The sequence below is a fragment of the Pezoporus flaviventris genome, unplaced genomic scaffold (assembly GCF_033815535.1).
Source record: "Pezoporus flaviventris isolate CSIRO_AGI_PZ_B2104156 unplaced genomic scaffold, CSIRO_AGI_Pfla_v1 ptg000057l, whole genome shotgun sequence".
Lineage (NCBI taxonomy): Eukaryota > Metazoa > Chordata > Aves > Psittaciformes > Psittacidae > Pezoporus > Pezoporus flaviventris.
This window is the reverse complement of record NW_026892605.1, coordinates 2,384,502-2,667,515: the sequence shown is the minus strand read 5'-3', so window position 1 is coordinate 2,667,515 and position 283,014 is coordinate 2,384,502. Positions and strand designations below refer to the sequence as shown.

At 38.7% G+C, this 283,014-nt stretch overlaps 1 protein-coding gene across 5 annotated transcripts; it reads right to left on the bottom strand.

Moving 5' to 3' along the window:
- Positions 1–48,261: 48,261 nt before the first annotated feature.
- On the bottom strand, positions 48,262–269,593 carry ARL15 (ADP ribosylation factor like GTPase 15). 5 transcript variants are annotated; one of them, XM_061469415.1, is made up of 8 exons: positions 269,394–269,590; positions 258,808–258,823; positions 256,912–257,002; positions 256,224–256,280; positions 192,414–192,558; positions 190,067–190,126; positions 177,232–177,440; positions 48,262–52,029 (listed from the first exon to the last, which is right to left on the bottom strand). In XM_061469415.1, the coding sequence occupies exons 4-8, from the start codon at positions 256,275–256,277 to the stop codon at positions 51,877–51,879; spliced, it is 621 nt and encodes a 206-aa protein (XP_061325399.1). In that variant the 5' UTR covers positions 256,278–256,280; positions 256,912–257,002; positions 258,808–258,823; positions 269,394–269,590; the 3' UTR covers positions 48,262–51,876. The 5 variants fall into 5 exon arrangements, with proteins under 5 accessions (XP_061325399.1, XP_061325401.1, XP_061325398.1 ...); XM_061469417.1 differs by lacking the exon at positions 258,808–258,823; XM_061469414.1 differs by lacking the exons at positions 256,912–257,002; positions 258,808–258,823 and having other exon boundaries at positions 269,394–269,591.
- Positions 269,594–283,014: the final 13,421 nt, after the last annotated feature.

The following is a 283,014-nucleotide window of genomic DNA, read 5'->3' as shown; positions in this document are numbered from 1 at the left end:
AGAAGTGAAACTCAGACAGTTAAATATTCACAGTTTAAGTGAGAAGTGTTGAGTGCCTCACACAGCATCAGCATATATTAATTATATAATTATAGTTCTGTTTTTTTAATGCTAGTTACATGTTTATCTGCATTGAGGTTTCCTGTTGCCTGACGAGGTGTGGTGATAGCTTCTCAGTCAAATATATAGCCTAAACTCTGTTAGTAGCCTAAACTCAATTAATGATTGGAATTCTTGGTCACATATGGCTTTTAATTTATTCACTTTTCGCTTTGACTTAACATACAGAGATACTGACACATGATCAGTGAAATCTATTACAAGCTGAGGGAGGATACACCTTTTCTGTATGCAGCCAAGAGTTTTATCCCAACGGTCACAAAAGAAGCAGCTACAAAAGTAGCTCTCTCTGCATAGATCTAAAGAATAGTGTAAGTGCTGTGCACTAATTCTAGCTGAAAGAAAGCATAAAACTACCTTGTGTTGCTCAGATTTTATTATACTCTTGTTTCATACATATATATAGCTGCCCTATATGCTGGCTAACATTTGTTGAAATCATTGGTTTTGACCCATTTTCAGGGTAATCAGCCAGTTGGCTGATGACACTATTTTTGTATCACAGACAAGAACTGTTATTCCACTTCATCTTCCTATTGGGTTTTGAATGCTGCATTGTGCAGTGAACCCTAAAGTCCTCCAAGAATGCCAAAGTGACCAAACTGGAACTGTAACAATCCAGAATCTGCTGCGTCTTTGTATTCCAGCTAAGCTTAATATTCTGATCTTACAAAGGAGGCAGTAATAAGAAAAGCCATTCATTGGTTTGGGTTTTTTCTTGTTTTGCAAGTACAGGAACTTAATGTAAGGGCCTTCAAGCTTTGTAAGATTGTTAACATTAAAATTTAAAAGTGCTTGGATATCTAATGCAACAGATGCACAGCTTGGGTTTTGAAATTATGTAGTCCAGGGAAACTGATGCCTTTTATCATTATCATTGAACACCAAATATATGAAATTGCTGTATGTTAATCTGTACTTCTCTTAACTAGAATCGGTTCCAGAGCACAGTTTCTTTTCTTTTTTTTTCTGCTACTAAGATAATGGGAATATTCAAAGGAGAATTCTGTAAATCCCCTCTCTGAGGAAGAAAGGTTTTTTTTTTCCCTTCTTTAAAATGCATATGTTCATTATGGTTCTGCACTGTGCAGCCCACCTTGAAGCTGTGTTTGAACGCAGACCTTCTTTTTCTCCTATCGCATTCCTAGAACTTGGATTTTTTCACCTGTTGGATGGCTTCTTAAGAATGAACATACTGACAGTGGAAGAGTATTGATTGTCATCACTGTTGTCTTCAAACCCTAGAAGTGGAGTGCAAGAGCTTGCAGAGGACTAGTACCAGTATGAATATATTTTGTAGGCAAAAAAATCTACTAAACTTCATTACCCTTCCATTAACTTACCAGAATACTACAGCACTAGGCTGGAACTGAAATTGTGCAAGATAATTTGACCATCTTTAGTTAAGTATCTTCAGAAGTGAATGATTCATTGGTGAACTCCAGCTTCTGTCTATTCTGCAGTGTGTTATGACAGGCAGAATTGCTTCCAATCTATAGCACGTCAAAACAAAAGGCACTACAGGTAAACTACTGTAATTTGTCTTTTTAGTATTCTCAACTGTTGATCTGAAAATAGAAATATAAAGAGATTCGGAGGACTGAAGGCTAAATTAGGTTAGATGTTGTGGTAGATGTAGCTGTGCTGCATCCAACTAATCAAAACTTTTCATGGCAGTAAGATTTCAAACCTCTGGAAGTATTGAAATCAGTGGAAAGAAAAAGTTTAAAGCTCTCAAACAAATAGAACATGATCTTTACCCAGTGAGATTTGCATGCATCTGAGGTATATTACCACCTTATGTGGCAGTAGCAACCAAAAGAATAATAAAGAACTAAAGACAATTTCATTTCAGCATTGCAGAGGAGCCTTACATAGATGTTACATTCACAATCTTCCACTGAGCTACTGTTGGGGTTTTCGATTTGAGAGATCTTCTTTACATGTTTTTAGCTTCATTATTGTGGGAAGTCTTACACAAAAAATTAACAGGCTGATCCAAAGTGGTTTATAGTTGGACTCATGTAGAAATACTGTGTGAAGTTCTGGAGGCAGAACTCTGCTACTGGACAAAGTCGTTTCCCAGTTCTAGCAAATTAGTCTATGGCATCACCAGCTTTCTGAAAAAGGGTTCTTCCCTGTCATAGCTGTCTCAGACAGCTACACGTCACAACGAGATTTGGATTACTTGGGTCAAGTCTGGTGAAAGTTCTTTATTTCAAGAAAGAAGCATCATTATGGTCTTTTTCCTCCCATATGATACTTGTACTTCCATCAGCTCTATACAGTATGTAGCACATACCTTGGTTTTTTTTTAGATGACCACATAAGGATTGTCATACATGAGTTTTGAAAGGCTGCCCACTGCAGCACCAAAAATACTTTGGTGAAAGTTTGACTTTAATAATAACCTGCTTTTTTAAATTTTATCTAATATTTGCGTTTTATCCTTCCTACCACATTTTCTCCAAGTTCCTTGCAATGAATTGTGCTCTGTTAAATATATACCTTTTTAAATAATTCTGTGATGAGCCATTGAAAAACAAACTCTAAACCAACCCTGTTTAGCTGTCTTCTGACTGGTCAGAATGGTTTTAATCTTTGTGTTTTATGTAAGCCAAATAGAAATGATGGAAGTTAATGATCCCCATTCTATTTCTGAGTACAGGTAATAACTTACTTTGCCATGTAAGACTCCCTAAAAATGTGGGGGCACGCCTGCAAATACTTCGATGTATTTTCTGTAGTTCTGTTGTGATAAAATGACATTTGCAGGATTTGAAGTTGTTTTGAAGCTTGGTAGCATTCGTAATTCCAACGAACGAATTTTTTTATTACAACAAAGGCCCCGCAACTCTCAAAATCAAGATTGTAATGGAACCTAGAGACTGTCAGGAAACTAAAAGCAGAGTTTCAGATTTCTAGCAGTGTATTCCTTAACTGAGAAGTTTGATGGATAATTTAAAACAAATCAGACTATTAAGTCATAGTATGAAATTGAAAATTTAATTACCCTTATCTGCAAAGTTTTGTCATATAATAGAAAAGGAGAAGCTAATTTGGACTAATTTTAGCTTTTGTCTCTAATTTCACACCAGGGACTCATGAAGTTTGGTTTTGCCAGAGATACAGTTATCTGACCTTATGTTTGGTTACTCGGCATACCAACATACTTTGTTATTTCAGAAAGAAAAAGTGCAAAGAAACCTGCAATAACCTAAAAAGATAACTTTAGACAGATGCATAGTGAGTTATGGTATGTCTTCATAAGTCCTTGTTCTTATTGCTACATTCTGTAAAGGATTTCTTTGTAATTGGTACTTCATTAATGCTGGAATATATCACCAACAGCACAGGACTACTCAAACAACTATGCCCACAGCAACTTAATAGAAAAAAAATATCATTTCAAAATAATGTTGTTAAAATGGGGATTTCAGTTGGATTTAGAATGTGATTCATCACAAGGGAAGGTAAAGGTGCCAGCCTTGAGCTCTTCTTGCACAGAAAATGTGAATGAAAACCTTCTTGGACAAGTTGATTAGAATAAACAAAAATTTATTCACACAGAGAGTAGTCTTGTGAGAGTGCTGATGGAATTCAGATTTGAAACTATGTAACTGTTATCTGCAGCTTAAACATCTTGCTTGAAACTATCTACCTGAATAGCAGGTGACAGGTCTTGATAAATAGTGCTGTAAGCAAATATGATACAGAAATCGTGAATCCATTTGGCTGGTTTAGGTGTAATTCATGTTCTTCAGAGGAGCTGGTGAATATGGGAACAAGGTGATCAGATAGATTATTTGGATTTAAAGAGGGCTTTCAAAAAGGTCACTTACCACGTTACAGCATGCTTAAGATGTAATTATCTTCTGTATGAGGAGCAAAAAGGTGAATTCGGTATACAGGTGAGGGAACTGAGGACGACTATGGCAGTCCCCTCTAAAATTACAGCTGGTGCAGAGAATAGTGTATAGCTAGCTACTCACTTTTTTCATGTGTAGGCAGATCATGCTTGAGAGGATGCAACTAAAAAACAAACAAGTACATCTTCACATAGCAGATTTTGAAATCCATTGGCAGCTTTTTGACTCCCAAAACTTAAGTTTACAGTGTCTCAAATCCAGGACAAGTAATGAGTGCAATAGGAGTTTGCATTAAACATAAAAAGAGTATTCAGTTTAGAAAAATCCCTGAGCTAAAGACTGCTGATACCTTGGAAAGGGTGTCCTTGAATTAGCCCTGTTTTTACATTCTTTGGTAGTCACTATTAGCCACTGCCAAAACTGAGTTTGTTCAGGTGGATTATCCAGATCTGGCACACAATGGCCGTTCTTGGTCCTATTTGCCAGTATGGCGTTCAAACATTCATGCTGTTGTGTTTGTTGGTGTTCTGTGATTAACTAAATATATTCTTTAGTGGAATGAAGTGACCACCAGCAGAAGCTGATGGAGATTTACTACTGTCATGATCTTCAATGATAATCAGATGTTTTAAAACAGGGTATTGTATTCAGATACATACATATGGCCTAAATTCCACAGAAGAGTGGCCAGCATGTTGAGGGACATGATTCTGCCCCTCTCCTCTGGTAAAACCCCACCTGGAGTACTGTGTTCAGCTCTGGAGTTCTCAGTACAAGAAAGATGTGCACCTGCTGGAGTGGGTCTAGTGGAGGGCCGTAAGTGATTATAGGGATGAACACCTCTCTTGTGAGGAAAGGCTGAGAGAGCTGGGGTTGTTCAGCTTGGAGAAGGCTCTGGGGAGACCTTGTTGTGGCCTTTTGATATTTAAAGGCACAGGTTGCCAAGAGAGGTAGTAGATGCCTCACCCTTGCAACATTCAAGGTCAGGTTGGAGGGGACTCTGAACAGCCTCATCTAGGTGAAGATGGCCCTGCTCATTGCAGCGTGTTTGGACTAGATGATCTCTAGAGGTCTGTTTCAATCCAAACTGTCCTATGATCCTATGATTAAAGAGTATTGTCTAATATTGCAGAAATATTGAAATGATGATTAAATACTTTCATACTATATGTACAGTTTACTCTCCAGACACATCTTGGTAAAACAATGGCTTGACTTGATAAATAAATACAATTATTCTTTATTGCTCAGTCAGAAGTAGTAAAGAAAACTGTTTATTCTGGTATTGTGCCTATAAATACTGGAAGATATTTAAATTTCTCTGTTATCAGGTAGAGAAGATGAGAAAATTCTTAGCATGTCTGTCAAGTAAAGCAGTTGTCTTTTAGCATGCCTTGGTTGTCTGTTACAGAAATATGTATGCGAAGTTGTAGTCAGCCTACTGAGATGATTTTTTCTAATCGAATGCAAGCTTGTCATCTCTGCCTTCTGCCTTAACCAGCTAAGGGAAGTACAGCATCAAACTGAGAAATACTGTAGATCTAAAACCAGAACATACCGCTTATTACAAGCCATCACTAATAAATTCTCTGCTTATTTCAGCACCTTTTCTGATGCGTTCTTGGCTGTTTCACTGTTTTGGTTTACATATGATCTGATGTTGCCAAATAAACATTTTGTCAAAATTACAAAGCTGCTGAGAAAATGGGATTTATTTTTGTTGTCTTTCACTTTCTCCAACCTTACCACTTTCATTGCTTCACTTAGGGTGTCTGCACAGTGCTTGAGAAAAACATTTTAGAGTGATACATACGACTGGGGGAACGCTGCAGTTACAGTCCCCTTTATATTGCAGACTGTCCTACTCATTAATCTATTGCATGGGTCATTCAAGTTTTAGCTTTCTGATGGTGCGTATTTCCCTGTCTTTAGCCAGACAGATTTCGATTTTATTAATGGGGTGCCAATAGCAAAGTTCCTTTACCAGGTAACATCGCAAAGTATAGACCTCAAATATATGAAATACCCAGTAACTAGAACACATACAAAATCTCATTCATGCAAAAAAACCTTCACTGAGATACTGTAAAAGAAACTACTAAATATTTTACCACTTCAACTAACAAGTTTTCTTTCATTTCCACTTTCACAATACTTATTTTGCAACTGCCCTTTGCAGCTATACATAAGTATAATATGGGAGCAAACTTGGTATGTTTACCTCAACAAGGAGTACTGAGCGACAGCAGTAACTAGTAATAGGCAGTAACTAGTTTCCTTGAGCTGCATGTATAATGTAACTATGTAAGTAAAATTTTTTGAGGAAAAATACTTCATACTTTTACAAAATAACTAGGTTGTAAAAAAGCAAAACCTGACACTGTGAATATAATCAGAATTTTAAAAATAATAGCAAATCAGAGACAACTTTGCTGTAGCCCATCACTGTATCTTGGTGTAAAACTGCAAATGCCAACAACTTACATTTTCTGTTTTAAAGGGAGGCGTTCTGAGCACTACCCACCTGCCCACAGTGTGGATATCCACACTTAAACTGGATTCCTTTAATAAATGGTGGATTCTGATTCATTTAACTAGTGTAGAAATCTGAAGAGGTGAGATGCACTGAGCTATCGAAGTGTCTTTCTGTCTATTGTCATGGGTGTAATGTGCATGCTAAATGTTCATGTCTCAAAAGAGAGACTAAACAAGTTACTGTGGGGAAAAAAAAATACCATTAAGGGTTATTAAACGCTTAGAAGCCACCTCCAGCATACAAGCCCCTAAAGCACAAATGGCCAGAGGCTGTGAGAATACTCAAAGGTACACGACTCAGCAGGCATCCCTACAGAGGTAGACAGCTGTCTACATTCACTCCCCATCAGAAACAGGACCTAGGCTAGACGGAGACACCATAACTACCTTTTATGTTCTTGTAACCACTTATATGACTATAAACAGAGTAGTTAAGCAACTGCCATCTCCACTGTAAACATCTGAAGTTCAGTCATCGATACCAGTCTTCATAACTGGTAGATACTTAATTTCTGAGCAGTCGAATATCATCTGCCTGAGGGATGTTAAAACTGTTGAATTTAACCTCTCTGTATCTGAATCTACTTGTTTTGCACAGTTTAAGTTTTAATTGCATGTATGATTTTATTTTGTCATATTATCTCAAGTTCCTTCAGGTTTTTTTTTGCTTTTTTGCTCCCTTTAAAAACAATGGCTACAAGGAATGGCTAAGAAATGCCTTTTTTACTTTTTTTTTTTATTATTTTTTTTTTCCAGACTAGTATTCAGTATCAAAGTCTTGCCTATGTCTCAAGATTTAATATGCTTTCTGAAGGAGTCATAGATGCTACCAGTGAGTGCAATAGAGGAGTTGAGAGGGTTAGGTATACTCACTTCTCTTGATGTGACCTCAAAAATAGCATCCTCACTTCCCATCAGTGCCTATGTTCGGATTTCAGACAGATTAAGAAGCAGAGGAGTGGGAAATTGCAGAGCCCGTGCTTGAACTTAAGCCTTTTTCTTCCTCAAGAGAGCCAGGAGAAGACCATGGAAGACAATATAGGAATCCCATTTCAGAAAGGACAAATAACTTACTACATGAAATCTTTTGAAAAAAAGAGCTGAGATCATTTTCAGTTCCTCCCCTGCCTGCTTTCTATCCACTGGAAGGAAGGTTATGAGGAAAAGCAGGTAGCAAATACAATTAGCACTTCTTTTGCTGATTTTTACATGTTAGAACAGGGTACACAATAATCAGCACCTGGCTCCCCCACCCACCAATCACAGAGTGCACCTTAGGAAATTGTCTCAATACCAGGTTTCACTTCTTGCCTCCTTTTCCCACACTACGTGATGGCTTATCTTCAAAGCATTCCCATTTCACTATCTTCAGACAATTCTGTTTTGCAGGTGGAAGGCAGCTTTTTGTTTTTCCTCAACTTTGATCATTACCATATGGTCTTTCATACATGCTCAGGGTGTCTTTCCAGGATCATGATTCATTTTTCTCTTCCCGGACAAGTTTTCTGACCAGGTCTCTATACAAAAAACCAACTTAGACATAAAGTGATGTGGTTCTTGGGAGTATTTTGGATTCCAGACAGAAATAGTTGTATGGTGCCAGGGACATAGATCCGTGGCCTGGCCTAGGGATGAATGTTATCAGGTATGAGGTCTTATCTCAGAGGAATGTTAACCTAAGATGCAAATATCCATAATAGAAAACAAATGGTGTCACAGAAACAAAAATCCAGTTCTTACTGGTGCCTGTTGGGCCTTTTATTCTTTTCCATAGGCATTGCCTTAAAGATCCACAGTCAGTCTTTGAGTGATGTGGTTATGTGTGCTCCATCCTGGTGTTACATTTTCTGGAGTTTGGAATTTCTTTTTTGGCCAGTAGTCTTAGCATCCCACATCTGTGCACTTAAATGACCTCCACCACCTCCTGAGGGCAAAAAATGGCACTGTAGCCAACTACCTCATCTGTGATTAGAATTGCTATAGTTGTGTCTAGGTGCTTAACTCTTTTATCTCTGGAATATCATTAGTACTAGGCTAGCTCTGAAAGGTTTTATTTTTAGACTTAATTTTGATTTTTTTTTAATGTATTAGAGTCCTGCTGTTTGAGTTGTCAGCAACATTAAAAGTTCTCTGAACCTCGGCAGCTTGGAAATATTCTGTAAAAAACCAAGTAATATTGGGACATGTTGAGTTGTTGAAATCTTCGTGATTTGTGGGGTAATTCTGGCTTAAGTAAACATTAGTTTTGAAATATTTTGCAGTCAGACATAACTTTAGATCCAAACCACTGAATTTGCATAAGAGTAGCCAATAGCAGGGAAGTCCTGCACCTGGGAAGGCACAAGTCAAGGGACTGGCACCTGCTGCTGGTCCATCCTGGGTGAAATCCCTAACTGTTAGTCTGAGGACTTCCTCTCCTTGTTATCTACACAAAGTAGGACTGCTCCAGAGAAGTGAATGAAGCAAGGACTAACAGCAAGCACTGTTAGGGTGCTCATCTCATGTATGAATGACCCAGACCCTAGAGTCTGATATGGAACCAGAACTTCATTCTGGGTCTTGTCCCCTAGGTACCTATTGTGACTATTATTTGCTCTAGTTTATTTCCCTATTGCTCTTTTCTATTTTTCTTTGCAAGGAACTTCAAAAGCTCCAGGTTTTATTTCCAGGCAAGGTCCTCAGGGATAATAGTTCCCCACCCACTACTAGTTAATTTAGAGTATCTTCTTTGCCAGATCACAGACAGAATATGCTGCCTCTCAAATCTCTGCCAAATTCTAGCTTAGAATGAAAAAGAAATACCATTTCTAATGCCATCTTGCAGAATAGAATTTGCAAACTTTGGATTTCAGAGCATCAACAGGAATCGGTAAAACTCACTTCAATTTTAGAGAAATCCCCGAGTAGCAATAAGCCTGAATCTGAGAATACTTAGCCAAGTGCCATTGGACACTTCCAGTTCTCTTGAAGCCAGATTTTCCCTTGGTTGCACACAAGAATTTCTGGCCTGGCATCCTGGTTCAGAGACTAAAACATTCTAGCATGTCTGGTGGAAGGATCCTGTTACAGTGTATGTAAGGCTGTTCTCACAACCTTCATCTGCAGTGATGCTGATAAAAAAATTTTCAATCTTATGTTCATCCAAATAAGCTCTCCTCCTGTTTCCCTGAGAGCTGGGGAGTCTGATCAAGTGTCAGAGTTTCTTTGCACTTAACTTTGCAGCAGTCCATCCATCTTCTTACAGTCTCAAAAAGACTGCTGTGTGGGTACTTTGCAGTCCTCCATCATAGGTGAAATGAAGGGGGACTAGTTATAACTCATTAATTTTGCTTAAATAATCTTTGTGTGAATATAGAACCATTTATGAGCATTTTAATTCTGCTTCTTGAAAGCAAATAGAAGTGCCCCTTGCCTTAATCCCCAAGAAAAATCTTTCCTTAAAGCAGTTGTAGCTTTCTATGTCAATCACTTAATTACTATTAAAATAAGTCTTCATATACTGTAAATGTTAGAACACTTCTCGATGACTTGTATCTTACCCAAACACTCACAACCTGATTGAGGTAACTGGCTTTGTTGAAAGAGTAAACGAATGAAACATTTTGCAAGCAGTGCTGCAGATTTTCTCCCAAAATGGATCCATATGGATTTGCTAACTCAAATACTCTTATGTTAACAGATAGCTAAATGAGAACCTTCTCCCCAGTCAGATAAAGATTTACTCCATAAAGGCTTCTGCAACTTCTTTTGGAAATATTCCCATCTTTGGAGTATGCACTATGCCACCTGTTTATGCATTTATGAAACACTGCTCCCTGCGGGACAAGTCTGGGTTGTATGCTTATTTTGATAAAGCGGTACTTTAATCTTCAGACACTAAGCAATTACCTCCTGCCACTGAAGTCATGTCCAAGAGTAAAATACGTGATAGCTTTTCTCTCTCCTTTGAGTATTTCCACAGATTAACTGTTCATTGTATTGTATACATGCATTCAGTCCTCCACTGTTATAAAGCTTCTAACAGATTTATAAGTGAAGGAAATATCTGGGACTCCACTGAAGACTAAGAGCCCAAGTAGTTTTTATAAAACAGCAACAGTTTGGTCTCCTTTGAGTAACTGTGTATGTATTTCACTGCTGGTACCTTGCAAATGCTAATTCAGTGACAGGCAGAGATGCTTACCATCTAGCTAAATAAAGATCGAAATGCTGCTTAATCAAATAAGCTTATGTTCAAATGTTTCCCTCAGGGCATCCAACTGGTTTGATATCTGCATACTGTTAACCAGCATTGGGTATTCTCTACATCCCATCCCATTTTGCCCACAGCTGAGCTGTAACTCCAAATAGATGCTACTGGCTCAATAACAAATAAGGATACATAAATATTTTTCTCTTTTAAGGGATCTTCATAATTCTTCTCAGGGAATGGCTATCATATTAGCTGCAGCAGGGTGGTTCATGGTGGTTTTCCAGTACTGATCCTTTCTTGAATAACAAATCTGTTCTTGTCAGTATGTAGGTTTAATACAGAATCTATAATACTGGAAAAGCACTTTTAGCCCTGACCAGAATTTCCTATGTTCTAGGAGGAGCTGGGTTTCCTGTTGCTGTGTGCAGAGCAGCACCATCAAGGTGCAGATGAACACACAGAATGGGCTATCCTTCTTCCAAAAAACCCTCACTAATCATATATCTACTTGTAGAACTAGAGATTGACTTCTTACATCTGGACTCAACAAAGTGGCCTGTTGTCACCTAATGTCACAACTGAGGATAGTACATGGTGAGTGATATTTCACAAAGCTGTGACAACCCTACTTTGTAGGTCATCCAGTCTTTAGTCTGTCCATGTTAAAGATTGGAATGGTGCAAAAAAAAATAATAGGCAAGTTGCAGAGCTGGTTTTTATGCCATCTGGCATAGAAGGCTGTGACTCCATCATTATCCAAAGACCCCGCTATGTTGCTGGCATGAGTATACAATAGAAACATAGATAAGTGACAATCTTGTAAGTGATGAACAAGCAAAACAGAGGCTAAGAGGTTTTACCACAAAAGCATAGGAATGTCCATGTTAAATAAATAAATAAATGACTAAATAAATAAATAATAAATAAAAACCATGTCTACACTGTAAACTGCATATTGTTGGTATGTTCCGGTACAGAACACATGGAACAATTCCCTATGTTCTTTAGGGCATAAAGTGTATTTCAACTAGTCACAGTCACAGAAATTCAAGAACTATTTTGTGAACTTAAATACTAGAAAGCGTGGGTCTTTGGAGGGACCTGGAATCCATCACAGCCAACTATGATACTCTGCAGCTGTCTGCCAAAATATCTGCTTAGAATGGCCTAAGAACAGAACCATGCACTTACTCATGAAACCTCAAAACCCTGTATAAAAGTCTCTGTCACTCTGTAACTAACCCAAAACATTCAGCATAAAGCCAAAAGAAATCATCGCAGAGGATAATATGGAGAGTAAAACAGGAAAAATTAAACATGTCACCCATGTGCCAACCATGGTCATATATAGCAGGGCATTTCTAAAGACTGTTAACAGACCCTGTCAACACACTGCATTTGGCAAGAGGAACCCACATTACTCCATACCTGACAATCAGGTTCTTCCTAAACAATTGAGTGGAGGCAGGAAAGATTTTTTTCCAATATCACAAAAATAGCAGTAAATTCTGCCCCAAAATCCCATCATTTTCCATGGCCATTGTCTGATGCTTCAAAAGAAAGTAACCCTGCCTGCCTTCATTCCCCAAAAGCCAAATTATGGACTGAGGGCAAATGTAAATCTCTTTGGCCCCTGCAGGTAAACAGCTGGCAGGATTAAAGTATTTAAAATATGGTGCAGAAAAGATGTATGGAAATGAAGTCTCCTTTCAAGCCTCTGTTGCAGACACAAGTTAACCACTCAAAGATACAAATCACAACTTTTAATTTTCAACAGCAAAATCACTTCTATCCTGTCATCAGATCCTGCTTAAACACTTGATAGTTGCTAGCATGAAACATTGTATTCCTTGTAGTCCTTACTTTTCAAAGTCCAGCTCATCTCTGAAATACTAAGTTTCTATTCTTACTTCCAGGCTAGCTTTATTTATAACCAGCTCATACACATTTCCACTTATTTATCCAATATTCCCTCTCTGGTAAATGCTTTCTGAATTAAAATACCTAATCAGATTCCTTTTTAGCCTTTGATTACTAAACTAAGCACATTGAACTCTTCCTTTAATCTCCTGTCATGCCAATGGCTTGCCATTTCCCAAATAATTTTAGTAGCCATTGCTTTCATTCCTTTCATCTGCAAATCATGCCCAGTGCAAAGCCAAAACGTTATTCACAATGGGAGTAGAAATTGGTTTGTTGTCATTAGAGCTGATGATGTTCTGGAACTGGAAGAAACATGTTTCTGCCACAAAGAACAGTTAACCCAAACCAGCATTTGATAATAGAAGTATGAAAATCACAGCCTAAGAATTTGTTTTTGGAAGCAAAAGTTGTCTGAAATTGGCAGATTTACAAATCACATTCTTGGGCTGCAAGGAGTCCGGAATACCAGTCTGCTCAATCTATTGAATGGAAGCACTGAAAATTTTTCAGATAAGCCCTGGGAAAAAGAAGTTGCTGTACCAATTCTTCTTGTTGTTTTCAAAGAAGTAACTTCTAACTCATTAACTAGTTGCAATCAAATATGGAATTGATTAAAGCAAGTAGTTTTTAACTGCCTTCCAATGTCACTAAAATGCTTTGGGTTTAGCAGTTTTGTTTCAATATGGGAGACATTTCCATGGGAAATGGGAGACTTAGTATTAGACTAAAAATAAGAAATTTGTCTTAAAACAGAGAATGATTTAGAGCATTAAACTGAGGATAGAGTTACACTTTTACTTTCTTTGTTGATTTGGTAGTTTTCCAAAGAAAATTCTGTCATCAGTTGGACTAAAAATGTTATCACTTCTCTCTGCAAACTTTGTCTTATAAACTTCAAAACAACAAGGAAAAAGCTAGCTGAATATATGGCCACCAAATAACAAATGGAGGTTGTTTACTTACTAGAATGACCTGGCCCATTGTGGTGATTGGGCTACTAGTATTTACCTTCCGTTTGCAACACAGCTTGCTAATCTGATGATTATTTGTGTGTAGTCACAAATAAGATAGATGGAGGAGAAAGGGAAGTTATTCATCAAGACTGCAGAGTGCAGTGTGACAGTGGTCAATGTATATCAGGATTGCAACTGTTGAAACAAATGCTGGTTTGCTAAGTGCAGATTGTTTAGGAAAAACAATGTGTTAAGATATTCCTTTGATAGCTTTACTTTTCTGTTCCTTACTAAAGACTGTTTATTATAAATAGTGTAAACTTTCATTGAAAGCATATTCCCTTAAGCATGCAGCTAAACAAACTATAATTTAACCTTAGAGCTAAGAACAACACAGTAACAAAATTTTTAGGATTGAGTGAAATTAATAACAACTCAGTTAAATCATCAAACTGCTTGTTTCTAGCTGATCAAGATTTTTGCTTTCTTCACCACAGTAACAACAACAGTTGCTTCAAAAATAATCAAAGAATGTAAGCAAAGTCAGTTTTCATTGAATTATCACTTGAATCCAAGCAAAATTTACTTTTGTCAGGCTGCCAAATGGAATATGGCTTTAACTTGAAATTCCAAAGTTCTGTGGCAAAATCTATCCTTCAAACTTGCTGGTTCTCAAAAACTGGTAACAGTGATTTACAGAATAGCTTACTATGTAGCACATAGCTATTTTAATAGACAGTTGCTTTACTAAATCAGCTTTCAGGAACAACTTCTTTAAATACATTGCAGTGTAATATCTAGAGGTAGTTTTTTACAAAGGGAGATGCCACATGAGATGATACACATAGTCTAGCTTGGATTGGGAAGAGGGAATTGTGTGAACAGTTGGACTCAATGATCTTAAAGGTCTTTTCCAACCAAAAAGATTCTCTGATCCTATGAAGAGCTGAAACTTGGCTGTGGCCACAAGAACTTCCATTCTGTTCTGGCATTGAAGTGGTTTTGGAAACTACTGATCAATCAGATAGTATTAGCAAAACTTTTGGGTTTTGTGTGGTTATCACAGATGTAAGGTACTAAAATTTATTTCATGATATTGATGCTGAACAGTTTGAAAAACAATGAAAAATGAATGCGTGATGAAGTATATATATGCACATAAATCTGATTTTGTTTTTTTAAACTAAAATACAACGGCAGCTTTTTGCCACAGTGTGCTGTTCCGTGGGGTCTTCCAGTGAAAAGGAAAATACTGGTCTTTGCACAGGAAAAGCTGTTAGAGAGAGATTAATATTCCAAGTTCTCAGAAGTATCAACACTAGACTGTCATATAAAATAGTAGAACAATGGAAAAGTAGTAACAATGGAAATAAAAAGATAAGAATAAAATATACTGTGTTAGCTAAACAATTCTTAAAGCTCTGCCAAAGTCGCTATTGTCATTAAGAACAAGCTGAGGGATTCCAGAAGTGAGACAAAGTTCGTACAGATGAAATCATCAAAAAAGGCTGTAACTGCCTGTTCACTGTTGAATGATTAAGTTGCTGCTGAGTTTTTGAACACGGTATCTTGATGAGCATCCAGAACTTGTGAACTAGAAGGAGCAAAGGTACTAATCACAGTATATCCTGTTGCTTACATAATCTGCCCAGACAGCATCTGGCCTAAGCCACCAAGACAGCACTGCCTTTCAAAACAGTGCATCAGCAAGGCTTTCTTCTCATTGTGCACTTCATGTGTGGTTAAAAATGTAGTTGTTGGTACTGTGAGCCACGCTGACTTCTCAGGAAGCTCCAGACAATTAAAAATGGAACAATGCTGTAATAAGAAACACACCCTGAATGCCTTCTCTGTGGTAAGGAGCAAGTCGCGTCCTTTCTGTCCAGTGTGGTAAGCCAGTAAGAATCTCAGTCCAGGACTTCACTGCCTGAATTCTTATTGCAATGGATGTTGTGTTTCAAATAAGATCTAGAATTAAAAGCTTTATTGCTAATTTAGAAAACTAAACCAATCCTGAAACAACACCTTTTAACAAAAAAAGGGATGTTAACTCAGCTGACCACTGCCTGTCCCTTGTGTTCTTTCCCACTTGGTGTGTCTGATGCCTTTCTGCTTATGTGTGGCAGAAACTCATGGCAGATAGAGTGATCCTAAACTAGCCAGGTAAGAATCAGTCCAGGTGTGTTCAGTTCTTAATAAGAATTTACATGCCAGTCAGCATTATTGTTGTAAAGTACCTGAGTAGTGGACAAGATCAAAAAAAGGTCCATGCCAAAGACAATTCACACGAAGAGTAAGAACTCATCAATGGCTGTGGGCTCAGGAAACTTTCTGTGCTGACTGAACCAAGGGTTCCTCTTACCAGGGGAGGTCCATTCCCACCAGCGCTGTGTAAACCTTTATAAATCTTTGTTGATGCGTCTTAATAGGGAGGGTGTTACATGACGGGGGTCTGCAAGAACAGAGGCCACGAGTAACATGCTTCCGTAGATGTGTTTTTTTAAGGTGTAAAAATTTGAGCTAGTTGTTGTGCATTAGTGTACCTGTGTGATGGTGGATTTCGGTGTGTGTCCCAGAACTTTCAGAGATGAGCATGCAGCAACAAGCACTTCACATAAGAAAGAGTTACAAGGTAATTGACATTTTTCCATGAAGTGGTCAATGTATAACAATGTATAACAATGTATAATAACAATGTATAACAACAATGTATAACAACAAATTACTCCCATCCTGATAATATTATATGTGTAATGAATAACCTGTACTGTTCATGTTTTGTACAATATTGCTCTTTTAAAACTTCCATTGCCTCACATACGTACACAATCTTTCTCTCACAAGCTCCCTGCCACTCCACAGCACCATTACAAGGAAGAATTTGTCACAATTTCTGGTTTTAAAATCCACTTTCTCAGAAATTAATCAAATTGCTGCTAAAAAATTCTCCACAAATGCTCCTCTTCTTTGGACTGAGATATGTAAGTAACAATTAAAGCAGGCATGTGATACAGAAGGACAATATCCAGGGAAAAAAATACTTTTGGGAGGGAAGAGGTTTATTTCTTTTGTCTTACCCTGAAAAAATGTGACGTATAATTCAGGTCTGTCATTTTAGCTACTATATTAATACATCGCTGCTGTTCTGTAGGTAAGTTATGATTTCTAAGTCAGTCAGTCATTGAAACTTTTGCTACGTGTGTAGAATATGAATCCTGTGTGGATTCTTGAACACATCAAATGTCCCCTCTACAAAGAGACATGGAGAATTCCGCTTTACTAAGACGGTGATGTCAATATAGTTTTCTATTGGGAAATACGTCCAACATGAAAATTGAGGTTTTGTCGTAGCTCCTGGTTCCTGTAATGCAATATATAGCAGTTGCTCTGAAACCCCAGGGGCTTTAGCTTTGAGTTGTCTTTCTTTTATTACTTTGCACAAGCTCTCTTTTAGAACCGGGAGGGGAGGAGGGGTTAGAAATGTAAACATAAACCGAAGTGGTCAATGATACCTATATGGAAACATCCATTTTCAAACCCAGAATTCAGTTTTGTCTCCCAGTTTTAGACAGCTGCCAGACTGTGCTGGTTTCTGTACATTCTGTGGTCCACAGCTCCTGTTTGCATCACTGCTACAGTGGAATAACAGAAAATGCAACCATTTTTATATTGGCTAAGAAAGACTATTTAAAAAACTTTAAAATATAATAATTAAAAAAAAACCACAAAAAACAGCAGAAAGTAGACTGGATCCAAGAATTACAAACAGCCCATGAAATAAAGCAGTTTATGAAAAACACAAATATTTTTCAAATCTAATAATAAAAGGATGTTAAAGTCTATCTGAGTATATGGTTGGAGAGATTTAGAAGTCTATTAGATATTCTACTACACTTTCTTAACTCATTTTGCTGCTTGTCTTCCTGGCCCTGAAACAATCATCTTAATAGACTTTATAAGCATCTATGTGAATCATAGGAAGGTCATAAGGTTCATAAAGATGAAATAAACCATCCCACCCTATTTCCCCCCCCAAAAAAAAAAATCTTCACTGCAGATGAAAATGGTCTAATATTAGTACTTTAAAATGTTGAATCTGTAAATTGACTGAGACTTTACCAGTAAAATTACGCTCCCTTTCCCAAGGTTCTTTTCTGACTAAGTACTGAAGCAGAGGTAAAAGTTCCTCTAGATAATTTATTTAAAATGTTACTTTATGCCACATAGACAAAAACAGTATCCTAATTTTTTTCAACCTTTAAGCATTACGGGTAAGCCATTCAGAGAAACACACAATACCTGAATGATTTTATTGCTTGCTTAGGCAGACTCATGACTTCCATTTTTCTGTTTGACTTTGAGGTTCAAACATTTAAAAAGAGAGTACTTTCACTTTCTTTACATACACTTTCTTTCTACTGTATGTGTATGAAAGTCAGGAATTAAACTTCCTTTAAGCTTTTCCACAGGAAATAAAAGGTTCTTGGAACATGTTGCTAACAATCATTGATTGCTGACAACATGATCTCCAATAGAAGTAAGTATTAATGGTTTTGCAGCATTCCTAAAAATTTTCTTCTGCCAGAAGTTTATTTATGTTTTCCTGATAATCACAAGAGAGACACTGTTGAATACAATAAGTAGCTAGATTAGATGTTAATCCTACCATAATTTTCACTTATATTTGTGAGTCAGTCTGGTCCAAGAACAGGCTGCTGGCAATTATTTAAAACATCAGTTTTAGCAATACATGTTAGATAGATAATAACTTCACCTTATCAGGAAAAAGCAGTTCTGAAACTGTTGATCCAGTCAAGGCTGATTATAGGAATTTCTTTAAGGAAACACTGGAAGAAGACGGAGAGTAAATTAGTAATCTAGTTACTTCCAAGCCACTTTTGTGCTTCTGGAAAAAAAAGTGCAGGTTTCAAAAGACTATTTTGGTAAAAGCAACATCTTTCTGTTCTACAGAAAGTTCATCTACATCTAAAGATTGTAGCTTTAGATTAAGTAATAATTTATGTTTTTTTTAACCTACACGTGTCTAACTCTGCTGTAAATAGAAAGATTAAAGAGAAGGAAGTGAAAGAGGGGAGGAAGAAATAAAACAGAGGCAAGAATGTAATGAACTCTTTTTCATGACCTCTGGAATTTCTAGTTGGTTTTCATTATGCAACACTGAGCCCAATCCAAGAAGATAAACTGGTGGAAATGGAACATAATGGTCACAACAACCCCACGCAATGCTACAGGCTTGGGGAAGTGTGGCTAGAAAGCTGCCCAGCGGAAAAGGACCTGAGAGTGTTGATCAGCAGCGGCTCAACATGATCCAGCTTGTGCCCAAGCAGCCAAGAGGCCAACAGCATCCTGGCCTGTATCAGCAATAGTGTGGCCAGCAGGTCCAGGGCAGTGATCATCCCCATGTACTGGGCACTGGGGAGGTTGAACCTTGAATCCTGTGTTCAGTTCTGGGCCTCTCACTACAAGAGAGACATTGAGGTGCTGGAGCGGGTCCAGAGAAGGGCAATGGAGCTGGTGAAGGGTCTGGAGCACAAGTGTGATGGGGAACAGCTGAGGGACCTGGGGGGGTTCAGTCTGGAGAAGAGAAGGCTCAGGGGAGCCCTGAAAAGGAAGGTGGAACAAGGTGGTCTCTTCTCTCAAGTAATAACTGATAGGATGAGACGAAACAACCAAATGTTGTGCCAGTGGAGGTTTAGATTGGATATTAGCTAAAAATTCTTCACTGAAAGGGTTGTCAAGCACTGGAGCAGGCTGCCCAGGGAAGTGGTTGAGTCACCATCCCTAGAGGTATTTAAAAGACATGTCAATATGGCACTTAGTGACATGGAGTAGTCATGGACTTGGCAGTGCTAGTTTAGTGGTTGGACTTAAAGATCTCAAAGGCTTTTTTCCACCTAAACGATTGAATGATACTATCATTCTATATATTAAACTTGAGGGAGAGGAGTTATTTCCAAGACAGCAACAGCATATGAGCTCCCTCCAAGGCCTTTTTTTTTTTTTTTTTAAGGCAGGATTTTGCATGAAAATTTGAAGAGAAACTGGGTTCCAAAATTAGTTAAATACTGCTATCCCCTAGGATTATCCAAAAGTACAACTGAGGCTGTGAGTCAGGAACAGCCAGCATGGCCTAGCAGGCACAAACAAAATGTCCCAAACTCTGTGTTCAACTTATGCCTCTAAGAAAAATTAAGGTATGGAGAAATACTACTCCAGTGACTGAAAGGAGCTTAAGCCTCATGGTATATGATGGTAAAGATCTGAATGGAAATATAAATGACAGAATACTAGAGCAATTAGCAGTACATAAGTAGTTATGACTATAGAAAGGTGTGGCATAATGTGAGTATAGATGCCATAAGGGCTATAGAACAAATCGGTTATCCTTAACTGGGAACACAGACCAAACAGGCAAAACAAGAAATAGATACAGCAACAAGAGGGAAAAAAAAAAAAAAAAAGTGAGAAAAGGACATGGATGATAGAGTTAGGAAATTGAGAGAAAGAGAAAGGTGGGAGAACTATTTTGTTTTAGAAGGAGGAAATTGATACCAGTTTATTTTTCAGCCTGGGGTGAGGAGGCAGTTTGAAAGCGGGGAAGTGTGGTGGAGACTGCATGGGGAAAAAGACTGTAGAGATATTTAGGGAGACATTTTAAGGCCATTCATTTCTGTATATTGGCAGTAATCCATTGTGGAGAACAGACAGCTACTGTAGTCGTTAGTAAAGATAAATGTCATTGAATTATAGATGAACATAATGGAAAAACTTCATGTCTCGCTATTGTGTAAAATTAGGAGTGGGACATGCTGGCTGTGTGGGCTTGGTGAATGCCAGGTGCGTGGGTGAGTAGTGAGCACTGGGAAAGGGTGTCCTATTCAAGTGGTCTATTCAACTCTTACACCAGCACTGTAATGTCATTTTCTTCCTTTCTGGCTTCTGAGTACAAACCAAAGAATAGTAAACACTAAGTACATTGGTGACTATCTCAGCAGGTCCATATGCTTCTGCTTGCAATGCAGAGGGGAAAGGAATCACCTTCAATGTGATGATCATTCTTAGAGGTCTGTGTGATCACACCTGCTAATGGCACCACACCACAGCAGTTCACAACAGGCTTATCCAGCCCCAACCAGTCAGAGAGTAAACCTCTTTACATATTAAAGTTTTTATCTCTTCTGATATACAAATTTTTCATCACCTGAAATTCATTATTTTAGTGGGTGAAAGTTTGCTTGCTAGGTCATCACTCTGGAAGACTTCATCCTTCCAGTAAGAAGTCTTAACTTTCTAAGCCTTTTTGTGCTTTTAGATGTACAGAGCTCTTCATATCTGCTTTTTTCCTTAGAGTGACAGGTCTCACTTTTGCTCTCATATTGAACATGGACATCTGGTTCTTGCAGCCAGCACAGAGGTTTTTTATTGTTTTGTGAAGCATATTTTTCCTTTATTCAGTGTAGTCTGATCAAAATAATAGTGATGCTGGTTCTCCCACTATTCCTGCGCTAAACCGCTATTACTTTCTATGTATTAACTTTCTGCCTTTTGTCACCTTTGGCTGTTTTTCCTCCCCACTATTCTGTACATCATAACACTATTTGTCCATCTGCATTCACATTTGATAATGACACAACTGCTTTTCCAATAATCTGCTGCTTCTGTTACAACCATTAAATGTGTTAGTAGCCCATTTGCTGGAGATTGCACTGTCTGAATACAAAATTCACCAGGTTTACACAGACTAGCATGCAGGCAGTGTAGTACTGTATTGGAAGGATGACCAATTACAACCACTGGCCTAGTCAGCCAGGAGGCTGATAAAGAGCAAAAGCAGAATGAACCACACATAACTAGCCATTAAAGGCAGTGTTCTAGAAAAATTAAGAAGGCCTGTTATCTACAAATATAGCTTAAGAAACCATTTATATTTAAACAGACACACTGGCGGCATACTTAAATAGAAACCGAATAATGTATTTTGTAATGTAGCTTCTGCATGTTTAAATAAAATACATCTGGTATACCAGTATCTAGTAGGGAGAAATTGAGTGACCTAGATTGCATGACTAAAATTAAATTAAATTCCTTTAAAAAATCCCCACCCCTGCAACCTAAAGCATATCCCTTTTGTTTCCTTTTTCCTAGAGCAGTGCATAGAGAGAATAACAAAAGGTATTTGGAAGGTTGAAAGCTTACAGGTGAATCACTAAGATTAGCGTCCCCTTCCTAACCTTCAAGGTAAGATCTGGTGGGCACTCTCAGAGCACATCTACAGGGTTAGGATACCAGGAAGCATTCCTGGAGATTTACTCTCTCTCCTGGTACTCAGTCACCTAGGGTAGAACATTCACCTAAGGTGTTGGAGACTTGAGATCAATTTACTTTGCAGCCTTTGATCATTTCTGCTTGAGCATGAGGAATGGAATACTGGTATGTGAATTGTACCAGGGCATGCTTCCTTTAGAATTCTCACTACTCTGCTTTACAGTAGGAACAAATCGACTGTCCCTATGTCTGTGATTGTTAGAAATTCAAACATCACTTAGAGGAACATGGGAGATTTCTTGAGTGACAAGAATAAAGTAAACACCATAGCTGTATTATTACAGGAAAAAAGGAAGGTGGAGGGAGGGAGGGAGGAAGATGCCACCTCAATACAGGGAAATTCCTTATCTACAATTTACTGCAAACTGGAAGACTATCCAAGGAGCAACCACTATATGATGCCTGTATGTTTCATGTTGCTGTCAGGGACAGTCTAGATGGATCATTGGCTTTTATCTTCTGCAGCTATTCTTATGCTCATAGATTTAGTTTCTCAGAGCTGGATTTCATCTCCACCATAATTTCCTCCCTCTCAAAACCACACCCTCCCCAATATCATCCTCAGGATGCAATCCCTAGGAACTGAAGGAAAGAGGCCTCTTTCCTTTCAGTCAGACCCATCCGCTTGTATCAGAGGAACGCAGTCACTTGGCTCCAGTTCCAACATGTATTATCACTTATCCCTGCCATGTGCACTTTACAATCTGTGCCACTTTCCGGCCACTCAGCCACCCTCTGCTTCTATGATTCAAGTTCTGAAGGTTGCCGCCAGCCTGAATGCCTCCTCTATGACAGCTATGCAATGTGTCCCACATGCTATTGCAACTACCCAGGGAAGAATGAGATATATATCTATGCCTGGGTCAAATCCTGGATCACACATGATGCAGCCAGCTCAAATATAACTGACAAAAATTTATCACTAAATGAAGGAAAGGGTAAATTCCTCCCCCTTCTTATCTAGAATATGGAAAAAACAGCTCACTCCCAACCCAAACCAACCTGGGAGTAGTACCTCATTATATGGTCTGTCTATAGAAGACAAACACACCTGCTATTCCCTTTCCTCTTGCACAAGCATTCAAAACAGTTCTGTCTTGGGAGAAATCTTTGCCACCCTCTTCTTCAACCACCTAAATGTTGTCCTGCTGCTAAGAACGAGGTCCACACTGGGCTCCGTCCTTCCCCATGTGAGGCCCCACCTATTGGGGATAACACAAGAGCTGCTCCCAAACCAGAACCTGGCATGGCAGGGGTTAATGGGGGGTGATGGGGAGGGGAGGGTGAGACGAAAGAAAATAGCCCGACACTCTTCTCAGCTTGTTTGATGGAGATGCGACCTGGCAGCATTGAAAAGCTTCAAGATTAATGGAGAAAAGGCGGAATCTGACAGCTTTTCCGCTGGTTTCACTCCTCCTGGGTGGGCCGATTGCTCTTGAATGTCACTTGCTACTTAATCTTGTGTATCTGAAACAGACTGACGTGTTTGGGGAGCCCCGCTTGCTCTGTATAGACATCAATTGGCAAGGCAGATAAAAGGAAACTGCATTGAATTACTCTCTTATGCCTTTTATAGAGCACTTTCTGACTACAAAATAATTAGTAGCCCCATCCAAGGAAACCTGTTGTGGTTAGGGTACTCTTTAAACACCAAAAGTGAAGAGGAATGAGTATCTCCTACTCTCTTCCAGTTGCTTACCACAGCTACCATGAAACCAAGACATGTTTATACTCAAATGGAAACATCTCTAGGTAATTTTGTCATTTAATATCACCTCACTGTCTGTGAGATGCTTGCACTGATTTTTTTTTTTAGTGATTGATTTCTGCTTGCAAGTTGAAGATTTGATGCAGTATCAACAATTTATGTGTTACATACTTTTCCTGCTGAGCAGAAAAACACCCTTATGCAGCCTTTAAAAATGCAATACGTCTCCCACTCAGCGAACATGATGCATTCTCCCTCATAGTATAAAAAGGGGGGCATGGGAGACTAAAACTTAAGGTTTTTTTTCTCCATCTGCAGTGAAATCAGATGGTGACTGTCTTGCAAGAGACATCTGATTCTTTTTTTAATCCCAGATTTTCAAGTTAAGTTCTTTCTCTTCTTTCACCCATGTCATACCATTTATGACAACCTAGAAATAGTAGCAAATAAAAATAGCGGTCCCTAATAGTTTGAAAAATTTGCTTCATATCCCAAACTGATTATAATGCTAAAATCTGAGTTTCTCCCTTTGTTAGTAAAAATTAATTTGGAGCTATACTAGTAGAACAGCACAAAGCTGACATAGCTGCTCAGTCTGCAAACAGCAACACAGGCAAAACTCTGATCATGGAACTTAACATTTGAACTTTTGAAGTATCTGAAAATTTAGGTGTGCTTTGTTGCCACACAAAAAAGCTTCTGCCTTGTGTTAGGCAATTGTCTAAAATAGATTGCAGTAAGTCAATTTGACACAGGACGTATCTGTCATAAAGGCTTCTATTTTTTTCTTTTTCAAACAACTACAACAAAACCACAGTGAAGTCTGAAAAGTTTAAACTGTGCCACACTAGCTTCTAAGTGAAGAAAAGTATCCCAGATTAAACAGCAACACCACCATTGTATTTCAACTGGCACCTAAAAACCAGCTAGGAGATGACTGTGCCTTCACCAATTATGTGGACCTATTCAGTTGGGGAAAAAATAGCCCTGTTCTGTGCATTTTTTGCGGTATTTTTCCTCAGATCTAAGTGGCACTTTATAGGAAGAATATGTGATTTTACACAAAGACTTGTAACAAGCTCGGGGAGTAGCAGCTACTTCACTGGGGTTTTTTAATTCAGCCAACTAATTTCTATGCCCTTAGGAGGAAGACAGAAGATATAAACTGAATGATGAATCTCTTCAGTGAAAGAGTCACAAAGCTCTGCTATTTTATTTATCTATTACTATTTTCCACACAGAAATTCTCAGACACCATCCTGTTTTTAAATGAGCAGCTGTTATTTTCGGATTGCTTTTGCTTCAGCAAAGCTTCAGGGAAGTGCTAATATCTGATTCTCACTGGGAGTGTATAATTTCTGCCAACATTTTAAAAAATAATTTAAACAATTTATAAAAATTAAATAAGTTGTTTAAAAAAATAAAGTAGTAAGAACTTCATTAAGTCTAATGTTTATTTGTGTGTGTGTTTGGCTAATCACTGTTTTAAGAAATGAAGCATAATTACGTGTATAGATATCAAAACATATCAGTATGAGTTTTCTTAAGGTTCAGATTAATTCCCCACTTTATTTTTAAGATCGCTTTATCTATTTCTCAGAATTGATCCTTTAACAAACTGTGGAGAAAGGTAAAGAGAACAACCAAGCCTGGTTATGTTGATTTATAGTAAATGGATTTCTTTATCAAGTTTATGTTTAATTTACATGGATTTTTGAACGAACATAGAAACCCTAATGAAAAAGAGGCAATTAGGACATTTTTTCAATATTATGTATTATGAAAAACAAGCAGCATGACATTCCAGAAACTAAAGGGTCTTCTCATGTTCTCTCTTCCTCCTGTCCCAGAAGGATGACATTTGTATTGTTAAGAAACACATAGGGTTTTAAAGACATTTACTAAATTTTGTTGCAGTTTCTTAAACAAAATTCTTTCTGTTGATGCAGTCAGCCAAATTTATATCGTAGTTGTCAGAATAAATCTTAATCGTTCTATATTTGGCTTTGTTTGCTAAACTTCCTTGAGGTTTTTAGGAGCAGTGGTCAAATTTTACACACACAACTTCATCCATTAAGTTCCTGAGACTTGGCAGAAATGAAGGTGAGCATGTGTACAAGTGCTTACAGGACCCAGATCTTACAAGTAAAACATCCTGAAACATACTAGAGCTTCTATTGTTTTTAAGGATTAGGACTAGGCAATCTCTTTTAATTAAGTGCATATCCTTTCCCTGGAAAATTTATCATTTGTTAACATTGTACCGGTGTTTTATCAAAGTTAGACTAGGAGATGCAGCCAAACCTTAGGTAATTTATACGAAACAGCTGTACAGTTTGTTGTCACATTTGGCCCCAAAAGGGAATTTCTTATATGGGGATTCTTAGTACAACATACTGCAACAACTCTTTGATTCACAGCCTAGTTCAAAGTGCTTGAAATCATGGGTCACTAACACAATACAGGGCTATGTTCCCAGTGACTCCTCTTTCCTGCTATTTTGTAGCAGTGTTTGTGCCTACATGATCCAGGCACAGTGTGTTGTGAGGAGGATAGTCAATATCCAGATCATAGCCAATGATATGTGCAAACATACACACAAACGTGTATAAAATGAAAAACAGAGAGACTTCTGTTTTCCTTCTAAAAGCAGGAAAGCTGATATTCCATATGAAGATGTAATCTCAAACCAAGAATGCTTAGATGAACAACAGTGGTGGTAAATTTCAAGAGCAGACAAAACAAAGTCTGATCTGTTTAGACTTTTATACTACTACTACTACAGAAAAACAAGAGTTCCAAGGTTATGTTAGACTTCACAGCTATGCTGCCAAAGGCAACAGAATTGTTGGCTGGAATTGTATTGTCAAAGGGAAAAGAGCACCTCACAGCCCTTGTGCGACCTCAGCCCACTGCCCTGCAGAGACTTGACATCCTGACAACAGGGGTTTACTTAATGTAAAAGAAAAAACAAACAAACAAACAAATTCTTTTTCAGCCCCACAGCTCTGTTTTGAAACCCATCTGTTAAAAGCTAATTTCAAACCCCTAAGGGTTGATAAATCTAAAGGTAAAACTTGTACTGTTGCAAACACCTTCTGCTATTCTGAGCTTAAAGCAGTGTAACTGGGAGGACCATCAGGATCCTGTCCTGTCCCTTCAATTCCCATTTCATTATGTCATAGTGAAATGAGAAGGAGAAAAAGTGATTGTGGTGCAAGAAATCCTTTTTTTTTTCTAATATGAATGTGCAGTTGTGAGGATAAAGGGCCTATTCATAGCATGATACTTCACAAAGCTAAGATAATGTAGAAGTCAATAACAATTTCTTTCTCAGAATTGCTTCATTGAAAAATTCCACAAGAAAAAGCCTTTCCTTGGCAAAGTAGGGCTAAATTCCATTTTATCAATCTCTAGACATTTTTCATGACCCCAAAGTATTCTTTCTCCTTGTGTTCCATCTCACACTAATGCTGATTTCACCTGAATGGTTTTAAACATGGTAGATGTTTTCAAGATTTCCAAAGCTATGTGGTTTTCCCTAATATAAAAATGAAAGCTAACATTACAAGACCAGGAAGGATGATGAAGCCATAGCTAAGGATGCTTGTTAGAGCTAAGACACAGCATTGTATGGACTGTCCCAGACAGCAGGTTCTCAGATAAGAGCTGAAGATGAGGAAACCCCATGTGATGTCTTCTCAGGTTCCCTGTGTGAGAGAAGGCAACAGAGAACGAAAGCTGGAAGGGAACCAGTGGCTGTGGGAAAGCTTTTGGCACATTTGACTCCCTTTCAGCAGGGCAGAAGGTGACACTAATGCAAAATCTCATGTCTCCCAAGCAGGGGACTGACAGTCCTAGTGGGAGATCCAACTTGCAGGAGTGTGGCAGTCACACCGGAGGTGCTGAGGTGGAGGGGGGAATAGTTGCTGTGGCCCATTTGTGTAATTGTTAAGATGGAGGATGTGCAAGTATCAGCCTGCCAGAGGAAGAAGTAAAAACTTGGAGGGGAAGGGGCAACGGCAGAACTGGAGGCTATGCATTACCAGGCAGTCCTGAAGTTTTTTGCAACGGAAGCCAAAATATCACTTGGCTCCATATACAATGGGAGAGCTCTGAGACAATTAGCAGGTTGCCACACACACGGATATCTCTGTAGGCATTAAAAAAATAAAGAAGCACAACGTATTTGTCATAAAATATAGTATTTGGTGTCAAGATTTAGGAGAATGAAGAAGAAGATGGCCAGTGTTTGTTTTAGGGTTTGACGACACTCGATTATTTACAGAACCATCTTCCTGCCCCCCTTACTCCCAAGGGTGGGATTTTTTCTGTCCTGCTTTCAAAAAGCCCTAGTCTATAGAACAGGTCTCAGATCACATGATGATGTCTTGGAAAACTAACTTAAACCTCCATTCTCATGTGTGCCAGGGAAGCAAGGCTCTTGCAGCCAGTTTCAGGAGCCCTAGCCCAGCTCCCCACGGCTGCTCTGCTCCCTGCGAGGCCCAGTGTGTCATCCAATATGCTCAGCTCTCCACTCTCTGGCTGAAGGCTGGACTCGGATGGTTGCTTTCCAACCCCCTGCTGTCCGGCTCCATGGAGAAGCAGAGGGAGCATGCGTTGTAATCCAATTACCTCCTCCCCATGGGGAAAGGAGAGGAGGGAAGAGGCAAGTCGGAAGACACAAAACAAAAGGTTGAGCAACTGCCTCCAGCAAAATAGGGAATTCCACGAGGGAATGCTGAATTTGGTGGCACCCTGACAAAATGCCAGATTATGTAGCCATTGCCTTGCTGAGTGTAGGGGCCCTGAGCCTGTGGGATCAGGATTATGATTAATTGAATCGGTTCATGCAAGTAAGAGGCACTATTTCAGATTCTCATTCGAGTCGAGCACATGATAGTGCAATGGATTACACCATGTATATTTTAAGTTATTCTTCAAAACTAAAAGGATTGTTTGTTTGTTTTCCCCTCTGAACAAAACTGTAAATTCCATGTCTATGAAATACACGGAGCTCTTTTAACAAATTGCTGCTGCATATAAACTACTGCCACTCTTCTAATGGATTATTGATGATACAGAATAGCACACTTAATTAGGCTGGCCACTTTACTGAGGCCATCTGTCAGTGAATCATATCTTGTCTAATTTTAAAATCCTTACCTCATTAACCTCTTTCTCCTCCCCTCTCTCTCCCTGTATATATTTCATATATATATATATATTTACCATGCTAGTGTATCTCTTTAGCATTAGATGAAATTTACTGATAGATCAGACAGTGGTCCAGCTGGAGCCAGCTGCAGGCAATGCTTCTCATACTGTACCAGAAATCTCACACTGTGCAAAGCTGTGATGCAGTAGAAACTCACACTGCTGGGTCCAGTTTGTCTGAAGAGTGTTACTGTGTCAATGCTGTAACCACAGGCTTTGAGCCCCATGAGGTAGAGTCCCTTCTGCAGCTAGTGTAAAGCCAGCATGAATTTCATATTGTGTGGCATGACTAATATGTCAGAAATGTTCTGATCCACATCAAATTAGGTGGAGGAGCCAGGGATGACCCTGCTTTTACTTCAGTGGCTACTAAGACGAACTGCTGCAACTGCTGTGGGTTCTCAAACACTCTGTGAGAAGTCACTTGCCGTCTTATCCAGTGGAAAAAAGAGTTCACGACTCTTCAGAAGTACCTTCCCCAAAGTAGGAGGCAGTGTCATGTCAGAGGCTGGCCTTCAGCATGCATTAGGTTGAACTGTTTTATAATGAGGCTCTTCATTACTGCAAAAGCATGTAAGCTGCAGCTGTACCTGAGGGGAGATGGTAGCGCAGAGTGACCTCTATGCTTAATACCTGCTATTTGACACATCTTTAAGGATCATTTCCCTGGTTTCACTTAGAAACCTTGGATGAGGAATCCTTAAACTAAGGCAGGGAGATGCCCATTGCTAAAGTACAGTAGTTTTGTAAAGTGATAAAAGGTATTAATTATTCTTTGCCAAGTCCCTGAGCAATCCTAGAGTTATCTCCCTAATGGAAGGCCTCTTTCCCTTTATCTCACTGCACAGTTTCCACAATCTATTGTATTCACTTTTTTTCATGATTCATGGTGTTTTATCTTCAGGAGCAAAAGCAAGGCAGTTCTGGGATCTCCACTGATGAGACTGATTCTTCTGGTAACCTGCCAAAGCCTGTAGTTACCAGGTTTCAGAAGGCAGTGAAAATCATGGTTGTTTATACCAGTCTTTAAATAAACACTAAAGCAACCTCTAGAGTTTATTAATTTAAGGTAGTTGCCTAAGTTTGAGCCCTACTTTTATCTCTGTTCTAATTACTATTCTGTATTTTAAAGGTGTTGTGAGATGTTATTCTTTCTCCCATACCTTCCCTTCTTCCCCCATTGATACTCATGTTTTGTCCATCCCAGCTTCCATTGTTTCATTTCTTTTCTCTCCCCTTTTCCCAAGTTTCCAGCATAGCCTGGAAGGGCAGCTGCAACTGCCTTGGTGTATTACAAGTATGGCACAAACTCAGCCAGCTGTTTAGCAGGATTTGCTGGGCAAAGATGCATAGGAGCAGCAGCACAGCACAGAAAGCATGGATGTGATAAAATACGATAGAAATGCAGAGAGTATCTTGTATACTTGAAATGTGTTTCTGTTATAACACTGTCTCCTGTTTCCTTGCTGATATGTTCCCCTGCTCTTAGTGCCCTCCCATCTTTCTTCTTCAGTCTCTTTCCTTTTCTTCTCACTGTTCCCTTTTGCTCTTTTTCCCACAACATATCCCCAGTCTGCATCTTTGCAGGATATCTCAAACCCTATGTCCTTTTTGCACATCTCCTAGAGCTGCTGTGTGTGGAAAGCAACAAACACTTGGAATTCACATGCAGCCCCTCACCCCAAGCACCTGGTGCCAAAGCAAATGTCTGGTTAAAAAACTAAGCTAGGCTTTGTAGTGGTGAGTGCTAACAGAATACACCATGGGTTAAAAGCTGTTGGATGGCTGACTGGGGCTTGTCAGCAGCACCTAGGGCACCTCTGCACTCCCCGGTCTGCCATGCCATCCCCTTTATTACTTATGTCACACTGAAAGGGCAGGTTCTTACCTGCCAGCCTGGGGACAAGGAGAGGTGCTAGCTTTTCTTCCTGCAGTCTGGGCTTTCAGAGGGTGCCTTTTATTAATTGTTTGATAAAAATCTATTTTCCCCATATACTGTCTGATTTTTTTTCCTTGTCATAAGGGGAAATATACATTCTTCACTCCTTTTGTCAGACATGCTCAGTTTTTCAGACCACTTCTATTATCAAGATTATTACTGAAAATAGATGAATAATCTGATAATCACAGCAGGATTTCTAGGAATTTTAGGTATACAAAACATCTCTCAATTTGTCTCTACAAGACTATTTCACAAGCTGATCAGAAAGCAGGGTCTGCTCTTCAGACTGTTTTTTTTTTTCTTAATTAGCCTGAGATTCAGACAAATAAAATCAATGAGCTGAAGTCTGACACACTGATTTATTTTCAGGAGCAAGGTCTCACTTTGTAATATCGTCTGAGACTGTATTCCTCCTTAGTCTAATTTGCTGAATTCCAGACAGAGGTCATATAAAAAAAGTCACACATACAAAAAGATGTTTTTCCTTCAACCCATCATTCTTAATTACAACATCCTTGAACCATCCTTTTTCTCCTTAATATTTACACCACTCTAATGTTTGTGCCCTGTTACCATCTCTCCTCAGTTTCATAGTCCAGCTCCCCATGACTACCTCCCCTAATCTTTGTGGCAGGGAGGAGTGGTGGTGATTGCAATTGTTGTGTATCCACTGGCAGCCTGACAGATGCTCACACAAGACTGCTATCAGCCAGCTCCTCACATTACCTGGCAGCAAACCATCCAGCTCTGAGAGGTTGCTCAGCATATGAGAAACCACCGTGACAGCCCCAGATGGTCTCAGGCTGGATTCCTTTGCTCCCACCTTCCCTCCTGCTCTCCATTCAGCAGTTTTACAGCTAGTTTTACAACTGTCTTGCCCCAGTTGCATGCATGCAATTGCATAGTGGGATGGGTCAGAGAACTCATCTGGCTGAAAACCAGTGTGAAAAAAGGACACTTGGTGCAAAGGGAGGGGGTAGGCAAAGTGCCCAGCAGTGTAAGCTGAGGAAGAAGGCGTACTGGCCAGAGGGGCTCAGTCTCTGCTTAAAGCTACCTTATGGCAGGCTGCCCTTCTCCTTCTGTGTGAAACATTCCTCAGTACCAGCCCATGTGGAGGGGACAAATTTACCCATCCATTTAATGATTTTAAAGGTGGAAGGAGAATGTCACTTCTACAGTAGGATATATAATTACTTTTTAGTTTCTTGATAGACATAGTGGAAGTAGATACTGTTTAAACTACAGGGAAAGCTCTTAGAGACAAGGTCCACACAGAGGATAGAGAGCTCTTTTTCCATGGAGCGACTGTTCTGCATGCATCTTGGTCTGTAGAAAGCAGCTATGTGCCTGTTTAGAGAGGAGATGTTTAGGAGTTTCCATTCACTTATAGCAGGACAGGCTTAGCAATAGTGCCTCTGACCTGCATGTTCCTACCAGAAAAATTGTCTTGGACGAAACACTGTACTATTGCTTTCTACATCTCAATAGGTGGGGGATATTCTTCTAACAGTGAATGAGATCTGTCTCAGTTTTGTCAGACTGGGTCAATTGTGACTAAGAAAAGATGACAGGTCCCCCAAAATCCCCATTTCTCCAGGTTGTATAACAACTTCTTAAAACACTAGCTTAATTTCTAATGGCTTGAAGTGAGCACATATCGAGACCATTAATAATATGAGGATGTCCAAGAAAAACTGGGAGAAAAGCATTAGGAAAAAAACTCTTACAACCTCTCAAGGAATCTAATCATGATAGGGTGAGAAAAGAATGTGGCCGTGGATTGATGGATGATGTGCAGATATTTTTTGTTAGAGACTTATGAAACAAGTAGAAAGTCCAGATGTTTCAGAGACACTAAATAGTTCAATATTTCTGAAACGGGTGTTGTCAAGGGAGATAGTTAACACTGAGATGCCCAAATAGGATATATCTTCCACTTGGCTTTATTAGTTGGTCTAACTGAGGTTTTCTATAAAGAAAAGATTTTGAGCTTTAGCAGAACAACTCTCTTCAGTTTATTTCAACTAACCACATCAGATTGCCAGTTGTAACAAAACTGAATGTGAGTATAGGACCTGACTGCTGCTCTATGTAACTGGGGGAGAGGTGGTAATGGGGTGATTGTGGGATGGTGAAACCTTCAGTTCAGTTTTATCCGTACTGCAGAATCCTGGAGAATGGACATTTCACTCAAAGGAATTGAAATTGCTCTATACACACTCATTTCTGACTTAAAAGATAACTGTTTTTTACCCCCTCAACTCTTCAGAGATTTGCACCTAGTCAATTCAGTTTGGAAACTACAGATGTTCTTCTGCACTTCTGCCTTCCCCATCTTCTGTTTTCCATTGGCAACAGCTCTGTTGCTTTTTCTATTGTTACGTATCTTCAGCCTAGAAGACGCTCTAGATCACTGACCCAGTTGTCTAAGTACTTTAGGGAGCTTTCTCAGAAGACAAAAAAATTCCTTTAATTTGTGATTGGCTTTGCTAATCAATAGCAGTTCTTCAACACTGTGACAACCCCTAAGTCAGCCTCAGCTTTGCAATAGATTTGCCTTGACATTTTATTTTGGTGAATTTTCAAAGGAAGATCAAATCTTGCTTCTAGGCTTTGTTCCAGTCAACCCAGTGGCTTCCCTAGTAGCAGCACACCTGGCAGAGTCTTCTGCAGTCTGCATAAAGTTTTCTCCATCACCGCTGGGGCTTGGCTGCTGGTTCGCTGCTCCTCTCAGCAGGCTGTCCTTGAGCAACAGTCTTCCCTCTTGGTGCCAGGATTTTAATCTGCAGTCTCTGGGCTGCCCTTCCACCAGCTCTGCAGGGATAGAGGAACAACTCTGCCTTCCAGAAAGTACGTGGTGTCCTTCACAGATGTTCATAAGGGTCTTTTAAAAACTTTCTACCACTTAATCTCTTGTAACTTATTCTTGACCTGATGGGCACTGGGTATTTTCCCTTTCTGATATTTCTGGAAGAAAGGTTTTCTGACCCAACCATTATTACACATTTTCATAACCTTCCTTCATAACTGCATTAGTGAAGGGTCTCCCAGTGGCTTGGAAGATGCACATATACTCCTTCCCTTGGAAACAAAAAAATCAGTGAGCTGTTAACATTCCTTTCTCCATCACTTTGCAGGGTTTGTGCTCATATAGCTGGTGCCTTACCAGCACCCACCTGTAAGAGGCTATTACGCCTGTTCGCTACAGCATTATCCCTACCCACATTCACATCACAAGGAATCGCAATTGCTTAAGGTAAAGACCCTATATACTGCAAGTCTGACAGGCAATAGCTTCCCTTCTGGTAAATGCCTTTCTGCAAAGAATCTGAAGTCATTTATGAACACAAAGCAAACCATTTTCATACCAGCTGAGGTAGACTGGCAGGTTTTATTTTGTTGCTTGCTGTCCTCTCTACAGGGAAAATACGGTCAGAAATAGAATTTAATTTAAATTTTAGTATTCCTACCTATTGTACAAAATCTTCAAATATTTCCTGATGGCAATTCTGAAAAAAAACCCCAACTTGTATTGTAGATAGCATTTGCTTTGGACCCAAGGGGTGATGTATGCATGTTTAGAGGTGTGTGTGCATAAAGACACATGCCTCTTGCTTTGTGTATAGAAAATGTTATTCCTCAGCACCTGAGAGCACCAAGAGCATTAGTAATATAGAAAGTAGAACAAAGAAAAATATCTAGTTTCTAAGTGTGACCAGTTTATGCAAGATGTAATCATTGTTGGGACCACTAAAAATTGCATGACCAGCAATGATTTATTAGTAGTGCAGAATCCAGGGAAATACTCCCCTCTAAATTATTATTTCTCTGGCTCTAAGCATTCAATAAATTCCCAGCTTGAGCCAGGGAATTTATTTTGTCCTCTTCTCTATATTTGTCTGTGGTTTGCATTATCATTCACTAAATATATTTGGACATAGCACTACTTTTCTTGATCTGCAGATTCGAAAACTTTTGTGACTCCCCCTTCGACCCTCTTCCCTTTTAGGAGTTTCAGAAATAAATCAGTAACTAGCACTCATATAATGAACTGTGCTCTTTTTTTTGTGTTATATAATAGCTATATAACTTTTAAATAAGAAGAGCAGAGTAACACAAATGATATAAAAACTCACTAGGCTGAAAGGCTTGAAATGTATCATTTTCATGTTTACACTGCAAAATTTCTCCTTTCAGAAACTTTGTAAAAGTAGATCATAAAACATATATTATTTTGTCTGAAAAAAAAACCACCACACTCCTATCACCAATTATTTTTATTAACAACTTAAATATTTTATGGAAGTCTCTTTTTACACTAATTTCTGCCATTTTCAAGAAAATAGAGGAAGAAGTATTTGTCATCGAGTGCCAAAATGAATCAGTAAAGTTACCTGGGTCTGAAATGAACCAGACCAAAAAGTATTTCATGTTGCCTAATAACTACATGCTAAAGATGATTAAGCCATTGCTAGCAGGATTGGTCAGAATCATATTTATTTGTCTTGGCTGTGAGTTTGCTGACAATGTTACCAAATACAGGAGGGTTGGGGAATCTGCTGTTTCCCACTTTGAGAAGAAAAGGGGGGCAGATTTGGCTTTCAGAGACTCAGTTCACACACGTAACCACCAGTGTTTCATGATGGATTTTGAGGAGTTCCTGCTAATAAAGAGATATGCTCCACTATTGCTGTAACACCAATTAAGGAAAAGAAACAGCACACAAATTTCCAAAATTCAGTGAATTTGTGTTTCATTGCTAAAAACAAAGAAGAAAGATGCATTGTATATGGCCTAGACATGGGTAGTTTTTTCATCCAAATCAGGAAGAAGCAGAAAATATATGCTACAGCATGGGTGGGATGGGTCATCTAAAACAGCAGACAAAGATATATCATTTGAGCCAAGAAATCATAAATTGGGACTTCTGGTTTTGTTTTGAATTTTTCAAACATGCTGGTCTGGACATTACTGGCTTTGTAGCCATGACAAGGCTGGTGTTTGACTCTTACTCTTCCTTTTTTTTTTTTTTGCTAAGATGCTAGACAAGTTCATCTTTTGAAAATTAGCACGTGATTAAATACACAATGATAAAAGCACTTATATTATTTCCATAAATTCCCCTGACAGCCATTTGAATGCAAATTGAGCAGAAAGAAACCCTGTTTAAACGAATTAATAAGGAAAGGCGGTAGGGAGATGTGGAGGGATAAATGGGACTGAATACAGACAGAGTAGATACAACCTCTTAAAAATTAAGTTGGCTCATATTACATATTATTGAAGAAGGCTTTTTAAACATCATTATTTAGGGTCAGAGGCCTCTTCAGTTCATTTATCCAGCTTGAGTGCACTGATACAGTCAAGATAGTGGAACATGCTTCATCTATTTCAATACTGCAAACCAGGTATTACCTGTTATGTGTTGGCTTTCTTTCCTTTTGTCTCCATGAACAAAAGAAACAACAATCTCTTCACTGAAATGATAACAGCACAAAACTGAAATGATACAGCACAAAAATTGTGTCATAAGTTTAGAATCTAAAGCAAACATATCTGCTTTCAATGAGGCTCTTTGGTTGTGCTTGCTGCCCTGGTGTGTGCAGGTTGTAGGAGACAGATATCTGTTAGAAGACTTAAAATAAAGCTACACTTAATCAGTCAACTAGTTTATTTTACATTGAAACTGAGAAGTAAGATGAAAGTTTTTAAAACTTTGGAATGTGGTAGATTATTTAGATTGGGTTTCTCTGAGAAAGGGATACACTACTCAGTGCTAACATTGCTTTCAAGTACTGTTCCTCTACATTGCTGTAGCGAAACTGAAGCTATGGCAGTGGTACTAACTCTAGAGTCTGAAGATGAAGAGCAGGGAGGGTAGGGAGAAGGGTAGGGCAGAAATACACTTCTCCCTGTAAGCCCACTACCAAAAAAATGAGAAGGAACCTGCAGGTTCACCTAGGCGTTAGTCATCCCTGTGTTGGATGTATTGGAAAGGATTAGGGAAAATAAAATGGATGGAAACTAATCTTGTGTAAGGTAGTATGGAGAATACAACTCCAGAAGGAAACCAGAAAGGAACTAGGCATATCTCACTACATGTTTGTAAATCCAGCATCTGCTGAATACATCTGTATGCAGCCCTTTCACATCATGAAACCCAGAAGGTAGATACAGACATAATGAAAAAACAAGCATGGGTTGCAAGAAGTGGCACTGATGATTCACTGTGTGGTATTACCACTACTCAATTGCTATTCAGCTCTGGTGAGTCAGGGATAACTGTACAGATGGATATATCGTGTTCAGAAGAGATACAAAGTTTTCATTTTAAAATGAGTTACTTAATCTTAAATAACTTCCTTTTTTAAGAAAATTTTAATCCCTATCACTATTTTTTCACTAAAACAAACTTAACAAAGTTCAAAATATTTGAGGCTGAAATAGCTACATGAACCCATTTGGTTTGAACAGAATCAGTTTGAACTTTCAGAATCACAGAACACAGTTCCATAACTCAGCCTATAAGCAAATCCGAACTTCATATTGCCTGAAAATTAGAAATGAATTGATTTCAATTATAGGAAAGAAATTAATAATACATTTAAATAACATCATGAACTGTCCATAAATCTGAGATAGTTGGTAGTATAATTTAATCCAATAGTGATTGCTTGAAATATGTAATAGAAGAGATTCTAAATTGTGAACAGATATCCTTTCTTTGTGGCTGACTGGGTTTGAGTTCACATTGTTCAAAAGATATATATGTGGATGTTCAGCTACAGGTGAAAGAAATGAACTATATTCAACAGATCCTTTCTTGCATGCAACACATCAAAAAGACACAGCCAAAATCTATAAACTGCTTAGGCAAAAGACGCTTCAAAATTAGTCTTTCATGAAAGCCATTGTTCAATCATCTTCTTAATATGAACCAAGATGTAAGTATATAATTCCTATATCAGGTATTAGACTATTGTGCACACACTGCCTCCATAAAATGATAGTACTGCAATGCAAAACTCAGCTTTTATCCCAAAGGATTCTCTGTCAAAACTAAAATCCAAGACAGGCTGGGTCTGCCTTTTCTTCTCTGAAACAGCTGCAGAAAGGAGTCATAACTGCTCTGTAGGTACATCAGGACTTCATTCTGGTTACGAATAATGAAATCAAGCCCCGTGTTTCCAGACAAATTTGGTTGGGTTACTAAAGTGAAAGTGCCTTGGGAAGCTTAATGTGAAAGGATTACAACCTTGCTTTGCTGGTCTTTGGAAGGCCTTAGTCACACAGGGAAAGCACCACAGTGAGGGCCTATGTTTTGAACAACAGCTTTGCTTCCAAGTCCAGATGATCTCCCAGTCAAAACCACTCCATATTTGATCTTCCTTTCTGCAAAATGGAAGTGAAAAAGCCCTCACTTTTGTAAAAGATGTTGTGAAGCTTGAGTCTGTGGGCTTGTAAAGCTATATGGATAACAAAGGAGAAAGAATGTAAGAGAATAATGATGATAAATCAGGATGTTCCAGTAACACAAAACTATAGCCATAGTTTTGTGCTGTTAATTGAAAATCTATTGATTAAATATTGATGTGAGAGAAAGAATTGATAGAAATAGATTAAATATCATTGTATCAGATAAAACATCCTCCCTAGAGAGCTAACAGCTAGTACTGTCCAGACAGACATTCAAGGGCACTCCATAAAACCTAGATAAACATGGGAAAATATTGACACAGCTTCATCTATTTTAACTGTTCTGTGTGGATGGCAAGGTAGTTTAGCAACAGGTCATGTAGCAGTCACTGTCTAAAAACATGCATACTTCAAACTGTTACATATACCTATAGACAACTGTTCATGTGATGATGGCCTGAATGTCAGCAATCCAAGGGGTCTCGCCTCATATCAGACAGGCAATGGAAGGCTTCAAACATAACTGGTAGCCTTGAAAGACAACACTACTTACTTAAGATTCCCAACACTAAGCTGTATGTCAAATTCCAAACTCTGCCCTATTTCCCAGCAAGATTTCAATTGCTTGAACGGAGGAGAGGGAATTGAGATAAATAGCCAATTAAGATAACACTACCGAGAATGATTTTGAGATGTTGTCTGGAAGTGGTCTGATCAGAGCTATGGGCATTGTTCCACGTTGTTAAAGGAGCTAAGCTGTGATGTTGGTTCACCTTTGCGCTGAACTGCGCCACAGATGCCACCTTCTATTGAGAAATGTTGTCTGCAGTCACTGAGGGGTTCAGTGCACAAGGCAATCCCAGGCCTCACAGCTAATAGGGTTAGGGTTTTAAGAAAAGGAGGTATCATCCTTTGAATGCTAGGGCCTTTTTTAGGCTCTTAAAGATCAAGAGCTGAAGGAGGAAATTAATGAAAGTTTACTGGGCTTTTGTGGTTTTAGCTGAATAGGTAAGATGAGGATCACTGTTCTGAAGTAGTCAAAGATTCCGGGCAGGCACTAGACCTACCTGCTCAGAGAACCGCACAATGGCCTTGAGATGAAAAAAAAACAAAGTAAACCTGCCTGCCCTGGGGAAATGAGGCAAGCAGAATGATCTGGCCAGCCAGAGAGAAGAAATTCACTTCTAGGTAATTAGAGAAGGGAGCCCAGAGAACACCACGACCCAAGATCAGGGGGTTGTCTTGCAAGTACTTTAAAAAGAAACTAATTCTCTGTTTCTGAAATACATTTGTCCTAAGCAAGGAAAGGTGATACCCATGATCCCCTCTGGTCAGCTTGAGCAGAGCTGCCAAGGTCACCCAGCATTTGGTCACTGCTATGGAAAGTCACCTTGCTCCAAATATTTCAGGTTTGGTTTTTCATCTACTGAAGACTTTTCTTCCTGTGGAGGTCATTCCATGATGCGGAAATGCTGCAGACATGAAGAGAATTCACAGATGGGGGGAAAAAGGTGTAATCCCAAAGTTTTGTGAGACCATCATCACCACGGTCCCCATAACTGAAAAACAAAAGCTGTAAGTCCCCATAAGCGGGTTGATCAACTGCTTTAGTATGAAGATGACACTGAAAACATCAATGTATTATTTTTTATTGTTTTTCAGACAATATTTTCTCCAAGTGCCATTTTGAGCATGCATATCTATCTTCCCTACAGCACTCTTTAATCAAGTTACTTTGGTAATATTTTTCCCTCTGAATTTCCTATACTTTTTAGCTCAAGAAACGGAATCTGATATACTGTGGTATTGAAGTAACCACAGAATACAGACATGCAGAAGAGACACTGCTCAGTAAGAGCAAGTAATTTCCTCAGATGAGGAAAATCCCCAGCAATTCTGAAGGAAAAATCAATATTGTAACTTTTTATGTATTCCAGACATAACGTCCCATAAATACTTATGAAAAGAGCTACTTTATAAAATGCATATAGATAATATTTTTCCTTTGTTCTATAACCACAGATAGGGCTAAACTTTCCACATAGGAAACTCTAAAATGGGGAAAATATGATGGCATTCACCTTACCATATGGAGGCCTACATATCTCAGTATAGTGGTGGTGTCCAACATGCTTATCTGCACTCCCACTTGATTTTACATCTGCCTAGCTACCCAGGAGAACAATGCATCTGGAAAGGTTGAATAGGCCAAGGGAGTTTACATGTATTTTGCAATGTTCTTGAGAAAACTTAACTGGAGAGAGGTCAACATGTTTTTTTTTTCCTTGCATCTCTTTGCATTAAATAAAAACACATTGTATATTTTTTGAACATCCTGAGATCTGTTTTCTTTCACTAGGAACACAGAAACGTATTTGAAAGTGTTTGCTTTAGAACCTTCTATGCAAGGGGAATGCTTGAGAGGGCGTAATATGAAAGCTAGTACCGAGCAACAGATGTAGATAAAAAGAAAAAAACAGGTTTCTGATGGAACAGATTACAGCAGAAAATGCTTTCTGAACAAGTTTGTACAGTTGCAATAAAAAAATTAGCATCTTTGGTATTTATGGGAGTGATCCTCGGTATCCTGTGACCGAAAACATGGGAATAGTTCAAAGCTGTGTGAGGAGCATTTCAGACTGGATAGCAGGAAACATTTCTTTACTCAGAGGGAAATCGATCACTGGAACAGGCTTCCTAGAAAGGTGGCTGGTGCTTCGAGCCTATCGTTGTTTAAGAGGCATTTGGACAATGCCCTCAATAACAGGCTTTAACTTTTGGTCAGCCCTGATATAGTCAGGCAGTTGGACTAGATGATTGTTATGGGTTCCTTCCAAATGAACTATAGTATTCTAGTCTATCTATGAAAAAAATCCCAGTCAGGGCAAAATTAGCAAGGAATAAAGCAAGTAAAACATTCTAAAATATTGATTAAAAAAAAAAGAGAAAAATATTTCTGTATTTTTTGAAAACCAAATACTAAGTAAAAATGTATTCATAATCATTAGTGAATTTCAGAAGCCTAGGCTATTCTCTTTATTATTAGGGTACTAACCAATGGAGTTGTCAGAAATAAAGAATTGATTATTTGTTGAGAAATTTGATTACTTGCATTGTGACTAAGACCAGTTTAATAGCTGTGAGAACTGAATAGATCTTTGCAAACCAATGAGTCCACCAGGATTTCTAGAGCAGGATGTTTTACCTGCCAAGTGGTTTCTCTTCATTGCCTGGAAGAGGAGAGCTAGCTTTCCTGCCTCATTATCCTTTCAATTGTTTTCTCAAATTTAAATAGCATACTGCAAAAAGGAAATTATTTCTTCTGTGGCCATGGAAGAAGATACCTAGGTAAAAAGATAGTAATCCTGTATTTGAATGCCCAGACATTAACTTCTATATACCTGATTTAACTTTAACTATGGAAATAAACAAATATTTCTGGATCAATCTTGAACCACTCTAAAAGGCAGAACAGTTGTCATAGTTAAGCAGTAAATAAATACTCAGCAACATCCATGACTCTGGTGACTTATACTCTAACCAGTTACTCTTTTAAAGTTGAAACACGTCTGACATTGAAACACAGAGAACTCTTCAAAATAGTTGAGATGATCTGACATCATGTTCATGTTCTAATTTAGGATGTCTGTTATACTTTTTATTGTTAAAGTTTCTTTTTAAAGTAATACGTAGCTTCAAACAGACAGGATTTGCCAGTTTAATGAACAATGCAACATACCTTTATCAGCTTTGATATGCTAGAGTTGTAAATGTTGTAAATGTTAAGTCAGGAGAGAAACTTGGTCCTTGCCCTATAATACAGCTGAAAATGCTGATCCACTAAGGTAGACCCATTCAGAACATTCTTCCACTTACAAAAAACAACTGTAAAAGCAGCTTTTTTTTTTTCCCCCATAAAAAAGAGGAAAATATTGCAGGTTTTCTTCATCTATGGGAATTCAAAGCACTTCATTTAGCATCAAATGACATTATTTTATATTAAATACAACAGCATCCTTCCTTATTTAAATGGCACATTTCAGGGCTGTGTCAGTGAGTATAACCTAATGATCCAAAGGTTCACTTGCAAGTGATGTGTTTTGCAGATACACTATTCAGCTCAAAGTGATATAAGAAAATTAATTTACACACTAATTACCACTGCCAGGCTTGCTGGGCAGAAACCAGTCCAAACCTAACAAAGGAAAGGGCACTTGTGTTTCCGTCACTGGAGGCACACTGTTTACAGTGACTTGAGGCATGAAACTAGGAAAAAAATCATCATCCGTTCTAAGTTTCTGACAGTATTTTTGTGACGGAGGAACATTGCCTGCCCCTAGAAACATAAATGTAATCTTCTGTAAAGTAACACAACCATGGCAGCAAAACGGAACACTGCATGTGGCTTCCCATGCCCACAAGCCAGCTCTGTACCACTTAAACCAGCTTTGGAACCTACTGTCTGTCTCACCTTGCTCTTCTGCACAGCGCCAACCACCTGCACCAGAGACCCAACACCCTTCTGGGATGTGACACATAGCACGGCCCCGCAGTAGCCACCTACAGCCCCACTCGCTTGCTCCAAGGGCAGCACTGCCGTGCTCCTGCGGCTGAGGCAACCCAGAGTGCCTGGAGTGCAGGGTGGGACAGCGGCTCTTACACAGGGCTCTTCCCTCACAGCAGCAGGAAGGAGGCCTGAGTGGCGCCAGGGGAGGGGGAAAAAGGCCTTGCCCAGGGGAGGGGAGGCCTTCCACATGTCTCCTCTGGCCACCGAGGAGGGGGCTTTGATCTGCCCGGGGGGACAGTGCGCCAAACCGTCCCTCATTCAAATGAATCTGCCAGACAGTTGGGAGACATTCCTCAAAGGGTCACCACCAAACGGCCGCAAAGGAGGGTGGGTCCGGCCCATGCTCCTTTACAATGTTTCCTTACTGCCTCATCTGTCTGCTGAGCAGGCCTGCTGTGATTTCCCCCCACATCCAGGCTCAATTTGTATGCAAATCCTCCCTCATTTGTTCTTGCTCCCTTCAGAAAGGACAAATTTAGTATAATAACTGTAATTGCTTTAATAACATGAAAAAAAGACACCTTTATGGGACCAACAATCAAAGACTGAAATTGTAACACAGAATGACAGGTGTGGAGGCACGCCACCATTACCGATTTTCCCATTTCAGTATTTCTTTCATCATCTTGAAAAGTGCTTATCTCAGTAAGCCAGGCATGGCTGGCTTGTGGCTCCTGAGCTCCATGCAGTTAGTGACAAGCTAGGTGGGGCTCCCACAGCTGGGGCATGTTGCCGTTGAGCTGAGCAGCTGCTGGGCATTTGAGCCCCTCTCCAGAGGAAGATGTGGGTTGGCATGACCTGATGAGGCAGAGTTGCTATCAGTGCCTCTCAGACTGGCACCTCCTCTCAGCTCTCTGCTGGACATACTAAATATCTTACACCCTACAGGTCATAGGTTCAGGCAGATGGCTATCCCTGCTTCTCATCAGAGAGACAGAGGTTTCAGTGCCATTTGGAATGGTGGCTTGTATCTCCAATTACACTAAGCTAACCTTCTGTGCCCCTCTTGCTGAACTGGACAATGTCTATGCTTGGCAACTTTTTCTGGTTTAATTCTAAGATTAGAATATGAGAATATATTTTCAGCATCAGTCAGCTGGACCAGGATATGCTTGATCTTGGCTTTCAGCTATACTCAAACCCATTGGCTAACAGTTACATTTTCTAGTTAATATTTGCACTGTAATGTGTAATTTTAATCATAAAATAAAACCTCAGAGTTTTACAGTCCTCCTGTAATAGCCCCTGCTTTACCAAAAGATAAACCCTTTCAAAACCTTACATGCAGGCAGGAATTAAAAAGATCAATTCAGAAACTGGAAACATACATTAGTAGTGACCACCTCCTTCAGGATTTAATCGGGTTAGATGTAAAGTGGTTTTCACAAATGAAGTGCTTGAGAACATGCTAATCACCAGTATCCAGGTACTAAGAAATGACAAGCTTAAAAGAAGAAACAGTTCTTCTTCCATATGAGTTGACCCAAACCTGAAGACAAAATTGCCTGCTGAATCTCTCACAAACAACCAGAAGACTTAACCATCCCAAAGCAGTGTTGTGGGAGATTTCTCCTCATACAACCCTGCATGCATTTTCTTTACTGTCTTGGTCACCAAGACATCTACATATGAAAATACAACATATTGTTTGACCTTGATATTAAAATTATTCGGAGATCAAAAGCAAGTGCTAAGAATAGGCAAGATAGTTATATAGCCCATAATAGTAAACTCCTGTATTACTGGCACCTCTCAATAGAGACAGGCCTGAACTGAAAGCTCAGGTCTGCACATCATATCAAGAGAAAACAAACAAAAAGCTGAATTTCTGTCTCGGGTCTCAGGGGGTTACCAGGAATGTTGCTGGTTCTTCTGGTGCTTGAGTGTTTGGTCCTCTTCATACTACAGGAAAAATAGAGGGACGAAAAAAGCTCTCTTTAGTCTGCAAGTGAGCACTAAAGTCAGCTTGCCATGTGAATGAGAGAACCCCAAGGAACAAAATCCCAGCAACGTGCTATCTTTGGGTAAACATTTGTTTGCAATATCTTTTTAAAATAATACTGTCGACATCAGTGATTGACGATTTCACCCCATTTATCACTGACAACTAGAATTATTTTTTCAGCTGTGGATCATGCTAATTGTGGAAGCTAATAGGGAGGAATGTGAAGTAAATGGTCTCAATACCTTTAGTATATGTGATGACTTTACCAGACTTGCAGTACTGTATTTACTGTAACCAAAAGGTCATACTCTATATTTTAAATGTAAACAGTGAGCTTTTCTGCATCAGTCACACTCCTGGAAATTATGCACAAAAATATTTTTAGAAAAGGTAATTAGCATTTTTTTATTTTTTAATTATTACTATAATTAACCTTAGTTTTAGATATTTGAAGGAAGGCTTTGAACTGTAACTGACACACATGTGTAAGCCAGAGAGGATTACTACCATCTCATTGGCAAAAAAGGCAATTTTAAAAAGATGGACTAAGGCTCTTATAATTCACATTATTGACACTGAGTGCTCATTTCTTCTGTGTAGCACGGTAAATATTGAGGCAATAATGAGATGGAGTTGTTCATTCCACTGTTAAATAAAAAAAAAAGGCAATTTCCCAGATACTGCAGTTTAATCAGTGTTGATTTTAAATGGTACAACCCCATTCACATCTTGAATCTCTAGGTCTTTCAAAGACACCATACATGGGAATGCTATAATAAAATAATTCAGATGTAGTTTTGCAAACAGGAATTTGTTGTTATAAGCATTAAAAATACACGACTTTATACTGGCATGAACTGAGTCTTTGAAAGGTATTCAATAATACTGTAATTTGGGTGTGTACACTCCCCTGAGCATATGCTATTAGAACATGATAGCACAGCAAGCTTATTATCAAATGTACATGAAGCTCATTTCAAAAAATAGCAAGACTTGTATTAGTGGAAAATGGATACGTGCTTTCTAGTAAATGAAATAAAGTGACACAGGACAGAAAATGATATTTTAGCATGTGCTACAGAATGCAGAACAGATTAATTTCTATATAAGAATTTTTTAGTGTCAACACACAACAGGAATTGTTGCTGTAAGGGGACTGTGTCAAAGTTGACAGGCCGAAAATGTAACCTACCATAAAATAAAACTTTTTATGAAATGCCCTTTTGATCCTGAAAAATCTATCAATGTTCCAAATCCAAAACTCTCACATTGCTAAAATACCAACTACTTTGTTGTGTGATATGCTATTAAACTTAGTTTGGTTTTGCAACATGTATATGCAAATCACTATTATGCTCTCTTCTCCACAGTCTTTGGGACTACACGTTTAAACAGTACTAGGTCTTTTGTTTAAGATTTCCATGATTTAGCATTTCAGTTAGCAGTAATTTATAACAAAGCTATAATATGAGGCTTCTGTACTCCAATTGTAAATGTCTTCTTAGAAAGAGGGCAGTTCTTCATATGTGGAAATTGCCAAACCACAAAAAGATTTATTTTTGTCTTATTTTACTTAATACATGCAAATACTTTCCAATGCATATTGAAATGCAATAAACTGTAGCTACATGGCATAGTAACAAAAATGAACAACAGCATTTCACTCTTTCAAGGTGACAGATAAAAAAGAAGTGCTATGACTTCTGAGTTTATTTTTTGTCAGTTTTAGTTCACAATCTAATAGTGAGAATTGAGAATTAATTGTGAATGGCTTTCCTTATACTACACACAATTCATGCCTCTTAATTATTAGCATGTGGACAGGTTCTGAAATATATGTATAGATTCTTCATGTGTGAGGAAATGTATCCCAGAAATTAACAGTGCAACTTTTCATTACAAATATGGTCTTTACCAAACCCAGGCTATTTTCAGGCAATGACTCCCTCTATTTTTGTAATAGTATTATGGCTGGGCATAGATCATGTCATTCCATGTCTTCACTGCCTCAACTCTTAGTTTTCTGTAATCATTCCAAATCACCACAGGACACTTTGCTGAAGACTTTTGTTGGGTTTACTGTAAACCTGACAACTAGATGATTGGAGTATCTATCTTCCATTCTCCCTGTCTTATCACCACAGATAACTGGAGCTGCACAGAATAGTCACATTTGGGTATCTGTCTTTTTTAGACAGTTTCTGTGACTAAAAAATTAAAGTATATTTAAGACATCATAAATAGTAGTGCTGATTGTGTTTGATGCACACACACTCCACTAACAAGGTTGTCCTAAATATATTCCATCAAACCCCACCAGAATACTACCAAATGTAACATTTTCTTACGAAAACTGGTGAATGAACAAGCAGTATGTACAGCATACTTCAGCTTCTCTAAATACAGCTGTGATAAAAGCTGAAATACATTATAAGCAGCTAGTATTAAGCATAAATGTTTCAGAACTGAGACCTGAAATTAAACCTGATCTTCAGTCCGACCTACACAATCAAGTTAGTCACTTCACCCAAGAGGGCTGAGGATTGACAATGGTAATGATCTTTTTCAGTCTCTTCAGCTAGCAGAATTCAGCAGCCTTACTTGATTTCAGGGTTCTTTTCAAGTCAGATATGGTATGTTTTTTGTTTTCACATAGAATGTGGGACTCTTTCTCATGTTAACCTAGGCCCTGGATGACTAACCCTATAGCTGACACAAACAGATGTTTTTATTTGTTTGAACTATTTAGGTCAAAGGGCTAATGAGCTAATGAGAATTCTTTCAAGAGCTATCAAATGAGGCATGATTAGCAGATTTTTAGTTCCTACTTACATGAAACAAAATAATTGAAAAAAAATATTCTGAGTATACAAATCTTCCATTTCTATCCTAGACTTGGCAAGAGGCAGATTTAAAAATAATAAAATGAAAAAAGCATACCTCAGTAGCTGAATCAGCAACTCCAGTCTGGCTCAGCAGTCCTGTACTTCCATCAGCAGCTACAATTTGCGTTGTTAGAGTCTCTTCTACTCAAATAATGTTTGCTGGGATAACACTGAGCTGTCTCAGCAAGCTTTTATTTTTCCCATTGTATTTTCCTTTGCTCAACTTCTGTAGCTTTCTTTTTTTTCTGGTGCATATACTTTTCTATGTCACTTTATTAAACATTAATTTCTAGTCATATAAGTGTGTCCCTCAGGTTAACATTATAGAGTAATTGCATAAAAATCATTCCAATCTTTGTTTGAGCTAAACCTGCAGTATCTTTTAGATCAATTTCCAGAGGAACAACATCTTGCTGTGGACATAAATCAGCTAATTTTTGGAAGTTTCTATTTTATATATATATGTGTGTGTGTGTGTGTGTGTAAATGTGTAATTATGTATAATTTAGCAGTGATTATACAGTAATTTTTTTTTCATCTAGGAGTAAATAATTTATCTTCAAGACTCCAAGGTAATACACCATATTCACAAACTGGCTATTACTCAAGAAATCCAAACTTAGCAAGTCAACTCTACACAGTGTTTATTTTCTTTTTTTTTTCTTTTTTTTTTTGGATAGTGGAAATCATGTATAAATCACAAACAGTACAACTTCCCCATGTCAGCAGTTGCCACTTGAATGGCTCAGCTTCCATGTATAGACACTGTATTTTTAGTATAAAGTCAAGATAATATGGCTGTTAACTAATACTTTTGACTACAGTAAAGATACAAACTTTTGTAATATAAATTAATTGCCATTACAAAAAGGCAACTCTATTAGCTAATACAGTACAAAAATCTGCAACTTCTATAAATATAATGAAATGCGAGAAGTTAACTGAAATAATACATCACAGATTTTTGTATAGCGCATTTGAAGAAGCAAGCTGAGATACACATGGAGCATTATACAGCAAGAAAGAATATCAAAACCCACTAAGATTTAACTTTTTTCCATACAAATGCAAGAAGTACAAGTACAGGACACGACATGGAAGCAGTAAGATTACTAGCTCAAAGTGGGTAGACAAAGAGTTCTTACTGACAAGTTGTAAAGTATTAGGCAGCAGACAGAAGCTTGTCAAAACCAGCTGTTGTTGGATACTGATTGATAATGTTTTCATTCTGACGGCTGAGACACTGCAGACAGCCACAGGTCTGAAAAGAAGCCCAATGTGGGCACATACACATACACACACACACACATACATACAGAAATTAGTTTAACAGATGGCTAAAGAAGATTAAAGCACAGTATCTTTTTTAAAAAGACAATGTTCACTCTTCAGTGAACTTGCATGGAAAGTAGAGTCTAGTGCCCAAGTTTATTTCACCTAAATGATGAACACATGTGAAAAGATTAAAAGAAACAATTAAGACTGGTGAAGGACAGAAGGACAGGGAAGTGTGACTTGAGCTGCTACGAGCATTTTTAATTCCTCCATAAAAAGGTGAAGGTGTTTGCAGATGTTAAGGTTCACATCCATTAAGTCCATCCACAACACAAAACCACAGAACTACACTCAAAGTAAAGTGAAGTGTTGGTCTTAGCCTTATGCAGTTATGAGGTATTGCTTCAGCCTGTGGTGAGGAATGATCACTGTAAGAAAAGGCATACTCAAAATAATTGGAAAAAAAACCCAAAAACAACTGCTCCTGTGCAGTTGGTATTTTCCTAGAGAAAAAGCATTAAACATCCAAAGGTCCTGGTCTAAGTGGCCACTGACATATGCCAAAGCCATATCCTCATTGACTATTTGGACCTTTTGCAGGATAGTCATGTAGCACCTTCCAACAGTGCATAGTTGGGAAATCATAACCAAAATATAACTCAGAAGCTCTTAAGTTTTTTGGATCAGTCTCACTGATGGTACAAGTATGGTTTTAAGAATGCAAACCAGTTGGACTTATTTTCATTTGCTGTACCTTTTGGTCCATAACTTCAACATGGGAAAGAAAGGGAAAATCAGTAAAAAGAAAAATATCTTTTAACTAGTGCTCAATGAAAAAGCAGTAAAAGCATTAAATCACTCCTTTTTCCCTGCCCAGACTGCCTGCCTTCTCTGGGAAATAATTCCCTCACTCCTCCCCACATTTATTTGTCATTGTCCCTAAACAGGACAGAAATCTGGGGACCTTTATGGACATGTGGGGATGCTGTAGCCTCTGAGCTCATGTCAGATAAGAGAGAGTCTGGAACTGTAAATTGGACGCAATTCCTCTTTAAATCCAGGGAAATGAATCTCCTTAACCCATACAATGGAAATTGATGGGCAGCTGGGTTCCACCTAAATTGATCAGAGAGAACTGAACCAACAGAGGGCTCCTCTCTGTGTTTCAAAATTAACACTTCCAGTTCTTGATATTTCCAAAAGTATTAGGAGCGAAGCAATGGACCTGGCAGAAAAAAGAAGAAACACAAAAGAAGAAGGGATGCCCTTCACGTTTTCTGCCTATTCTATCTTAAAATTAAACAAGGAGCTTAACAGTTTTCTTTCTGATAATAGGAAGCAATCTGAAACAGTGATCATCAGGCCATGCATTTGGGCAAAAATAATTCTGACTGAGCAATGCAAGAAGTTCATGGAAGTTGAAAAGTAAACAAAAAACCTATTAAAAACATCTTGTTTAATAAAGAGTGTAATTGCAAGTAACAGAGAAATGGCTTTTATAAGCCTTTAAAAGCTATTTTTTTATTCCCAAATAAACTACTGAGAAACTACAATAAACTTCAAACTTACTTAAAAAAATAAACAGAGTGGAAAGATGTTACTTAATGCCCTGAAAAAAGGAGTTATGAGTTTTAAAACACCAGCAGAATTGATAAAGAACCACTGACAAGACACATCACTACAGTTTGAGTTTGCAGATGCTCATGCATGAGGGTAGCTAAATGCACAAGGCACAACATTTAAGGTGTGCACCAGTCCAGTGACTGATCTGCAGATACCCTGTTATGACTGACTTAATGGTGAGCCATTAAGTGACTTGGCATGTTTCTTTAATGGGCAAAATCACCTTATAAGGTTTTAAAATATCAAGAAAAGGCAGTCAAAAAACCTGCAAATCTACAACTGGGAAAACTTGGAAAGAGGACATACACACTGTGTTACTGGAACCAAATGATTTTTTTCCAAATGTATTTCAAATGTTTCCAATGAATACCTTTTTGTCTTCTAAGTAACATCAAGCCCAGAGGAAGTTCAAAAGAACATGTTATAATCCCCTGAAAAGAGAAGCTTATAGTACAAACACTGGAAGGCCCTTAACTATGGTATAGATGCCTTGGCAATGTTACAATAACAGTAGCAGTCTGTAAGTGACCGATATAGGAAGAAATACGTATTCAACATCAGTCACTCTAACTAGAGATCAGTTCTCCACAGCTGAATTGACATTTGCTTTCTTCTGTTATGCAAAACTACTTTCAATGAAAATTTTTACTTTATCCAACTGTTGTATATTTCTGAAAATTTTATTACTCAGACCACCTGTTTATGTTACATATTTTTGCCAAGTACTATTATCCCCATACATCTCTTTGATAATTTATGTTTTAGGAAGCTTTCAGCAAAGCAGCGGCTCTGCCTTTGACAAGGTTATGCTGTGACTTCAGAAGAGGAATCAACAAACTTGTCAACTGTGTTTTCACCTAGTAAAACCTCAAGACTAACCTTTGCATTTTATGAAACTCCTTGCCTTTAAGGTGTCCTTCTAAAGGTCTCAAGTGGCTGTGCTTTTCCATACTGCAGAATCACAGTAAACAGGCTAATACAAACTACTCTCACAAATCCTTAAGACATTAGTTATATTTTAAAAGCCAAGGTAGCATGTAGAATTCCTCCTTTACAGACTATTTTATTTTTGTGCGTGTAAAATTTCCTATCAAGGATGATCACAATGCAAGAAAGCAACATGCTGTGTGCAGAAATAGTGGTAAACAAAGAGGAACTCCCTATTTCAGTAGTAGACAACTTTACTGGAACTAGTTGTGTACCTGATTCACAGAGTATTTATTTTAACAAAAGGACATTCTGCACTAACTCTGTATGAAAAAGATATCACAGCCATCTCTTGATACCACATCATAATTAAGCTGTGAGCAGAATGTTCAGGTACAGTGATGCCTGGAGAATCGCTCTTCTCTCTTGGGTTTCACATTCTTGAAGGTTCGAAATCTCTCTCTTCTAGCAAGTTTATTAGAAGGGAGAAGCTGTCTTTTACTGCTTCCATATCATCCAAGGAGCAGGGTTTAAGGATCCAGCGCTTTCCACGTGCAAGTGGCTCAAGTTCAAAATATTTTTTAATCTATTAAGAAAAGAGATCAATGCATTAATATTGTAATGACAACCCTCTGTCTGTCATCTAAAAAACCCCAAACAACCCAAACCCAATAAATAAATAAATAAATAAATAAAACCCATGTAAAAAGATCAGGATACTCATTTTTAGAATCTTACCCACAGCTGTTCTTACAATACAGGTTATATGACATGACCTGAAAGTGTTTTCTTTAGGGGTGAGTGACCTGCTTGGAAGCTACCATTCTACCCATACACTTAACAGCATGGGAGGTCTGAGGGGAGAATTGTACACAGCAAAGCCCATGAAACAAGTGTTCAAAAACATAGCCAAAATAGCAAAAGTAACTATAAAATTTTAGGTTATGTTTGTAGTTTAATGCCAAAGCTGTATGTTTCATCATACTTTAACTGGCAAACACTTGAGATGCAGAATTTGTCACCAGATCAAGTACAAAAATTAACTGTCAGAAATGTACAAATCCTGAACATTCCAGTCAAAGGTGAGCTATAGGAAAAGGCTTCCTAATGAGTACTCGAGAAATAATGAACACCGGAGAATAAAAAGTCTTCCAAAATCAGTTAGTTTTTCTAAAATTAAACATAGAAGAATAGCACGCTATTCTTGGTTCTTCGTGATTAGGATAGTAATAAGTACTATATGTGAGACACAACGATTTTGTGCAATCACCTTAGTAGAAAATCCAGCACATTCTAGCAGACTTCAGCTACTTACTAACAATACCTAATAATGCCTATAAAGAATGACATCTTTTAATGAATCTAATTCCATTTGTATTTCTGCAGCAACCATGCAGCAAGGAGGCATAAGAATATGCTATAATATAGTATTGCAAATTTTAAGGTGATTATAAGCCTTAATGAAATAACTGAGTAAGATGCAGTTTCTTGGAAAAGACCAGTCATCACTGATGCTAATTACACCGTCAAGGTAGAAACACAGATCCACAGAAATACTAAGAAAGAAATTATTTTCATTTAGCAGTATACTCCAATCACTTTTCAAATTAACAATATGAAAACTTTTTTTTTTTATGCTTCTTTGGAGAAGACAGCAGTCTGCAGGTTATTTTGGCCCATAGATTACTGTTTTCATCAAAGTTTTTGTCTCTCATAGTATTTGATCTGATACTGGTTTATCCAAAAGTCTACTCATGTTTGAATTTTCAAAATAGACATTTAGTTTTTACATCCAAAATTATATCCACCAGTACTTGCTATTGTCAGCATACCAACAGAAATATTTAGTCCTGACTTAGTTTGCATATTCCTGTTCCTTGTAATTATTGCCAAATATTCCTAATTTTCTTTTATTACAGACTGTGCCACAAATACGCGCAATAACAGGAACAGTCACTCGTATTATGGTAGGCAGTAGAGGCCCTAGATAGGCAACTGGAGCCACGCTGTATAAGGTTCCATGTGTATGGGGAATAAAAAAACGAAAGAAAGCAAAAAACCAGCTTCCAAAGCGCAAACAAGCTGTAAGATCTATATGCAGCTCCTACAGTGTCTATACAACAGTTTTGTCTATCTAGTAATGTATTCTAATAAAAGAAACCAACTGCAGTTGAATCAACTCACATTAATCAGAATTCAACCATGACAATGTGGCAGGAAGGGTTTATTTTTTAGAAAAGAATTTTGCGCAGATGATTTAGTAACAAGTATCAAAAAAAAATGGTGGTTTTGAGATGAGAACTTCTGCTTCCCCAGATAAGATGAGATGAAACCTTTTAAAATCTATTTCCAACAAAGCAGAATTATAGCTGTAACAACCTGCAAACATTTGAAAATGAAGCACAGCACCTGACATTCAGAAAACATTCAGACATTTCAGAAAACATACAAGTTGAAATAAACACAACTTCAACAACCAGTATTTTAATATCAGCAAACCTACTTTTTAGCATTGCTATCTCAGTGCCACATTAGTATCTGATGTGCTAGCATGGTTATATGTGATAAGAACCTAAATACTGATCTCTATAAGGATACGCTGCAATGTCTCCAGCAGCTGAAGTGACACCAAATTGAGTTTACTCTCATTAACATATTGAATTAGTGGCACTGATCATAGTATTGGAGAAGCAGCATAAGAAAGCTCTCTTGCCTTCTTCAGCAACAGCCTCCTTAACTGCTAAATAAGGGGAGGAAGTAAAAGCTGCACAGAAGCATAACAAAGCAAGGTGTCAGTGGAGCTAGCTGATAGAGCAGCCTGCTGGTGTTAAGCTGACAAATATGGCAGAGTAATTTGAAATGTTTCACACCCACAACACAGAGGATGTCCACCACACCCCCCCTACTGGAAGACTACTGCCATCAGCCCCTTAAACTCACTGAAGTCTGTCCACATTCGTATTTACGTAGCCTCTTCATAAGGCTATACCATATGAAGAAATTATTAGAAAAAGGTCGTTATACTGTAGGAAGAGTACTTGAATTTAAAAGCATGAAATAACCTAGTAACACATACATATGGAAATGATGGGAGTAAGCAGACTAGCACTGAGTCTTATGTGTTTCTGGGCAAATATGACATTGCTTACCGAGGTAGCCTCCAGCCAAGAAAAACACAATGACTTCAAGGTGTATTTCAGTGACTGAAGATGCCAAGATAGAATTTCTATTTCAGCAGTGAAACAGCATAGATTGATTTAGTGAATCAAATTTTATAGGTAAGTTATTTAACACTCAATGTTGATTAAAATTTATTATTTCCTATTTCTAGGTGTGTAATCAAAATGTAACAAAATCAGCAATATGCTGTCATCATTTTCAACACCTGAGGAACAGTTTAGAGTATCTGCATTAACAGGCGTTAGATAAATGTTGAAATTAAACTGATCATTTAGCAGTGGCTTTTGAAATGGGAAGCTTTGATAATGGCATGAAAGCAGAACTGCTTATATTCACATAAGTAGCAGCTAAATATAGTAAATAATACTAATTGGCTTACAAATAATAAAGAACTAAACCAGAACTAGCACAGAAGTGACTTTCCACAATCCAAGGGACACTAAGTGGTATATTACTGTATTTCCTCATTTAAATTTCACATCACAATGGAATTTGCTAAAGTCCAGAGCTTTGCAAGCGGGCTCTACAACTTTGAAGCTTCTAGAAAAAAATGTGCAGACACAAATATTTTCCAATTTACTGTAATTTCTCCCCCCTTTAACTCAGAAGATGTCATTCAGTTCTAAGAAACATGTGACATTTTTTAGACTTAAAAAAGTAACCATTTTTTTACATGCAAGAGATGAAAACAACTACACAAGGATAGTCTGACACTATCAGATGCCCAACACTGTTTACACAGTTGAGTTTTCCACTGGAATGTTCTCAGCTCTTCATGTGCTTTCTTTTCTCTACTTGCTTCGATGACCATCATTTACCCCTAGCAGATTTCCTAAGAGGATGCACGCTAACCACAAAATATCCAAAGGAAGCTGAAATTCTCTGAATACACAGTCTCCTAGGTAGTTCTTGCATAATTACGATAATCAGCAGTAACTATATTACACTTCAACTGCACTAGCACAAAAGGGGTGTGTTCCTAAGAAGCTCTTTTGTCTTCTCCTTTTGCATAAATGGTAAAAAGCTTTCTGCCTGTTCATGGATGCCAAAGAGAAATACAAAGATTCAAACATGTTTCAGATGTCTGACACATTAGACTTGCATTTACTACACTGGCTTTGCCAGTGTTTATTTTGGGATTGCTAATTTTTTAAGATACACGTTTAGAATAAACACAATCAATTAAATCCACATAATGTTAAGACTTCTTTACTACTATTTTACAGGCTCTCACTGTATGTCTTGACTCCACATGGGGGCCTTGTTTTATAGAGAAGCTGACATTGTATCTATGCCACATTCTAAAGTCAATAAAGTCTAACAATACACATTTGCAATTATTCCCACTCTTCCCACACTCCACCTTTTAAGTCCTATTCTACTGGCAGAATACACTAAGCATATGGTTATCAAATGTTGCTTAACCTACGTGCTAAAGAAGTCAAGACACAATAAAAGGATTGGTGCCCAGAACCTCAGCTGGTGTGAATTAGCATAGCAGCATGGAACTGATGTTACTATTGACATACGTAAACTGAGTAACCAGACCCTGCTGAAAACTGTTATATGTCCTATTTCTGAACCTCATCTAGCCAGTTCACAAACACATGAACATAAAATCTATTGGAAAACCTATATACTGTCATACATGAATACAGAGTCATTTCCACTACTCAACACGAAAAAAAAAAGCTGACTGGAAGTATTATTTTTCATTCAGATTCAAAATTTTAATACCAAATTTCAGCAACACAAAAAGGCTTTCAACCCACTCTGATTAATCACTGTAATCAAATATAAAATTCAGGTAGTCACTTACATTGCCAAGCTGCATTTCAAGAACTGAATGGATAAAATATTTTTTCATTCATTGTTGTTTTACTGGCAAAGAAAAATATTTGTAACAACACGTGTATATTATATCTCACTAAAGGTTGCACAGTCATGTCAGCATCCCCACTAGTCTAAATTTTTAGAGGATTAAGCAAGTACTACTGCAAGAAGGTGACTGGTGGAGGTATGAGTTAAACTGAAATTACTCAAATTGCATGTATTAACAACAAGAAATGGTTCATTCATCTATCACAAATCCGCATGGACAAGAAATGTAGTAATAATGGGAGACTGGGATTCCCCATATTAGCACTGCATAAGTTTCACTGAGATATGACACTGAGATTACTTTTTCAGACATCGTAAAAACCTGCCTTTTAGAGTAATTGTTCGGAAGATGCAGGAGAGTGAAGCTGTTTTGATTGCTGACTCCATGAACAACAGACAAGCTGCCTATAACAGTGACCAAAGCATGAGCAAATTAAGTATCTTTGGAGAAGAGAAAAAGCCAAAAGTCCATCACATATCATTAAGTTTTAAAAAGGGAAACTACATAAAATGAGTAACTTAAAGAAAATTAACTGTGCAGCTAAAAAGGTAAATGCTTGCAGGTGGCATAGAAAAAAAAAATACCATAATTAGAGGCTCAGAGTATATTTATACTGCTACAGAAGACTTTAAAAGAAACAAAAAAAGCTTTCTACAGTTGCAATAAGGAAAAGGATGGTATTAGAGGTAAAAGAAGTTGTGTCTAAAAAAGGAAAACAGAAAACAAAAGAAAGGAAATTCTGGCAAATTAAATAGAAACCACAAATGTTGACCTACTAACCATAGAGTGGAATCCATTGCTTAAATCACCACTGATGCTAAAAAGTAAACTGAAATCCACTCTAGTTCATGTTAGTGTGCCAGACTGCAAACTGCACAGCCTCTTGAGCTGCTACACGTGCTTTTCTGCTCATGCTTTTCTGCTCATCCTGCTCTGAGTATGGTGATTTATAATAGTGGGTGGAATAGATCGGTAGCCACTTCATCTCAGATCAACTAGCTCAATCCACTGTCATACAAAAGTTAACACTTTCATGCTTGCCCTAAAAATCTGCTAGATACCTCGTTCCCTGACACCGCACTTGGCTAGAAGGACCTCTTGTCTGACCAGAACAGCTGCTCTAAAGTGCAAAACTGTCAGCAGAAGTTTCGTGACGTTTATTTTTCCTACAGACACTTCATAATCCTCCTGAAAAGATACTTCAGTGTGCCTGCTCATATGCTTCTTCATAACAGTGACCTCATCCATGTCTAGAGGGATCCTTGTAATGCACCTATGTCTCATAAGCACTTCTCCTAAAACACCTATGCCTCATATTTATTGACTCCATATGGAATACCTCTTACGCAACAGGGAGGGGAATGAAAGTGCCTCAGCTGATGGGAAGGGACGGCGATATGCTGTTGCCTGGGACAATCTACGCACAGGGCTATTCCTAGGAACACCACCTGAGGTTCAGCAACATTATCAGCCATAGAAGTGCTATTAAATTCAGTTCTTTAAAGCTAAATATTTCACTGCCAGCTGACTTTCACATGCCACTGCATCCGAAGTCTATATGAGCAATGTTAAAAATTTGCAGTGCATCTATTAAGTAGACACTATGATAATTAGAATAATGTAATTGAGCTGCTTTTTTTGTTGTTGTTTTTAAAAATCTGACATGCTGAATTAAAATTGAAAGAAACCCAAGACTGTTGTCTTCAGCATTCCTGTGTGACGGCAGGGTAAGCAATTTTTCCAGATAAGATTTCAAAACCATCAGAAGCCTTTTTGTACAGCTCCTCACAGGCAGTGGTGAGGGCTTTACAAATCAGTATTTCTAGTTTTTGCAGCTTTCCAATTTTCTTTTTTTTTTTTTTTTGATTTTGCTTTATACAAAAGATTATCTGAAAGTTTTCCAGCTGAGCTTTGTACTTAGATTTGTAAGACACCTGGCCAGTATTTTTGGCTCATAAGTCTTTATAAAGAGGAATACAGTCATTTATACGCACATTCCACAAAATAACTTAAACAGTGCTTTTTGAAACAGATGCACTTTTCCATCCTTGTTATCTCTAGTGGCCACAGGACGTTACACTTTTCAGATTGCAAGTCACTGCTGAAAGAAATGTGTTTTAAAGACGATACCTAACTGTTCTGAATGAAGAAATAGGACGCCTGGCAAACGAGCACAGACACACTGTTCTAAACAGAGAGAACACAGTACTGGCACATGCAAGTGTGAGACAAGAAAAAGGGGAGTGAGTTAGAGAGCTGGAAGATGAATAGAGAGGGGCACTTAACCGCAAAATACAAAATACTGCATCATCTATAAGGATGGAGAGAATGGAAGATTTGTAAAATGAATAAATAGGGTTTTTAATGCATAGATATAATGGGTCTGGGACAAATAAGACAGATGAGAATCATCAGAAAACTGCTGAGGGTGCAAAAGTACTACTTAGATTTGCATGTACGCAGATGGAAGCAAAGATGTGCTTTAAGGAGCTACTAGCTCTTTTCATGTCTTTACCACACAACATACTACAATGTATTCGATTTCTTTGGTTACATTCTGTCAATTTTTTCGAAAGAAACAGTAAGAATTGGGTAGATGCCAAAAAAATACACCTATACTTTGTTTTCCATTTCTCATTCACCCAGCATATTCTGTTTATGTAAGCATGTGCTTTTTCTACAACTGGAAGACAGAGATAACATGAGAGCAGCAGCACCATATCTGTACAGAGAAAACCAGACATCCAGATGAAGATCCATACAGCCAGTGCTGGACTGCACAAACAAGACAATGGTTCTCAATATGCAACCCTAGAGCATCCCTTCTCAAGTGACAAGTGAAAGAATGAGAACAGAGAAGAAGGCATTATACAAAAATGTGTGCAATGAAGGAACAGTAAAATATTTTCCTGTAGTACCTACAGCTTTAATTCTGTTATTTATTCCAAAGAACTAATCAGAAATGGAAATCAGACATCACATTTAATACAACACTGCAACTAACCCTTTACATTACTGCTTCTATTGTTTCTTCTCTTACCTACTGTTTTCTGAAGTATTTTGGGTTGCAAGAGATACTGTGTGAAAGCTACATAGTTAAAGTGTTAGAATATAAAATCCTAAAGAGTAATGCTGAATATTAGCCCTGGTTAAAGTCAGCTATTTGGAGGACACCTAAAAATCACATTCCCCCCACCATACTACACAGAAACAGAAATGCTGATTTACTATGTATTAAGAACAAATTTCCATTTAAATGTATACTTAGCACACCCAAATATAGCCTTAAGATACAAAAAAAAAAAACAAAAAACAAACTGATTGGATAAGATCAACTTAAACTTAGGATAATTTGTTTAAATTACTATCATTGCCCTAATCTGTTAAAAAAATAAAAATGGAGTGTATCTGAAATAATTTTACGAGAAATCTATTAGAAGCTTTTACTGTACCATCACACATTTCCTCTCTACCTTCTCACACTCAGGTTTCGTTTTTTTTTATTACATCTTTAGTTAAATAACTAAAGAAATACAAATAACTAGCAGAAACACTAAAGATCTTTAAACATACATTTCAGCACCTTGTAGAGGTTTTGTAGCTTTTTTTTTTTAATACAATATAGTTATTCATAGTTTACTTCAGAATACAATACAACAGACTATGCTGACTTCAGCAGCAAAACATTCTCTCTTTAACAACAGACTGTGGTTTCAACTAGTAACTAAACCTGAGACACAGGTACACAAGCGCTGAGCTTTCACACCCACCCCCCCCCCCCCCGAAAAGTTTACCTGTGATGTTGAGTGTCAAAATAACCCTTAGAATAATGAGAAATCCAAAGATCAATCCTTATTATGACATCCTTTCTGCAAATGGCATGTTTTCTGTTCAGATAACAGTTAAACACTATTTTCTGGAGAGGTGGATATGTGATGATTCATCTGCATTTGCCTGAACATGTATATGAATCTAGCACTTGAATAAATAACATCTGTATACCATGCCCACGTCTGCAAAGCACCAAACACTGTATGGACATGTATTCTTTTATCAACAGCGAAGAACAGGATTTCTAAGGGCTTTGTGGTTGGTTCCCCACATCTACGCTGCTGAAACTGTTCCAAGCCAACAGCTAGTATGAACACAAAAGAAAAGACATTTATTCAGTAGTAGCTGTGGTTCTACAAGATGCGTGCTCTCATTCACAGGGGATCAGGCAGCAGTTGTGCCTATTTCACCTGTTCTGTACAAGGTACATAGCAGAGTGTGTAAGTGTAGGGTGTTTTCAATCTCCCTTCAGGTCCTTTGCTGACAGAAGTGTTATTAATTATGCAAAGCCCCCAGAGAGGGAATGGAAGCCCAGAACTAACTGCAATCAGCCATTTATTTTGAAAGAAAAACCTGTGAAGTAACTCCTTTTTCGAAAAAGTTAACATACACTATTTCTGCAGCAAAAACTGTTCCCAGAGACCCTGCCACCAGCTTCAGTTCCTGTCTGCCAGAATGCCATGGGTTCTGTGACCCCCAGTTCCTACAGCACCAGAAGCATCTGTGGAAACTGTTTCTGAGGATTTCCTCCTTGCCTTATTGTTAGAGCAGGCAAATCTGTCCTTTGGGTTTTGTAGGTCTAGGCCTCTGGAAGTGCCAATTCTTCCAAACTCCCAGGAAGACACACACTTCAAACTAGTCTTCCAGTGAGCTCCAGAGTCATCTCCTTTACTTGGAGTTAAATAACTCTCCACCTAGAAATACGGCAGAACCCCTTCATGCTCTGTGACTAGGACCTTGCTTGAGTAAGACCCCTCAAGATTCCAGATTCCTTCATAAAGTACAAGAATACCAACAGCAAAATTACACAGCTCAAATCAGACACAGTCCTGTACACTGAGGTACAGAGAATATCCATGCACAAAACCAATTTGCCACTACACCTGAAATGACAGGAAATGCATGAACAATCACAGATACAGAAAAAAAGGGAGCATTTTACACTGAGAGAGGATTTTGTAAAGCCAGGTACCTGAACTATTTCCAGTACTGGAAAGCAACATTAATGAACTATCGCAGAGGTTTGCACCAATGATGCTGGAAAAGCCAGGTATGACCAGAACGATATTGAGGGGATAGGTGAATACAGTGAGATGCTGAGGAACTGTTTGTTTCTTTTGAACTTTATTAGGCTAGAATCAACCGTTTTCCAGGCTCCAGTGTTATTCTTTCCATTACGGTAGGTTGCAGCAGGGAGTGCTACTTCTCTGAGAAGTCTCTTTGTAAAAAAGTCCCATGGGAAGGGACAAGCAAAAGAGCAATGAATATTCTTCACTTAACTGCATCAAGATACCACTTGCCCTATATTATCCTGACCCACACTACAAGGAAAAAGATGAAATAATAGGCAGTAGATCAAGAGTTGCATATACATAAAAGAAGAAAGATCCACTGATATCTCAGACAGGATATAAACCTTTACACAAAAAAAAACCCACCACATACCCGAAGAAACCACACTCCTCTCCAAAGAATACCTGAATTCTAGGGCGGACAGAGAGCATCTTTAAAATTTATGGCTTCCTTTGAAGGAAGGCTACTGATAACAGTATTGAAGATGCTTAAAACAGGATCTGTAATCAAGCTATTGTCACTTTGATTAAGTGAATTAAGGCTTGCTTTTGCACACCTATGATGGTGGAGTGCCTTTGAGTGTCACTGAAAAGCCAGGTTACTTCTAAAAAAAAGTACCTGAAAGCAGGAAGATGATGTTCTAGTGATGCCCCAGTTCTCATGACTTCATCAACGAGAAACAACAGCAGGTATTTGTCAAGTGATCCCAACAGAAAGGGAAACCCAGCTTCTGCAAGCTTCTCTCTACCTCTGAATCTGACTTGCAGTTTTACTAACAGGTCCCAGCTTACACCTGGTGTAAGCTTTTCACTGGAAAGGAAACAGTATATAGCAAAAATATAGCTCACATAAATTTTTTAAGAGACAAATAATATCAGTTAACTAAAACATGTTACTGCAAGAGATTTTTTTAAGCACTCTCCACTCACCTGAGAGGCTAATCTACCTATTCAAAATTGTGATTTAATGAAGGTATAATCATGTCTTTTAAATTTTGGGGTTCTGGTGCTCAAGATAAGTCTTAATTCTGCAAATCTCCAATTACTAATTGTTTTCTTTACATTAGAAATTGCCACATGATGTTTGCTGCTACTAGTAACAAGCTACAAGGCTAGGCTTTTTTGAGAGCATCCTTGAAATTTGCACCATTTTGCTACTTCTTGAAAATGAACTACTAAATATGACTACAGCTAAAAAGACCTTAACTAACTACTCCATACGAGGCCAGGAAGAGTTCTATACACTGAAGTTAATGAGTTTAAATCCAAACTTGCATATGAAAAACAACTAATTATTCTGTCTGAAACACAGGCTTGTAAAACTCTCAAATTACTTGTAAAACGGTCTGCTACACACGAGTAAGATGTTTAAATGACTTGTTTGACTAGATGCATTCACCATGAAATTGATTCTTTTAAAGCATTATTTTTAAACTTGATACAAGCTAACTGTGTAAACTGAAAATGGGGAAAAAATCTGGCATTATAAAGCATAGGTTTCAGTATGAGTTTAGTATTTTATGAGGTTGAGGGTTACTTGAATGAAAAACTCATCAAGAACAAACAGTCATTTGCAGGGCAGTAATTTAAAGGTTTAATACGATTGAACTATTTTGCTATTTCTATGCCGAGATGTACCATATAGGGTCTAGTGTACTAGAGTTGCCTGTGCAGCTCCAAATAGTACAAAGACAGTGAAAAAATAAATAGAACATCCTTCAGCCACAAGTACCAACAATAAATCAGAGTTGCTATTTTTTTACGGTCTGAAAGTAGCATTAGATTGTGGCTTTATATCTGACACTTCCGGTTAGATTTAGTACTATTATTTGGTTGTGTCTTTTAGGCAGTTGATGGCATGAGAAGGGGATAACTAGCAACAAGCTACTGAATATTCCTCTGTCTCCGGCTCAGGGACTCAGTTTTTAACCTTAGGGTGGTCCAGATTTTAAAGAAGAAACCACTGCAAAGAGGTCATGGAGTTGAATTTATAAAAAAAACCCAACCAAATATAAAAATCTATTTTTCGATAACATTTTAGATTTGAATGTTTACCATGGTCCTATAAATACAGAGAGCTAGACCATGTCAGGGTTACTGAACAGTATAGAATTTGCAAAGTAATGTTTTATGTTTGCAACGCTAACTGGAAAATCATCATTTGGTTTTCAATGAATCAGTGTACTAACAGTACATTGCTTATAATTCACAGATGCTTTAGTGACTTAAACCAGAGTCTATCTGCTAATAGCTAAAATTTGAAATCTCGCTAATGTGACATTTCCAATTGTCCTCTTAAACCAATAGATTACCTCATTACAAGATGAAGCACTAACTAACAACAGGTTATTTTTAAAAATCAATACAATGAGTAAAGTGCTTCATACATTGCTCTAGAAAAGCTGGAAAAGATACTATGCTGCCTGCTGTAAAACTGATTTGGAGAAGAATCAAATTCTCAGACTTTGGATAAGGAAGTATTTGCACATTGTACAGTAGTTTACTCAGCATCCACCAGCCATGCTGTTTTATAGGCCCAGTTGTAGACAGATTAATAGAAAGGATAGTGTCCTCATGATGTCAGTCAGACCACAGGCAATGAGCAGGAACTGGAGAGGGGAAGTAGTGAGAGGTGTGAAGAGATCAACCACATAAAATGGCTTTAGATGACTTACGAGCTATAGCACATCCTGCTTCTAAAGATGTCTAATCCATCATAGCAGAAATGACATCATATTAAAAAGATTCCATCCCAGCTGGTAGCGTATCAGCTTCGCATTTGCCAACTAGAAAGCACAAATCTGAAAATGGACTTGATGGTGCTTGGAAGCAGAGTATACTGAAAAATGTGTAATGCTCAGAAAAATCAAGGTGAAACACTGACATTTGTCACAGGAAACAAAAAATGGTTTATTGGTTCCCCTGATAAGCTTTAAAATGTATTAACAGGATCTACTGGTAAAAGGTATAAATACAATCAAACGGGTTGAGATTAAAGACACATGCAGAACATACAAGTACAACTGGATCCTACAAAAAAATCCACTGTCTGGTGGTCTGACTGGATCTTCAGCTATTCTAGGAGGCAGGGAGGTAGCAGTTCTTCTATTCTATACAAAAACCATGCAACACCATAACACTTCTGGTAGGATTTCTGTATTCCATTTTTTATTATAGGTTAACATAGGTGAATTTTGTGAACTTTATCGTAAGGGTTAGTTAAAACACTAAATTCCTTCCCATTTAGCCTTGTCTGTAGTTATGGATACAGTATATGATGATAAAAAGGCAATGAAACTATATTTGAAGTTGTATTGTTCTACTAATATAGCCTGTACACTCACAAGTCATATAAACCCAATCCTTACTTCTGTGAACACAGTCATTCACTTTGCAAAATGAATTTTCTAACCTAAAGGGTAAGTACGAATAATTCAATTATTTTATTTTCATTATCCACAGTATATAATTTATCACCTAAGTCATTTGGTTTGCCTTCTTCACCAGATGACATTTTAAAGCATGGCAGTAACAAAGAGATAACTCAATAAACAACACTTGTGTTTGTGCACAAATACCCTGGATGACATGGAACGTCTCATTCTCTTTCTTTCACTACTCACATTTATAGATGACAGTAAGTTTATAATCAGTTTTGTAATTAACTCATGCTCGATAAAACAGTATAAGAAACATAGAAAATTGCACTTCAGCTACTACATGTTAGTCCACACACAAGAAGAACATCTCAATTTGCATCATATATAAAGGGAAAGTGGCAGTATCATTAAAATTGCTGCACAAAAATGCCCAACTGAAGCAAGAGGAGATATACAATGTCTTGTTAATGTCATACCCAATACTGTTTCAATTCATTAAGCACTTTCAACATCTTGATGTGCTATAAAGAAGTAAAAACTCTTGGTCAAGTAATTTTTTTTTTACGAACAGTTCATCTTCCTATTACCAGTCCGAATCTGTGGAGATATGCACACATCCAGTGCAACACAAATCCATTTTACAGAAAGAAAAAAACATTTTTTACTTTGATACCGGCACATTCTAGCCACTTACACTTTGCAACACACTGTGATACCACAGTGATACAGACCATGCCTCCATCTGATAGAGATAAGTCTGGAACATTTTGAATCCTAGTTTGTAATTACAGCTGAGGATGTTCAGAAGCAGGAAACTGCAAGAAGAATTAGTAGAGGACATCAAACAGAAGAAAAAAAAAATATCCCTTTCCATACAATTGCCAGCATTAATATATTTTAGGATCATGATCTAGGCCACCTTCCTGCAGAAGGAAGTTTGCGCGAAGAAGGAGAGGTCAAACCTAGAATGACATGGCTTACTGAATGACCAAATAGAAGTTTACATATTTCCTTTATGGCTGCTGGCACTGTTTTTGGCCTAGAAGCCTCTAATGAACAAAGAGAGCTCTGATTCCTTCTGGAGCCATTCATATGTGATTAAGATCCAACAATACAGCACTTTGATCCACTGAGCAACAGAAGGATCGGATGTTTCCTGAAGGAGTCATTTCGGGTGAAAGGGGAGGAGAAGAAAGGAAGAAGGGAATTTTCACGATCAGGTCAATCTGACTGAGACAGCACTCTTCTCAATCTGACGTGCATTGTACTCTCATGAGAGTCTGAAGCTTTGGAAAGATGACATACAACTGAGGTATGGAAAGGGGTGAACTGCGGTATCAGTGTCTCAAGTACAAAGAATAAATTTATCTTTTGAAAGATGAAATAAGATTCATTTTCAAGAGAAGGAAACTGAGTTAGCTGCTGCAAGCAACAAAGGGGGACATACAAACAGACAATCATTACAGCAAATTGGGTAACATCCTTCATAAAGATGCCTGAAAAGCTTGCAGTACCATAGTCAAAAATACATGCTTCCTCACTCTGATGTAGCTGAAAACAGCAGGAGATGTATGGGTAGGTCTATCAAAAAAAAAAGATCTCAGAGAATGAACACCTGGTTGCTTGAAAGTAATCTTTCTATCTTGACACCAATATACTTCACATAACCCAAGCGAATTAAAGACCTGTTTGAAGTTAGAAGAGCATGTACATGACGCACCATTTGGAGGAGTATTTACTTTTTTTCAACAGACATAAGTATTAAGCACAGGTGATGGATTCAGATCTACAGGAATGAACGGAGGCTGGAATGTCTAGACGACCAGGAAAGCATAACACAGGTGTGACAACTCTGGTAGACTATCACATTCCAACATTTTCAGTCTAAACTAAGTAATTTCCATCATCTGTTGATATAAAAGCAGAAGGGGGAAAACATATTTGGCTTTGTCTACTACTAATGTCTACTCTTAATAATTTATTTTGGAAGCTAGCTCTCCTTTTCATATTTGGGTTGGATGCTTCCAAGTCCACCTGGGGATGGCTCAGCTCTCTGGCTACCCAGTACAATAGTTTTCAGTTCAGACAACACTTAAGTTCTCTGTAACTGGTTTAGCCAGCCTGCTCATACTTGAATGCTTTTTATATGTCTGTCCTACTGGACAGCAGGTAACTTTTTGCTTAACAGAAAATGTTTGTATTTGACATTTACACTCCAACTTCTTAAATCCCTTGCCAATTTATGTGTGCTATGATTCCTCATGTACAAATCCAGCAAAACACACTGTCTTTCCTCAGATGATTCTTGAAAACCAGCCATATGGTAGAGCTGCACTGACAGGCAACTACCAACAGCTGGAAAGTTGAGGTGAAAACAAAGGGATGAACAAAATGCTATCTTGTCCTGGTTTCAGCTAGGATAGATACTTTTTTCCAGGAGTATAGGATCACCTTCTTTGCTTTGACAGGCCAGCTGGAACACAGGGTGCAAATGTATTTTCATTCACTGGCATGAGCTCAGTCTGCTTCATTTGCTATTCAAACTTCACTGTAGCATTAGACTTGTCCATGTGACTCATGGACAAAGGTGAATGCTGCACAACTGAAGCCCTCCACATATGCACAGTGAACAGAGCATACATTGAAATTAGGTCAAGTTTGACCAGCAGAAATGGAAGCAAAAAGAGACAAGGAGACTACACATTGGATTTTTTAAAGTATTTTTCTTCTTCCATAATTCAGCTCAAAAGAGAGCTGAGGAAGGTAGGAACAGGTGAAGAAATAGTAAAAGACAGAGGCAACAGGCAGCAAAAGAAAGACATGCTCCATTAGGAACATGTCAAGACAGAGGGAAAGATGCAGAACTCACAGCAGAAAGTTCAGATCATTAGTTTCAGATCAGTTTTGTTTACTGGAAATTGCAAGAGGCTGATATGAGGCATTATTGTAGATGTAGAACTCCATCTTCCATTACAGCTACTTGTTTATCTTCAGCGTTTCCCATTTATTTAGGAAGTCAGTTGAAACTTCTCATTCAATAAAGCCCACATTTTGGGACAAAATCCAGAGGTTAAAAAAAAAATTTATTTTGCAAATGGTACTGAGGAATACCACACTGCTCCCTCTATTTCAGACTCGCCTTAATCTGAAGAAGCTTCAATGTGAGCAAAGTTTTTAAGACCAAAGCTCATTCAAGAATGCCACTCCGAACTGCAAATCACTTTATTATTCATGCTTGTTCAACAAAACCACTATGAATTGCAAACTATCATCATGACATTCCCTGAAAGCACAGCAGAAATAAAAATATAGTAACATCCGATATGAACACAGGCTGAGCAAGTTGAGGCTGTTCAGTCTGGAGAAGAGAAGGCTGCGTGGAGACCTCACAAAAGCCTTCCAGTCTCTAAAGGGGGCTACAAGGATACCAGAGAAAGACTTTTCATCAGGGACTGTAGCAACAGGACAAGGGATAATGGGCTCAAACTTAAACAGAGGAAGTTCAGGTTGGATATGAAGAAGTTCTTTACTGGCAGGGTGGTAAGGCGCTGGCAGCGGTTGCCCAAAGTGCTAAATGCTCCATCCCTGGCAGTGTTCAAGGCCAGGCTGGACAGTGCCTTGGGTGACATGGTTTAGTGTGAGGTGTCCCTGCCCATGGCAGGGGGGTTGGAATTTGATGATCTTAAGGTTCTTTCCAACCCTAACTATTCTATGATTGACCATCCTTACATGCAGTTACAGATAACAGAACACCTACAACAATAAAACCATTATTAGGGAGAAGTTAAAACATTCAAAACATGTCTTCAATTCAAATCTTGGGTTTTGATGTTTTTTTTGTTTGTGCATTGGTTTGGTTTTTTTTCTGTAAACTGTAACCCATAAGCACTATGACCTCAGCAAATTTACTGCTATATTCTTACCTTCATTTGAAGGGCATTATCTACTTTAAGCATCATTTATGCAGGCATAAATAAGCTCCAGGCAGATAGAAATTGCAAAAGGGACACCAGATCTCTGTCTTAAAAACAATTTTTTTGGATTCTAGATGTCTTTTGTGCAAGAATACCATCTGATGTTAGAGATACTAATGAAGGAAATGTCATATATCCCTTCAAGCTACATACTATTTTCCCAGTTCTGCAGATGGAAAGCTGAAAGTAGAGATTAAAATCCTCAAACTGGCAAGTTATTTCATCAAGTGTCTGATTACCAGTTGTGAGCAGTCCCACTCAGGTGAGTAAATACATCACTTCTGACTTGCATTTTTTTCCAGTTCTTCCCACCCACCCCCATCCCAAGTATGCTGGAGTAAGTTCAGCCAGGTAATGGCTAGCCAGAAGAAAAACAACACTTCTTTTTAGGAACTGACACCAGCTCAGACTTGTTCTTTTCTGAGTCTGTGCCTTGGAGAAGTTCAGGAAACTTGTCATCTCTACACAGAAACTGTCTCCAAAAATAGCCTAAAATACATTCACTTACAAATGGGCTCTGGCAGCACCTGGATCTGGCAAATCTTGTGACCCAAGGAAGGAAACAAGACAGGTGAGTTCGTGAGGAGCTATGACATGTTTCTGTGTTTTCCTTAGGTCATTGTTTTTTTGGAAGACACAAGGAATTATTTGTGCTTATCATATAGCTATTCAGTAAATTCCTTATAAAGGAGTGAATATATCCAGACTCTTGGTCAGTAAAGGAGACAAAAGTTAGATTGCCAGGCAGGTAACAACACAAAAAGGTGGAGAGGACTGGTTTGCTCTGCAGACAAATATAACCTGTCTCTCTTTAGTTCAGATATTGAGAAGCAGTAAATCATAGTAATTTGGAATTATGGAAAATTTAGAAATATTTTACTAATCTCTTTCCCAGTACATGGGGGTGTAATGGGAAATAATGAATTATACATTGTAAATACAGTAATCTTTCCTACCCACATCCCTCAACTTTTTCACATTATTGCGATATGACCATATAGAAGTGCTAATTTTCTTTTCCCTTCCAGATTAAGTTTGAACAGAAAAATTCAACAAGTTTAAAGTAGATTAAGACCAAGTTTATACAAACATTTCATTGGCAAGTATGTATCTTATGGGTAAATGTATGTATAAAAAACTACAGTATGTCAAACAATTTTTGTCCCATTTCCCCACATTGACACCTGTATTAGGAGTCCCAGTACTATGTAATATGTATTCACCACACATACAGTTGTTCAAAATGTAGCTGAGACTTCTGCTTGGCACAGAGCCAAGAAGACAAGATACTAAAGTCTATTAACACTGCATCATGACTGTGAATTAAAGAATCCTGTGGAACCATAAAGTGTCTAGAAAGAAAATGAGAAAAATAATAAAATTTGATCAGCAGGTTAATATATTTTTATTAGTGCCTGGCAGCAGACTAGTAATAGACCATTTAAACGTGTACAGCAATATAACTGACTTGTGTCAGACTCACAGGGGTGAAAAAGTCTGCAGAGAGTATTTATAGCTAATAAGAACATAACAAAACAAAAACAAGAACCTGACTAGACTTAGCATAGATTTTATCTGTATTTCTCAAGCTGATATTCTCCAGAGGATAAAGATTCTCTAAAGGAATCAAAACATTACCGAATGCTTCCAGGCTATCAATGACAGTAATTACACAGCAAGCACTGCTGTGAAACTAGTATTCCCACTTTAAAATCCCAAACTATTTAAAAAGCTCAAAACACAACTCTCCCCACACCAAACTCTGTCTAAACAAGGTAAAAATAGCTGTTCCATGCAGAGAATTTGCCCAGTCCACAAGATGAACGCTGCAAGCTAGAACTATGTCTCTGTCAGTGGCTGCAAAAAGTAATATTTCAAAGCATGTCTGGCCCATTTGTCAAGAATTTTACAGCAAGTATCCAAAACAAAATTACTACCTTTTTTCGTAATAGATTATGAAATGGGCATAAATGATTATTTTAAATTAGATTTTATATTTCCTCAAACACTTTGGTCTTGAGCAGCCGAATTTTATGGTTTTAGAAAGTCTTGTATTAAAATACTGAAAAGACTGTATTTAAAAAACCAAGGATGTTTAAGAAGTTTCAGGCTCTTTTTCTTGCATTCCCACTTCTGTTCTGTGACATTACAAAGCTAATATTAATTAATTTTTGCTACTAACGCATTTGAGAGGTTTGTGGATGAAGAGTTTATGAACACAAGTGAAGATTCTTCAAGTAAATATAAACAGAAAGTCAGAATATTAGCTGAGTATGGAAACTTTAACAGTAGATTTTTGTTGTCTTTCTTCCCCACCAAAATGGTCTTACTGTTTGTTTAGACATTTATATATTTTTATATAGAATTTAAATATAGAAAGGAAAAATATCAAAGAAAAAGGAGAAAATAAACATAGCCTGTTTATCCCTCTTCATTCCTTCTCCTCCCCCCCCCTCAATCAAGTGCCTTTCCTGTGCTTACCTTGTCCTGATCTTTCAAATCCACCCAACTGGACAAGAACCATCTGCTGCAGCACCACAGCCCACAAGGCCAGGAATAGTGTGGAGAACCATAGCATCACCTAGCCCACAGGCTGTTTTCTCACGATTGCTGAAAACGTGTCCAAGAGCCAGGTCATACTGCCTTCCATCTCCCACAGAACAGATTGCAGTGACTCAGGATCCTTCTGGGTCAGCAGTTCGCTGGGCCAACCTGCCACTGCTGTACACAGAACTAATTCACTCCTCTTACAGCCACTCCACCAAGCGTATTTTCAAATCATTTAAATGTGTTCTGGCAGACAGCTATGACAAATAAGTGCCTCTTAGCAGCAGACTGAAGTAAAGCTTGGGGACATTCAACAAGAACAGACATGCAGTTCAGTTTAACACTGGACAACTCATTTTTGTTAACATTTTGTTTTTACATGGTGCTGCATCAAACTACGCAAAACACTACAGTGGTACCACATAAACACATTTTCTTGGTGTTTCTTGAGGACCTCCTAGAACAAAACCTGGAGTCGTAACACCTTGCTGTGCTAAAGCAATGGTTATTTTAGAAACTTGATTAATTCATTCTAGGTCAGTAAAGCATGCATGCATTTATGTGAGTTAACTTCACAAATAGGGCATGAAAATGATACAAAGAAAGGGAGAGGTTACTGCCAGAAAGAGAACACCTTTAAATAATATAAATGAGTAACTTCCATAGCAGAACTCCTCAGATGGAATTATAACGTATGCTTCCTTTTTGTTCCCTGCTTACTATGCAGCAGAACTTCTTTGGCAGTTAAAATTTAGTATATTAGTAATATTAGTAAGAAAGATGTTTATATACTGACCTTCCCTTACGTTCTCCTCATTCTCTCCCTAAACACACACACAAAGAAGACACAGAAATCAACTGAACTGCAAAAAAGCCCAAATAACTCCTCAAATGTTTTCAAAACAATTTTCATGAAAAAGATCCAGGTACAACCCAAAGTCAACAAAGGAACTTTCCTGTTGGTATTCTGTATGGAAGGAAATTATATGAAATCATCCAGAAACACAGCTATCATAATCAAATTAAATAGCATTGTCTTTCTTTGGTGTTATGTAAGACGTTCACTGCAGCCTCTCTATGATAATACTCTAATGATGGCAGTACCAAACCTGAATTGAAAGCATGATATAAAGCAACACCATAACTATCTAATTAGTACCATAAACATCACCTATTTTTCCAGTTTAAAATATGACTAATCCATTAAAACTTATGTATTATACTAAAACAGGTTTGAGATACATAAACTGAAGTACAGGAACAAGGAAATGCCCTGTTTCACTACTTTAAAAAATATTTTAAAAGCCAGTATAAAATTCTGGAACATCAAAGCAAGCCAGCAAATCCAAGCTTATTTCAATTCAGTATCAGCACTCAGGAACCAGAAACAGGAGGCAAGGAAAAAGCCAAGGAAATTATTTCCCCAAGGATTTGTGATGTCTGCAAACGGGCAGAAGGAAGTTGACTGTTAGCATCAACAGAAGCAATAAAACAGAGGCTGGGAATTCACCGTCCTCTGTTCACCTCCATGGCAAATTACTTTCAGTGGTGCTTTTCTACTCTTGAAAAGGGTTCCAGCAGTTCCAAACACAGAAATAGTTACAAAAAACCACTCACAACTTTGCTGGCTGCTTGTCAGAGTCTTTCACTGTTGACAGGTGTTTCCTTGATAGCTATAAGCAATATAGCAAAGTTGATTTGTAGACTAAAACGAAGATGATGACTTGAAGCACTGGTAGCTGACCTGAACACAAATGTCAGGAAATATGGCAAAAGATCTTCATCTGGGACAAGTGAGGAGAAAAGCACAGTGGAAGTCATACCTCAGACAACAATGTTCTCATTCCAACCTGAAGATCTGTGGTCCTTTAACACTATAAGGTAGCTGGCTCTCTAATGACAGCTTCTCTTTTCAAAGATAACAATAATTTGATGCTAATGACAACAGAAGTTTAATGTCTGTGCTTACAAACTAACTGAATGGGCCACAAAGTAACAACCTCTTAGGCCACAGGCTGCAAGCCAGAAGGAAGCATTCCTCATCTGTTTGCTACAGCTGGTAGCTCTTCCTTCTCCTGGAGGATGAGACCTTGTCTACTGCAGGACAACCAGGAATGAGGAAAGGGCAAGCACAACACAGCCAGTAGACAGAAGAGAGGCAGCAGCCACTGTGCTATCCAAGCAACTATTTCTGTGTATTGGCTTTCTGTTTCAGGCAGGTATCTCAGGCTCGGAAGAACTTATTTTCTGCTTTGAAGGTTCTGATGCTCCAAAGCAAAAACTCTAAAAATGTCTGCTAAGTCTTGGCAACTACCAGAAATGCTGTGACAATGAAGTAAGAACTGTTCATAGAGATCACGTCCTCCCCTTTGAGGGCAACTACAAGTTCATTAGCAACTGTTCACATGGGAAGGTTTGCCAGGTTATGCTTGCTTACAGGCTGCTCATGCAACAGCAACAGGACCAAGTGCAAAAGCGCTCAAGTGAGAAGAGTTCTTAGATGAAAAGAGAGAAATGTCAACCTGAAGAAACTGGACTTTTTCTGAGGGGAAAATCCCCATGGAAACTCTCCCAGATCTCATGTGAGACTACATGTTTTCTAGCTAGGAGCTCAGGAGGCTCATATAAATTATTTGCACAGAAAACCAAATCCAGATAAACATACACAGAACTGCATGAAAAGAGTACCAGCTGCAAATGAACAAATCAACTATCTTAAAAAACTGAGCTACAGAAATAAAGGCCAACCTTTTTCACTTATTCCAAGCTCCGGACATTCATTGTCTGATTTGTCAAAGTTCTTAGCATTTTGTAGCACTTCCTAAATCCAAAGTACCTACTGAGTCTTTGATTGACAATATTTAACACAGAGAAATTTTCTCAAGTAGGTACTGAGAAGAGAGAACTGGGAGAACACAAAACATGGAACCACTCAAAATTGCTAGGTTTCACTGATTTATTTGGCATTAGACAAAAATTCTGTAACAAAGGTACTCAGATAAAGAAGCATTCACTTACTTCAACCAGATACTTCTTTGTTCATTGCCTTGCACATCCTCCCTAAGTGGTCCTATTCCTTTCTCCAAGGATCACCAGCAGAGACCAGGATTAAGTGAAACACTAAGAAAAACTGCCATATTCAGTAAGGCTTCTAAGCTTAAGCTGAACTTCCAAGTATTTGAACTGTTCCCTTAGTAGTTAAAAAGACATTGGAGAGCTTTAAGAATAGAGATGAGACCCTAGTAATCTCTAAAAATAAGTCCTTGTTTAAATGATTTGCTGAATCAAGGTTTAAACACTATAAAGTATTACTAACGGCTAATCTCCAAAAGAATTCTTGCTGAATCTTACTCTTTTCCCTTACCACAGAAGCATCGCTATGTACTTCAGCCTGCTTGATGGCCTGTTTTTGGCTCTCCACACTTGGTAGTAAGCTCTGTGATACACAATTTTCATAAAGACACCGCAGAGCACGCTGCAGAAGCAGGGTGACATGCAGGAATGATAAAACCACAATATCAGGTGACATTAATATTTCACCAATGCAGTAGGCTAAAAATAATCATGAATGAATTTAGGCCAGATTTGTCAAATAAGATGCATACACAGGGTTCCAACGGAGCTATGAATGCTGACCTGAGCACTGTCCAGTTTTCAGTGGCTGGAATTTGCAAAGCTCAGGGTTTCAGAACTGCAACAACACGCTGTTTGTTGAAGTACCTGATTATGTAACATAACTTTAGGCTGGACAGACTTGCTTTAAAATTTTGTTGATGAGATAATTAAAATTAGTTACAACTTTATTCCAACGAAGTGACCAATGGAAGTTTCTCAAAACCATGTTCTGTTTTATAGCAGTACACAGCCTGAGACCAAATTTCAGTAGCTAGAAAGATACTTTCAGAAGTATTCTTTACAACTGGTTTTCAGTATGGAAACAAGAAAAAAGTACTGACGTTCTTTGTTGTGCACAATTTTGAATCATTTTTTTCCTCTCTCAATTGAGGTTTTTTGGGAATATGATTGTAAATCATTCAGGCAAAGAAAACATTTCCATAGATGGCCAAATCACCCCACAGCTGAAATGCATCCACACAAAAACTAAAAATAAAGCAGAATTATGCATCCTCCTAACGTAAGTGTTATCTATTACAAAGAGCAAAAAGAATGCAGCTCACAGTGAACACAAACCATATCATACTTAAAAGGGAGACCACGCCATCCTACATACTACCAATTGGTAACATGAGACCAACAATTACAACTAAAGGAAATGATTATGCAAAAGCCACTGAGACACAGGTCCATGCAGGACTTGACTATAACTGGTCACTGCCATATGCTGTTGATGCAAAAGATTAGCAGAGAAACAATTTGAGAGAGATGTGCTGGAAGCATAAGCCCTCTCTCCCACATACTACCAAGATCCTATCTTTCATACTCTGGAAGGGGTTCTGCACACAGGGCAGAACTGTAGTACAGGTTCCAAAAAAGAAAATGAACTGTTTCTCAAAATAATTCATTGAACAAACAGAAGTCAGAGAAGTAATTTTTGTAGAAGAGAAAAACTCTTCGCAATATGGCAATACTGAACTCACCCACCAACAGTCATCCTGCTGTTGTGTCAGGGCTGAATCTGTAATCGGAGGAAATTTCAGCAGGATAAAAGGGTATACAGAGGTGAGAACATTTCCCCCTTAAAAACAGTATTTATGTAGCTACTATATGCATGTTCTTAAATATTTTTCTACATATTTATCTATGTATTAAAAAACCCCAACCTATTACTTCACCTTAGGAAAGAAAGCATTTTTCCCCTTCATACACAAATGCACATCTCTGCACAAAACCAGCTTCTCCAGGAGCTAAGAGTGAAAATTCTCACCCTCCTACAATTTCCTTTTTCACCCCCAAATGTCATATTATACATAATACCAACTTACACATGTATAGAGGAGAAAATGACTTCATATACTATTGTATCAGGAGACACCTGGAAGGTCTGTGATATTCCTAATAAATTGCCAATTTTACAATAGCCCACATACTTGAGCATTTGCTTCACTTCCATCTGCCAAAAAATGTGACATGATGAGTGTTCAGTGCCTAGGATTATTTCTTGATTCTTATTTGTAACTGAAATTACTAAACATTTTATTAGGAGAAGGATAAAATGCACTTTAAAACACAATTTATGCACAGAGCAGCTTCTACAGAGTTTTTCACCACATGCGTTTCCTCTTTCACAAAGCCATACATGGTACATCACAACCCACAAAGCTCACTGCACACCTATGGACACTACCTACACTAGCATAGTACAGGAATAAAAACAGGGTGTGAGCAATACAGAGGATTAATGCAAATTAGTGAGAATGTTGTGAAACTGGTCTTAAAATATGCCTTTCTAAATAAATGATAAAAACATTCACATTGTCTTGAAAGAATGAGAATCTGACTCTGGTTTTCAAAATTTTAGGAGTAAAAATAAGGTAAAACCTCAAGGAATGGGACAGCATTAAAGGTCTGTCTTTTTGTTTTTAAACAAGGAAGCAAACTATCTACACAATGTCATGATATTAAAGTTAAAGAGAAATTAAAAGTCATTAGTGAAAATATTAATGCATGGAACCCAACTGCAGATTTCTACCAAATCAAATTAATTGTAAAAACTCCAAAAGGACTGGGAGGCTAAGACATCAAGAAGTATAAAAATCCTTCCACTTGAGGGAAAGATTGCAAAGTTGAGTCAGAAGAAGTGATACCGTGATAGGGAGCAGTTCATTTATGAGTGCTTTTGCAGGGAAGAAAGAAACATTCCTCACGTATAAACCACTAGTAATTAGGCTGCTATGTGTTTAGTGTGGCAGCTTCTAGGTTTCTGCCTTTTATTAGTAATGTTACTTTGGTTAAAACCAATAGTAGTATGTGCTTTAACCTTATACTCTGGATAGCTGCCTGTTGGACTAGACATATTCAGCACAGTGTGAAAGGCCATTAATAGTTTAAAAATCACTCAAAGCTACCAAAAGATATCCACAGCTCAGCTACAAATGGAACTGGGGGAACTCATGCACACTGCACACCCTCGGCAACCAGCAAAGTTCAGACCTCCCAAACTTTCCATTGTTTTTCCTCTAGCTTTAGGTATATAAAAAGAGATACATACATTAAAAAATAAATGAATGACCTCCCCAAATAAAACCCCAAAACATAATACTTACTTAGAATTTCAGTAAGGAGTAAGTGTGGGCCAAAAGGCTTTCTCCTCAGAGGATACCATCAAGATCAAAGCACAGGACTGCTCACCTTGTTCCTTGATCATGTCTCATAGAATCATAGAACCATAGAATCAACCAGGTTGGAAAAGACCTTTAAGATCATCCAGTCCAACCCTCACCCCAGCACTGCCAAGGCCATCACTAACCCATGGCACTGAGGGCCTCGTCTACATGGTGTGTGAACACTTCCAGGGACGGTGACTACAGCACTGCCCGGGGCAGCCTGTTCCAATGTCTGAGCACCCTTTGTGGAATGAACTGCTCCTCATCTCCATCTAAACCTCCCATGTGCAGCTGGGTTTTAATTTTTTTTTCTAGCTTTGGTTGGTGCATGGGCATAAATACTTAAGGAGACTGAAATTCTGTGGCTGATACAGAGATATTCAGGGACATGGGGGCAAGCACTGATGGACTGATGGATCTCTGGGGCTACTGAACGTTCTGCACATTAATCTTATGCACTGACAGAAGGAACCATAAAGTGTTTCTGTTTAGAGATTATTTAACTCAAATCCCAAAAATATACATTGACCAAAATATTAGCTCCAGTGTTTGCAAGCGGTTGAGGAAAACTCCTGTTCTTATCGTACAGTCTTAAATTGGTTTCAAGAATCCCTGTCTTTTCCCTCATTTCCATACTTTTTAACCTGTTCCTATAATTTCCATATGGCTTTTTCAGCACAGTTTCACATCACAGATTTTGTTAATTACAAGCATTTTTCCCTCCAGAATGAATTTTCCAACTCAAACCATGAAGAGACACCTGCCTAACCAAGATCCTATTAAACCACAACATACTTTTTTGAATTTAAAAGCTCAGTTAGGAATCATCACAAATAATCACCTTGATTTTTTCAGTAGCACTTTTCAGGATATGGAATTAGTGAGGACTCTGTGTTTCAACAGACTGGTTATTAGTTCTGTAGATCTAACATTTGCTGTGCTACTGTGAAGTGTTTTGGATGAGTTAACTTTGCTTGGTTATCCTGTTCCCAGTAAGGGCAACTAGGAACTGTACTTCCCTGTCTGTAACATGTAAACAACATTTATTTTGATCTGCCTTTAGGAAGTGGGAATTACTTACATTCATCAAACTAATTGAACACTAGAAGCCTTATAAATAAACTTGTTATTAGAACTTGTGAAGAATGTACCTTTGCAGAAAACGGTATGGAATAATAAAACCATTAGCTGAACAGAACAGATTTCATGTACTGGAAGGAGATAGTATCACCATGAAGCATATGGTTAAGAATCAATGCAATGAGATCAGACTGAAGTTCACTGAGTTTACACAGTGATCTCATTTATCTTTGGTTTTGGAAGGCAGGGTTAGGTAGGCTATATTTTCACATTAACATCTGCAGCTCATTCCAAAATCCTGGCATGGCTAATGACATGTAAGTTCCAGGTCCTGTGATTTATCCTCCTCCAGTACACATAAATTAGTGTGTGTAGATGGAATCCTTTCACTTCAAGTAAAGTATATAATGTAAAATAATTTTAGCTGACAGATTTTTTTCTTCACCTGTTTTTTGACATTAATTTACAAGTCATTATGATTTTATTCAACTTTAAACCCACATATATCCACAGACATTCTCCGCTTATCTGTTTGGTAGAAATTAAGACAGGAAACAGCTGAGTAGGAAGTGTAGTGCATTTGCTTATTACATCTCTGCGTTCAAAGTGAAACCTATACCTCATATAAATAACAAATGAAAATAGAATGAGTGCATGTATAGATGGTGGGTTTGATCACAAAGCACATAGGCTTTACTGAAGCTCAGTTATACACTTTCATTCCTCAGTTCTTTCTATTATTAGGTAGGATCTGATATTTCCTTCCAAATGGCCAGCACTCTTCAAGTTTTCTGGTCAAATAATTTTACTGCAGCCCTTTGAATAGCTGAAACTACAGCTGAAACTATTCATAAGTATACATAACTTGCAATAACTTTTGTTCAGTTATAAGCATTCGACACTGTCCCATACAACACCCTTGTCTCTAAATTGGAGAGACATCAATTTGATAGGTGGACCACTCAGTGGATAAAGAATTGGCTGGATGGCCGCACACAGAGAGTTGTGGTCAATGGCTCAATGTCTGGCTAAAGACCTGTAACGAGTGGTGTCCTTCAGGGGTCGGTGTTGGGACTGGTCTTGTTCAACATCTTTGTCGCTGACATGGACAGTAGGATTGAGTGTGCCCTCAGCAAGTTTGCCAATGACATCAAGCTGTGTGGTTCGGTTGATACGGTGGAGGGAAGGAATGCCATCCAGAGGGACCTTGACACGCTTGTGAGGTGGGCTGATGCCAACCTCATGAGGTTTAACCATGCCAAGTGCAAGGTCCTACACCTGGATCGGAGCAATGCCAGGCACAGCTACAGGTTGGGCAGAGAAGAGATTCAGAGCAGCCCTGCAGAGAAGGACTTGGGGGTGTTGGCTGATGAGAAAATGAACCTGAGCCGGCTTCAGTGTGTGCTCACAGCTCAGAAAGCCAACCATATCCTGGGCTGCATCAAAAGAAGCGTGACCAGCAGGTCGAAGGAGGTGATCCTGCCCCTCTATTCTGCTCTTGTGAGACCTCACTTGGAGTGTTGTGTGCAGTTCTGGTGTCCTCAACATAAAAAGGACATGGAACTGTTGGAACAAGTCCAGAGGAGGGCCACGAGGATGATCAGGGGACTGGAGCACCTCCCGTATGAAGACAGGCTGAGAAAATTGGACTGTTCAGCCTGGAGAAGAGAAGGCTGCATGGAGACCTCATAGCAGCTTTCTAGTATCTGAAGGGGGCCTGTAGGGATGCTGGGGAGGGACTCTTCATTAGGGACTGTAGTGACAGGACAAGGGGTAACGGGCTCATACTTCAACAGGGGAAGTTTAGATTGGATATCAGGAGTAAATTCTTTCCTGTTAGGGTGGTGAGGCACTGGAATGGGTTGCGCAGGGAGGTTGTGAATGCTCCATCCCTGGCAGTGTTCAAGACCAGGTTGGACGAAGCCTTGGGTGATATGGTTTAGTGTGAGGTGTCCCTGCCCATGGCAGGGGGGTTGGAACTAGAGGATCTTAAGGTCCTTTCCAACCCTAACAATTCTATGATTCTTAATATTCAAACTGGGAAAAAAAGAAAGTTTGAAAAATAACATTTGTCAAAACCTGAACTTTACCATGGTGTTGCATGCAGTCCAGGGAAATAAGAGACAGAGTATTATTCCACCATATTTCCCATCAGAGCTAACCATCAAAATACCTTCCTCTGCAGTTTATACGAAGGCCAGACACAGAGGCAAATGCGCAAAGTATGATATTAGCCATACTGGAGCTATTAATGGAATAAATGCAGCAGTCAAAGACCCTCTGAAGATAAAAGAATCACTCTTTCTCTCCCGTCTCTGGAACTTTGCCCAAATCACAGTCATATTTTTGTATTTGTCAGCTTTTTTTTTATTTCTTTTTTTTTTTTTCTGTAATCAAAGGGTTTCCTTCATAATAATAAATAAAAATTAAATGTTCCTTCTGTGCTTCAAAGTAAAATGGTTTCAGTAATGATGCACACAGTACAGTGTGCATCTTTATAAGGAAAGATTTACTGCTTCAATTTCAGTTTAAAAATTTGTATTGCTTTAGGCTTAAAACACTGGGACATGTAACCATGCAGAAATTGATTTCTTACAAGTGAAGTGGTTGCTTTAGTATCTAGCTCTATGTTTGAGAGGGGTTATATTTATTAATCAATACACACAGAAAGAGGTTTTATGATGTAAAAATATGTGGCATAAACCAAAGCCTTGCATAGTCAACAGTAAAATAATGTTGAAAATTTCAACTCAGAATGTTAACTAGACTTGGCCTTAAAATCCTTTCTGTAGGAAAAGTAACTGAGCTAGAAAGGCCAGTTATGTCAATCATTGATTTGACAGACTGACAGTTACATCAGTTATGACAATTTCTGGTCTTAAAGACAATCCACACTTTCTGTACAAATCTCAGCTATTATTGTTTGAACTAGAACCAAACTTCAAGCAAGGTACCTGGTCTAGTTTTAAAAATTTCAGAAGCTTTAACATAGGAACAATTCACTTCGAAACAAAGAGTTACACATATCAGAGCATCATGCCAACAACTTGCGCATTTACCCTGGCCCTTGACAAACTCAAGACAGTTTACATCCTCTTAGAACTACGATCATTCAAATTACTCTGTGTTTGCTGAAGGCTAAGTGAGCATGGACTATGACCATGAATGAGCTGATATGTAGCAAGTTCATTTTCCATTGCAAATGGGTTTTCTTGATGATGATACAGTCAGTTCTCAGCATTTTATTTGATTAAGAGTCATAGCTTCTTATCTTAATGGCAAGGGATTTTGCTGTATCTCAAATCAGATACTCTTAATGCTTGACTCTAAAAAGCTGGCTCAAGATCTGTTAGAAATGGGGACAAAAACCACTAGGAAGTATTTGGACTATGAAGACAATGCTTCCTTTAGCTGAATTAGGAATGTCAGTTACAATCTTTGGTATTCAAAGTAAGCCTTGCTGTCATCAATGCCCAAGGAAGTCTGCTGTCCTAAGGCAAAGCTGAAGCATCAGAGAGATGATAGAAATGCCAGTTTTACAAACCTCATCTCACTTTGTCTGCGATATGTTTCATCTAACCATGACTGCACATCAAGTGAAATAATGTTTAAGTGGTATTCTTCATTTTCTAACTAATCTCTCTGTTAAAAGAAAAAGAAAAAAAAAAAAAGTGTTGCTGGCATATAGTAGACCTTCAAATCTCTTTTGGATTCTTTTTCCACATACTGCAACAGTGAGCTATTTTCCGTCCTCCCACTCTCACCCAGAAGCAATGTCTGCTTGTCACTTAGATAGCTGCTCATGAGAGATATAAGTAGTAACAAGTTGTTGATTTCAATATTTAATTTATTGCCAAGAGTAGAAGCAATAAGCAAAAGTCTATTTGACTATGAGCAGTCAGCCAATTAAATAACACCACAAACAAGCCTGTACCCTTTAAGTGTAACTTAACCACACCTTATAGCTCTTCTGCTTTATACCACAAACCTTTACATAACGAATGTCTAATGAAGCAGCTTCTCTATACTGGATACCTACATCACTTGACATAATACAGCTGAACTGTTTCTTGCTTGCCACATCTACAATTCCTTTTTATTATTAGCAAATTTGAAGTATAGCTGGTGACACACTGTGACTGAAGCTATTCAAGTTGGCACACAGGCATGCTTTTCTCTAGCACACACCATTTTTGGGGTCTGCAGTCTGATACTCAGCAAAAGGGTGAAAGGACCTTCCAGGCCTCAGAAGTCTTGCAGAACATATCTAGGTGTGTGGATACAGGACTTGGAGGCCATATACTACAGATCTTAAGCTGTGTCTATTTAAAACGACAAGTAATAACATCTTTATAATTTCTTTGAAAGTCCTAAGTGTGTCTCAGATCTAACACAGCAAAAGATGACATTTTGAAACTGTTTTTCTCTGTTTTCCTAAAGTTTCGTCAGGTAATACATGTGAATTTTAATCTGAACTTGTGTGGCATTTATTGAATGCTTCAATGCTTCTTATTAGGTATGTATTTCAATACTAATTGTACATCTTGGTAATAAGCATGCATGCCCTGAGCTGAGGTTCTGCTCAATCATAGTGCTCTCTGCAGTTCACAATTCATTAAATAAAACTGTTTTTACAGCTAACTGAACTAAAGCTAAGATCTTTATTTGCAAAATCAATACATGACAAACCAAAGATATAAGCAAATATGTATTGAACGTTTTCAATCTGTGGAAACTTTTCACATATCCAGTATGAGGGCAGATTCAGTATTACTAATTGCATACAACTCTCAGTGTGGTTGTAGGAAAAAATCCCAAGGTCCACAGAATCTCTACAAGCTCTTCCAATTCCAGCAATGCACTCAGTTAGATAAAAATAGGGACAATGAGAAAACCGAAGTTCAATATTCATGCAACTTAGCCCATTGCTGCTCTCCTTTAAATGGAGGTCTTTTGTTCAAGCTCCCCCATTGCTCACTGCTAGAATGCAGCGAGCCCGGACTGCCTGGACAAGTTGAAGCTTTCACGTGTTCCCTAGGCCAAAGTCAATATTTTAAATACCACTCCAAGAACACCAACAGCATTATTAACTTACCATGTTATCAGGAGTCTCAGGATATTTGTTGATTTTTATTTTTTTCCCACACCCCAGTTTTCCAGAGTCATGCAATGACATGAAGAACTCACCTGCTGCATTTAATGAAAAGGGCTGTTAGGAGATAGAGCCACTTAAATAAGTGGGCTACCATGTTGCTTAACAGCTCTGGGTTATGAAGGTGGGTTAAAATACAGTTCAATACAATGTGTGTTGCAAATATCTAATCAAAGCAGACAAAAGAAGTCTGCACTAAACAGTGCTCTACTCTCAGTTTCCTACAAAAATACAGATGGAAAAATGTTTTTTGGCCATTGATGCTACTTGATCATTGCCAACAGTGAGGAAACTAGCAGGATTCATAGCTCATGAATACTTCACCAAATTTTCTGGTAGTTTTCCTTAAACTAGAACCACTATTTTCTTTCTTTTCTTTTGACTGAGCTTCTGCCAGCCAACTTACTTTTGTGCATCAACCAGTCCTCCGACATACAGCGACAGACTGCTCAGACCATCTTAAAAGCAAAATGCTCATGTTGATAGGATTATGACAGCAACAAGCCTGTAGATCTCTGTTCCTTTTGGATTTTGGTGCCAGAAGAGTTCCCCTAAGAGAAAAGAACTTCTTCAAACTCCCTGGGGGAATGTTTTGCAGGAAAGGAACATTTGAAATCAGATTTGTCCACTAAATCAACAGTACTAAAAGCCTATTTGAACGCTGTAACACATGAAGTACAGCACAGCCAAGTAACTTTACTTTATAAATCATATCGTTTTCATTTCCTGAATTCATAACCACAGTGATGCAATAATGGAAACTTTTGTATGTTTATAAGTTAGATGACCCACAATCGTTCCCTACAGTAAGCACTAGTAATTTCTGACTATTAAAATAATTGTTATATTCTATTGCTATGGTTTGCTTAACGTTGTAAGCCAGTTTTCTATTTAACAAACCGCATTACATTGGCAACAAGATTTCTTACCTTAGCCAACGGTATTGTATGTGATTAATTTCTAACATTCTTTTTGGAAGTCAAAATAAACATCCACTCAATTTTCTTTGTTTGCCATCTCAACATCCTAAGCAGGCTGGCCTTCTCACAAATTTGTGTTGGTTGTCCCTAATTAACTTTTTTCTTTCTAAAATGTTGGAATTACATCCAGTTAGATTCTTTCCCTTTAGACTCCCTTTCATCTAACATTAATCCCCAATTGTTATATTTCATTTAAATGACAATCCTGTATTATATTTTAAATTAATCTTTCAATTAAAACAGACTGTTCAGACTGAGAACAAAAGTCACTGATGTGGCAAACAATTATGGGAAAAAATAAGATATCCTTTATAAAGCTCTATACACAAAGTACTGTATGATAGGATTAGATCTTAAGACACTGCACATCTGATCAGGACAGCCAGTATGTAAGGTTCTAGAATACTTACGGGGACTGCTTTAGGATATCATTTTGCAATCCCTTGTTTCTTAAATTACTCTCATCCCAGTATTCTTGTGCTGGTTAGAAGCAGTTAATTTGTGCTCTCAGTTTCTGCCATGAATGTTACTCCTATGTAGTTAGCAAAACTGCTGAAAAGATACCTTGCTGATTTTCTCAAAGAGAGTTCCTGTGAAGGAAAACAAACCTTTGCTTTTGTAGTGTAATACACAAAGTAGCTGTGCAAGGCTGGATTCTACTCTGCACACTGCTAATATTCAGGCCTCTGTTTCACACCTTCCATGTAGTAGCTTCCCAGAAACTTAAGAAGGGCAGCCTGTCATCTTCCAGATAGCAGACCAGACTAGATGTGCCATTTAAGCAAAATAACCACAGAATAGCTTGCTGGAAGTAACATCCACACTATAAGGCTCAACAGATGAGACGCAATGAAGAAATTCTGTCTATACAATCTGCTTCATCCACTTAATGTCATAATTAACTTTCATCTTTGCATCCTATGTCTCATACTTAATTTGTTTAATTGGATGAAGTCTAGAATGCCTCCAGCTGTCTAGACCACTGAACTAAGAATGCAATCCTGTAGTAGCTCAAAGTACACTGCTCCAGTTTTTGCTCCCAGAGATTTATGTGAGCAGTTATTCACACTGCTTTCTAGTTTGTCTTTGTAAGGTACTTCCTGTTCTACTTGTTTTAATTGCCTACCTTTTAGTCTATCCAAGCATTACCTGGCTACCACTGTATTTACCATTAAATATACATCTGTTTTGCAAACAATTAAGGTTTTTCTTCTTGTAGATCTTCTACATTCTGTTCTTTTATTCACCTACAAAGTATATTTTATGTCCTTCCATGATATTAATTACATTTATTGTGCACATTTGCTGCATTACAATGATACATCTACATCTTTCTCCTCTCTTTATTATGGGTGCACGACCCCATCGTGTATGAATAGGAAATTTCTGCATATTCATCTTAACTTTCCTGAACACAGTCTCTGCTGGAAACTTCACAACATGTTAAGTTTATTTTCTAGAGTCAGTACTCTGTAGCACTTAAGCAAATAATCATTTAACTTGTATGTCCAAGAAGCTGGTGATTTTATAATACTCACAGTCTAGAGTTTGGTTTTCACAACCAGAACACAACTTATCATAGCTCTTAAATAGTTTCATGCGCTTTTCTACTTTCCAAAACATAAGATATACTTGGGCTGTGTACCTTGTGGTTTGGAGTGTATGAGCCAACATTCTCACGGCTTCATTTCACAATTTACATCAACCAATAGTTACTTTGAAATGCCAATCCCTGAACACTTAAAAAAGGTTCTGTGATAAGGATCTAAGGCAAATTAGTTGTCTCCCTCTCTCTCTTTCCACCAGAAAAGAGACTTGATGCACTAAGAGACTTCATCTGTCTGACTCTATCCCCCTAGTAATTTGGCAGAGATGTGTCTCCAATGTATTCAGCCTCCAAGTTTCATGAAAATGAACAAGTGTGCAGAGGACTGTAATTCCATTAATGGACCCACACTCTAAAAAAATGCAGCTGAGATCCAAACCTCATTAGAAATTGGAGAATCCACAGAGGGATGCAACAGCATTCGCACTTTAACTATGAAAAAGCCCCAGATAATCCTCACATCAACTGTAATTCTCAAGTCTATTAGAAATCTGCACCTTAAGGAACAAATCCATCCAGGGTTTTTCTCATCTTTTTATTTTTAATATAGCATCTGCAGATTGTTCATCTCCCTTCTTGTTTCCAACTTTCTTGCATGCTTATCTATATTGTTTAACAATTTTAAAGTTTATTTTTTTGGATTAGTATATCCATGAAGCAAGTCACCCTTCCGTATGTGTCTCCCTCCATTATTAAGCAGTAGGACCTCAATCAAGTTTTTAATAAGTTTTCCTTCTGCTTGTATTTTTCCTTTTGATGATATTTGCCAGATGTCTTTACATCCCTTTTCTCCCAACTCCCCACAAGTTAGTTCTGTTTTATCTACATTTTTGTACTTCCCAATTGTTTTTACCAGATTTAAAATCTATCTTAAATGTCCCAGAAAGCCCATCATTTTTTCTTCCAGATTATTCTTTCTATCTGATCCTTCCTACTCTTCCGTTATCTCCATTTACTGTCAACATCTTTTGGACAGCCTGTAAAGGGATTACTCACTTTCATGACATTGTTATTCCTACTTACTTAGAAGTACAAGCTTACCACATGTTAATTGTGCAATCCTCCCCCTTCAGTTTTAGTCATCTCTTTCTTCTTTCTTGGGCCTCTGCATAGTTATTTCCTCTTTACGTTCGACATGTTCTCCCAACTGATTTTTTTCAGCTAAAAATTTCAGACACTACTAGTAAATAAAACTAACAAGACATGTCTCATGTCTGTTTGGGAAAAAGAAGTTCAACCTTAGTCCAATACCTTATCCAGATATAAATTACCCTAGGAAGGTGAACAAGGCAGAGAGAATACTTTTAAAAGAAATAGTGACTGCAATCATCCTGGCCCCAATAATGAAGGCAAAGGTGTAATTCTAAGTGTAGTTTTAAATATGATCAAGTAAAATGCATAAGAAAACCTATATAATTTATACTTGATCATTAATAACATCTGAGAATCTATAGGAAAATTTCCAAAAGTTTACCACTTACTTTCAGAGTGTGTTTTTGCATAATCAGTTAAAAAAATAAGAAAATAATAATAATAAAAACCCCGAAGTACCTCTAATTGACACAAAGACAACAGAGGAAAAAGTAGTGGCATCCTTTGATAATGGATAATAAAAATCAAAGTCTTTTCCTGTGTGTAAAAGCATCATTCTTGTTCAGATTTTAGAAAAATGATAAGGTATTTGAACTGTAAAGAACTGCATGAGAAGGAAAACTTGGAAAAAAACTCAAAGTCTGATCATGGCAGTATTGGTAAAATAGCCCATAAAATATGGACCACAAAACTCAGTGTAAATTGTTACTATATTTTTGTGATAATTAGAAATACTGAAATAGAAGTGAAAGTAGCAGTCCACCACAATATACATCTCAGACTATAATCATTTAATTAGAACATTTCAAGAAAGATGATATACCCCTGCATCATATTAAGAAAAAATAAGCCTATATTTGACAGTGATCTTGTTCACAGTATTTGGTGTGCTCATTAAATGCATCTGTAATAGCACAGTCCTTCCCAAGAACAGTGTCGTGCAAAGGAAGAGTGGGGCTTTTAAAGCTGGTATCTCAAGGTGAAACTACAGTAGTACTACTCATTAATGTCTAAACATTAAACCACTTAATACATGACATGCATAAAATTTGTTGCTTGATTTTAAGAAAAAATATAGCGGGATGAATTTATCTGGAGATTACTTAAGTGAGCAATAAGCACAAAATGTATGATCTATAGTCTGCAGCCCTACTAGGGCACTTAAGTAAGGATGAAGAAAGGAAACCTGCATTTTAAGAATACAGTTGAGATGACATATGAATTTCCCAAGGTTTCAAGGGAATCAACTGGGAACACAGTGAAGGAAGCTGCAGGAACTAAAGTCAGCATACACAAGAGCACTGTGTATGCTCTTTCGTACTGAAAGAGTTTGCCTGCCTGTAATATCAAATCAAAAGGAATTTCAGAACATAAACCATTGCTGGCATAAAAGTCTTTATAGCTCTGAATACTACTAAAACACTTTGAACTAGGAGCTGACTCCCAACAGCTTCTTTTCAAGATTCAAATCCTTATTTAGTTTAGGTAATGTTCATATATTTTTTGAGGCATCCCCATCACTGGGGAAAAACTGCCAAGTATACTAGTAAGTACATCATCTGGGCTCTCTACCATACAGAAATATGGATCAAATCTAATGGGATAGCTAACTTTCTCCAGACACTTCTGGAGTCAGTCCTGAATGGTAACTCCCTATTCCTGTTGAGTAGAATAGACAGAAGTAAATAGAAAGAGCAAAAAATTATATCACCAAACTCAGCAGTAATGGAAAAGATAATATTTGAGAATTATGCATATTCTGAGGAGATGCAGAGTGCTACATACCTATATTTTTTTTGACAGTCAATGGGTATTTTTCAGTTTAAACAACCCGGCAATTACTTTAGACTTTCAGACTTAAGCTACTACACACTTGGACTGACACGCATTTTGTTGGGAGTACTCATTTCTCTCTCTGCAGAAGCCAGTTTCTATTCAAAGCAACAGTATAAACCAGAAAACAGTTTCCAAATATCAGATTGGAAAAAAAAATGATCTGCAGTAATTATTAGTAAAATTACTTTAGTGCAGCTCAAGATAATTAATTGCTATCAGTTTGGTTGTTTTTGAAGAGCTGAAAGTCGCTTGAAAAACAGCATGATGCATTTATTACGAACAGAAAGAACATAATCATCGCTCCCCAGCCTTTATAAGGTACTGTTTTGCCAAGTCTCTTTCTATGGCTCTATAGTGGACATGAAAAGTAGAGAATAACCCATCCTCTGCTAATATCATATCTTGACTGAAAAATATGCATGTCATAATAATTTGAAGTGGTGGGTGTAGGTTTTTTTTCTACAGACAGATAATGCCTATGGACATCATGTGAAGCTGGCATTTAGATCTAAATCCTAAATTCTGTGACATATGTTTTTATTTTGAGTTTTCCCCCCTCCCTGATTCAAAGCACTGGCAACAGAAATTGCATCAACAGATTTTTGGCATAGCCATGACAGATCCCACATTACAATGAAAAAAAAAAAAAAATCCCCCAAAAACTGTGTGACATTTTCTCTTTGAGATCAGTAAAAGTCCAGTATACCAAAACATAACATATCAGACTTTTGATATTACTGAATTGAATTCATAAAAACCCCAAACTGTTGACATGCTGACTAAGACTACCGTCCATGGATTTAAAGTTCAGAGGGATCATTAGATCATCTGATGTGACAATCTGCATAACGAGGCATTTCAGGTGGCATTTCACGTAATGGCTAGAATGAGTCGTAACTGGTAAGTCATTGACCCCATTCTCTGAGGGTTCAAAAAACTGGAGCTGAAGGATACATATAACACTCCTGTTTCTCAGAGGTACAATTAGATACTCTCCAAAAGTAAGTGTTAGGCATGGGAAGGCTGGAAGAGGAACTGCAGAAAGGAAAGGAAGCAACGTACTTTTGTTAACATTGGCATCTCAAGTCAACTTATAGTACAAACACACACAAAGCCATATTTTAGGTTGCCATGGTAACAAGCACCAGATTAGGAAATTTTCACCAAATTTAGGTTTTTGTTTGAAAAAAAAAATAAAAAGTCATGACTGTCACTGATGTAGTCTCTGCAACACATAAGCAGAAAGCCAGCTCAGAAAACACATTTAAAGTATAGGCTGTGTATATGAATAACCTGTACCTTCATCCCAAAGTATTTAGCCCATTCCGTGAAAAAGAGCTGTTTAGTTTCAGAAACAAACTGCTACGGAATCACAAGTGTAGAAAAGGGAGAGATGAGCAAGAGAGATGGGGCCTCTTCCAGTGCATCCACATCAATTAGAAAACCTTCTTAAAGCTGTAGGGAAAATAGACTTATAGTAAAGGCATATCTGAGGGAAGTGTTCTGCATGTGGATGTCTCCTTCCTTTAGCTGAAATACTGGGTTTGATCAGCAACAAACTGCTGAGTGTAAGCATTTCACTTATGAAACAAAGGAGCTAAGGCCAGTGTCCTTATTGCTTCATTGCCATGTTTCTTGAGCCTGGTGCGGCTTTTTAGCTCATCTGATCATACAAACAACCCAGATCCAGGGTCACAACACTATAACCAGAAAGATTTGAAGAATGATATTTGTCAAACCACCCCAACTTATAGATTTACAGCAAGAAGAGAAAACCCAGTCATCCTGGTGAAGTTTTAGCTTGTTTTAGAGTATAAATTAAGTATAAATTCTTAAGTCTAACACTCTTGAGGCAATTTTGAAACCTTTTGTGATCAGTAACCATGTTTGCCAGTCAATCCCCACAGCCTCTAGAACTTTTCAGAAACTTTTCTTTCTGAAAAAAATACTCAAAACAAACCCCTCATTTACCTATCCTTGCCTTTTTAATTCACATCATACAATCCGAAATTCTGAGAACATCTCATTTCCTAATCAGGACTGAAAATAGCAATGTTGATACTCATGCTGCATTTTAGCCTCAAGTTTTAAGCTGGAGCTTATCAAAGTGATTTAATAACACTTCTGTCAGTTGTCCAGTCTGGAAATCTTCGTATCTCAGTCAGCTTGTCTTCTTTCATATAGTTTAAAAGAGAAACACTACCATAACAAGGACAGATAAAAGAAATAAACGTTACAAAAGACACACAGGTTGTCTGGAGGACAGGTAATCATATTTACAAATAACAATGATTAGACTTTAAGAGTGCTGACTAACACATAGTTAGATACCTTTCATTTATTTGCATGGTTCAGTGCTACTTTACATCTAGTAAGAATAAGAAACTTAAGCAAGCACACAGACATGTTAAGTAGATACAAAAATGAATATCCACACTATGGCAAAATCAGCTCAGGGGTGTAAGAAGTAAGTGATCAAGCATAACTATATTTTCAGCATGCCCAATGAAGTGTCTATCATGATAAAAGGATACAAAGAAACCCCTTACCTTGATAAAATGAATACTGTAAAACGGTAATTAGCAATAAAAAAGTCTCTTCTAAGCAACGATACACTTAAGGCAAAAGGACAAGACTGAAAATTTACTTTCAGTACTGCATCATTAAACCTTTAAAAAAAAAACCCAGTAATTATGCAATATAAGCAACACTTGTACCAGTTGTACCTGAAAGTATTTTCTTAAGTAGAAAGTAATTCTAGACATAGCTGAGTGGCTTCTTCTTCCTATACCATGTTCTTTAGATCAGATTTACTCCCTTTGAAATCATGAGCTTAAACTCCAAGAGTTCATTTGCTATTCTCTGTCATGAAATACTCGCTCACTGAAGCTAAAACTACAAACTGAGCATTACTACCAAAAGAACTGGGATAACTTAAATTCGCAAGGGTAAAAGAAATGACTTGAAGTTTAAGGTACCAGGAATTCAAACTCAGGTTGGAATTTGACAGCTTTTGCACTATCCTTTCTGGCTGTCCATTTGTCAGAGAACTTGCACCTAAGATTCTTTGAAAACTGTCTCAAGTGACTGACCTTTGGCAGCACAAATGTCAAGATGCAAATCACGTTCGTGTTGATACTGCAGACCTAACAGGAAAAGCAATTGAAATAAAAATAGGTATTTTATTACAGGGGCAAGCAGATGCAACACTGAGTACATACAAGGAATAGATCCATTGAGTAAAGGGTGACATTTTTACATAGTGACTTTCCAAAGCAGAACTACATTTTAAGGGCTTTTGCATATGTTTTACCTAGAGACCTCTGTGATGAAGTGCCAGTATCAACTTCCCTTTCTCTTTAGTTGCCAGTTTTATTTGATTTCTTTCTTCAGATATGTGCCAACCAGTTTCAACTTGTTTAACAACATTTTTTTTTAATCAGCTGCCTTGCTGGAATGTTGAACTGATGCATGTGTGGGTGTGTGTATAATACATGCAAAAAATACATTAAAGCAATATAAAGGCTCTGTATTAAGCCTATAAAAGCAAAGAAATTAAGCATTAAGGCAAAATACTGGAGCAGACACCTCTTTACATATCATAATACCTTACATAACCAACCACCTAACTTGCATAGAAAGTGTTAAGTGGAAGTGCACTGTTCATTTAATACAGCTGTGGTTTATATGGTTGAACTGCAAAACTAATGGAATACCATAAGCTATATTATTCTTTACTGGAAGAAGCTGTATTTGAAGACTACTTCATCCACAAAATATCATAATATATAATAAAATTACGCAATGTATTTGATGATTATATATATTTGATTGTGTTCTAAAGTGAAGTTTTGTCCAGTGAAATTTTTTAATAAGATGTTGATAACATGAGCATAATCGAGCAAACTAGTAAGACCAGGATGTTAGATTTTAAACTATTGTTACTATTAAAGGAACCAAAGCTGCATCCTGATACGGAGAAGCATTAGCGTTTCCAAGTGAAGTCAGCTTCAGGCACAAAAGCTTGTCTGTTTCAGGCCCTGAACTCCAAGTTTTTATAAGCAGCTTCTAGAAATTCTTTAGGAAATTTCAATTGTGTGATCTGACCTTTATGTTACATTGTAACTTAAACTACAGGACAAGAGATCCTGACATAAACCTAGTGATAGAGAGAGGCTGACAACAGCACACACCACCTATAACTAGTCATCACGCTAACTGTAAACCCTTATACTTATGATACACATTACTTTGTAGCTCCCACAGGGACAAACCATGGAGTCTGATAAAACATTAAACAAATAGAAAGGTCTTCCTTCTGAAAGCTTTTTGTGATTAATTGGATTTATTTTTTTCAACTGATAAAATACCAAATTCTTCTTGTTCCCAAGAGAGAGAGAAAGAAGAGTTAATGAGAAGTTTTGGGGAAAACTTGTAAGATTTTACAGCTCTAACAGTCACTTCAGGATAACTGGCTAAGCAGCATCACTTTGATAAAGAGCAGCTATTTCGGGTAAGTCCTATCTCGTGTTTGGGTGTGACTTCTAGTCTGCTAGCACAGTAACAAGCTGCTTTGCAAAAGTGGAAATACACTGAGGGTTCCCCCTGCCCCCTCATATAAAGAGAGCTGTTCAGAAAAAAAACTTATTCTTCTCTTCCAGGTCTATCTGTGCCCCAGCTCTCCCATCTGAATATTTTCACTACCTCTGAAGCACGGTCAGATGCTTGTGATCTTTAACGCCACTTTTCTCCAATACATCTTCTACTGCAGCTGTCTGAAAGAATCAATGCAAATTCTTTTGTTGCTTTAAGCGAATTGTCCTACTTTTCATAGGAAAAGTGAACAAAAAAGCCACCCACAACACCTGTCTGGTCTTAATTTTTGGACAATCACCACTGATTTCACCTGCCTGAACCATTTAATGATTGTCTGAGGGCAGGGAGAGCAGGAGGGTCCTGCTTTCTTTTTAATCATTACTTGATTTTTCCATTACATGAAAGGAATTATTTAAATCAAACACTTTTGCTAAGCAGAAGGTATCTTGCATCAAAGACATCTTAGGAGTCCTCCAACTCAGTAATTTTGCTTGCCTCTGCCTGCCTCATTAAAAGAGTGAATTTGAGGGGAAATAAATGATGTTTAAGCTTGTCGAAACCTGATTGAAGACACATGGACAAAAGAAAATGGTAGTCTGTGGAGTTAGGGTTGGTTTTTGGGTTTTTTTTGGGTTTTTTTTTTTTTTACTTTTCTCTTTTTGGCATTGTTTGCGTTTTCCTGTCAGTCACTCAACAGTGGATCCAAAAAGTAGTAACTTGAGATTTTACTCATGCACTACTTCAGCAGAAGTTCCTGCCACATGGAGTTCATAGGAAGGTCTCAAGGGATGTAAACCAACTAGTAGTTGGCCCAGATTGGCCCTTTGTGTTTACATACCTTCCTTTCTGTAAAAAATAGAAAGTTCCCTCAAACAGTCCTTAGTGATTGCAGACGCTGACCTAGCAAGTTGAAAAGATAATGTGCCAACAAATTAAGTGTTAGTCATAAAAAGTTTTCTATGCTCATCTGTTAGAGTAGTAAGGCTCTATGGGCTGTTATTTTTAAACACCTGAATACTCAAAAAGACATAGCATAGCTTAAAAATAAGAGGAATTCCTGCAGTGTTATATACCCATTCAGATTCCATGTATTCTTTGACACCGTTTGTCTTTATTGATCAGGGTTGATCTTTCATGGACCTGTTGATATGCCTGTGGTAAGCCCTGACAGCATTTGATGAGTGTGGCTGCCTAATCCCCTGCTTTCGCATGGTAGATCTTGTCCTACCTGCAGGAACAACTAACCCATCAGGCACTCATCCACCAGCACACTCCCAAAGAGGGATTTGCAGGTGCTCATAAACCACCAAACACCAGACCCCCGAGTTCAGCTTTTTGCCCTGATGGTAGCTAGCTCTTGTCCCGACTTTTGCCTGATATTTGAAATTTTCATGACAATTTGACAGCTTGAATCTCAGTTACTTGAGCACAGTTCTTTCTGTGTCTTTCCAGCATGTAAAGGCAGATACCCACCTGACTTAAAGCACTTGAAGAAAGAAATTTGTCATCAGGTTTATAACTTAATTTAAATCAATTGCAAAGCATCACAGAGAAATTCACTCTCTCTAATGAAGACATCAGACTTGCTTACACTAAAATGGTTTTAGTTCAGTCAGACATATTGCCACAGGTATTAAAGCATAACACTGCCTTTGAAAAAGCAATACTCCTTTATGTTAGGTTATTGTGATTTCACAAAAAATACTTCACGATCCAAATTTAAGACTTATTCCTCTGATAATGATGCTTTTCTGACCAGCAATGCGATCATTCACCATAACAGTAACTGAAGCCATGCTCAACCTCTGTGCTGTTGAAATACACTGTCACACACAGCTTCTAAAGTGGTTCTCCCAATAGCAATATCTAATCCTCATCCAAATCAATACTTAGTTATGACTATTATTCTAACACTACTGTAGAGGCTACATCTATGAGAAAAAAGAAGCTAACCCAGATGCTAGAATTAAAAAGCACATTTGATGTAACAGGGAGGAAGTTCTAATATACATTCCACTCCTGATCATGTCAGTTATGACAGAGTTATCAATATGTGAAGATGTTCATCAAAATCAGCTTTTTGGATTTGTGTTTCAAATGAAATTGGAATAAATGATTTGACATTGAAATGGTCAGCTTAGTTTCTGTAACTACAGATATCTTCTCAAATTTACATTTTTTTGCTTGAAATAGTGTGAAATACTTATGTTAGTCTACATTAATGAATACACAATACTTCCCGCCTTCTTCCATGGACATCTTGGTTTTGATTCTTGAAAAACGAAAACCCTTTCAATTGTAGCAGAAAACAGCAGGCTCTCAGAATGTACTGGTCAGGTGTCTAAAGCAATACACTTACTTTTTAAAACTCTAATCACTGTTATTCAAACATTTTTATCTAAGCCAAATACACAGAACAACAGACTGGATTCTTCAGGGTCACACATAAAAAAAAGAGCTTCACAATCTATTTCCTAAAAAAAGAAAATATTTGGGAGGGTTGAAGGGTAAGAAACTCCAGAAAGAAGTCAACAACAGATGGTAGATAAAGGAGGAAATAATCCCTAAAACCTTTCTGCATAAACAAAATAAGACATACTTTTCCATGCAGAAGCTTATAGCACTTTTCCTACTAGACAAAACATTGGCTTTTTAGCTGTGGTGAAAATTAACAAAACCAAACCAAATAGAACAAGCTTGAAGTCAAGGTGCTAAACACAGTCTGCATTCAGAGCCTGGCCTGCAAACAGCATGTGTTTAAAAGAAAAAGCCTTCTTTCCACAACATTATCCAGGAAACACATCCTCAAAGTTAGAATCAAATGATCAAATTTTATTACAAAGCTTTTACCATTCCAGTGCTGTTTAATATTTTCATCAACGACCTGGATGAGGGAACTGAGTGTACCCTCAGCAAGTTCGCTGATGATACTAAACTGGGAGGAGTGGCTGACACGCCAGAAGGCTGTGTTGCCATTCAGAGAGACCTGGACAGGTTGGAGAGTTTGGCGGTGAGAAACTTGATGAAATTCAACAAGGGCAAGTGTAGAGTCTTGCATCTGGGGAAGAACAACCCCATGTACCAGTACAGGTTGGGGGCTGACTTGCTGGACAGTAGTGAAGGGGAAAGGGACCTGGGGGTCCTGGTGGATAGGAGGATGACCATGAGCCAGCAATGTGCCCTTGTGGCCAAGAAGGCCAATGGCATCCTGGGGTGCATTAGAAAGGGTGTGGTTAGTAGGTCAAGAGAGGTTCTCCTCTCCCTCTACTCTGCCTTGGTGAGGCTGCATCTGGATTATTGTGTCCAGTTCTGGGCCCCTCAGTTCAAGAAGGACAGGGAATTGCTTGAAAGAGTCCAGCGCAGAGCCACAAAGATGATTAAGGGAGTGGAACATCTCCCTTATGAGGAGAGGCTGAGGGAGCTGGGACTCTTTAGCTTGGAGAAGAGGAGACTGAGGGGTGACCTCATCAATGTTTACAAATATGTAAAGGGTGAGTGTCAGGAAGATGGAGCTGGGTTTTTTTCAGTGATGTCCAGTGACAGGACAAGGGGCAATGGGTGTAAACTGGAGCATAGGAGGTTCCATGTGAACATCAGGAAAAATTTCTTTACTGTGAGAGTGACAGAGCACTGGAATGCGTTGCCCAGGGGGTTGTGGAGTCTCCTACATTGGAGATATTCAAGGCCCGCCTGGACAAGTTCCTGTGTGATGTACTCTAGGTTACCCTGCTCTTGCAGGGGGGTTGGACTAGATGATCTTTTGAGGTCCCTTCCAACCCTTGGGATTCTGTGATTCTCCTCATGAAAGTGACCAATAACTCAAAAAGTTGTGGAAATATTTGTGTCAGGTGATTACAGAAGAAACAAGCAGAAACTCCAAATGATCATTCCTTTATATTTTAGGTAGCAGATGAAAATAGCATCCACATAATGATAGAAGTGCTTCCTCTTTAAGGAAAGTCCATTGGCTGCAGCAAAGACAGGCAACAAAATACAGGTTGGGAGAAGAAGCATGGGAAAGGGGATGCACTGCAGAGCTCTGGGGGAAGGCAGGGGCATATAGGAAGTATTACCCTTGTTGAGCTGGAAGACCAGGATGTCTGGGGTAAAGCTGACACAAAAAACCAGATAAAACTGGTAAGTAACAATTATGTAGGCTAACTGGAGAACAGCAGTCCTTAGTTTCCCCAGGACAGATGCAGAAGATATGTTGACAGGAAAAGGGGAAGGTAAACACAGCTAAGGAGAAATGATTGTCTCCTCCATTCAGCTTTGAGTTAAAGCTTGGAGGCAGATATGGCTACATAACTGGGCTTGCAGGGATGGAAATGTCAGTGGCTTACCTGTCATGCCGGAGACAATAGAGAATCATGCTCACATACTAACTAACCCTTCCTGAAATAAGTTACAGAAAATCTAAAATACCTCTTTGAAATCAAAAGAACCAAAGAATATGTGATATGGTCACTAACATCAGACAAGCATCCACTCTTTCAAGCTACATAATACAGGAAAACTGGGAATAGCGACTCTATAAAGTCTATATAAAAATGGGGCCAGATCTGGCCTGCACACCTGTATGAGAACTAAGTCCATAATCACACAACTCCCGACCGAAACAATCCAGCCTGGACCAAGACAGTCATGCAAGAATCAGTTTAAAAAGAACAATCTTTCCCAACTTGGAAAAGAAACAAATTAAACCCATATGTCACATCAGAAACAAGTGGTTCCATAAGAAGCTGAACAAGTAAAACTTGGTTTTCTGTAAAACACAGATTTGTGTCCTGCACTGATTCTTTGGTATCTAGCATGTGGTGAACTTGTTTTTCAGGACAGCGCCCAGAGACGTTGAAGTTGGACAAGAGTCAAAAGCTAATGCTAGAAGGGCACACAGGCAGGCACACACATGCAGAAAGCACCATCATATGAGCTTTGTTTTCTCAGGAAACCACATACAAAAACAATTCCTCAAAGGATATTTATTTTAAAGCAAAACCTCACCTGTAACTTGACAGTAATAAATAAAGAAAGAAATAGCATGTATTTTAATAATGAGAGCTCTCACCACATACCTGGAACCAAAATCTAAAAGCTTGTTTTAGGGATTAGGAAATTTTAAGTAAAAAGCCCTCTTGCTGTGATTTTCTAAGGCTTGAAGAATTAAATACCAGGAATAGAGAAGGCATTAACATTTGTAACTGCTTTGGTACTCCAGAACCCAGTCCCCTAAATTAACTTTTCTGAAACTCAAAATCTCCTCCCTGTACTAACTTTAAAAGGACCATACAGAAAAGAAAGGAATAAACTTAAACAATAAATGGCTCTTCTGTGCTCTCAGTTGATCAACTGATTGCAATGAGCTTCTGTACAGAACCTGAGAACTTCATTATCATACTTTCTGTAATTAAATCTTCAGTCATATTGGGACATTTGTGTTCAGAGAAGAAAGCAAAATTACATCTATCACTGAATGTATTTTACTTCATAATGATCATGTCTTATTTAGTGTACAAATCTACAAAAATCAAAAAGCTCACAATAGTATTGTCAGAAGCTAGAATTTCTTTTTTTGTTACTGTTAGTTCCAATATATAATATTTTATATTAAAGTTTTTAAACAAAAAAAACTTTCAACATAATAATCTGGGGGGTTATTTCAATTTTACCCAAGCTTCTTGACCCCAATATGGCAGTCAGGATTGAAGAAGAAATAGCACAGCAGTAGGTGCAATATCCTAACCAAATAGATATTTGCCAGTAGCGTATTTACAACTACAACTAATCCAGAAGCTGCAGACCGACCAGTCTCAGAGCCCACAGTGTTACCTTAGGCAAGGCTCACTAATTGCCTAATTAATCTATTAAAAAGTCTCATCAAGAAAATAGTTGACATAAGAAAGTATTATGTTCAGACTAGTAAAATATAGATTTCCATTTACTTTAATTATTAATAATCAGAGATACTTAATATTGTTTAAAGTTCAATCTATTTCTTTCTAGCTCATAAGAATCAAAACAAGTTTGTACTACAAACATAGATTTACTGATTTTCCTCTTAAAAATCAGTCAGACACTACTGGCAACGGTAACAGCCATTAGGCAAGAGAATGTGCCTACATAAACACAGGAGAGCTCAAGACCCTACTGCAGTTTCGATACACAGAAACGAAGACAAGGAACTATCCAGTAGTTCCAACGTGAAGAAGTTGAGGGGCAGGGAAGAGCACAGATCTATATTGATTCTTAGCATCACCATCCTCCTGACAGGAGGGCAGACAATCACTCATTAATAAGAGCTAGAGTAACACCAGCAATTTTAGTAGGGGTTTGTCCATGTGGTTGTACCTTCTTTCCTTTCTGCTCCTTGTGGTAAGTTCCATTATACCAGGAATTTCTTTCAGAAAGCGCTTCATACATACACTCCATAGAACCAAAAACCACATAGTGAAAATGTGAGAATTCAGGTTCCTTATAAGATGTCAAAAGAAACATACCACCTTAAGTGTGGTAAGCGTCACAGTCAGTCCTCACCTAGCATTATTGTTCTTCAGCACTGGAAATGTGATTGAATGATATATTTAGAAAAGTTTCCTATCTAATTTTCTAAAGCAAGCAGATTTCAACTTGAGACACAGCTCAGAAACATACATGTCATATATGTACTCAAGACCTTAATAAAGGTCAAAGATTCACAGAAACTCTGCACTTTCAGCATAAGCATTAAGTGTCTTAGAAAATATTCAAAAGAACTTCACCTGGTTTTATAGAATCATAGAATAGTTGGGGATGGAAAGGACCTTAAGATCATCTAGTTCCAACCCCCCCTGCCATGGGCAGGGACACCTCACACTAAACCATATCACCCAAGGCTCTGTCCAACCTGGCCTTGAACACTGCCAGGAGTGGAGCATTCACAACCTCCCTGGGCAACCCATTCCAGTGCCTCACCACCCTAACAGGAAAGAACTTCGTCCTTATATCCAATCTAAACTTCCTCTGTTGAAGTTTGAACCCCTTACCCCTTGTCCTGTCACTACAGTCCCTAATGAAGAGTCCCTCCCCAGCATCCCTATAGGCCCCCTTCAGATACAAGAAGGCTGCTATGAGGTCTCCATGCGGCCTTCTCTTCTCCAGGCTGAGCAGCCCCAACTTTCTCAGCCTATCTTCATACGGGAGGTGCTCCAGTCCCCTGATCATCCTCGTGGCCCTCCTCTGGACTTGTTCCAACAGTTTCATGTCCTTTTTATGTTGAGGACACCAGAGCTGCACACAATACTCCAAGTGAGGTCTCACAAGAGCAGAGTAGAGGGGCAGGATCACCTCCTTCGACCTGCTGGTCACGCTACTTTTGATGCAGCCCAGGATACAGTTGGCTTTCTGGGCTGCGAGTGAACACTGAAGCTGGCTCATGTTCAACTTCTCATCGACCAACACCCCCACAGGGTCCTTCTCCACAGGGCTGCTCTGAATCTCTTCTCTGCCCAACCTGTAGCTGTGCCTGGCATTGCTCCGATCCAGGTGTAGGACCTGGCACTTGGCATGGTTAAACTTCATGAGGTTGGCATCAGCCCACCTCACAAGTGTGTCAAGGTCCCTCTGGATGGCATTCCTTCCCTCCACCGTATCAACCGAACCGCACAGCTTGGTGTCATCGGCAAACTTGCTGAGGGCGCACTCAATCCCACTGTCCATGTCAGCAACAAAGATGTTGAACAAGACCGGTCCCAACACCGATCCCTGAAGGACACCACTCATTACTGGTCTCCAGCTGGACATTGAGCCATTGACCACAAATCTTTGTGTGCGGCCATCCAGCCAGTTCTTTATCTACTGAGTGGTCCATCCATCAAATTGATGTCTCTCCAATTTAGAGACAAGGATGTTGTGTGGAACAGTGTCGAACGCTTTGCACAAGTCCAGGTAGATGACATCACCTGCTCTACCCCTGGTCCATCATTCTGTAGCCCCACCATAGAAGGCCACCAAATTGGTCAGGCAGGATTTCCCCTTAGTGAAGCCATGCTGGCTGTCACCAAGCACCTTGTTGTTTTTCATGTGCCTTAGCATGCCTTCCAGGAGAATCTGCTCCAAGTTTTTGGCAGGCACAGAGGTGAGACTGACTGGTCTGTAATTCCCCGGGTCATCCATTTTCCCCTTCTTGAAAATGGGGGTTATATTTCCCTTTTTCCAGTCATCGGGAACTTCACCTGACTGCCAGGATTTTTCAAATACGATGGCCAGTGGCCTAGAAACTTCATTTGCCAGCTCCTTCAGGACCCATGGATGGATTTCATCAGGACCCATGGACTTGTGCACATTCAGATTTTTAAGATGGTCTTGAAACATCCTCTCCTACAGTGGGCCCAAGGTCTTCATTCTCACAGTCCCTGAGTCTGCCTTCCAAGACTTGGGTGGTTTGGGCAGAGCCTTGCCAGTGAAGACTGAGGCAAAGAAGTCATTGAGAACCTCAGCCATCTCCAAATCCTGCATAGCCAGTTCCCAAGAGCTTCCAGAGGGGGCCTACGTTGTCCCTAGTCTGTCTTTTATTTGCAATGTACCTGTAGAATCCCTTCCTGTTATCTTTTACCTCCCTTGCCAAGTTTAATTCTAACTGGGCCTTAGCTTTCCTAACCTCATCCCTACCTTCCCGCACAACATCCCTGTACTCTTCCCAGGCTGCCTGTCCTTGCTTCCACTTTTTATAAGCCTCTTTTTTCCCTTGAAGTTTCCTCAGGAGCTCCTTATCCATCCAAGGAGGTCTCCTCGCCCTCCTGCTGCACTTCCTTCTGGTTGGGATGCAACACTCCTGAGCTTGTAGCAGGTGATCCTTGAATATCAACCAACAGTCTTGGGCCCCCCTGCCCTCTAGGGCTCTATCCCATGGAACCTCACTAAGCAGGTTCCTGAAGAGGCCAAAGTCTGCTCTCCTGAAGTCCAGGGCAGTGAGCTTGCTGCACGCTCTTCTCACTGTCCTGAGGATCTCAAATTCAACCATCTCATGATCGCTGCATCCAAGGCTGCCCTGGAGCATCACATTTCCAGCCAGCCCTTCCCTGTTGGTGAGCACGAGGTCAAGCATGGCACCTCTCCTTGTCGGCTCCTCTATTACTTGCAGAAGGAAGTTGTCTTCCACACAATCGAGGAACCTCCTGGATTGCTTGTGCCGGGCCATACCGTCCTTCCAACAGATGTCAGGGTGGTTGAAGTCACCCATGAGGACAAGGGCCTGCGAGCGTGAGGCTTTTCCCATCTGTCTGTAGACTGCTTCATCCACAGATTACTCTCGATCAGGCGGTCTGTAACAGATCCTCACAGGATCTCCAATAGGTCTCCCATCACTGTTTTCCCTTTAACCCTGACCCACAAACTCTCTGTGGACTGCTCACCTGTCCCCAGACAGTTCCATACTCTCCAGCCTAACCCTAACATAAAGGGCAACTCCCCCTCCCCGCCTGCCAGGCCTGTCTTTTCTAAAGAGCCTGTAACCTTCCATTCCAACACTCCACTCAGAAGTCATCCCACCATGTTTCTGTGATACCTATTATAACATATGCCCGCAGACATGCACACATCTCTAATTCCTCTTGTTTGTTCCCCATACCACAGGCGTTTGTATAGAGGCATCTGAGCCGATAAGGTCAATTCAGAGTATTAAACACATCTGTTCTAGTACCTTTAGTAACTATGTTTACATAAGAAGCATTCTCTGTCTGTCACAGAATATTATAAAACTACTATTACTTATTCAAGGATTTAAATTCCCCAGGAAATTATATGGGGCCAAACGGTATTATACAGTTTCACATAAGCGTTTATGGCAGAACTTCAACTACTTTCCTGTTAATGAAGTGTCCAGAGTTTTTTCTTTCCATGTTAATCTTAAAAACATTAATTTTCAGAAATTAGAAACATGTGACAATAATGACTTCTGCATACTGCCAGAAGCTAAACACAGTCTTTATAATGAGAAAGATTAATATTAACTGATGTCCTGGTAAATCAGCTAGATTCACAAAACAAGAAAGTTTCCACAATCAGAGTTGCAAACTCTAAAGCCTTTATCAAAAAGCCACTTACAGCCCCAAAAGCCAGAGAATACCCATTCTATAAAACATTCAACATAATAGGTTTTTTAAATTGGAAGTCTGATCAAATAGTAAGCACTCACTTTCTTACAAACAGGTCAATACTACAACCCCTTCAGCTTAACCAAATAGTTTCCCCACTGCAAGATGTTGGGCCCTAAGGATTTTCTAAACACCATAAAGGTAAGGCTGTTTTTAAAGAATAACATAAATAATAGTTAAGCCTTAATCCCCACATGAATAGAGCTAAATAAAATTTTATTAGACCTCCTAAATTCACAGAGTAAGTCATTGGCATAATTTAGGGTGTCTAGATTGACAAGGAGGCTCAAATTCACTGCATGCAAAATCCATTATATACTGCATTTTTAGAAACACACACCCACTATATCAGATCCACACATAGTTCTACATACATACAAATAGTGTCATGAGAATTCCTGCACGAAACATTTTAGCAGAAGAGAAGCATTAATGTTCAGTGTTCAGGCCTGCTGATCATGCTCATCTCAAACTCCCTAGCAATGCAGAGCTCTCCCAAAACAGCTTTTCTTTCTGAAAACGACCTTTTCTTTCATGTTTCCAACTCCTACTACACACACAAAGCTGAATTTGCAGCATATTTAAAGTATGGTATGCAGAATATCTCAGAGAACATGGGTGCTATGGAGAGTCATCAGCTCACTCCCAAGTTTTGCTGAGTTGCCTGTAGATGATGCAAAAGCAAGCATGTGTGATTACTTGTAAACAAAGGAGGCAAGGGAAAGGATTAATTACAGTTTGTCAGGTTTTTTTTCTGTACAAGTTTTTGTTTGGTTGGTTTTGGAGGTTGGTTGATTTGTTTGTTTTGGAGGTGAGCGCACAGGTGTCAACTCTTCAGATGTCTGAAAGACAACAGTCAAAAACTGGAAGCTGCTGAACTTCCAAGCATGGTGAACTGCGGCTGAACACAGCAGCGTGCAGCTAGAGCATCCTTTCCATCTGGGGAGCAAGCTGTGGTGCTGAGGGCTGCACAAGGCAGCCCAATGCCATGCGTGGGGCTGTGACCAAACCGTGCTGCCTGCAGCTGAGCTCTGAGAGAAGATGACTGATTCCTTAACCAGGCTGTCATCGCCACATGTCAGCTCCTTCCCCTGGCATGCCAGAGGTTTCCTCTCCCCACAATCTGCTGGAAAACTGCTTCAGTAATTATTTGCTTAATTAGTTCAGTTAGAATGATCTGGGCTAGCTTCAACATCAGTAGTATACTTTTAAGTATATTTTTAAATTTCTTTTTATTATGATTTTTTTGAAGCCTGCAGACAGAACGAGGATGGTGAGCAATTACATGGGTTATGCCATGGGGCAATGGTGAGAAAGTGCAGCAGGGGCAGTGGTGGGAAAGTGTAGAGCAAGGGGGCAATCAGGGTGAGCAGAGATGCAGGACAAGCTCCTCCTGCCCAGCTGCAGGACAGGGCCTGTATCCAGAGACAGGGAGTAGGAGGAGGGAAGGGAATGGATGAAGCCCATTGGCTGGTACCTGCAGTGACTCCGCACCCGCAGGACAGTCTTCACAGTTGGGCCAGGCACAGGACTGGGATCCCCAGCAAGGCAGCCATCAGAGCAGCACGATGTCCTACAGCTTGTTGAGTACTGAAGCAGTTTGTGGTTACTAATACCAAAGACCTGTTAGTCCCCATTGTGTTAGTCCCCATCTTCAGGAGAAACCAGCAGCTAATGTCTATCATCGAGCACAAAAAAAACAATTACTACCTCCGCTGAGAGAGACCTGGGCAACTCAAGTGACAAACACTTTCCTGATTGCTGGCTATCATAGTTAGTAGAGCACTTTAAAAGTCTGATCTAATATACTGTGAGACTTGGGACATTGTGTTACTATGGTTATAACCTCCTTTGCTTTCCTCCCCCCTTGAAGGCAACAAATGAAAGAGCGGGAGACTGTATTGTTCACAGGTATTAGCTGGTCTAACTCTGGATTCTCTTAACATAATTCTCTTTCTCCACAGTTACCAAAAGTTTATTAAAGGATATAAGAAAATAAATCGTCCTGGATATATAGGCTGGGGGATAAGTTTATTTTTGCTAATTGAGATGGAAAACTTTTGAGGCCCAATTCCCACCTTAGGCTGCTTACTATGTAACTTGCCAATCTTTAAAGCTGTTACAACTAGATTTATACTACCTTGCCAGACAAAATACACAAGGAATTAACTGGAATGATCACAAATACTTTTTTTTTTTTAAAAAAAAAAGCAGCTTACCCAGTTGCCAGAACTATATTTAAAATGGAACATCCACCAAGAGCTTTATATGGCCCCCATAATTGCTGTGCACCTATCTGAAACCAATCGAAACAAGTAGAAGTCTATTTAAGAATATGGTTGAGAGATGTTTTAATCCATAAATAATATATGAAACTGCCTAGGGAGGATTTTAAAAGGGGGTTTGTTGACATGGGTAAGAAATTTTGCACTAGTGAATAGAAATACTTGAAAACAATGCAATCTTCTTTGGATAATAGATCATTTTATTGTCCAGTGCAAGTATTGTAAAGAAAACCAAAGAGACTGAAATTATTGGCTCAGTTTAGAAATTATAACATTGAACAAATCAAAGTAAAAAAATAAAAGCCCAAAACAATACTGGGAGATGAGAGGTCTGGTCAGGTTTTAGACAGACTATCCAAACAGCTGGAAAAGATGTTGATTCTCTGAGGGAAATTTGTAATGTATTTGACTCATGTTTTTGTGGAGCTGCGGATTATCCTGAGGGGTTTGAAAGAAGGAACATATGCCAAGAAGTTAAGAACATTATCTGGAAAATGATAGTATTTTAGTAGTTTTCCAATATAGCCAGCAATAGAATCTAAAGTTTAAAAAAAATGAAAGAAAAAGTAAAACAAGAACTGGTGGAGTGGTCAAAATGAGAAATTATCTATGGATGAAGAGGATTCTTCTGCATTGTTTTCACAAAATACAAGTAGACTCATGTTTTTTAAAACCAGGTTTTCTACTCAAACAAAATGTTTCCAGGATTAAATTAAATTTTAAGAAAGATTATCAACTCCTTCCTAATTTTCACAATTTTACATCCATTAAAATGACAGAACAGAAATAAAATTTGTCATTAATACAGCTCTTACTGGCTTGTTTTTTCAAGTCACATATGTACTACACGCTGTAAGTGACAGACTACCCGTAACATGTGTAATACTGTCTTCACAAGTAAATCTGTTTTATAATGATTATGACTTTACAAACTATTTATTTTTAGACATTTGCAATATGTTCCCTCTCACCATTTTCAAGTACTCTATGAAACTGGTAATTATGGAGATATTTTGTGTCGTTCTGCAATTACATCTTCTTGCCTTAGAAGCCAGCTTGATGGAATTAAAGATGGGGCTGGAATGGGTTATAATATCACTCTTCCTGAAAAAAGGTAGCTCTCCTCCCTTAAAAATGGTTGCTAAAATTTAAGAGGTGTCAAACCAGGATGAGTAGTGTGTGTCATCTTACTGTTTATTAATTACTAAATTAGTAATAAAGATAAATATTCAGAAACTAGTCCAAGTTACCGCTTTTTGCCCCAGTAGTAAGGTTTGGGGCTTTTACTTCTATTTCAGTGATTGAGCACTGAATATTTGGGTGGGGTGGGTGGAATATACCAGGTACTTGTGGAAGGATCATGCAGAATTTGCAAACACCCTTGACTGACAGGAGCCAGGGACAGACAAGCCTCGTTAAGAAGGGATGTGCCTTGTGTACCTGAACGATCACGAGGCAGGAAGGGATGCGATGGGTGCTTGGAGCGTGGCATGGAGCACTGTGCCCCAGCAAGGCCCCCAGACACAGGGCCCTGGAGGTCACACACACATCCCCAGCTGCATGGGTATCACAGCCCCGTGCACCAGTGAATCTGACAAGGAAATTAAACTGTCGCCCAAACAACTGCGTCCAGCCTGATGGGACCTACAGAGAGCAACCAAAACCGTGACGCCGAGACAGCAAGCAGCAGCGAGATCAAAGGCATTAGGAGTGATTAATATGCATAATTTCACGATTCTCAGAGCAAAAAACTTGACAAATTTCAGTATTCTGGAGCTGGATGCACATTCTTTCTGAGTCCAGCAAGCAATGAGAGTTCATCAAGTCACGCACCACCTGAAGCCAGCTTTGTACACAAGAAATTCTGATCCCCTCCTAGCCTGGGAAGCCCCCAACTGCATCCCCTGAGCTGGGCAGCCGAACTGGTGTGTGTCACTGCACAGGGGGCTCCTGGCACAGCTAATATCCTCATGGGTAAGTGGCTAAACTCTTCACTGGTAGACTGACTAGCCATGTGGCTCAACAGCTGAAGCATCATTATGACAATACCAATTCTGAGACCATTTTGGAAAGACGAGAACATTGAACGAGGCTGGAAGACCCTGATGTTGTTCCCAGAAAAATTCAAAAGCATTTTTGCCATTAATTTTGTTTAGAGGACAGAGCTCTGCAGAACAGTAATCAAGTTCAAATTGTTTGCAAGCTTAACAGTTTTAAGGCTGAATGATGAACAGATCTAAACCTTCAGGGAAAAATTGTGCTTGCTCTTTTAGTCCAAAAATGACAATTAGAGTTTAAGCGGCACAGTTGAGCAGATCCAAACACCAGTTTAAAATTCAGTCCAGAATTCAGAACATAGCAGCCAACTGAGAAGTATCTGGGGACATCTAGATCAGTCCAAAGAATTTATAACACAAAATCAGCATTTACTTAATAATAATAATAAATGTACAAAATCATGTTAATATATAGGCCAAAAATTCATTGTCTTTACCAGGATATGAAATTCTGACCAAATTCTACAGAAAAACAGTTAAATTTGAGAAAGTCTGAAACTGAGTTTTCACTTCATCTCGAAAAACTGACTGAGCAGCAGAATTTTAATTTTGAGTAGAAACTGAATAACAAACATGCAATTAGAAGACTTTTGTTAATAGTGAAAGACCTCGACCTATTTGAAAGTCCCAGTTTTGGATTTTTTTCCAACATCAAATTAAAGGAATGCAGATTCACAAAGAAAAAAAATAATCTTTAAAACTGAAACATTTTCCCTACGTTCTTAATTTAAACCATATCTCAATTTTGGATCTGTTACAGAAGTGGAGGCAGTCTTTATAAGATGAGTTTAAACCCTTATGCACAAATATTTCTCCAATTCAGTAATCAGACCGGTCTGTTTTAAGACAATAAGACGTGACAGGTAGCACATTTGCGGGAGATCAGTGAGTCCCTGGGTTGCTCTGCAAGACACAGGTCTAAAGGCAGAGTGACATCAACCAGCCGAGAAGTGCAGTAATCCCCTGGGACTAGCTGTCATATCTCATTGTCGTTATGAAAGAAAAATGGTAAACAAGAAAGCCAGTCTGCAATTATGAATTTATGGATGTTTGTTAATGAGTATCTCAGACCTCGTCAGACAGCTCCTTTTGGAGCATTTTTCAAATTTCACAGGCAGTTTCAGAACAGTCCTTAAAAAATGATTAAAAATGCCACCATCATTAGATTATACGAGAAAAAGCACATTAAAATGTTAACACAAATACACTCTGAAAACCTCCGGAACACACATCCCCCGTAAATTTCAGACATCAGCTCTCTCCAGTGGACAAATAATCCAGGGATGAAAAAAAAAAGAGGAGAAGGAGAAAGGGATTTAATTCATAGAAGCACAAAAAAGAATGACCCAAGAGGACTTTGAGGACCAAATTTAATATATTTCTATTTTAAGCCACACAGACAAAAATGAGGTATCAGAAATCATACATTGTGATTTATGCTAAAGGAATCCTTCAGAAAAATCCCCAGACAATTACACAAAAAGATAATGAGGATAAGATGATACAATTTAAATGCAGATCACCCAGACAGACACACTCTCGGTCATTTAGTAAGTCCAGACAGATGGTTCTTGCAGCAGTTCTCTTACCCTGACTATCCTTAAAATCAGGGTAATCACTTGGATAAAGAATAAGCTAAAGGCAGAACCCAGGGAAAAAAAAAAAAAAAAAAAAAGAAAAAGGTCTTTTTTTTTTTAAAAAAAAATTTCTTGGTATTAATTTAAGGATTATAGAAAAATAGAATGCAACTACAGCAGGGCAATATTAAAAGAAAGAGAGAAACACTATTGATTTATAATGAGTGCTGGTACCAGACAGAGGAGTGGGGTTGCGATGGCAGTGGATAAGCAGTTCATAAAAGTGTCTTGGGCTACAGGTCATATACAATATAACACAATATCTTTTTTATGGGAGAGATTTACTTGCATGTCTGTTTAATCCTTTGCTGCATGCCTTGGTATACATACAATCCCTAAGAGAGACAGTACAGTGCTGCTTCATATATGGTGTTTAACAGTATCCTGGCACTAGTTCGCAGTCAGCGTCTTATAATTGATCAGAACATATCTCCCCCAAGTACAAGCAGTTTTTCCATGATTTTTTGAACAACAATGGCAAACATCCACTGAAATACCTGGCAAAGCCTTAACAGCAGTCTGCCCAAGAAACAAAGAGGAACAGGTCACAGAACAGTGCTTACCGCATTCAGCTAAGCACCAACTAAGTAAACAAGTTTGTCTGCAACCACATTTCACTTTCCACATTGAGGAAATTCATTACTACTTGCCCACTCAATACATTTGCCTCCTTGCATATTAAGCCCGGTGTTGCATGTTGCACTTCTCAAACCAATCTCAGTGTGCCAGTGAGCTGGTAGATGTGAAGCTGTTCTTGTCTAAGGCCAGTTTCCTCATCTCTGTTCACTATTTCACTTTGGAAAGTCGTAACAGGGAGGGTGAGCATGACACTGTGGCTGCAGTATATTTCTAGTCATCAGTGAACTCCCGCTCCCCAACAGCATCTCTGCAGACCCTCCATCTGACAGACACCCTTACTGTACTTATGCATCCAACAAGCTGATCTCAACTGAAGGGATGCTGTCCTGGCTCAAGTAACTGAAGCGACACTGACACAGCCAAAAAAAGTGCCAATTGAAAATGAAAGATCGAACTTCATGTAGTAGAGATGCAAGTCTCTGCTATATACTATTTTACACAGTCAGGTCACACAAGTGACCACTGCTCCAGCTCAGCGTACAGCAAAACCTTTCGACCATATGCTTAGGAACCGATACTGCCCAAACAGTTCAAAACCATGGAGCACAGTGCTGTTCCACATCTACTCACACGACATTTCTATGGCAATGTGAAAATCACCTGGCCCAAATATAAACACTTCTACACAGTACCAATTAAGTTTCAAAACCTATCTTAGTTATTTAATCACAGCAAACCTTAGTACACAGCAAGAAAAAAAAAAAAAATTTGGGGCATTTTGATGAATTACGATTACATGAATTACTATTAAAACATCTGAAGGAATTTCAACAGGCTAAAAATAGTAATAACATTCCTTTCAGAATTAAAAAGAAAAAATTACTATGAATGATCCAAACCAGAACCAGGGATTTTATATTTGTACAAATGATTTTATCTAGATCCAAGATATCACAGGAAGATTAACAAAACATTGGAACAGTGCAGGGTTATGATGCCTGAATGTGGCATATCCCATCTCTTACACAGCACTTGATGTAGGTAGAAGTGCCTTCCTTTTTCAAATCTCAGATGTAAATGGATCCAAGTGGAATCAGATATCTTCTTGCTTAACAGCTGTAGCAGTATATAAAGTTACCGTGCTGCAGATGTTTCTACTGTCATTCCCCCTGCACACACACATACTTGAGCAAGATAACGTATAAGCTCCAGTACATTTCAGCTCAAAGAAAAGCTTTATTTAAATTGTTTTCATCAGTAGATCATACATTTTACTTTGCTCAGAAAATAAAGAGGAACACTTCCATTGCTGGATTTGTCATTGCAGTTCAGGGCCAGTAATCAATGTTTTGTGGGGTAACTTCTGAAACAGCTTGTGGCTGCTCTACCCAAAATCTGACTTGGCTCCATTTTAATTTGGTTGTAGCCACTATATTTTCAAGTTGAAGACAGTAAGAAAGTTGACCCACTTTTATTACAACAAACCCACTTTCTTCTCTTGGTACCAGGAAACAAAGCTATGAAGATATATCTGCTGGGGCCAGAAATTTAACTGTTAAAGGAAAATCGATAGCACCATTTCTAAAGGAAGTTATGATTGACATCTGTATTAGGAGTCCAATGAGTCCAGGATTTTATCAAAAATGAAGTCTGAAGTGGCTAAAACAAAAAAATCTTATCACAAGGCATCAATATTTCTCTGTTTTCTCCTACCTTCAATACAGAATTATATTTTCTTGAACTGCTGCTATTTAATTTATCATCAGCTTCCAGATACAACTGCCAAGAACCACTTACTTCCTGAGGGGTGGTTTTATGGTTTTGTTTGTTTGTTTGTTTGTTTTTCGGGAAGGCCGTTTTGTTTTTGTTTGTTGGTTTGTTTAGTAGTTATCATAAATCAGGCCCTACAATAGTAAGTGTACCCATAGTGGACACACTGAACTACTACTGGCTTGAGAAATTATATAGTTAAAGAGTTTCCAGCACTGGCATTTTTTCCTCTATGAAGAGGCAAAATTATTGCAAATGGTAGGAGCTGTGCACTGTGATATTCCTATTTAAATAAACCCCTTTATTCCTAACTTCAGAATGATGAACAACTTACTGAAGGCATGTGTCTAAGGACTTGAGAAAAACCTTATAGGGGAAATCTGCCTCTACAGTTTTGATCACTTTGACTTAATCAAGCCACAGAGAACATTCTTATCAGAGATGAGCGTGGCCTTCGCAGACACGGAGTATCGTAAGAAAATAAAGCAGAGTTACCGAATGGAAACTGTCTAGACAGTCAGCAGAAACTTAAGCATTAGCAGGAGGCATCAGCATGCCTCTGAGCCGTGACAAGAGAGGATTTTGCTCTGACCCTAGAGAGATTCCTCTCTTGAGCGGACTTCCCACCTGTGAACAAAATGCATAATCACTCCACAGCTTTCTATAGTGTTCTTCTCAGGTCATACCTACTGTGTGAGCTCAGGCCTCATGTGTGAGCGATCAAATCCCCATTTTGAGGACACAGTCACAGCATTAAACTACTCACACCACATAGTTTGGCTGCTGCTACACCAGCATGCACGGAGTAAAAGAGAAGGAAGGAAAGGGCTCTGGTTTCACATCCCACCTTTGCTCTTGTTCGGAATAAGGGGATGATAGCATAATGATTCCTCAATGTCCTAAAGAGGGAAATCTAACAGCTTCCTAAATTTCCTAATAACTCCAGCATCAGATTACTTCAACTCTAATTGCCATTTTCATTTTATAACAAAACCTGTAACTTGATAGCAGTGGAACCACATGGAAAATAAACTGAGAAGAATGTTGATCTTCAAAATCTTTAAGCAAATAAGTAACTTGATTCTGGGGTGGGTTCTGTTGTTTTTTTTTTTTGGCGGTATTTTCTTCTTTGGGAGGGAAGCGGAGGGGAAGGGGAGATTTGTAGTATTTTTTAAAAAGGCCATTTGGGTTTCCATGAGTACATTTCTTCTGCAAAAATTGATTCTACAGATGTTTATGAGTTTAGAAAAGTAAAGCAATAATGTTGCAAATCAGGCTTGGGAAAAATCATCATAGACTGTTTTCACCAACTGCATCACAGAAACATTTTCACATTGACCCTTCACCAACTAAACTATAGGAAGCATCGAGCGCATTAGCTATTTCCTGCTGGTACCTAAAGTTTAAACATTTATGTGCTGAATGATTAACCTGACAGTCATCTGAGTCTATGAAAATTGGTTTTGGGTAGACTGCTTTGTTTACAAAAATGTTATTCAATCGATTAGTGTTTATGTACATTAGCATAATATTTAAATATATTCAAGCTGGTTTCCTTTTAATCTGAAAAACTCAGCAGCTCATTACCACTGGCAGTTAAAATGATGCTAGACTCAGTGGCAGCATGCCTAACCTCAAAATCATTGAGGTTCATTGCAGCAAGCAAGCCTCTAAATCTCCACAATGTCCAGTGGGGACAATCAGAATTGTGCTGATTGAGAGGAAACTACAACAAGGATACAAAAGGGTCACCACACCTAAACAAACATTGCGGCTGAAGGCAATTTCAAGCTTTCTATGTTTTGCAAACTACAGAGACTTCTTTTTCTGAAGAAAATTAAAACGATATTCAAGTCTTTCCATTTATTTTCTCTTAAATCATCTGGTTTTCTTGTATTTGTTCTTTATGCCCTGCCAAGCGATATTATAATTTACAGTTTTTACTGATAGAAGAAAAACTGGAAGCCCTCTCAATGCCAAGCGACAGCAGTTCAAGAGAGCTTAACTGGTGAGTAATGCACTGATGAAATACCACAACGCAAATTGTTTTTCAAAATATTTAGGACTTAGAGATTACTTGCGGAAATGGTAATGTTTCCTAACAAATCAAGTGTTTCAAGCACAGACCACCCAAATGTATTATCATAAAAAGATGTCAGTTACTCAATTACATGATAGAACAACACACTTCAACTTTACTTCTCTTTTTTTGCTTAAAAAAAACCACCCAACAACAACAACAAAACAACAAACCAACAAAACAATAGGTATCCTCTCTAGAGAGTAAAACAGGAGGAGGTGGGTTGAATTAACTTTGCTAGTAACCGATTTTCTCATGTTCCAATTACTTTGGAAATAATTTAACTTGAACCATGATAATGTATATATAACAAAAGGGAATGAAAACACTACCCCTTTTCCGCATCTGAAATGGCTTTACTGAGACCACCTACAGTGACTTAAGCTGTATGTAGTGCCAAACAAATTCAAAAATCATGGCATCATAGAATCATTTAGGTTGGAAAAAACCTTTAAGATCATTGAGTCCAACCATTAACACAGCACGGCCAAGTCCACCATTAAAACATGTCCCTAAGTGCCACATCTACAAGTTTTTTAAAGACCTTCAGAGATGGCAATTCTACCACTTCCCTGGGTAGCCTGGTCCAGTGCTTGATCACCCTTTTGGTGAAGAAATTTTTACCTAATATCCAATCTAACCCTGCTCTGGTGCAGCCTGAGGCCATTTCCTCTTGTCCTATGACTTGTTACTTGTTGCCCTTCTCTGGACCCGCTCCAGCACCTCAATGTCTCTCTTGTAGTGAGGGGCCCAGAACTGAACACAGGATTCGAGGTGCAGCCTCACCACTGCCAATACAGGGGGGTGATCACTGCTGATACAGGCCAGGATGCTGTTTGCCTTCTTGTTTCCCTGGGCACAAGCTGGATCATGCTCAGCTCCATCAATCTGCACCCTCAGGTCCTTTTCCATGAGCAGCTTTCCAGCCGCTCTGCCCCAAGCCTGTAGCATTGCAGGGGCTTGGTGTGGCCCTTATGCAGGGCTCAGCACTTTGCCTTGTTGAACCTTATGCAATTGGTCACAGCCCATTGATCCAGCCTGTCCAGATCCCTCTGCAGAGCCTTCCCACCTCCAGCAGATCAACACTCCTACCCAATATGGCATCATATGCAAACTTACTGTGAGTGCACTAAATCCTCTTGTAGATGTCATTGATAAAGATATTAAACAGTACTGATAAAGACATTAAACAATACTGAGCCCTGGGGAACACTACTTGTGACTGGCTGCCCACTGGATTTAACTCCACTCAGCAGAACTCTTTCAGTCTGGCCATCCAGCCAGTTTTTTAATCAGTGAAGAATACACCCATCCAAGCTATTAGCAGCCAGTTTGTTCAGGAGAATGCTGTGGGAAACAGTGTCAAAGGCTTTACTAAGTTCCAGATAGACAACATCCATAGCCTTTCCCTCATCCACTTGATAGAAGATCAAGTTAGTCAAGCAGGACCTGCCCTTCCTAAACACACGCTGACTGGGCCCGATCACCTTGTTGCACTTTATGTGACATGCGATGACACTCAAGATGATCTGCTCCATAACCTCCTCCTGGCATCAAGGTCAGACTGACAGGCCTATAGCCAGAAGGTACTAGTGGGGCTTTTGCCCTTCCAATTTGCTTCCTGCATAACCTCACAACATCCTTGTAGTCCTCCTGAGCTGCCTGTTCCTTCTTCCAAAGATCAAAAACTCTTTTTTTTTTTTCCCTGAGTTCCATCCAAAGCAATCTTTTCAGCCAGGCTGGTGGTCTTCTCTGTCCGTTCATTTTCCAGCACATGTTGACAGGCGGCTCCCGTGCCTTTAGGATTTCCTTCTTGAAGAATTTTCACCGTCTCTGGACCCCTTTGCCCTTCAGGACTGCCTCCCAGGGGACTCTGTCAACCCTAAACAGGCCAAAGTCTGCCCTCCAGAAGTCCAAGGCAGCAGCTCTGCTGACCCCTCTCCTTAGTTCTCCAAGAATTGGAACTTATTATTTAGTGACTGCTGTGCCCAAGACGGCCTCCAACCACCACATCACCTACAACCACCCATCTGTTCACAAACAACAGGTCCAGTGGGTGCCTTCCCTAGCTGGCTCACTCAGAAGCTGTGTCAGGAAGTTACCTTCCACACTCTCCAGGAACCCCCTAGACTGTTTCCTCTCCATTACGTTGTATTTCCAGCAGATACCTGGTAAGTTCAAGCACCCCATGAGAACAAGGGCTAGCGACTGTGAGACTTCTTCATGCTGCATATAGAAAATCTACCTGCCTCCTCCTGCTGGTTGGGTGGTCTGTAACAGACTCCCATCATGGTATCTGCCTTGCTGGCCTTCCCCCTGGTTCTTATCCATAAATGCTCAACCCTACCATCAGTATCATTAAACTCTAAACAATCAAAACCTTCCCTACCATACAAGGCTACTCCATTGCCTCTCATTCCTTGCAAAGCCTTTCTGAAGAGGTTATAGCCCATCCATTGCTTAGTCTAGAGAAGACTGAGGGGGGATCTCATTAATGCATACAAGTATCTCAAAGGCAAGTGCCAGGAGGATGGTGCCAGACTCTTTTCAATGTTGCCTAGTGGCAGGATGAGGAGCAATGACCATAAACTAAAACAGAAGAAGTTTCACCTCAACATGAGGCAGAACTTCTTTATGATGAGGGTGGCAGAGCACTGGAACAGGCTGCCCAGGGGTGTTGCAGAGTCTCTCTGGAGACATTCAAAGCCCACCTGGACACGCTCCTGTGTAACCTGCTCTAGGTCGCTCTGCCTTGGCAGGGGGGACCAGATAATCTCCAGAGGTCACTTCCAACCCTAGCGATTCTGTGATTCTGTGATTGCACTCCAGTTATGTGAACCATCCCACCATGTTTCCGTGACAGCAACTATGTCACAGTTTTCCTACTGCACGATGGCTTCCGGCACCTCCTGTTTTTTGCCCATCCTGTGTGCACTGGCGTAAATGCACTTCAGTTGTGCTATTGCTTCTGCCACATTTTAGAGACGGCAGACCGCACTACCACAGTTGTAATCATTCAACACATTTTATACCATTCCAACTTCCCCATGTAGATTGGTCAGGAACTATTGTATTTCACCAATATGTGCAAAAATTCAGGCATTTATTGAGCTACTTCAACAACTTTACAACAGACCACTTAAAAATCACATTTCTCAGATATTCAACCAGCGTGATTTCAGAAAACATAAACCTGAACATTATTTAGCCAGTAAAATGTGAGGTATAAATAATTAACATAAAAAATAATCTGCATTATGATGTGCTGCTCTCTATTTACATAGGCCTGCTAACTCCCAGCAGTCAGCCATTTAGACCAGGTCTCCCACCTGTCAATGAAAGCAAACAGTTCTTATTCAAGACTCCAGGAGGCCTTCACAAATACCGCCTTGATTTACACGCATATTATCAAATCTCTCCTTCATATCTTAACTGTCCTTTAAAATGAGTAAAAATATTTTTCCAAAATGTATGCAGCAATAATTATTACTGAATGATCACAAAGGTATCTCTCTACCAGCAAGATTCCTTACAGGCCAGGATAGCTGGGTGAATATTAAATTTGACATGGGCTGTATTTTCCTATTCAAGAGCAAAGTGCTGAAACAACTACTTTGTACTTCACTACCTATAAGCCATATTGCATGTTCATCACCATTTTACAGAACAGTAAAGTCTACTAAAGGGACTATCAGTATCTGATGAGAAAGCAATATGTATTGGCAATTCATTAGAAAAGGGTAACAAAAGGACAAAGTATTTAAACAATTAAATTTCACAGCAGATAACTTTAGTGGGTGTCATAAAATGTGCTATATCTGTAAAAACATGAACATACTGAAGGGGAACATGGAATAAAACTGGATCAGAGGTGCTTTGGCAAAGAAAGCAGGGAAAGAATAGGGATTTTGTAAAAGAATTCAGGACTGGTCCTTCTCCTTTTCTGGGTGATTACCCTATATTTCCATCTGGGGCTGTGACAAAATCTTTGGTTTCTTTCTTGTTTTATTATGCTGCAGGCCTACCATTTATTTTCACATATTCAATGGATGACTATGTACTTTTCTTGGGTGGCTGTCCCACTGGTGTACTTTCTATGTGAACCTGAATTTGAGGGGATCCTATACCTCATCTGAAACTAATCTACTGTGCAAAGAAACTTCTACTTATCTCCTTGCTGGACTGAAACTGTTTAAACCAGATGTGTCAAAGTTATTCTGCAAAAAGGGGCTGAATTCCATGTTTAATTATGCCCCATGGAGCAGGTCATAAACCTTGTGTTATCACTAACAAACTGTTTTTGATCCCTCTTGAAAAGAAGCTGCTTTGGCCCAATGACCAAACACAGAAAACAGACCCATACAAATGAAAAGAATGTTTTAGCCTTGCTTTGTAAACACAAGGAAAATAATTGGAGGAGAAAATGGTATCAGATATCAACACAGTATTCGCTGGCAAACAGTCGGGTAGTATAATGGAATAGAAAACAGCTAGCAATGTGGACACAAAACTAGCTCAACTTCTCACTTCTTGGGATGTACCTCACTTGCCAGTTTCTGCAACAGAGTGACTGGAAGAAGTTTCCATCTCTCCTATGAGACAGTGCATTGTGGCTGCCACATGGAGCCACCCTAGAACAACCAATCATCTCTCTCCAGATGCAGAATTTCTGTTCACAGCAAAGACACCACCCTTTGTCTCCAATTCGCTGCTTGGAAATGAGGAAAAAGTGGAAAAGGGCAGGGCTGGTGAGTTATTAAAAAAAAGATGATTTAAATAAATAAATAAAAGTCAAGCTGGCTTGTTAAATCCAGTACGCAACTAAAACTTTCTCCATCAACCTTTTCAAAGCATGCATCACTGGAATTGTTTGATACTTTTTCATACATCACTGTAGTACCCGCCTCCCAGTTGATCAGCACTGCTTCGTACCACATTTGCTGTTGACAGCTTCCCCTAAAATGTGCTGCTTGTTCTTAAATTATTGTCTGGTTCACAAAACAAACCAAACAGCCTCAAACAAACAAACAAACCCACAAGCAAACAAACAAAAAAAGATTTCTGCAGTGAATACAACCATTTATTATCTGTACTACAGTATCACATGAACATATAAACAAAAGACACTGAATAAAGTTAGATAAATTGGATTAAGTTTACAAGTCTTAAAGATAGGAGTCTTAAAAAAAATATGCTTAGTTTGGTTAGAGGTCTACTTGCAACACATCTTCAGGTTAACAATTCCACTCAACTAGTACTGAAGACTACAAATTGACATATGGAAAAGCAGAGCTGGCATGCATCATTAGATTTAACAGCATCCATTCATGAAATGTTAGTCTCTAAAATCAGATGCTTTAAAAACCAAGAGTTAAGAGGAGGGAAGATGGCTGTCAAATTGTAATGATTAGATTAGCTTGCAGGCTGAGCTCTCTTTGAAGGAACTGGTTTGTAATCTAAAACAGAGATGAGGGTCACTATATCAGTCATTTTTCGACAAGTTGCTTGGGAGGACATCATTGTTTTTGCTAACATGGGTAGTCTGCAAGACCTTGGATCTTAAAATACTGCTTTTTGAACATTTCTTCAATAAATCCTGTAACTTTGGCTGGTACAATTTAAACACCTCCTATGTTTTGAAAGCTTTTGATAGACTTTTCAGAAGCAGTGTTAGCTAACTCCTTATTAAGCACATACATAAAAGACCTTTGCTTTTCACAGATGGAGACACAGTCATGCCACCCCATTTTGTCTCCAGCTTCAGTGTTTTATCCATGACCTATCTGCTCAGACATTCTGTGAGCAGTGAAAAGCAGTGTTACAACGCTGAGACAGAAAGGACTGTGTGAAAATGACCTTAGGAAGAGAAAAAAAGAACAGAGAAAGAAGCACAAAGTATTGCCAAGGCTTATGCTAAGACTCCATGCAAGCACTACTGCTAATATACATCTGTAGAACTTTTCATCCAAGCTCAGGAGGACCTTCACCCTGAACTCCACAGCTTTAGCTAAGTTTCCTCAGGTGGAGCAGTCCTTGGCCTGCACTTTGTCACAGCTAAACTATACCACCCAGGTATCTGCTACATACTACAGTGAGGCATTTAAATCTTCAGTTTAAGGGGTACATGGGTTGAAGAGGTTGAGGGAGAAAGTTTCAGTTCCCTAATGGCTTTTCATCAAGCCTGAAACCTGTACGCTGGCAAGGCGCTTGTCTTAAGCAGAAAATTTTGCCTATAATTCACTGCTAGGAATCACAGATCCCACCCAGGTTCTGCTCACAGGCATCAGGAAACCCCAGCAAAGGAAAACAGGACCTCTGGAGCTCACTTAGTGACCTTCAGGCAGAAGCCTGAACTAACAGCATCACCAGGCAGGCCAGCTATGGCTTTATCTCTGGGTGTCTTGAAAACTGCCAAAGAGAACCTCCACAACCCCTCTGCAGCCACGTCCTCCTGGAGGAGATTCATTCCCAGTGTCCAGCCTGAGCCACCCAAGCCACAACCTCTGGCTACTAGTCCTTACATATGCCACATCACCTGGCTCTGCTAAGACTTTCAGTTTTTATCTTTCTCACTGCTTCACAACTATTCTGTTTCAGCCTTCTCTTTGCCAGACTAGAGAGGCCCATCTCCCTTGTGGTTAAGAAGGTGGACCTTGGCCACCCTGAGAGCTTGCCCCTGGATCTTCCCCACTTTCTCCACATCACTGCTGACCTAGGGACCCCCCGACTGAAACGCGGTATCCACAGAGGAAGATGAAGGGCACAGTAAGTTGTGTATGGCTCTGCAGAGCTGCTGCTAACACCCAGACCAAAATTTGGACAACCCGCTCATGCTACTAATCACTCGTGTACAATCTGTGCAATGAAAATGTAACCAGAGAGATCCAGATGGTAGTGGCTAGAGCTGAAATGTAATTAGTTCAGTCAATACAGTAGTGTATTTTTAGATCTTCCACTAGTCAAAACAAGAGATGTTGCTCAAGCAAATTTAACACTGCTTGGGAAAAAAAAAAAAAAAAAGAAAAAGAAAAGATTGCAAAAATTGTATGCATGTTAATTCTATAGAGACTTTTTTCTGACAACCTAGGCAAGAGCTGGAAAGCATATTTTAATTCATACAATGACTAAAAGCAAGAGCACTGCCAGAAAATATGATTTGGAACAATTCTTGGAATACAGAGGTTCATCTGTTTTGCAAAAGAAAGAATCAGAAGCACATAAGTATAAGCAGTTATTTTAAACTTGCCTATTAAGCAAGGTCACCAATAGCTAACAGATGTAGTTATTTGCAAATGATTTCAGCAAAACATACATACTACATATGACAAGACTTTTCTCTCCCCTTAAACCCTGACTGAAACCTGTGTCCTGGTAGAAACATGACAATACAAACTTGTTTATAAACTCAGCATTTGTCTTGAGGAATATTACGTGACATACTTAATTTGCATTGTGGTTAACAGTATCTTTCAGCCCATTTCAAAGCAAAGTTGGAATACACACACACACACACATTTATATATATATAAAAGCCCCAAACAATCTAGATTGTAATTTCCCAGAACTATTTAAACCACTCAAAAGGAAACTTGCTTTTGTTGGAATTTTTCAGCCTGGAATAAGAAAAACTATCCAGACTCCGAATGACCTCTTTCCTAAAAACAGACCTAATTGTTTCCAAACACACCTCAGAATACCGAGGAAACTCAAACCTTTGCAAAGCGGTTTAAGCACCATGGCTTTGATTATCATTGACACATAACACCCATTACATTGTTTGGATCTGTTTTGATAAGTGCTACACAAACACACTAAGAGTGAAAACACAAGACAAAAACATTTCATCTGGGAGGCAAGAGACGAAGGAGACATCGGCCAAGTTAACAAATGGCTTCTTCATGTCTCTAGCTGCGTAACCAGCAAATTTCAAGAAGCAGCAGTCAGGAAGCAGGGCATGAACTTGCAGAAGATGGGCAGCTAAATGAGCAGGCCATCACAAGGAAAAGGTACAGTGAAGAGAGGCAGTAAGGCAGTGAAAAGCTAGGTAAGTGCTTTCCAATTATAAAACAATACAGTTCTTAAGTTAAAAATTAAGACCTTGACTTTTCTAGGTAACAAATGAAGTCTCTGGGTGGGGGGAGGACATGACACACAGACAGAACCGGAGGGAGGATTGTTCATTTTGGTTTTAACTGCTGTAGAACCAACACCAGGAGGAAAAAAAACAAAACGAAACAACATAACGCCAACCAAACAAAAAACCAGCCCATGTTCCTAGAAAACCGGAAAAGGCAGTGAGGAACTAGGCTTCTCCATTTCAAGAAGTGCATAGGGTAAGCTGCAGATGTTTGGTTAGGGTTTGTGTTATGCTGCATTACAGTGGTTAGAAAACTTCAGTGGAGTGGTGAATTCTGCACTGGCTCAATGCAGAATAGCAGTGGTAGCCAAGATAACAGTGATAAACCACTTTAAAATGTCCGGTGCACCACAAGAGAGCTGTGTTTCAACAACATCAAAAATACATGGCAAACTAACCATTAAAATCAATCATTCAAAACATATTTGACAGTTTTCATGGGGCTGGTCTTAAGACCACGGATGTTTATTTATTTATTTTTTTCAGAAGTTATAAGCTCTTTTGTACACAGGCTGAGCTATGATTTGTTTCTAAATCACTGCAAACACGGTTCAACTTTTATCACCTTTTTCATCTTTTGCCATCACTTTTTACCTAAACAATTTCATGAACTATTCTTTGTTTCTGCCACCTTCTACCCATATTGAGCAACCTAGGACTGTAAATCAGAGTAGAGTTTTCAGGCTGAACAGAGTGTATTCTCCACACCCCTAATCCTGCAGAACCTCCTCCGCCTCACATCTGCAGGGCTGGAGCATTGCCAGTGGCAGGTCTGTTCTTCACGGCACCATTCCTCCGATGCCTGTAGGGATTTCACTGCAGAAGATAATTCTGACCATATCTTACTAAAAGTTGATGCCATTTGATGATAGCTTGATAGCCTGCACTAATTTAATTGAGGGTCTTGCTTAATTTCTGGAATAGCTGGCATTCTCAGTAATAAAGAAACAAAACCCTTGACTAACACTACCATGATTACTAGCAATTTTGTCAGCCTTCAGTTCAGACCCAAGGCTGAAGTGACACAAGAGTAAAACCACCATTTCCCCCCTCCTGCAAACCGGCTTTTGAAGTCATAGCTGTAACACACTGCACACCAGCCAGCTCCTGGGCGTAAACACAGGACAGTTTTTAGGACTAACCACCATGCACTCTCCACAGACTCCAAACTAAGTTTAAAATAATATTTGCATCAAAAGAAACTATAGCTGTAACGCGAGCTAAGTTTATGCTGGTATGGTTGGAATATTGTACCTGAACTTGCTCATAAGGAATGCACTTTCCTTTAACACCAAATTAGCTTTGGGTGTGACTATTATTTGTTTTTCAGCAGAACTTGCAAACTATTTCTATTTGTTAGTACCTAAATGTAACAAAAAGATGTTGTCCACACCCATGACATTTAATTTTAGGAGCCAGAGGCTCCTGAAAACCCCAGGTGAGCCAACAGCTGGTTCCCATCTTCCTCCAACCACAAATGGAAAGGTAGTCCTGAAGTAGGAACAGCCCTAATCCTGCTACTCCTTCTCTGCATCTCTCTTCCCTTTCTTCCATGCCACGCCAACCAACCACCTCACATCCAGTTACATTCACTGTCTCCCTCTCGAGGCATTAGTGGCTCTTTCCTTGTTGCTGTGAGAAGGCAGTCTTCATCATCAGGCAACTGCCTTCACTGTTGCTAGTCTCAGATCTTTTCAACATTACCAATTTTTTTCTTGCCTTTGCTTTCTGGCAGAACTATACAAGAAGAGAGTCTACATTTGAAACTTAAAATTCACTTGCTAAATACTGTTCGTGTTACTCATTTCTTCTGCAAGATCATATTCCAGGTTTTTGCTGCTGCTCCATTTCTACCAGATACTGCAAATCACTAGAGAATACTTGGATTAATATTCTTTGTCATACGAATAAGAGAAACAAACTTTTCTTTTTTTATCAGTTCCCATACTTCATCTTTGTTCTTTTTTTCTTTTTCTCTTTTCTTTTTTCCTTTTCTCTTCTCTTTTCTCTTTTCTTTTTAAATTTTGAGTATCTTTCCCAATTTGAACATTTCCTCCATTTCAAATGAGGATTTAATGGTTCCATAGGTATTAAAACAAAAATTTTGGCTGAACTGCTAATAGCTCAGTCTGTGCATATATATATGTATGTGAATGTCTGTGTATATATATCTTCACAGAAAGGCAACACCCTGAGGCTAAATTATCTTTTCAAGAGGATTCTCCTTTATTATTTTTATCATGGTGGAATCTGCAAACCCCACTAGAGACTGGGGCCCCACTGTATGATATGCTGTACAAACATCTATTACAACTCAACTCCAGCCCAAGAGAGTTCACAAATCTGTATTTCTCCTACGATGCACATAAATACAATGTGGCTGTTCAGTTCTTCAAAACTAGCCTGGATAACACCCTCGAGAGCACAGACCCAGACCATCAAGCAGTGACTACACTTTGAGTCTGATTCTCCATGTATTTTTTAAAAAGACTAGGTAGCACTTCAACTTAAAAAAACATGTTGAGGAGCACTGTATTAAAAGATGAACCTCAAAATGACTTTGACACTTTATAAAAGCAAGCTCAACTAAAAAGCAAGTAAGTTTCTAGCTGCTAAAGCAGTCAAAAAGCAGTGGTTTTGCAACACCGAAGTTTTTTCCATATGGGAAGATGTGGGGTAGATGTTTCAGTCCAACTTTAAACTAAAGAAATAAAATTGGCTTCTCATAATATCAAGAACAATGCCAAATAAAATAACTTGGTGGGTCTTCTCTATTTCGCTCATCCCACAAGGCTTCTCAGGACTGCAGAGTCACAATGACACACACACACTCATTCCTTATTTTGTTTTACTGCATTGCCCGATGCGCAGCTGTTGACTTGTACCCAATGCAATAGATGCTGCACATACAAAACAGAAGCTCAGCCACAGAGCTTACAATGCATGTGTAACAACACAAACAACAGATGGATGCAGACAATATATAAAAAGGAGATAAAGCTGGTCAGAATATTCTCAGCACACTGGCAAGTGACTGTTTTTTCTTATCTATATATAAAAAACCTATAAATGTATCTATGGCAAGTTTCTTTTGATTATAGAAGCATACACAGAGGATGAAGATGCTTGTTTGAACATTAGGTGAGCGGTATCATAAATAGAGTTCGATGAATATTGCACTCCATGTAGGCCTGAAAATGTTCCTATTTAAACATTTCTTTTCATGAGTAGTGGAGTTATGAGTAAAGAGCTCGCTCTCTCTTAATATGCAGTTTGATTCCACTAGGAATCCCCAAGCAACCATTCCTCTTTTTTCCAAAGTGCAAAAAAATAAAAGAATTCCAATGCATCATCAGCCATTTATCAATCACATGGGGGTATGTATTCCTAAATATTGCAGTGGCAGTGATGGGAATATTAAAAAAGCCCCAAACAACCCAATTTTAAGACTATATGCATGAAAAGATTCACCACAGTCCTATTGTGAAGATTGTTTACAGTGAAGTTCCTGACAGATTCCCTCTGATCTGATTTCAGACTTTTATCAGTAAGCCTACTGAGTAGGTAACCCTTTAAGTAGAAATCCTGATGGTACACTGGGAACCTGGTCTAATGCAAACCCAACACAACACAACTGTTCTCAAAAACTACCAGTTGAACCATTGTCCAAATTCTTTTAATTTCTCAACCAGAAGCAGCACCTCCTGTAAAGTTACTAAGTGCTACAGTCCAAAATTAAGTTCATGGCATCAAGGATACTAAAACACAAGATGTTTCTCATCAAAGAATGTAAATATTAAAATGATTAAATAAATTAGGGGATTGAGGCCACCGGGACTGGAAAGGAAAGGTCTGCCACCTTGCTTTTTCATCTATGTATGTCTCTTTCACTTCTCTTTTTCACTCATCTCACTCTTCCACCATCTCTCCAGAACTCAACAGGAGATCAAAGGATGCTCCACCCATTGTAAATCAAGCCAGAGGGTGCCAGGCTGGAGTACACAGCCAGGGCACAACTGTAGGGAAAGGAAACACAACTGCACTTACATCAGCAACAGAGGTTAACAATTTTTAAAGGGTAGGAGCCACACGTTCAGTGGTTTCAAAAATGGAGTCCATGGTTTAGTCACCAATAACAAGCTTAAAACATATCAAAGTATTAACTTCTTTTTTTTTTTTTTTAAACTTAGAAGCCTGTTTTCATTGTTCTTAGAAAGGACTATTTTTTCAAACCTGTTAGTTCTTTTTAAATGCTTAAGTTTATATTCAGCATGATTCAGTCTAATTTCTATTAACATGTCTGCAAGTGTAACAATATCCTTATCCTTTTCAAGCTGTTTGAATGTGGGATTTTTTTCAGGGTTTTCTTTAAAAGTTTAGCTGGCTGTTTTATAATTTGTCACCTTTTGTCTTCTTTCAGCAGTATGTCATTAAGTCTTTAATTTGGTGTTTCCTGTTGTCTGCAGAGGGATATATGCTGTTTTAAATCCAAAGGACTGCAGACATAGATGGTGGGTAAAATCTGTGAACCATAAGTAAATTCTTATAAGGAACATACAAAAAAAGATTGTTCTTCAGTCAGACTTAAGCCATTACTTTCTTCAAAAGAAGAAAAGACACAAGTTAAGAAAAAGGCACCGCCAAAGACCTTCTGCCCAAATGTGCATCTCCATGAAGTTTCCTGCTGAGTGCATATGAATGCACTGCGATCTGGGAAAAGGATCCAAATAGGATTTCAAACATCCAAAAATTTTAACTCAAACATTTAGGTATTTCACCATGCTGCTATTCATTCATTCACTGATTTTTTTGTCTTAGTTTAAAGAGATGCTAAACAAAAGGAGAAGAGCTCTACATGTATTTACATTCCAAAACTAAGCTCCCCTTACCACCCCCCTAGTCTGTCATCCCTTCATAGCTAAACAAACCGTAAAGTCTAGCCCTATGTCCTTGAAGTAAAGTCACAAACACAGTAAGAGGAAAGTCTGGTCTTTCAAGTAAAAAAAGACGAAAAGCAGTTTTAATCTATTATAGCTGCTCATGTTGTTTTGACTATGAACAGCATTGCATTCAGCTAATACATGCAGACCAAACTGGTGGAGGAGTGGGATCAATTTCTTTACTATTCTGGCTCTACTAAGCTCTGCTCTTTGACAATTTCCCAGTCATTAATAGCCCTTCCTGTCCTACCGCTAAGACTGGCTCTTATATACAAGTGATACATTTTGCAGAACTATTTTGCAAACAAAACCAGAGGATGAATATTTTACCATGTAGAGAGCAGGCAAGAACAACTGCTGGCTCTCTAGCAGCAGAGCGGTTTCAACAGAGGGGAAGCCTGACAGACTCTGCCGCCTGCACTGCATACGGCACACTGCAGGACCTTCTTAGGAGCTGCTGGGTGCTTCAGCCAGGGCAAATCACATGCTGCAAACACCAAAACCTGCAGGTTTTCCCAACTTCTGACACCAATATTTTTTCACACAACACACAACATATGGGCTGGGCTAGGGTTTGTACCTTTCCCAAGGAGCTGAGAATGTAAATAACATTAAAAAGGCACATTCTCCCATTGACAAGCTCCATAATACTTTCCATTTGTGCTGAGCATTTACTGGCACAAGTTCTCTGCAGCAGCAGATGTAGAAATACCCCATTTGAAGCAGGGAAAAGGATGAGAAGAGTACAGGAATGTGCCAATGGATTAACAAGTAAGTTCCTTTAAAGCAGAGAGGAAGGCACTTAACCATTTTCTGAAACGGATTCATGATGAATTATGCCATCATCCGCTTGTGAATCGTATTTTAAACCTTAGCATAGTACGTACAGATGAAAACTTTTAAACATGGAGTTACACTCTAAAGCAATTTAATCTTGCTGTTAACATGCACAATGATACATTAGAATACAGCTACCTAATAAGGTCTCTTTGATGAGAATGGCAAACAGTATTTTTAAAGCACTCACAAAGTCAAAGTTTTTAAATTTTAGAGGGACCTGTTGAGAATAGTGACAAACATGACGAATTGAATCATATCCTGTTCAGTTTGAGTGCTTCTGGTGAGACACTGCTAAGCGCCACCTTCTTTTGGAGCATTAAACATGCAACAACACTTTTCTTAGGCTGGTGCTAAAACATATTAGACTACTGTTTCTGGCTGTGTTCATGATACGTGTTTTGCTTTGTTATGCAGATTCAGCCTTAAATGCTGAAGGATGGCAGATCCTGACTTTCCACCTGCCCTATCTGAAAAAGTTTTAGACTTTTCTGTGCCAAAAATGCGGATCTCAAAAGCTGCACAGGTTGAAATGATTTCTCTGAATCCTGCTAGCAAGTATGGGATAGAAATGTATAGTCCATGTTTAAATAACCTGTGACCAGAATATTCAACTGTTCATGCTCATGCCAATTAAGTTTTTGAGAACCTTCCTTTGTCTCTTTATTACTTCATAAATACAGTTAGTTTTTTTTGAAAGCTGTTTGCTGTCAAAAACTCAAAAGGAAAATTCTCCTGGAAATGGTCAAAATTGCTAGTAGAGGCTTGTCTATGTGGGGAAGGCATTGTCAAAATGTGGAAGTACTATAGCTATTCCATCCAAATTCCCACACGGACACTTGGTAAAAGCTTTTCTGTGGTGTAGCTTAATCCACTTTCAAAGTGGACTAAAAAAAAGGCACTCAACATCCACTCAGAGCTACTGGAGAAGAGCTATTCCTTGACAGATATTTTGGGTTATTTCTCCATGTAGACAAGCTTTAAATGATACCTTTCTTGGCATCCCTCCTAATGTTACATCACCCACCACAATGCTTTCAGTCTTTCAGAAACAACTTTGTGGGTAGATCAAGGTATTCTGCATTCCAAGTCCTCTAAACTCTTCTAAACTCATCTATAGAAGGCCTGCATTTGTACAGAAAACATTGTCTGATGATTCCTCTGTCCTATTTCAAAGGTTTTCACTATTATCTTTCCTTCATACAAGGAACTTTTCCATCTAAATTAAAAAGGAAGTTCCTGAGGTTTTTTGTGTATTTATTGGGGAACAAGAAGCATGAAGGAAGTTGCTTTTTTAATCTAGGAAATGTTGTGTTTAGAACTCCAGAAACACATGAATTTTAGGTCTCGACTGAAATTGTTCTTTTTTTCTGACCTTTATAAGAGGAAATTGCTGATTCTGATATAGTAGTTATGTTGCTAATCCAAAACTTAAACTGTGCATTAAATCTGTTCTATGATGACAGAAAACATGTGCAACTGTGCAGATACATCCATAAGGAGAGAGGCATCCCAATAATTTTAAGATAGAAAACAGCAAACTCTGGATGCTCAGGGGAAAGCTAAACAAAACATAATTTCACACTTAGCAAATGAGGAATTAGAGAACGGGTAAGTAAGATGTCTCTTCCTTTTCCAAAGCAGAAGAAATTCTGCCAGCCAGCCAACTCCAGCCAAAATAACAGAACATATTTCTAAATAGCCCAGTTTGTCATGTAACACCCCGTCTTGTCCCTATCCACCAGCATTATCAACATTACACGAAAAATTAGTTTATTTCACTGAAATTCTTAACATGAAATTGCAATGGTTACCTGTGTTTCAGATATATAATTGAATATATTGATACAGACATTTTAAAAAAGCAACACAAGCGGTGTTTCTTTCCCTTTCTCCATAAACAAATTCAAAAGACACTGGCACATAATTACTTTGGCACATGCTAACCTAAGCTTGAACACACAAAAAGCTGGTCTGCTAGAAATCAATTACTCTTGGAGGATGGTAAGGCCAGAAAACATAAACCCATTTATTGGAAAAATGTTCCAAACATGGCAACAAATGGGACACTGCAGAAAACAAAACTGTTCTGGACATCATCGTAAGGCTCTTCATGACCGGGTGAGAGAAGATGCTCAAAGGCATGACGCAGGGAGTCTTGAACAAAAATACATGGAGTCATACTCAATGACAAAGTGATGATTTTTCTGGTCTGCTCCAGTCTGCGTGAATCCCATCTGCTGTTTATTCATTCTCTTCACCTTCATCTACTCATCTACATTTTGTGAGAAATAAACACATTTCACATCTAGCTGGTTTACAGTCCAGCTTCAGTCTCTTGCTTCCCTCATTCCACCCCCAACTCTTAAAAGCTTCTAAATTTTTGTAATGACAGTTTTCTAAATGATACAACCTGGCTGCTAAAGTGCAGGGGAATGCCATAGCAGTCCTAACTCTCAGACCTGATCATTGATGCTGTCTCATCTGAATGAGATATGTCAAGCATCCATTCCATTAAACCACTGCATCTTGCCTACGGGATTTGCATGAATTTGCAGATGTAAAAAAGCCCACAAAGTACAATGCAGGAGCGGAAACCCAAGCTAACCAGCTGGCACGTGCTCTGTGAATGAACACACCTGTATCAGGGTGCCAGGTTTCCCCTTCCTCTAATCTGAAAATCTTTCCAAGAGCCCACTGCTGCTCCTAGGTCCAGTCTGGTTTGAACATTACTCCTTTGCTGTCTGTATCTACTGACTGTGCATCAAACCAGCTACCAGAATCTTGCATCTGTCTCACCATTTGAAACTTTCTCTAAAAGCAAATCCACAGCCATTAGCAGTGAAGTCCCTCTGTATGTTAACCAGACAACTCCACACCAATTACCATCCTCTGCTCCTGAAATTTCAATAAGGATATAACAGCAAGCACTCAGAATTGAGGAAAATGTGAGGTAAGGCTGCTTTTGCAGTCTGCATTTTGCCCTCTTAATTGCCATTAAGATACCAAAATAATTACACACATCAAATCCTATTTTCTGTAAAGATGCCTCCTTGATTCTGTGCAAGTTGGCAGCCTCTGGAGAACGAGTTCTCCATCTCTATGAGTAGACTAGACAAAATGAAGACGGCATAACCATGCAATTTGCCCAACATTCTGCGGCTCTTCAACAGAGATCTACTTTTATAGCACCCAGTCAGAAACCCAGAAGCTCTCAATTTTAGTTTGATTTTTCCTGCACTGAAACCCACAATTTCCAAAGGCAGTTGAATTCACTGGGAGTAATGTATAGTGCAAAACAGGGTGAGAAACCCCTGTTCTGGGGCTTTATTCCTGGCTTCAAAAGGTGTTTAGGCATCTTCAGAAGAAGGACGCTAGAGAGCATTCACAGCAGAGTAGCCTTGGCTAGGTAGAATTCCTTCCTCAGTAACAAGCGATTATGAAAGTGCAGATTATTAACATCAGTCAGCAGACATGACACCTGATCTCATGCTTTTCTGATTACCTGCCCCAGGACACCTTTGTCTGGGCCAAAGGGTATTTAGAGAGAGGAAAGCAGCTGCAGCCACAGCCACCACTATTTTATCTGCGTCCTGTCTGGAGTTTAAATTGTGTGTGTCATACTGACGCAAGACACTAAGATGGTTCAAGTGTTGTGCTAATAATGCTTAGTGATTTTGGCAGGAATCCAGGAACACATTGTACAAAGAAAAAGCTAGACAGACTATGACAATTTTCAACAGCTTATAACTTGCTCAAGTGTCCAAAACTTTTCAAGGAGCTAGCTAAACACTCCCTCCAATTTTTCACCTTTCCTTTGCAGAAAGGGAAGTCAACAGAAGTTGCTGGAAGTCAGTAAGAGCTTTTCAAACCAGGAAACATTAATACTGAAATAGTGCAACAGTACAGCTAGTTTGCGCTTCCCCTTAAAAAATGCAAACACCAACTTCATGGTAAAACAACACCAAAAATCGCTTATAATAGTCAGTCATTAGCCTGCAAAACCCTTATGAGTCTTCATCTTGTTAAGTTCATATGAGACATTTGTAGAAATGCCAGAAGTTGTTTAAACGTGAAGGACTTCTAATGTGAACTTGTTTTACCAGTAATAAATCTATCTATCAAGAAAACAACTCAGGAAAACTAATTGTATAGAACTCCTCATAACTCTGAAATATCATGTACACTACTATATAGAAACAGGGCTCAACTGAGTCCTCAGGAGACTATCATCTCACTTAATACAACAGAGTTCTGAATTACATAAGCTTTTGTTATTTACCACATATACTTTTGCAAGGCATTTTAATGTAGAGGGAAATTAAAAAAAAAATAATCCATTTAGTTACAGAAGCAATCAGCTTAATGTCAGCAAATTGATTATTGCATGACAGTGTGGAACTGCTGGCCAATCCAGCAGAAAGCTAAGATTGTAAAAAAAATGTTTTCTCTACATGAGCCTTAAACTGACCTGGTTAGAACCTTAAACAGCCTGGTCTACTGGAAGGTGTCTCCACCCATTGCATGGGGGTTGGAACTGGATGATCTTTAAGGTCCCTTCCAACCCAAATCGTTCTGATTCTATGATTAAACAAAGCAGGAATCCTTCTTCAAACTTATAGAGGTTTTGCCTGCAGGAATACATTTCCATAACTATCATCTCAGAGTTGTGTCTAGTCCAAGCTGTAACAAATTGACAAACACTGGGAGTTAAGTGTTCCCAGAAAAGAAACTTGTTTAGAAGTTTCAAATCCAGGTACTTTAATGCCTGGTGAGTGAGCTTAAGCAGTTTTGAACTCTCTTCTCCAGAGGAAACTGTGACAAAGACAAAAGTTGTTCTATACTGTGAAGAAACGGGTTGTGAGAAAGGAAGCATCAAGATAATTCAAGCTTTGGACTGATCTCCAACAGAGTCCAACATACTGATCTACTGGTCTTCAACAGCTCTCCAAATTTAAAACACAAAATCCCAGGACAGAGATTGTATACGGCACAAAGCAAAAAACGTAGCATTTAAGATTAATAACAAATGCTTCAAAATCTGTGTCAAGCATTTAGTTGCCGATAAGACAAAAATTTCCTCTCATGTTTCTACTTTGGCAGGACATTAAGCATATGCAATACTCTAACACCTGTCATATATAAAACTCAGTCCTTAAACTGGTCTCTGTTATGCACAGCAGCAGGTAAATTAGTTTTTACTTCTTCCTTTATTTCCCAAGAAGACCATGACTCACGCTCCACAAATAAAGCAAAATGAAACATAGACTAGAAGCCTTAAGTATCTTCACATCCTTCCCCTATTAATTTCTCTCTTCAGAAACAAGCAATGAAAGAGCAGGGGCCTATCCTGTGGAAAAATGGATAGTAAGCAATCAGTTTGGAAAAGCCTATAGTATGAAACTTCTTCTCTGGAAGATAAATAGACCATAATATGACCAAAAGAATAAGGTCCCTGAATTTTCAGTCACCTAAGCTGAGTAAGCTTTAACTGATGTTTTTATAACTAATCTACTTCCCAACATCCTGTATTGTACATCAACTCTTTCTATTCATTTAAAACCTAACAATTTTAGTTAAAATAAGAAAAAAAAAAAGAAAGAAAAACTTATAAAACATATCGTGCCTTGAAAAAGTAACTCCAGCACAATAGATCTGTCTTCACTCTCTGAATTATTCACGGACAATATCCTGTTCATCCTAACACAATTTTATTCTTACAAAAAGCAAACAATACAAGTGATTCGGGGGGTGGAGGAGGTGGGGGGGGGGGGTGGGGGGGTGGGAAGCTGCATCACATCTTGTCCCAACCAGTCCAAAGCAATTCTACATGGGGAGATTCCTCTGGATATTAGTTAGACTTAATGAAATTCAGGTGTAATCCCTAAGGCTCTATTGCAAAGAGTATCTTTAGCTCAGCTACAGAACATGGTATTTGCCAAAAGGGGATTAATTATGTTTAGATGTGTCTACCATGAATACCAACAAGTCTAGAGCCACTATTTAAAATACATTTCAGAATTCACTCAAAATTGAGTAAGGAACAAAATATTAATAGTTTATAAAATATACTAGGAAATACTATTTAAGATCAGAAAGACTTCATTTTCATTAGTTTTCATTTTATTAAGGTCAGTCACCAACATTAATATTACAGAAGTTTTCTAAAGTGACCTATAGTAAATGCCGAGCATAAACCTCTATGATTAACTCACAAAACCAGCTTCTAAACTTAAAGGGAAAAATGCTTTTATGGACCACAGAAAATACTTATGGGGAGAAAAATGTTCAATTCTACTCCCAGATTGCCACAATGCAAAGCATGGTGTGACCCACAGAGGTTTTCCGTGAGCGCACAATGGAGCCCAACAAACATTTGTCTGTTACTTTGCTCTCTCCCTCATGCTCTTCCTGAAGAGAAAGTTTTATCCACTGATACAGTTTTGGTAAGATTCTATGTTTCTTCCACAGTTCTCATGCAGTCTAGATGAGGTTCAATGCAGAGATACAGTCAAGCCCTACAAATCTTTTGAGCAAATCTATTTCTCAGCAGCTTCAGTCTTCAGATTTCTTACTGAATTTTATTCATATTTTTTAATACTTTCAGCCCATCAATCCATCGTCTCCCACCTGGGACCACAATGTACTCAGCGCTCAGAGCGCTCAAGCGGTCCACGGGGTCTGAGACTGCTATTTGTTGCCAGACAGAGTATGTGTTTAAAAAAAGTAAAAATATTGACTAAAGAAAAACAAATAGCTCTGAATGCAAAATTGTGAATGGAAATCACCCTAAATAGCAGCCCCTCAGCCCTTTTGTTTCAGGAAGATGTTACATCTTTGCTACGCATTTCAGACAAATGTCCTCAAAACCAGCTGATATTTCACTTTCAGATTTCCCAAACCCTGAGATACTACACTTTAGAGGTATAACAGTCATTCTTCAGAGAGAAAGTTACCAAGACACTGACAAAAAGTGCCAATGAGACATCTACAGAATCAGTTAATGTGTGTGTTTTTGCATGGAAACTCAGTGCCAAGAAAAACGGTACACCACCTTGGAATACCAGTAATATAGAGCTTTTCAAATGCTGCTGAGTCAACGGGCTGTTTTCTTACACAGACACTGTAAAAGATAATGCAAATATCTACGCCCAATAATCAGTGATACACTGCCTGAGATCCTAACACTGACTGTAATCCCATGCCGTATACCTATCTGTATCCAGATTTTAAAAGGCTCAAAATAACACGGGAAAAAAAACCACAGAAGAATCAGTGCTGACAGGCCTTGATTATCTTAATAAAAACTGTCCATTCTTAAACTTTTTATTTACTGACAAAATGAAACAATGTCTTCACTTCCTTCATCATTTTAGTGTATTTATTACTCTTTACTAGATGCTTCAGATTTGATCCTCTTACCTGACTGTCTGATGCACCCCCATAAACGGGGTGATGCTGGGGAAGGTTCACTTAAACTAATGAATAGAGCAGACCACATACTTGTCCAGACATATAAAATGTAATATAATACTGAATGTAATTTAAGGAAGCTTTGGACACAAATCCTTCAAATAAAAGTTAACCAGCAAGCTGTATACTGCATCTCCATTTATATTTATTTATAATTGTATTACAAGTCCTTATTTTTAATATTTCCTATTACACAGGCTACTAATGTATGTAATTCTGACGGAGTGGTAACTGTTAAGATGGAGAAAAGCCTCTGTATTCCTGGCCCACCTTATTTTTCAGCTTTTTGCTCTTTCACCATAAACCTTTCCTTGCTATAGACCTTTGAGAAAACACACAAATGAGCTGTGCTAATAATGCCTTTGTGTTTGATGGAGGGGCTGATACAACTGAATTTGATTTTAAAAACAAGATTAATAATACAGTTCAGGTTCCTTCACTTAACCAGCAGGATGATGTATTCCTGGGCACACTGTGATACAAACCCACACATAAGCAAACAGATGAGAAGTCGGCAGGAAAACAAGAAAAATACAGTAGTAGCTGTCACCTATGGAGTTCTTTTGCGTCTCACTTATGTATATGAATAAACAAACTGCATTCTGTTAACAGCAGTATTTTTCCCAGCTCCTGTGTTAATTTTATAGCCTAACTGTCAAGTTCTAAGAAGAGAGGCTTAATATAGATCAAAAAGTAAGACCCTGATCACTGTTTACTCAAACTGGGAAAGCAACTGGGAGGGTGAGAAAAAGGGTAAGACTGTTCTGCTTCAGCGCTGTAACTACAGAGGGAGGCACCTGTAATGACCGATGAGGTGACCAGGGGAAGAAAATAACTGCATCCCTGTTCTCCTCCAACGGAAGGTCCAGAAATAGTTAGCCTAATTCATGCACATTTAAATGTCAAATTCTTCAGGCTAACGTAACACAAAGGATATACACGTTATTCTAACCACCAAATCTTTTTAGAACTTATAAGTGGTAATAAATCAAATTTTCAAGGGACTATTAGAAAATAGATACCTCTTTTCATTTTTAAGTATGCAAAGAGGAAGCTTCTGTCACCCAATTCTTGTATGAAATGCCCCTTAAGTTTGTATTTATTCTTACTCTGACAACTACAGTAGGTCCCAGCTCACTGTAAATAAGAAAAAGAAATTCCCAAACATTTTAGCAAATAAACAGAGGTGTTTCCAAACTAGAAGCAACAGTCACCAACTAACCACCCAGTCCAAGCAGCACAGCCAGTAAAAGTAATTACACAATAATGTAATATGTTAAATCCAAAATCAACTACTTTTCACTGGATGACCTTAAAACTGCTAAAAGTAACCTGCAAAGGAAGAAAGAATGTACACAGAATGTTATACAAAGACTAAAAGAGTAAAAACATTACTCCCTTACTATTATTACTCTTTATTTACTTAAAGGAGTAATATACTTACTCTGTCACTATTTATACTGCAACACTGGGAAACTTTTATAGACTGTTTGCATCCTTTATCCAGTTTATTTTAATTACAGTATTTAAGTTTTTGTTTTTGCTTTTGCTGAAAAAACTTCCCCATGTTTGCCAGGAGAAAGCTTGGAGTTTCACAAGGTGTTTCTGATGCAGGCTTGTACAGCAATAAACAAGGAGTACTCAGGATGAATTCCTGTAGCATGCCACAGTTTATTAAAACTGTGAAGAAATCAACAGAAACAAGAGACTTTTGAAAAAGGCAGGCAAACCCAAAAAATGAGAGGGAGATATGAAACTGAGCAGCTGACCTGCCCTCCCCTCACTGAAATGGGGCATCAAGGGAATGTGCTGTCCTCTTTCTGTCATGGAGATTGTCACCCTGTCTTCTTTCTTACTCCCTAGGACCCAGTACATCACAGGCTGTGTCTGGAAACACATGTAGTGAGTAATAAAAGGTTAATGAAAAAAATCCTCCTCTTACTAAGTTTCAAAGCATCTTCTTTTTGCCAAGGTCAATAAGAGCAACACTCCAAGGCTTTTAAAAGAGAGTCTATCCTGTTTTTTTTTTATGTTTTTAACTAAAAGGCCAGGACAAATATTTTTGATGGGAGAATAAAGGCAGGAAAACAAGCTGGAACAAGCTACTTTTTAGTGGATGATTGATGGGGCGGGGGAGGGGGAGAAGCAAAGTTTCAAACCATCCTCAAACAAACATGTCAATAGGTTATTTTTGTGCAAGTTATTTAAGAAAAAAACCCAAACAAACAAAAAAACAACTCAACCTGTTCTCATTACTCTTACAAGGTGAGTCTCACACACAGAGAAAGGCTTTTGATACAGGTCTGACCCCTGGCATCTCAAGCTGCAGCCGTCTCCCTGTCAAGGGCACCTGTGGGATCGACTCTTCACGCTGGGTGAATGCTTATTGCCACAGCATCTGCAGGAGTTTAATTGTCTCCAAGATACTGACATCAGGATCTCATCATAAACCAGCCAAACAACTTGAAAAGTCCAGTTTCAAATAAAAGCTCAACCAACCACAGGTAAAAGGGATGCATATTCACAAGTGACCATGGCAACAGCAGCCTGTACACTGACCGTGCAAACCTCTCATCAACACATTTTCTCTTACCTGTATAACTACAGCATTGTGCTTGCTGTCTTCACTTGCCCATCCTGACACTACACAGTCTTCTCATGCAAACATCCTGAAGCCAAAATCCTACTCCCAGACCAAACAAAGGCATTAAATCTAAGACCTGTTATTTCCAGTTTTCTACAGTTTTGCCCATTCTCATCAGTTTGAAGGTACAGCTCTTGGCAGTAACGATGCAGCTTGTCATCTACCATACCTTTTACCAAAATAAAAAGGTGGGGCACAGGGGCTGTATGCTCTTCCAGTAGTTTTTCCTTGTAAGGGTGATTGAAAATGGTGGAGAAGAGTGGTAGTTCTCGCTGGGAACTCCAGACATGATCCCAGAATACTGCTACTGGGTATTTCTGTGGAAGAGCTAAAAATCTAAGTGTCTTTGGGGTTCTACTTCTTTAAAAGCTACCGTTTATCTGCATATTCAGAAAGGCCTTGCTCCCACTGTGCCATGTCTGGGGCGGGGCAGGGCAGAGCTGTAACACATAGTGCCCCAGACAGGTTGTTACATGTTTGGTTCGGCATACATAAAAAGAAGCGAAGCACACTAGGACAATACAACAGGAAAAAAAACCATGAAATCCTCTAAACTAGTGTCATGGTTTAAGCTATAGTGAAACAATCAACTGCAACAGAACTTTCGGTACTATTCAGGAACTTGTATTTTAACAGCACCCAGAAACAACGCACATGCTGTGAAGACAGACTGAAATTTCTCTTTCCAAGCAGTATGGGCCAGAAATACAGTTACTTGACTGTGTTCTGCAGCCTCCTTATACAGTTTCTCAACGTACAGCAAATGTGTCATATGGTCATTTATTCTCCTTAAGTGTGATCACTACAGAACAGATTCAGGAGTAAATATACTCTCCAGCTTGTGACCTTGAAATCTATAAATTCTAATTTCATGTAAGAGCTACTCAGCAACAATAGCTGTATGGACTTTTAATCTGAAATGCTCCATTCTCAGAAGGACTGAGCCTTGAACATGGACTGTTCTAGTTCAATTTGTCCTGGAATTTATTTAAATCAGCATGTTCTTATTCAAAGTCGTCCCATGTCCCCCCCCCTTTTTCTTCCCTGACAATTTTGCTAAAGCATGCAGGATTTTCCATTTTACACTAAGCATTTTAAAAATGCACTTTAGAACTTATTTCTAAAATTCACTTGTATAATGTATACAAATACATCTTACTACCTGAAATTGAGACCTCACTTCAGAGGTGCCGCAAAATAAATAGTTTAAGTCATTATATAGGTTGTTCTGTTTCTGGATTCTGAAACAGACCAATCACTGAATTCCCAAAACAACAGCTGAATGCATTCATCATGATTTTAAAAGGACTCCACCCTCATAATTATGCCAAGTGTAAAATACTTTCAAGTTGTCTGCAAAATGTGGGGGGAGGTTTGAGATTTTTGTAGCAGTTTCTGTATAAACTGAGGGATTTACCAAATGTTATTTCATGCTATTATTTAGTACAAATTCTTTTGTAGTAACAATAGAACTGCTTTTCTTATTTAAATAGTAGCTTGAAACAGTAAATACATTGGAAAAATGGTGAACAACTGAAATGCTATCTTAGCAACTCCGTTAATGCTGTGATTTTTCAGCCTAAGCCAGGACATCTACCAGAACAAACTTAGGTGTATCTAAAAGACGATACCACCGTTTGTGAGGAAACAAAGGTAAAAAAACAGGCATCCATACAAGTTGTAGATGTACTTTTCTTGTTTGGAAAGACACTGGATTATCCAATGTATTTCATAAAGCTTGGTCTAACCTACATATACCACAACACTATTTATTTAGCCATTACAAAGCCTGTCTACCATCTTCTCTTTGCTTTCCTTTTTTAGCACAACTGAATGCAGCTCAGCAATACTGTGATAATCTTTAGTAAGAAACATATCATTTCATACAGAAGTATTTATTAAGATAAAGCTTGAAGTCTAGATTTTTTCGTATGAAGTTACATATGAAGCACTGACTTCATTTAAATGACAGAATTAAGATAGCATGTAGAGAAAAAGCATTAGCCTGGATACATCATAAACATCCTGAAAATTATAATATGTTGAATGATTATAAAGGACAGTGCTTGTCAGGGCTAAAACTGAACTGATGTTGTTTCATTGGAAGCTGATGCTGATGGCCTTACAATTAAAAAAAAAAAGTCATTAATATAGGTATTATTGCACGTATAATATACAAAAACCTTTTTTCCAGCTGCATCAAATTTAAGAGTTCATTTTCTGTGACAGAAATATACAAGCTCATTCCAAAATTTGGCTAAATAGAAATAATAACTACATATAAACAAAGAGTTTCTAAATAGATACTAGGAAACTAGCATTCTTATTCACTGGAGAAGAAACTCTTACCCAATACAATGTTTACTTTTTTACTAAGTTGCAGTCAAATTGCAGATAAAAATATTCTCCCAGGTCATCAGACAGCATGAGATGCAATAGTGAAATAGAAAAGGATGGTCCAAATCTGACAGAGTATGGAACCCATCCTCTGTTCTTCCCTTTTCTCAGAGAGCTGAGGTGTCAAATACTAGTATGACTAGAAGATACAACCCATTCTTTTATGGCTTAAAATCAATAATTATATGATAGCAGATCAGAGTCACATCAGTTTGCTGCAAAATGTCCTCTAAACCACAGTGAAAGAATTGAGCAATCTTTGTAAAACTATCAGAATAACAAAGCAGGTGTCTGCCATTAATAAAACAGAGAATAGCAGGCAGTGAAATCTTTACTGCATTTCAAATTAGTGTGAGATTTAAAGTAAAATTGTGGAACTTTGACTTGGATACATTTAAAAATTATGATCCCTGGGAAAAAAAAAATCAGAATGGGATTTACTCACACTTTGAATAAACCTTTTTGATTTTATGGGATATCTGACTACCATATGCAAGAGAGAGACATTATGTCAAAAAGGTGAAGACCAAGTTATATTGTTAAATAGTAATTTCTGGCAAAAAGTGATGAGGGAGAATTGGAGAAGAGGGGTACCTCTAAGCATTCCCTGCAACTGATTGTTCCCAGCAACTAAGGAGAAAATTTAAGCCTCCAGGCAAAAGACAGTCCTGACTGCCCTTTTTCCTTCTACTTTTCAGTGACAGGAATCTGAGTATAAAACTAAGATGACCAAATATATTCCAAAACTAAAGTACAGGGATTAACTTGTTACATTTAGACGTATATTCTATGGTACTCAGCACATCCCTTGCTGAGTAATGTAATTCTCCCTGTCATAACTTTGGAAGACTTTGAAATGCTCACCCTATGATTTTCCTCATTATATATTATATATATTATATATTATTTCCTCATTCCTTCATCATTTTTGTTCAAGCAAAATTTTCTGCAATTTCCTTTTTCTTTCTCTTGAAGAATTCAGAGTCAAAACCCTTCCTTTTAATAAAATATTCTCATTGGTGGTAATAAGGTTTTCTGGTATCAGAAAAAGGAGGGATTTCAGGGTGGTGGAATAAACTATGGTAATCTACATGTTTACCTCCCTATATTATTCTTAATGAAAGCAGAAGAGCTTTTTCAAGTGTGATTTTACCAGCTATGTGGGGCTGGGGAGCTGTGGTGCTGGAGCAGAATGCCAGCCTCAGGTAGCAGTTACCACAGATCCTCAACAAGTTTTCTTTAGGCAAACCCATAAGAGTGTCATGACACCTCTTCTTCCCCTTATCCCAGCCAGCTTCTCAGCTTTCCACCCCATTTTGAAGTGAATAATATTCAGTTCCCTCACAGAACTACTGGCATTCATTTTTATCTGTATTTTGGAAACACCAAATAAATAAAAGGCGATAAAAATATGTCCAAATAGCTAAGGCAAAGTACCCCAAAGAACTCCTTCTTTTTTTGTGCCACCTTCCCAATACAATTCTTACAAAAAAATTCTAGTACTTCTGTTCTAATGTTAAAGGCTATAATTCTTGAGCTTTATACCATTTCTCTTCTAATCCTTTCAGTATCATTTGAGAGAATAATCACAGAATCATAGTGCCATAGAATGGTTTGGGTTGGAAAGGACCTTAAGATAATGTAGTTCCAGTCCCCCTGCCATGGGCAGGGACACCACTCACTGGACCAAGACTGGTACAACTTGGCCTTGAATACTGCCACAAAATGATTATAGTAACACATACACAAGCTTATTCCCATTGTTTAATGCCACCGATACGAATTTCAATCACTATACACATCAGAATAATGCCTTCCCTTCCTTAATATTCTTCAATAATGTATAGACAGCTGCTTCCTTCTTAGTCTACATGTACCTAAGCTGTATATATTAAACCCTGCTATTCATTCCTCACAAATTGGTCCCAGCATCCTCTCTAACATGGGGTCAATTTGTATGCAAGAATGCAGGCAGTTATTGTCCCGGCACTGAGATGTTTGAAATTGTCTGGGCAAGACATGCAAGGTGATCTTGAACACTGTTGCATATGATTATACTTCATTCTTGGGTAGGTCAGTGAGGTTTCACTTCCTGAGTGAGATTTATTGGCAGCTATTACCAGGACTTTTTAATTCTTTCTGAAGGCTTCAATTACATATGCCTTGTGCTTATTCCTCCCAGGTTTTTTAGAAGTTATGGACATGTTCCCAGAAGTTCATTAGCTCATTCATTAGCAGTAGCAGCACTATATTTAAAAGAAGCTGTTAATAAATTGCATATCTCCAACTTAAAAATTTAGTACTATAACCCCTTACTCTCTTGGAGAAACACACAATGACAGAGGTGATATCAACATATTTTCATATGCTGTTACAAACAAGCGTTTCTGCAACATTGGACACTTCCAGGAATTTTCTTCAAAACTTGAGACAACTGTTGTTGTACATTAAAAAGCCGTATCTATTACTAACATAAATGTTTTTAACAGGGTGCACTTCCATTAGTCAGATGATAACCAACTCCACGATTGAACCCTTTACATCTTTGACAGTTGGCAATTCTGAAGGCATTTTATTCTTGGGAGCCAGTATTTTCACTAAGAAAGAACCAATACGTAGAAGCAAGTGACAAGTAGTACAATTGACTCTGCAGTATGAATGACTCAAGTATACATGTTATTCCTCACTCCTATATCCTCCATAAGCTGGTCATTTTCTTCCCTTGTCAGTTTATACTTCCTCTCCTGGACAGCTTTCAACTATGTGACAATGAAGAAATCAAACACCAAAATAGCACCAGCTACATATCCTCTGCATGACAGTGTAATTTCTTCTGCCCTAAGGCAGTGTCTAGCACAGAAATCATAGCCTGTTTACTTCTAACCAGTGCTGTATTACACCAAAGACTTAACTCTTGCTTATATAAAACTTGCACAAAGACCAATTTACTCACAATGGTCCTATTTAAAGTCCAAGCCAGCAGTATCATTTACAGCCAAGGCAGTGACAGTAGTTGGACAGAACCCTAGTTCTCATGCAAAGGTACAGTGAAACTCAAGCATTCCTGCTACTTGCATTCCTATAAATAGGAAGCAAGAAAGCAAATATCCATGCACATTTATTCTTTTTGGTTTAGAACTTGCTTAGAATGGCCACAAGTTTAATGTTTTAAAATAAATTATCTTCAAGACTCTTAAAAAGTTTTCATACCTGAAGTCAGTAGGGGGAAAACTTGAATAAGCAAATGAAAAAGCAGCAATAGAAACTATGACTTCCAAAAAAGGAAGAAAACGAAATTAGATACATACACTTTATGAGCATCCCCAGAATCGCAAGTCAGAATCTGACTTGAGAGCACAACAGCATTCATGCAGAAGTCATGTAGGTTTGAAGAGCAGCACTCTATATGCTCTACTGCCTATACAATTCAGCACATTCGAGCAGTTTCACCCATGCCCATGGAGCCTTCTGTTGTATGACGAAGCTGCTAGTGGCTACCTGTTCACTGCCACCAAGAATGTAAAAGTTTCGCACAGTAATTCCTTAGACAAAAAGGTTCCTTTACAACAAACTTTTCAGACAATTAAACATGTCCATGAAGGTATTCCACAGAACTGTGGCCAGCTGGTACAAAATGACATATGCCTAGCGTGGTAAATTCTCCTAGTCTGCAAAACAGAGCGGCCTCACAGAAACTGCCTTTTGGGAATGATCCCTGGAACACCGACTTCCAAACAGTGTCCAGGAATTAGCTCACTGGTTTTGGCATCAAGTTAATCAGGATATTTTTCTGTAAAACTTTTAGTTTGGACATAACTAAGGAAATTCAAAATGCTCCCAGGTCCAGTTTGCATCTACACAGAGTGGAACTGCAATCCATCAAACCATCTTCAGCTGGTACAGGGGAAATAGTTCAACATCATGTTAAATAAAACAAGGCAAAATTGGAGTCCAAAGCTGAGGAAACAGATACTGCTTTGTTACTGCAGTGAGAAGGCAGGTAAGGAACAGCATATTAAAAACTGTTTGTATCTCCTCAGAGGGTCTAGTAAAAAACTTAGTCTTCCATCCACACAGTGCAGAGAGGCAAAGAAACGACCCTATCCCTGTGTTCATAACCTAGACGACTATTCTGCTTAACATGGAGTAGGATACCCTGTTCTCTCAGCCTCGCAAACAGGTCTCAGAAAAAAGCTGGGGACAAATGATGCCCAAATCACTAGTCAGGAACAATTAGGAAATAAACCTTCACACTGCGAGCTCCCAGATCTGATGAAGCCACAGCCTTAGTGAAAGATGCATCTCATATCTTGGAACAAAAGGAAACACAGCCATGCCTGACTCACATAAAGCATGCATTTTACAAAACCATGATTCGGCTGGGCGCATTTCTCTGTCCTTCTGCATATAGTTTAGGTATATAACTTGGGTCATATCCTATGACATTCATTAAGGCTGCACTATTTTCATCTATAACACAGTTTATGACAAAGCACAATAAAGCAGGAGTTTTCACATCTGTGCACAGTACAAGGTTGTCCACTACACTAGGAAATTCCACTGCCTTATTCTGGCAGATCTCTGTTTTGTCACTCGTTATAATCTTACACAAAATAGCTTAATTAAGTTACATAAACTCAATTTTCTCCAGCGAATTTTTGTGTGCTTGGAAGGCAAATTTCTGTAGCATATTTTAGCATGTAAAAATCTACAGTGATGCCCTTTATCTGTAATAATTGATAGAAGTTATAAATAATGAGCAAAAAAATCATTCAACTACCAACCCTTATCTACAGTTATTCCATGCAAGTGTTTTGCTACTCTAGCCATCTTAATGGGCACTGCCTCCTCATATTAACATAAAGTATCTCTTTTATATATTACAATAAAGATTATCTTTATATAATTATTTTGAAAATAATGTCCACATTTCCTGTATAAGATAAATACTTCTGTGTATTAAAGTTATCTTGAAGTAAGCACTGATTTTATGTCATATTTGCAAGTCCCAGACTAATATAATATGAAATTTATCTTTTATTATACCTGAAAATTAGGACCAATTCCATAGCTAGCAACTGGGGCCTTCAATCCACCTTCTGTCAAAATGCTAAATGTTGAGAACTTAGGTTCAAAGGTGATTGCTACACAGCAATTCAATTTTGTAAATTACATCCTTACGTTACTCTAAATAGACTTAAAAATAAAAGGTTTTAAAAATTAGAGTCCATTAAAATTGTTCTTACTCTCTTAATTCTTCTGGAACAGCTTTCTCCTTTGACATCTGCAGTGAATAAAAATATCCTGAAAAAAAAAACTCTGAAACTCCAAGAATATCTCAAGTGGCCATCTCTAATTTAACAAAATCGATCTACTTTAGTGAAAGAATGCAACAAGCCTGATCACTCAGCCACTATAAAAAAATTGTTTAACTTCAGAGCTGCAAGACTAACCTTCTTCTGTCCAGCATTCACCAGTTAAGCCCCCATGAAGAAGACACAGCTAGATGCACAAAAAATATCCATTTCAAATTACTAGGTCACAGAAAGCAAACACCACATATCATCAGGAGTTTCCAGTAAAGATGACCTACAATCCTTCCCATTCACATTATAACACTCAGTTTTCCTCATACTTATTAGTTTAAATTTTTCGCAAATACCTAAAAGCTTTAAATGAACCGAAGCATGTGTTTTGCATCACAATGTCTATTTGGGATTAAGAGTATTTCAGTTTTCATTTCTGTCTTTCTGATCACTGAAATCTGACACTTGAAAAACGTTTATAACTTTCTTTCTTAACATGATATTATTCATTTATAGAACTTGGAATCTGTATTTTTATAAAATAAACAAATTACACATTTATACATTTATATAAAAAAAATTATACAAATTATACAAATTATACAAATTATACAATATATACATTTATATAAAAAAAATAACAATTTACTGAAACCTTAGCTTACAAAGTATTACTCTCTACATCTAGAACTGATAAAATGGAAAAATTACCAGTATACATCTGACATTATCAGAGATTTATCTCAAATTTTATGGTGGTGGGAGAGCCAAGGGCTTTTTCAGTAAAAGATTATTAATTTCTGTGTTCAAAAAATTCTATTTTAATATAAATAGCTATTTCAAGATTCAATTTTTCTTTATATTAGAAAAGCTAATTTCAGTATTTAAACTGTGTCTTAAGCATGACAGGGATGCCAGTCCTTAGATTTTGGTCTAATTATTTTACATTATGTGCTGAAGTACAGCAATAGTGAAACAAGGTGGTGATACAATTCACACAAATTGTAAAATACCACAACAACAGAAGTTTCTATATTAAGACCACCTTATCCATGAGTCTTCCTTTTGCTGGGTCACAGGACTCAATAATTAACATCAAGGCCCTGACACTGAGTAAAGCCTCAGCTTTCATCTACTTCAGATGATCTCTTCAAAGCTTCATTATAAGATTTACTTGCACTAATTAACAGAGATCAGAGTCAATTAGCTATCTGCAGGCTGCCCATCACATCACAAGGCACTTATGTTTGCAGTGATGCTGCATGACAGAAAACTGGATCAATTAACGCAACACAACACTCGTTTTCTTCCCTAAATGTGCATCTCCAGATTTTGGTCACCTCTGTGCAAACATCATAAAGACTGCTAAACCCAGCACAAACCCAGTAGCGTTAAAACTCTTTAGAAGTAGAAATTAGTCATTTTTCTAGCCGTAATCACAACTTCCAAAAAACACCAAGAAAATGAGGAAAAAAGAAACAAACAACCTCACAAAGAAAAAAAACCACCCAAACTTATCAGTGTTCTTTTAACATTCCAAAACAAAGGATATTCCTTCTAGCACAGCTACTTTTTTAACTACAGAGGGCATTTAGAAGTAGTAAATAATAAAGTAATTAACGTTTTCACACTGCAGTCACCCTGCAATCTCTCTATAAGCATTTTCATTCTCAAGCTAGGCTGGACAAAAGTAGCAAGCATGGTACCAAGCTGTGCATTCAGACCACAGGAGAGTTTCAATTCTCAAGTGACTACACAGTGAGTGCTGAGGCGACACTGCCATTCACCTGAAAGTTCTGAACTTTGCAGAATATTTGTTTCTTTGAATACAGTACAATCTTCTGTTCTCTATTAATTACAGCAACCAGTAGTAGAACCAATCTCTACATAATATGTATAAAGCTAATTATATTAATTAATACAGTGGCTCCATCTTTCAATTGAGCCAGGTTATGCCTAAATTAACGTGATCTTTATTTTGCTCTACAAGAATATGCACAGAAATGTAATCCCAAATTATGATACATATTTTGTGCTAATCATAGAATCATAGAATAGTTAGCGTTGGAAAGGACCTTAAGATCATCTAGTTCCAACCCCCTGCCGCTGGGGGGGGGTTATGATTTAGCTAAGGGCCACCTTACGCTAAATCATATCACCCAAGGCCTCGTCCAACCTGGTCTTGAACACTGCCAGGGATGGAGCATTCACAACCTCCCTGGGCAACCTATTCTAGTGCCTCACCACCCTAAGAGGAACAAATTTCCTTCTTATACCCAATCTAAACTTCCCCTGTTTAAGTTTTAACCCGTTACCCCTTGTCCTATCACTAATAAGTCACAATGACCATTATACAGGTTATCTCCAAGACCTATGTTGAAGGCAGACCTGAGCTTCCTTTGCATGGGCTTCAAACACATAGAGCTAAGTCATAACTTCAGACCAAGAGCAGAGTTACTGCAGTCCTGTGTGGAGTACCAGGACAATCTGAGCTCATGACTGCATTACTCTTTGTCTGCTCAGAGTACAGTCAGTGTCTTCCTACAGCTGCCTGGAAAACACTGTGTACACACACTTTTCAAAGCCAGCTTTTACACATTATTTCCTAATTTGATCTTATACAACATCTTAACTTTTCTTTAGCGGGATACTGAAAACTGGTTACTGCATGAGACTTCTGAGTGCTTTTAATTTTCTTAGCTTTACATCATATAGAAATGAAACTACCTCACATTCTGCATTTTAAATGCCATCTCAAGTTCTCTTGTAAGTGAGGCACACTGAAATTTTCAAACACCAAAATACCTGAGATGTCACAAAATCAGCTGCTTTAACTAGTAAGGCTGAGTTTACAGAATATACCATGGATGTGAAAATCATGTGTATATTTATTGATGAATAAAGTAAATTAAAAGTTATTTCCTGCTATTAATGTACATGCATATCAGAAAAAATAAGATAAATACTAATATTGCATTAATGTAGGTACACTTCTATATAAAAATTACAAATTAAACAATATTGAGAATGATGAAGATTAAGTAAGGGATCAAAGGGATCTAGCCAAAGCAAGTGAAGGACTACATGAGGTGAGATACCTCCAGTCACAATAATTGCACATGAATGGCTTCTGAAAGAGTAAGATCAACTACACATACAACTTACTAGGCTCTAAACCACTCACCAGCTTCACAACTAGGACAGGGGCAGACCAGTAGGTAGATCCTGCCAGGCTGACCAAGTGCATTCCTCCTCTCCTGCAGGAAACGGCAATCCCTGTTCCAGCTAAGAAAATTGAAGTAGTTTGCTCTCTTGACCTGATTATGATTGTAGGTTTTCCCATCCGAGACACTTAGGAAGTATTACATTCATATACAAACATTTCCAATTTTGCCTCGCTAACCAAGTCTTGTTCCAAGGCTGGATTATATGTTTTTTCTCACCAATTGAGAACTGACAGTAATGCAGATCATGCCTACACCTCTGTCCCTCCATTTCTTGGAATTAAGCTCAAAACAACTGGGCAGCTCAATGAAGATTTCTGTCCTAGGAAGCAAGATTAAAGATATCTTAACTGAGACAGATTTACAAATTAGAGATAAAGATGTTTTTAAAAGAAAAAAAAAAAAAGGCTGAAAAGATCAAGACCATCTTAAAAAGGGGGAATATTTTATTTAAAAAAAAATTAATCTAAAAACTAAACTAAAGCTTTTCCATCCCTCACATTATTAAGGATTTCAAAAACTTAAAATATTTTATTGTCTCCAAACCGGGTTAAGTCTTTTTCTTCAGAAAATGAAATCTCAACCCACCCTGCACAAAAGATTCTGGGCTAGGGACTATTTCTTAAATATTTTTATTTGTGTCCATTTGGCTTATGTTTGTACTTGTGCACCATCTCCCTTTTCATGTCTACAGAACAGCCAAGAACCGAAGAAATCACCTGCTAAACAATACCAGGCTGTCTGAAGACCACCATGGCGTGGCAAAGGGGAAGCCAAAATTACCCGTTTCCAAGGCTTTGCAAGTCTTCTGGATAGCAAACAGCACTGCTTTGTCTTGCACTTTCTATTTTTATAAGCACCCCCACAGTTAGCTTTAGGTACATCTTATCCTGTTTAATGGAAGTAACCATGATGCCAGGTATGGCTATAAAACTAGACTACTTAATGTTCTCAGTCAAGGTTAGTAATTTTCAGTAGTGTTTTTCTTCACAGCCCACCAGAGACACAACTGAATCAATGAAATGCCAATTAGAATCACATGCGTTTTACAATATTGATGATACAAGCGTTAGGCCTGTAAAGTTCTTTAGAAATTTGAAGAATTTGTAAAATATTGTCAAAAAGATTTTATGTTTAGAGCTCAACAAGCCTGCTCACTGTACCTCAGGAAAAACTGCCACTCCCTGCTTTGATACACTGCATGTCCACAAAATCTCCACAAAATACACAATGCAATTTCTTCTGCCATTAGTTGAGTTTCCAGAGGCTTTACAAATTAAAAACAAACAAATCCCCCACAGTTAACCTCCCAACACCTAAACCTCACAACATCCAAACCAATAACAATGACAAAAATCCACAGAAAAGTTTCTTGGCAGCATTAAAAGGATATGCTTGGTTGAAAGCAATGGGATTTGAAAATATTGGGAAAATTAAGACTGTTAAATCTACTGTCAGCAATGAACACTGCAAAATTAAAAAAAAAAACACACAAAAAAGATTCTTAGAGATAAATAAGGTCTGGGATTTCTCTTGTGACTTCTGAGCTATCCCCTCCTTAGTGACCTCTCCCTCACTCAAGAGAGGAAAGAAGATTGAAAACAACATGAATCCCATGGCTAGACTGAAGTGATTCTGCCCCCAAAGTTTCTGGCTCAACTACGGAACCCTGAGATTCCACCCATTAAATGCCTGACCTGTATGCATGAACATAGGGTTTCTTCTCAGAGTAAATTTGTGCCCAACCACTTCAAGCATCTCTGTTTGTCATTTACTTCCTGATGCATCTTGAATTTCTGCTTTCAGAAAAGTGCACCTTTTCCAGTTCAGCAATAGAGGATGTTGGTGTCAAAGGTGATCAAGATCCACAGATTTCCTGTGTAAAGTGAGAATTCCACGAGAGCAGTATAGACCAGACTTGAAGACCAGCACAAATCTGTACATCACAGTGAGACAACTTGTTCTTTATGAAAGCACGGATCTTTTCACCACATGAAAATTCATGCTGGACTAACAAATTTAGGCCTCTATTATAATCTTTATCTCCTTTACCTCTACATATATGAGGCCAGATTTTATTTGTACATATTTCAATCCTCTTGACACTTTTTTACTTCTCTAGAAGGATGTTCTTATCAAAACATCTGGATCTGTTCTTTTCTCTATAATCTAACGAGCAATATTTTATCAGCTGTATATTTATCTAGAAATACTGTATATGTCTGCAGTTACACAGTATTCAAGGTAAGAGAGAAAAGTATACTGCTTATATTCTTTACACCTGACTGTGCTTTATGTTTCTCATGATGAAGAACAGGACTAGCAAAGTCTACACACATTGTAAAGGTTTGTTTAAAAACTACTCACCTCATGATCTAAACTACTTGCAATAACAGATTATCTGATTAAAGACTCCTCTAACATAAGTAGATAAATTTATCTTGCCTACAGGCATAAATGAGAGTGCATCTGCAGACTTACAATAATGTTTATCTATTGGTCTCTTTCACAGCTCAATAACATACACTAAAGAAGCATTTTAATAAATTCATCTCCCTTTTGTACTTCAGAGAAGGGGGGAGAGAAGGAGAAAACACAGACATCTCCAGTTTTCATGTAAGCCAACAATTTAAAAGGGGTCTATTACAGTACACTTGGCTCCTGACGGAACTACTCGAGAACCTGTCATATGGCATGCCAAGTTCCTTTAAACTCTCTGAACAGGTTTATTATTACTGCTCCACAAAGTCTGCAACAAGTCTTGGCAGACCTACCACTCAACAAGAGGAACACTAGACCAGATGTGTTTAGAATCCAAAAGCACAAAGTTGCCATTTTCCATTTACAAGTCACCTTTAATCTTTTCAACTAACCTTTCAAACTGTAGTCCATCCAGGGTCTTGTCTACTTTTGCAAGATAGATAGATGGAAATGTAATGAGAGAGTTCAGTTTTCAGGCTAGCTCTTCACTGGCCAAAATCACTTTTCTAGTACATTAATTAGTCTTTCGGTAAATGTAACTGAAGACAAAATAAAATGACTAAATGCTGTTGGGCTTTAAAAGTACAGTGCACAGATATATTGTATTTCAGTTGATGTTCGCTGCAGCAGTGTCTGGAGGACCTACGTAAACATACATGCACACATCCATGTTAATTTTGAATCTTTCCTCTCCTGTCCTTTCCACTCCCTCCTTTCCTCTGCTTACCAGGAAACATATGGAATGACAAAACTATCATGGCAAAAGTGGCTAGGATGTAACTGATTCTGACTAAATGATTAGTGATAAGAATTTGAAAATGCCGCAATCATTAAGTTTCAGGTGGTTGTGTAATATAATAATGTAGTACCATTTATTAAGCTTTTTACTTTTTTAAAAAAGAGTTTGTGGCTCCCAGAACTGAGACAGAAACAGCTTAAGAAAGAAAATGGAAAACAAAGATTCTGGTGCATAATTCTGTAGCAAAAAATTACAGCTCTAGCAAATTCAGGACATAAGTTATCAGAGCAAAAAAGTGTTGGTTTTTTTTTCATAAAAGACATGTATTTCAGTGGCTTCTGGAAGTTTCTCAGAGGTTTATAAAACTATCTAAGATACAAGCAACGGAAAACATAATGGTTTATGTATGCACAAGTGCATTTCACTAAGTGCAAGCACCAATCTGTATTTTGATTTACATTAGCATTTTCTAGAGAAAACACGTACTTTCTTACCTGAGATTCTTTACGAAGATACTGTTCTCTTAGAAACTGAACTGATCAAGTAACAAAGAGTACATTTTTGTAAATTATTGTAAAGCTGAATGCAGATTAATAAAGGCGTGATTAATCCCTAAAATACGTTGCCTGAATGAGTATCACAGATGACAATGGGGTTTGGTGATGTATGTGGGTTTTTTTAAATAAGGCGGCAGAAGGAGGAATTCACATCCATGGTTTTAGTAAGGATTGTAACAAAGGGTAAAACACCAGAACCAATGAGAAGACAAAAAAAAAAAAAAAAGCACTGAAAATTCTAAGATAATTTCCTAACTCCATAGTATCTGAATTTCAAAAAATGTCAATTTATACTACTGAAGAAAACTTAACATTACAAGGAATAGTTGTTGAAGTAAGTTTGAGTTTCCTTTCAGGTAAGGGAGAGTAATACATGATGCAAATTTCTGGTTGGTTATGTAATACTGATATTCCACGGTGCTTCACAAGGGCAAGAAGTTGCCCCTTCATCAGGAACATAGACAATGTCTTCAGAAATTTTTTTTGCCTTCATTTTGCCTGCTAGTTCTTCATTAGACAAGTAAACATGAAGCAACTTAAAAAATTAGACAAAACTTGTATACTTTAGGAAACAGCTCAATACAGCAATCAGTTCCCAGAAGCAGCTAAGAACACACCAGAGACCGTTGATTTTGGCATCTGGTTGGTTTGTTTTTAAAGGGCAGACAGCCTAGTACAGTGGCTGTAGCACAGTTTAGTGAGCAGAGAAGTTCAAGCAGCATGGATCAATGTTAACCCATGATCAACAAGCATTGTTAACTAAGACACTAGCAACTTCAGAAGATTTTGCACTGGTGACCAACACCCAACAAACTTTCCCAAAGAAACCTCCTGCCTTTCCTGCTTACCACCAGCAATTGCATGAGGGTACTCTGACACACCATACAGCCTTGTATTTTTGGTAACTACAGGAGTTTAACACCTCAAAACACTGAATTAGTATCTCCATTTAGACTGAACGCATTGGTCAGAGAGCCAAGTTGAAGTCTTGTAATTTAAACAGCAATGCTTACAACCTCGAAGCATGCTCCTACAAACTATGTAGCATCTTTCAACCATTTCAGCAAAGATGGTTTCTAAGAAGATGGTAGCAAGAACTGTTTGCTGCACTGGTGTGTCTAGCACAGTAACCCAATTTCAGGGCATTACGTAGGTATCTTACATCTTCCCTTGTACAAACTAAGCTGAATTGCTCAAATATGGATGACCTGGAAACAAGCATCATGCAGTTGGTGCTCTCAACAGCTTATGTACACCTATGCTCATCTTAATGATGAAAATCAGCAGTTGGAAAGGTCATGACTGAGACCTCCCAGGATGATGAAGAAGAGCTGCTAATCATGCCACAAGTTATGCAACTGCTGGGGGGGGGGGAGTTGAAAAACCAAAGCAGATTGCTACAAAGACAGGCCTATGTAGAACAGATAAATATCTTTATAACTGTAGGGATAAATACTTACCTGTATGCACAGGTACATCAGACAGAGACAGACACTGTTCTCCTCAGGGGAAACTCAGAACCATGAGACACTGTGTGCATTTTGCTCTACATGACCACCACACACCTTCCTATACACTGGGATCTGATTCATAGATTAATGAAAGACAGATTATCCGTGTTAATATTCTGATAACATTATGACAACGGGGTGAAAGGATAAGCACATAGGAAATAAAAGGGGAATACTTCTATGGATCACTGCTTCTTTTGCAAACAGAATTTTGGGATAACAAATTCCTTGGAGAAAACCTTCTGCATAGGAATTTTCCTATTCAGGTCATGTAATATTACTAATCAATAAATAACATTCTGAGGACAGCTGAAGAACAAACACCCGGTGCAAAACACGCCATAATACGGGAGCTGTTTCTTCCGAAGATATGATGAAATATTCCAAATGACACAAATGTCCTCCTACAACTCCTTCTGAACTCAATGCCAGGACATGTTTGGTTACTGCTTGTCAAGTTCATTTTCTCCTTTCAACAAACACCTCATACAAAAAATATCCTTATTAATTAATGTTATTATTCCATAGCAACTTCCTTTACACTGTCACAACAGAGATCTGTCCCATCATAACGAGATTACGTAAAATACGTATCCTCCTTAGTTGTATAACACCACCTAAAACAGTATTTACATAAGCTTCTTTTACCAGTGATTTTTTTTCTGCACATGTATGCCTTTTGGACAATTGAGAATCTGAAGTTGCTTTCTGCAGCTCAAGAAGCTATTTTTAGGTCTTGTTGCTCCTTAACTCCTTAAAGGACTTATTAGCATTATTCAAAAAAGATAGTTGATAAAGAACATTTAACTGTTTAACAATACTCAACAGACAGTTGATTATAGAAAGACATGTCAGTGCACATATGGCAGGCGGATAAATTATGCACATCTGGATTACTTTTGGCAAGAAACACAGCTAAGTGTCTAACGCCAAGTTTAGCAATCTGTCACTATCAATATGTGCATTTATTTAAAAGACGTCAAGGATTCAAAGTCATATTTTCTATTTCTTCATAAAAGTTCCAGCGCTTCATGAGACGGCAAAGCAGGTGACAAAACACATTGCTTAAATTGCCAAAGGCTGTATAAACAGGGATAATTCTGAACTCGCCAGGCATATAGAAGTAGCCAAATTTTCAAGTCAACCCTATTCCTCATTAGTTTTTACTAATGTCTAGTATATAGAGGAGGCATATAGTCAAGTTCTGAGTAGCCAGCCTCAAAATTTAGCTGAAAATCATTAAAACAATTTGTTAAATTCAAAGAAAATTAAGCAAAATTAAAATATCATAAAAGTTGCAATTACAATTTCATTTGTAACAGTAATTGCTTATTTTTAGTGATAGTTTAATGCGAAAATACATCACCCCATATTTAACTTTCTCAGCCAGAACAAAATAACAGTAGTAGTGGTAGACAGAATTTGCATCATCTTGAAAGGCAAGCATACAACAGAAGGTTGAGAAGTCATGACTGTTCTTAGTTTAAATTTAATGCAAATAGACAAAACAGAAAAACTCCAATAGAAATGGATTAATATTTGCCACAGACACCAACAGTCATATAAAAACAAATTTGGTGACTAAAAATCCAGAACTATTTTTCTCAAAAGAACAGAGAGTATGACCGACAAGACCTTTGTAAATCCAGAAGCATTAAAAAAATATGAAAATCAAAATCAGATTTTGTGGCAAAAAGCCTACCTGCTTTCTTAAGGATCAAAATCATTTAACTCATGCTGAAAAAGTGGAGAAGAGAAAGAAGTATTAACACTGCTTAACATTTTTCACGCAAAAAAAGCTACAAAAAACATCTAAGAATTCCAAGACTGACCACTGCTTAAGAGAAGGTGAAACCCCCTTTGGCTGATGGTGCTGTTTCTTTTCAATAAGAAATTCCATTCAGCTGTAGCTGAATGATCGTATTAGACTCATCCACAGTCCTCTTATGAATTATATTTCTTAGGGGAACGAAACCTAATTCTGTCTTATTTACACTGGCTAGATGTACAGAGAGACAACAATAAGCCTGCATAAGGGAATTTAACTCATATTTACATGCTTGACTTCATTAAAAAAAGTTAACTTTTGTGTGTTTTTTATGCAAAGTAACATGTTTTCATACTCTTATTAGCGTATGAATACATGAACTGTGGAAACATTTTTATTTAGTTGTAAGAAACCCTTAATTATATCCATAAGAAATGGACATTAACTGAAATATATAATAATATTTATTCCAAGTACTTAACCAAAGTAATGATAATATTTGCAATACTAAAATAAAACAATTTTGGACTATATTTCAGGATCTAAACCTTTGATGTATTTTCTATAGAACTAGTCACCATTTACATTTTATTTCACACACAGATCCCCCAGTATACACACACACAAAGGTAAATCACCAGCCACAACATTTTACATTTTAAAATAAGGAATTGATTCACCATTGTATTGAACATTAAATCTAAAGCCAAGAGTGAGATTTAAACTAGCCAAACATGAAAAAGAAAAGTTGGAAGAAGCCAGCAAAGAGACAGTAGAATTATTTTCCTTCCTTATGGACAATCTCTCCTCTGGTAGGGGCATAACTATCACACCACTGGGGCTGTTGGGACAATAAGATTTCACACCAGTCCCAGGACAAACACACTAGGCAGCAAGAATTCATGTGGGCCTTCGAGAGGTGTACTTAAGATGGCTTTCTGTTTCTTCATTTCCATTTACCTGTTGGCTCACTTCCTAGTGGATCATGGTACATGTTTCTCACAATGAATAATCTACTTCTCCTCTCCCTAAAATTTTCACTCTTCTTGAGTACTAAAAGTGCAAAATTTGGTAGAACCATTTCCCATTGCAGAAGGAAGACTTGAGAAATTCTCCTGACAAGCATGCATACGGCAATATGAGCAGATTCTTAATTAAACTGAATTGCAAGTCTCTTAAAAAGCATGAGTGCAAAGGGCTGCCTATCAGGACAAAACTCTTACACAGCACTGAAATGGGTAAAAAACAAGATGAACAATGCAACAGGTTAGTTATAATACAATACAGTACATTCACTATGGGACATGATGTGAATTTGTTATGTGCCAGCTAAAATAGGAAACTTGATAACTTCAGTTGTACTGTATTTCACTTTAAAATGCTTTCAGTAGATTCACGATAGTTTATTCTGTGTAAGAGTGGCTTTTTTATTGCATAAACATGTTAAAACTCAAATCAAGTTTGAGTACATACACTGAAATGACTTGAACACTGAACTCTCTACCACCAGAGGGGGAACCTCTATTGTTTCTTTCAACACACTCCAAAGGCAGTCTTCTAAATCCAACATTTAGCTTCTAAAGCATTCTTTTTATAAACCTCACATACAGGACTAGAAAAATACTCTGATTTCCCATGGTCATTCGAGACAGACACTTAAGTTGGCTGATGGCTCTCATTGCTTTTATCACTCTATCAGACAGCATTTTTAAAGCTACTTCCAAAATTTCAATGTATACCAGCATGAATGTATGTTAAGGGAATTGTATAAACTCAGATTCTTGACCCTTGTTTTAAATGACCTCTTATCAGTTTAAAAAACTCATTTCAACATCAAAATCTTTGGAGCTTTCATTTTCTGACACAGAAATCAACATTTCTTTCACCTGTACTTGGTGTCTCCACGTTATTCGAAACTACAGATTATCATTATCATCCTACAACATTTATTAAGACTTTCCTATATGGATGTAAGCTGGACTGCAGAAATAAACTACTTCCACAAAGACAACTACAGACTTGTACAGCAAACAATAAATGAACCTGTATTTCTTAACACCTCAATATAATTGTAATGACTTCTCCCGCTCTAAGTAACAGCTGTCATCTTAATTTCTCTCCATCAGAAGCTCTCTTTGGATTAAAGGAAACTGTGTTACCCTATGAAACAACTGGCAATTATCTTGCATGACAAAAAAGAATTATATTATGGTATATTAATTGTCAAAAATATAACTTCTTTATGCCAACAGAAATATTGTAGACAGATTCTTCCACTTTTCTTTTTTGTTTGTTTTTTGTTAATGGAGCTATGATTAAAAGTAGTCTTAAAGAGCCACACCAGGTAAAGTTCTATTTTAAAGGGTAAACATTTCAAGGGGTAAAATGCTCTTCTTACTACAGGATGAGTGTCCTGTTAACAAAACAAAAAGACCCAAATCCCCAGCTAACTTTGGCAAAATCTAATCTGAGTGCTTAACTGTGCCATTACGTTGTGCTCAAACAAAACTTTGATCATAAATTCCTTTTCAGAGACCAAAATGAATGATAATAGGAAAGCACTTTTTTATGGCAGGGCAGCTCTGCTAAAGCTTTCAATAACCATGTCAGCTCCCAAGGGCTTTAATTTGCTTCTGTAGCAGCCTTTGTTTTTATCTCTAAAGAATTCAGTAGCTACATGATACACACATACCTAATTTATTTCTTTTCAGTATACTTTGGTAAAATTTTAATTGCTCTAAGTCACACATTTGTGAGGGCAACAGTCACCAGTGCAGATCTGCAGAGCACCAGAGACAGGTGAGACTCCGAGCCTCTGACAAGGAGTCCCAAACACCAACAGCTTCAATTCTTTGGAGGAGGCAAACACATGAGCACAGCTCTCATCTTCTGGTTTTTAGGCTTCCTCTTCCCACTCAATGCTTGCTGACACTAACTGGCACACTCGGTCGGTAAACATGCTTTTCTCTGAAAAAATAGTTTCACGGGGGGGGGGGGGGGGAAGGAATTTTCTAGGACTGTAGTTTTCTTTTCTGCTCTTCATCTCTTCTCCCTTGTTGTTTGCCTGTCAAATTTAAGATGAAATACTCAGGTCTGCAAAGACAAGCAGGAGATTATTACTGCATGACAAAAATAAACCTTGTATTTTCTAACAATAGCCTGCCAGCCTCAGAGAGAGTCTATAAGAAACATGTGGCTTGGCACTTCCAAAGCAAAACTTTAGATACTATGTGTAAATAATAATGTTTTCCTAGTGCTATAAAATACAGAAAAGCTGATATGGCCCTAAAACACAGTACCATAGCACAGAAATCTTGCAAGATCCACTACCTAGCACACAGTTTAAAAGAAAAGTAGAATGGGATTCTTGGAAGATTTCTGGTCCTGAACCATGGTTGGCATTAAAAATTATGCTGATGAGGTTTTATTTCTTATATAATCCTCAATGCCTCAAAGCTCATGAACAGAAAGGTTATAATGGTGGTATCCACAATTCTTCCTCTATAGGAACAGCAAATATTCTACAACAGCATAGTTACCTAAAAATCAAACTCCTATTCTTCCTATCACCAGAAATTAAGACTTTCAGAGTGTTTTCAAGTAAGATAATTATAAACATTGTGGTGATGAATAACTGTCCACACTGTAACAAAAGCTGCATATAGGAAAACATTTCTCCATTTCCGAGCACTAGACAAAGCAGTCATCTAAGCACAGTCTGAAGATGCAACAGAGGACTTTGATTGAGGCTGTGAGACTTTTGGTCCTGATCAGATCTACCGCTGTTGTAGAGGGACAGCAGTTGTCCAGAGTGCAGTCAGCTGAAGAATGCTAAATCTGTGGAATCCTGTGGTGTTTTGCAGGATCTCTGGCAGAGTTCTCCTGCATTTCTATAGAACTACATCAGTTTCTTGCTGAGTCTTTTGTGGAGCTCAAGCTGCAAATTCTTTTAATAGGTACAGGATTGCCACACTTTTCAGCAGTAATACTTTACACCAGTCTTCACAAAACTCCCAAAAACTTGACTCCTGAACAGTCTCATCAGTCTATATTAAGAACAAAGTAACTGATGAAGCAACAATTAAGGTCCAAAAAAGAGAACTGAGAATCAGATTTAAAGGTTTCTTTTTCATCTCGGGAAAAAATGCAGAATTTTATCACGCTTGCAAACAACACCACTACACTAGCTGAGACTACTTTTTGCCTATTAATACAAAATTAAAGACTTGGTATCTATTAGCACTTACACTCTGTACATTAACACTTATATTATGAATATTAGCACCTACATCCTTATTAATTCTGAAATACTTCCAACTTTTTTTCTTTTTTTGCATGAAAGATGAATTAAAAACCCATTAAGAACATACAGTCAAGCAAAAGAAATGGAAACAACAGAAATAATGAAAACAGTAACAGAGAATTTGAAATCCACAGGGTAAGAGAAATTTTTGGATTTCAGTGGGTATAACAGCAAAATGACTACTTCGGTATGGACTTTCCACATATCTAAAATGTATTTTATAGGGATGGTATTTCTGTATTCTTTAGCAGCATAGCTGAATGAACAAGGAGGAAAATGATCATACCAGTAGAGAATATTAAAGCACTGTAGAGCTCAAGAAACATTAGGCTCAGGGAACAACTCAACTGTTTCTAGATCAGACACCAGCAGTCAGAAGAAAGCTACTGGTCCATACTGAAATGAATAAAGTATGCAGAATAATTTCTTTACAACAGGTAACTAATTACGAGATACTGTATGTTATCTATGTCTTGGGTAACACAGGAATGACATTTCAGAACCTCACAGGGCTATACTTCTTTCCAATTACTACAATAAAAGAGAACCCAGACTCAAAATCATTTTCAAAGGGTCAAAAAAGTTTTGAATGACACAACACTTAAAGTGTCAGAGCAGCACTAATACCTTTTTCAATTAATTTGCAACTATTGATGTCAAATGGGTTACAAAATGACAGGTTATGTAAGTATACTTAAAAATGTATTTTAAATATATTTGAATATAAATTCAAAGTTTAAATACAATCTTATTTCATAAAACAAAACTAAATTTGAGTCATGTGAAAATCTGTTTTTGTCAGATTTTTCCAGCATTCAATGTGGCTTAGTCAAATGGTCAACAGTGAGTCCCTGATAATACTGATCAAGGCAAGTCAACTCCTCCTCCATTGCCTGATCACAATACCTGACAACACATATTGTATTATGAAGCATTTTCAGTTACTCACTGCAGGTTCTCAGAATACTTAAAATCATATTTCTCAGAACACAGACATCGAAATAATTGTAAAATCCCAGGACCAGAAACCTGCCATAGTAGTTTATTGCTTCAATGCTTTGCATAACTTTTCCAGCCAAAGACAATATCATGACAGTAACTAACGTAAGTAAGGTGAGGGACTCCATATGACCAACCTCTTTGAGTAGATCAGGGTCTATGCATATAAAAGCACTGTGATGCTGACTGAATCACAGCCATCCTGGAAAAATGATGGAAATACTCAAGAGTCATAGTAGCAACTAGCACACCACAGTCTTGCTCACTGTTCTAACTGTCCAACTTCTGCATTAAGCTCTCAATTCCCGCTTCAGATTCAAACTCTCATTGGAATCACCAACAATTATATGACCATTAGCTTTGTGGTTGTAGCAGACAGTCTACTAGTGCTTAAATTCTTGCAAAGTGAATAGCTGTCTGTTTACTTACGTCAAAGATGACATGCAAACACATTAAAAGACTTGGTATGTTCTGATACTACACTACTGTTATCAGTTAAACACCTAGTACAGGGAGCAAGATGCCTGAAAAGATCCACTTAGCCTTCTCCCTAAAAAACATGAAGGAAAGGGCAGTACAGTCCCAGATGTTCTGGTACAACAGTTTATAACAGAGGTAGCTCTTTGATTCAGGGTTGTTGTTTTTTTTTTGTGTCTGGGAAAAAAATGGAGTGCAAAGAACAGAATTACAATTATGAACCTGCAAATTCCATAGAAGGCCAGCTTTGCAAAGTATCACACATCCCAACAACTCAATTTCTTGTCTCCTATCAGCTATGGTTCTACCTAGGACAATAGTGAAGTTCCTTGGCTTTCACTGTATCTGTTTACTCCCTCCAACCACTCTCTGCCCTAAGTGGCTTCAACAGTGTTTTAGGGCACAGTCCTTAGCTATCTGGTCTCCTTCCCAGCAGAGCACTGGTTATGGCTGCAGATTCTGAATTTTATTGAGTGATTCCTAACATACACCACTCATTTTGCCTTCAAATGCTTTATGGATTCAGACCCATGCACAATCTGATTGATAGTACACAAAAGAGGGCTCAAGCACCAAACCAGAACTGAATCACACTAACACAAGGAAGCTCCACGTGCCCTACCACCAGACACAGATTTTAAAATTACCCAGGTTCTATCAAAAATGGAGATGCTGTTTTGCTGACCTACCCTTTGAACACAGCTCACTTCTAAAGTATCCATCCCTGATAGGGGTGAGGGACTTGATGATCTGCTGCCTTCTACATGAATAAAACCATCATCCAAATCCCGGGCCTTATTACTCTCAAGAGCAGACCCTCTAAGCTTTGACCTGGTTTGGCCACTAACAGCTATCTTTCTAACCCAATCATAGTGTCAAATAAATGTCAACAAACGTCAACAAACTAGTATGTAACAAAACAAAAACTTAATCCAGTGTTCCCAATTTAAAACCAGGCAATTCTTCAGTCAATAAACATTCCTTTTACACTACAAGTAAGTGAAAGGTGACTAACAGGCAGAAGACTTTTTAAATGCCTGGAGAGTTTGAGAGGGTTTGGAAAGAATATGCTTGCCAGAAACTGCTGGCAAGTACACTCCCTACAACAGCCGGCAATGGATATCCAAGCATACATTTTTGCTTCCTTTCCCAGACACAGTATTACCACCCCCACCTTCTTATTTATGGAGGGGAAGGGTGGCATTATTGAATTCATTTTCTTGGTTAGGCAAGATTTCTTCCTAATGCACAGAAGGAATGACTTCCAAAAGGTAGCAAAATACATCTGGGGAACATTTTAAGAACTTTTCACAGTTCCTAAAATCCAAATTGTTGGAGTCCATTGGCATAGCATAACACTCCATTTTTATGCAACGTACTAGCTACTGCACTCCCAGTTTAGAACATTTTTAGGGATATATTTCTCAAATACAGCCCAGAAACACAAATAATGACTTAATATAAATATAAGAAGGCACACCCATTTTCTTTGGTTAAAGAGCATCTGAAACTAGATTTATATTTTGTTTTTCCTATTTTGCTAAATCTTAATGGTTGCATCCCACCCAAGACGTGATCTAACTCATGACCACTTCACACCATTAAGGATTTTATGGTGGATAACCTGCAGAAACTGTAGCTTAACCTGCAGGAAGGTATAACGCTTTGCTGCACGTTACATATTGTGACATATGGATCAACAGAAAAAATTTGTATGTTGCATTTTAGCAACTCTATCACAAATTAGCTTCTCTGTATTACAAGAAATGCTTTCCTGAAAGACAATTATGAACTGGAAGGAAAATTTTCCAAGTGCCTGCATTTGGCCATATCCCCTCTTCTTTCATGAACAGTCTTCCTGAACCAAGCAACAATAGTTCCATCAAAAAAGATCTTAATCTTTTCATATAATACCTGGCAAGTTTTTGTGAAAACAATTTACATGGCAACAAACCTTTTGTGCTTTTTAAAAGAACTGCCATATACCATGTTACAAGAATTATTCACGTCTCTAAGAAATCCAACAAGAATATATTAAAGTTTACTGTGTTCTTCAGATGGGTAACATTTACACTTCCACTGCCTGCAGCTGGCAGTATCAGTACATTAATCTATTCTTGGATTGACTTTCACTTACAAGCCAATTTTGAAATACTGCTCCAGTGTCTTGATTCCCAAACACCCTTAAAAATTAGTCCAGCAAGAGGACATTAGTCTCTTCTCACTGACCAAATGCTTTGTAATAAGCAGATTGGCAGAGATGACTTAATTCAGACACACTGAGTAACTGAATAATTAAATCAAATAGCAGAGCTAATAAAGAGTGCATAGACACTGCACAGACAACATTATTTGGAGAATGGACAGAACAGTAGTAAAGCTTAAGTGTGTTTTGATTCAGTGTTCTGATCTGTTAAACATTTTTCCAACATTTTATGCCCTAATAAATTTCCATTGACCAACATGACCTAAAGCTACAGAGAAAGCTAGTCAAGTGCAGACTTTCCTAGAATGTACCACCACCAAGTTGCTGCAACTAACCATGAGTTAAAATAATAAAGAAGGTGGAACTGCATCATAGTAAAATTTTTTGAAACTAGTCTTCAAGTCTCAAAACCACTAAGCTACTTTGAACATGGTACAGAGTTAATTTATTTTTAAACAGCACCAAAAATCCAGTAATAAGTGAATTTACAATGTGATAAAAACAAGAGTGACACACTGGGAAAGTCACTGCGAAATGCAGCACTGCAGACAGAGAACATACTTTGTTTCCCATGTTCAACTGTCACGTAAACTTAAGTTTATCAGGAGGTAAAACTGTAACATATGTTCACTTGAAACAAAAGAGGCTCAAGATAAACCAAAAATAATCTGGCAGCACATACTAATACATAATCCAGTGCAAGTAAAAACCAAAACCAAAAGCTAATGTTCAACATGATTAGCCTGACATCTTACTGTCTTCCTTTTAACCAAGTCGAGACACACCCTTAATGCCAACGGAATTATTTGAATGATCAATGAGAGCACAGCTCCTAAAGTCAGAAAAGAAAAATTCTATGAATTATGGTCAGCTGTTCTCAGACATTTACCTTTGTATACTTACAAGTTGTCATGAGACGCACAAAGATCAAGACAACAAACTGTCCACGCAGTACAATCTGAAAGCTAACACAGTTGTATGCCAGTTGTGGAAATCTGATTTTTGACAGCCAGCAGGAGTAAGAATCAATTAGTGAAACTTCTGGTAGCAGACAGCAGAAAGTACTTTACCCCTAAGACCACCCATTTGTTTTATTACTTACTGCTTCAATGCACAATGATAATATAGTTAAAAGGCTGCATGTATTTCAATTTTTACAAAAGCCAGCCAGATCAGAAATAGCAATGACAGGAGTTTGCTATGAGTTAAAGCCTATCAGTGCAACAGCTTAAAAGGATATTCTGCATGGCAGTTGTACTCTTCAAATCATGGAGATTCAAGACACATGTAAGTAAGTGAATGTAACAGAAGAAGAAATGTAAATTCAGAAATATGTAGCTCTAATTTACTCTTTTTGCAATTAAAAAGCAGCAATAAAAAATCTGCAAATATTAGCCAAAGATGAAAAAGCTGCCAAGTCAAATACAATTGCTAGGAAACAGCCTTTTCTATTAAGAAAAGCAGTTTTTCAGAACACAAAGAGAATGGTGTTCTTTTGGTCTCTGAGTTCATAAATGTAAATTTAAGGTGAATCTTTTTCAATTTCATGGCCAGTGGCATGAAGATTAGCGTTTAATTTTCATTCAAGAGAAACAATAAAGGATCTAAGAAAAAAAACAACATAAAACGCTGCAGAAGCTCCAATTTCACATTCCTGGGCAACTGGTGCTTGATTTTTATTTTGACATATATATGCATATGCGTATATATACAAGTGTATGCACTTAATAAAGACAAACAAAAAATTATATATTATACAAACACACGTACACATACACTCTACAGATCTCAAAATAAGCAGCACGGGCACATAATTAAGGGGTCCCCAGGGCTCATAAAGAAAGTGCGACGACCTTGTTAGTGTTTGGCCTTTCTTTCGCACCCAGTCTCATTGTAAAACAGTCAACCATGAAAGTACTTTAAAAAGCTGGTTTTCTTCTTATATTTACAGCATGATTTTATAATGTACCTTTCATGTTTTAGAGAAGCTGGTACTTCTGTATATCTTCCTGGCAAATTCAACATGAACCACAAACTTTCTAATTTACAACTTTCAGAAATCTGAATGCTTTTGAATACCAGGATTTTCAACTTTGCAATTTAATGACAACCCTGCCTTTGGCCTTTCCTGACCTGTTGTGAAGTAAATCAGGCACACTAATGTGGGCTAACAAGTCTTTTTCACACTGTTCGATCACCCTGCATCTTTTTTCTCCACAGACACCGCCTCTCTCCCACTCTCTGTCTAGCCATCCTCCCTCAAAGCAAACAAAATGGTCACTGTAACCCTGCATTACTGCTCATTAGATCACAAGTTAGTCAAGTGGAACTGCCCGAGGTTCCCAAAGGAGAGCTATACTTCAAAAATCTGTCCATGTCAAATGAAGAAAAAACCCCTGAGCGTGGGGTCACCCAGATCAATGATCAAAAGAGACTGAGAATAGCGAAGGAAAAAAAAGAAAAAAAAAGACCTTTTTTGTTAAAAAACAGCCTTCTGTATAATAAATCAGAATACAAAGATACTAAGCTTTTCTCCCCCTTAACAACACTCCATTTTGGCTTTAAAATGGAATACCTTGTTTTTCAGAAGATTTTCTAAGAGTTAAGATGATTTTTTAAGTGCTAAGACTGAGATTTCAATAAACCTCAAAATTACCTTAATAAAATTAGCAAAAGAAATAATAATGGAAAATATTGTGGATTTTCTTTCCATTACACGAATATTAATTATTCAAGAATGTAGTTAAAAGTCAATCTTCATTCAATTATGACTTTAATTTAAACAAATTATGCATTCTGAACTTCATTAGAAATGATACAGGTATTATTTCCACAGAAAAAGGTAGCCAACCAGAATTACATAGTTCTAACTCTTCTGGTACATGACAGATGTGCAGGCATGTGCAATACTTGAAGAATGTGCAGCACCATTCCTGTAGCTTCTGTCATCTTTTAAGAACATACAGCAATTTATTAAAAACAACTAAGAAAAATCACAGAAAAGTCCAAAACAAACAAACAAAATTAAAATAGCAATTCTATCTGTAATTAATGAATTTTGATACACAGAACAGACCAAATTACTCAGTAACAAGTACTGGCTGTTTAACAAGGCTCTGCACACACACGTACTTTTGAAAGCAACTTTGGATAGTCTCTACTTACCCCTAATGAATGAAATATGACAACACGAACCCACATAACGCATTTAAAAAAATCACATAGATAACTCATCTTATTCAAAATGAGTTATGCATTTTTAAAACAATAAATATACATTGTGCCACCAATGAAGACACTGCTGCAACTACTGGGACCCCAAGTGTTTCCTGCAATACTGGTGACAGAACATATTTTCATTTACACCCCTGAAGACCTTTATTTTTCTGCCATAGAGTAACTCAAATTTCACTCTCTTACTTCCTTTATCCTCAGTCACAAGTAGAGGCATAATTAGGAAAGAAGAACAAAGGTATCTAAATCAGAAGAGAGTATTTGGTTGTAGGTTTGTAGTTCATATATGGTCTGTTGCAAAAGAATTACTGCAACAGAACAAAGCTATAGAAAATCAAAAGAAAAGAATCCTTAAAATACTCAAATGTTTTATAGAATTTCAGTAAATAATTTCTTAGCATTTACTGTGATAGTAAAATAAAAAACAAAATGAGAATGCAAATGTTGTAATAATACATTATGAAAAATATTTGAATTTTACAGAACAAACCTGTGTTGACAGAGAAACAGATGGGACAACTTAATTTTAAATAAATAATGAAGTCATAGCAAACCTATAACAATATATGCAGTAATCCCAATTATTCTCCTTTATACGTATGTGTGGGTAAGATGAACAGCCTTTTCAGAAAAGCTCATTCACTGATGCAGGTTGGGGTTTTTGCTGGCTTTTTAACAGTTTGCTAGATTACTCACAGTGTATATTAGTATTTGAATAAAGAACTTCAGTGTGCATTAACTGTAAAAAGGCCTACACACAAATATTGAGTCTTTCGTTTTAAAACAGTATTTCTGACCCTTGCAACCCCACACCTGAGCAGAACTTGAACAACCAAAGATAACAGAGAATATCAAAAAAGTTACTGAGAAATTCCTCGTACACAAAGTCATGGGTTACTCAATGCACTGTCAAAACAGTATTTTTGTAAACATTAGGAAAAAAAAAAAAAAAGAAATAAACCAAACCCAAAAACTGTATAAATCTGAATAATGTATTAACAGATTCAAGAAAAAAAAAAAAGTCCTCAGTTTTTTTTCTTTTTTGCACATTTGAGGTTTGTTATTTTGGGTTTGTTTGTTTGTTTGTTTAATAGGTTTCCTAGTTTATTTGTATGATCCTTCACTAACAATTCCTTTCCAGACCAACTAAAATTTTGGTCATTTCAGATTCCAGCAGAACAAGTTACTGTTTCATGTCAGACTGATGTACTAGATTTTCTAAACGTAAACTATTTTAAGAAAACATTTATGCTTATAAAGATTCTGTCATGACTAATGATATGCCACAGTATCAACAAATCCTCATCAGAACAACGTCATTATATTCAAAACTCTGCTTCTAGTCTCACAGAGACTATTGTTCTCAGATGCTAGGGAGTGGGTAACTCATGTTCCTCCAGGGCGATATCTGCATCTGCTACTGAATCACTGCAAGAAGGGCTGGGAGAATGGCTTCCCCTTTTTGAACCAAATGTCATTACGCACTGGATAGAAGAGATTTCTGTAGAAATAATGGACTCGGTTCTCAGCATCCATCCACACCCACAGAAGGTGGTCTCCAATGGACTGCTTGAAGCAAAACTCAGCAGTACTCCATCTGCATCCTCCCTGAACTATGGGACTCTTCACAGATTTTGAACTTCCTGAACTCCCTTCCATTTTTCATTTCTGTTTCAATCCCAAATTGCTCTCTACTCATCTCTTCTGCTTTACTGCCAGTAAAGTCTTGGGAGAAGTGCACAAGATTTTGTCACCAGTCCCCTTCCATTCCTGCTGTTACTCCTTATGTCTGGATTATCCCATTTTCAAAAACTATAATGTACTGTCCAACACTGAACTCAAAACTTAGGAACATTCTTTGATATTTGGCTTTCCTTACACCCATAGAGCATCTGAGATTTTTACAAAAGCATAATGGCTTGAAAGAATCCTGGGGAGGGAAAAACCTAACCAAACAAACCCCCCAAAACTCAAAACAGTTCAGAACCAAGAAAGGATAGGAAAGGATTTCATCTCACCTTATAATAGTAGGTCTTTCCTTCTTGGTCTTTGACAACCGCAACACTGCCCCAGTAACATGCACCCAGAATGATGATCCCTTCCCTACCCTGTCACTTTGAAACCCATCATGGTTTCATGAAGTCTCACATGTATGCCATCATGTCCATGTCCAGCTCTCATGCAATCTCACCACCCTCACAGTCAAGAATTTCTTCCTAATATCTAATCTCAATCTCCCCTTTGTTAGTTTAAAGCCATTCCCCTTTGTCCTGTTACTACCTGTCCTTGTAAAGTCCAGAATTCTTGTTGGCCCCTTTAGGTACCAGAAGCTGCTCTAAGGCCTCCCTGAGAGGAGCCTTCTTTGAGCCTTCTCTTCTCCAGGCTGAACAAGCTCAACTCTCTCTGCCGTTCTTCGCAGGAGAGGTGCTCCAGCACCCTGATCATCTTCATGGCCCTCCTCTGGACTCGCTCCAACAGGTCCTCATCCTTCTTATGCTGGGGGCCCCAGAGCTGAATGCAGGACTTACTTCTTTGTCAAGAGCAGGACTAGGAATTCACTATTCAGAGAAACACTTTTCTTTGTTAAATGAGCTATGTACATTGGTATTTGGAAGCTGCACTATCCATCTAAGAGTTATCAACAATTCCAATTGTTCTTTTGATCTAATAAAAATATATTGGGATTTTTATCTGCCATGGCTTTGTTTATAGTAAAGCATAATTTAAACAGAAACCCACATAAACAAAAATTATTCTTACTGTTTGGATTCTTCATGTCACCATTTATTATAAAGGGATTTTCAGAAAAAGTAGAGCCATTCAAGATAAATTAATTTTAAAACCCTTTAAAATAATTTTACAGTTCCTTTTCAGATCATCTTAATTTCTTTTTTGCTCACCATTATTTCCTCCTATACTAGGACTCAAAGAGAACAGAAAAATCCAGTTTCTTCCAAGATTTTCAGTTTCTTATTTTAATTTCTTTATATGGTCACTTGCATTTTGCAGTAATAGATATTTACTACCCAACTTGCTATTTGTATGATCATTAAACTATGCAATGATTAAAGCAAACATGACCTGCTAAATATTTACATTGAACAGTCTTGCAACCGTATGAAATTGATGAAATTGTTTTGCTGTTCACATCTAGCTGGGATGTGAATCTATGCAGAGATTACTTTTTAAATTGTTTATCTTTGCATATTGTGTTTTATTTACATTATTTTATTTTAGAATCTTTTTGTACCTAAAACATCTTCCTAACAGGTCTGAAGAAATTCTGTAATCAGAACAGGAGCTCCTAAGACACACGTAAATAAGAGTTACTTCTGCATTCTACAAGTCAGAATTAATATTTCCTAAGCATCAGTTTAATAATGTCCTCCTCTCCTGCAAATGTGTTCATAACTGAAGTCTGACAAATAACTCCTCTGTTCCTGCAATGGCCACAGTTGTGAAGGAAGCAGCCAATACTCAAAATAGCAGAGTCCAGCTCCAAAACAATCTTCAAATATCAGGGGATACACCTTGGACGAGAAGAAGTATTTGCAGTGAGGGGATTGCAAATATTAAGGTCATTAAGGTCACTATGATCTCAAAACAGGGTAGGAATCCATATTTTGGCTATTTGCTGCAGTAATCTGAAGATAGTTTCAGAAACAGTTTCTCGAGAAACCAAAAATCTGCCCCTGATTTAACTTTGCTATGCATGTCCTTGTCATAAAGTACACAGATTTGTAACAGCTGGTCTTTAAGAATTCGGATAGGTGAACTAATTAGAGAGGCTTGACCAGGGTGAGGATGGGACAGGCTGCAGAGAGAACCTCCATTTTCATTCTTGGTTTTGGGCTGTTTTTGTAGTATCTGCTGCTGGAGGCATTATCTGCTCAAAACTGTTAGCTGAGATATGCTCAAGCATGCTCACTGAAGCTAAACCTCCTTGGGTGTCACTGTTCAAAACAGTTTTCCAGACTGTTAAGTAATGATGTCTACAACTGGTATATTGACAGGATTTCCAAAAAGAAACCATTTTCCCCTAACTAGCTGAAACTACAAAAGGCTTGAACTATGGCAAATTATTATGAAGACGCCAAAATAAAAAGAAGTAATAACACCTTGGAATTAAGCCTGATATATGCAGTCAACTTGGCCCATAAAGCATCAGCAGGCCCAGACAGCACAGTTTCAAATGTGCTCCAGCTCCCTGGCACCAGTAAGAGCTTCCGCAGATACTGACAAACCTGGACATTCTCCTGAAGTGGTTATTTAGCTTTAAGACTCTTAAGGCATCAAAAAGACATTGCTTATCTACAAAATTGTTTCCAGACATAAACAACAGAGAAGAAACTGGCAGGATAACAGATTATTAGCCCTCACATCCCTAAGGTGGCTCTTTTCATGAGAGTCATCCTCCATTTTTCTACTAGAAGAAAACCAAATTAAACGCTGTCCGTGACTCAAGATCAAAATGCATTAAAATATTCTCAGATAAATACATCACAATCTAAGTAAAACTGGGATCAACTTTTCACACTTCCTTTTGAAACATATTGTTTGTAATTCAAAGATATTTTTATTCTAGCTTTCTCGAAAAAGAAAATCTGAAAGACCTTCCTCTGCAGTTTCACACACATATCAGTATCACAACTATAAAGTAAGAAATTGTAGACAAGAGGAAAAAAAGCACTTGTGATCAGTGCAGTCATTACCTTTTTACCTATCTTTCTGACAACAATATTTAGAAAGACAATACAATCTTAAAATAGACTGAGAAGACTTTTGATATACTGTCTACTAGTAAGCCTATGTTTTAAAAGTTCTAGCATTTTTTAAAATGGTAATTTAGAACATATATTCAATGGCTTCCCCTGGTACTGGTGATCAGCAACTTTTATATATAAAAGAAATCCATTAATTGCCTGCACTTTCAGATAAGTAAAAGAAAATGCAGCAAATGGTTATACTCTATGAACATCTTTACATATGTGATCTTAGACTACAATAGTTCAGTTGGAAGGGACCTAGAATGATCATCTAGTCCAGCTACAACCTTGAAAACAGTCTTAAATATAAAAACCGAAGATATTCGCCAAAATCAACACGCTGCCAAACACGTAGCAGCTTCACCACCGAACTGGCAAAGCCTCCTCATCCAATTGTTTGTCCTTTGGCCAGTCCTTCATGGCTTCCACAAGTCTACAACAGATTCAGACAACTGTTTGTTTGCTCATCATAGCCTGTTCCTAAAATACAGTGGCTATGGACAACTTCCAATGCATCCTATCTGCGACTCTGAAATACTGCTCTGGCCTTGGAGGAAAGCAACTCTCAGCTTGTATACTGGTTCAAATCACAGGAATCCACTGCAATATCCAGCTTCCAATACTATTACACAAAGCAGCACAAATTCCAAAATAAAAATCAACCAGTTGGTAATCAAAGTAATGCTGCTGTTCCCTTGCAAAGCAATTTGCAATGCTTTTATCACCATAAATCTCCTGTAATATTCTAAGCTTTTAACAGAAATCTGACTAATCAACAGTTGTTATAATCAGAAGCACTTTTGTGATGGAAAAGCAAAGCATATCCCATCACCAAGATATTTGTTAAAATATATATATGTAATTAAGTACACTGGTTCAGAATTGCACCCTGTATTTAGGAAACAGTGGCCAAACGGATATGCTGCCATCTTCCATCAGCTAAGTAACTAAATTTATTTTCACTTGTAACTCTTTTCTTTTACTAATTCAGGAGATTTCCAAAACAGCAGTCAGAACTGACTTATACATGATTAATCTTCATCACTGTGATTTTAGTCTAAAAATTTTGCATCATACCCATCAACTCAAATACTTTCATCTGAGTTTTACAGTCTGGTTAATATACGCAGTCTTTATTTCAGCATGGCTCAGCTGAAATCACTTAGCAGCTATCTGAAACCACTTAAATATGTACTACTGTCACAGGAACAACAAAACTTACAAGGAACTTTGACATTGGGACATAAACACCACAGCAGCTGACATAAGAGAAGTAATAGGCACAACATTTAAATTGGCATCTTAATTTATGGTTTCGAGAATGAAATGTCAAGTTTACTTTCTTAATTTCATTTCAAAATTTAAAAAAGAAAAACAAACAACAAACAAAAAACCACACACACACATACACACACGAAAAAAAAAACAAACCAAAACCCAACAAAACAAAAAACTAGGAAACAGCCAAACAGCAACTGAACACAGGAAAAAAGGTTTACATTTACTTATTAGTATTTTGACTTAGTCTCTCCTGTAATTTTTCCTTATAACTTCAATAATGTGAAATACCCTACCCAATCGTGCCTAAAAAAAGAATTAGGTTAAATTACATTTTATAAATTAAACAAGTTATTTAGATATTCTTACAAATAGCCATTATAGTTCTGAACTGAACTACTCATGACGTTGCTTAATATTTACAGCATGCAGCTTCTACAGTATAATTGCTATCTGGAAATGGAAAAAACACATTAAAATAAAATAAAATAGAGAATTTTGAAAACCTGGAACAACTGTACTTCCCAACAATAAATATAACTAACATCTGCTGCAGAAACTGCTTGGCACTTGTACAGTTTTGTGAGGGATTTTTGTTGTAGATAAATATTTTTTCTACAATTCCTATTACGCACCACTCAACTCAGACATTTTCTTTAATTATACTCCAAGGAGTCTTTTCATATGCATTAAGGAAAGGGAATTTGTTGCACAGGAGAATGCATACATACTTCTAAATTTCATCTGTCTTCTGATATATAAAAAAGCAAGGAAATACCTATAGTTAATGGACTTGTTCTGCAAAAATTTTTAATAAAACACTTTATACTTAACATTATTTTTGTTAAATCCTGAAAAACGCTATTTTTGAAATAAGGGAAGGTCTTATGATTCAGCATTTTACTTTCATTTCAAATATCTATATAATGAGGACAACAGCACAGCAAAGACTCTGGGAAAGCATACTGACCAAATAATGATCCCACTTTGCATACACAGCAAACATAAGGCATCATTTTTTTCAGGGACAAAAGAACAACTTCATGGCATTCTCCTTAGCTGCTTTTGTAACTCTGATCACCACTACTCTTAAGTAAAGCATTTCACAGACACATACTGAGTTCTTGATAGAAGGTTATTTTTCCTGAAAATATGCATAAGTTGTACACATTTAACAAAATTATTGCATTCAGCATTTCATAATGACTCAAAGCAATCAAGATTTGTTTGCTATGATAATATACTGAAAGATTTTTTTTTTTTTTTAAGGGCATGCAGTAGAAACATATTTGAATTATATGGTAAGCACGTAAAGATCTACTCCTCTGCTGAGGTATCAAGCAATTGGTAATGATGGATGAGGAGAAAATAAGGGTACTGCCAATAAGAGTAGAAATGCTAACTCTAAACACGCAAAAGCTTCAGTTCAGGCTCAAAAGTCTATCCATGCAGGCTCAACTCCAAAACAGAGAGATACATGTATGATTTGCTGTAAAACAAAGTAACTGGCATTATATTCACTATTCTTATGAAAACAGACAAAGAACATTGCGTGAACATTATTTATAATCAAAATCCTCAGCTAACTTTAAACCAAGTTGGGCATTTTAAAAAAGAAAAAAGTAGTAAAAAAAAAATCTTAAATCATGTGAAAAAAGCATTTCCATTGATGGAAACTGTAATCTATATTACTCTATGAAAAAAAGTAAAAATCAAAACACCTTGGGTATATTTGTATTAATAAAATGAAGCCAGTTGTGTTTCATAATATTGTCGTTTTTTTAAGTGAAAGATTTAGGAATATGTGCTTTGCTTTTACACTGCACAATAAACTAGAGGAAATAAATAAACTGATATCTAAAAATCCACATTACATCTCCTTTAAATACTTCTTCCTAAATCTGTTTTTAGATGAGCAAATCTTCAAACTTGTAGATTCTATCCCTGCATTATTTCAGTTTACTTTTTATGTAACTTGCAACTAAACCCAAATTCCCCCTGCCCTCTCCTATATTCTTCCTTTTTCCTAAACACAGATTTTTGGAGGAAAGGGCCAACAAGTTCATAAAACATTTTACAGTGTAGCTAACGCAGTTATAGCTTATTCTCTTGCTCTCATATTAAAAACATTGTTGCTCTCCAGTCACATTTACACTTGCCCTTCTTAACACATAATAAGCTTAACTTTTTATCCACTATTTCTTTTGACTAAGAAAGGAGGTATGAATAGCAATAAAGCAGTACAGAAAGTACGTATAACTATACTGTACAAATAGCAGTTAATCTACAGATCAGTAAGTTTTGCACTGAACTGAACTGGCATTCTTCAAAAAGATCAGATTTTAATATCTTAGACAAAGTGCATCTGAGAAGGCACCAAGTTTAGATGCAATGCAGCCACACAGTAAGGTGCTGAACTAGTTTTCACTCTGCTGTAATAAAAAACACCACTCACAGAACAAACATTTCACATACAATCTTTAATAGGAAGAGTCCTTTAGATGACATTTATGAACAGAATGACACAACCAAATTGTAACTTCTTCCTACAAACTTCAGAAGAATAAAGGGATCTTCTCATGAAGAATCAGTAACTTTCAGCATTTCCTCAAATGTATGTGACATAATAGGAATGTAAGTAAGATGAATTTTTCAGAAACTTAAAAGCAAAAGGTATACTGAATAGAACAATTATATAATTTACTATGTGATAGCTACAAGTTAGACAAAGATACTACTCCTTAATGAAGAAAATCAGAACAAGTTAAGGACTTTAGAACAAGAACTGCAACTCTGCTTCCACATCAGTATACAGCAGTTCAGAAAAAACCTCTTACATAAAAGACAACCTATGGCTACGATATATTGCTTTAAGCAGTTGCAAAGAATGGAGTAATGGGACAGTGCAAGATTAAAACTAACAGCAAACAAAAAAAAACAAGATTAACAAAAAATCACTGTCGCAGCAGCATTTGATAAGAGTAGTTTAAAAACGCCTTTTTTCCCTTAAGCAAAATATGGTGAAAGCAGGAGAACCATTTGCATCCAAGTATTACTTGGCTGTTTTCCAGAACAACTGAGCCTGCACAGAGTGCATTGGACTAAGTTCTTAGGGGCTGGGACTGTTCTTGGTCCGCATACTTACAGTGAAGAGTAACTGAGGCCAGTCCATAACTAGCATGTCAGGGTAATAATTTATACTGGGTCAGTGATGTGCAGATAGCAAATAAAAACAGGCAAAACACTGCCACATTAACATACCTCTTGCACAGAACGAGCTGCTGGCTTGTCTTGATGATTGGCCAGTATTAAAAACGGCAAAGTACATAACTGGGGGTGCTGGAGAGCAGAATGCAGTTCATTCCTAGCAGTTTCTAGATCATCTTCAGAGGAGGCGCTGTCTAATACAAATATTACTCCTTGGGATCCTTGGTAGTAACGACTCCAGTATTTCCTGATATTGTCAGCCCCTAGCAAGAAAATAAGAACTAATTAAAATACGAATAATTAAAGAGATTTATCACTTCTATCTTAAAATAACCTTCTATTTAGAACAACCAAAGCAATAGACTAGATTTTCTCTCCTACATAATCACCATTGAAAGCGTAAGAAAGAAAAAAGCAACACACTCACAAACATCAAATTAACACTGTTTAAATAAGAAAGGAATTTGACTCAATACAGTTTTCATCCCTAAAAGTGTCTGCTCCATCAACAAGTACTGGCAGAACTACTAAATTCCCAGTGCCACATAATCCTATACCTTCTCACTGTAATATCTTGGTACTAGTACCTAAAACTTTGCCCAGTCTTTTCTACTTAGTCCTGCAGATCCTTGCTATAACCTGTGGCTTCTGTCATAGCAGTTGCTCATTTCTAAGCATGATCAGCTTTTTCAGTTCATCTACAAGCCATCAGACAACCACCTCATAATTGGCAAAAAAAGTGTCAGAAAGTCTATTAACATAATTAGACACTTAGTGAGGAGAATGGTGATACAACAGTGAGTTCAACAGTGGATGAAAAGCTACAGTGACAACATGCAAAGGTATTAATTTCAACTACTTTTGCTCTGTCAACCACATTAAGGATTCTGGAAAAGCCCAACAGTAGACATGAGTGAATGTACAGGCTTATATGCCACAGTAATTTTTAGAACACATATCAGCAGCACTCAGCCCTCTCAACAGAAGCCAAGCAATAAGGTTATCCACAGAGAGCTTTTGTCTCCCTTGGGGAGTAGCATATGTTGTTACATTGAGGTAGGGAAAAAAAGTATGTATTTGACAGCTGTCAAACTATCTAAACTATGATTTGGATATGGGCTATTCTTTGTATGTCTGAGTCTGGCACTACACTCATGGGGTCTAACACTAAAAAGTGAACAGCAGCAATACCCTAGTAGAAAACTTGACATGTCTCCAAAAGAGTGATTTGCAGAAATGGGCTGATCCTTTACAGATGCTTCTCTGAATCTGAGATAGACAGAAGTGAACTTTAATGTAGACACAGAAACCAAGAGCTGATAATAATAAAACTCATTTTTTTTAGTGAAACAAAACTTCACAGAAGTTCTGAGCAACATGTTGGCACAAAATTGTAATTTAATGCAACACTAATATTATAATGATATAATACCTAAAATATTTGCTTAATTTATACATTGTGCGACAGAAAGACAGTCATTAACCAAAGGGATCTGGATAGGCTGGATCAATGGGCTGTGACCAAATGCATGAGGTTCAACAAGGCAAAGTGCTGGGTCCTGCATATGGGCCACACTAACCCCCTGCAACACTACAGGCTTGGGGCAGAGTGGCTGGAAAGCTGCTCTGCAGAAAAGGACTTGGGGGTGCTGATGGAGCTGGGCATGATCCAGCTTGTGCCCAGGCAGAGAAGAAGGCCAACAGCATCCTGGCCTGTGTCAGGAATAGTGTGGTGTCCTGGGTTCAGCAGTAGCAGTCATTTTTCTCCTTCGTGGTAGCTGGTGCAGTGCTGTGTTTTGACTTTCAGCCTGGGAACAGTGCTGATAATACCGATGTTTTCGGTTGTTGCTAAGCGATGTTTACCCTGACCAAGGACTTTGTGAGGCTCATGCTCTGCCAGGGAGGAGGGGAAGACGGGAGGCAGCAGAGACGGGACACATGACCCAGGCTGGCCAAAGAGGTATTCCATACCACAGCACGTCACGCTGGGGGGCGTAACTGGGAGTTACCCAGAAGGACACGGGGTCTTCTGGGTTGGACTCGTTTCTTGGCCGGTGGTATTGTATTCTCTTCCCTTGTTATTTTCTCTTATCATTGTTGTCGGTGGTGGTAGTGGTGGTGATTTGTGTTGTACATTGGTTGCTGGACTGTTCTTGTCTCAACCCGTGGGAGTTGCACTCTTTCGATCCTCCTCCCCGTTCCTCCAGGAGCGGGGAAGGGGAGAGCTGCTGGAGGGGGGACACGGGCCTCAACTGCTTCCAGCCCAGCACCACTCACTGGGAGTAAGTGAACAAGCTGTCTGGCTAGGTTTAAAATATGACATGTGGCCAGCAGGGCCAGGGCAGTGATCATCCCCCTGTACTGGGCACTGGGGAGGCCACACCTCAAATCCTGTGTTCAGTTCTGGGCCCCTCACTACAAGAGAGACATCGAGGTGCTGTGGCAGGTCCAGAGAAGGGCAACGGAGCTGGTGAAGGGTCTGGAGCACAAGTGTGGTTAGGAATGGCTGAGGGACTGGGGTGGGGTTTAGTCTGGAGAAGGGAAGGCTCAGGGAGGACCTTATCGCCCTCTACAACTACCTGAAAAGAAGATGGAGCTAGAATCTGGCCACTCTCTTCTCCAAAGGAACAAGCAATAAGACAAGAGGTAACAGCCTCAAGCTGTGACAGGGGAGGTTTAGATTAGACATTAGGTAAAAGTTCTTCAATGAAAGGGTGGTCAGGCATTGGAACAGGCTGACCAGGGAGGCAGTGGAATCCCTGCCCCTGGAAATGTCCAAAAAACGTGTACATGAGGCCCTCAAAGGCAGAATTGCCAGTCCCGGGGTAAAGGCTGGACTTGATCTTAAAAGTCTTCTCCAACCTAATTGATTCTATGATTCAACGGTGAAGAAACAAATACCTAAAAAGGAATTTACACTATAAAATTTAGGCATGGAACTCAAGAGTATCCAAATCTCACTCCATAGAGTTCCTGTCTTCTCTGTACCAGCCACACTGAATCTTAGGCACTCTGTTTCTGTATTATGCATCTAGCACAATTTAGGTGGCTAACGAACACTGTGAACACATGCTTTTTTCTACAGAGAATACCAAAGTCATACCTGAACAGTTTTTCCGCAAGAGAGCTAAACAGTCAATTATTTAAATGTAAATGATCATGGGATTTAGTCAAGATCTTGCTCAATTTCCCTACTAATTTAAACAGAATCAAAGTAACAATGCAGGAACAGGACAGCTGTTTCATTTATTTTATCATCAATCTCTGAAGATCAACATTACATGCACAGAAGAGAGACTGCATTGAAAGCTAATTCTGTGTTTCCTGTATCACCAGAGTATCTACCAACTGTACTTGTAAAGAATTTCACAGCATCTGTCAGATGTTCCAGTCTTTCCAAACATCTGTCTATGTCAGAACCAAGTGGAGCAAGTTGCCAGAGGGACACTACTTGCATAGCCACACACAGCTGTGTCACAGGCATCTGAAATATCACATTACTTTAAAACCTGTTAGAGAATGATTTTCAGGGAACTGAAAGGCCAACACCCTGATCAGCTCCTTGAAGGTCTTTTTTTTTTTCCTAGCAATGTAACATCTGGCTTACTTACTCTAAGCTTCATCCAGGTACTTCTCAATCAAACATTACTGCCAGAACCTGAGTGTTTTCTTTGTAACTGCAATATTTCTAAAGATAAAAATTTTGTGGTGAACTTCAGAGCATAGAATCTGTGGTATCCAAGCACATGGATCCCTACATGGGACACTGGAGTCAGAAAAACAGTATGCTGATCTGCGGAGCTTACGGTCCTGTCTGCTTGATTCAAGTTCTTTAGCTGCTCAATTTTGTTTCTCTGTATCAACTGTCCCAAAAGAAACACCATCAAAGCATAGTAGTCCTTTTCTCTCCAGACATGGCCGGTCATCATGGCATAGTTATAAGAACCAACTGACAACGTCCAACAAAACCTGGTGTTTCCTTTGGGATGTTCTATTAGAATAATGACGTATTCTGAATTTGCTTACACTTCAATTCAGAGGAAATCACAGCCTGAGGTTTAAGAATAAAAAATATCTGCACTAAGCAGACAAGAAGAAAAAAGCTATGAGCAACTGGAAATCACAGTTTCTACATGACAAATAAGCTCATATTCTTTTGTTTTAATTCTTCATACCCAGGGAGCATAACCTGTGCTTAGTCTCTTTCTCCAGAGGGCACTGGTGGTTATCCTGGGCAGAAAATGCTGGCTTGTGATGAGTGATCCATCACTCTTTATGGCATGACAAACTCAGTCTTTAGACCAATCACTTCTTTTTAAAGGTGCAGTTTAGCACCTTAACACACCACCCTATGAATTAATCTTTTCATCTCTTCTAAAGATTTCTATGAGAGGGAAATTCAAAAGTTGGACTTCTTTGGCAATCCATAATGCAATGTACCTCCACTGAACAAACTCAGACTCTCAATAAAACCAGAAACTTAATTGGTATCCAAAATGTTCTATCAAGCAATAGTAACATACAGGACAAGCATTTAGGTTTGTCAGCCTAATACCAAATGAGTTTTTTTACAGCTTTCGAGGCACATGGCTGCTTCTTCAACCACTTTATGCCTAAACGAAGATTTAAAAAAATAAAATATAAAAAAGGAAAGAAGTAACTCAAGTAAAATTCTCCTAGGGAACACGTTATGCAAAAGGTTCACTAAACTGTGACATTCAGTGTATTTTCCTCAGACACAGGCAAAAGCTAGAACTCATGCCTAGGCATATGATTTTTTCCTTCATCATTGGACCCATGGGAGTGGGTTGAGTCCTGTGATGTGACTAAACCATCCAATTTACAAAAAAAAGAGGTGAGACACATGACACACAACACACAACAATGACACACGAAAACGTACTACAACACAATCACACTACTTACTATAAAAGACTCTATAAGCTTGACTTACTTCATAAAAGGAATTAAAAAAAACACCTCTCCTTACAAGGAATGAAAAGGGTGCTGTAATTAAACCCCCCAGTCATTCAGCACTACTACAGGGCAGATCTATTCAATAACTGTTACAAATTTTACAAAGTTTTAATTTGTAATTATTAAAGTATCAAATAAATTCTTTTTTTTTATTTTCAGCCAAGGGTATAGTATTTCCATATTAACACTATTTATTAAAGACCCCTTAGAAGCTGGGGGGGAAGAGTTTGCGAGTTATGTGCAGTTTAATGCATTTCCGAAACAGGTTGCACAATTATGTGCAAATATTATACAAAATGCAGAGCTGCAAATCTCCCTTTCACCTATTAATACTTCTGCTTACATCTTCATCCACAGATGCTTGAGGCTACCTTCAATTCCCCGCTTTTCAGTACTTTAAGGAAAACACAACATAGAATTACAGAAAAAAACGTCACTGAAAGCAATTTAAAGGCGTCGAATTTGTTACTTGTCAAACTTGCAGCAAAACTCCATTGAAAGCACAACGAATGTCATTTAGCCCTTGCTTCAAGACAGTCTAGCTTGTGCACGAAAGCTGCTGTTCACCTCAAAATACATCACAGCTCCAGCAAAATTATAGTCTCAAAACCAGGGGAGAACTTTTTTTTCCTTCCCACCAAAAACAGTTAACCTGGGGCCATAAAAGATTGCAGGCTGCAACCAGTTTTTCTGCCACTTCAAACATAACATCCACTCACCTCCAATAAAAGCCATAGACCTATTTTGAAGGTTTTATAGTTGATTAAAAAATTATATTGATAATTCCTCTACAGACCATTTCTAATTATCTAAAACCATGAAAAGATGTTAAAGAATATGCACCAAAAAATCTTTTTGCATGAAAGACTGGACCACTGGAGAAGTAGGAGAGGAAGAGAAAAAGAAATCCCTTGTCCATTGTTGCAAAATCTTCAAATACACCCTAGTGTCCCACCCCACAAAAACCTTATTAAAAGAATTTTGAAATAACAGTTTCAAAATCTACATATGGTTTGTAACTTCACTTCCCATCAAAACTGACATGTCTTCTTAGGTAATCTGAAAAGTACCTGAAATCTTAGAAATCTTAATAGATTTTTAAGAGATGTTGCTCATCTATCTCTCACATACTCTCTATTTAAGTGTCCAAGTATTCCCCTTTAATAAATACAGCATACAGATTTATTTGGTTTTTTAACAGTAGCTATTTTTCAGCCTGTTAGGTCCTTTTATTTTTATAAATAAACTTTATTTGCTTTTATAAGTAAAGTTATAAATCCTAAGATTTATACATGCTTTGTACATACATGCAACTTGTCCATGCTGACAGACACATCCACACACAGATACAGAAGTTTCCCACAGGTGTAATGTCAGTCACCATTCAATGGCTATACTGTATTACTACTGCTTATTGCTAAGTGGCAATACAGATGCTAAACCAAAACCTTCCTCAAGGCTTTAAACCTTCCTAGGGTTTAAGACCAAGTGATCACAGCCTTTCAGGCAGCCCACTCCTGCAATCATATACAAAGAATGGCAATAGGAAACTGGCAAGATTTCTCCTGAAAGAGGAAAATTTGGACATTGCTAGATCAACTATAATCACTGCAGGAATTCAACAACAATGTGGACAAACAGCATTCAAAGAAAAAAAAAAAAAGTTGAGAGATAGATTCTGTGCCTTTATATTCAATACATACAAAAATCAGAAAAATACTTTATTATACTCGTTTTCATTCTTCTTATCAAACTGATGTTTATGAAAAAAAAATCTCTGACATCTCTTGTCTGCCTTCCAGGCTTCCCCAGTGAGATTAATCTGGAAATTGAGCCTTCAGTATTTTCTCTATTAGCTAACTTAGGTGCTGTCTCCAACTTTGAACCTCTACCTAACTCTGCTATTTAAAACTGTCAGAACAAGCACTTGAAAGTTTTAAAAACACTGCACTTACCCTTGCCTGCAGAAATTCAGTTTGATCTACTGAGGTGTGTACTACATCTTGGAATAAAATCACACAATTTGAAACAAAATTCTCCTGTTCTAGTCAAGAACATAGTGTTCATTAGAAAAACTTACAGATTATATCAAAAGGAAGATAATGTGCCATGCAAAACACTCTTCACATTTACTCAAGCCTGAAGCTTTCAGAAGTTTGCAGCAGGTGGCACACCACACTAAACTGGACTTCAGGTATCACAGCCACTCTCAGAATTACTTTTTTTTTTATTGGCAAGGCACAGACACACAGTAAGGCCTCTCAAGCTGGCAAAGAATGGCTGGCAACCGGAAAAATCATCTTCGTCTCTACCCAATACCCCACCAGCACAGCTCCCTAGCCAACAGCTGCTGCCAGCACACAGCAAGAATCAGATGTACCCTCCACTGAGCTGCAGTCACACCTCCAGTAACAGTGCCCGTAATCTCAAACAAGGCTCAAAACACATCTTTCTCTACAGCACTTAAGACTAGGAGGCATATAAAGAAAGCAGCAAGCCAACCACAGTTCTGTACTTCTGTCTAACCCTTCTGCTGACTGGCCAAAAAAGTTTGCATCTACTTTAGCCTCTAAGGATGAGGGTCTTTCTGTCCAGAATCAAAAATAAAGCCTTTTGTTGTTGTTGTCGTTTGGCAGGGAGTTCATAAAAGTAGGTATCATTTTGGATGCTAAACTAGGCTCTACCCTTTCATTCAGCCAGAAGAAAACAGTCGCAAGCCCAACAGGAGGCAGAGGCTTTTTAGCAAACCAAAGGTTCTTCTTTTCTCTCCACAAAACATCCAAACAGCAAAAACAACCAGCCTCCTGCCCCACAAATTACTTAACTAGGAAATTCTGAGTTTAATTTATCATATTATACGTAGCTTTGATAGGCATTGCTAGCATGGCTCCTACTTGTTTTGAATAAGATAAGCAGTGGGCTGTCTATTCACACTGCAAAAAGCTAATTGTACAAAAGGACAGGATTTCCAAAGAACAGCAGAAAGATCACTATGCTGAAAATCCTGATTGTAACTTCCTCGGGAGTCATGTTAACGAGATCCATAAGCAGGTGCAAATGATCTCTCTGCTCTATGAAATGAGGAAACTATGTGACAGAGCCTGGGCTGAAGCACCATTTGAACAGCAGGCTGAGTATGATTGATAGCAAACAGACCTAACTTTAATGCTTTCGGAAGCTGAATGTCTCTGTGCAACTCACAGCTTGGACAGCTCATCAGGGTCATCTAAAAATTTCATCTGCTAAGACGTTCTGTAAACTGTTAGATGCAGCTATGTTGCAGATGGCAGTGCATGTACTCCACAACCAGATTTTGTAGAGGTGTCAACTGCCTTTTAGTTAAATACAGTACTGAGATTTTATTGCTTTGTGTTAGTTCGTCGCTGTGAAGATGACTTAAGATGGCATTTACTTATGGTATTGGTTTTCTGATGACTAACTAGATGAAATTTTAGCTGCTCTGTGAGGCTACGTTGCTAGAAGGCTGTTCAGTACTCCCCTCTACCTCCACAGAGAAAAGGGGAAGATTGATTTCCCATAACTATTCAAATTTTAAATTCTATTTAATAGCTCAATATTATTTTCTCCCTTCTCCCTCACTTTTTCACAAGTTCAGGCACTGCTTGATGACTGCTGTCACCTTCTTCAGGGGTTCATGTTTCCCACTCAACTTGGACTGCATAAAAGTGTGACTCCCCCTACTAGTCTCTCTTCTGCTCTTTTATTCCAAATTAAGGCAAAATCCACATGCTTTGTTTAACCAATCCTATTTAAAGTTATTTTTTTACCGAGCTCTCACCTAGACAATTAATTTAGCTGGCCTAAGAATGTTAATTTATGACTTCAGTCATCAAGCTTAAGCAGAGGGGAGGACAGCTCTCATCCCTCTTTTTCTGGGTGTGCGCAAGCAACTGGAGACTTGAGCATCCCTGGTATTAACCACTCTGCACTTGCTAAGCACTTAATACACTATGTCTTAAATGAAGTTTCAAAGACGACGACGTAACATGCAGTCTCTATGCTTGTGAAAAATGCCTTTGGTGGATTATAAAGATGTAACACAAACATACAACAATATATTTTAGTCCATAAAACAGAGAAGGTTACATGTAACATGTTCTTAGTATTTTTAACTCGCTAAGGAGAAAAAGAGCTGTTCACATCCAGAATAATTCTTTTAAGTTTGACCAAGCTCAGTATTTGGCATCTCTCAGTAGTTTCTAAGCCTGTATTTACAAGATAGCAAACTAAATTATGAAATAGACATATTCTATAAAAAGCAACTGTAATTATTACTTGACTTCCAGAACAGAGCTAAAATCTTGAGCATGGAGCTAAAATCTTGATATAGACCTGAACATGTATCTACGTCACAGCATACACTATGACTTTGCATTCTGTTATGACAGCATTGTAACAGCAAATTAATAAACACACTCAATAAATGGTGGTTTCAGGCACTGTGTCTCCAGGCTGAAATCTGTCAGAACCAAAGAAAAAGCCTTCTATTGCCTTTGCATCTTTGTTATCTGTCTTAAGTATAAACCTCAGCATTCAGCATCCCAAATTTCTTTCAGCCAAACACTGTCAGAACAACAAATGTTATCATCTGCTTTATTTCTGCAGCCTTTCCACACCCTCAAGTATGTTCATAGCACATAATTTCAACCTTAATTCCCACCAGAAATTGTGGCACCAGAACAGGAAATCATCAAATTTGTAATTTCTTTCTGTACCATTACTCAGCTGAGTTGCATAATATAGAGATATTTCCAGTTATCCTGGTAAGAGTACATTCTAAAAAAAAAAAAAAGTGGGGAAGGACACAGCACAGCTTCATAGTAATCTAAATTACACATATTATTTTATGGACTAAATTTCTGGCAATAAATTGTGTTGGGGTTTTGAATTTGGGTTGGTTTTTTTTTTTATTTCTCAGGGAGCAGGAAGTCATTATTGGTATATAAAAGTATAAATTTAGAGAAAAGGCAGTTCAAATTGGTTAGTAAACAAAGCAAGACCCTCTTTTCGAGTAATTCAAGCAGGCCCATGTTCGATTTGAAAGCTACTTATTTTCTTACTTATTCAGGGTCAAAATGCTTTTAAACAAAACATTTAACATTAATGAAATTGGATAAAACCTCCATTTCCTGGTAGGAATTCAGCCTGGTTTAGGAGACGAATACAATTAAAAAAAATAATCAGAAATAGGATTTATATATATATATCCTAGTATCATGTATTTTAAAGAAATATTACTGCAAAAAGAACATAGCAAACTTTGCTCTATGTCTCTAATCCTAGAGGCTGATGAAGAGACAATCAGAAAAACAAACCTGGAAGAGACGAAAGAAGAGAGATTTTTCTATACACTTTGCCTGAAAATACAGAATCCCTACAGAAATTAAGAAATAAACCCCAGCTTCATTAGCAGCTCCAGAGGCAACCAGCACAGTAAAAACTAGCAGCATATTCAACCTCGAGGAAGGATACAGCTTCAATCAAACAAAAAGGATACTATGCACTCAGCATCTTTTTCACGTAACTGCTTGGCTGCTGAATATAAGAACCTTCAACAGTATGACTTCTGCTGTTTTTTAAAGGCTGGATGTTAGTAAGTTGTTACATGAAGACATGTGAAGCTTTCAGTTACCTAAACCCAAGACAATTTTAAAACAGAGTATCAAAAACTATATAAAACTTCACCCTTAGAATAACATGCAACAATGGACAGCAGCTGTTAAAAAAGTTGCCTTTCTACCTGCCTCCAAGTTTCCAAGATCAAATGTGACAAGACCCCCGTAGTAATGTAAAGAGAAATTATGTAACACCACCATAGAAACTGAAGGCAAAAAAAAACAGGAATAAGAACAAAACCATAGATTCCTATTCAACACTAGAAGCATAAAGTCCAAAATAAGATTTAGCAGTACTTAAACATGCAAGATGTTTTTATTTATTTTCACATACAGAGAGCAAGAGAGCAGAAAGCTCAGGCTTTACATTCATCAAAGAGGAAAACATCTCCCAGCTAGAAGATTAAACGCTGACCACCAGCTTTTGGAAGAATAATAATTTTGGGAATCTTGCCTTAGCTCCCTTATCTAGGCAATGAAAAGCTGGCAGTGCTCAAGATCAGGCTGGACAGAGCCTTGGGCGACATGATCCATGTAAGGCTCATGCCTATGGCAGGGGGCTTGGAACTAGATGATCTTAAGGTCTTTTCTAACCGAAATCATTGTATGATTCTATTATTTTTATCCAATATCTCATAGAAAAACCAGACAATGTCATTTCTAAGTACAGACATGTAAAAAGCCATAGTTAAAGGGAAAAGAAATATAAAGGTGGAGTAAAAGAATTCTAACAATTTTTCAGTCCTTGGGAAGAGATAAATGGGTGAAAAATCAAATATTCTGGATTACTTCAGGACATCCTGTCATGAGACATTAAAGCACTCCACTGAGATAAGATTTCTCCTAACACACATACCTGCATAAAAGTTGTGTGATCAGAAAAGGTTAAGGAAGACTCTTTAACGAGGATCTGCTGCAGAACTCTCAGGTTCAATTCTTCATGGAAAACCTGCATCTACCTATACAAATTATGTATTTCACAGAGACTGGGCAGCAGAATGTATAAACTGGGCTGCAAATGATTCACCTTGTGAAAAAACAAAAAAAACACAAAAACGCACCAAAAAAATTCCAAGGTGACCTAAGTCCACACGAATGGGGCTTTGAGCAACCTGGTCTAGTGGAAGGTGTCCCTGCCCACGGAAGGGGGTTGGAACCAGCTGATCTTTAAGGTCCCTTCCAAGCCAAACCATTCTGTGATTTTATGATGCAGATAATACACTCAAGCACAACCAACAATATCCCTGTTGAAGCCCTTTATAAAAAAACTTCTGCTTTATTTATAGAATACATGCTCAAACAAGAACATGTATGTTTAAATTCATGGATCAATGGTAGTAAAAACTAAATATAATATGTGCTTATCTCAAAGCATATTCTTGAAACAATTTCAGGTAAGACAACCATGATGAAACTTCATTTGATCTCATGAAACTTCCTTCGGGAACCAAGTTAACTTCTACCCCAGAGCATTTAAGAGAGGTTTCAACCTTGCTGAAAATCTAATGAACAAGATTCATTCTACTGTATTTACGTAGGTAATAAAGAAGATCTACAGAAATTCTAGAATTTAAAGATCTAAGTGTTGGGTTTTTTTTAATTGGAGGAACATTAGATGAAATTAGACTCCACAAGAACTCTCATCAAAATAGTGTTTTCTTCCTTTTACCAGTTACCTCTTGATCCCTTAAGACTCAGGGGCAGAACTGGGCAGCTAAATAGCCTACCTGTATACAGATAATTAAGAATAAACACAATCACAGAACAACCATGCCTCCAAAAGCCACAAATTCAACAAGAGAATATCAAACAATATTGGATGTTAGCTGCCTTTGCAACATTTTCAGTGGTGCAGCAAATATATTGGTCTTGCTAAATGTTGGCCTAGTTACCTCAGGCAATGCTCATAAGTAAAAGCTTATACACACAATAAACACTGGGAACACACTTCCTTAAGATGCTGCTCGAGTTGCACCACAATTACAGTCCAGTTTGTATTTCTGTATAACTCAACCACTGCAGCCCAAGAAATCACATTAAGGAGATACGCCACACTTAACTGCCTTCTGTTCCTCCTGCGTTTTATTTTTTGTCCTCTGTACTCAGCATATGTACTGACTTATTCCCAACTTTATCTGGAGAAACACAGGTTTTAAATTCCATCTACATGGATTTATAATTTTTAAATTTAAAACAAGTAAGAGTTTGCTATGATAAGATTTAGACACTGCATGTTTTTATAATCAAATTATTATATAAATATATAAATGATATACCTCCAAGTTCTTTCACATTCAAGATGGCATTCTGGAATGGCACTGCTTTTATACTAAAACCTGAGAACAGAAATTAAGAGTAACAGTAAGTTATTTGTTAAAGAGGCCATTCACAATCAACTGCATACATTCAGAAAAAACTATATTTTTCATCAAGAACCAGGATTTTGCATGTAAAATTCTGTTTCATTGTGCTGTTTAAAATTATCAGTTATAAGGAAGGGGAAAAGGAATAAATCAGGGCGAGCAATAGAATTTGCAATGATACTATTAAATAGTTGGCACACATTAAAATTCAGCACAAAACTTCCATCCAAGCCACGAATCATTTGGTAAGGAGTTAGTATGGAATATATCTTTATAAAACCTGTGAACTGAAAAAAGGAGTTTCGAAAAAAAGTCTTTCACTCCAAGTTTATTACCTAGCATTTAACAGAAATAAGATGGTTTTTGTCCCAGATCAGACCAATAAGATATTTAAATACTCCAAACATGGTCAGTGCTAGATGCAGTGTAAAGGAAAGTGCAAGAAAATCTGAAGGGAATAATTATGAAGCATTTTAGATGCTGCTGTCTTCAAACAAACCCTAAACTCTTCCTAGAAAGGAGGAAAAACTGGAATGGACCTGAGTGGCATTGATGAGAAAAAGGAAAACACAGGTTATTGTTTGAAAAGTCAGTGGAGAAGTTGTCACACTGTACTCTCGGATTCTCAACAATATTTTCTAATATAGGACAGATACAGTACATAGGGGTAGATTTATTAATAGCCTAGATATGCATCATTTTGGTATGGATGCTGCCTAGTTTTCACCAGAGCCTATCTTCATTCCTCAAGCTAACTAAATAATGGTATTTTGTGGCAACTATCTAGAAACATGTGGAAAGTTAAATTTAAAAAAATAAAAATATTTTCATTATTTCCTTTGATGGATCTATACTGCTGCATACATTGCTGTTACTGTTTCTTTCAGGATCTAAAGTGATAAAGTATAATTTGCATTTATTTAAGGTGAACTCTAAAAATAAAGTTATGGAGAGGGGAGAGAAAAATGAAAAGGTTGAATTATTCTACAGTTTTCTTCCAACTTTTCAAGTTAGGCACTGCTAACTCCTCCATTCAATGAAGTGTGAGATTTCTTTAACATTTCCAGTAACACCACTTTGAAGGCAATGGGTTAATGGCTCACTGCAGGAAAAAAAAACCAACATATTTTCTTGCACCTGTTTTACTTTTTTTACTTACAGTTGTATTAAATAACTTTATGTTCTTCTAATGTAAACAAAGATACACTGAAAACCAGTTAGGGTTGCTAAGGGACAATCATACGATTTAAGCCTGTGAACCACAGCTACAATACAAAGCCATGTAAGTATAAACACAGGTTACTTGCACAACACGCACTATCCGTTCCCTTGGCAAATCAACCTTAGTAAACTGCTATGGCCACAGAATCAGATTTCCTCCATCTCTGTGATCTAATCTGTCTCTTTCTGAACTTTGCAGCCAAGTATTCCTTTTTCTTGGTCCACATGTTTATTTCTGGGTTTTGTTGGTTTTGTTGTGTTTTGGTTTTTTTTTTCTGATGCTGTTTTGGTTTCAGGGGAGGTCCTTTGTTTTTGTTTTGCTTTTTTAATCAAAATACCCTTTTCAGTAATAAGCATTCTGGTTCATCTGTACCTGCACGCATACTCAAATGTTTTGGACTTATGACACTGTTTATCTGTGTTTGCGTCTTTATGTACCTTCTTAATGCGACTGAAACCTCCTGTAAACTGAATGTCTGATCTCAATCTGCCCTTACAACATAAGCAAGTCTCTTCGCTGATCTAAAAAGTAAGAACTATCACCAGAAAAAAACATTCCCATTACATTTATTCTTTTGGTTCCTAGCATATACCACAAGGCACTACTGACCAAGTGTGAGAAGAAATAAATTGCAATAACATTTCAAACCACCACTGTCCCATTCTGTGTTATAGCACATTCTTCTCTTTTCTATCCATGTAACCAGATTGCTTTAAAAAAAAAAAAAAAAGTAAGAAGAAAGAAACCTTTTAATGTGTCTGCACTACATTGGTACTGTTTGTTTCCAATGGTTCTACTTCATTACATCACAATGTAAGTTTTGACTTTCTACACGTTCCAAATTTTATGTTTTTTTCATGGACAGTCCCCAGTATATGACCAAAGAAGGAAAAAGTAAGTAGTGGAAGCTTCGAAGCAATCCATTACCTGCTTCCAAAAGATTACTAAGCCTAAGTTCTCTACCACCTTCGTGATACATTTCAAAAGTTACCTCTGGGAAATGTTGCAGCATATCATGGAATAAAGGCAGCATCCTACCTGTGGTAGACACTATATTCTCCGGGCTTTCACCACAAAGCTGTGACAGAAGACTTGTCTTGCCAGAACCGGTGAGGCCTATGCAAACCAAGTCATATTCAGGTCGTGGTGGCGGTGGTCCCTTGCAGCAAAGTGCTCTAAAACACTGCCAGGGTAGGGAAAAACAAAGCAGAAACAAAAGGAAGATGTTACTTTTTTTGAAAATGTTTATTCAACAAAGTTCTAAAAATCAAGTTTATAAATTTAAAGGCATTGGAGAGAAGCAAATAATTATTCAAACTTTCTATTTTAACAAAACCTACAGTTAAGAGAGTGAGACCACCTCAGAAAAACTAGAACAGCTTTATAAGAAAATGCAAATATACCTGTTAACTTTTCACCTAAACTTCACAAAGCTGGATGTCACTTCTCTCAGACCATTTCCTGACAGCATGTACAGCAGACATACAGGGCATACAGTAGGCATACAGGGAGGCACACGCCCTACTCAACTCTGCAGTGGGGTATGCATGAATTTGCTTCCTGTGCTAATTTCACACAATAACTGGTGTGAACATCAGGGAAGCTCCTAAGCAGCTCCAGCTGTCACAAGAAAGAATCAGAAATGTGCTCCTCTGATGTCCTTCCTCGGCTTGCTTTGTCAGATATTCTACCTTGCAATATCAGCTGTTAAAGAGTACAGCTTGCAAAGAAACAAAATTTGCTGGACTTAGCTCTAGTAAAAGATATACAGATCCCTCACTTCCTCTGGAGGAGTATAAATTACTCACAGTATAAGAATAAAAAAACTCGTAGACAAAGACTGCTCTAGAGTTCTGCTCTCATCTCTTGAACAGTATTGCCAAAGTACACCAAGCTCATCCAAAAGGTACTTTAAGCCCTTGGCTTAAAGGCTCATCAGACCTTTATGCATTATTTGGAAACTTTTTATGTAAAAATTCTAAAAATGTACCATTCTGGGAAAGCCAGGAAGTATGTATTTAAGTTAAGGGCTATAATTATCCGCTACTGTACAAGACAGACTTGCATCAGCCCCATATATAAGTACCTTTTTCCCCAATATCTGCCACCTTCCTATCAAATCTGCTACAACAAGGAAAGGAAAACATGTTTGCACAATCACTCCTCTCACACATTCTGTCTTTACATATTCCCAGCTCTTTTCTTCCATCTTAACCACAGGCCAATCACCGCACTAAGAAATCCAGTCTTTACAACCTTAACCTACTTTGTGTACATTACTACTCAGGATCTCTCATTGAGGGCTACTATACGAGAGAAACTGAATGGACGTCAGTAGGGTGCTGTTGCAAATAGTGAGGTCTGGCTCTGTGCGCAAGTCATCCAAAGAGAACATGATTATAAAAAGACAGCTCACTGAAAGCAGAACTTTTATTGGATTCTTTCCATATAGATGGTAAGTTATTATCCACACTGCTGAACAGTCTTCATTGCTTTAAAGAAGCAAAAGACAGCAAGTACAGGGAAAGTTACAAAATTCCTTCAATAACTTTTAAAAATGTGAGAGGAAATATTTTAGGAATAAAAACATTTACAGTAGTACTTAAGCTGAACAAATGCAATAGATGTTAAAAGCTTTGCCTCTATTAAATTTTGACGAAATTTTCTTTTTTTTTAAGGTCTGCCCTTCTGTGTCTGTCTGTAACGCAGTAAACATGCCTTCTAGCTTTACTCACTGACGTCAGTTTATACTTATCTCACAGGCTCTACAAAGCCACAGCAAACATTCTACTCTGGTACTTAAGTGGGAAAGGCCAATTGAGTTCATTGCACAAAATAAGCTCCTTCAAACAGAGTTTCCACTTAGTGGATATCATGCTGAAGGCCACGAAATTCTTCGAAGCTTGCCAGAGCTCCCGAGGCTGTGTGTCAGGCCCTTTGCAGCCAGTCTTTAAAAAGCATTCAATTTGTCCCTGTCACCACTGCATCTTTGCGACAACTTCTTGATGTCCTATTGAAAAACATAAAGAAACAGATGAGCTGATGAAAGTCTGTGCTTCTCTCTGGCCAGACACTGTGCCAGTTCTTATGCAACCAGACACAACTCTTCCAGCCCTGACTCTGTTTAATAATCTGCAGTTCTGTCAAAGATAGCTATCTCTTTGTAGAACACATATGGAGGCTCTGTGGGTGACAGAGGGGCTCCACAGGCTGGTTTTGTTAAGTTCAGTATCTGTTTAGTGCAGATTCCTTAAGCCTAACTTGGTCTGCAGAACCTCTACTTGCTGTTGATTAAACATATGATCAAAAAGCCAGGTCATGTCCAAAACAGCATACACAGACCCACCACTCCCTCGCTCATCCTTCTCCAGGAAACACAATTATGAAAGGTATCGAAGTCCCTGAGATACAGCAGATACAGGATCCCAGAAGACAGAGAAATTACTCCCTCCAGAACACTCTCGTATTTTATTCGATGATTCCCCTATCTTTATTATATTCATGACTTTGTCCTTCTGCAAAGCTAATTTCCTTCAGTAGATATTTTTGTTTCATTAGACTGAAAACAGACTTTAATATTCTAGCTTCAAAAAGCTGCTGAAATTTAAGCTGCTATATATAGCACTTACCACTGGCTGACATGAGTTCTACAAGCACATTTTAAGGGATACTTGCAGCAACGTATTTTTCATAATTTTTTTTGCAATCCTCTTAACTCAAGTTCAATGAACATCTCTTCCTTTGGAAATGTCACTATACAAACACTTCAATCGCTGTCCTCCTGTTCCCTCAGTAGCTTAAAGTTACCTGGCCACTAAAAAAGTCTGGGCTGTTTAAGCTTCCACTATAGAGACTAAACCTCTATTATCACAAATTTGGTAGCTGCATGCAGTACCTGCACAAGATCTGTGGAGAGTAGAAAATTCAGAGGTTATTGACCAAGTGAATAAAATTACATCCTATATTATGCTTTTGATTATAGAGAGCAAATGCATCCTGAAATATTTTACAGAGCGTGGACTAGAGCTATACCATTATTTAAGACATCATCACATCAGAGTGTGGTCTGAAATGCACAGAACTGCAAGAAACGTGTATTAGTAACTAAAGAAGCCATTTCTGAAATCCAAAACACAAATATATCAAAAACATTGAGAGAGTTGTTCAATTCACAACTACTGCTCTAATCCTTTCCAAAATGGTGTGGTTTCCACTACACCAGTTTGGACAACCCAAAGGGTGTAACAGAAACTTGAATTAAGTCTGACTAGTCTTGAAACACTTGCTAGATATGGACCTGGAAGCCTCTGTCATGGATTCCAAACCTGATTTGCTCGATGAGTGACTGTCCAAAAAAAAGCCGTCATTTAGGTATTACAAAACGAACTCCGAAATCAAGTAAGGCCACTCGGAGGGAGTGTAGGAGATGAGAGAAAGAAAACATTTGACTGTCTCAGCTATAGAGTCAAGCAGAACTAGCTGGCATAGTCACCAAAATGTTGGGTGTCTACATTTTCAGCCCCACTGCTAGAAACAAAAAAGGAACATTTTTTGGAACCCTTCCATCGTATCTGGGTAAGACTTCACTTTAGAGAGACAGACAAGTCAAACAAAGTATCAGTTTTCATTATTTTTGAGAACATCACACTTAAAACTCTTTATAGCCATTGGATCGGATCATGAGAAGAAGCAGGCAAGGCAGGCAGGGCAGGAGAGTCAGAATTTAATTATTTTTCTTTTAAATGAATGAGCAGATTTTAAAGTTCTGTACAGGAACACAGTATCTTGAAAAAAAGTGCTTGCATTTAGCCAGTTTTGGAAAAAAAAAAGGATGTTATTAATCCAGGAAACCAAGCAAACAGGTGCTGCATCCTGCAGAAAGATGCAATATTCACAGCAGCACTGATGCTTTCATTTTACTTGTATGCGTGTGAGTATGTTGCATGTGCATGTATTACCATAAACAAGAGCTAAGGGAAGAAGTTAACTGGTCCTACTCCTGCTTAGGGATTTCTATCCCAACCAGATGATACCAGTTTTAGTTAGATCTGTATTTGAGCTGACAACCTTAGACAGTGTCCCTTTAAAGCCCTACAGAGATTTCTTCTGGGAAAAGCATTAAATATTGTGTCTATAGCAGGGATGGCCAAACACTTCTGATATATGTGCCACTCAGAGATCCCAAATTGAAGCTCCAGGCAGCAAGTGTCCCTGAATTACTACTCTCTCCAACACACTACACTGCCTCTGGCCATTGAGTCTGTCTTTGCCCTCTCATTGTACTTCGTTTCACTCTCCTTTTTGGGGTGAAATACTCCATTATTTCTGCTTTGTTCTGGACCCATCTCCTGTCCGTTTCTTTTGTTGCCACTATTTAATAGGGACAAACAGAAGCAAGGGATTTCATGCTTAGTTGGTTAAACACACACACTCTCATGCAAAAATACCCTAAGTTAGTGCAACATTAATGCTAACAAATCAAGCATTCAGAGCTCTTGAAATCCAGAATTAAGGCTGAAAGCTCAACCATAACTGTGCTCCCCTCACCCTCTTGCCTACACTTACAGATATGGTGTCCCTTTAAATTTTATTTTTCAGTTAAGGTACCTTTGAACAAACAAACTTCTAGAACACCCTTGTATCCAGAGGACTGGTTAGTCATCTGAACCAGTTGGTAAAAACTCAAGGGGATTATTAAAAGAAGTTACATTTGCATACAGGCTCCATAGCTCTGATGTTGTATGAGATCACACAAATGCAAAGAATTCTCAAGCCTTGAAGAGATAATGCAAAAAGTGGGGGAAAAACCCACAGTAGACAGGCACAGTAATACTGAGGATAGGAAACTGGGGACAGCAGTGGAATAACTGAATGCAAACAGTAAAGTGTTCAAGGCACCTGAATGTAATAATACATAGCTAGGAGAGAGGGGGGAAAAAAGGATATATAAACAAACTAAATTTAAACTGTATGAATACCTTAATGTTAAAATAGTACATTATCAATCTGAACTTACAGGGCAAGCTAAAGCTGCAGACTCTTCATTTTCTATAGTGCTGTAAAGGTGGCCTTACCACTACAAAAAAAAAAAAAAAAAAAAAAAGGAGGAAGAGGGAAAAAGCACCAATTTTAAGACACACAACCAGTGACACTGCTTTCATGTTTTCAACACATCAGATTGATAATGTTCATCTTCATCTATATGACAACAGTAATGAGGATATTCATTTTGTGGCTACCAGCAGAGATGAATGCTCACATAGCCACTGCTATGCTGAAGTGATGTTCAGCACAGATTAAAATACTAAAATCATGACCAGACACCTTCTATGACAGCCCACAGCCTCAAACAGTGACTGCTACACTCAACCTTCTCCACCCCAATACAGACTAATGGTCCAACAGAGGGAACTGAGCTTGAGACCTGCAACCCTATTGCACCACAAATCCACAGAACAAAGTAACCCTCTTGCTCAGCCTGGCTAATCATGAGTGTGTGGTAGCCCACCGGTTGAACACAGAAACTCTTCCTCTGCATGCATCTACACATCTTCAATTCTGTATCAGCCTGTGATGCAGTAATACAGACAACAATATAGCATTAAAGACAGGATAATATAAAAGGGGTCAGAAAATAACAAATAATAGATGAAATGAGCGAGCTTTACAAAGCAGAGTCCTAGTGATGTCTGACCTTATAGAATGTAACAGGACACTAAAATAGCAGCATATTATTTGGAGAAGGAATCTCAAATCCTCCCTTCTGACCCCTAAGAAATACATTTTGATTCATTGGTTGAAATTATTTACCAGCTGTGAAAAACTTCTCAGTATTTCAGAGGAGCCACACTTCTGGAGTCTCAAAAGGAGCACCCACACCTCAAATTACTTTCAACTTTCCAATGTAGTCGCCAGCAGAACAAGACACAGGTTCAAGTGCCAAAACCAGACAAATGACACAGCCCTATTAATTCTTCAGCATATTTGACAACTTTGCTACCAGACTTGGAGGAAACATGGTCGAAAAGGAAGAAGTTGCTGATGCCTGACAAGACAGATACAACGTTGCTGTTTAGAGCATATGACTTCAAAAGACTTCACAGTCATGATGCATTCTTCCCTTGAGTGATAATAATGCAATCACAGTAGGTTGAATCCTGCCCAAAATCCAGACTAACTTTTGGTTTTCTCTAGAAAATCAAGTCTTTACTATCTCAAAGATAAAATAAAAGTTTCAGCTCAGTTTTTGATGGTCAAGCTGCTACCTCCCTCATTGCACAAGGATGAAGGACATTTGCTTTATTGTATATCAGACAGACCGCTCCAGGGTGAAGACTTCACCCAGAAGTTCAGGGCTTTAGGAACCACAAAAAGCCACTAAATGCAGTCAAAAATGTAACTTCCCTGTAAGAAGCTGTAAAGCAACACAAATCCTTTCCCTACTACCAGCCAAAACAAAGCACGAAACGTCACATCCAAAATGGAAAATTAGCCTCTCTGACCTTAATCTCTTGCACACTCCCTATAAATGAAATGTGCAAAACCAAATTATAACTCTCCACTCCATTAACACTGTACTTGAAGAAAGCATGAAGAAAAACAATATCCAGCTCTGGATGTACTCAGACATTCTGTGCAATAGTATGGTTTAAAATCAAATACCACATGACTATGATAAACCAAAGCTGAGTCAACAAAACAGTTAAACTCATGCACAGGTGCTACTCTGAAGAGGAGAAGACAATGACTCACTTTACTGCATCAAATCAAGGTCCAACAGGGCTGTCTGACACTTCCAGGTTTCAATCAAGTGTGGAATTATTGCTAGAGTTGTTTACTCTTCGAGAGTTTGCCTTCTATTTGTTTTGCTGCACAGGAGTAGCTCAGCTCTTTCAACCCATCAGTCCAGTCACATTTCACAGCAAGAGACAGTGCAAACAGAAATCCAGATGAAGAGCAAGAGAAATAAAGATTTGCTTTGTATTCTATATAATAAAAAAGTAAAAAAAAAAAATATGAAAACTACTGTTGCTGTCCTATTCTGAAACTGCTAGGCAAATTCAAAGTACAGTAGGAAAGTAAAAGCCACCCCCAAGTGTGAAAGTGAGACTTCTGCAAGTTACAGTAGGACTTATGTAGGAAAAAGGGTCTCAAAAAAAAAGCCATGTATGTTAAAATAAACACAAATTAATTTGAAACATAGTTGGATAAAGTACAAGGAACATTGAAGTACGACAAACAAGAAGCATGCCCTTATGCACTGATAGGCAGAGGATCTCAAGGAGGATTCAGGTGATACCAGTTAATATATCCCTGAGAAAAGCAGTAAGATGTGAATTCTTGCACCCACTGTACCAGTAACATTACAGAAACAGACATACTCCAGAGTTTTTTCCTCCCAGCTTCAGCCCACACTTTCAGAGTTGTTGGGCATCATAACCATAACTAAAAGAAAACATTTCCTGGGCTGCATGCATGTCTCTGAGTATCAAAAAGCAAAGAAACCTAGACAAACTTCAAGTGTGTTTTGAGGGAAGAAGAAGAAATATCTAATGTTTACTTAAGGCAATGTTTCCTCTGAGATTAAGCCCCAGGATATATCTTGTTCTTTCTTATGAAAGATTTCAAAGCTAACACCACCAAATCCAAAAGAAGAGAGGAGAAATCTCTAAGGACAGCAGACCAGACTATTTTCTATCAAGTCCATTCTTAGTGAACATGTTCATAGCTGAGGTAGAATATTAAGTACAAGAAGATTGTGGGAATCAGTCAAAGTAAGAAAATCTGTAAAAAAACCCACCAAAAACAAAAACAAAAAACAGGAGAGAAGGACCTATAGACAAAGAAAAAGCCTGAAAGAATTTCTGTTTTGCAAAATACCAAAAGTGAAATTAAACAAAATTATGGTAGTGTGATGGCACATTAAAAGGAAAGTACAGTTTCAACTGTCACCTTTAAACCTGCCTGCTCGGGGTGCTTATACAGTACAGGAAGCACATCATAGAAAATTCAGATATTACCCAACCAAGAAGTTAGCAAACCAATGAATGGTTGGTTGCTCTAAAATTAAAGGGAGTCAAGGGAAAGAAGATGCCACTAGAGACTAAAGCAAAAACGTTACTAAAATAGAAACAGTCTATGCAGTTAACATTCAAATGTAAGGATGAAAAACATTAATAGCATGCATGCACTCTAAGTAGTGATGCGAGGATTTAGATAAAAGGAGAGGGTGGACAGAAGAACAAAGATAGCTGGATTTTGCAGGCAGCAAAAGTAGCCTGGCCAAAGAATTCTTCTGCTTGGAACACTGAAAAACTAGACAGCTTTCCAACACTAGAAAATGGAGTAAGAATTACACAATGTAGGCAGAGACACAAGTGGGAGATCTAACAGGTGTGCTCTATTACCATTTCATGGTATTATTAACCTCCAGTGTTGAATTTGAAGCATTATGTAGTTGTAGTCTATGGGCATCATCTCATTCATTCGGCTCCCTATGAACGATTTCACTCTTATGTACCCTTTTCATTGTACTTTCCCAGTGTGCTATATTTACAAAAATAAGAACCTCTAAAAGGACATCTATTTTGACCAAAAGACTTGTGGAATAAGAAATATGTATTAACATATACAGGAACTTCCCTCCCCTCCTCATATAGCGTAAGAGTTTTACTTAGCTAGCATAGCACATTACTACTGTGGGAGGAAACAGAAGACCAAGCCACACAAAAACATTAATCCAAAATACACAGTTAGAGGAAGGCATATCAATCTCAAGTACCATTAAAAACTCTTCAAATTTTAGTCATTGAGAACCTCTTTCAATGTAAAACAGGCTTGCTTCAATCAAATTCTTAATGAGTTAATTTTGAGAAACTTCAGCCATTGAAAGTATTGCATGCTCCAACACAAGGCATTTTGTATTTCTCCTCTCTCCAGCTGCAAGCTTGAGGTTTTTTTCTGGCTATATATCCACATCTACCACCAAGTTCCTCAGCTGTCACCAATCTGTCTGCTGATAAAGACTTTATTGGCTATTTGTTCACCTACCACTGTAAAATCAGAACTGTCAAATTTGTCACTGCTGAGCATGCATGGATTAAGGACTAGGGAGCTTTTAAACTGCCTCAAACAGAAACCCAACAGGTGCTCTGCTCCTATTGCTTGAGTATTTGGGGAACACAACTCAATTTGAGGTGAGGATTCTCAGCTGACAGGGAACAGAACGGATCATACAGAGCAATCAATCAAATACAGATATAAACTGGTTTCATATGCTTGCACTGCTAAAAAAGCCAACAAAAATGAACAAGCAAAATAAAACATAAAATCCCATACCCCAACCACTCAAACAAGATTTTTTTTTAATAGATATTGACCAATACCTATTCAGCTACTTGAGTGAGGTGGGGGGGGGGGGGGGGGGGGGGGATATTAAAAAGAGAAAACATAAAGAATATTTAGTCGATAAATTCTGGACACTCACAGAGGTTACACTGCCTCTGAAAAGCCACAACTGAATTTTAACTTTTTGGAGGGAAAACAAGAGCTGGCAAGAACAAGCTGTATTTTTTGCAAAAACACAGATTGTTGTGTCCTTGCTCGCAAAACAGCCTGCCATGCAGCTGTACCTACCCACGGGCATGTCAGCATACCGTCTCTGTAGTACAGATTACCCACACCAAGTCATGAAATGTGATGAAATCACAACCAACCACTTTTCATCAGGTAAGGGGCATTAAATACTTCAGACCACAGAAAAGTATCACTATGGGTTGGGAGGCTTTGCTGGTTTTGGTTTGGGGGGGGGGTTTGGTTTGTTGTTTTTTTTTTCTGTGGGAAAGAACCACTTTTAGTCTCAGAGCTGCCAAAAACCTTTTGAGAGGATTCATACTCTTCTCCTTTGGGCAGGTGCAGTGTCCAAGCAGATTCAGCAAGTGAACATTTCTGAAGGGAGGAAAAACCCTCAGCCTGAAACCTTCCTGTGCTCTTTCCCAATGCTACTGCTTTCACTGACAGCGGGCTGGGTTTCTGGTTTTTTTTTCAGGTAACTATTACACAATAGTTCCATAAAAAGTCTTTTGCCTTAAAAAAGCAACAGGTTGCTACTTCAGAATAAATTTATGTTGATGAAATACAATCATAAATCCAAGCAGAAATAAACTCAACATGCAATTCAGATAACTGAGCTGGGTGCTCGGTCCCTCACCTGCTTTAATGCAGAGCTATGAAAGATTTAATACCTGTTCTAAGGAGGCTGCAGACACCTCAGTAAGAACTGCTTCTTCTGGTAACAAAAATTTTACCATTTATTCTAGATCAGCACAAATCTTGCCAAACTGGAAAACTCCTCTTGCTGGCTAGTGAGATTTCACTGAGGACCAGGGAGAACTGCAACAACGATGAGAGTCTATCAGAGAAACCCAGGCAGGCTGGAGCTGGTGGCATAACTCAAGAGTGAGACAATGAATAAGAATAGGCTTAAGAAATAGAAGTGAGCTGTCTTTTAGAAACTAAGACATATGATTAGTTGTAAAAGCAGAACACTGGCTTTAACTCAGGCTTTTTGTTTAAAGTATTTTCACTTTCCTAAGGACTGACAGATTATTAAAGAATTGTAATGAAGAACTGAAAGCTTGGATTTTGTAAAAGTATGATAAGGAAACAACTTTTACAGTGAAACTTCAGGAACTGCCGATTACCTACATATCATTAGATCAGTATTTTTGAAGCACAAGGAATGTATAGAGTATGAGAAGGGATGTACACAGCTCTTCTCATGCCACAGAGAATTTTCACTGAAGAGGAAGTGTTCACAGCTAACAAGTATTTCTCCAAGGCAATTTATACAAGTGAAAAGATACGACAAGGCACAGGATATATCATACATTTTATACAAGGATTAAGGAGTGCAGCAGTTTGATAATGTTATTTGGTAACAAAATTATGAAGTATATGATTTAAGGAGAAAATGCACTAAGATGTATCACATAAAAGACACAGTAACTGAAGAGCCCCAGAAGTATTTTACTTTCCTAAAGAATAATAATACAGTGCTCTTCATTTGAAGAAATGTGTAAATGATCATGTTTCCTCATCCTAGGAAGAAATTCTTAAGCTCATGTTACCAAATTTACTGTTACAAAAGCATACAATTACAAATTATGCCTCATGAAGACCAGCGTTTATTTGGAAGAAATGGCAATTTATAAAATCAGGGGAAGAGAGGTATTTGAAGAAAAAAAAGGTATTTCATAATAAATGTCATATCCTAAACATTCATGAAATTAAGAGACATTAAACATCAGTTTCCTAGTGTGCTGCAGAAGTGGAATCTAGGTGGAATCATCATGCACATAGATGAAATTTCACTTGGTAGGTTTGCAAAGCAGAGACCATCACAAGGTGCTGGTGTACTGCTGTCAACTAAAAGACTAACTCTGCAGAGCAGTAGGAAGCAAAAACTCTGCCCCAACTCCCACAGCCCAACTGAGTAAGAGCTGTTAGCGGGGCACAAGCTCTACACACAACCTCCTTGGACTTGCACAGATTGAGCAGGAAACAGAGGGGACTTTCTGGATAGATACTGAACAAAAGGAATTAAAAATAGAGGATGTCTTCCAAGACTCCAGTCATTTCCAGCTCTGTAGGTTAAGAACAGAAAGATTAGAGTTTCAACCAGTTACAGCAAAAGAATGTTTTCTACTCATTTTTATACAAGCCATTTATAAAGCCTAATAATGAGTAAAATATGCTGTTTGTTCTCTGGCAAGAGGCAAAGTTTCTGGTGCCCAATACAAGGTATGAGCTCCTACGTCTCCTGCAACAGAGGGACTGAAGCACCTGCAAATTGTGTCAGGTCACTATCCTCAACTGATCAATGCCAAGGAAATCAACATAAAAATTATAGAGCAACATATTAAAAAAATATAAACCTAAGCATTCCTCAAGCCTCGCCCAGACAGAATGCCGAAGCAGAAATTTTCCTGCCACTGTTAACTACATTGCTCAAATCTGAAAATTTGTTAACAGCTACTGTTTTCCAATTGCATTTTCCAAGTTTCTTACCACAGGAAACTAAAAAACCCTCAGATCTTTCAAGCAATTAAGTGCACTCTCCAAACCCAAAGATATTTTGATGGAAATGAACAGAATACCATGGCAAACAGTTCAAGATAAAGCAAAACATAAGAAATTCCAGTGAACATATGCCGTCTCAAGTTCAGAAATTTAAGTGCATTTTCCCAAAAAAAGTGCCTCATAATAATCAAGGGACTTTCAGTCTGTGATTTCCAAAACTAATGTGCCATTGCCTAAATTTTTAAACTGACAAACTATCCGCAAGTTGGTTATTTTTTAACTTTATTCTTAGGAGCTAGCCAGCAAATTTTATTAAACCTATTTTTAAATGTAGCTAACCTCACAAAGTTGAGGATAATGTCAGCCTCAACAGTAAAATTCAGCCAAGGAGCTGAAAGAAAAAGGACTCAAGAATACTAGCAGGAAGGGGGAAAACTATGTTGTTATTAACGTATTACTTCTAGTGAAATACCACTGAGTTCCAATGTGATCCAAACCGCATTGCAATGTCTATAAAGCAGCAAAGACTGAAAGTTCCATACACTAAACAGAAGTAATAATTATATGGGGGGGGGGGGGGTATTATTTTGTTCAGATGTAGAATTTGGTTTTGGGACTGATTCAACCTATGTGTAGTTCAAAAGAAAAGAGTCCTCCAGCATAGAAATATAGTCTAAAAAATTACTAGATGCAAATTTCAGTGCTAGCTTTCTTCTTAAAGACAACAAAAAAATGAGAACATGACTCAATGTCCATCTAGCACAAAGAAGCTAGAGTAATTTAGTTTATTGTAAGAAGACACAACTGAGTTTAGAAGTCTCATATTTGACTCTTGTCCAGAAAGAGGAATCAAAATGAACTATTAAGCTGTAGTCTAAATGTTTGAAGATTTTTCGGCTGGGGACATTATGCAGCCTTAAATGGTAAAAACAGTTAAGTCCTATCCCAATAAAAGTCCTAGGAAAAATTATCTTCATCATACTTGTGGAAGGTTAAGCAGCAACATAGCATAAATTGATTTGGAAATACTCACATTAGAAAGATGAAATTGACAGCAACGAGCACAGTGTTGAACAGTATAAAATCAAGTAAATATTTTTGCACTAAGTGTACATATGAGGTCCATTTCCAAAACATTAAAATCTACTTGGATTTCCAGGCACACTGAAGTATTTTCATGACAAATGTATCATGATTCTTCTTCCTGCTGTCTACTGCTTTTCTCTTCTGCTAAGCCTTACATTCCAGCCTAATAGCAACATATTTTCTACTCCAATCAACCATACTATTCAGTGGTATTTCCTAGAAGAATTTTTCATGTGTGTCAGATAAACACAGAAGAAAGTCCTTCAGGGACAGCTTGATATACCACAGATTCCAGTTGAAATAATACTGAAGAAAGAAATTAAGAATTTCCTTAGTAAACTTACCAGCACAGAATGGGGTAAGAGTACAGACATTTTAGCAAAATTTAACTGTATCAAGCACAAGTGACTTAGGCTTCACTCCATAATTCTAAAGCCATGTGGATTTAGAATGATCAGAAAAGTCAATCTGTGTGAAAGACTGGCTGAAGTAAAAATAAAGGTCCACACAAGTAACATTATGGTATTGAACTATTTCTTGATCATGCATGTTTGATGTGGAAAATAAAAGCACCTTGTATATCGAATTTTAGAATAGCAACATCCTTTTTGTAATTTTCTGGTTAAAAATATTTTGGTGGCACCTGAGTAGACAAAAACAGTGACAAAAAAATCTCCCTTGCTGATGCCACACAGAATCTCATTAAGGGTAAACAAAACATACTTTCCTTGGAATTGCTGAACTTCTATCAACAATTAAATACTCCATTATGTCAAACTACACGTAACAAAGAACTGTGTGAATTTGCAGTGCAACTCATTTATCAGTGTTCTCATATAATTCTTTGCTGCCCACATTTTCAGGAAATAGGCCTGCAAGTTTCCCCATTTTTACACATGTTCAAAGAATTTAACATTATTAGACTGTCATAAATGACTTAAGATTTTTGGCAGGCCATCTGCTGTAATAGCTTTGAATTTCCCTTAAGTGCTTACTGTGGATGACTTATTTTAACGAGAATTAACACTACCTTGCGGCTCAGACAAAATCTAAACTCTTAACTCCTTTGCATCACTAACATGACAAGTGAAGGACAATGTTATATATGTGGTATTTGCATAAGGTGAATTGAGATGCATGACATGTTACATATATTGGACATTCTTTTGATCTTAACTTGAAACTATTATTCCTTCTAAAGCAGCGTAAGACAGTATCTATACATGTGTACTGTGTACCTTGTATCTCTGGCACAAGAGCTCCAGAAAATGTAAAGAGCAGTAATTGGACAGTCACCATAGGGTTAAAAAGCAAGATCACTAACACCATTCCATAAATTCCAGCTATATTTGAAAAGTCATACCAATCCTATTCTGCATTCCGAATTTCTGTAATATTCATTAGTTTCAGTGTAAGAACCATCATGAGTGGAAGACCAACTGGCTCGTAATGTTTCCTGTGTTGCTTGCACTCTAGATCTACTTTGATACTGTATATAGAAGAATTTAATCAATCTTCCCAGAAACCATTTCACTAACAAGAGCTATTTCAGTGTCTCATTAGGTACTTACTAGAAACAGACTTCATCACTGATATCTTAGGACAGTGAAAACAAAAAACAGGTTGCATGATTTGTTTTTAAAAAATTTATTGTCATCGGTTTTGCCATTATAAACTGATACTGAAAGCAAATATGGGCAAAGACTCCTCCATTCTTGACTCCTCCATTGCCCGTGCATAGGAAAAAATACTGCTCTTACCTAACACTGCAGAACTCAAAAACGAATGAGTAAAATCTTGTACTTTCTGTTCTGTCACAGAGAGCAATCTCAGTGTACATTTCACACCCCCCAACCAAAAAAACAAAACAAAATAAAAAAACAACAAAACAAAAACCTGACATAATGATCCTGCAGTTTTCAACCACTTTACACTGTTTAGCATGTGACAGAAATATCAGCCATACTCCTCAGCATTTCATACCCACTGGCTTGAGTATTCTCCACATCACGAGTGAAGGGGAACTCAACTGCCCATTCTCAACACATGGAACCTAGGATTTGTGTCCCAGTGGAGAGCTTCACTCAGAGCCTGAGCATCTAAAGTTTTAGAGATGTTCAACACCATGATGGTGAAGTTTCCCACAGTATTTCAACGCCTTGTCACACATCATCTACTTTACCAGATCAGCCAGTATTTAAGTAACTTTGTTTTACAAAATTTTTAATTCTGTAAGGCTGTAGGAAGAGACCTGAGAACACTGCAGCAAGTTTCAATTAGTTTTTTCTGAACTTTAAATAGCCTAATAACACAGGAAATTGTGTTAATTCACTTCAGCCAATGCTTCCATCCAAACACCCAAAGAACAGTGTTTTGATACTGCAAAGCCGCCATTCCCGTTATGCTTATCCTACAGTCACATCATACCATGTAAAGCTGTACTGCGTGGTAAAGGCCAAGTTTTCATTTTCAGTATCAACACAGGCTACCTATATGTAGGGTTCATCAAAACCAATGTCCGAAATAGAAAAGAACCCTACCATGGTGTACCTTCATTCCTTCTGGGGGCGCTACTTGTAGGGTACTATCTTTTTATTCCTTTTGCAATTCCCTGTTTTGGACACTGGTTGGCTACAGCTTCCAAATCATACTGAGAAAATTGCCACACCCTAAAAAGCAGAGGAGGGATTTGGCTTTTTTTAATTGAGAACTATTTGTAGTACCCCTGGATGCTTACATAGTAACAGTAGCTAAAAACTCTTGCAGTCTTTGGCTGTCCAGGAGACTGCACCCCTTCTCCAGGAATGTGGATTCAAGCATAGTTATCCATGTATTCATCACCCCTAGGCTGAGTATCACCAAGCACTACACCCCAGGGATGAGGCGTTTCAACTGAATCAACAGGCAGCCTGCCCTGTGAAGCGGCACGTGGAGACTGCTCACTGCACTGGGCTGCTGGCTGGTCTGTTACCAGATTCCTTCCAAGATCTGGTGCTTGATTTCATGCTAATGAGTGGGAGCGGATCCATTTCCCCATGCATTTCTGCGATGATGGCAGTTGAGAGATCATCGGTATGGGCTCAATCAGGGGAGGGAGGCTCATTTCCACAGCAGCTGACTTCAGCAGTGAAATACTTGTGGTGGTGTCTCGACCGCAAAACAATTATTAGTTCAGCAAAATTTCCTTTGCGATAGCATTGTGATTATAGGAATGGTTTCAATGTCTACAAAGAGAGAAATGGAAAGCACTATCTCAGAGCATTATATGGAGTTTCAATAGCCACTTGTATCACATTAACATGGATTCTGAGCATGTATGCCTGCAACATTTTTGTCTCGGCAAAAAACGCTACTTACGAAGTTTCAGGAAAAGCTGATGAAAAATGCAACAAATGCTTTACATAAAAGTAAGAATAGGGAGAGGCCATTAAAAAAAAGACAGGTTTCTTTTATCCAATTCTGTTGTTTGCCAGCTGGAAAGCAGTTACTACAGCAGAGGTAAAACAAACAAGTAAATAAATCAAGCCAGAGACAGTTTAGACTGCCCATGTCTTCACTGTTCAAGCTGCTCCTAGTTTTCTGTTCTGTTAAAAGAAGCTAGTCACTTCAGTAAGCAGTACTTTTTGTTAGTCAAGTCTTGTATTAAAACATATTTTGTGGCCTTGATGCTATATTTTTAATACTGGCTATTCACATGCAGCTCTGCACATCAAGAATGCTATTGGAGCACTGCAGAAAAATCACACACAGACTGTAGAAAGCAATCCCTGTAGATCCTGTGCAATACAGCAAAGGCTCCAGTGCATCCGGACCAGACAGAGGAAGAGAACATAAAATTGTCTGTTTTCAGAAGTGCGGTTTTACTGATTTAAAAATAAACCAAGTGATGTACCTTACACAGCCATAGTATGCCCTGTGGAGCTACACAGAAACAAGTGATACTTAAGCCCTTTCAGATAATGCACAAAATAAAGCAAGTATGAATTAAGAAGTGGATTCTTATTACTCCTATACATTACATACATGCCTGACTCAAGTTTGCCTAACTTAACTCAGTGAATCTTCACACACAGCTCAGTGCTTATTTAACTAAAGAGTTTTATATCATATTTAATTAAGCTGCAACTTGTGCATAGACAAGACTGCAGCTCAGCATGTACTTACTATCAAAAAGCCATGAGGAAACAAACCAGAAATCTATGAATAGAGCTTGAAAATACCACTTACCTACCTGATGGTCATTAAAAGAAAATCTACCTGAAGAGCAAAAAGCATTAAGACATCTATTTTCATACAACTCATTATTTTAACATGAACTTCAGGCTACCTTGCTATGTGAAAATAGTAGCATACTTACATGCTGTTGTTTTGTTTGACTTTCTAGTGTCTTTGCCAATGCCCTAAGTTTCTTACGTGAAATTAAAATCAGTGAGTCTCTAAACTCTGAGCCCTAAATGCAGCAGCATATTAAAGAAAAATACATCCAATTTCCTTTGTTACTTACAAAGCCACTCTGATTTCCCACTTTCAGAACAGGCATTTGTTAACGCAAATGCATCAGGCGTCGCATTTTTTTCCTTATGTTTCAGACTACAACATTGCCAAAAGTACAAATTTCTATTTGTTCGAATTTATTTTATACTTATACTACATGTGGCATATTGAACGTGCCAACTTTCAAAAATCACACTGCAGTCTGAGTTGCACCCTCTGCTAAAAGAAATCTCACTTGTAAAATCTAAGAAGACCACAGCAGTACCACAGAATAATCTTCGAGAAAATCTAAAGCAATTGAGATATCCAGATAAACGTCCTGGGAACTTTCTGAAGGGATGCTTGCAGCTGTAAATGGAGTGATGACAAGAAACAATGGACAATTTGAAGCCTGGGAGGTTCAGACTGGCTATAAGAAAATACTTTTCCCCATGGGAACAGTCCAGCAATGTGCAGAGAGGCTCCGCAGTCCTTATCTTTGATGGTTTCTTCCACTAGGTTTTCAAGACCAGAACTAAGCTGAATAAAGCCTTGAGCAACCCAGTCAGACCTCAGGCTGACCCTGCTTTGACCACAAAGTTGGACTACAGACCTTCCAAAATCGTTTCCAACCTCAGTTGTTCAATGAATGCAACACAGTCTACAGTGCAATTCTTTGATCTTTCATCCACACAAGTCTTAGGTGACAAAATTCTCCAACAAATACAGTTTGTAAGTTGACAGTGCCCTTAGAAAGATACCATCATTGGGGAGGGCCCTCAAAAAAGCTTGAATAGCTTATTAATTTTAATCGACTTCCACAGACTGCTCGCTCCAATGTAGGCATGTTGATTCACTGCTGGTTTTGCCCAGGTGCTCAAACCCAAACACCCACATGAGCTTAGTCACAGGGTGAGTAGCCATTGCCCAAGTTGCTATTTCTTTACCAGTGAAAACAACTCTAGAGGTGTATCACAACGGGGGTGGGTGTGTGTGTTTGCTTTGTTTTTACAGTAGTGGGGGAAGAGAACCTTCTCGCATATTAACTGAAAAGGAATCATCAAGCATCTGCCTGTGCTTCTGGGAGAGCTGTGGGACAGCTCTGAAGGACTGCCAGATCTATCTGGCATCCTCATTTGCATGGTGGGCAGGTTGCCAGACTGAGTTAAAACAATACCTGAGGTGTAGCTGGGCCAGCTACCTGGGATGTAAACCACTCAAATTTGGGTGTGAGGACAGCATGCATTGACAAAGGAATTAGGCCAAAGGACTTCTGATGCAAGGTCAGCTCAAGCAGTTCCGCTCTCCCCTCACCCTATTTTCCAGCTGCAGGAAAAGAAGGTAGTGGAAAGGCTGGCCTCAATTTATGCCTAAAAATCAGGCCTTTCTCTCAGTTGCTCTCCTGCTTTTTATCACTTATGCCTCTCTTCTGCCTTCATGCCTCACACACCAGTCACCACAGTCTGTCCTTGCTCCCACTTCTCTCTCCTCGCTTTCAGAGGAAAGGGGAGATGGCAGCAGCTCCTTTCCTAGTTAATCCCCTGTCCACAAAACTTCCTCCAAAAACAAGAAAAAGAAGAAAAATAAAATGCCAGTGACTTCCTCAAGCAAAAAGCCCAACAAGAAGTCCCAAGTCTCGCTGCTTGCACATCTCCAGTGAGGTAACACCGTGGGCCACCTCCCTCTACAAGGATATACAGGGAGGGAGCATCTCTGGCCATTATGATGGCAGTACCTAGCACCTCCTAAGCTTTCCTTCTCGACCGCTGCCACATGCTGACTGTCCTTCGCTAGAGCACCAGGGGTCTTTGTCTTAGAATTGACAGTGGTTTGTAATACATCAGCCTCAGGCATGGTGAGTTTGGGCAGCACAAAACACCACCCTGCTGGGAACCCTGTGAGGCCAAATATTTTATCAGTCCCTCTGTTACCTTCTGTAAATTTAGGCTACCCCAAAAGCGAGGAGACCAAAACATACGGAAAAAAAACAAAACCACCAAACCACCAATTTGCACCTTTTAGCTCATCTCTGATAAATTCACTTCCTATAAGTAGCAAAGTTATGTTTAAATCAGTAAGCCACACTCATTAAAGTGAGCAATGCTTACATACTCAATTGTCTTAGGTCCCTGAAAATTTAAACTATCCATTTACAATCTTTTGTTGAGTGAGACAAATTAAGACAACAGGAAGTAAGATTTCATCCCACGTTTTCACCATATCAAAATAAGACCAGAAGTATGCTGAAAGAAAATTCACATTTCTTAAACCTCAAGGAAAAACATCCCAACTAAAGCTTCCATAAGACTTTCTAATGCAGCATATGCAATGAATAAAAACTAACCAAGTATGATAACCTGTATTTGTTGTGTTCAGGTACATGTTTCACAAAATTCAGTTAAAACCAGGCTACAACTATAGAGAAGTTAAAATGCTTACTCTACTGTTTAAATGCTGCATTAATATTAATTTTACATTTTTATGGAAAATCTAATTACAATCTCTCAGTGCAACATATGTTTATTTTTGATAAAATTGTAACACAGAGAAAAAAAAAAACAACAAAACAAAAACAAACCCAGGAATGTTTCTCTAAGACAGGGAGAAAATTATGTTGCCACTGAGGCACTAAAAGATGCAATATGGATACAAAGTTTGGCAAACTATTAGTCCCAGTAGCCATAGAAAATACCCCTAAGAAAGAAAAAAAAGGAATGAGGGGGTTGGGAGGAAAGCAGCTCTATGCCTTCTCCACATAAAGAATTCTTATTCTGCTGTTAAATATTTGTTTCTCTGGTAGCTTATATTCTTCTTGCTTAAGCACTCGCACAGAGGAAAGTTGCGTAACAGTCAAACATGTTCAGAACATATAAATTACAGAAATATACCCAATAAACAAAGATTACACCATCACAATCTCTGACCATGGATTTGCAAAGAATAAACTAGCTGCTTTTTCCAAGATACAATGGTACACTGCTGCTGCATAGCAGAGCGGCTGTGAGCCCCCAAAACACAGGGAGCATGCACATATTTTGTGGTAATACTGAACTGCCTGGTGGAGAACCAGCTCTGATTTCCTGGAGCTGATTCTTGTCAATTAATATTTACAGATTTACTTTTTATTTACATACTTACTTTTTATTTACGTATTTACCAGATATATTTACTTTCTCCCACTGCTACAAAGCTCTTTTAAGAAAGAAAAATAACAAGAGCAGAAAATAAAGCTTTCTATAAAATGACTTCATACTTAATTCAATTCTTGTCTTTATTCATGATCAATAGTAATTATTCCTAGCAAACAAGGGAGAGACTTTCCAAAGCACACGCTACAGACTTGCAAATTAATTCAAGCATTTGCAAAATTGTTTCATTATAAAGTAGCATTCCCCAAATATACAGTTGACTATAACATCTGGATCCTTTCATCATCCCATTACTCCCTTAGCTACTCTTGAAATAGCCTTATAACAGGAAAACATTTTCAAAACATGCCCTGGCATGTTCAAGCCCAAAGCTCGCCACTGCAGTTCAGCTATTTGAAATTTACACCACCTCTTGTTTCCACCACCAAATGTACCAACATGTACAGCTTAATTTAAAATTTCCCCAATGCTCCCGCTCAGCATTCCCACTGCAACAGAAATCAGTGATGCCCCCCAAAAAATAAAAACAAAAAGATACCTCAAACCCCACGACATTTGGCTTATTTTAAATATGCTCTCCTCAAAATCATCTCTCCCCTGGTCAACCACCAGTGGTTCTTACATTGCATAGTAGCTATGACCCCTACACTTGAGGTGGCATGATCAAAGGAGCCCTGGCCAGACTTGGAAAAACATTTCCACTGAGAATGGACATACTGCCTGTCAAAAGGTTATTCCCACTGCGTAAAGGGAGCAGCTCATATTACTCCAGTGTAACATGAAAGTGCAAAATCTAGCCGTAATAACCCACATACATGTTTTTCTTTCTAAAAAGGGCATATGGGAGACACTGACTGGAACAGAACATCCTTATTATCATTTGAAGGGAGGGGATGGATGGATGAGGGAAAGCTTCCCTAATCAATCCAGCTGCAGAAATCAGCCTTTTAAAAAAAAAAATCAAAAAAAAAATCAGCCTCTTGCCTTTGCAATTACTTCTCTTCAGTTTGTTTCCTCCCCTTTAGTTAAAAATTTATATATGCAAATATACATCTACATGTAGATAAGCGCACACATACACATGATCAGACTTTACACTCTGCGGAAGACAAAATAACTTCGGAGGCGTAAATCTTAATGTCAATGACAGGAAGGCTTTGGTGAACCATTACCATAAATCTGACAAACGCTAATTTGATGGGTGGCTGTATCTGTCTGCTGCAAGACCAGTCTAGACAGTCTATTGAGAAATCCTAAAACACAACTGTTTGTTCCCTGTAACACCATCTGGATATGGCAATAAGAGCCGACCCAGTGCCATTCACACATGGATCAAAGCACATGCTAATGCCATCATGAAGTCATACACATAAAAAATTCAATCTGAGAACTCTATGCAGTTTTCCTAAGTCCTCAGTGAAGAAACCTCAGACTTAGTACAACTCAAGCTAAGTGCATGAAGAGGGGGAAAGGGTAGAAAAAAAGGAGAGAATATTTAATGAGCTTGGCCTTCCCGAGGAATGTTAGGCCACCCATTGTATTGGAAAAGGCTCATGTCACACTTCAGTCATGGCACCCATCAGGGTGCCCCTTTACAAAAACTGATCCGGAGGTTTTTGTAATTACCTGTTTCAAACAGAAAGAGTGCCCAGAAATACAAGAAGGTGTCCGAGGTGTAAATCATGCACTTTCTCATTTAAGACAGAGCTGGCAGAATTTGTAATATTGCAGACAATATTGAAAACCCCTCTCTCATTAAACTGCACCATGGCACTAGATCAAAGCACCAAGGGCCCCCTATTGAACTTCTCTAAATTTTACAAACATAAGGGCAAGTCTGGCTATGCAGAAACTAAAAGTAAAGCAAATTATTTTTTCTGCTTCCAAAAAACAAAACACAACTGCCCATGACACAGCTTTAAAAGGTACAAAAAATATTATATAGCCACATTGCAAACTTTAAATTGACAGGGCTTCATCCACTTCCAAAAAAAAACAAACATAAAAAAAAATCAAAGATTACTGTTTTTTTTTCCTCTGCCTAGCTCCCTTCCAACAGTTTCTGGGGTGCTTTTTAAACAAATGCCCTTCACAAGGTCTCTTAATTTTTATTTAATGTAAGAAATTATGTAACAAACTCAACAACCTGCACAAGACATTTAGCTTTGCCAGAAAAACCACCAGGTTTTATTTCTGTGAAGTATCTGCTAATACTAAGCTTCCAGCAATTATATTGTTCCCAGCCTTTTGACCACTGAGACTATTTCCCATTTAACTCTGTTTGCTTTTTGTGATGTAAAACTTTACAACAAGCAGTCTCTAAGGTTTTTGGAAAAACTAGAGTATGAAGCCAGTTTCCTGGTACTGAAGATGTATCAGGACAGAAAGCAAAGGCAACTTTTAACAAACATCTTGATACTAGCTCCATCTCTAAAGCGACATCATTTAAGTCTTTTTCTCTAATGCTATGAAAGTAGTCTAAATACTCATATGGAGGCATTTCATACAGAAAACAGTTGAGTTAGCGCAAAATCCTAGCTCCTTAAATACTTTCCTTTGTAAACTAAAAAATTACAAGTGGCAAAATTTATTTCTGCCATCATGAGCAATTCAATGCAAGTTAAAACTGCATTTTCCACTTTTACAGTATGATGTAATTTCTTTATTCTCCAAAACCACAACCAGCATGTTAACAAGAATTGCCTGTCATAAAAGACCGAATCCCTAACACGTTTAATAAATTACTGAAGAAAACTAAACTCCTTAGCTCCTTCACAGAACCTGCAAAAATCCTGTAAATCTGCACACAAAAATCACTGGAACTAAACTTCCAAACACAAATAACTTAACAAAACTCTCAGCCTAACCCAAAAAAAATATATACTTGCAAGAGTACAGTTATGAAGTTACAACAGCTATACTCTGGTACATCACTAAAATACAAATGTAAAAAAAAGTACGCTCTATAGTCCTCATGATCTTCTCATTCAGCACCTCTATGGAATTTTACAGTTGTCTTAAGATTTAAATACCCAAATTCTGTACAGGGTTTTTAATAAAACTTCAGAAGAGAAACAAGTTCACATTGCTATAGAGACGAAATATTCTGAGGAACTTTCTGCTAACATGCCATCAAAAGGGCCAATTCTAATAACATTTTTTAGTGATAAAGATTAAATACTTTTTTTTCCCAGAGAAGATTAACATTCCAACAAAAAAAAAAAGGGGGGGGGGGCGTGGGGGAGAAAGATGGGAGGACAGAGAAAACTTATTTTTGCCATCAGATTACTCTTTAGGACAAAACAAAAGTGATCAAGCAGTCCTTCCATTCAAAGCGTGCTCATGGATAAACAGAAAAAAGCTTCCACAAAGATTTCCGGTACTAGAAAAGCCATGAGAGATTGGCCCTGACTTAAGACTCAAAGACTGATAAACTATGAGTCATCAAGTTTTCAGACTCTAGAGATGTTTCACTATGGGGAAGTGGGAGATTTACAGGAATGAACTGTACGTCACGAACCAAGAGTTGTAGAAAGCAAGTAATTCCCTTTGAGGAAAGAATATAGGTGAGTACATATCACAGTGACCCCTCATTAAATTTGCAGTGGCATTATATGGCATATGTTAGCATTAGGCTCTTTCATGTCTGAATGGTGTACAAAACAACTAACTCAAGAATACATATGCACTTAGTATATATTTATAAATAAATATCTATAACCTCCTACCCCCTCCAAACTTCTACATCGATAACTGCCTTCACAGAACTAACGTAATTCTAGATAGAACCATATTTAACCCAACTACTAGCGTTTCAGCAGCAGACAAGCAGCGTACGGCACGTTAAGCAGGATTTAAAACTCCTGATCGCTGCCCTTCAGGCACTGAACGGGACAGCACTGCCATCTACCGTTCACTGCCGAGGCAGAACCTCTCACACCTCCGAAACGCTCCTCTGTCCTAAACCAGACAGCGCAGATTAAAAAACCGAACATTGAAAAGCCACTCTCAGGGAGGACACCTGCGCCAACAGACCCCTGTAGTAACTCTGCAGTTCTACATAGTATGAAACAAAAGTCCTTTTCTATGTTATTTTTAGTGAAATACCTAAGCAGCACAGGACTGAAGCACAGCGCAGAGCTGCAGCAGCTCCCCAGAGCAGCACTGACACTCGGGGTCACTGGGCAGCTGTGCAGTGCCCTCTTCTGCTTTCCCCCTCAACACAGGCACACTTCCTTTTCAAATTTTCAGAGCACAGACATAAATAAATCCGTCTGTACTCTGAGAAGCTATCCATTTCACACATACAGAAACGTCACAAGGCTACACAAATTACACATCCAATGTTGGAAGAACAACAATCACGGATTTTTTAAATTTTAGCTTGGCAAATTTATTTCTGCCAAATGCTATTAACTCAAATCATACCTTCATTTAAAATAAAGCCTGTGGCTAAACCAAGCACTAGCTAATAAAAATACATTTTAGCTGCTTAAAAAGAGCTGCCAGGACATTACTGACATGCCCAATGCATTTCGATCACAATCTTGGTATAATGAAGAATTCAGTACAAAAGAAGCACAAGGATTTACTTGTGCCACTGATGTCCTCACTGAAAGAAAATAAGTTTGAGTATTAAGCTTTAAAGGTTATACTTGAGAATTCCACTTCAAAAGTGCTCTTCCAGTTAACAATAAATTTGGATCCCCTAGAAATGGACACACACAATTTAAAGAAAAGAGATGATGGATTTTGTTAATGGAACACATCTCACACAGTATAATGGTAATGATGAAACTACTGAAACTTAACCTGTAAATACACTGAAGACAAACTGAACCACTCCATTATGAAAAACAAAAAAGTTATCGCTGTTTTGAAGGGTACAAATAGCCATGTAATCACTTCAATCATAAGGCAAGTGCCATGTAATTACAGTACATAGTTATTCATGTCTAAGAGATTACATGGCAATAAAAGGCTACCTGTTACCATAGGCAGTAATTTGGAGTTGATGGTGACAGTTGGCAGATGTTGAAGATAAGTTTAAAAGGGTGAGAATAATTGTGAAATCTGTAGTTACAATTAATTTTATGAAGTTACACACTTTTCTTTTTGATTTGCTGGTTTTTGCTGTGTTTTGGGATTCTGTTTTTGTGACTGACCTTTCAAAAATAACAGGTGCAGGCTGCCCCTACAGATCTGCACAGCCTTTACAGGTATGATGGACCTGGAACTTCTTAAACAAAGCAATCTGTTATCAAAATATGACCAAGGTACCAACATTTAATTTTGCCAAAGATCACCCAAAGATTTTGCACTCTAGCCATATTCTATTTTTGCTGTGTAGCTTCTTTTGCGTATTTCTCTTTCAGTGCTACCTTTAAGACCTAAAAAGCCCTCCCAAAAGACCTCTGCAGTCACTCGACTCCTCTGTCTTGCTAAAACAGTTCTTCAGAGAACATTCAACTACGCTTGCTCTGCAAAGCCCAGAAAAGCAACTCACAAACTTCTGGTTTCAATATCTGGTAGACAAAAAGAAATACAGATGAACTGGAAAGCTAGAAAGACTCCATTTTCTGATCAGAAAGTGCTGACCACATTAATAATTTCCTTTCCCCATTTGAAGGAGATTTTAATCTGCAGGCTGCTAGACTATCAAATTCAACCTACATTGGGAACATAAAGAAATTAACTTTTAGATGTCAGGTGTGATATGTACAAATTAGTACCTTATTCTTAGAAGCCACATTTCCTTTTTTACTTGAAATCACCAATGAACAAGAGACAAAGGCAAACACTATCTGTAAGAGCCACTTTTTAAATCTTTACTTTAGAAAAGCAAAATTTGGGTACCAAAACCTAGATGATGATTCTCTTGGTAGCTCCCTCTTTTTATATCTGGAGAGAGGTGATCAGCTTGGCACCTACCCTAAGTCACCTATGAATCAGAAATTTACTTTCACACTGCTCGTTACAGCCAGTAAAAGAAAAGCAGTGCTGCCAAAAGAATGACTTCTTATTCTAAAATGAATGTCTAAGTAGACAACTTCCACTACATTTAGATTTAGGACAAGTAAATCATTTTTTAGTAAAAAAACAGTTATCAACAGGATGCTCATACTGAAAATGAGCTAGGCTGTTTCATTTTTCTTACTCAAAAGATACTAAATCGCTGTGGGAGCTTGATTAAAACCTCTCTCCATTAACAGGGTATCAGTTGTCCCCTCAACACAAGATTATTTGTGACTAGAAATTAATACTGAAAGAATATTATGTAAGTTGCAAAACAACAGAAAAATAAATGAGTAGCTAAAAATTGTTAAGCAGTTTTTAAAGTGTGGTGGAAAAAAATAATCCATTATTACATGGAAATTGTAGGATTACTGACAGTAACAAAGAAAAGCAGGAGAAGTTTAACACACACATCTGTCTGAGAAAAAGGAAACAATACTCTTATGATGATGATGAAATAGTTTCCATTCCAACAGTAACTCAGTAAGATGTTGAACAGCAGCTATTAATTGGACACTTCTACATCAGCAGAGTGAATAACTTGGACGCAAGCCTGCTGAAAGAGATGGCATAGGTGCTGGCTGGACTGGAAATGCTTACTGTCATTAACGTTTGAAAAACTGGAACTGGAAAAGTTCACATGTAAAGAAAGAACTGCTATGTCAATATTTACAAAAGACAAACTGGATGCCCCGTCAGCCTGAAGCAGATTTTGTGAAGAAAAATAATTTTTATGTAGTGAAATAGCTGATGAGAGATTTGATTATGAACAATTAAATTAAATTACATAATGAATGCCAATCAACAGGTCTACAGACAATAGACTTACTGTTTTAAACTGGGTTTAGAAAAGTATGTCTTTATGTAATAGCCTTCTGGAATACACTCAGTCTGGCATGTAGGACATTTTGCTTAATCCATCAGAATAATCCAATATCAACAAAACGCTGTTAAAACTGTGTAAGTTCAGTTGATTTATGGGCTCCAGGATATACCTGGAGCTTTCACTGAGTGATGCATTTCTAGTATGATCCCATGGTACCTGCCTATCCTGTCTGACATTTAACAGCACCCATCCCAAAGAAGCCCAAGATCATAATAAATAATGATAAATAATGAAAAAGAGTTTGCTGATACATTACTAGGTGTCTAGTAGCACAGCAACATAATTTGGAATATATCAGCTTCTTGAACAGATCTACTTAAGATAATCCTATTTCAAGCAACTGGCTGTACACTGGGATTCTTGGAGAGAAGGTCAGAGAAAGCAATTCACAGGCCATGTTGACTATTCTGAGCACAGGTAATGGTAGGTATAAAAAGAAACCCAGGGGTGTGCACATTTGCATCGAGAAACAAAAACAGACAACGGTTATTTTCTGCCCCAGAAAATAATGCCTCTGAAAATGCTCTTGGCTACAGCAGCTAAATTTTCATGGGACATCTGTAAGGATCAGTCACAGCCTCAAAGGACTGATGTGTGCTTTGGAGAATGGGGAATTAGCAAGTTGGAAAATAAAGGTTTTATGATGTCTGTAGTTGACACAAGAGTAATTCCCACTGCACTGCTGCTGTCTGTCCTGTGGTCCCCAAAGAACAGTATTCAAATATGCAGAAAAATAGAATCAAAAAGGTCAGGGAAGAGTCATTAGACTGAGTGAAATATTAGAAGAAAAAAATCTCTGATAATGCAGAGCTTGAGGAACTCATAATATCTGAATTACAGATAAAGAGCAAGGAAAATCTTCCTAAAAACATACAGAAGAGGATCAAAATGCAGTAGGCATTCATCAAAGGGAGGCAGCCGAACACTAGAACATCTTGCCTGGACTATAGTGAATTTTCCGAGAGTGGAAATATTCAAGCCATAATTAAATACTTTGACCCTCACCCCAAAAAGATTAAGTTTAGAGGACATCTGTAGACTTTATTATGAATAAAGACAAACAATACTTTGTGGATTTTCATATATTCATTTATACTAGATAATCAACAACCATGGCTTTACTAAAAATAGAGAGAAGGCAGTGGATGTCCTCAAGACAAGTATTTCCATGCTTGACTCCACAAGTGCCATCACGTGCTGTTCAGCATCTCGCAGTGCCAGCAGAGACAGGACTATGCTGAAGCATCCCAGACATGGTGATCAACTCATATTCCCCTAACAGGGACAGTTCAGAGTTCACAATGTTAGAACTGCTATAGGCTGAATTTGGCTTATTGTGCTTGAGGCAGTTCAGACAGAGCAAGCAGCACAAAGTAAACACAATTCCCTATTTAGAACACAACAGCCTAATCTTTTCAATGCTGAGAGAGAAACGCTTCTTTCAGGATACGAGTGCACATCAGGCCCAAGAACTAAAACAAATATTTCCATGAAAGTTACGGGATCTCCTCTAGAAAAGAGCAGCAGAAAAAAGCTCTCTGCTTACCTAGCCTGTCACAGAGACTACAAAACATGCAGAAGCAGAAATCACTTTTGCAAGAATAAAAATAAGGAGGCAGAGGAGAAAGAGGAACATCTTTTTGTCATTTTGCCTTTCCCTTCCTACTCCCACCATAAAGCCAGCAGCAGTGGCTGGTTAAGGAAAGACAGGAGACCTGCAGGCATTCAAGTAAGATGGTTGCTACTCCTGCTACTGGTTGGAGGCCACAACACCTTTCTTTGTCCCTGTAGCTGAATACAAGCGAGGAAGCACTTTGATCATCCACTCCATGCGCCAAATGGAGTAATCCTGGAGGACAGAAAATGACTGCCTACCAGAAGATGGACCATATTGACTTCAGCATACTTTATCTGGCTGTCCACTTCAGAAAGCTTTTTATAAACATTAAATTCTTGTTCCATGTTTGGTGCATCTCACCAAATTCCACAGGAAGTGCATCCAGATTTCTGTGGAAGAAATTCAGCTTTACTTGCAGGTATCATTACAGAGAACTTCAGATCAAAGAGTTAAGATGCGCTGTTTGCCTCTCTTAGGTCAAACAGTAAAAGGTCCTCCAGGCTAACTTACGCTGTTGGTCACAGGTACGCAATCCCTATGAGTTTAACAGATGTTCTCAACTGACTGGAGTTCAGTGAACTGTCCTGGAAGTGTCCAGAAAGGCACAGAACCCCAGCAGTATTAGAGTCAGTGAAGTAAGCAGGACCAGCTCCTAACACCCTGGGAGCAGACAGTTTGTCTTAAACAGCAATAGCTTTTATCTACTCCATTTTGAGGTGAGAAGTAATACAGTAGAGGTATTTCATTTAGATCCAAATATAGTCTGTGTGTATGCAAATAGGTCTGCAAAGTCTGCACTAACTCAAGAATTGATGTCTGCAGATGACCATTACTGGGTAGCAGTTTAGACAGCATTTATTCAAATCAATGCAGTAGAGAAAAATCAAGTGCAGTAAGCTTGAGTGGAAGGACAGTCACCAAACTGCCAGAAGTAAGAAGAGATCAGCTCCTGCTGAAGCCATACTTCCTTTTCGCAGCTGGAAACTTATACAGAAACCTCACGACTGAGAAAACATCTCAGAGAAGAGTGTGCATACACACCCGCATTGGAATAAATTACCAATTGTTAGGCTAGTGAAGGCAGGCATATTTCTTTAAAGCAATCCTTCCTCCTCTCAGGAGACAAATCTTACACAAACAATACTTGCTAGCAACAAAAACATAAGATGTCAACAGCTTTCTAGTTTGTTATGCTATTTAATACCAAGTTTGTACCAAGCACGGTCTGGGAATAAAAAAAATACTGAAAAATGCACAAAGTTGTTTCCAATGTAATTCAGGTCAAATTCAGAACAGTTTAGTTGGAAAAGCCTGGAATGATTCTGAACTCCAGGAGGCCTTTAAGAGTCTTGGATATGTTCTCATGAACCAAACAGGCATAAACAACAGAGTGTCTTAAATATGAGATAAATCTGAGGTTAAATTGAGCCAACATGGATAAAAACCAGCAAAACCAAAAACATATTCTACCTGGCCTGAAGCTCTCAGTAAGCCACAACACAAACGTTGTCAGCCCTGTCCATGTAGCAAAATGAAAAAAGACTGGCTAAATGAACAATACATTCTGAGTATTCTCAGAAACTGAATTCAGGAATTTTCCATTTACAGCTGAAAAACTGAAAATTCCATTTACAGTTAATAACTTGCATTAAAAAAAAAGAAAAAAGTATATAAATCAATCTTTTTCCGTAACAAAGCTTAAATCTGTTACCTGAAGCAATGTATCATCAAGTTGAAATGTCAGAGAGCAGTTTGTGGATAGAAGACATATGCTTGTACCCTGCACAGTTTTATTTCACTATTTAGGGATTACTTAGCACACATTAATGCCACATTTCCCACACACTGCAAAAAAGTCTTACCTGGAGTATGGCATTTGTCACTTACTAATCTGAAAAGACTGAGACTAATTCATGATCTTGAAAAAAACAAGTAGTAATGCCCAGATGTATCATAAAGGACATCTGAATAAAATTTGGCACATATTCCTTACAAAATTTGTGTCTTGATGATTGATGATAGGTCTACTAGACAAAACAGCCCAGTTGAAGACAAGGCTCCTTCTCTGAGCATAAAACCAAAATGAAAGAAAGAAAAGCTTATGAGAATTTCTCAGCAATTTATACTGAACCAGGTGGTGCAAAGTTGGCATTGGAATGCTGTCTTGATTAACATCCTGATTTGGACCAGATGCTGATAGATACAATACCAACAGTGCATCAACTTCAGATGAACACAGAAAAACCCTTTTATATGTGGGCAAGACTCATTTGGAAAAAGCCAGAAGTACAAGAGCATTCACGGAAACCTCATGAAGATTGACCCACCTTCATACGTGAGTAACAATACCATTTAAAAAAAAATCTTCTGAATATACATAAGCAATATAGGAATCACGTGAGCAGAGAAATAACTTTATTAACAAAAGTGACCAGTTTCTGGGCTTAAACCTTTGAATCAGATTCATCCAGCTCTAGCATGAAAATTTTCCTGAGCCACAGTATTCCACCTTTGACATTTTACTTTTCCTCTGTTTCTGGGACAGTTTCATAGAAACTGAAGTATTTCCATTAATAGGTTTGGCCTTTTTTTTTTTCATTATACTGTACATTAGGAACAGGACAAATATGAACAGAACACCCCTGATCACCTTTCTTTCTATTAGCTGTCCTTTCACTTTGAGAACTAGCCTCACCATGCATTACCTTTTATAAATCTTGAGAACAATACCAATGCAAACTTCAGTACTATGCTGCAAATAAGTTGAAAGCTGGACTTAGAGTGCTGCTGCAAACAAACATGCTGTGCTGGTTCATCAAATGATCTAACGAGAACATTTACAGTGAAAGTAAAGGATGATGACTTTTATTTTCCTTTGTGTTACAAAACAAGGGCATGCATGGACCAGACACTTTTCAGTCTGTATTAACACAAACGGATGCAGCAAAAGGTTTCATGAGACAACTAACAGCTCACTCCTGTCACAGAGGTAGGCTCACCCCTTTCCGTGTCCCTTCTCAGCTGCATATTCCTGCCACTCACATGCCACCAGTCCTTGGTGCCAATCTGATCCCTCATCTGAGACCACTCAGCTCACTGACTGTCAGGAAACCAACATAAAGAAAAAAATAAACCAGTCTGCTAAACTGCCAGAAAACTAAACAAGTATGGAGATTACAGCCACCACATACACACACTATACCCCACGCCAACACAGGGGGAAAGCAAGGTGACAAACCCTAAAGTACAGCTCCGAAATGGTTCTCCCATGAAGCCTCATTCTAACCATTCCCTCATTTTACAGGTCTGAACATTAATCTAGAAAGGAATTTGAAAACGTCTTTTGACAGCTATCCATAACATTATGAACTAGGTAAGTGTTTCAGTGAATCAACCAGGTGTCCAGGCTCTAGCTCAGAACTGCAGATACTTTTTCTAATTCTCATTCCCTTGAGTCTGAAAACTTACTCCCTGTTGAATAATGAAGTATCAGCTAATGACTCCAGTTCTCTTGTTTTTCATTTGCCCTTTTTTATTTGTTTGTTTTGGAGGGGATTTCTTGCTTGTTTTTTGGTTTAGCCTTTTTTTCTTTTTTTTTTTTTCTGAGATAAAATCCATCCTCCTCCTCATTTGGAGCTGCTACTGGATTTTGCTGGCCTAACTTGTTTGTTTGCATCCTGAGTTTCCTCTAGGCTCTGTTTGTTCTCAAATATATCTGGAATCTTTCTTCTCTGTAGTCCTTGGCACGCATCAGCACTACGTCTTCATAAGCTTTGCAATACAAGACCTAAGGTGAGACAATTCAGAATCTGCACCCCCAATGACACAACTGTCTAACCAGAAGGGATTTATATTGGTTCTGTTTTCAAACCAGACAAATCTATCTTCCTGGCATGTCTTTTTCCAGAGTGCCTAATAGCTTAGTCAAGATAATGGAAATGGCAGAAAGGCAAACACAGAAGTAAAGGTGTCAAAGCCAACTTCTCTTTGCCTCAAAGATCCTGCACCTATTTCAAAGAATTAGCTGCGTATAAACAACCCTGCTTTGGAAAGCCACAGTGACAACTTTGCCCTTTCTCTTCTGCAAACACTCTATAACTGCAAAACAAAAGACAGATAACTTCCCTTCTCCAAGGAAAATGGCACAATGATCCAGAGATGAAGCAATTGAGAAAACAGTAAGAAGCATCAATTACTTCAGCAAGCTAAAAAAGTGTCCACTTCAAAACACACACACAAAAAAGGTGTTTTTTTCCCCACACACAAAAAAAAGATTTAGACAGAAAAAAAAACACCATTATAAGATATTACAGAATTCAGTAACTGATAAAAACCAAAAAGGCTCTAGCCATTTACACAGCAGCAAGCACACTCAGAGAGCTGCAGCGGTGGAAAAAACCCAGACAGCTGGAAGGAACAAGAAATGTTTAAAACCAGTCTCTAACTAAGACACTGCAGAAAACCCTTGCAAACATGCAGACTTTTCTACATGTTCACTAGGGGAGTTAATGTTTTGACTGAATGTTGGAGATTATGCTCCCAGCTGAATCACAGGTACAAAGTATGGCAGTTTTTATGTTCTGATCTCCATGCAAATGCCACATGGAGCAAAAGCTCTACTATGCATTGCGCACATGCCCACAGGCAGTTTGGTTCTATAAAAAACAAACTGAAAAAAAAACAAACACAACAAAACTAAGGCAAACCATACAACGCCTAAGAGCGATACATGTCTGTAAGGCAATCACAAACAAACACCACTGCAGACCCTCCCTAGCATCCCCCTTCCTCCCTTTTCTTCCTAGTCTGGCCAAGGGGGAAGATGGTTGTGGGTTGTCACCCTACCTGCAGAGCAGCAGCACTCCAGAAAGTCGTTCTCTCTTGGCCTCCCACAGGACAGAAGCCTAGAAATGCTGTGGCCCGCTGGTAGAACGGTTGCCTTTCTGTTCCTAGGTTCTACATCCCTACCACCACATTTCCCTGATGTCAGGCTGAGGCACCCACACGCCCAAAACATCCACTGTGCAGAAAGTGCCTGGTTTCCAGGAGGGGCTACACTGAACCATTTTATGTGCCCCAAGTGAACCACTCCAAGCTAGCTCCCATGCTCTGCAATGCTGCCAAATGCTGGTGAGCCACCCCAGCTGCACAGGCCCTCTGTACTCTTGCAGACAGTGCTTAGCTGTCCCTGCTCTCCTTAACTTACAGGTGCAGCTGCTTCTCACCTTTATTCCTCGCTCCCTCCAGCTTCCCATACTTCAGACCACAAGGTCTCTTAGTAACTGCTCCAGATATTCACAAATCACTTAGCTAGCAGGTTGCTCTGTACCGTACTGAAGGCACAGTAAGACTAGAGAAAATAGCGGGCTAAAATCCCCAAATTCCGTTTTCTCTCCCCCTCCCTCCTCCAGCTTCAGAATCCACCTTTCTAAAGCTGTTCCAGTCTGTCCTCTTTACACCAGAATATCACTAGCAGGGATCAAAAATCTGTTCGTCTGCAGTAGGAATGAGTTTTCCGTATCTTAGAGTACGGCATGAAAGTCTGCAAGTAAGCAGAACTACACCGAACTATAGCTACCCGTGCTTTCCAGCAGCAGCCCCGCTGCACCCGGGCGGTGTGCAGGGGCAAAACGCAGGCTCACACAGCGACAGCTCCGGCAGCACGGGCAGACGCGCTGCTTCCCCCTCTTACCGGACCGCAGCGCACAGCGCAGCCCTCCTTCTGCCGCCGCAGCCAGGCCCGGCCCACTGGCGCCCCCCCGTGGGCCGCAGCGGCACCGCGCCCGCCGTACCGCCGAGTGCCGTCCTGTGGCGGCGCGGGGCGAACCGCGACGAGACCACCCACCCGCTCGGGACCCGCCAAGGCCGGCATCGAGACCCGCGCCGAGCAGCACCTCACGAGGGATACTTGTAACGCACATCAAAGGGATGGGCAACACACTACAGAACGTAGGTTAGGGAGAAAAAATGCTTTTGTTTAGTTTGTGAGGACTTGGGAGCTGTTTGTTCGGTGCAGTGGTTGTTTCCGGTTTTGGTTGTTTGGGTTTGTGTTGGTTGGTTGGGGTTTTTAAGACTTTAAAAATAAACGTCCCTGAAAATACATTAAAGTGGTAAGACTCGTGAACTGCAGTGTCAGTGGTCTGCCACAAAAATGGGACTGCCCTTCTAGAACAGTGAGATGGCATTTCCACAAAGGCTGCTTAGAAGACTCACCTGGTGAACCCCCTCTGTACCCTGCTGGAGTGTGCCTGACAGTGCACAGATTTTTAAACCTGCAAAGCAGCAGTTTGATATATTAGTTCTCAAGTAAATTTTAATGCAGTTGCCTCCTGGCTCTTCGCGACAGAACAGACCCATAGCTCAAAGCCACATTGTAACACGGAGAATTCTGAAGTCAGCTACAGAAATGCAGTTGAACACAGTGGGATGTTGAGGAGATTGAAGACAACCATACAAGCTATATACTGTATATACCAGAGGAAGCACTTTGCACTTTATTAGCACAGAAGGTAAGTGGGCAGGTTTTACTAGCGTCCTCTAAAAATTCTTACCTGGTCTCTTGGGACTTACCTGTCAATATCAGAAAACAGCAAAAGTAAGGACACAAACATTTCCTCCCAAGAAGTTAAAGAAGCAGTAATGATCCAGTAACTACTGACTTTCCATTTGGGTATTTAAACCCAACAACAGGGTATCATAAGTACCTGAACCAGTTAACACTTCAGTTATGTTAAGGTACACTTTTTAATGAAAGATTGGAACAATATTGAGAGAATGTAAAAATGGTCAGAAAATAAACCAAAAATGTCAGAGTTTTAGGAGATCTTACCTGAGAGAAGTTTGCCTTTTGGCTATGCTTTACCTTCTTCTGCTGCACAAGTTTAATACACTAACTCTGCTCCCCTTTAGAAAAATTGCTGTCCTCACTACTCTGCCAAAAAGATCACCTTACCCACAGACTGTCCGCAAGAATTCCCAGCTGCTTGCAAGAACAGTCAGGGGTTACATGAGAGACTGTGACCCACAGAAGGGCTGCACCCAAAGATGGTAGTAGCTGATCTCAATGGTGACCAAGACGGGGGAGATCCCAAGAAAGTGCAAAAATGCCAATGTCATTCCATTTTTAAAAGCTAGCCAGAACTGTCCAAGGAACTACAGGCTGACCAGCCTAATTCTGGTCTTTGGAAAAGTCACAGAGCAAGACCCCTGTAAGAAGAAAAACATTACAGTCTGCTCAGCAAAACAACTCAGATGTGTAAAAATTGGGTGGATGATTGGCTTAGAGATAGTACTCACACTCTACCATGACCACAGTAACAGGGTGAACTAAGGGGCCCTACCTGTGACTCATCCTGCCTAATAACTTTATCAGTGACCTGGGAGGAGTCACTCCTATCAGGTTTGCAGCTGACACCTAATTAGGGGTATGTGCTGGAAAGCAGAGCTGCCATCCAGAGGCATGGTGGAGGAACAGGGCCTTGTAGTTCAGAAAGGAGAAAATGAGAGCCCCAGGCAGTGGTCCAGGCTAGACACTGCTCCCCCTGGCAGCAGCTCTGCAGAAAAATCCTTGGGGCCTTGGGGAAGAGCGAGTTGCACCTGGGGCTGGCAGCAGCAAAGCCAGCAGCATCCAGGGCTAAAGTAGCACAAGGAGATGGAGGGAAGTGATGATCCACCTTGGCTTAGCACTTCTTAGACCACACCTAGATAAGATGCTAAGTCCTCTGGACTGGACTCCAGGACACTGCCAAAGAGGAGTGAGCCCAGCAGACACCCACCAGCTCAGGGACTTGAGCACCTCCCTGGCAAAGGGAACCTGAGGGATGAGGCTGCTTCAGTTTGGAGAAGGGAAGGCCTTGGGGCACCTTAGAGCTGCGTTCTCCTGCCTACAGGCAGGTAGGTCACTGACAAGACAGAGCCAGGCTTTGTCATGGTGGTTGGATGACAGACAACAGGCACAAGCTGAAACAAGCCAAGTTGAGACTGGAGATAGAGGAAAACCTTTCTCCTTACCAGGGCAGTGCAGCAGCAGTGCAGGTTGCTCAGAAGCATTGTGTGGTCTCTGTTCTTGGACATTATCTAGATAGAATGCATAAAGCTCTAAGCCACATGGGTCTGACCTCCTCGCCGATTCTGTCTGAGCAGGAAATCAGACTGATTTTTCCAGCCTTAACTGTGGTGTAAGACTGTCTACAGTCCTGTCAAGCTTCAATGAAAACTGAAGGTCTAGTGAGCACTTTAACCTTTCAATTACATCAGTCTTGCCTGTTAATCTAATAGGTGAACAGAAACCAACTGTCACAGAAGAAAAACATAAAAGTTTGAAAAACCTACTAATTTGGATACACAAGCTTGCATGCTATCATCTTCCACTGTTCTGAAGATTGGGAGGAGGGGCCTTCATTAAGTACCATCACACTGCTGGTTATGAGTGCTCATCAGAAGCACAAAAAGAACTGCAGGAGGCAACAACAAAAAGTCACATGTGCCAGAGCTCAGTGCTGCTCCACCTGAAGTCAGTATAAAACTCAAATTCAGTAAACCCAGTACTGGACACAAAACATACAAGTTTTTTGGATTGAAACCTAAGTTTGTTCTTTTAAATATATGGAAAAAAAGAAATCAGTTCCATAGACCAGAGAACTTATCAAAGGTGGAGTAAAAATGAGAAGACCTGCATTCACCTTTATCAAAGAAAACAGGAAGCAGATGTGCTGCTGGTTATGTGGAGTGACAGCAGAGCCCCTATACTAACAAACAAAATTGCCAATGCAGCAGCAAGAGGTACATCACAACTCTCACAAAACAGCACAGGGCATGTGAGGGTTTCCTCAAACCACCCAGCTCATTAGCAGAACCATGGTGTTTGCTTTTGAAAATGGCTGTTGTGCATAGTCTTCATGCCAGGGATTACTGAACTTCAGTAATGGAAGACTGAATTCTTATGTAAGTAAACTGATTAAAATTTGTAATATGTACAAAGTTCTTTGGATGAGAAGTGGCATATGAAACAGCTGTTAATCCTCCAATCTCCTTAGGAGGGAGGGAAGGTTCCGAAACTACAGTCAGCTAACAAGCATCCTCTGCAGCAGGCAAGAGAAGGGGATGTGAGAAAACTACTAGTTTGTGAGATGGCTGTTAATTGCAGGAGTCTCATTTTACTAAAAGTGGAAGGGACTGCGTAAGTACCAACCCTTCAGAGTAACTTTGATAAACTGCAATGTAGCATTTCCATAACAAATAAACCCTCAACAGTTGAGAAAGGCTCACAAAGAGGAATGACTACCACACAACCAGTCTAACTGCTGACAACTAAAAGAAGCTTTTTTTTAAGGTCTACCAGTTACTTGGCACTATATTCCTGACTCACACTAGAAACTGCTAGACAGATTTCCAGTCTTTGGAACAATCATCTGGCTATTCACTTCAAGACTCTGCGGTGTCGAACATCCAGAACCAGTAACTGATCAACCCTCAGTCAGCAACCAACCAGCTCCATCGATGCTAAGGTACAGGATCTAACCTGCATCCATCACAGCCTGGAAGAAAACAGATATTACTGAGAAAATGCGTACTACTAGAAGAGAAAATGAGAATAAAATTTAGCATTTGACCTTCCCGTTCTTCACTTAGACTATATCTACACAAGAATTTACTCAACTAAATTAGTAACGACATACAAAACCATTGCAATGTTTTTAACGTGTTGACTTACTGCAATAAGACAGCAGAAAAGCTGTCTTCTTCCACAGTTGCACAAAGGCTACACACTTCCTTCTTTTTCCTGTTGTACTGTTAGCTGTGATCTATACTAAAAGATAGTAAAAGCTACCCTATGTAGAAAGTTCTCTTTTGCCAATGAAGACTACCCCAGGTAACTAGCAACTTGGGGGGAAGGAGAGACTTGTACAAATGTATAGATGCATGTGCGTGATCATTCTTACAATTAAAAGTCTACCATATATGCTCTCTAGAGCTACTTATCTATTTTTCCTTTCCCTTACTCTTTTCCTCCTTTGATTTTTAATTTCCTAGCTAAATAAGTTTTCAGGTACTCTAAATACATCAATTAAGAACTCCACCTGTGCATGTGATAGTATATAGGAGAATACTGAACAGTGTAAGTCTCCATGTACTCTACCATATTAATAAAAACCCTAAAAATCTTTTTAGATTCCCCCTGAGAAAATACCGAGGTGAACAGAAGCATGAGAGGATGGCCACTGGTTGAATGAAACCTCCACTTCCCTTCTTCCTTCTGCCCATTCCATTTTCCTCACTCTGTGCCTCCCTCCTCCTTCCTGCAGCACAGAAGCAGTAGAACAGACAACTATCTACTTTATTTTACTATCTACTGACAATTATACGCTGTATGCTCAGTCCTAATTTATTGCTGACCTGCAGCTGCAAGATTGTATTGGACAGAAACCTTTTGTCTGGCTGGGCTACAACAGCCTTTAGGGCACACCCCAGCATATGTTGACTGCCAACAAATGTTGGGGACCACAAGACCTCATTTTAGGACATCAGGACAATGTGATCAAATCCAGTTCTACTCCAGATACGAATAAAAATCCATGCGCACAACCCACCTCTTTCCAAGCCCATCTTTTCCACTACAATAAAACAACGGGAAAACAAGGATTTTCCATCCTCTTTCCTGTTATACATTCTATTTTACTTTCTGTTCTCCAGAAAATTCAACAAAGTATTTTTTTTTTAATTCTCTGAGAAGATAGAGATGTGTAGTCAAAATGCAAGAGCACAAATCATTTACACAGCACCAACATTTGCACACAAATCCTGGGCAGAGTAAACAAACACAGTCAGTAAATAAATGGTTTAAAAAAATTTAAAAATTTAAAAAAAATAAATTTAAAAATGGTTTGCTGTTCCACTGATGTATTTTGTCAGTATGCCATCATTTCGATTAATGTGTGTATTTCTGGCCTTTCCTGAACTCTTTGCGCACCATACTATGCTGGATGGTGCCAGAGGACCAGCTGGTGTCATAAACACTAACTTCAGATTTGAGGTGACAAAGAAACATGTCTGGTAATGATGTTAACTTGCCCTTCTTAAGTCTTTTGATAGTGAAGGCAATGGCAGTGCAACAATCCTTAACCCACACAGGACAAATCAGAGCAAATATAGCTGTCTTTAAAAAGACATCTGTCCTACAGTTCTGCAGACTCTGAAACAGTACCTGTTGCAGAAATCTGAATGAGGAAAGGGAATTTCTCATTACAGGGAGAAGGCTGCTAGCTTGGTAAATGTAATTCTACCACTGCTTCTGCCACAGAGTGGCTCTATCAGAACACTTAAATGTTTCAAAGATAGATGCTATTTTAGACATCCAATATGCAACACTTGAGTGTAATTTAGGGAGGAATTAGTCACTGTTACAGTAAATGTTACGGATCCACACAGGGAATGAGTGGTACATTCTATGTAAAAAAAAAATTAATTCTGGAGGAAAAAAAAAGTAAATATAAGTCTGAAATGGACATTGAGTTATTACACAGTTTAGACTGTAGCTACTCAGTGCTTTGTTCCATAACTGAAGAAATTTTACAACTTCACAGACATACAAATAAATAAAATTCAGCATTTGTGAAGTACCCAGACAGAGTAGCCATGATTGCCACAGAAAGACCCACAAGAAAGATTTCCACAAAATTCTTCAAACACAAAAAACAAGTGGTCATGACAGAAAAAGAACAGCCTTCTATGGACAAGGAATAGATTAAGTGTCACAAAGCATAAGAGTAAATGGTCAATTCCTGCAATGGAGGAAGGCCACTTAAAAGATTTCCCAAGGATCTGTGATGGATTTCCTGTGGCTAAGGTGAGCAGTAAACATCCAGTTGTTCAAAACAGTACAGACTAAAGATTCATGGAGGAACACCGTAAGACTAAATAGACAGGAGAATAGACTCAGGAAAAAGATTTTGGGTTATGATAGTCTCAGGAAAACAAAAGTTTGGTTCTTGATAGTTCTCAAAAAAAATAAATTGAGTGTTAGAAGGACAGGAACCTCATCAAGACACTGTATAAATCTATGTCTCAATCTAACCATGCTTATTCTGAACACTAATTTTTTATTCCCCTTATCACAGAAAGGGTAACAGAACTGGAAAACTTTCATATAAGAACAAAAAAGATAATCAAAATATGGAATAGCTTTTTCTTCAAGAAGCAAACTAAGGTTTTTCATTCTGGAAAAGAGAATTTGAGAGGTCTGACAAATTTACAAAGCTTTAAAGTAGCTTCTAAAGAGTGGTGGTATCAAGTAACTGCACACTGTCCCTCCCAGTACAAAAATTAAGAGACACTGAATTAAGCTCATCCGAGATAGCTTCAGAAAGGACAAGACATGGCTCATCATGTAACTGGTAGTTCACTTAAAGAACCAGCAGCTATTGACAAAGGAGGGTCTGGATTCTGCCTGACTTCATAAAGAAACTGGACATATTCAAAGATGAAAATCTACTTAATAAGGACACAAACCACAACTAACTCAGAATTGCTTGCCCTTAAAAGAGTTGAAAACTTGTAAGATATCAGGTAACAGTTACACATACACTTTTCCTGTTCTTACTCCTCCACAGGCATTCGATTACGGCTATTGTAAAACATGTTGTTGGTCAAAAGAGACATATTTGGACTGACCCAATATGGCCATTTCTGTGTTCCAATTCTACCTTCAGAAAAGTGTTCAAATAGCAGAAAAGCACATGAGGCAACACCACCTCTGTTATTCTCCACAACTGTTAACAGCAGCTAATTAAATTACCACCACCCATCCTGTGCAATGAATGACTCATGGGTCCTATGGGGAAAGGAAGAGGGAAAACAAAGCAAATATAAGTAATTAAAGACTACACCAAAACACACATGAAACACAGAAGGCAAATTAGGCAGAATTAACTTGGTTGTACATTTCCCAATCTAGGCTTGTCTTTGCCACCAGACAATTCTAATGTCTCCTGTGAACAACTCCTGTGAACTTCTAAAATGGCACAGATAAGTTTCTAATAGTTTGGACGTCTTATATATGCATCTTCTGATGGAGAATGCCACTCACACATCAGAATCAATAGAATGGAATATGTGAAGAATCTCACCTGATTCCCTGGAAAGAGACCACTGTGTAAAGCATCAAAGACAGCACTTTAAGCTAAACTGTCTGACCTTGTACTCAAGCAAATACACCAGTACTCAAGCTATGTTTTAGCAGCTAAGCTGGGCAGCCATTCCAGGCAAATCGAAGGTGCATATGACCATAGCTATAGATGTTACTGAACAAGAAGCAATCTTGTCAGTACATTGACAAGGTAGTGTTTTGTCATTGGTATCAGAACATCACGCACATACCTGCCACTTACAAAGATACTGCTGTAAAACTTATTCTGCATTTTCTGCATTGGATCATAACCAGAGAGCGATGGCTGATTATGTGTAAAAACTGAGCACTGTTTATCAGTACTTGTATCTGTCAAAGAAGAGGTGAGATTATCTCTTTTTTTGTCATACTGGCTTCTTTCCTAGGACAGAACCTTCAGAAGCAGAGAATACTAAACAAAAGCCGATTCTGTTTTAGCAGGAAGAGCAAAACACTAATTTCCAAATAAGCTTCTACTCCTGATGGTGGCTGCCAAACGTACAAAGGAGAGTTGAAGTATATACATGTATAGGACTATGAAATACCATTTGTAGGTTACATTGTGAAAACCTGAAGTTTAATGTCTTCTCTAAAAATGTTTGCTGTTCAGTGCAAATACTTTTTGAATACTTGTATAAATGTTTAATCCTCAAAATGCTAGTAAATTCTTAACTCCAGAACTATATCGCAGCATAAGGTTCCACTATGAAAAAAAAGGTGCAACATTTATTAAAAAAAAAAAATAAAATCTGAGATCTGCCATCTCCCTGTTTTTTGAAAAAGATGATCCAGGAGCACCTGGTTTATCACCTCTACAAAAGTTACTCATTTTCCTCTGTAATGTCACTACTCTAAAAAAAGGGCCCCAGATTCTGCAGTGGCCTCTGAAATCAGATATTCAGAGACATTTAAAAATTGACAAGTTTTTTGTTTTCAAAGAGAGTTGAAGGTATTTTGTTTCCATAGCATTTTTAGACGAGAGATGGGAAAAGACTTATGTCATGCTTTAGGTAAAGGAGCAACAGTTATTTATCTAAGTGTATCACTGTCATCACATTTTTGGCATCCATGTTTGCTTTTTCTAAAGAAAATGCATGGCTAGTAAGCTTTATCCAGTGACAGCAATCTGCTTTCCTGAATTGTCGTAGTATTGTCACTTCTCAGTTTTCATGTTAAGCTAACATCCTTGAAAGATGTGCACACACGCAACCCCATGGTTCTGGACTCCACATGTAATTATGTCACTCAGCGTGCATTCATGCTGCACTAGTCAGTTATTTCAAATTCAGTAAGACATGAAGCACTTCATTTTCAGATTTCTCCTTTAGAACCCAGCTAATTTGTTCTCTTTTTAATTGCAACATACCCAATTGGAGGGTTTCATTAACTTTCTGCATTGAAGCACTATCTAGGAAATCTCTGTGTACAGTTTAGACAAGTGAATTGATTTACAACTGAATTTGTTTACATACCAAAACTATGTCAGACCATGTTTTTATAACACTCAATTCAATGTCATCTACAAGAGCCCACTTCCCGTACTAAATTGCAGTTTTCAAATAGTATATTGATATTGTAACTTATGCCACAGTCTGTTCAACTTCTGTGTATCTAATCATTTAGTATCTGCTGAAAGATGAAACAACATTTTAATTTTTATGCCCAGCGTCTGTCAGTCAACAGATTCAATAATATCAAGGAAGCTTTAAAACAAGTATCATTCACAACAGCTAATTAAGTACCTATATTATCCAGGGAACAATTTTCTACCCTAGATTGCAACAGCTCAGCCACTTCAGGACAAGGGAGTGAATATTTACACCTACATGCAGAAACTGCAGTTGTTTCTCAGTCTCCTGACCTGGAAGAAACAAGCTGCTACTGGCCGTTAAAAGATAAGCAAAGTAACCATTGGCTATGTAAGCTCTTGCCAGACAGTGACACAGGATGAAGAGGACTATTTGAAGACAGAAACATACAAGAGACCAACTAAGTCTGCAATTTTTTTTTTTATAAATGCTGTTATGAAGCACAGTTACAGTATCAAAGAAAACACATAATCTTTGGTTCAATTCCCCATGAACTTATGGAAGAAGCTTGAAAACATCAGGAAAAAGAAACTAACAACAGATTTAATAGTTGAATGTCGACTTGGAAACTAAGGGCAAAGAAGGACCACACAGTCTCTAGTATTCAAACCCACACTCCTGGAAAGGAGAAGGCAATCACAAGCATTTTGTCACATAGGAAATCAGTGGTTTCTACTCACTCTCCCAAATTTAGCAGGCTTTTTCTCAGCAGTTTTACATGAAACCATGCACACTGTGAATGGCAGTCTCTTCTCAGTTTTAATATGCAAAGACTGCTTTGCAACTGTAGTGTGTTAAGCCCTCAGTCAACATCCACATGGTATAGAAGCATTCAATCGTCATGGACTAGCTCTGTAGAATGTGTTTTTTGTAACCAGTCATGCAGCGCACACAGTGAGCAGCAAGACAACTGAAGCAAACAGCAATTTAACAATACGTGGTATGAAACAGTCAAATTAGCAATGCACAAGCATTAGCCAAAATAATGACTGGAGGTCAGGCAGAAAAACAGATTGTGTTCAGCTGAGTAGTTTGCTTACAAGAAGTATCATCTGGTAAAAGTTCATTCTCTGAGCAAAGTGCAATTATGCTATAGCTAAAAGATGGAAACCATCGCCAGAGTATTCCAATGCATTAACCTGCGTACCTTTAATTTTAATTTTATTCAAATATTACTAAAAATCAGACCCCAAGACTTCAATTACACTAAATTACTTAAACCATCAGGAGACTCAATCCAGTGCCACAAACTGACGACTGGCAGTATCAACACCCAAGCTTTTCATTTAGGGCAGGGTAGATAAAATACGTTGCTCAGTGGGCAACCCACCTCCCAGCAGACTGGAAACAAAAGAAGCAACACACCTGGACAGTCTGACCTCAGAAAGAAGCACCTTCTTGAACCCAGATCTACCAGTCAACTCCAGTCATGTGAAACCGAGATCATGTAACACTGAGACCACTGTCCACCATTCTCCACATTCCCCCCAATACTTGAGAAAAGGCTACCATAAAACTAACCAAAGCACCTTCTCCAAATCCCACAGATGACCAAATAAATAGCTGAAACACAAATTCCCCCAGTCCTTTTTTTGTCTTTTTAATATAAAGCTACAATAATTATCAGATTTAATGGAAAGTTTCTCTGAGGATGCACTTTTCAGCGAGACCTGGACAGGTTGGAGAGTTGGGTGGGGAGAAACTTGATGAAATTCAACAAGGGCAAGTGTAGAGTCTTGCATCTGGGGAAGAATAACCCCATGTACCAGTACAGGTTGGGGGCTGACCTGCTGGACAGTAGTGAAGGGGAAAGGGACCTGGGGGTCCTGGTGGATAGGAGGATGACCATGAGCCAGCAATGTGCCCTTGCGGCCAAGAAGGCCAATGGCATCCTAGGGTGCATTAGAAAGGGTGTGGTTAGTAGGTCAAGAGAGGTTCTCCTCTCCCTCTACTCTGCCTTGGTGAGACTGCATCTGGATTTTTGTGTCCAGTTCTGGGCCCCTCAGTTCAAGAAGGACAGGGAATTGCTTGAAAGAGTCCAGAGCAGAGCCACAAAGATGATTAAGGGAATGGAACATCTCCCTTATGAGGAGAGGCTGAGGGAGCTGGGACTCTTTAGCTTGGAGAAGAGGAGACTGAGGGGTGACCTCATCAATGTTTACAAATATGTAAAGGGTGAGTGTCAGGAAGATGGAGCTGGGTTTTTTTCAGTGATGTCCAGTGACAGGACAAGGGGCAATGGGTGTAAACTGGAGCATAGGAGGTTCCATGTGAACATCAGGAAAAATTTCTTTACTGTGAGAGTGACAGAGCACTGGAATGGGTTGCCCAGGGGGTTGTGGAGTCTCCTACATTGGAGATATTCAAGGCCCGCCTGGACAAGTTCCTGTGTGATGTACTCTAGGTTACCCTGCTCTTGCAGGAGGGTTGGACTAGATGATCTTTTGAGGTCACTTCCAACCCTTGGGATTCTGTGATTCTGTCATTATCAGCTACTGAGAACCACAGCCTTAATTTAGGGATTTTCTTACTCACTATAGATCGAAGAAAACCAAACTGCACATTTGAAAAGCTGTGAATAAGAGCTCACAGGAACTTCAGACAGCAGCATGTGAGTATTCAGCACAATTTGATTATAAGGTAAAAAACACTGCTGGTAAACTAATGATTAAGCATTGTGCTGGCTCTTCCCACTTTCAGTGGGAACACAGGACTAGACAGGATCACTGTTGAGTCACTAATTTCCACCTTCCACAAGAGCAGATATCCAAGTAAAGATCTGAGATGGACTATGTCAAACAACCTTGAACACACACTTTATCCTGCTCTGCCATCCCCTGCACATGTTGTGAGCTGCAAGTCATCTCCAAGCTCCCCATAGTAGATTAAAGATTGACAGCATAGAAATGTCTAAGCCAGAAAACCAGCATTTCTCCAGAAAATAACGAGGTGAAACTGCCAATGTTTTGAGCTTGCCCATACCACAATAAATTTTAGAACAACTTTCTCAGTCAGGAAACAGTACAAAAATTAAAAAATAACTTAGGAGCCACAGAGAACTTTAAGAGGAAACATTAGCAAAAAAAAAAAAAAAAAAATTAAAAAAAAATAAATAAAAGGGGATAGGGATGCCAATAGCACCAAGCTGTGTGGCTCGGTTGATACCCTGGAGGGAAGGAATGCCATCCAGAGGGACCTTGACACACTTGTGAGGTGGGCTGATGCCAACCTCATGAGGTTTAACCATGACAAGTGCAAGGTCCTACACCTGGGTCAGAGCAATCTCAGGCACAGCTACAGGTTGGGCAGAGAAGAGATTCAGAGCAGCCCTGTGGAGAAGGACTTGGGGGTGTTGGTCGATGAGAAAATGAACATGAGCCAGCAGTGTGTGCTCACAGCCCAGAAAGCCAACTGTATCCTGGGCTGCATCAAAAGGAGCATGACCAGCAGGTCGAAGGAGGTGATCCTGCCCCTCTACTCTGCTCTTGTGAGACCTCACCTGGAGTATTGTGTGCAGTTCTAGTGTCCTCAACATAAAAAGGACATGGAACTGTTGGAACAAGTCCAGAGGGGCCACAAGGATGATCAGGGGACGGGAGAACCTCTCATATGAAGACAGGCCGAGAAAGTTGGGGCTGTTCAGCCTGGAGAAGAGAAAGCTGCGTGGAGACCTCATAGCAGCCTTCCAGTGTCTGAAGGGGGCCTACAAGGATGCTGGGGATGGACTCTTCATTAGGGACTGTAGTGACAGGACAAGGGGTAACGGGTTAAAACTTAAACAGGGAAAGTTTAGATTGGATATAAGGAAGCAATTCTTTACTGTAAGGGTGGTGAGGCACTGGAATGGGTTGCCCAAGGAATTTGTGAATGTTCCATCCCTGGCAGTATTCAAGGCCAGGTTGGACAAAGCCTCAGGTGACATGGTTTAGTGTGAGGTGTCCCTGCCCATGGCAGGGGGGTTGGAACTAGATGATCTTAAGGTCCTTTCCAACCCTAACTATTCTATGATTCTAGGGAGAGGAGAACATTAAGAAACCTCAAAGAAATTGCTGCTTGCATCTCGCAGACCCTAGACTTGAGACGATAAGCACTAAATTTGTAACAAGTAAAAGTAAAAGAAGCCATCATAGAACAGGCATAAGAAGGAGAAGCACACTCTGGATGAACATTACATACACCTCCTTGGTCTCAGAATCCTCCCCAAAAGTCCCTATATATACACAGAGTAGAGGGGCCATAGTGCAGAATGACTTTGATTCACAGACAAAACAGCTTAGCCTGTGTAACAAGAGACCTTTTCCATTTAGACACAGTTCAATAAGTACAAAGCTGATACATATTATGTCATCAATGCAAGTGAAGCAGAAGCTGAGCCATGGACATGTGTCTGGGGTTTAGCTGTAACAGTTACTATTTTTCTCCTTCCTAGTAGCTGGTGCAGGGCCGTGTTTTAGCTTTAGCCTGAGAATATTGCTAATAATATACCAATGTCTTAGTTGTTCCTTAGTAGCACTTACTCTGATCAATGACTTTTCAGTCTCTCATGCTCTGCCAGTGAGGAGGGGCACATGAAGCCAGGAGGAAATAGAAGTACATCCCTAACACCAAACAAAGCAAATGTAAAAGACAAAGCACAAAGCCCCTACCAGCACTTACAGCAAAGGTGATCTGGCTCCCCTCAGTGATATTCATACATGGAAGAGGTAGGCATTATGAACTAGTCCTGACTAGATGGAGAAACCACTTCTGCTGAGACAAGACTGTCCATGGGAGAAGGCATTAGAGGGGAAATTAGCAAACCTATATGGTTAGCCAAGCATAGTATTGCTGTGAGAATGATCTCAAATTTCACCAGTAAAAGCAAATGGGTGGAAAAAAGAAGCATTAGGTAACTTTAGTTAGTTAAAAAAGAAAAGTTAGTTAACTTCAGAGAATATAAAGCTTCCGTAATACAAAAGAATAAAAACATACAATTACTCTTGCATGGTAACACCACTCAAAGTGAGAAACAACTTGACACAAACTATTCTGCTGATAAAAAAAAAAAAATATGAACAAATAAACAAAACCAACCAAGCTCAAATTCACTTCCAATGTGTTTTAAGTCTGAACACCCCAGTGATTCAAAGCTAGCCTGAACAAAAAGTAACAGCATAATACCAACCAGATTGACAATCGTTTCTTTCCTGCTGTCATACAAAAGTATTTCCAACTCTTCTGTGACAGCCGATCTCAGGTTCTACTTTTTCCTTCAGGTTACATCAACTGTGACTTGCCCTCAAGGTAGGACAGTCACTCTAAGACAAAGATTAAATAGTCAAGCACACAGCTAGAATTAGAAATGGTTTCACATTCTGCCACTGCCTTTAAATCGCTGTCTATGGTAGCTTCAAGAAGTATTTCCCTGTTGCTATACATAATGTGCATGTCAGCAAGAGGCACTGACTACTCAGCAGCCACATTTAAACAAAACAAAAATAGTTTTCAAGTTATAAGGTGATATTTGTTACAACAGACAGGCATGCAATTTTGTGAGGAGAATGCTCAATAGACTTGCAGAATGCTCAATAGACTTGCAGTTCACCTGCAGAATAGGAATGTCTAAAAAGACAGAATCTATACAGTTCTTTCATTAACACGGTAGGCATGAGAAGTCTTTACTCCAGTACTTGATCAGCTTCTAGCTAGACCATTCTGAGGATTTTGTGAAGCGTTAATGAAAAATCTTAACAGTTTTTAAGAACAATGCATTTCAAAACCATCAAATTTAAAAAAAAAAAAAAGGCAACACATGACTTAACAAAGAAATTACACCTTGGAATGAGTGGGTGTAATTCTTTTTGTTTGTTTGTTTTAAATGGCATGAATTCGCCTTAAGCACTGTCCGGAAACTAATGAAAGGGCTGTTTCTAAAAGGAAACTACATTTCTCAACATACAAGAAGCTCTGTGTGAGAAAGCTCCACCAAAATAAGTTTGTATTGAATTATTATTTGTATCTACATCCTGTTTAGCCATTTAGGAAAAAAAGTTTAGCTCATGTTTTGTAGACCCCTTTGTGTGAAGCTTTAAAAAGGCTTCTGCTAAAAAAGGGAGGGCCCCAGTACCTATATCCTCCAATTCACACTGTGTGGCAATTCAGAACCTTCAGCCTGGGTTTCCCCAACAAAAATAAAGCCATCCTTATTGTTTCCTCATGAAACAGTTGCTTTTAAGCTTTAAGCAAAAGAAATACAAGGGGAATGCTGAACTATAAAAAAAAAATAATCACCATTGAAAGACGTAGGACTAAACACCGAGACCATCTAAGGACCCTTTTGTGGCTCAATTACAGCAGCACTGCACTGAAATTTAATTAAGGCTTGCTTATGCTTTGGATACCTACTTGAAGTGACACCTACCTCAAGATGCTACAGCTTACATTCAGGTGGCTCTTTATCTTCAAGCTAGTTAGGCAAGGACAGCGCACCCTCTCACACTATCTTACAAAGAAGCTTCCAGCATACACATATGCGGTCTCTCACGATTATGTAATAGGTCTTTTAGAGCCTGAAGCAAACCTAATTACTCAGGTTAGTCTTCAATAAAATCCATGCTTCTTCTTTACACACATTTCTGAAGGCAAATGTAGTTGGGCTCCTGTCAAAACCAAAATAAGAGTCCAGCCAAAGCACAGCAGGAGATGAAAAGCACAGGTGAGCACAGAAGATCACAGCCAGCATTAAAAGAAATCAACCAGCACAACTGCAGATTTACACCTATTTCCTGAAACCTGAGGACACAAACTGTTAAAGCTGACCACTTTTATTTCATACCCCATTCTGAGAATCCTGGATAAGGAGCCAAAATGAGTCTGAAGCATTTCTACAGCACAGAAGGTACTACAGATGCACATACTCATCAGATGCAAACTGCCATAGGACCTCTCTGACCCCATACATAATTGCTTTTAATTTCATTTATTAATATTCTTGGCTGACCAAGTAGGAGGTCATACACTAGAATAATCCTGTATTTCACCACAAGAAATACATTTTGAAGTACAACTTATATACTATATTTCTGTAAGAGAAGATCAAAACAAGCCTTGGGGAGAAAAAAACAAAAAAGCACTAGTTCCAAAAAAACCACACCAAGACCAACCAACCCTCAAAAATACCACATCATAACTGTGTAGTCCTCACCACACAGAGATGTTTGTTTAAATTATCTCAATCGCATGATCACTGTAAAATGTATTTAATTTTATTAAACCACCATTTTGCTTGCAGGCTTTTTGAAAAAAAACATGTAGGACACCGAGTTCTAAAAACATATTTTCTTTCACATTTACAGAGGTACAGAGGTACTTTCACATTACAGAGGTACTTCTAAGACAAAAAGGTGCTCAAATTATCAGATACTTGTCTCGTGACACCACACAAAAAGCAACTGACTCTTCCATGCTTGGGCTTTATTTTATATAAAGATGCAACTCAATTAAATACTATAATATCTATATAATAATAAGTAGATAACAACAGATAATATCTATATAATAATAAATAGATAACAACACAATCTATCTCTATTTTAATTGTATGGTACAGGAACTAGCCCTAAACCAAATTATTTTCAAATGTTGTTCAAAAAAACGGCAATAGAAATCTATTGTCTGGAAATCAGTTTTCATTTCTGTGGTTTTAATTTTTCTGGGTTTGGCTTTTACCCTGTTTTGAGAGTTCATTTCACACCTTCCCCATGTGGAGGGAAAAAAAAAGGAAGTGGCTTTTCTTCTTCCTAAAAAACTCACTGCTTCTTCTCTTTCCTCTTGAACTTCATTCCCTTCTGGTTGTTTGCTGGGATCTGTTTTAAGCAACGGAATCGCATTAACTTTCCTGAAAAATGCAGCAGTCAAACATTAAATTCACCACATTAAACAGTTTAGAACTGCTGCTCAGAGACTGTATACAGGCATTTCAAAATCAGGAGATTCCAAAACCAGCTGTACAGTCTTTTGTCTCTTAAACACACTGACTCAGCTAGATTTGACGTAGGTCAGCTTTGCCATTTTGATAGCAACAGCACTGAAAATTACATTCTTTGCCACATACTGCTATTTGCCCCTTCAGTTCACAGGGGAAATCCAAAATTGGTGAGGAAAATCAAGAAGCTGTCCTCCATGAAAAAGTACTAAAATTCTAACAGATGTTAAACTTTCAAACCTAATATAGTTGGTAAGTAGGAGCATATCATTAAATTACAGATAAAGAAAAAAACCTAGAAAACTTGTCTCAATTTTGTAATCTAACATTATGTTAACACAACATTCAGTAATGAAAGTTAGCAAGAACTGTCTGAAGAGCAAATAACATCTGGACCATGACCTCTAAAACAAATGCTATTTTTCCTTAGAAACCCACTAATATTTGCATATACCCATGATGTGTTGGTGAAATTTTTCCTATCACAGTCAGAACCTGCATTTGAGATCACTATCACAGCTTCCAACAAGATCAACAAAAAGATGCTTAACTTTTAAGCATCCCAAAGCTATTTGTTTCACACACGTTAAAACACCCTTTTTATTCACTGGTTTATCTAACTCACTGGTTTATCTAACAACCTTTTTGACTGCCACCCCTCAGCTTTATTAGTGAACAACACAGTGCTACCAAAAGCTGAAGCAAGGGCAATCTGACTCATCCTTCAAAATATGCAGCTAATTGTTTTTCAAGAAAAATCTGTCTTCTGAAAATACTCATGTATTTTGGTACACATACACAGTGTATGTGTACACAGTATTTTGGTACATTCTGATGGTGATCTGTTTCTTAATCCATATTCTATGGTTTCTAAAGGCACCTGAAAATTTAAAATAGACATTACACTTCATTTATTACATGAATGCAATACAGACGGACAAGACGCAGAATTTACTATGAATTTTGCACCTACATTAATATAAACAAGTTTTTTCCCCCAATTGAAATGTGGGTTTGTAAAAGGTATGAGAAACTCCTTAATCAAGTGCGTTTTGGATAAACTCCAAAGCAAACAAACGTGACAAGAGAAACTTTCTAGAGTACACATTACGTCTAAACAGAAACTTGCAAATAACAGTAAACAGGAACTGGACACCTTAATTGGGTTGATATCTGTACTTTGTTTACCCCTTCAAATGCAGCAAGGCACTAAACCATTTGATCTGTTTTATAAGAAGCAAGAAATATCTGAACAAATAGCAATCATTTAGATTTACAGTTTAATCATCATAACCATATTAATGCTTATGCATAAAAAGTGAGTTAATCTCACCCTCTCTAATTTAAGCAACAAAACATTCTCCCACTGAAAGCCCTACAGGTCTTGCCTCCTCCTAGAAGCTTAACCAAATTAGTTCTACTACGCTCTAAATCCCCAGGGAACTACTGACCAGTTGGTGTCATCTCTGTGCCTGGCAAAATCGTGGAGCACAATCTCCTGGAAACAATGTTAAGGCACATGAAAAATAATGAGGTGGCTAGTGAGAGCAAACATGGCTTCACTAAGGGCAAATCACACCTGACCAATTTGGTGGCCTTGTATGATGGGACTACAGAAATGATGGACAGGGGCAAAGTGGTTGATGACATCTACTTGGACTTGTGCAAAGCATTCAACACTGTCCCACACACAGTTGGACACTGTATCTGAATTGGAGCTACACAGGATTTGATGGATGGGCTACACAGTGGATTAGGAATTGGCTGGATGGCCACAGAATTACAGGCAATGGCTCCATGTCCAACTGGATTCCAGTAATGAGTGGTGTCCCTCAGGGATCGGTGCTGGGACCGGTCTTGTTCAGCATCTTTGTTGCTGACATGGACAGTGGGATTGAGCACACCCTTAGCAAGTCTGCTGATGACACCAAGCTGTGTGGTTCGGTTGATACGCTGGAGGGAAGGAATGCCATCCAGAGGGACCCTGACACACTTGTGAGGTGGGCTGATGCCAACCTCATGAAGTTTAACCATGCCAAGTGCAAGGTCCTACACCTGGGTTGGAGCAAGCCCAGACACAGCTACAGGTTGGGCAGAGAAGAGATTCAGAGCAGCCCTGTGGAGAAGGACTTGGGGGTGTTGGTCAATGAGAAAATGAACATGAGCCGGCTTCAGTGTGCGCTTGCAGCCCAGAAAACAGTCATGTGCTAGGTTGCATCAAAAGGCCAAAAGAGGTGATCCTGCCTCCCTACTCTGCTCTCCTGAGACTCCACTTGGTGTGCTCTGCGCAGTTCTGGGTCCCTAACATAGAAAAGTAATGGAACTGTTGGAACAAGTCCAGAGGAGGGCCACAAGGATGATCAGGGGACTGGAGCACCTCCCGTATGAAGACAGGCTGAGAAAGTTGGGGCTGTTCAGCCTGGAGAAGAGAAGGCTGCATGGAGACTTCATAGCAGCCTTCCAGTATCTGAAGAGGGCCTATAAGGATGCTGGGCAGGGACTCTTCATTAGGGACTGTAGTGATAGGACAAGGGGTAATGATTCAAATTTAAACAGGGGAGATTTAGGTTAGATATAAGGAAGACGTTCTTTACTGTGAGGATGATGAGGCAATGGAGTGGGTTAACCAAGGAAATTGTGAATGCTCAATCCCTGGCAGTGTTCAACGCCAGGATGAACAAGGCCTTGAGCAACCTGGGCTAGTGGAGGGTGTCCCTGGCCATGGCAGGAATTAGATGATCTTAGGGTCCTTCCAGCTCTGATCATTTTACAATTCTATGATTCTAAGTCTTTCAAGGTATCCTTGATGAAAGAGTGTCTACTCAATAAATGACCCTTATCAAGTTATTTAATAAGTTCTGCATGAAAACAATGATCTGCTCTGATGCCTGTTTTACTGAAGTAAATAAGGCAAAAGAAGAAAGGGAAACTACTTAGCAGCACCTCTAAATTGTAACCTGTCACACAAATAACTTCTTGCTCTAGTTTTAACTTTGGGGTTCTGTACAGAATGACCCATATGTTTATTTACGGATAGCTGAAAAAGTATATGACCACCAGTTTTTAAATGACAAAGGAACAGACGTTTCTCTCTGTTTGCCCTGTGTACGACAAAGAATCATAGAATGGTCTGGGCTGGAAGTGACCTTAAAAATCATCCAGTTCCAACCCCCCTGCCATGATCAGGGACACCTTCCACTAGACCACATTGCTCAAAGCCCCATCCAACCTGGGGCTTGAAGAGCTTAAACTGTAGCAAGAGAGATTAACAGGAGATACAAGTTAGATCTTAATAAAAAGAGTGTGTAAAAGAAAACAGTTCTGTAGAACAGAAGAGTATTGCTTGTCAAGCTTAGGAAGAGAGTGTTAGAGGACGTTATGACATCTGCTGGGGTATTTTAGAGAACACGTCTGGTCCAAGCTGGTTTTGCTGTAGCTCATCCTGCTTCTGAACTAGGGATGTATTAGATGACACTCACTCCTTTCAGCCCTCTTTGTCATGATTCTACCACATGAAAATGAAAAGCAGTATCATTTGTGCATCAAGGCAGACTCTGTTTCTGAGGCTTTGTATACTTCACCCATTGGTGCCACAAAATCCTGCATCAGCAACACATTAATCCATTAACTCATCTATTAAGCACTTTTCTTAATTAAGCTTTTCATTAAAAATGAGGCATTTCAACCCTGACACACCCAAAACAGCCATTGAAAAGACCTTTACAGAAAGATCTTCCCTAGCACCCCAAATAACTCTTGCAAAGCTCCACAAAGAATTAAAGCTCACCCTTCAAATAAGGAATCAGTTTTTGGTACAAAATACAGACACTCGCATCAGAAAGTTACCCAAGCTAGTTTAATCAAAAATACAGCAGTGCTCAGTGGCTAAACAGCAACACAAAATATCTGCAGCAGTTCAACATACTGAGTACGCCACAGTAGAAATTCATATACAACTTCTGTAAATAAAGTTTTAGCACCACATTTACTGACTATACTACAGTGCAAACAGTGCTGAAAACTATTATTAATGGAACTTGAGGGAAATAGATTCTAGCATACAGTTTACCTCAAAATGTTTCATCTGCACACACACCCTTCCATCACCACCTCTCACCCCAGCAAACAAATGGAAAACTTAAAACACTGCTAAAACTGGAGGAAATTAAAAACCAACACTAAGAAACAAGTCTGAGGTACAAAGAAAGTGAGATCTTAGAACACAAAACATTATTTTTGTTAGTGGCAAGAAGTCTGATCTAACAGAGGAGGATAGGATGAAGTTTAATGACATCAAAGAAGTGAAGAAAACAAACATGATGCTTAAGGGACTATAGAACAGAATGGGAGTACAGAAAATAGATAACGAATAAGTGAACTATGGGATGAAAGAGGACAGTGATGAACATTAGCAGATTACATTGGGGTAATTCCATAAACAGCTGAATCAAAAACAATAAACATGCAGAACCATGAAGCGTGCCAGAAACCATGGGCACCACTCATCTCAAGTACAATGAGCGGCATTAAAAAATACACCCCAGAATACGTCCACAAAGAAACCATCGACCCCTTCACCATGTGGTCATCTGCCAAGAGATTTGCTGCCAACAGACCCGTCAAGTGGTATTTCACCCCAAACCTGAGATTAGCACGATCAGAGTTGCTGGAGGTGTTGAATCACTATGGTTCAAGCCAAGAAATAACAAGCAGTGGATCAACTGCCAGTTGGACTGCCTCGACTATTGGGGACTCGGACTCTCAATCTTCACCCTGCAAACAGCTGGAGCTGAGGGATATATCTACCAGATCAAATTCACTTACTACGTCCAGTTCAAGGAGTTCACCTGGCCTATCAACAAACCCAGAGGGGGAAAACAGGGCCTTCTGCTCGAAACTCAGAAGGCGATAATCAGAGGAGCTAGAGAAGGAAAATTATCTGTGGGTATTATTAACCACACCCCTGGGGTGTGGTGATCACGGAGTTATGCATGTTTCCCAAGCCTGTCCCGAAGGACACACTGGCACAGAATGGTCAGAAATTAAGAGAATTTGGCTTCAGCCCTGTGCTAGCTAGAACTGATAGCTGCAGTCTTGCAGCTCTTGCCATGTGTATTTATCTCAAACAGGTCATGCAGATGTATTTAATACAACTTGGATTGAGGAAGGCCTGTGCACTGCACCACATGCTTCTCTTCAACAAGAAGAAAACAGGAGTACTGATCCTCAAAGAGCAAGAATAATAAGCAAAAATGGTAAGTCACATTTTGGCCTGAGATGCAACATTTATAAAATAACTGCACAACAATTTGTGTTTCTGTGCTCTTAAAGAGGATGTCAAAAGGGCTGAGTGAAACAAGGTGGGTCTAGCACTTTAACTGGCAGCTAAGAAATTAAAGTTGCAAGTTTGGGAAGCCTTGCAAAAAACACTGCTGCAAAGGGAGGTACAAGAGATTTCCCTACATTCATACAGGCAACTGTGACAATACCAGAAAAAGAACTTTTAAAGTCTTTGTTACACCATGCCAGCTGTAAGTAACTCCTACTTTCCAGGACACAAAGATGTCACTTCTTACATCTTACCGGTTTCTGAAAGCCTGTTGCTCAGAATGGCCTTTGAAATACTAACACATTTAATTACTCAAAAGCTACCTTTTCAAATGTAAGTATGTATATTTATACACATTTATAGCAGTAGAACCACTGCATGAAGTTACAGTGCCTACTAAACACTATCATTTTCTACTCTTCATAGTACCCAGCAAAATAAATCCATTAAAAATGGGAAGAGTGTGAGCAATTACAGAACAATAAATACAACTAAAACAGCTGGATGCAAATACTGTGAATAGTATTTATTACTGATACTGTTTCTACTTGCAAATCACCTGTTAGTCTTATTTATGTAACTATACAAAGTAGAGGATATGATTACACACAGAGAGCAATGCATGAAAATTTTGCATAATTACAGCAGCACTTTTCAACACAATGCTGAACGGCCCAGCCAGACGCCAGGAATCCTTGCAAATTAACTTGCTTCCTTGCAAACCTCACAGTTATGCACAGTCCCCACCTCTGGACTACAGAACATCAAAGACAAAAAAAATGTCACTTTCACTGAAGAGACATTTCCAGTCTTTTTGCCCCCTCTATAAATCACATGATACAGCTAACTGCTGGACTGTACACTTGCCACTTAGTAAGTTAGCATGCCCTACTACTATCTTTCTGAGTCCACAGTCACAGGGCATATATGTGATTTTTTCATTGGAGATTGTCAGGGTTTTTAATACCTTTACTTTGCAATGTACTTGCAATTTACATTTTAAATTGATTATTCACTTAAAATAATTATTTATTTTTGTAATTAAAGACACTACTTTGCAAATTGTACAAAAAAAGGATGCTCAGCAGACGCCACTAGGAAAATTCCATGCTCACGCAATCACTCCTTGCATAACTTGAGTCTACAGGACTAGTTTATCTTTCATGTAGACCAGCCACTGAAGCGAAACACATCATTTTGCCAGTACTTTCTGTTTTCTGGAAAGACAGCAACACTGAAGATCAGGAATCCTGACTTCCAAAGAGAAGATGCAAAACAGTGTTTATGTACAGGATAACTAACCACACAGCTTTGATAAATACAAACTGAAAGGCAAATTGTCTAAACAGAAAATATTTGAGACTCTTGAAATGAAGATCTGAGGTTTTTTCCCTAGTCCTCCCTAAAGTTAGTGGTCTGTGGAACACTGCTGTTTTCTAGAACAGGAATGGGCCACAGACAGCAGAGACTAGTCAAAAGGAATACAACCTAAGTTCATAGAGTCCCTACTTTAGGACAAAGCTCTGTTGCATCCTGCAAGTTTGCCAGACACCTCATTCTGTGCAAAAAACTAACAAATCGCTATCTTGGCAAACCCCACCTTTCTCAGAGAAATCAATCAGCAGCTGTTAGAGGTTGTTGAAGGACTGCAAGTACAGTGTATACCAGTTATTAGCTTGGGAAGTAATGCTGTTGCAGCAGCATGGGTTGGACCAAACTGCTGAGCTCTTTGAACAGACAATGTGGTTCTGGCCAAAAGAAGAGGTTGCTTAGCAATTCCAGGACAGTTTACTTTAACCAATGAACTCTCTGGACAGAAGAGCAGAACTGTATTCTGATCCTCACTCCTAGCCCAGCCTTGATGATTTCCCACTTCACCTGTCTTTACTTGCCCCATGGGGTAGGAAATCACAATTCTTTATTTCAGAAAAGTAGAAAAGCAAGTCACATAGCAAAAATATCCACAGCATATCTAACCATTCACATGCACAGAAGAACTCTTGCATCAGGACATTCTGCCTTCCTCCTGTTCAAGTTGGTAGCAACACACGCCACAACCAGCATGGCTCAAGCAGCTTGACTACAGATTTGCAGCAACAAAGTGGACATAGACCCATCAAATGCAGGTTACTGCCAAAACTCTGGTAGATAGCAAGAACCTTTATTTAAGGCTCAAAGTTGAAAAGATTTGTACCTTTCCTTTCCAGCAGTCTACCCACAGAATATCAACACTGACTGAATGGAATTATCCACATTTCCCAAAGGGTAGCACATAAAACGATTTTTTCCTGCTGCCCTTTTGTGCCTTTGTTTTGCTGCTCATGTCAAGGACATGACATGGGAAAGGGAGGAGTAGACAGGATATGCTATATGAGCACGAGCACTGTTATTACTTTAACTTAGCATTTTCCAGTGGGAAACCACGTTGGGGAGGGGAAGAGCCTCACAGGAAGCCTTTCATACAGTAAGCCAGGCTGGCTTCTGAACCTTTCCAAATACGCTCCCATGATCACCTCTTATTCCATGACTGCCTTTAGTTACTACCTCAGTTGAATTCTCTTCAGAGGTTCCACTCTACCACTTCATGAGCAAATGTTATTGCTATTTTGTTCTATCATCAAATTCCTTACCATACCAGCTGTTTCCAGTCAAACCATTTCATGACATGAATTTATCGTTATAAACAAACGTAAGTTAATCCAAAGTAAACCAGAGAACTAAAAGCACATTTGCATCGTTTACTATACTCGCTGTATATAAATTATAGTAAGCACAGTCATATAAATGCATCATTTTTTTCCACATATCACAGCACAAATTCAAGCCAAGAGGCCACTAATACCAAAATATCCATTACTCATTAGTGTCAGGAAGAAGATGCCAACATTGATGCAATGCTGCTAGAGTGCATCCCTTTTGCCATACCCACTATCTAAGAACCAGAAAGCTTTACAGAGGGCTTTTCAGTATCCTTATTGTTTTGCTTTCAAATTAGTGTTTCCTAATCATTTACCTACTGATGCCATATTCTGTAATCAAGGAAAACTGTTGCTTTCTAATTTCCTAAAAAGGGACAATATTCTCAGGTAGTTTTTTTTCTAACACATACCAGCAAAGGAACAAATTTCCACTAGTTTTTTCTGTATGGTTCTCACCACTGCAAAGGCTTCTATCCTGGTTTGGTTATCCAAAATAGCAAGTAATAGGTAAACTACTTTTCTGCTTATTCCTGGAGTCACATTTAGGGGGTAGCGACAGGAAGGAACTACCCTTGTTCAAAAAAGTTTACTATTACATGTAAACAGTTAAAAAGAAAGATGTCTCAAAGCCTAGTACAGCGTATCAGCGAGCCTTTTAGAGAAGATGTGCAGCCACACAATCATGCACAGTTTCTGAGATGAAGTCCTAAATAGCTATGAAGTGGAAAACATCCCATCATAAAAACTGTCTCACAAGACAACAAGTTCTGGATTATTTTTCCTCTGAAGCTTATGCAGGCTGAACTCTCCATTGCTATTTTACTAGGATTTTTACTTGGTTAAGAAAATTAAATCAGCAATGGAACGGGAGTTAATGGTATCATGGTAAATTTTGCTACAAGCTGTCATATGCTTGCAATCTCCATAGACACACAGATTCAAGAAGTAATTTATCTGCCTGTTCGCACACTTCCAACTGTCACGTCTGACTCAGACGCTAGTATGGTGGAAAAAGCAGGAACAAGCAGCTGAAATGACTGATACTTCTGCCAGAAGGTGTGAAGAAGCTGCATGAAACACGCAGAGGAAACTGAGGTCTACTTTGGTTGGTTGATTGGCTTTTTAATTCAAGAAGTTTTCATTTAAGTTTACAGTAATGTTTTATTTTAGGACACACATCTTTCAGATTCAGATCTTTACAAATATCTAAACCGTTTTTATACTAACCACCCCTGCTTTTCCACTACCCTCCTCAAGGGTATACACATGTAAGTAATCTCATCTGGTTTAATCCCCCCAAAATGGGTATCATGTCTCTTTCTGCACTCTTGCAAAGATCTGCGGTCTTCCTAGCTCAGGACAACAAAGCTTTATCCTCTTAGTCATGGTGGCTGAAGGCAGCACAGGCTCTTTTGCCATGGGTAACTACATAAACCCTCCCTCCATCTCGTAATCCATACAGGCCTGAAAAACAGGAAGCTTATTTAATGGAGTAGTACAGCTGAAGTAATGGGTGCTCAAGAGTGGAACTGATAAGCAGCTGGATAACAGACTAACAATGGAGATGTCTGTAGTCCAAAGGACTAAGAGCCTTTGCAACGTACTTGCAGCACTATACAATGAGGACATGCAGAACAGGAAGTGTCCAGGTAATACTGTATAAACCAAACACATGGTGATGGGACTGTCATTTGAGAGACTGTTTAGCTTTTGGATAAAAATCAATCAAAACAACAAAAAGTCTATTAAGTCTGCAAAACAGGATACAGTAGAAAGCACACAAGACACAAGCAATTAATTAAATAGAAAATATGAATTGGAATTTTGCTTATTGACCTCAGTAAGGAGCACCATACTTGCTAGCTACCAGACATTCGCATACCTGAGCAGCAAATCCAGTAACCAAGTTACATGACTGAGCATGAGCAGGGCACAGTGGGGAAGGAGAAACTATCACTCTGTGCTTCCTCATAGCTCCCGCTTCAGCAGATCTCTCCCTTTACTCTGACACCAAAGTTGTCCAAACCCACTCTCCAGTCAGACCACCTGAAAACTCACCTTTCTAATGACAAGCATTTTTATATAAGCAAGCACTCCCAGCACTTAGCACTTTCTTAAAGGAACTATTTTATTTTTGAAATGGGATGCATGTCCTGCCTCTACACTGTGGCCACAGTAGTGCATCTGTGGAGGCTCTTAAGTCTACTCATCATCCTCCTTGCTTTTCTTCCTTAAATACCAGCAGTCAATGAAATCAGTGTCTCACAGCATTTTCATAAATAAAGCTAACTCTTTATATTTTGTTATTTAAAATGTTTGATGAAATTCAATATTATGCTGCCCAAAAGGTCACAGTATTAGTTATCCAATTATCACTATAACTGCAGCTACCACAACTTAGCAGTGCACTGCAGCATACACACCACACTTAGCTATTTTAAACTAAAACAGAAAGGGTGTCTTTTGCTATACATTATACTTGCTTATACATGATTCTGCAACATGCATACATTTATACTTGGACATAGAATGATAGAATAGTTAGGGTTGGAAAGGACCTTAAGATCATCAAGTTCCAACCCCCTGCTATGACAACTCTCAAATTAAACTGGACAACTTGTTATAGCCTTCTAAAGAGTTGACAGATGGTTTGCGTACCTTGCAGCCATTAAAACCTCATACTGTAACTCTCTCTGATCCTTCAAGATAAGCAGACTCTTATCACATAGGAATTTGGAGAAAATCTTCCCAAGGAACTTAAATACCACAGGAAAACATGCCTTTGACTGTGGAAACAGCAGATTCATCCATGAGGATTTTGTCAATATTGCCCAAATCTGTTATTATCTGCCATTTAGAAAATAGTCTTTCAGCTATTGAAAATAGGATGCAGTCAAATGTCATGGGAAAAAAAAAAAACAAACACAAACCTCAAGCAGTTACTAAGTCCTACCTGAACTAAATTCTAAGACTAAAAGCAAAAATTAAGCTTTGCAATGCTGTCATCAACAGTTAATGGTGGTACCTAGTGCTCATCACCTACAATTTTGACTGTACAGCCTAATAAAACAGTAAGTGGTATGTGCCAGACTTCCTCCTTAAAAGTATTAGCAGAAGAAGCAGCACTCCCTCTCCAAAAGCTTCAGGATTTGAAGCATGATTTGAGCAACAGTGTCTTACACGTTGCGTAATCCGAGCTTACACAATGAATTTCTACAAAATACCCTATTTGTCTAACTGTTCTCATCATTAACTGGAACAAATGAAAGCAGGAAAAGGGAAAAAAAAAACAACCAAAATCCAACACCTAAAACAAACAACTTAGTACATTTGGGACATATGTTTGAAGTAAACCTCATACATCTTTTAAATAATTTAATTATGTTTGGTAAATTCAACTTAACAGCATTTCGCAAATATTAAAGCACTTCAGACAAAGCTTAGAACAATTATGACATTATTCAAACATCATGGATATTTAAATTACGATTTAGTACAATTACAGTAGGCCAGAACTAATATACATGACTTCTGAACTTTCTTACAGCTTAAGTGGTTAACTGAATTTTTCTTTACCTGTTTAATTAAAGAAAAGAATACTTTTTCTATCCTAGTACTAGTAAGTCTTTGAGAGGACAAAACCATGCTGTAGCCTGTTTATGTAAACTGATACGACAAATCCCTTTTGCTAACTGCATTACTTAATCCTGATGGATTGCAAAAAGTTAAGTAACTTCTTTTAACTCAAATGGCATTAACACTAACAAAAATTATTTAGTTAGTTAAAACATTGTCTTACCGTGTAAATCCCAATTCTACAAACAGCAAATGACAGCTGGATACATTCAGACATAGTCTAAAGAAATTAAAATAGAGATATTACCAATAATGCTATTTACTACAAATTAGGTTTTTTCCCCATCTCTCCCCTTTCCCTTGAAAGCACCACCTAAGGCTATATTTATTTTTCTTCTGTAAGTGTGTATTAAACAAGCTGAAAAAATTCCCATATAAATCCAGATTATGCAGATACTTACTACCTTTCTATACAGAAGCAGCTGCCAACACCATCATACCTTCTAATTCAGTATTTCACTACAGGCCTCAAGCTACCTAATGCTCCCCAGAATGCCTGTATACAACATTAACATTTTGCATGCAAGCTTTCAGTTCCATTTATTTTTATCTACTTGGGTTTAAAAACAACCTGCAAAAGACATTTTAATAGGGTAATGTGCTTTTGGCTTCTTAGAGGACTGTAAAGAGCTTCCACGTTTAAATATTACCATTTTTCTCTCCTATCATCATTCAAATTCTCTTCCACTATTTACCAAAATAACATGTATTATTTAATATCCCCACATTTCTGAAATCATACTCCTTTAGTTTTCTGAAATTTTTATGTTCAAAAGAGAGCTCTCTACTGTCCTGAATATTCCATTTAAACTGATTTTACAGCTGTGAATAAGCATATTAAAAGCTTTTACCCTCAACTTGCTCAACTTCCAATCTGTTGTGATTCCACAATTCTATGTCTTCTGCGGTCACACAGAGAGGCTGAGGATGGACTATGAATTTCTGATGAAACAGATGAAAAACACCTTCTTTAAATAGCACAAAGAAGCCAGAAAATAAATGCAGCTCCCCAACACCTACTGTAGGCTTGCCTTTTTTATATACAGTACAATAAACCAGGCTTACAATGATTTATTCAGATGAATGGAAGAATTACTTTAAATAAGGTATTTGAGAAGTCACTGTAGGAAAAAATTAAAGCAATCAAGTGGAATGTTTTTACTGCATGTGTAACAAGTTCACACATCATCTACATGTACTTTAAGATGTTGAAGGTGAACTGCTGGATGTTACAGACTTCAAATAGGATCAGTGAATTATTTTTTTTTTTTGGCCTCTGCTTTCTAACCTTCTCCCCTCAAAAGCCTGCAACTGAAATACCCATTTAATTAGAATTGTGATTTAAAAGCTTAAAAGAGAAGTCATGAGTGCTAAAAAAATGTGTAGCAACATTTTTCATTAGCTGAAATTGTTAAATTTTAAATGAGTAGTATTTCACCAAACTGTCTGAAAGTCAAAAAGCACAGCACAAAAACCTGAAAGCAAACCTCAACAGCATGGTTGATTTTCTTTTCTTACTGGAAGTGAACTAGAATATTCTTACTGACAAGGAAATGCTGCTTCAAAGCACCATTTAAATTGCCAGGACATATTCTTTTCAGCTTTCAGAACAAACATCCAATTCTACAACTTGTGCTCTAAGTTTCCCACAGAAAAAAAAAAAAAAAAGCACAGAAAAACAGGAGTAAGACTGACTTTGAGAAATCCTACGTTACACAAAGTGGTGGGGGTGGGGTTATAAACCATACCCATACCCCTCCTGAGAGTATTTGCAGAGCTTGTTCCAAAGGTTCTAGGGATGGATGACTTCCCTCAGCAATCTCGTCTAGTGCTTCATTACCCTCCCAACTAGAAAGTTTTCTAATGTTTAACCTGAGTCTGCTGCAATTTAAGCTCATACTGAAACACAGGGTGATACATACAGTAATTTGTATTTTCAGGAGCCTGACGTATTCTACGCTGATGGCAGACTCAACTTTATATATAAAATAAAAGATTATTTCAGGTTGCAAGGGAAGTAAACATGCAGCAGCAGCAAAGCATTGCAATTTCTCAATGTATATAGTTTGCTTTTATTCTAGACAAATACAGCATTATACATTGTTTTCCTTTTTTTAAGTTTTGCTCAGTACTTCCAGGCTATACATTCATGGGAAAACTTAGCTGCAGTTCAAATTCTCCAGCAAGCACCAGTGGACCCTTGCTTCAGTAGAATAAAGCACATCTATGCTACCTTACTTATCTGTTGTTGGTTTTGTTACTGTTTTGAAACCAAAATTATTATCTCCCCTTCCTACTGCCACAAATAGTGCCATTGAATGCTTCCCCTAATCATTTCCCTATGAAATATTAAGCTAATCCCTTCCCCAAGCCTCCAAGATGATGCTTATGATCTGCAGTCTGTACCATTAAAAAAAGCTTATTAATTCCAATGCTGTTATCAACTTCTCTCTTATATTCACCTCTCCTTCCCCCCCCCCCCCCGGAAAAAAATTTACATTCCCCTCAATATTATTTCAGTTTAATCACTGAAAAAGCATCAGGATTGGATTTAAATAATTAGTTGCTTAGTGATGCTGTCCTACAGACTATCACTTCTCTCACTGAATTACAATGTATCTGATAATATGTTGCTACACTGGGAATTTATTCTTCATACTTTCATTACTTTGGTTTTGCATCTCATTCGGGACTATACAATTGGGCAACAAAACAATTGTTGGAGAATTTTCATTTCATTTACTTACAGTTCATTGTTGCTTTCTGAAAGGATTTTACATGGCAAGCATGAAAGTAAAAGAAAAAAATAATGTAAAAATATTCCTACAAATATTACAAAAGAAAGATACCTTTTTGATACAATTCTACAAACACTTATTCTTAAGAGATGTCACTTAGTATGTCTAAAGTGAACAGAAGAGTCATCAGGTCAAATATGTCTAACAAGCATGCATCTATGTCATTAGGTACACTTCTTCTGAGGCAAAACCTTACAAACATTAAATAATTTCTCCAGCTGGAAACTGAACTCACAGCTAACATACATATTTGCCCAAAACTTTGTTATTTCAACCACGTTTTAAAAACATGACTGTTCATAATGACCTAGAAAGATGTCTGCCTTGCAACTGTGGAACCTATTATTCACAAGTGTTTGTTCTGTCCTTTTTTTCAAGCAGTCAGCTATGAGTACAAACCAATTTCAGTATTTGGCATTTAAAAAAAAAATCTGGCAGCTGACACAGGCACACACTAATCTGCAACTGCACAAATTAATTGTTTTAATAGCTGTATCTTCAGCAAATATTACCCTACCTGTAATATTTACAAGAGAGAAAGCATTGAAGAGATTAATTAGAGCACATTTCGCAACTGATCACTTCAAAGCTGCAATCACCAAGTTGAAAGCAGTAGTCTCAAGAAACTTGGTGGGCAAAAGGGGAGGAAGGATCCTTATCAGCTTCTGGTAAGAGACACCTGACAGAACTGCAGGAGCTGGTATCCTCAACTCTGCCAATCAACATATACTCACCTTGACCTCAGCTTGCTTTGCCACAATCCAAAATAAATTACAGTGCTAAGTATAGTTCCAAGACTACAAAGGCAGAAAGCAGTACGAGAAAAGGAAGTTGTTTTTTTTCCAGTGATATGTTTCTTCAGTAAAATAAAGATTAAGATGCCCTTCTGATCATTTATAAAGAGGCAGTCCACTCCAGTAATCACTTGGAATTATTGGACCTTCCAGGCAAAAGCCTTTCCACCCCCATTTTTATCTGCATCTTTTTCAGTACATAAGAAATGTGAAAATTAGCAATAAGAATGTAAAGAATATGCAGATTTTATGGTACTTATACGTATGGAGCCTGGAAGAAATACTCAGTGCTTGAGTTTTTCAGAACATGTAGGTACCCAAAAGCACACACAACTGTGCTATAGTACAGGTGGCAGGAACTTCAACCAGAACTACTGCTTGCTAAGCTTGTGGTGTACTCCAGGTAGTAACTCAAAGGCTTCTCTTTCTGCATAAGATGTTATTAATGGAATGTGTTAGAGGGCTGTGATATTTCTAATTTAAACTCCCTGAATTCTTTTTTAATACAGCTGTCAGGGGTAAAAGACACAAAATATTTTCATATTCTCCTTCAATGCTGAATAATTAGATTTTTAAAATGCCAACCTTCTTGTACATAATCATTAGAAAAAAGAAATCAGAGTTTAAAGACTAGAAGAAACTGGTGATGATGGAAAGGCAATGATATGTGAACAGTAAGTAGGACTGGATCCAAGAATCCACTTGTCATCGGAAAAAGTAATGAAGTGGATGCACCAGAGAACAATGCTCTCCCCTCTTTTAGGCAATATTCTTACTAGAAAAGTTTTCCATGACTGTTTCCAGGACAGCAATGATTCAAAGAGCAAAAGATGCAGATTAGACAATACAAAATTAACAGCTGCAAGAACGGCACAGAGATTTCTCAAGAATTCTGGTCCTTTTTTCCTGTCCTGCTGAAACCTGAAATTAGGCAAGTTTCTAGTCAAGAATAAAGCACTGAGAGATCACTCACTGTAGAGTGCATCATCACTCTGCATTCTACATAGGCTGCCAATTCAGCTTCAGGTTAACTCAGTGTTGTGGGCCTTACATATAAAGTTATGAACTGGTTAAGATATAAATGCTGGAAGGCCAGTAGCCTCTTGCTCATATGTCAAGGCAGCACCTCCAAGCAGAAGGAATCCTTCAGCTACATGTCCCTGGAGCAGATTAAGTGTGTTCATAAATCCCTCTGAATTAAAAAGTCTCGCCTCCTGTGCAGTCAATGCAATTCTGCTTACACTGGGGAGCACTCCTGGACCCAGTCCAGAATATCTCCATTTTCTAACTGTAATTTCCTGTACTGGAACTAGATCTAGCTGTCTCCTCGGTGAGGAGGCATGGACACGTTTAGCATACAGCATAACCACCAGGACATACAGGGAACCATATACCTCATGGACACATCCTCAAGGTCCAGCTGTCACAGCTTCAGAACCTCCACAAGCCTATCCTCACACCTGGACATCAAGTTTAATACCCCTTACAAAGGACCTGCCTCACAAGAAACTACAAATTCACAGTCTACTTATTTTGGCTTCCGTAAGGTTAGTGCACAAATGAAACGCAGAATGCAACTATGCCCATGTGAAAAAAAACAGTTCCTGGATTGTAACTGTCATCAAGTTCTTCTACTGGGAGAAATGACTTATTGCCTATTTACCCTCTCTTTATGATTTCAAAGATGTCTATAATACTGACTTCACATACCATTCAGCTGTCTCTTCTTCAGACTGAAGGGCTATTACTATTTAATCCCTCCTTGTATGGAAGCAGTTGTTTTCTTTCAATTACTGTGTCATCCTTCTCTTTTTCTTTTTTGCTTCTACAATACTCCTTCCGAGATGATGCAACCAGAAATGTCGCATTTAAGACAACAGCAAACCTTACATACAAGCAGTGCAAAAATCAGATTTTTCTTTCTTTTTTGTTCCTAGTACTCTACACTTGTTGACAGATGTCTGGGTTGAGATGACACTTTAAAAAAGGATCCCCTTTCCCTTTCCTGAGCACTCATGGTATTTTAGGGCCTATTCATTCATCTGTACTGCCATGTGACTTCAACTACAAATATATGCAACATTGCATTTATCAAAACTGAATTTCACCTGCCATTTTATTACCAATATCAGAAGGGATACTATGTTTTGTTTGTTTTTTTTTTTCCCAGGTTCAAGATGCATTCTTAACGTCTCTGCATCAGCCCATCCAAAGCATATGCAGTTTATACAACTAAATACAAACATGAATTTCCCTTGTAATCTTTGCATTCTCTTGTTCCTTTTATTCACTGCCAGAGCAGAGCTATCATATCTCCTTTATGAAACTTACTATTGACAGTTTAAAGTATGATTACTTCATTTTTAACTGCTTCAAAGTTTTTTGTCTCTATTAGAGCCAAAATCACAGAAGAAAAGACTAGGCAGTAGTTGCCATACAGGCTAATAAAATGTAGAAAAAAGATGCTTCTTCCATCCAAAAGTTCCAAGTCATAACAAGAAAAAAAAAAAAAAAAAGAAAATCTGCAAATTTATTTCCCCTATATGAACAGTTACTGCTGGCTCCTGCATGCCATCCTGCTTCCCCTGACTCTCCAACGCCAACAGTTAATGTGGTCCTGTGAAATTTTTTTCTTCTACAGATGCACCAAAACATACACCTTAAAAGCAAAGCATCATACAATGATTCACGTTCTTCCTGCTGTTTGTCTTCATAGGCAACAAAGCTAAAGAGCAGAACTGCATCTAAACATACCAGGGCTTGTCAGCTAGACTCCCTTCTTTGTGTCTCTTCCTCAGATGGCAGGAAGCTACTTACATGCTCATGTTGGCAACTGATATAGTCACCTTACCAGGCTGTCAGTGAGACAAAAGAAAAATTCTGTACTCTCAAGAGCTACAGAATGAGATGGGCCAATCTCTTATTCAATTGCAAATACCCTATTTACATCCCCAAGGACTATTACACAGTCAGACAGCTGGCACTTGAGAAAGTTTTGCTGCACATACAGTGAAAAAAAACAAAGCCAACATACTCCAGAGTATCATAAGCCAAAACCCAAACAATCACAAGATTTTAAGTACTGCATATGGGTTTTTTTCCTTATGGCTTTTCAGCTGTTTGGACCCACATTTGTGCTTTTAAGTTTGAAACTAAAAATGCCTCTTTTATTACTGGAAAGTTGATATTCTCATATAATCACAAAACTTCAGAACTCAGTTTAAGAGAATAAACATCACAAGCTGGCAGTATTAAAAAACATGAGCTGATGATACTGACAACAAGCCAGAAATGGTAATCAGCATGGGGTATTAGGAGGAATATTCTGTCCTTACAAAATGTAGATTTTCTCCCTCATTAAAAGCTTTCATTTCTAATCTTTTGTGAAATTCATCACTCTATTGCCTCAAGCTTGGAGGTCTAATTGAAGAACTTCAGGAGCAGCATACTGCAGAGCAACATGGGACCCAACACATATTGAACCTGGGACTAATTCACACAGACATTATAGGGCTATTCCCATTTTTAGAAACTGGCACATTTTTTTGATGTAATGACATCTACCAGTCTAATGCAATCCTTATCATGGAAAAGGCAAAATGGCAAAGTAATTTGATTTTAAATGTGCTAATTCACGTATTTCTTCAGTGCATGTATCTGAAGAATGACATTTCTGGCACTGTGATACTGCTGTGACTTCACAGAATCTTGTGTTGGAAATCATATTAAGGCATTCTTTCGTGTTTCAAAGGAAGCTGTATCAAGTTTCACTGCTCGTAACAGCCACCTTTGAATCAAAAGTTTAACTGGGGAATTCAATAACTGTTCCTATTACAGGATGAGCAAATGCAGCATTTGACTTTTATCTTCTGCAAAGGAACTGCACACTTCTGCTCACTGATCTACATTCTGCCAGGTAACTTCCAGTGACTTAAGTCACCAATATTTTTTTTGCCCTTTCTGTATGGCTGATTACATCTTTCGTTCAGCAACACTGTTTGCAATACTGGCTAGGTAGACTCTACCAAGGAGAAGGATTTGTTTTCCAAAGGACCTCTCTTCCAGGTCTTCAGCCAGGTCAGGTTCTTGAACTCCCAAACTTACTTAAACCAGAAGCATGCTCATTCAGGTGAGGTCTCCTCCCAGAATTGATTCCATTTGCCATTCCCAGTTGATTTAGATTTGAATGTTATGTTTCTTTGAGCTGAAATACTGATAGGAACCTAGTCACAACAACTTCTTTTGGTGAGGGTCTCTGAAATTGTTTTGAGTTTCTTCCTACATTACTATGCTGACACAGAAAGTAATCAGAAGCAGCAGCACTCTCACCTTCAGATGAAGTGAGCCTGGCTAGGTATACGGTACCATGTAATCCAGCATATCAAGAGCTGGTGCTGAAGACCAAGTATTCATGCTATGTACTTTTGACTAGTTCTGATCTGGTCCTGGGGACTGAAAACCTGTTAGCTCAGCGCTTCTTCCAATGAGGTTTCAACTGAAAAAATACCAAGTTCATGTGATCTCTGATTACACGGCAGTGCAAACCTACCTACAGTAACTAGGAGACTTAGATCCACTTCAAAAATTCACATCTGATCCAAACACTAACACAGTTGCTTGCGCCCTATACAGTAGCTGATCTTATATGTCTTAGCTGTTTTCTTTCCTGCATTCAGCTACATCTTTACTTTGAAACAACTGCCAGACTCCACATCCTTGTACCTAATCAGATTCCCAAACCAAAAGAGGCATATTATCTTAACATGTAGGGCACTTGTGCCCAGCAGAAGGCGTAGTTTCAAGGATGTTACAGCTAACAGATGAGCCAACAGACAGCCTCAAGAATCCTTATTATATGACAAAAGACAAAATCCATATGATGAGAGGAATGTTTAGCAAACGATAAAGAGGACAAGGCTATAAAGACTTTTGTTTCCCATGTTGCAGGTGATATATCAAAAAACTATCTGTGCCTCAGCGGAAAAATCCAGGTTCCTAGTATGGATCTTCCCCTATATTCCCTTGTTCAAAGGAGAGCAGCTACTTATTTACAAAGTTTCAGTGAAGTAGTTCAAACCTTTAAACAGATGCCTCCATAACACCATTTATAGTGTAAGAAAGAATGTTTTCTGTGGCCTGCAGATACCAAACAATGGAACAGGCAGCAACAGCAATGGAAAGATGGGATCTGAAGTAGATCAGAATCATTAAGTGATCGTGTTTTATTCTGTATTACACTTCCCAAATCAAACCTGTCCAACTAAATTAAGGGGTCCAACTAAACAAAAGGGAAGGTCTTAAAGGTAAGCTGTTCAAGAAAGAGAAGTTGCAGAGAAATTTTTTTTTTTTTAATTATTTTAACATCACCTAGTATTTCTAAGAACATCACAGCTCGGTATATGCAACTTTCCCTTGTCAAGCAAGACTTTGCCTGAGTATTAACTATCCAGAACTTGAGGTCAAGACCATTCAGAAACCAAGAAACTCTGGAGTCACTTCAAGGCCTATTCATCTAAAACTTGAAAACTTAGTTCAATTTACTCAAATACCACTCAAATTTTAGCTTCTGTGTGCACATATGCAGAAGTAGAATGTTCATAACAGCTAAAAAATGTACAAAGAACTGAAAAAAACCCAAACTTGTTATATGTAAAAAACAACCCCCAACAAAGCAATAAGGCTTCTACTGCACTAGGAGAGCATGCTCTTGAATTTGCAATATCCATATTCATGCTTAACTTTCAAGGGGGGGGGGGGATAAAAGGAATCACTAAAGTTGATGCAATTGTTCACATGAGAAGTGTCACCTTCATTTTCAGGTTGGAATATACTCTTCATTATCTGCCCAAGAAGCATTCTTACATACAACTAAGATACAATGTAGTATAGAATACAACCTAAGATAAGCTATTGTATTAAAAATGCTCAATATACAAAATTAAACAGGTTATCAAATTTATCTGACAAACTCTTACAGGGCTATGTAAGACCTCTTCTTTTTTTGCGAAGTCACACAGATGCAAATTTTTGTATCACCCTCTAGCACAGGTTTTAAAAACTCTATACAGGTCAGGCTGGTACATGCAGCAATTCAATGTAAGATCCTTATCTAGTACAGAGGATGCCACTGAGAAAGTATATTGTGAAAGTCTACTCGGCAGCTTAAAAATTACATTGCAAGTATCACGTACAAAAAACTGAAGCATTGCTATTGTTTCCCCACAAGTTCCCCAAGCAAAAATGCTAAGACTGGTCATATGCCATGCTTTTTACAAGACGCATCATGCTGTAATTTCTTAAATTAAGCATAGTCTACTGAACATAAGCCAGCCAATACAAGTCTATGTACACACTATAAGCCTTTCGACACAATGCAGCAAGAAGGAAGCAGAAGAAGGCTGCATATACATCATTGGATTATGTAGTCACAAAACCCGACAAATGTACATTGATGCAGCTCTGTTCATGTACTTATTTTAAAGGAGTTAACTCCAATACAAAGAGAATAAACTGTATGAGTAAAAGGTGTGTCTAAACGAGCGAAGATGCATTCTTTTCTAGAGGCTGAACCTGGATTAGCTATGTTGATCAAATAGAAAAAAAAACAACAAACACCACCACACCACACAAAAAACCCCACACCACTCCTAACACTGTAATTATATCAATACAAAAATAAAACAGGCAGCAGACTCAAGAGCCTGTTTTAGCTATTAAAGATATGAAGGCTAGCGCTACTATTCTGTTACAACGCAAAACCAGACCAGAGCACTGCAGAAGATACCCAGTTTTAATACCAGTTCTAGTATCAAATGGCATTAGCCATAAATCAGGTATCACACTGTAAGTGGAAGAAGGCATACACATGTTCTGGTTATCTACCCATACAAGCTTCAGGACCATAGTCCAAGCTGGATCCAAATGACTTGGCTTTGAGCAAGTTTTGAACATTTTCAATAACTTGCTGCTATTTGTTGATGCTGCAGATGTTCAGGTTTCCTGGGATCAGCTCCTTAAAGGAGAAAAATGTACCATCAGTGTGGGCCCCATTCAGGAAAAATCAGAACAATCTTCTTATGGAAGTCTGGGAAGAGCTGGCTGGGGGCAGACCTCTTGTCAAGAAAGAATGACTCCTGAGTCTGCTGCAGCAAACCTGATCTCAGCTATCATAAATTCCTTCCAGCAAACTCTCTCACTCAGCCCCGCTGCTAACTAAAACTTTGTATAATGCTCTGTCAAGGGACTACTGCAGCCACAAACAAGTGCATTCTTTGCCCTGCTGTAAGCTTCACACTAAAGGCAGGGTGCCTGCAGGCTGCAAGCTGCAACACAGGTCCCTAAATTGAGGAACCAGAAAAGGAACCTTCTGTTTAAGTTTTGAAGCCCATATAGTGCAAGATCCCAACATAAACACATAAAACACAAAATTCCCCAAGGTGCATCTTTTGCTACTACTGTTCAGAAAATAACAAGGCAGTTGATCTCTATCTATAGGTTAAAATCCATACTACAGCAGCAAGTCTTGCACAAATAAAGAGTAGGCCCATCTTTACAGTAGGACAGACTGTGGCAACAGCTTGGAGCTCTGGGATGAAAGTGGGTGGTAGACAAGTAGTGCCTAACTCAGTGCTGTCAACTTGTTTTGTCAGAGCAGACTTTCAACCAGAGGTGCTTGAACACATTCCTCGTTACCAAGAAGAGCCATTCCATTTACCACCATTAACTGAGAAAGGTGAAGGAGGACCAATAATCTGCATTTGGTGAAGATGAGGACTGGAAGAAGTCCCATGCACAAATACACAAGAAAATAACTGAACTGTCAAACAGAATTTGTCTTCTTTTCAAGTAATACACAGATGCAAAAAAATAAAAACTTTTCTGTTTTTTCCTCCTGTTGCCAGTTATGACAAGTATTCCAAAGACCAAGGATTCCTGATATGTAAGTATGGAAACCCCAGTAACAAGTGCTGGTCATTGACAGATGAAGGCATCTTGGCCTGTCCTGGCCCATCAGTGGACCAGAATCCTGCTTAAACCTGTGGCTTTCACATCTACAAAAAAAAAAAAAAAATAACTTGGCTGATCTGTAACAACTTCTGCATCAAATTACTCCTTTATGTCTCCCATGGTGTCGTAACAATCACTGCAGGAGTGATGAGACCTTGAAAGTCTCTCTTCAGAGATAATTCTCTATACAACAGGGCATTAAGCAAGAATTTATGACCACTTAGGATCTTGTTATCCTGAAGATTCACTTTTTTGAGAGATGCCACCAAAGAAGGCCACAGAACAGACAAGAAGAAAACGATCAACTGGAGAAAAAGAGTAAGGGAAAAAAAAAATAAATGTAGAGCTCTTTAATCCCCTCCTCCCTTTAGTTAATACAAAAACATGCTCTCATTTTCCAAGGCTTATTAAATTTATTGTTCCCGAAGTGACTGGCTTTCTACGCAACTGCCTGCAGCAGTCACAAAGGTTAACGCAAGAATTTCAAGAAGTACAGGATGGCCAGTTTCATCTGGATATAAGTTTATAAAGGAAAAAAATATAAGAAACAGCTCCAGGCTCTCAAGGAGCTACGAGGCTGCCCCTGGCACACATGTTTATTATCAGTATTTCATTAACCAGGTTCTTAAAGAGAAGACTACCTACCATTTCTGCCACACAGGACTTATTTTCTATTCTCTCTCTGCTATTCCAATTCAGGAAGCAAAGCCTAAAACTTTTTTTTTTTTTTAATAAAGCTGAATAACCCAAAATAAATCTAAGCTATATGAGCACAAGAACAATATTTAAGTGAATGTTTATGTCTGGTTTCTTTATTTTCATTCTCAGTGAAGGAAAAGTCAGCCACTGTATGCAGCTCTGATCTCAGTATGGCAAATCTTCAATCCACTAAAAAGAGCATCACCAGAGATTTTGTTGACTGGCTGATGTACCTCTCTTGAAAACCTACACCCATGCACATCTCATGTGGAGACATCAGAAAGGCTGAGTCAAGTTTATGACTTCAAATGCTTCCTGACTGGTCGCATCAGACACCATCAGCAAACAGGGATGGACAGCCAGAAGAGACCTACACCATATTGCCCGAGCTGACTCTTCAAAGCCTTCAAAAATGAAGGAGGGGGCATAGTTCATAGAGTAGTGCTCAAAGCAGAAAAACTTGAGAGATGGGATGTACCCATTACCCTCTCGCGCTGTTAAGTGGAAAACCCCAGGTCAGTAGTTACAGTACTACAATCAAGTCGTGACTAGGTGTGCCACAGGGTTCACTTAAGCGACTGTGAACACTAACCACGACCCCAGCCTGAAGCGCGCGCCCGCGATACGATCTCTCGCAGGCGAATAAAGCCAATACCCATTAAAGAGCAATAAACGCTACCCCTGAATACCAGATGCCCGGGCGCAGGGCTGCTCTCGCCCGGGGTGACAATTTAGTTCATTCAACCGTACCCTAAGCTCATGTATTTAGGAAAAACACAGCGACCCGGGTCACGGCTTTAGCATCCTAATAGCGGCCAAATGAGCGGGGCGGCAGCACGCTCCAGCGGCACCCTGCCGGTTCACCGCCCTTTAACAGCCCCCGGGCCCGGGGAGGCAGCGCACCCGGAGCCCGGCTGTCCCCCGCCCCACCTGCCCCTCTTCCCCGCCGGGGTCGCCGTCTTGGCTACTGCGCGCTCCGTAAGATGTCCGACGGGCCGGCGGCGGGGGGCGCCCCGCTCCCGTGGGGGAACCTACCAGGTAATCCATGTACCGGGTGGCGCCGGGCGCCGCGCTGCCGAGCAGGTCTCCGGGGCCGCGGCTGACAGCGGTGCTGTGCCACTGCGAGCCCCCGCCGTCACGGGGAGCGGCGCTTCCTGCCGCCTGCCTCGACGGCGCGGGGGGCTCGGCCGCAGCCGCCAGGTGCGGGGCTGGAGCTGGCTGTGCCGCGGGCGCGCGAAGGGTCCGGTGCCGGCGGCGCTGTCAGAGCCACCCGGTACCGCTGCCCGCTCTCCTCCCCTCCCCACCTCACCGCGCCGCGCAGCAGCAGCCCTGCGCGCGGGGGAAGGGGGGGGCAAGGAGGGGGAGGGGCGCGAGGGGGGAGGGGCGGGCGGCGGGGCGCGCGGCGGGGAGCTCGGAGCGGGGGGGGAGGGACGGGACAGCCGCGGCACAGCCAACCCCAGACCGGCGCCCGCCAGCAGCGCCAGGCCCCGCCCCGCGCGGCGTCGCTGTCAGCTGATCGCACACGTGGGGCGCGAGGAGGACGCTCTTAAAGGCGAACGCGCCCAGCGGTGCGGCGGTCGGGGGTTGTTGTGTTCCGTAGCCCCGCGCGGTTCGCCCTCAGCTCCCGGATCGGACGGGTTTCGTTCCCCGGTCAGAGGGGCTCCAGCGGGGTGCGGGGGCTGGAGACCGGGCCGTTGCGGGACAAGGACAGGGGCCGGGGGGTGTGGCGCTCGGGGAGTCCCGCTGCAAGGAGGGCACCCCGGGAGACAGGGCTTTCCACCCCCAGTAGGGAGCGAGCAGGTCTGCGAGTGCTTGCTCCGGAGGGCAGGGACAGGAGTTGTGTTATTAACCTCAGTACCGGAGGCTCTTGTCAGGAGGGGCCGAGGTAGCCCGGCCTCGGAACGAAGTTACTTCTGAGAGGTTGGAGGTAGGCAGGGAAGAAGCTGATATTTATCTTGCAGCGTAGTTCACCCCCGCCACGGGAAGCAGCGCTTGTGTCTACTACTGCCGGCCGACCCCTGGGCTTTCACCAAAACTCGCGATGTTAGCGTAACACCTGTCTCGGTGGAGAACCAGAAGGAAAGACGTCCTGGGGAGAGATTCAGGCTGGGTCTGAGGAAAATATTCTTTACAATGAGGGTGGTGAGGCGCTGGCACAAGTTGTCCAGGGAAGCTGTTGATGTGCCATCCCTGGAGATATTTAAGGCCATGCTGGATGTTCTGGGCACCCTGATCTAGTTGAAGATGTCTCTGCATATTGGAACTAGATGACCTTTGAAGGTCCCTTGCAATCCAAACTATTCTGTGATTTTATGAAACTCCTCAGTATGGGATAGGAAATCAGGAAAGGCAGTATCGAGTGAGGTAATTGAAAGAAAAAACAGTGCAATAAAAAGGATTGCTAAAGTACATAACGAACAAAGAGGAAAGGACAAGTAAACGAGGATCCAAGGGCAAATGGGAATGTGTATTTGTGAGGATATCAGTAAGCAGTTGGCCTCAACGTATTCAACTGGAATGGGGGAAGGGTGATTATAGTTGCTGCACTGATTTTTGTAAGGAAGGCAGGCCTGTTGCAAACAGGCTCAGTTACAACATCCCGTCAGTGTCAGGGAGTGTTGGTAGCGCATCCCCCCCCTCTGCCCCAATAGCAGGTACTTTTTGTCAATGGATAATTCCTTTTATTCATGTGTCTAGTCTAGTAAAAACTTGCTTCCTTTGACCCTCCTTACTTTACTTTGGGAATCAATGCCAAGTACGCCTGCATAACAGATTAATTTTAGCTTCAAATCATTAAGAAATTTGCTAATTTTAGTATCTCAGTAGCTAAGGGGTGGAAGGAGGGCTACAGGCTTTGCCTTTCCTGCTATTCAGTACTCTAACTGTTTTCTGTATACTCACAGCCTTTGCTGGCAACCTTCTGCTGATCACAAGATGTCCTTTTGACAGTGGGAATTGTAGGGTGAACAGAGGTGGCTAAAGTTCACCTCTTGATAATGTAACAAAGGAGCTGCAAAAAAAAACCTGATTTTGTTGTTGTTCTGTCATTGTGTGTATTTTAATATTTTGTAGTGCTTTCCCCTTAACTTTTAAAACCCTTTATTTCTTCTTTTTAGCAGCAGTAATACATTACTTTTGAGATTGCTGCCTTTAAACGCTGCTGTAAATGGCAGGTGGCTGGAAGAGAATCCAAAGGACACCATCAAGAACAAGCAGAGATTTCCAATGTGTTTCCTGTGAGAGTAATGGGAAAGAACTGGGAATTATTTCTTCTAGAACTGATTGAGGGGAAAATAGAATCCATATGTAGAGAGTTACTGCAGAGAGGATGTCCTGATGGGAAGAGAAGTGATTGGGTTGCATTGCAACAAGGGATATTCAGGTGAAACACTGGAAAACACATTAATGGGAAAGATAATCTAGTGTAGACAGACAGCAAGAGCAAAAGCAGTAGTATTTCTGAGAGTGGTCATCAGTTACATAAACATTTCTCAGGTGTTGTTTAGTTAGCACTGGTTTAGATCTGGAGAAAATGAACTAAAAGACCCTTTTATTCTGTGACAGTCTGAAAGATCTGATTATGAAGATGCAGTGTGTTTATACATGCAAAGAAAAATGCTTATTCCCAAATGACTGTTTTGTCCTGGGCTGAACCCAGGACAACATGTGATTATCTTTTTAGTTTATAAATAAATCCTCATGAGATGAATAGAACATCAGTTAACAAAATCAGAAAAATTTTCATGTATACACTGCAAATCCTACAGACTTGATTGACAGAGAAACCAAGCCTAAGCTTATACATGAGTCGTCAGTTCACTATAAATACATGAGTCTTTTAGCCATTATGTAGCTTATGGCACATTAATTTTATGAAGTGAAGATGAACATTGAGCAATAGTAAAATGCAAGTAGAATACAAGTCCTGTAACACATGCCTTCTAGGATACATAGCAGTCATCATGTTGCTGAGATTTTTGTAGCAAGACCTGTATCTAAAAGGAAGTTCAGTTTTATGTTGGAATATATGTATAGAATACAGTGTTAGCTATCTTCCAAAATAGTCAGCAGGAGCTAACATGGCAAGATGGAGGGAAAAAGCTCAAAGTATTTTGATGAGGCAAAACTTCATGTGATGCCTAATAAGTCTGGTCCCTGAAAGTAAAGTGAGCTTCTTTACAGAAGTGCAATTGTATCTTCAGTTAAATGCTGTTGCAAAAAATTATTTCTCTAAAACTTGTATGAAAAATAAACAATCTTGGACTCAGGCTTTGACCCTGAGAAGAGCTGAGCACCACATTTTAATCATCTATTGTTTATGTCTGTGCAACTTAATAGTGAGTTTGAGCATTAGTGTATGATTGCCATCTGCTAAAGTCAGTGATCTATGGAACTAGCAGTCAGCAAACTTTGAAAGTGGAATTGATATAAAATACATTTGTTCATTAGTAGATATAGCAAAATGGGAATTTAAAATTTAAATACTAATGAATATACGTATTTCCAAATGTATCTGAATGGAGTTAGTGTTTTTTTGTCAGAATTGTGTAGTCAGCTGTATAGATGCAAGTTGTTCAGAAGCATTATCTTGTATATCTATTAGTCATGCCACTTTAGTTTCTGGTCTTATTAGTTAAATAGATTCTGGCAAAGATAATACTTGTTTAGAAGTCCTGCCGAAAGCAGTATTATTCATTCAGTAGCAATATATATATGAACAGTATGGCCGGTGTTCCTGCATCATGGTTTGAATGACCTGAACACTACATGTTTTATAAAAGGTGCCTTAAAGCAAAGAAGCCTAACAGCGTATCAGTCACCAAGACAATCTAAAACAATTTGCCACATCAAAATAATTTCATTCGTTAAGAGAACAAAGTGTGTGGTGTGTTTGTTGTTCTGCCCTTGTTCCCTTCATCCTGCCCAATTAATATCCGTATGTGAAAGGCTGACTAACGTTTATTAGCAAGAAGGTAGTTGTACTACTACTACACAGTTTTTACTGATACAGGTTGCCCAGATAGCTCAGTTTAAGAAGCTTAATTATGGGGGGGGGGGGGGGAATGACCTTAAAATTAAGACTGAGATACTGATAAAGCATTCTGTATCTCTAAAAGCACTGAAGGACATTATGTTATTCACACAGCATTATGTTTCAACATTAGTTTTCCATGGAGCAAAGTTGTTACAGAGGGCATACACAAAGTCGTATCTTGGCAAATCATAGGATAGTTAGTAGCAGGAAATCAAAAACATTATAACATGTAGCTTCATGTTAATACCATATACTTACTCCGGAATGACAAGACCTGTAGAGAGAAAAGCCTCACATAAACATAGGGATCTCTTTGACTCAGGAAATTAATGTACTCCTAAATGATACAAAATCCCTTTTATTGGGTGTGGCTAGAAATTTAGAATTGGATGCCTTAGAAGACACAAATTGCGGTTAGTTCTAAGAGACAAATGATGCGATAAAAGTCTCTGACTTCACTGCCAGAACAGACAAGAAGTTGGAGGCAAGAAGTAAGACTTGTTAGATTTCTTACGTTCAGCAGCTGGAAAACTAATTTTAAAAAGTATTTGAATGGTCTAATGATAATAGATTTCTAAGTATAAATTTTAACAGTAAATGGCCAATTATGACAAAGCGTATTTCCTAGAAAGATCCAGAAGGGCATAAAAATGAAAAAAAAAAAAAAGGACACAGAAATCAAAGATTGGGTTTTTGACAAGGAAAGTTTAATTATTAAATGGAGACTAAGAGCAGTCAGCAGTTGTATTTGCAGCTCTAATTTCAGTGACTTGGAGCCTGCTGTTAAACAATCTCCTGTAGCTGTTACTGGGGAAAGGGAGATACTGCTCTGTGTAAATAAAACTTGAAGCAATTTGCAACTCTGATACCTTGACAAACGTCAATGTGCAGAGATACTACAGGCAAAGGTGTATGAGCACTGTGGGTGAGGCAAGACGGCTCAGTCAAAAAGGTCTTTCTTCTTTCTCTGTGCTCTAATGCTTTGCTACCTTCTGGCATTATGGTCACCATGTTTGCTACGGTTAGGTATTTTTCCTACAAAAGAACAAACTCATGAATACAAAAGCAAGAAAGCAGATTTTGACAAGGATTTTTCACCTGTTTTCTTCCCTTTTCTTGTTTCCTGAACCATTTGTCAGTCATTTAGGTAACCTTTCTGGCAAAATAACAACAGGCAGTCTAAAAGTAAATGGGGGGGGGGAGGGCAAAAGCAGAAACCAGTTTCTGACTCTAATTACACCGACATAAATTTAGTATACTTTTAATGAATACTTTAAACCTGTGGGATATGAATAAATTAATTGTAATATTACAGTTGGTTTAATTTAGGGTATTTATTCTGTGCGCCAAAAATGTTGCTGTTGGTAAAGTAATGCAAGAAGATCTGCATGAAGAAATTTGAATACATTAGTCAGTCAATTATATTGCCAAAAAAAATGGAAAATATGTATGATATTTATCAATTTCTATGTTACCCCAGCCAAAGTTGGTACTGCTGTACACTCATTTTTCATTTCATGACTCTTCAATGAAACAGTCCCACAGCAACAGAAGCAGTAGTTAAGAGTCTTAGCCCTAAACCAGCAACTTTGTTTGAATTATTAGCAGAGTTTGAGAAATAATCACAGATAAGGAATCCCCCTTGGTTCTGTATTTTAGTAACTGTGGAATCTGCAAGCCCTAGGTTTAGAGCTTCTCATACACACTTAACAGAGCATTTGACTCTGCTTGGTTTCTTTTTTTGTGGGATGTAGAAAGTAGTGTTTTCCTGTGGCAAGGTGATGTGAAGATTTTTTTAAGAAAAGTTCACAGTTGTGGTCTGGATTAACCCTCTACTGCTTAGGACACTGTGAAAGTACCTTCAGGAGATGGATTAGAAGTTGTACCTTCATGTCCCTGCTGAGAATCAGAGAGGAGGCAAACTCTTAAGAAATCTAGTCCTGCTCCACATGATGTCTGGGTTTCCGGGATGAGCTGAACCTTTGAATTTTCGTGACTTCAGTGTGGTACGTTTTATGAGGATTACAGTTGCAACTGAAGTTGTAATACATGTGCTTCTAGTATGAATGTTGTTCAGAGTATTCAAATATTTATCCCTCATGTTCATATTTTGCCTTCTTACTGAATAAGTAAATAGAAGCAATAGAGTTATACTATGTTCTTTGCTCCAGTGTTAACATGCGAATACATGTTTTCATCTGTAGCCTTTTCTTTTGTTTTTGACCACATGATGAGGAGTCTGGCAAGCCAGAATTAAACTTGTGTTCCAAATATACCACTAAAAATGTTAGGCACAGTATTCTGTCTCTTTCAAACTACAAAATGGCCTGGGTTTGGATCTAGTTCTTAAAGCCTTCCACCTTCCATTTTGGTCTTAGAAAATTCTTATTTTCAGAAATTCCTAAAGCATAGTCTTGTGAAGGTGTGGGAAAAAATATGCTACTACATTAGTAAAAGACAATATAGTTTATGACCTACATAATTAGTCTGTTGTGCTGGAAATGAACAATGCCCATCTTGCAGGTCTGCCTGGCCAGAGAGGAAGGTGGTGCCTCAAGTAAAGCTGAGCAGAGACCTGGAATATGGGTCTGACTGTTGCCAGCATCAGTCTTTCTCTTCATTCTAAAAAAGCAAGATTAAACAATGGCATGTATAAATGGGTGAGAAGAAATATGAAGGCTCAAAACAAAGGAAAGAACAGATAATTCTGAAACAAAAGAAACTGCATTTTTTTCTTATGATCTTGTGTTTCATATTTATATTCAACATGTTAAACCATCTTACAGAGTTCAGCTTTGTGTCTTCCTTAACTGTCATGTCTTCCCAAGACAGTGAGTACAAACCTTAGCAGCTAAATTTTGCCTGTTGTCTAAATATAACGTATGTTAAGAATAAGTTTAGCTAAACATTATACCTATCAGCAGAAATTACCATTTCATCTGTCACTGGAAATAATGAACTCCAACCAGATACAGTCTCAGTGAAGGTTTTTCTACACTTTAACTTTGTTTCTGAATCTTAAATTAAAAACAAAATGCCTTTTAGCAAAAAAAAGGATAAAATAAATGCTCAAAATGAGTAAGAAATAATTTATTGGTATGGATATACCTTTATGGCAGAAATGAAGCTAGGTTTTAACCTCGTTTAGGTAGTGTGTTAAGAAGAGAAAGGACAAGTTTTTAAAGCATACCTTAGAGTTTGAACTCCAGTTACCAGTTCACACAAAAGTAATTCTCGTACTTTTATTCATGTTAGCTAAATTAAGCCATGCACGCATGTGAGCACAAGTTATAATTAAACCTGCATTTTACTATGTAACATATCCTTAGGAGCTCTCTTTAGTTTAAACCATATCCTAAGTCCTACTGACTGAAGTGTGTTTAAATGCTTTGCTGCACATTCCTGATGAATTACTGTATGTAAGTAATGATAAGGCATACATATCAACATACAGCTGAAAAAGGATTAAAACCCAATATCAGAATAAAATCCTGGAAGCAAAATCTGAGGTATAGGTATCAGTGCCTCAAGAAATGACAACAAGCCTTGAACAAAAACAATCCAAAAGGAGACTCCTATGTCAGTCAGACATATTTACCAGAAGGATTGTTATTCAGCCACCTTTTGAAGAAAAGGAGGAGGGAATAGGTCGTATCAACTGCAGATCATTTTAAATGATACCTATTTAGTTGAAAAGCAGGAAATGTGGGCGAATATGCTAATTCTTGAGAGAAAAAAAGAAAAAAGAAAGATGTAGTAAGAAGATACTGTGAATTAAAAGAAGACTCCAGGGAGACATTAAAGCAGCCTTCCAGTACCTAAAGGGGACTACAAGAAATCTGGAGACGGACTTTTTACAAGGACATGTAGGGATAGGACAAGGGGGAGCAGCTTTAAGGTGAAAGAGGGGAGATTCAGATTTTTTAAGAAAATACTGTTTCCTGTGAGGGTGCTGAGGCACTGACCCAGGTTGCCCAGAGAAGCTGTGGCTGCCCCATCACTGGCAGTGTTCAAGGCCAGGTTGCATGGAGTTTTGAGCATCCTGGTCTACTGGAAGGAGTACTTGCCCTTGGCAATGGTGGTTGGAACTAGATGATTTTTAAGGTCCCTCCCAACCCAAACCATTCTATGATTCATATGATTCTAGGCAAATCCTATCTCTCCAAAGGGTTTGTTTCAGCTGTAACTATTCTGAGGCATTTTGTGATGTTTCTGTAGGTACAGCGCTATACATCCGAGGTAATAAAAGTTTAAGCAATGATACACAAAAAGAATCCAGATAAATCAACCTATGCTCCTCCCACTAGGACAACAGATGTATTTTTAAGCTGGAAACTTGGGGGAAAAAAGAAAAACAAAACAACAAAAAAAGTGCTCTGCTGGAAAATGTGTCTGAAAGAAGGAAAGCAAATATGTGTTACAAAGTGGTGTTTCTTTTTCAGCTCCACTAATCCCCTTGTACTGGGGCTATTAAGTAAATAACTTGTGGTTTCAAATCACCCAGCTGTGTCCATGGTTTCCAAAACCAGGTCACATATATGAGTCTAAAGGGCATCTGTACGGGAGGAGTGACATGAACTGAAGATAACCCAAATGGTTTTAAGCACCACGCCTTCTTGATTTGGGCAAATCAAACCACCTCCACCTTCACATGAACTGCTCTTACAAAGATAACACATGGAATATATCATTGGAGGTATTCAAGACTGGTTGAATTACTTTCTCCATAAAAAGAGACTGTTTTGGTTGACTGCAAGCTACTTTCCAAATGCTGTAATTCATACAGAGAAATTTCAATACTGGGCCCACTTATGTGGTAAAGTAGGATAGATTATGTCAAAACAAGTTTACCTATTGTCTTTCCTGAGGTTATGATAAGTAACTAAGGTTGAACACAGCAGGCTGTTTGTCATGGTTTAAGCCCAGCCAGTAACTCAGAACCATTCAGTTGCTTGCTCACCCCACCCCGAGTGGGATGGGGAGGAGAATCACAATTATGTAAACCCCAGGGGTTGAGATAAGAACAGTCCAATAACTAAAGTATAACACAAAACCACTACTGCTACTACTACTAATAATAATGAAAGTAACAAGGGGAGAGAATATAAAACTAAAAGGGGAAAGGGAAAAAAAACAATAAACTAAGTAATGCATAGTACAATTGTTCACCACCTGCCAACCAATACCCAGCCCAACCCAAGCAGCAATCTACCCTTCTGGGTAACTGCCCCCAGTTTATATACTGAGCATGATGTGCTGTGGTATGGAACACCCCTTTGGCTAGTTTGGGTCCTTTCTCTGCGCTCTCCTGGCTTCTCATGCTCCTCCTCACTGGCAGAGCATGAAAGACTGGGAAGTCCTTATTGGGGTAAACATTACTTAGCAATAACTAAAAACATCAGTGTGTTATCAGCATTGTTCTCAGACTACAGTCAAAACACAGCACTGTGCCAGCTACTAGGAAGTAGAAAAATAGCTGTTACAGCTGAATCCAGGACACTTCAAAATACCACCTTATAAAGGTTTATTCAGCATTTCTGTGAGGGTGGTGAGGCACAGGTTGCCCAAAGAAGTGGTAAATGCTCCATCCCTGGCAGCGCTCCAGGCCAGGCTGGATGGAGTCTTGGGCAACATGGTCTAGTGTGAAGTGTCTGTGCCCATGCAAGGGGTTGGAACTAGGTGATCTTAAGGTCCCTTCCAACCCAAACCTTTCTATGATACTGTATGCTTACGTATGTGCTTCAATTACCAGTTATTTCTTTTTAACTTCAAAAGACCTTAGTTCAAATGTTTATAAAAGCAGAGTATTAAGTAGATTTTTCTGAAGTTAAAGGTGGAGTCTTTTTTTCTTACTTCAACTCCTCTTCAAAATCCTCAGGTCAATTTCTCAATATCTATGTCACAGACTTTTAAGAAACTGTTCTTAAACTAGTGTGAGTGGTAATGAGAAGGGAGCACCATGCCAAATGGATGATCTTCATAGTGAGAATGGTTGCCCATTCTGAAATCACATGCAGAAAGGTACTTGAAAACATAAACAGTATTTGCATGCATTATTTTAATCTTCAGCATGATTTTTGTGTGTTATATCAATAATGAAAACATCTTCTCCTTGGAAGACTGGACCCTCTGTCTCAGGGAGAGTAGAAAAGCCTATACTGGTCTTTACAAAGAGCCCATTTGTGTTCCCAATAAAACACTGCACTCAACAGGAAGAAGACACAGGCTATCTGACCTCCATATAAAGAGTTTTGTTCAGAGGTTTTTCAGATAATTGAACTATATTTTCCATAGGCCTTATGCACATATTTTTACAACTAGGCAGACTTGTAAGAAAAACATAGTTCTTGAATTCCTAGCTGCCTGGAATTTGCATACTCTTGAGTGCTCTGAGCTATGCTGTGCCATGTGTGTGCACTCTGGTAGTGCATACCCCATCCATGGCCAAGAGGGAAATGTAAAGCAAATGAGTGCAGTAGCTTAGATGTGTTGTTCCAATCAAAACTAAATTGCAGAAGGAAATGAGGTGGTGTTATCACTTGTCGCACAGCTATCACATCAATCAAAAGATATTGTGAGGTGGACTGATGCCAACCTCATGAAGTTTAACCATGCCAAGTGCAAGGTCCTACACCTGGGTGGGAGCAAACCCAGGCACAGGTTGGGCAGAGAAGAGATTCAGAGCAGCCCTGTGGAGAAGGACTTGGGGGTGTTGGTCGACAAGGAAATGAACATGAGCCAGCTGCAGTGTGTGCTCGCAGCCCACAAAGCCAACCGTATCCTGGGCTGCATCAAAAGGAGCGTGACCAGGAGGGAGGTGATCCTGCCCCTCTACTCTGCTCTCGTGTGATTTGGAGAAAACTCCAGGGACAAACTTGCCAACAAATTTTTCAAGCTGACAAGCAGGTATTCTTTATCGCGGCGCCGGGAGACATGGGGGATACCCCCTCCTAACGTGTGTCCCCGTATCGCTACACAAGCCACCCTTATATAGTCCCTGGGCATACATACATATTCATGAGACTGCATATGGATTACATCATCTTCCAGAAAGTTCCCCACGTGCGTACAGAATTGTGGGGGTTGTCTCTGAGGGTCCTTTACTTCTTCCAACAATCTTCATCACTTCTGGCAGTCTTTGGAGCATGCGCAGTAGGTGTTCATACCATAATTGGTTCGTTAGCACCAGAGACATAATAATCCTCCTGTCCTCATACTTATCAGTTAGTTTAACTGTAGCCCATCCTGGACATCTGCCATTCCCAGATACTCCTTATCCCTGTGTCCTGTTCTTCTAGACTGTTTTTCTTAAATCTATGTCAACTATAACGATTTATCTTGTACAAGAATTCTCAGTATGTTCTCTAGCTGTACTCTATTTTTTTTCTATGTATCATGCACTTCAGTAATTTTCCGTTGCTACTGTTACAAAGCCTTCAAACTTAACATTACTTAAAACTGATTCTGGAGGTTTATATATTCCATTTTGTAATTTTGTGCCCCCCCCTTGTCTCATATGAGACCTCACCTGGAGTATTGTGTGCAGTTCTGGTGTCCTCAACATAAAAAGGACATGGAACTGTTGGAACAAGTCCAGAGAAGGGCCACGAGGATGATCAGGGGACTGGAGCACCTCCCGTATGAAGACAGGCTGAGGAAGTTGGGGCTGTTCAGCCTGGAGAAGAGAAGGCTGCATGGAGACCTCATAGCAGCCTTCCAGTATCTGAAGGGGGCCTGTAGGGATGCTGGGGAGGGACTCTTCATTAGAGACTGTAGTGACAGGGCAAGGGGTAATGGGTTAAAACTTAAACAGGGGAAGTTTAGATTGGATATAAGAAGGAAATTCTTTCCTGTTAGGGTGGTGAGGCACTGGAGTAGGTTGCGCAGGGAAGTTGTGAATGCTCCATCCCTGGCAGTGTTCAAGACCAGGTTGGACAAAGCCTTGGGTGATATGGTTTAGTGTGAGGTGTCCCTGCCCATGGCAGGGGGGTTGGAACTAGATGATCTTAAGGTCCTTTCCAACCCTAACGATTCTATGATTCTATGATTCTGTATGTTTTGAACTTTGAAGTTGACCATGTACCTGATGTATTTATGGAAAACATATTTGAACTTGGACTAAGTTAGCATGTCGAGAACTGACACTGTTTCTCTCTCCATGGGAGATTTTTTAATGAGAGACAACAAAACACCATCTGTTGGGAGACAGGCAGCTGACCCTGAAATTCTGTCACCCTGACAGCTCTCTCAACTGTATTGTGTTCCCTGCCCAGAAGATCCTCCCAGTAATGCTGTTCCCCAATCACTGGAAGCTGCTGTCCAAGAGTCAGAACAGATCATAACAGACCACACAGTGACTTCTGTACCCTTTAAACATAGTAAAATGGCAACAGATAGGTACTGGAATAAAGTGTGATACATAGGGGTTGTGCCTGTTTAAACCCATGGGTTTATACAGTTCCACAGGAGGAATACAATTAGCTCTCAGGCCAGAGCAGGAACCTGGAGGGAGTCAGAGAGAGGATTTTATGAAGTCTCAGAAGCTTAAGATTGATCTGTAATAAAAAGAAATCAGTATCAGGTTCTGCTGTGATGAGGAAAAGAAGCAGCAAGTGTATTTGGGGTTTTATTACTTAGATCTGGTTGAATGCAGGTAAAGAGAAACTGGGAATGAGTTTAGGGAGTTTGAGTGGGAAGGATGACTGGAAAAAGTCAGGTCTGTGGAAACCAGTGGGATTATAGGAGGAGAAAGATGAGGGAAGTTCTGGGGCTTCGGGGAGTCTCACACTAGTCCTCATGCCTGCCCATGACAGGATACAAGACACATCCTTCTGCCTCCCCCACTTCCCAGTAGCCTCTCCTTCCATCCACAATCCCTCCCATTTTAAAGCCCAAAGGCCTCTTCTTTCTTCTTCCTCCTACTGAATGGCTGTCAGCTCCCACCCTCCCCAGGGGAAGCATTCACCTGATTCTGGACAGGGCAGGGCAGAGACAGCCAAAAGTAAGCAAGCAGGTTGTTGCCAGCTCACACATGTAACAGCCCACACTTCACACACTCCACCTTCACCCCAACAAGATCTTGCAAAACAGACAGCAAGGTCACATACTGCTGTTTACTTTGGCTCTGACTGGAAGTTAAGCTTGCCAATTGCCACTGGTATTGGTGAGAAAAGCTTCCACAGATTTCAGCTGATGTCCAGGAGTAAAAATTGGTTTATTAGCAAGCCTCTTTTTCCCTTGGGTGTTCAGAGGAAGGCTGAGGAAGCCTTTATTGCCACTGCTACTTTTGCAAAGATATTTGGATGCTGATGGTACTTGTACGGCACTTTTAAGATGCTTCTGTTAGCTGCTAGAACACACAACAGCATATACATTGTTTATGTTCTTTATTGCTTCCTGCAGAATAAAATTTCAAAGACATTTTTCTTTGCCTCCCAAACCAGGCAAAATAATAGGGTAAAACGCGTAGAATCCTTTGTGGAAAAACAGAGTATAGCAAGAGTTAGCAGTAGTAAAGGACATTCTTGACTGAACCAGCTGTACAGCATTACACTGTTTAAACAACTTATTTCTGCTTATGCATACTGTGTAAAATTAGGTGTAGAAAACTCCCTAGTGTAT

What these genes read in the sequence shown, in the direction of transcription:
- ARL15 (XM_061469413.1), bottom strand. Translation starts at nt 254,396, where the DNA reads ATGAGGAAGCACAGAGTGATAGTTTCTCCTTCCCCACTGTGCCCTGCT. An exon ending in TTACTGGATTTGCTGCTCAG is followed by an intron (nt 192,559 to 254,306) that starts GTATGCGAATGT and finishes CTACCCTGGCAG; the next exon opens with TGTTTTAGAGCACTTTGCTG. An exon ending in GAATATAGTGTCTACCACAG is followed by an intron (nt 190,127 to 192,413) that starts GTAGGATGCTGC and finishes TTCTGTTCTCAG; the next exon opens with GTTTTAGTATAAAAGCAGTG.